The following is a 243,793-nucleotide window of genomic DNA, read 5'->3' on the forward strand; positions in this document are numbered from 1 at the left end:
GACCAAATTGCCTTAGTTGCTGCATGGGCCCAAAGCTGATATAAAATGCTGAGAAATTATGACTATTTTTGTTGTTTGGGTGTTTTGATTTTATTTATTTATATATTTTCCTAAACCTGCAGTTCATTTTGGCATACCAAGCTGGATTTACTTGCAGTTGTACCCGGGCAATTATGATGTTTAAAAAATTACTCCCAGCTTACCCCAGTGCAGGGAGGTGAAAAGCAGGGGAGGGGGGTGTGTGTGTGTCTCCTGAGGGGGCTTTTGGCATCAGACCAACAGGAGCAATCTGCATTTGGAGGGAAAAGATGCATGTGCACATTAGGAGGCAACATCTGGTCCTAGAGCCACATGTTCCTGCCACAGAAGAGAAATGCTGCCTCTGCACTGTCCTCCTGCATTTGGGGTTGGGTCTCTGTGGGCTAACAGGGGTCTCAGGGGAGGTTTAGGTACCCTGACTCAGATTTTAGTTGTTATTCTCCATCAAATAAGTCGAGAAGAAAGAAGGCAGGCAAACAAAATGCAGTTTGGGTGGGGAACTGGTCACCTGAGATTTTCCTGTCCCCATGTTTGAAATGTTCATTGTGCACTTGAAGCTGAAGGGACTCTGACTGCTCCCTGGGCTCTGATTCCAATTCAGATCAGTGAGAAATCAATAGGGGTGAGATGCCTGGAAATTGCTCTCCTGCTGAGGGCTTCAAGTGGCTCATGTGCCACTGACAATGCAGAAGCACTTTGTCACTCAGCACTAATTGTCCCATCAGCCCTCCAGCTCTGATCCAGGGAGCTCCTGGTATGGTTGTTTCCACCCACATTTCACTGCTTTGCTGTCCTGGGTCTCTTTCTAATCCTGACCACGGTTGTCCAAGGCAGACAGGAAGAACTTTGAACTAAATGCAGTAGCAGTAATTTCCTTTACTTTAGTGGCTGCCTTTGGGGGATCTAACATGGGTTGTTTCATCTGCAGTTAAGCTTTGGATCTGATGGCCCTGATTTAGGAATCTAGACTCTGGCTTTGAGTCACCTAAGGCAATAAAAAGCCTGGAAGACTAATTGTTGAGATTAAAAGGAGACAATGTGGCTTGCTGCCTTTTCCAGGGGATGCACGCCATGCAACCTCAAACCAAAACATCATTTATTGTCAGAGTCTCTCTCTAGTGAATTTGGAAAGCTTGGAGGCAGGACAGAAAGAGAGCAAAGTGCAAGAACAGGGGATCTCTTTTCCTTGCCCTTTATTTGATACTATAGAAAGAGCTGTTAATTTTTATACTCTGCATTTCCTCACACCTTTGGGCATATTTTGCTGCTTTGTGTAGCTCCCCTTGGACCAAATCTGAATTACCTGCCAGACCTCCTCAGCTTAGCTTTAACTCTGTGTTGTGTTTGTAGCATTAAGCTGAACTCCAACTTTTGTTTTGCTTCAGCCCTGCCTATTTTTCACTGTAAAGCATTGAGACAGTGTGCCCAGTGAGGTTTGGAGTCCCCATCCTTGGAGGTGTCCCAGGAAGGGCTGGATGTGGCACTCAGTGCTCTGGGCTGGTGACAAGGTGGGGATCAGTCACAGGTTGGATTTGATGGTCTGGGAGGGCTTTTCCAACCTCAGTGACTCTGGGATTCCATGAGTCCACCCATGCACCTTGAGGTGAGCAGTGCTGGCTCCTCCTGGGCTGTGGTGCTGGATGGGAGGGCTGGATGTGCCCTGCAGGCGGAGGGGAGGCAGCACAGCGGGGAAAAACAAATGGGGAGATGGTGCCAACACCTTCCAGTCCCGTGCTATGAGCAGTCCAGCCATCCTCCCACCACCTGTGGTAGAGACCAGTTGGGCAGAAATGTGGCTCCTCCTTGAGCACCATCAGCTCTGAGCCCCCATCTCCTTTGGCCGGAGAAGAGCAGAGCCCACAGTGCTGCCAGCCCGGCCCTGCGGTCACGCTGCTCTTTATTACAGGAGTATCTCCATTTTCTTGGCCAAATATACATGTGGGTAACTCCATACTTCCTTGCTAAATTCCTCTTGGAGTTTTGTTTTGATTTGTGTCTGCTCCTCATGTGATATAAAGTTTTAGTTAGTCTTAAATGGCACTTGCTGAAAATCCATTTTTTTCCTTGCTGTTGTAAAAGCCTAGGTTTGGAAAGTGGGAGGTTTTGGGGAAAGTGCTGTAGAATATTTCCTTGTTCCCAATGTGTTTAATTTTCATCCACTGTCAGGGAAGGGGTTGGGGAGCAGACTAAACGGGCCCAGTGGAATTTAGGAATTGCAAAAGGAGTTAAAAAGCCTCTCCTTTTCCAAGTTAAGGGGTGAATTTGGGTAGCCATGTATCTGGATATGCTGGTGAAATCAAAGAGCTGTAAGTTCAAGTGAATGTTTACAGCTCCCAAATTCAGTTAATTTATGACATGTTTAATATGTTTTCACAAATGTTTGTTGTACTCATGTAGTGACGATGCTGTATTTGGTCAGTAAAATTCCATCCTGCCTGCAGTACGCAAAGACCTGAATGTCACAAGGATGTTCTGTGTCTGAGGAAAAATATTCACTTTCATTTTAAACACTCCAAATTCCTCTGCTTTTCTTTTTTTTTTTTTTTAGTAGAAACTTAAACCTGTCGCTGAAACCACCAACAGGACTTTCCAATTCTCACTAACATTATGGGATATTTCTGGTTTTTCTGGTTTGCATTCTTACTCTTTATCTTTTTTTCCTTTTTTTTTTCCCTTCATCCTCTTTCTTCAGCATAACAAGATTGGAAATTAGTGCTGGCTTGAGGCCGTGGCTGCATCTATGAGGCCATTTAAAGTTATTGCTCTCCAGTCCCCCTGGGCCAGTAGGAAGTTCAGCTGCGATCACAGAGAAAGAAATCACCCCAAAATTCTACAAATAATAATTTAAAAAGCAAGAAAACACAGAAGAATATGGAATTGCTTTTATGCATTTCAAGTTTGGGATGAAAAGATTTGTGAAAACAGGTAGAAATACTGAAAGGCAGCTTTTTGTGCTGAGGTGATGGGATTGCTCTGGAGAGATTTGTGGTCAGAGCCAGAAGGGAAAGTCTGTTTTACTTTGCTCTGAGTTTAGGCTTCTGGTCTTGGACTTTTACCTGGGTAGAATCAGGATCTGTCCCCACTGAAGCTGATGGGGTTCAGCTGCTGTGCAGTTGGAGTGAGGGAATGCTCTGAGCATCCCAGCAGGTGGGGAAGGATTTGCAGCTTCATTCCCACTCTAGCTCTGTATTTTGCAAATCATCTTATGCAGAAACCTGGTCTGAAACAAGATTTTTAATGCAGCAGCATGGCCTGGGCTGGGAGTTGGGAAGGTGGATGTAGGATAGGTTCACATGGGTTAGAATTTTAGTGAAAGCCCCTGCCTTCTTAGAAAATACTCTTTGTACATGGAAGGTTTTTTGCCTGCTAACAGGGGCTGAAGGTGAAGAAATAACAGCATAAATAACATTTTTCATGTACAAGTTGGTGGCTTTTCAAACACTTTGTGCACACCTCTCAAAGCATCTGGCATGATCTAGTTGGTAGAAAAAAGCAGACTCTGGCTTATATGAGTGACAAGCTCTCACCCTCCTTTTCTTGTTTTTTTCCTGAAGCTGAGTGAGCTGGTCCTGTGAAATCTGTCCACACAAACTTTCTTTACACTTCTGTACAGCAGAAGCTGCTGAGCAATATTTGGACTAGTTCCTCCTGGGATAAAAAGGAGAATTTTTTGTCTTTACAGGCAGACATTTTCTAGGTGGGAATGAAAGGAAACCTCAAGCACATTGACTTTCAGTGAAATGGGGAAGAGATTTTCAGATACTATGGCTGAAGAGGGAGAGGTGTTTTTTAATGGATTTAAACCTTCTCCAAGCACCAAATGTACAAATTACGGCCCAGATCCATGAAACAAGTTGTGTGCCATGGAAATGATGAAAGTTTTAAAGAAATGAGCCACTAGAATACTTTGGGTCCTTCTGATTCTTTCCTTGTAGTAGCTCTGGATTTCTATTCCCTTAAAAATTTCAACTTTCCATTCAATTCTGAAATGATTAAACACTGATGGAGCTACTGGAGGATCTGTGTGACATTGCCCATCCAAAAGGCTCCACAGCTGGAAAGCAGATCAGGACAGTATGTGGTGATTTAATATTATTTTGCTGTTTTTTACTTCACAGAACCCCCACAGACTTTACCTTGATGGCAGGCTCATTCTTGATGCTGTGCACATGAAGCTGATGTTCCTCCTTGCTCCACAAACTTACAGTCAATACAGGTAAGGCAAATTTATTGCATGTCCTTGGTTAATAGAAAATTCCAGCTGTTCTGCTCTGAGGCCATTTATCCTACAGCTCAAACCATTGCCACATCCTGCAGCTCAGCTTGGTGCCATATCCATTTCTCAGAGTATTTTAAATGAATGCAGGTCCTTCCCTTCACTGAACACAGATATTAACAGAGTCATTGTTACCATTTAGGAGAATTCCTTGAATTTCCACCCTAGGGTTTCCCATTTCTCCTGTGGTCATTCCCTTGGCAGATCCTGCATAAGAAATTCCCTGCTCCCCTGTTTTTCACGAAGGGTTAAAGCACAAACAGCGGCGTTATGTCCTGGGGTGCCAAACTTTTTCTTCTGCTCCGTCTCCTTTTGATTTAAAAACTTTGTTTATCTCTCTGTAAAGTCACTGGCAGGCCATAAAGAGATATATTGCCTTGGTGCAGACAGCACAGACTCCGCTCCTGGGAAAGCAATGGGCTGTGAAGTTGAGTGTGTGTGTGTGTGTGTGTGGGCCCTCATAATTCAGGAAGGGTTCTCTTTTGGGAAGCTCCCAGTGGACACTGCCTGCAGCCTCCCGTGGCTCCTTGTAGGAGAAGCCTGTGTGTATCCAGGAGGCTTGGTCAGGCTCAGTGCTTTTGATGTCCTCATAAAGCCATCACTCCAGAGCTTGGAATCACAGAGCTATTGAACTCGGTCATAATAGAGTGGGTAAAGTGCTCCCAGTGGTTTTGATTTTATTATATTTTTATTTTTTGATAGACAATATAATGTCATGTCAGATCCCAGCTTGCTCGGGCATTCCCTGTCATTGTACAGTGAGATACAACATCAGAATTATTGCTTGGCTTCTAAGTTGCTGCCAGGGGTTGAGCCTCCAAGTGAACATTCCTTGATAGAAGCTGTATTTTGTTGAGTGTTTGCAAACTCTAAATCCCCCTGCACACCCCATGGCTGCTCCCAGGAGTGCAGGGAGCAGCACTTCTGGCTGGGATGAAAGGTAGGGTGTTCTAGTGGAAGAAATGGAATAGAGAAATTATTTCTGGTTGGCATTTAGACTGAAGAAACTGCTGATTTAGCTGAGCTGAGGGTGATTGGGTTTAATCTGCAATGGAATTGACTTGTAATGTCCTTTTTACTTATCACCAGAGGAGGAATCTACTAAAAAAGAGGGCAGAGCACCAAACTGAGCTGAAGCACTGCCAGCAGAAAGGTTATTGATTCCCTGCAGGAGCAGAGAGGAACCTGCTTTCATAGAATCACAGAATGGTTTGAGTTGGAAGGGGTCTTAAAACTCATCTCATGCCACCCCCTGCCATGGGCAGGGACACCTCCCACTGCCCCAGGTGCTCCCAGCCCTGTCCAGCCTGGCCTTGGACACTGCCAGGGATCCAGGGGCAGCCCCAGCTGCTCTGGGCAACCCCTTTGGACAGCAAGCCATGCTTTATGGGAATCCCTGACTTGGAACCACAGATTTCCAGAGATCTCAGTCCAGACCTTGAGAAATGGAGCTGGGAAGAAGCAGAACCCTCTTTTGGAGAGTTTTCTCACATGGAGGATTGGCATGAGAACAGCAGATCATTGCAATCTGCTCCTCTCAATGCATCGAGTGGCACACAGCCTAGAGCAGGCCCCTGGAAATGAAAGCTTTCCTCAGATTCAGTTTGTTTTGGGAAACTCTACCAACATGAGCATGGCCCCTCAGCCTGCCACCTCCTCACCCCTGGCAGGCTGTACCCACCCTGTTTTTCTTCGTGGCTGGCCCAGAGGGGATCCATAGCCCAGTGTCCTGTGCAGGGCTGGGGGGCTGCTCTGCAAAGGCTGTTAACCACAGCCTCTGTGCGAGCTCCTTTGCCTGGGGAGAAATCATTGATACCTTTTTTACAGCGAGGATAAATCTGAGAATGGCCTGAAAATCTGCAGGAAATTACTTTTCAAGTGACCGATGATATGACCCCTAATTTCCTAATGATCTAGGAAGAGTTCAAGCCCAAGTGCTTGTATATGCAGAATGCCAAATTTATATATACAAAACATCATAATTACTGTCATGGAGATTTACAGTGCTTTACAACTCATTAATAACTATAATAATAATATTTACCATAACTCTTTCTGGCAGATTAATTGCAATTCTCTTTGACCATTCTCAAACTGCTCTTCTCACAACATCTTTCCCATCGGCATGAGAATGAAGTACACAAAATGTAATTTATTGACATTAAGGGTGGCTTTATTTCCATGTGTTTATTTGAGACAAAAGGAGATATTTGCTATTGAAGGGAAAGCATAAGCATTAATGAATCAGAAAATCTTTTAAGACAGTGCTGTATATTGCTCCACTTCACTCTTGCATTAGCAGGTGATGTCTTGGTGACAGACAGGTGGGATTCTTGCTGCTCAATCAAGGTACCATTTTCAAAATTAAGCATGTAAAAGAAAGACTGGGTTAAGTCCCAGTCATTTGATGAGAATCTTTTAGGTCTTTCACATCTGTTTTAGGAGGGGGAAACATCCACAGATGAAAAATGTCAAGTTTAGGCTACACTGACTGTTGTTTAGCTGATGAGCTGAGGTGATAGAAATTTCTCATTCTTCTAAATACCATCAAAATGATGAGATCTGGAGAAAAGAAAAAAAGTAAGGAAATTTTTTTCCATTTTCTTTGCTTTCCTACTCCTCAGTGTACAAAATTTGTGAGAAGTGTCAGATGGGATAGAAAATGTTGGCGTGCAATGGAATTTTTTAGCTTTAACTTTTGTATGCTGTTGTAATTTCTTATATTTCCTTGTATTTTTATAAGATAACAGTCTTTAAAACTGCTGCAATAACATAGCTTATATACATTTTCCTGCCCTTTTTCAACAGCCTGTACTATTCCTGCCAATGCCATGGGTTCCTCTTTAATGGATTGTTCTGTCTAGGTCTGATTTTATCCAGTGCTAGAAATTTGGGGTCGATAGACCTTTGTTCCATGGCAGATTCATAGGAACATTGAATCCTAGAGGGATTTGGGTTAGAAGGGACATTAAAGCTTGTCTCATTCCCCTCTCTGCCATGGCAGGGACACCTCCCACGGTCCCAGGCTGCTCCCAGCCCTGTCCAGCCTGGCCTTGGGCACTGCCAGGGATGCAGGGGCAGCCCCAGCTGCTCTGGGCACCCTGTGCCAGGGCCTGCCCACCCTCACAGGGAATATTCTTTTCCTATTACCTAATCTAAATCTACTATGTTTTATTAATTCATTAATTTGAAATGGCAGTTAAAACTAGTGTTTATACTTTTTGACATTGTTCTGTTGTCTGTTTAAAAAAAAAAAGTCAGGCAACATTAGCATTTTGTATCTTAGTTTCATGCTTGTCTTTGTTTACTCTTGCAAAGCACATTTTGGGTATAAAATGACCATTCCATTTATTGTGCTGGCATGACTGGGGGGTAGAAGAAATGATCTGCTGTTGTTCATAAGAATAGCACCCACTGAGTGATGGTTTAAAAAAAAGTCTGGCTCCAAGACACATCAACCACTCACATCTCTGGTTGAACTCATCGTGAGCTGGGAGCACCATGTGTGAGTCAAACTCACAAAAAAACACGTAACCTCATGTTGAAATCCTGCTTCAAATGTATTCTACAATAATTGAATAATTTGTCAGACCAACACAACCTTTAACTGCATCCAGTGTTGCGGAATCAGACTCCCCACTGAGATACAACAACCTGGATATTAAGAAAACTTCCACAGGATGACAGGCAGAAACCTCAAACACCCCCAGCCTCGGCTCTGTCTCATCAGACTTTCATCTCTGGGAGACAATTACGAAAGCTCATGTGTTATAATATAAAACACTGAACTATTAGTGCCTGCTGACATGGAGAAAAATGGTAATAGTATTTCTCTCCCACCTGCCTGTCCTTCAATTTAATTTTATAGCGGTTGTCTCATAATTTTTCGAAGTTTCCAAAAAAAAGACTTAATGAACCTTTTCTAAAAGAAAGTGCCAAGCAAGCTAAATGGAGAAGTTGCTGCCAACTCTGCCTTTTTAATACTTTTAAAACAAATACAGATTTAGAGGCGCACTCATAGCAAAGCTGTGTGCCAAAGGCCATCGGAACTGAAGACATGTTTTAGAATATATACATATAAAGTGGGTCTGATGAGTCACATAATTTGTTGCCTGGAGACAGAATACATTTACACGATGTTCTTTAATCTATTTCTAATTTATATGATGTTCCTTGGTCTAATGGGTTGGTCCCTGTGCCGAGTGTCCAGCAATAGACTCCTAACAGGGACCAGTCTATGTTTATTCATATATTCTCCGTTACGTTCTCCGTAATTCCAGAGAGATAATTACCCATGACTGTATTCTCCTTTCCCAAGTAAATTAAAGGGTTTCCCATGCAGGGTGTCCTCCTGGGACCACAAGGAGTTTTCTGAGGGTTCGTGATGGTTCAGGTACAAGGAGACTCCCAGCTTAGCTGTAACTTTTGAGGTCCTTCCTATTTTCAAACCGACACCTATGTCATCACTCCCATTACAGAAAAATTCCTCTAATCTGAAAAACCCTGCTGGTGGAAAACCTGCCCTCATCCCATGAAAAGCAAGAGGTACCATGGGGATGTTTTTGTTGTCAGTGAATCATATCTGGTAGGAGTTGTTTCTTTTCCTTGTGCCACAGCTCCAGCCCCCTCCGAGCCTCCTGGCCAATTGCTTTGGCTGAAGAAGCCCTTGGAAGCCCAGAGTACAGTAATTGCTTCATTGTGTTGCTTTAAGAGGAAAGGAAAATAGTTATTACTGTGAGCAAGTGCTTCTGGTTTTTTTCCCCTATTGCAGTTGTGTGTTTTGGTTACGAAACGTACCCTGCCCTGCAACGGGTGTTTTGAGACTTTCTCTTGTTGAGGTGGAAGGTTGAGAATGGGCATCTGATTATAATGAAGCCACTGGTAATGACAGAAAGCATTGGCTTGGAGAAATGCTCTCCATTTATAACATGGGAGAGAAACTATTGCTGATTAATCTTTGTCCTGATTTGTTTATGGAAGGTAACAAAAAGCAGCACAGTTGTGTTCCTGGAAAGCGTGCTGAGACTTGATGCTGATGTGCTTCCATCTCATCTTCACTTACAGAAAACTTAATGCAGTCTCTTCCAAAGACTGCACTTACTTGTTTACCCATCTGGTTATAGGTGCAAATACGGAATTTATGGTTGGTCAGTGGCTGAGATAAAGCTCCCCTAAATTCTTGGTCCTGCCTGTGAAGAAGTTGTTTTCCATAAGACTGTTCTGAAAAAAACTAACAGACAAAAGCCCAGCTCCAGTAAACTGAGATATCCCCTTATTAGACATATCTAGAAATTTATGACTGGAAAAGGTATTAGGTTGTGACCTGATGGTCTCCTGCTGCTGAGGCTCCAATGGTGATTAGGAAGAAGTGATTTCATCTCCATGGGAAGGCTGCTGCCCTCATCCCTGTTTTATTTCTCATTGAGAAGCTGAACATGGCATTAAGGACTAAGAGGAAAAAATGCCTCCCCACACATCCACACAGAGTGTTATCACTGCCAGCTCCTCTCTTCAAAGACCCCTGACTGAAGCTCTGTGTGACTAAGTCCACTTAATTCCCCCACTAAGAGAAAAAAAAAAAAAAATAGAGTTCAGAAGTTCAAGGAGCTCTCCTGAAAACCACACGCTTGTGGTTGTCTGGGCTGCAGGTGGAAGAGCTCGGCTGAATCGCTCGGTGCTTGGGACGTGGTCACACTCATGTGATGCCCTCATTCCAGGCAAGCAATGGCCAAAAAGGTGGAAAGTGACACACACCGCTGGTGGGACATGACCACTCTTGGAAATGTTGCCTTAGATGTCACCTTGGGAGCTGTTTGAGATGAAGTATCTGGAAGGCTCATCCCAAGTTCTGGGAATGTTTAGCATAAGATTGTACTTTCATGGCCTTGACAGGCTCGTATATAACCCTGAATAGCATCTCCCTTTCCTCCCAACTTGTGGAACTGTTAATAGTAGTAGTCTCCTGTAAAGCTTAAACTACATAGAGCATTTAAAGCTTGTAACATTTATAGATTGCTACAGCAGCAGGAGAATCCCGCTAATGAAAGGATTGGGTGGGTGCCCTGAATTAATATGACCATAATCTAATTCATTTTAACTTCTTTCTGCTGCATATGAAACCTTCCTCTCTCGTCCAGCAGCACAATTAGGACCCAATTCACAGGCTTGTGGCAGAAAATGGGAGGGTTCCTGCACAGTGGGGCTGAGAGGGTTTGAACAGCAGGCCCTGGGCAAGGGCAGAGGGGTGATGGTAGAGGTGGCAGAGGTCCTCTGTGGAAGATGGCAGGACATCTAGGAAAGAGGGACTCAAAGATTGAGGAGTCAATAGGAGAATCAGAACCAGGGGGTATAGATAAAATGGGTTTTGAAAGGGGTGCACTGCTATAATTTGAATTAGAGATTTTATTTTCTTTTCCTTTAAATGTCCATAGTATAGAGCCTACCTGCACCCTGATGGAGGCTGCATATGGCATTTTACCCTCCCTTCACTGCCCTAGCTATTCCCTGGAGAAATTGTGTTTGGAGAACACTTCCTGTAGTTTTTAAGTGCAGTGAAACACATTTGACTGCGCTGTCTCCTTTTGTTCTTTGTTTCATCTCCATCTCCCATCCGTTTTGCTTTGGTTCAGCCCAAAAGGAAAGGCTCTTGCATGCTCTGTGGCTCATCCCTGGGAAGCTCAGAGGGTGGGGAGGGAGCTGAGGATCTGCAAGCAGTCAGGTGGAGATGCTGGAGGGGAAAGCAGGATTTGGAGAGCGAGCAACGCATTGTGGATTGTTCTGACAGAGTTTGTTGAACTGTGTTACTGGATCACTGAGGCCAAGAAAATATTACAACACATGTCAGTGTAACAGCCAGTTCATGCTTCTGACCTTTTCATTTGCTTCTCAGAAGAGGAGTGTGACACTGGTTTCTATGTACGTGCTCTGACAGCCTTCCTTGTCTACTGGAGAGTTATGGAAAATAATACAATAACGTAATAAAGGACTATCAAACCCTTTTCCTTAAACCAAAACCCATGCATCCCATGCTTGGGTTTCAAAGCTTCTGAGTGCTCATAAGTTAAGGGATGGGCCTGTTCTAAGATGTGGAAAATTCAGTGAAAAACAAGGCGTTAAAGATGGTAATAGCTGGACAGGATTGAATGGGGAGCACTGTTCTTCACGGACCTGTCCTGAACCCATGCACCAGCACAGTTTGAGGGCTGCTGTTGTGCTTGGAGTAAACCTAAAACCAAAGCTGAAGCCACTTGCACTCATTAAAGAACTCGTGGCTGCTTTCACTGTGCTGGATGAGCAAACCTTGCCCTGGTCAGACACATATTCAAGTGAGTGTCTCCTATGTGTTGATGGCAGATATTTATAACACCTTATTTAGGAGGCTCTCTCCATCACTTTCTTTCTCCATTGAGTCTATGAAGGCAGAGTACATCTAAATTAAGCTTCTTTTCTTACTCCTCTCCTGGAAATTGTTTGGTTTTTTTGGTTTTTTTTTAATGATCATTTAGTGTACAAGACTCTCACAATGGAGACTAAGCTAGGTGTCTAAATGTAAGTGGTGTTTACACCCAGGTGTCTAATTGTGTCCTGTATCCTCATTCAGATAAAATACATCTTGTCCCTCCCTCCTCAATTGCTGTGCCTTGTTAAAGTGTTTCCAAGGTGGCTGCACATCCATCCTGATTCTGTGTGCTTCTGTGAATACCTGGATGTGCATGGGGGTGATAAAATCTGGTGTATCTGAAGGACCAGGAAAATACTGCCTTAAAAAGAGAAATGCTTGTAGGGATTTGTGTCTATAAGAGGTTAAGAAATAGCTGCAGTTGAGAAAAATTGTGGATTCCCCCCAGGTAATACATTGAGAAAAATTGTGGATTCCCCCAGGTAATACAAGGAACAACCAGCACCTGTAGATTTAAGGCTGAATTAAAGTTTAGATGGATGAATGCAGTTGTGCTGCCCAGAGCTCCTGCTTCCATCAAGCCAAGATCTGGATGATGGGCTCTGCAGGGACAGAGGTGTTTCCCTGCAAACAAGGGCACTACAGACATACAGCTCACAGAATCACAGGATCATTTAGGTTGAAGAAAATGTTCATGATCAAGTCCAACCTCTCTCCGCAGCTTCTCCATTTCCAGGCTCCCCCTGCTCCGTCCTTGGTCCCGCTGTGAGGTGCCCATGTCAGACTATCCATCATCTCCTGGAGGGCTCTGTGTGCTGCCCCAGGGGCTGCTGCTGCTCCCAGCCAGCCTGCAGAGCAGAGGGGCTGCCCTGCCTCCCTGCCTGCTCCAGCTGGTTGGAAGGGATGTGGTTTAGGATGCCAGCAGGGCATCTCACAATTAATATCTGCTTTGTCAGCCCCTGGTGTAATCCTCCAGATAATGCAGGGACCTCACTTGGTGCCTGCAGGGGTAGGGAAACCACAGTGCTGAAAAGGGCAGTGTCAGGATTCATGGAAGAGTCCCCAGGAAAATTCAGTGTGCTGTCGTGAAATACACCCGTACTGGGCTGAAACCTGCTCACATTCCTTGTGGAAGAGCTGTATTTCAGAGCCTTCCCATAGACAAAATATCTGCAGGCAAAGCTGATGAGATCCCATCCCCGAGGAGCACCTGCAGGGCCAGGCTTGTGCTCTCCAAACCACTTTGGGATGAATGGCAGAGCAAAGCTGGGAAGCCTGTAAATACAATTATTTGTTTATTTACACTGAAACTCCCTCCTGTTCATTGCAGGCCCCTGAAGGCAGAGCTTCACTGGGATCTGTGTCTGCTGGTTTGGGCACAAAGCATGGCACAGGGGGCACCTGACTTGGTTGAAAGACAGCTCCTCTGACTCATCATGCTGAAAGCAAAATGAGCTGTATATATTTAAAGCAAAGCCCTATTTTAAAAATTAATGATCTGCAAGGGAGAGAGGAGAAACTGCTTCTCTGTAATGCAGAAAAAGGCCCTGATGACCACAGCCTGGGTCCCTTTCCAGATGATGTCATCATCAGTCTAAATAATAAATTTTTAACGATGTGGAAAAAAAAAAGGAGGAAGAAATAAAAAAAAAAAAGAGGGGGACTCTGTTTCAATGAGGAGTAAAAGTAGCTGGTGGCAACAGGGTCTAAGGAAAATATATGGTTGTGTGGGGTTTCTTCTGCCCTGTGTAATTAGATTATCCCAAGTGTAGGAGTGTGCTGCAAAAGGCACAGTGAAATGCCACTAATTGAGTGCTCTGTGTCTTCCCCTGCCACGTGCCCATGGACAACTGGGGTACTTGGGATATATAAGGCAGAGGGGTGTTCTATAAATGGGGTTGCTAATAATAGACAGTCGAGATTAGAAGGGAAAGCAGAGGCTCTCATCAGCCCAGAGAATGGGGGAGACTTTCCCCTCCTAAATAAAAGGCCACAAGAATTCCACTCGAATGACAAAGGTGAGCAGTGTGTGACCAGTGGAGTGTTCACTGGGCTCTTTAATGCAGTTTACATTCCTAGCAGCACATTCATCTGAAATGTGCTGGGTTTTTTCCTTGGACCCCCCTGGAAAGATGCTGCCCATGGCTCTGGGTGTGCTGTGCAGGTGAGAGGGCTCAGGGAGGCACCAGCACGGTGGCTTTGGAGGGGCTGAGGCACCAGTGTGGGCTCAGGGATGATGTTTTTTCACTTCACACTGACTCCTCATCATGGGGAGCCCTCAGGCATTTTCCATGAGACTCCAGCCAGAATTTTCACCAAAAAACCCCCCTGATCCAAACCTTAGCTAACACTGGAATTCTGTGGGATATCAGAATGTGTCTGAGGTCATTTCAAGCTGTATTTTAAGCGACCTGACTCCCAGATCCTCCCGTTCAGGCTTGAGCTCTGGTGCCTGTGTATTCCTGTAGGGATGAACCTCTCCATGAAGAACTTGGGAGCTAAGGAGACAAGACAGCAGCTATTCCAACCTGGCAGGAGAGGGGGCTCACTTGGCCAAAAGCAACACAACATTTCATGCCAAAAACTGTGGACCAAAGCTGCGTTTCTTGAATCCCAGTCTTGTATTTTCCAAATGTATTAACTCAAATTAAGTTCTGTGTGGACCTCAGCGATCTGAAAGTCAGGCCCTGAGAGGAACAGATGGGTTTCATGAGGCTTGGGGGTCTCTAATGGGAGATTTCAATGGTTTTAATACCCAAATCCACACCTTCTCCTCAGACTGTAAGGGACAGATTTATGCCATATTTTGTAGTGGGCTGATCCTAATACCCTTGTCGTGAGACAGATTTACTGGAGTTGTCAGGGCTGATTTGCTGTAGAAGTCAATACCTCAGCACGCCAGTGCCTGAAGGAAAAAAGACCTGGGCGTTTAACACCGTAAATATTTTATCCTTGCTCTGCCATACAAACCTTGCATGGCCTTTCAAAAACAACTTACTTCTATTACACCCCAGTTTCTCACGAGTTAAGTGGGGATAACAACATTTCTGAGAGTGGAGTGAGTAAGGCCAATGAAATAGGGAGACTTCTGCTCAGGAGGATGGAAAAAATTGTATTTTCTCTCCTAGGCCCTGTTATTTTGTTTAAATGAATTTGTTCCTTTTTGCTGTTTTCATTGCTCCTGAAATAGTGACTGAATTTCCTTCCAGTTGTGTTCTGGTATGCAAGGGCACACACCTAGCAGACAACCTCCAGCTTTGTGGGCTGTTTAGTGGCTCTCTGTGTTGATGCTACTGTTCCCATAGTGAGGGGAAAAGTCACCTGGGACAGTGTTTGTTGGGGGTTGAGGGTGACATTTCTGGGGCCAAGAGGAGATGCTGAATTTAAGAAGTATGACATGGGTCTTCCTGCAGTTACCTGGTGGTGATGCAGAGGAAGACAACAAATATTCAGTCTTTGCTGTCAAGGGTTTTTGTCTGCTCTGGACCCCCAGTAAGAAGAGCAGACACTGCTGGGTTTTTGTTTTTTGCTGGCCAGGCAGGACAGGATCAAACAGAATCGGAATCCTCAGGTCACTGATACATCCTGTGTATTCCCACATTCCTTCCACCACTGGGAAACAGGCATTGAGTGGGCTACAATCTAAACAAAACTCACATTTTACTGCTCCAATACAGGTATTTAAAGGCTCTTTTTTGTTATTAGCTTGCCCAGAGCCTGCTATGGATGGACAGCTTGTTAAACTTTGGCTCAGCTTCTGTGTGCTGAGCTTTTTGCCTGGTTTTGTCCCTATCACAGGGTACAAGTGTCTCCCTCTGTCCAGGGTGACAGTGGGCTGATGATAAAGATGAGCAATTTCTATAGAAGAAGGACACCAAGCTGGCCCTGAAAACTGACACGCCAAGCTGCCCGTTTGGTGGAAACAAATAATGCTGCTGGGAGGACTGGAGTCACCTCACCATTCCTTGTGTGCATGGCACTGGCTGCAGTGGAGATTTTTTTGGCAGCACACTGGATGCAGAGCTGGGAGAAAAAATGGAAGGAGCTGCCAGGGGTTGTGTGGAGGGGCTGAATCCTCAGAGGAAGTGTGAGCCATCACACTCGTCTGCAGGAACCAGGCCTGCTCCAAAATGTGACTTACACCATTTCTCAAACGCTGGATAGAGCAAGAAATGACTGGGAGGCCAGTGATGCATTCTGGGTTAATGTAAAGGTACCAGAGGGGCTAATAGAGGGGAAGAAAATTGACACTGGCTTTGCAGTGTTTGTGGTGCAGAAACGTGTACAAATGCTTCCCAGGGAAAGACTGAAACAATCTGGTGCAATATTAAAGCCAAAAAATACCCACCCAACAACAAACAAACAGCCATGGGGACACAGGGGCTGGTAACAGTTGTTTGCAGGGCTGTAAATCAGAGCAGACTGCACAGGTATTTGTGCTTAGTGCTACATTTCACTGCAGCTGAGAGGAAATGACCCTTGTGAGATGGTAGGAATTGTATGGGAAATTTTTGGTTGAATTGTAGCAACATGATTATTGTGTCAAATACACTTTGGTGCTCATCCCTTGAGTCACAGGAGGGACAGATTTGACCCTTTGGGATGAATACTATGGGCAAATTAAAACTGGCTATTAAAGCTATTTATAGTTGAAAAGGCAATGGTAACATTTTATACACTATGAGCATGTTCTGTTTGTTACAGAAACCCATATCTGTAAGAAAGCAATTAGAAGTGCTTCCCTTAAAAAAAGGCAATTGAACACAGTGAATGAACTGCAGGAATTGTACAGTTTCCAGAAAATGGTGGTAGTGAAGCATTTGTGGGATCCATAAAGTCACCATAAATTCCTAACTGAATATGGATTCACTCTCCAACTCTAAAACCACAAGATTTATTTCCTGTTGGCAGGGGAGGTGAAGTTCTCAGAGCTGGATGTGCCTGGAGCATGCCAGCAGGTGGGGGAAGCACCAGTCTGCTCCCAAACCTCCAGTGTTCCCAACACCACCTTGACTGGCCACGTCCTTTCAAGATGAGAAGACAGGGCTGGGGTTTGGTTCTGTTTGAAGATCTGTCTGTGCTCTCAGTACTTACATGGGAATTTGATAATCCTCAACATGTGCTGTTGGGGAAGAGGATGAGGTAGTGGGACACCACTGGTTTCACTCAGGAAGATCAAGTTTTGGCACCAGAGCTGACTTTGAAGTGACAAAAGCTCTGTTTGCACGTGGGGATGCTCAGAGGTGCTTCCCATGTTGTGTGGTACAAACCTGAGCAGTGGACAAGGACACACAAGGACAAGGATGAGGGGAAATGGCCTCCAGCTGATGGAGGGCAGGCTTAGATGGGATGTTAGGAAGAAATAAGAGTGGTGAGGACCTGGCAGAGGTTGCCCAGAGCAACCTGGTCTGATGGAAGGTGTCCCTGCCCATGGCAGGGGTTGGAACCAGATGATCTTTAAGGTTCCTTCCAACCCAAACCATTCTGTGATTCCATGAGCGTGGTAATGCTTTGTTTCCTTTCCATGTAATCCCTTTGTCTCCAAGACTGGAAGTTTCATGCTCTCAGGAGGGGATATTGCTGTGGAAGGTGGAGGCTTTCCTTGGGTGTTTTTCCCCTCTCTGCACATTCCCACTGGGCCTTGGTTCCAGTTCATTTCCAGCTCCTCTTCCAACTGTGCTGTGCTTCCACTACAGAAGGTAAGAAGAACACCAGCTGTGACAGACAGAGCTTTGAGTCTCTGATTGCATGCAATGGTGATGAAAATATGCATATTCCTGTGGACTGGGGGTGGGGAAACTGGAGAATAAGTCACCACTTCAGGTTGGATGGAGTAAGACAGGGAGATACAAACTAAGAGTTTCTGGATTGCAGTGGAGAATTCTGGGGCAGCAAAATGTGTAATTATTTGCTCCCTGTCAGAGATGAATGGCTGTGTCTCTCTCTGAAGTCATTTGCATAGTTGGGTGAATGAGATTGCACTGATTTAATGTGTCTTCATGAGTCTTTTTACAACCACAGGAGCCAGAAATGGCTTTTGTTGTTGTTGCTTTTTTTAATGAAAGCTGACGTTCTGGAGCACAAGTCAGCAGGAAGTGAGGGTAAGTTTATTGGCTGTTTTGGTGGGGCCTGGAGAATAATTTTGCTTTTCTCCTGCCTTTTGTCTATTCAGACTGTAAATTCATTGAAGCAAGGACTGCTTTCTACTGTGTCTTTATAGCACTTGCTGCAATGGATCTGTGCTCTCAGCTAAATCCCCTAAGGCTTAACAAAATATAAATTAGGATAATGGTATAATAAGTTAAATGTTAAATGGTCATGAGGGGTGGTTTATTTACATGAATTATCACGTTAAAAAAAAACAAACAAAGTCCTTCTGAAATCCTGGTGGGAGTTGTAGCTTTGTGGCAAAACCTGTTCATTATTCTACAGTATTGAGAAGACAGCACAGTCTTATAGAGGTTGTGCCCTGTTTTAAGGAAGAAGTTACAGGCTGGTTTCTTATACCTTGAAGCACTTTTCAGTACTTTAAAGGGCTACAGGAGAGCCTGAAAAGAGATGTTTAACAAGGACATAGAGTGATGGGACAAGGAGGAATGGCTTCAAATTGACAGAGGGCAGGTTTAGATTGGATATCAGGAAGAAATTCTTCCCTGTGAGGATAGGGAGGCCCTGACCCTGGTTGTCTAGAGCAGCTGGGGCTGCCCCTGGATTCCTGGCAGTGCCCAAGGCCAGGCTGGACAGGGCTGGGAGCAGCCTGGGACCGTGGGAGGTGTCCCTGCCATGGCAGGGGGTTGGAATGAGATGACCTCCAAGGTCCCTTCAAACCCAAACCATTCTGTGATTCCATGATGATTTCAAGACTTCCTGTACTTCTAACTTCTCTAAGCTGAGTTTGCTCTTAACAGTGGGAAATCACTTGCAATTCTTTTCCACAGACTTGAGCGATTGCTTTGTCTTCAACAGTGCCTTGGGCAGAGCTTTGGCACCCAGGAAGATATCCTGGAAACATAAAATAAATTCTCCCTCCTTCAGGCTTCTATGCAGAGTAATCTCCCATCTGTTTTATTAAGAGAGAATGCAATGCTCAGCTGGACAGATGTGACAGAGGTGTCACAGGAGAGAGAGGTGCAGCAAGTCCCCAAAGATTTAGAGCAGATTTGTCTCATTTATGTTGTGTGAAAAATGATAATCCTAATCCTGTTCCACAATCTGCCAAATATGAGCCTCCACCAGCAGCTCGTTCTCCTGCAGGCAAACCCAGAGTCTGTCAGGTGCAGCCCCTCAGGTGCTTTGCTTGGGGCAGTGCTGACACCCATGGGCCCACCCACAGTTCAAGAAAAACTGGTCTCCAGCTCTTGTTTTCAGTGTAGTTAAGGTCTTAAAGGAGATGATCAGGAAGGGATGACTGAGAGAAGACCTCATCAATGTCTGTCAGTGTCTGCAGGGAGGGCTCAGAGCAGGGACCTGGCTCTGCTCTGTGGGGCCCAGCAGGAGGACAAGAGGAACCAGCAGGAAATTATACTCAGGAAGTTCCACCTGAACAAGAGGCAGAACTTCCCTCTGCAGAACCCTGGACAGGCTGCCCAGACAGGGTGTGAAGTCTCCCTTACTGGAGATATTCCAGAGCCATCTGGACCCAATCCTGTACCATGTGCTCTGGGATGACCCTGCCTGCATGGGGTGTTTGGGCCACATGACCCATTAGGGTCCCTTTCAGAGTGACCCATCCTGGGATTCTGTGATCAGCAGCAAATCTTTCTCCTATTCCCATATATTCTAAGTCCTTGTATGAATCAGTGGCCTGTCTGTCTGTCTGTCCCTGGCAGCACTGGCTGCTTCGAGGGGACCTGCCAGCTGGTGTTGTCAGGGCAGCTGGAGGCCTGCTTGAGGCTTTGCTGAGTGAAGTAGCCCTAAAGTTGGTGAATTTTCCTACCACAAACCAGCCCTATTTGCAGGTTTCTCAGTGATGGGGGTGCACATCCTGCATCCCTCTCCACTCTTCGATGGTTCCTGGAGGCCAGAATACCCCAGCTGCTTTCTAGCACTCTTTGATTCCAACATTTGTGTACCTGCCCCTCTGAAGCACCCATTTCTGTGATAGATCACCCTTGTTTTTCCATTTCCAGAGCAGACAGCACAGTTCAGACATGCCAGAGAGCCTCACTCCAAATATAGACCAGTGTAGGAGAGCCAGACTGAGGCCAGGGGTCTGTCAACAGATAGTCCAGCTTGGGAGGAGGCAGGAACAGGATTTGCTGTCAGCTCCATGCCAGTGACAGCACCACAGCGTTACTTGTTGTAGATTAATGTGAGAGAAGGTCTTTGCCGACAACCCCTGCAAAACAGCTCAGCTTCAAGTGGAATTACAGTGGTCCTTTTAGATCAGTGTACTTTTGCCAGCTGATCCCCAACAGCACTCCCAGCGGTGGGGAAAGCTGAGACTATTACTGTAAATACAAAAGGAAGACATACTTGGCATCCCTTTACATTAGAGCTGGCTCAGAAGAACGTCTGCGTAGCTGCTCCACTGCCAAGATGGATTGTAGTCAGATAGTACACATTGCAAAGGAACCAGAGCACACACTGAGATCTGTTGGGGTTTTTTAACAATAGTTTATTTGTGTTTCAAAGGGATAGTTACAGGAATCCAGATCAATATGCTTGTCCAGAACTGTGCCTTCCTATTTTAGGGCCTGGATGAATAGGAGGTTACTTGAGTTCACATGCATATTGAGGGACCCGTGCCTGCGGTAATGCAGCTTCCCAGGCTTGTTACTTTTCCTTTTTGAAAGTGAACGTGAAAGAGCTGCAAGGCTGAAGTTGGCATTGTTCTGGTTCCCGAAGTTTTATTTTTTTTTTCCCAGCAAAGTCCGTGTGGCATTGCATGTTTGAGGCTCTTTGTGAACGTGAGGTCGTGTCTCAACAGGAGGTGGTAGGAGCTGAGCCGGCTGATTTGGACCGGATCAAACACTTCTGAAAGGGAAGGAAGATGGGGGGCTTCCGTTTAAAGTTCTGATTATTTCTTTTTTTTTTTTAAAGGGAAAATTATAAAAGTTCAACTGCTATGATGAAAATAAGTTTGGCGTTTCCCAACTCTATGTTCTGAAACCATCTGTGTGTTTTCATGGTTTCAGCACTCTACACTGTTTGCTGGGACAAGAAAAATGGTTGACTAATGGAGTTGGTTGCATGGGACCAAAAAAAAAAAGTCTGGTTGTTTCTGAGGTCTTTCAAAAAAACAAACAATGAGTTATAACTTCTGGAAATTAGACCTGGAAGAGTTTTGAAAATCTTGGTTTGTGCCCTGTTTTTTCTTTTCTGATTTTGGTATATTTTTGAGGGACACAGGCAAATAGGAGTTTTAATAGACAGATGTTAGATGCTCAGTGTAAGAATGGGATATTTTCCTATCTAGAGTTTCAAGCCCTGATTTATAGCTGGCAGTACATTTCTGACAGTTTTAGGCAAGCGTGTGCCACTGCTGCACCTGGTTTGTGGGGGCAAAATCATCTCCTTTACTTGAGCATATGCTAATGATGGATTATTCTGCTCGTGCTTTGAATGGTGCCACTGCATATTTTGTAAAGTGTAGACTCAACAAAGGATATCTGCAGACAGAACCAGTTTCTTCTGAATTTCAACCTATGACAACTTTCTCAGCACACGCTGAGCCACGCTGATCCAAGGGACTGTCTTGACGGGTGCCTGCCAGTGCTTCAGAGGTCAAATCCTGGTTTCATCTGGCACATTTCTGATGTCTCTGGCCTTACTGATGACATCCCATTACATGAGGAATTTTGGCCGGTGCATGGTGTTCTCCTTTCAGCTGTTTTGCATAGCTGAGGAAGACACCATCCTGACTAAGTGCAGTTGGCAGCAGCGTGTCTGGTCTTTGTGTGAGAAGGGTTTCTTGGCTCCTGGCTTATTTTTCTGCATTTTTCCCTCCTTCCCCCATGTGTTTGTGCATTGCTGATGGATGATGGGGCAGTCACTGGTGGTGACACTCTTGGAAGAGCAAGAGGCACCGTGGCAGTCCCAGGAGAAAGCAAAGAGAAAGGAGTTGTGGTTAACAGCCCTCACTGTTAATAGCATTAAAAGGTGAATGGTTGGGAAAGTTAGGAAAAGGATGTAGATTACTTTCTTCAGTTTGGCACTGATTTTATTGGTCTGTTTTTACCTGAGCTGATGGGATGGGGGAGTGTGGAAGCCTTCTTAGTCACCCCAGCACTGTGAGGGAAAGCAATGGCATTACAGGCTTTAAAGAAGCAAGGGAAGATTTCCAGATATGCAGGAATTAAGAACCAAGCATGATTGTGGGGGATATTATGAGAGCAGAGCTCTTCCCAGATCCAGGTCGCTTTAAAAAGAAACTTTTAGTATAATTCTGACCCCAGAGAAATAAGGGGCTGGTCCACCAGTGCTGTGATGAGAGGGACAAAGTGAGCACGGTCCAGAGGACTCTTGCACAATCCTTCCTGGCCCTGGCTTAGGACTTGAAGTCCCTTGCTGTCCTGAGCACAGTAGAAAACTCTGTGCACTGACATTGCCTCTCAGATAACTGGCTGGGAAAGGATTTCTTTAGGGCTTATTCTCCACCTCCACCCACACTTGCAGTCCCAGAGTCACCAAAGAAAGTTTTAAAATATTCTGCCAAATGTTCTCTCAGTTAACTTCTTTAGGCTTTTTGGTATTTAACCCCTGTTTTGATTTTTGATTTGCTTTGTCCCTTAAGAAAATTTCCCTTCTGGGGGATGATCCTTAGGCATTGGATGTGTGGGAGACTTGTACAGAGACTGCCTTAGCAGTTGTCACCTTGCAAGTACTCACAGGCAGTGCTTTTCTCTGTGCACATTTGTGATCTGGGAGTTCTATTTAGCACTTCTTGATGGGAATCAAATCAGGTTGGATTTCAACACCTCTCGAAGAGAGGGAAGGCACGGCACTGACTGCATTGCAGGGAAAAATCCCAGGACGTCATGTGCCTCCTCACTGCTTGTTCCTCACTTTGTTTTTACCGTTCCTTGAGTCAAAGGACTCTGCTCCTGTTCAGGAGTAACATCACTGAACCAGAGCAGTGACTTAAAGGCAGAGGACTCGCTTTGGTGTAACAAGAAGTCTTTTGCTTCTGCTTTCTTATGCTTTGCACAGCTTTTGGAATAAACTGTACCTCAGGATTTGTGTGTTGAGTCCACCTGTGGTTTCAGCTGAAGAATGGAAGGGAGGACATTGTGCCACTTCAGGCTCAGCCCAAGTCACTTCATCAGCCCCTCACCCTCAGAAAAAACCTGCTTGGGACCTGCTTCCAGCCCCTCCTGGCTTTTGGATGTAGAGGATCATCAGCAGTGGCTCCCCCACCCTGGGGTGATGGAAGTCCAGTAACTTTGATGTGCAAGCAGCAGTTCTTGTAGGAAGTTTACAACAACATGTTCAATTATCAAGATTTCCTATCTTTGTGTGGCTGGAGAGGGATAAATCCAACACATTGATTCCTTTAGGATGTGGGTTAATGTTGCCTCAGCAGTTTCCTGGGCTGGGGGAAAGCAGGAGAGCTGTTCCTGCACACCCAGGGCAGTTTGCTGTGAGGTGCATTCTGATGAGCTTCACCTCAGCACTGCAAAGCCTTGGCTTCCTTAGCAGCTCTGCTCTTCAGCATCCCAGGAGAACACCCAAATAAATTACCAATTACATTTTGTGCCTTAATTAAACAGAAAGGTGGGCATATGCTTCAGCTTCACTGGGAACCATAGCATTAACTAATCTGAATGATGTCAGAGTCAGCAAACTGGGCCACTGCTCTCTGCTTCTCTTCACACAGCAGCGATTTGCCTCACAGATCCCCCTGTGGGTGGGGAGTTCTGTGTCCTCCTAACCTGCCCAAGAGAAGTTTTGAGATTTGGGGATGGTATGAAGGGCCTTGAGCATCTGGTGAAGTCATAGGGTGCCCCATGCCATTAAGGGCTGGCTTGAAGATGTTCAGAATGCTGTGGCATCCGAGCCCTGTGTGTAATTCCTGATATTAAAGCAAGGAGTGTATCCAAAATTTGCGCCACAGAGGGAAGCATTGGCAACATGACAGGAGCCCAAAGGTTGTGTTTCATTTGCATGTGTATTTGCATAATTGCAAATGCATGAGATGCACGTTAATAATCACTCCTGCATCTTTATCATTCTCAATAAGTACAGAGAAAATTTCTTGCTCTTGGAGTGCATCAGCAATAAAAACCTGCAGTGTCCTCATTCTGTAATCGCAGGGAATTAGGGACACCTTGGGAGGGACATGTTTTATCATTCTGTTGATGTGTTTGCCCTTAAACCTGTAGTCCATAAAGTTTAACTCTGGACTAGTTTTGGATAAGAGAAATTAACAGTGAAGGGAAAAGTACATTGACTTTTTAATAGTTAGAGGGGGCATTTTGAGGAGCCTAAAGAAGTTGGGACCTGGATCCTATTGAATTTTAGAGGAAGTTCCACTGTCTCTGTTCAAAGCCTCAGCAAAACCTCATGGGGCATGACCAAGGAAGTGTGTATATTTTTTGGGCATATAAACACTTTTTGGGACAGACTTGGAGTGTTGAGTTGGATGGAGCTCTTTGCTCCAGATATATGGTCTGATGGTCTGATATTGCCCCTGACACAAAGACTTTATTTCTCAAGTAGGCAGAACCCAAAAAAGATTGGAAGAGGGAATGCAAAGTCAGAGGGGTTTGCATATTGGAAAAAGCTCTTCTTTACCAGCTTGCCTTTTTTTTTCCTTATCAACTACATTTCTCTAATTCTTGAGCCTTGCAGTCATTCCTTCTGACACCTCTGCTCTGCATTTCACTGTGATGGCATCACTCAGCTGCTGACAATCACAGTGGCTGTTGTTTGGAGAAGGACAGATTTCTGGAGGTGAGTAAATGATGCAGGTGTTGCAGAAGAGACCAAACTCTGATGGCCTGGATTTGATGGACCAGTGCTGTGTTCCAGCCTGAAAAGCCTGGGCTTTGCTCATGTACTTCTACAATGTTTTTGTTACAATTGGCCTGAAAATGAGAACTCAGTTCAACAGAAAACATTTTTTGACTTTCTAATGTTTGTTTTCATTTTTTCTCAGATTTAAATCTTTCAACATTTTTCAGGTTGGGGGAGATGGAAGGATCCAATTACAACCATCCAAAACCATCACTGTCCAGTGGCTTGGATTGAGATGACTCAAATTCAGAGTCTTCCTTTTCTTTATCTGGGCCTTGAGTCAAATCTAGGTGGGTACCTTAATCACATTAGAGGGCATTCTGGACTAGATTTATGAATTCCATCTTGATCTTCTTTTAAAACAATAGTGTAGCTGAAACTTATCACTACAGTGTTTGTTTCAAGAAATCAAGATTTTCTCTAAAAATCAAATAAATGTCAACAGGAATCATTGATATTCTTCCTTTATCTTCTCTGCTGTAGATGTTGTAATTATGGAATATCAGCTTAATTGGTAGAGACAGGATAGGTTATGAATTCACTGCTGCTGCATCTCAGTCCAATTTCTCTCTTGGGATACTGGCTCCAGAGTTTTCTCAGTGAAAAAGGAAATCTTCATTAAATTTGTCCAAGGAAGCAACAGGCTGTGCAGAAAGGGGACAAGCCACTCTAAAGCCTTGTTCTATAGGAGAGGAGTCCCATGATTTTTTCAACAAGCAAAGCCATGTTTCAGGCACCTGCTTTTCCTCAGGAAGACGAATTCATTGCTGTTGATCGACTGTTCCACTGCACAGTCTCTCAGGGATCTGGGAAATTGCTGAGCTTTGGCAGAATTGTCTTTGCACTTCCATTTCAGATGTCTTCAAATGTTTCTAAACTTAACACATAGGAGACTGAGAAGGCATTGATTGGTTTCTGTAAGGCAGAGATCTCTCATTTTCCTTCAACGGGATTTCACTTTACCCTTCAAATAATGTTTGTGCCCTCAGAGTCATTGTGGCTTCTGTGCTTACTTTGAAACTGTATTGATCATGTAATTAAAGTGTCTTCTGCCCACCTCAGGAATCCAGCAAGATTGAGACCCAGGCTTCCTTGTCTGGTTTCAGAAACCTCAATCTGTCCTTCATTTTAATCTTAACTCCCATCGTGATTCTTGCAGTTACTTGCAGGTCTTGCACCTCCTCAGAGTCTACAACCACGCAGAATTTAGTCAGATTTAGATGGAGCTCAGTCTGCTCTGTGTTAATTCCAGTCTTGCATTGCAACTGCCTCATTTTAGTGGTAGTAGACTGCTGTCCAAGGGAGATTTGAAGAATCACTGTGCCAAATGCATGGAGATACATTCCCTTGGCTTTCACTCACTTCCAGCAATGCAATGGGAATGATTCTAGTACTTTTTTATTTAAAATTATTCATCTGATGGAAAGATGAATGCAATAATCATCATTCACTCTTCAAAGCCATCATTGGGTCACTTTATATCATCTGTGGATGACGCCAAAGGTGTTTGGACAAAAAGCCCTATGGAAAGATGTCTGGTTGATTGACTAAATTAAGTACAAAGTGGGCCAATAAAAAAAAAAAAAAAGGCAAGACAGTCAATCATACAATCTCTTTTCATCTCTGCAATATCTTTCACAGCTGCTACTTCAAAGCCCTTCACCAAGTTATCAATATTTCTAAGAGCTGTTAGGGATAGATAGCACAATTCCAGATGCAACTAAATTATTTTGGGAAAGAAAGGGTTTAAAAAAGATGTTTTAAGGAATAAAATACACACTAGTAACTAGAGGAGGCAAGTCCAGAGTGAATGTGAGTACACTCTGGCAGAGAGCTGAGGAATATAATGCAAAAAGCCTATTGGCCAAAAGTTTTTTGTCCAAGACTTCCAAAGTCCAGCATTACCTATAATCATGTCCAATCTCTTGCTGATCCAAAAGACAATTTTTCAACTCAATTCTGAGTGAAATTGGAAACCCATGTAGAGATCTCAGATTGGTGAAAAAAGCCTGTTACCATGCATGCCAGAGATCATTCCTGCTGCCACATTCTGGACCAAGTGCAATTTCTTCTAATAAAAACATTTCTGGCAAAGCTGTGCATTAAGAGTTAGTGTAATCGAATCTGGATGTGAGGAAAGCATGCAAACTTGCTTCCAAGTCAGCAAGAGTTAGGCAGGATTTAATACTCCATGTATTTTTATTATGATATAAAAAGCTGTTATATTGGTATTTTTAATACATTTATCAAAAGGAAACTGCAAATCCAAAGTCACTTCCAAATTTCCCACTGATACAGGAATGAGTAGCTGAGACAATACTGAAGTGAACTGAGGCAATGGGATTTTGTAATCCGTGTTCAGCTGCCAGGAGAGCAGTACTTGGGTTTGACTTTTAACCAGTTCTCATTAGACCTGTGCAAACATTTTCGCTGAGCATTTGCTGTAGCGTGAAGCTGATTTTTTCCCCCTGTCTGCTCCGTCCATGCACATTTTTTGTTGTTTTTTTTTTTTTTTTCATGAACGTTTCAGCAACCCAGGAGAGCTCCTGGGATGACAAAGCCAGTCACCAGTCATGCACCAGCAGCTCCCACCACAGCCAGCACCACTTACTTAGGGGCCTAAGAATAGGAGGCAGCAGACATTTCTATTAAACCCTCTTTTTTAAAAAGAGCTTGGCTCTCATTTACTCCTCTAAATAAGGTCCAGATTTTCAGAAGAGCTCCACAGATTGCGTGCTGAACACTTGTGAAAATAGAGTCTACATTTCACGTCTACTCTGGGGCTCAGGGCTCGCAGAAAACCAGCCTCAAATTTCTTGTTCTTGGACAAACAGGAATGTTTGGGGATACCTCAGGGTTGGTTCTGCCTGTTGGTTGTGGGGTTTCCACCGTTGTGACGCCATCCAGGGCGAGTGGTGGGGCTGGTGTGGCATCCTGTGGGATGCTGTGGGAGGAAGTGGTGAGGGGCCTTCCAGTATGGGAGATGGGCATTTCCTTCCCTGCTCTGCTTCCGGGGTCTTTGGCTGGGAGTTTCAGGCTTCTCAAGGGATGTTTTGAGGGTCAAAAGGAAGAGATGCATCTTTTGAGTCCTAAAAGTAAGATGCTCTGCAAGGGCATGTCTTTGAGACCTGCCTCTGCTCTTAGATGTGTCTCTCAAATGAGGTGGGGGAGTGAAGGCACACAGGCATTTCTCAGTCACTTCTCATTTGGTTTATTCTGATTTCTTGGGGTGTTTGTTTGCCTTCTAAAATTCTTGCCTCCAATGAATTTGTGAGGGCAAATGCATGAGTGCTATAAATGGTGTTGGGGAGTGAAGCTAATAGAGAGTGTAAATCCCATGCATCCACTTTAGAGCAGCCATGGAGCATCTCCAGCTTTTTATTCCTCCTCAGTGCCAACTACTTTTGGGTGCTAAACGACCTGTCCAAAAAGGCTGACTCTACTCCAGCAACTTTCATCCTGAAAACCCTAAAACTACACAGCAAATATATTACATAAACCATAGAGGGATCGTTTTACCCATCTTTAGAAAGCAGCTTTTGTGGGTTTGGAAACTGTGAGCTGAGAACAGCAGTGTTATGCAGGAAGCATCATTTTTAATCAGGATGTTTCATCTACAAAGTGAAAGTCCCTTGCCAAAAGCACTCTCATCTCTGACCCCTTATGCAGTGATATAATATAGTTCCTCCAGGGGTATGAGAGATGCTGAGGTCAGTCTTGCCATGTAGTCTGAATTACTGATATTAAAGAGGATTAAATGGTATTTCTACCACCTGGTACAGTTAATAAGACAGCATCCAGATCAACTGTCTTGAGCCCTGTAAAATAATCATAAGGAGTATACAGTTCTTTAATGGCAATAAAAGTATAATAAGGTCTTCTAAATAGAGCAACAAAAGTTGAACAAACACAGTATTAAAACCCTATATATTATTAGATTTTTTTTTTAGAAGTCCATAACAAGGAGATCCTTTGGCACACAAGTACAAAATCAAATTTAACAAGCAAGTTAAATAAGCAATTAGGAGTGGAGATTTTAAACTCCTTTCCCGTCTCAGTTGCTCTAATTCAGCACAAGTGGAAATCTGCCTTGTGTTTTGCAAACTTTCACTGGTGATGACTTATACCTGAAGGGTTACTAGAGATTGGTATTTTTACAAAAAAAGAGAAGACCTGATTCTCATGGTGTGTCAGATTCCCCAGAGTCACCCTTCCTTCCATACCACCCTTGTGTCTGAGAGCTTACCCAGGATGTTGGAGACCCCCATTCAGCTTCCTCTTCTGCCTGGGACAATTCAAACCTAAATCTCCTTTTTTCTAGAAATATCTTTGATCAGAGAGCTGGTTCCTCTGCACTGGGTGAATTTTCCAGTATGGCAGTGGGTTTTACTGGTCCCTGAATCAGAATGCAGGAATCAGTGGATAAGGAGGAGGGGAAAAAACCAAAACCTGATGCCTTGGAAAAGTGTCTTTGCCAATGACAGGAGACCTGAGTTCCAGCCGTAATTCCAAGGTTGTTAAAGCATTTCCCATGGCACAGCTGAGCAAGTAAAGAAGCAAAACCAAGAGGAACTTGGGGAGTTCAAAGGAACTGAGTAAGGTGCCCTTAGGGTTGGCAGAAATGTTTTGTGCATAGGGATCCAAATTCAGAATCTAAATCTGAAGATCCGAGTCTTATTTTGGCCTCATCCTAATGCACACAAAAAATTGCCATGGTCTTAAAAAATGCATATACAGCAAGACATATTTTCTGTTGGATGAACTCTCCCAGGAAACCATAGTATCTTCCTAGCTCAGCCACTGGGATTTTACTGGCAAACTGTGACTCAATGTGTGAGGTCTTCAGATGCTGCATGTTGGAGGAGCTCCATGGCTGATACTGCTGCTATTTGTATTTGCACCACTGCCATCTGAAGAATTTGGTCTCTTATAGCCATAAAGAAAGCGAGCCATCTTCTCAGCTTTTCTAACTATTGAATCTGTTGTGGACGCCCTTAAAATAAGGTGGGAGTTTTAAACCATTCTCTTCAAATGTTGTTACAAGAGGGATTTTAGAGGGATTTTGCAGGCTGGACTGGTGTGCTGCCATCCCTGGCAATTCTTTGTTGATAATGGACTCCGCCACCTCTGAAGTCTCTGTTTCTGCAATTATTGGAAATGTCATGGATGGCAACTGACAGACAAAGTAAAGACAACCAACTGTTTCGGAGGAGTGTGGTGCTTCAGCCACATTTTTGCTTTGCCATTTTCATACAGCATCTGTCTTGCTCAGGAGCAAGTCCTCATTTAACTCTCTGCTCAACAGCAGCATAGCAGCAACGCTGGCCCTGCAGTCAGCACTAGATGTGTCCCTTTTCATTCTCCTTTGTATGACCGAATACTTGCCTTCAGTTATTTTATTTTTCCTAAAGAAACTTTTATCTGTAGCCACATGTGCAAAACTCTGAAATGGACTGTTTCAAATCTACTCAAGGTCACCGAAAAAAGATATTTTTAAAGTGGCTAGGGCTCTTAAAAGTCCTTTTGGATTCCCCAGAAGCAAAAAAGCACCATTTACCCTATAAGCCTTATAGATCAAGGACTTGAGTATCTTTCAACATCCTAAGGCCCGTGCAGACTTTAAACTGGTATTCCCAGCTCATTTGCCAAAAGAAGAAGAGGAAAATGAAATGAACTGAAAGCTTTTGCCTTGAGGTCTGCTGCAATGGGCCTTCTGAAGTCTGGAGTCGGAATTGTTTCAATCTATGTAAATATCGGGAAATTAAATTCCATATGTCCCATGCCAGATGCTCCCAGCTGCTGCTGCTGTGTGGGGAACGGTAAGTAGACAGTTTAGCCTCGTCAAGGAAGGGGGGAATGAAAAATAAAAGGGGGGGGAATTGTTATTTTGGGGTCGGGAGGGTAATGTGCACAAGTGGCTATGCCAGTGAGCTGACAAGCCAAATCACTGCACAGTTGTAAGTGCTGTGTGAGCCTTAAAACTGGGAGATCCCAGTGAGAACTCTGCAGTTCTTGGCGTGAGAGCTTGGGCCTGATGTACATTGTTTATTTCAAAGTGTACAGAAATCGTGTGCATATGGGAAACAGTCAGGTTTGGACCATGAGTGGCTTGAGTGGGTAGATCTGACTTTGTTGTGGCCTGGAAAAAACTGGCCAGAGCAGGGAAAGGTCCATCACTGAACCAACTGGCCATGGCCAGGGACTGCACATGCCACTCATCATCAGCCACTGCCACCCTGTCCCTGTACCAGGCCATACCTTACTGTCACTCTCGTTCTTCACCCTGGTTTTGCCTTTAGGCCAGGCCTGATCCCTGCTCTATGCTGGGCTTGCACATTGATTTCATCAGTTTGTTATTTCTATTCCGAGCCTTGCGCCGTGGAAGGGAAAGAAGTAGAACGGCGCAACCACAACTTTAAATGACCTGTTCTTAAAAAAGCCCCACACAGCCTAATGAAACTAGAGATTTAGGAATCCTCGTGGAAACTCCAGATGCCTAAAAATAGGCAGTGCCCCTCTTGTGTCCACAGGGATCCTTTGCCGCGCTCCTGGCTGGCAGTGCCGCCGTGCCCCATCGCAGCTGGAGGCGTGTGGAAGGGCTGGGCTCTGGCTGGCTGCTCCTGCCCTCCTGCCTCCCTCCCCCTTTTTGTGTTTTTTCTGAGGTGGTGACAAGGTGGAACGGGCTCCAAGAGAGAGAGGCCTTGTGGCTTTGCCCCGCCATCGCTGCAGACGTTCAGTAAACACGAGGGAAGTCAGAGCCCCACGGCCGGGGCGCGGGAGGGAGCAAGCGAGGAGGGCTGAGCGGTTACTCAGCATTTGCTGTCTGAGGTGAGAGTTACTGTGGAAAAACCCGGCCGTTTTATTGTTCTAACCTTTATTTAAACATAGAATCTCTAACCTGTTTTTCCACAGAATTTAAAATAGTGGGGTTTTTCTGCCTTGCGATCTCCCCATCCAAATTTTGAGGTATCGCATACTCATTTATTACTTTATGGAGGTGACAGAAGGGGAGTCTAGGGGAAAAAAATAGCCAAAATAGCCAATGGCAGCATGTGGAATAAACCCATGTGTGTGTAGGTTTCACAAGGAAGGTCAGATGCTGCAAGCCTGCCAAGGCTGCACTGGCTTTTGACTTCTCCCTCCATCCTCCTCCCAGCATAAGGGGCTCAGACCTCGGGGCTGCCAACAAAAACAACTGTTGCCCACACAGTGCCTGTGAGAAGAGCTTGGGGTGGCCACTGTCCCACCTGAAAGAATGATTTGTAACCTTCCATAGCAGAGGAATATTGTTCGAAATGATGTTTTGTAGTGGCGTGCCTGGAAAAAGAAATGTGTGTGTGGCAGGGCAGAGAATGTTGAGTGAGGGGGTTTCCTCAGAGCTGCTGGAGCTGCTGGGCCTGGAGCAGCTGTGCTGCTCTGTGTGGGGGTTGCTGTGTCCAGGGATGCAGAACCTCCCCACCCCTGCCCTACACGAGACAGGCAGCAGAGCTTTGGCTTCTGGCACATCAATGGGAACTGATGTCTTGCTGTAAAATAGCAAGGGAAGGTAAAATCAAGGTAAAATTACCGAACCTTTGGCAGTCTGTTTGATGGATGAAGTTGAGGAAGAGAGTTGTTCATGTTTATTATTCACTGACCTCTTATATTGCGTAGTAAGAAAATAAAATTTCTTCGATCCTCCCAGATCAAACTTTCAAACTGTTTCAAATAGAGACCAAGGCAGCAGGTTAATCAATATGTTCTGGTACAGGTTCTTAGATCAATCATGATTTATGATGGGAATATACAGAAGGATTAAGAGAGTATTGTGTGCTTTCTGAGGGACAACAACCAGGCAATGAATCAAAGGAGATTGCTAAGGATCTAAACTGAACAGAAATAGAGAGATGGGAATGATATTTGAAGATCTCTCCCTCTGTGTTTCCTCTGCTGCTGTCCAATATGGCATCTAAGGTATTCACAGGAAAAAGTGACTTTTTTTTTAGGTGTCCTTGCGTGAACATAAGTTGCTCCAAATGTGAATGTCTTTCTGACCAAGGTCTCTAAACTTGTGGAATGTTAACTGAGCTTTTTTCAACCTCTGTAATCACACGGTATTTAGGTTGCCTTTGAAGTCCTCAGTGAAAGTTCAGGTTGGTTTTTATTTACCATAATTTATTTACCTACTTTTAACTGTGAAAAAGGGCACTTCTACCATGATGTCAGGGGCCCAGCCTTCCTCTCTGCTCCCCTCCCACAATGTGACCATTATATCAACATATGGCAAACATTTCTCCTATTCTGTGTTTACTCCCAGCAGTAAAAATTCAGTAAAAAGCCAAGGGCCTTCCATAGAGAGAGGAAAACTCAGCTACAACCTTCAGGACAGGAAAGGCAAATACACTTTTAACAAGAAAGTTATTGGGACGTTGCTAAATATTTCCAAGAAATAAAATAACAAAGGAGCTTGTATCCAAGAGGAGTCACATATCTTCAGAAAGTATAAGCATCATGGAAAAAAAATCCTGAAGGATTATTATTGAAAGGTTAGCTGAAATTAAAAGCACGTTTATGCAGCCAAAGGAGTTTTTGGGCTTTAATTCATTAGCTCAGGTTTCATCTACCAGGATTCTGCCCCCGGCACGTGTAATAAGATTAGTTCATTAATCGTTGAGTCCTTGGGAATTAACATACTAGAGGTGCTTTGCTCCCCCCTCTGAAAAGTCCCCCTGGATATATAAACACAGCAGAGATTTTGTTGAACGTGGGATCAGAGTTAGTCGTGCCAGGTTTGGCTCGATGAGAATGACTGAATCCTATAAACAAGTGAACAGTGGGAGAAATGTATTAAGAGAAAAAAAACCCTTGTTTTGTCTTTAGAGTTGTACTGCAATGTTTGGCTGAGGGCAGACAGAAATCCAGTGAATTAACTCTTTAAAAAGGGAGGAGGTAGGGGAGAAAGGAAGGATAGATGGTTTGTTTTGCTGAATAATTACCTTGGGAACTCAGCTCCCTACCTGCCATCCCAGGAGAGAAGTGAGGATGAAGGGTGGGAAGGGACCCACCCAAGCAGCAGTGGGAGCAGTGTGTGGCGTGGGGTTGTGTGGATCCCTGGGTCTGGGATCAGGCAGAGCAATACAGAAGCATTTCTGCCTCCCAGATGTGTTGTGGACACTGATGGTAGGGACAGAGTCCTGGGGCAGTGCTGGCCTTATTCCAGGGGCAGGACAGAGCCAGATCCTGCAGCAAATCTCAGGGTAGGTGGAGGCAGCATGGTCAGCAGCGTGAACAAAAGATTTGGGGACTTTGCTTTCCTTCCCTCACTCAGACCCTAAACAAGGTTGAGGCAAGATGTGGCCCAATCCATCTCACTGACCCAGAGGGAAAGAGCCACCTTTGTAATAAGGCCTTTAAAAAACCCCCTGGGCAGGGCGCCCATTCACACTGTGCCATGTTTTCATGCAATTTAAGCAGATTAAAAACACATTTAACAAAGTGCAAGGAAGGAAGTGCCCTGATCTCAAGTGGCAAGGGTCAGAAGTGAGATGAATGATTAGGTGCCTTATTGGGTATTTTGAGATGCCGGTGCTTAGTTCTGAGGTTCTTTAAGGATTTTGAAGCAGGGAACATAAGGCATGAGGCTCTGGGCTCCTGGGAATTTTACCTGCCAGAGGATATTCGGCTTTCCTTTTCTTGTAATTTCTGAATTGATTTTTTTTCTTCTTGCTGCAATCAGATATAAGCTGTTTTGTAACAGGGGCATATTTCTCTCCTGGAACTGTAGGAAAACATTCCTGACATTGGTAAAGGAGACCAGGGAGGGATGATTTATGAGTAGGAGATTAAAAAGAGTTAAATATTGTTAAATTTGGTTTAAAATGACTAAGTAGGTATATGATAACTATCTTCAAACACATAAATACTAGAGAGAAACAGAAATGTCTCATTTGAGCCAACAGAAGCAAATCTGTAGGCAGCGGAAGGAAAATAAGTGAAACTCAGGCCAAATATCAAGAGAAAATTCCTTGTAGTGAGACCTCTCTAAAAAAATCTCAAGGTACAACAATGCTCCAGTTGTAATAATGTCGTAAAAACGTCCCAGTGCTACAAATATTGTAAAGAGAGCTGGGGATTTCCCATTTATTATACCCAGGTGGGATCAAATAACCCAGGCAAAGGAAGGCTTGATTCAGTCATTAGCCCCCACAAGGATCTGGAAGCGGTGCAGGAGAAAACCGGGCAAAACCTCTCAGTGCCAATAAGTGGAGGGAGACGATGACCAAAGGAAAGGTGAATGTGAAATTATCCTATTTGGGCTCCAAGTGCGACGTGAATGGTGAATGCTCTTAATGAAAGCGTGGCTGCTTTAGTAACCCGATCCCTCCATTACTATTTTAGGCTGTAATTGTAGCTAATAGGAGGAAATGGATTTATATTTTGCTGGAATGCATTATTTATCAGTCAGAGTTTGAGGATTCATACAGCCTTGTGGTGAGAACTGCTTGATAAAGTGCCCAAGGAAGCTGCACTCTGTGCACTGGCCTTTTGGGTGTGAACTCAAAATCCAGAGCAAAATAATAATAATTTAAAAAAATAATAGTTTGGGAATTGCATGGCCAAAGGAGGCTTTGTAAAGTAAAGACAGCAAGAAATCCAAGGTGAGAGAATAATGTCCCTGTGGGATATGGATATATAGGGAAGAGAGGAAAAATCTCCCAGCCATTGTTAAGATCAAGAGGGCAAGGTGTTGAGTAGGACTGAGAAAAACAATTGCAGCAACCTTTTCCAGACCTTTTCAGATGATGACCAAGCTCTCCTAATGTCATAAAGGTTCAGGGGATATCTGCTTTTCTGGAGCAAAATCCTGTACATATTTCCTTAAGAGAAAATTTGTCTTGCCATGGGATAAAATGCTGCCATCCCAACCAGGTGACTCCTGAAGGATTTTCATTCTGTCCCATGCCCTTGGCAGAAGGGGAAGTCAAAAAAGGAGCAAAATAGGGGAGAAACCCAATTTTGTTTATTGGGAAATGTTTAGAAGCAAAGGGTGCTGGGCTGTGAAGCCATCACCACAGCACACTGGTGGAATCCCATTGTTTGGGACTTTAGAGCAGCTGGACAAAATCCTAGAAAATGTCCTCAAAGACAAACCTGAGCTGGCAGGGAATTGAGAAGTGAGCTGGATGCTTGTCTAGCTCCAGGAGAGGCCGGAGCTGGGGCAGGCCCAGAGCTCCCCACGCTCCTGGCGGGTTCCCCAGCCCTGCCGAGGGGACACGGCTGTGCTGGGAATTCTTGCCTGGGTAAGGAATCATTGCACAACCCGGCCCTCCCCTTCGGAAGTGAGCCACCCTCATGAACAATCGGCCCTGCGCACACTGGATGTGATTTCTACACCATCACTGTGGGTTTATCATCCCTACCTACGTGTTTGTGGCTGCTGCTTCTTTCAGAAAGCAAAGGAAACAAAGCGAGCTATTCTATATTTTGTTTTTCTTAGTAATTTATGATTAATGGGGTAAATCTTGGAATCCCTGCTCAGGGGTTTTCACATTGCATTACCCAGACCTTCTGTTTACACATGTTTTGTAACAGAAATAAAAAGTATTTCCTTTTAGCCCAAGGCACCTAATCAGGATTAGGCCTGGAGCAGAATATTTGGCATTCTTGCGTTCCAGAAGTACCTTGATGTGGAGTTATCTTTTGTTAACTGTAGGCTGAATATTCAATTACACTACTCCTTTTTTTAAAAGGTATTTTAGGGCCTATCTGATCAACTGATACTGAATACAGTTATTCTCTGCTCTGCATTTTGTGGATTTGGGTCATCCTATGAGTTCTCTAGCTGAAAGTTGATAATTGTAGAATTTGGTTTGTGAAGCTGCCTTGCTAAGGGACTGAGGGATTTGGTGTGTCTATAGTACAAGCTGTGCAGCATTCTGCTCATGTCTGGCACTTAAGTTCTGAGTCTCAGTCCTGCACTGAGCTCAGACTAACAAGTCAAGCTTTTAGTCCCCGGTTTACCCAGTATCTGCAGCACAACAGTGTCCTTATCCCCTCCTACCTGTTGGCACTGACTTCCTCTCTGCAGACCAAGGGGCACTATAATATTCACAAGGAGGTGTGATTTTTGTCCAAAATCAAATCTCTTTTGCAACAGCATCTAATTTGCAGTTGATTGAAATAGCAATCTTGTTCTTATTGTGAAGGGGCTACAAGGAAGCTGGAGAGGGATTCTGCATCGGGAATTGCAGTGACAGGACAAGGATTAATGGGCTCAAACTGGAAGAGGGGAAATTGATGTTAGATATTGGGAAGGAATTGTTCCCTGTGAGGGTGGGCAGGCCCTGGCACAGGGTGCCCAGAGCAGCTGGGGCTGCCCCTGGATCCCTGGCAGTGCCCAAGGCCAGGCTGGACAGGGCTGGGAGCACCTGGGACAGTGGGAGGTGTCCCTGCCATGGCAGGGGTGGCTCTGGATGATCTCTAACCCAAACCATTTTATGATTCTGTTCTCCAGTGAGTGAAGATGAGTGACTGGGAGCAAGACAGATGTCAAATCATGGCAGTGCGCCCTAAATGCTTCTCAGGCAGAGCCTCTTCATCAAAGCCAAGCTGCATTGTAGAGCTTTTCTGCAATTACAATAATAAGCAGCTTTATTTAAGTGTAATTGCCTTAACTGAAAATATCTTAATGTGAGGTTCTTTGTTCCATCTGGTGTTTGGAAAATTCTCCATAGCTTTGAGTCACCTATTTTGAATTTTTAAAAGGTTTATGTCTACTTACAGTACAGACATATTATTACACATCAGAGTCTTAGTCATTTTGCTCTGCTCTTGCATCCTGGTGTGCTTATTCACTTTGGTTTATCTGAATAGAGAGGGAGGGAACCTGGAGGGAGTGGGAAGGGTACACATATTGAAGGGAAAGACCTGCTTATGTTTAGAAACAGTTGGACTTTACTTTTTTAGATTCTTACTTCATGGATTTATTTTAAATAGTGATATGATTGTGAATTGATGAAAAATCCAGAAAAACCCTATTTATCCTTAGAAGTTTTGTGAGCTCTGCACTGGGCTGGAGGATCCCACTGAGTTATAACATCAGATCTCACCTCACCAAACAGCTTCTACAGTGCATTATTTGCTGTTATTTTTATATGAAGGGATTCCTTGTTTCTGTTTTATTAATCTTGGTTTCCCTTTTGCGTTACTGTGCCTGCAACATCCTCAGAAAGCAGCGTTGTTACAGCAGTGCTTGGCAGACCTCAGCAGGAGCCGAGCAAAACTTCCAATCCTTTGACCTTTGGGTTTCCAAAATTAAAGTTTGCAGCAGAAGTGTGTACCTTGGGCTTATCGCCTAAAAACCCAGGCTGGTGCTGCTGGGTCTGGGCTGCAGTGAAACTCCTTCTTTTCTGCTCCCCACCCTTCCTGTTTGAGCTGTGGTCTGGTCAGCCACACCAGAGATCTTGAATCAGGGCTCCTGGACCTCCCTTTGACCCTGTGCAGGACTCTCTGTACAACATGAGTCACTTTACCATCAGCAAAGTTTGGCCTCATTTTGTCTGAATATTGGGCAAATTACATCAGATGACATCACCAGGCTCTTGATGGGATTGCTGCAGTGTCTGGGTCTTGCTGGCCTGGTGAGAGGACATGGAGGTGACACTGCTCAGCACAGCAGGGGCCCTGAGGCAGCCTGTGTACCTGTGTGCTCCTTGTCATGTCATCTGCAGGCAGTGGCAAAGTTACAAACTGCAGAAAAAAGGATTATTAAACAAATCTCATGTGTCAGGAAAACAACTTAAGTGCAGTGTATGGAGGAAAAGCATTGGCCAGCTACAAGGATAGGGCATAGGAAAATGGGGAAGGACATGTTGTAAATTAATATGAAGAAAGGAAGCTGGAATTCCTTTCAGCCTGTCCTGAACACAGCTCTGTGTTTGTTTGTTGTTGCTTTTACCAACAGAGAAGTCAGCCTTTTAAATCTCTCTGCTGTGCAGGTGGCAATGTGAATAGAATAAAACAGAACTTGTCAAATCCAGGAATCTGGCTTGTGGAGAGCAGATCCCAGCAAGAGTGAAAAAAAACCCAAACCCCTCAACCCCAAAACAAAACAAAAACACGATACCTAAACCAGACTTCCACTTCTGGGATCAGATCAAAACAACAAAAAGCCCAGAAAGATTACACTAAGCTCAACTCAAATTAGTTTATTGTGTTGCATGTTTCTCGAGGCAAAAGAGTTTACTTTGGAATTAAAGCACACCCAGAGAACACAGCCCTCGACTGGACATTCAGAGCTAATAGCTTGCAGAGGAGTTCAGGCCAGTTGACTCTAAAAAACAGATGGGTGTTGAGAGGCACCGTCGAGGTCTCTGCATTCCTCCCTGCACATTGACTTGGGGTTGTTAGGCTGAGATGGTCAGAAACTCTGCAGCTGTTGGATTGCTCTGCCTGAGCAGCTCTGACACCCCAAGGGCCCTACAGACCGTGCAATGCAGCCTCTGCAGGGCCCATCCCGCTGCAAACGGGGGCACAGGAGAGGGAAGGCACTCCAGGGGCTGGGGACCTGCTTTGGAGAGGTGTCCAAGGAGTGGGTGGCTCCTTCAAAGTGTGTCTGTGTCCATTGCTCCTTGTGGCTGTGGGGCTGTTGTGTGAGAATTCCCCCTGAAGATTCCTCTCCTGGCATCGGTCGGTAGCGTTTTGTAAGGTCTTGGCAGGCAGGATCCTGGCCACAAGCAATTAGTGGAGAGGTGGCATGAAATTGAAAAATGAATTCTGAAAATATTTGCTTTTGAACTTTCAGTGGGAGTTTCGGTGTCGTGTTTGGGAATAGTTCCTGGTTTATCCCAGCTGGGCTGAAGTTTTTGTGCTTTTTTGGGTCATTCCTCTTTCCAGGTGAGAGAAGGGCATTTCTTTATCCTGGGGGTGTCCTCAGAAATCCAGTCCCCTATGTCCTTTGTGAGCAGGGAATAGGATGCCATGATAAGAAAGGGTCACTGTGAACTCCCAGGGGACGTTGATGTGTTCTCAGCAGATCTGGCACAATGAGTGCTCATAAATCTTGCACAAGTTCACATGAAATGATGCTTCCAGGTAGAAGTGAAGCCAATGGCAAAACATCAGGAAACTGCTGCCCCAGCAACCCTCTTCTACAGTGTGGAACCTTCTCTGTTACTCTGAGGGCTGGCCAAGGAATGGAGATATGGCCAGTCTCAGGTTTCTCTTTTATTTACTTATTTGTCAGGCTGCAGCCCTGGTGATAGGAAAATGCCAGTGGCTGTTTGTGCAGGAGCTGCTGAGCTCCCTTCCAGAGCATCTCCAGGCTGTCTGCCCTGGGAAGAGCATTTCTTCCAAGGCCATCTCCTGAGGACCAAGGATTCCTATGTTCAAATGAGGACAGTCTCTTCTCTTTCCTCCTCCAAGGCTGCTTGGCTGGAGGCAGTGCACTGAGAGCTTCCCAGTTTGTCTTACTGGTAGGGCTGGGACATGATGGATGGGAGCTCAAGGACACTTTGAGGAGCTGGAAGAGTGGCTGAGATGGAGAACCAGCTGCTCTCTCCTACCACTTCTACTCCAAGCTCCTCCTTTGTCCCATATCATCACCCAGGACACAGCTGGGATCCCCTTGGAGAAGGCACAGGAAGGATTACAGGGCTCTCTGGGAGCAATTAGAGGTCTCTGACACCCTTCCCAGTTGCCTGCAGCAGCAAATCTCCTTGCTGCTCCAGCTTCTCCAGGTCTGAGAGTGCCTGGGCAGCTGTCTGTGCTGGCTGGCAGCTGGAAGGAAGGTAAGAACCAGGGGGTGAGCAGAGGGTTGCTGGGAGAAGAGTAGCTGAGAAAAAGAGCAGTTTAGAGTCCAAGAAGAAGGTGTCAGAGGACTGGGATGCTTGAGGAAAGGACAACCTGGTTTTCCTTAGTTTATTTTCACATTTGACCTTTTGGTTAAGGAACCCAGTCAGTCCAATTCGTTCCAGCATAAAGAAAAGGCGCTGAATTTAATTGATGACTGGCAGTGGAAAGTCGCATTTTTGGGCTGGGGTTGTACACTGAAGGAACCTATTCATTAGCTCCCCTAATATTCTGCCTATTAGCTGCTGCTGCTGCTGCTGCTCTCTGATTCTGGTTTCGTGTGAGCAGTGTTTATGTGAGCTCTCTGCTTTGATGGCACTAGATGTATTCCCCAGGAGCAGCCCCCGAGGTGCAGTGAAACAAGGTGGAACAAGCACATGATAAACACAACCACCTGACTCTGCTCTGGCCTCACATGCCCTCGCCTCTCTTTGCAGTCAGATGAGGTGTGAGGTGGGGTTTCCCTTGCACTAAATCTTTGTGTCCTTATGCAGAGTTTGAGGTAAGAAGGGGGAAACTGCTTGGTTGGGTTTGTTTGTGGTTTTTTTGTTTTTTCTTTCTAAAGGTCTCTCTCGAAATAACATGCAAGAGTCAATAGAGCTGTTGGTAGCTGTAGTGGGGATTATTAATCCCACTTTTGCAGAGCAGTGGCAACTGTTGAGAATGGGTGCATGGCTGAATCCTCTCTAAACTGCAGCTGGGATAATCAAAAACTTAAATTCTCAACAGTGGTTTGCAGTGGTTTTGGTGTTTTCTCCATGGTTTTGTTCCTTGCTAGGACTTGGCCACACAAAGTGCGGTACTTACTAACTGTTGTGTCCAGTCCCAATGGAAACAGAAAATATTGAGGAATCACCAGAAATCCATCCAAATCTCCATTAAATGAGAATCAAGATAGTGAGGAACAAACCTACTGATTCTTCCTAATATCAAATGGCTGCTGGAGAGGTGGTCCCTGAAATCAGACAGAAGTTGATAGAAACTGATGGGCTTGAATCTGGAAAGGGACTTTAGTAGGGCTCCGGGGAGCAAGGATGAAATGTTTATTTTCTCCTTTACAAATCTCTTTGCTGTATATTCAAAATATCTCCATGTGCCATAGCATGGCATCGGGTTTTTCTAATTCCTCATTGATTTGAGGGAGAATCTCTATTTGAAAACCTCTGGTAGAGGGTGGCTTGTGAGTAACAGAGAAGGAAAACCCATTTTGTGTTTGTGTAACATTTGCTAGAATTGGCTAAACAGACACACATCAAAATAAATGCTGTAACCTTTCAATAATGTTTAGTCTCCCAGAGAATGAACATACTGTAAGTATGTGTGTTAAGTACACACCATTAATAGTCTCAGTGACATTTGGGCTGGCTCCGCAGGGGAGATGAAGGGCATGCACTGAAAATGGTATCAAAAGGGAAAAATAATCACCTCAAGACACAGAAATAAAATTTACCAGAGTTGCAGGAATAAAAATAGGGGGGGTTTTGGTTTTCCTTAATTGGGTTTGATCTCTATGATGTCGCCATCAGAAGACACAGCTTTGGTCCTTTCATAGCCTGGGTTTCTTCTCTGAAGTTGTTAGAGGAATGAGTCCAGAAATTCCTGGAGGAGCATCACAGGTGATGGATAATTTTGGTTTAAGTTACTGCCATTACTTAAAGGCACTTATTTATTTATTATTTGACATTCTGGCTCTCTCTGTTGGTCTTTTCTGTCTCTGTTTGGAATGATATAACTGCAAGCAGAAATATCTAAGGGCAAATTCCCACCCACCTGGTGGTCTTCATCCCCAGCTCATTCCCCATGGCAGAGCAACCCAATGGTCTGCCAGTGGAAAGAATCTTCTGCCCTAACATTGAACAACAGCAGGAGGTGAGGCTGGCCTGGGTGCCAATTAGGTAATTCCATGAAGGAAAAGCAATTTTGAAGGAAAGATGATAAAGTCAGTGACGGTTCTGTTAACATTGATGGACTTGAATGCAGTCTTTAAGGAGCATAAACAGGATCTTTTTTTTGTTTTTGCTTGTTTTTGTTTGGTTTTTGTTTTTGTTTTGGTTGTTTTTTCTTTAAAAATCAGGCTTTACTGTTCTCTGCAAAACATCCTCTGCTCCGATGGTTTTGGTTTTTATTAACTCAGCGGCACTCAGGTTTATTTTCTCTTAGACTAAAGCAGAAAAAAACATTACTTAACTGAAACTCTGAGTGGTATCAAGCTTTGCTTAGGCTCCAGAAACCCTGGTTATCCTCTTATTATCTTTTCTTGTCTCCCTTTATCTCTCAGTGATAAGAATGGTTATTATTCCTGGACTGTTGAGCTAAGAATATTTCAATTGTTTATTGGTCTTTGAGGGCTGCTGTGATTTTCGTGGTGGATCACATCATTGTACAATAAACAGATAAAGAGAAATGGGAGCCCCAATGTGGTGGGTTACTGGTGAGTTTTAACAGAACAAGAGATCCACGTGATGTTTTTTGGACAGTCTCTAGAGATAAGACCATGAAGGTTTCTCCTCAGAGTGGATACACATTTAGTTTGGAGAAAAACTGTTCTTCTCATGGTGCACTGCCCAGCCCTGGGGTGTAGTTGGGGTGAATGTCATTGTTCATCACTTTATATAACTCTCTCACATCTACATCTTGCATCAGCCACAAGGTTTGATTTGATATTTTTTTCTGTGGCTCTTAACATAAACTGAACTGACAGAGAGGTGCTGCAGGTGAAATCTTAGGGCCTTTCTGGAATACCCCTGGTGACAGCAGGACTGGGGAGTCCAATGCAGATCTATTAATTTTGTATCACCTCTGCATCAGCCACAGCCTTGGGGAATGTTCCAGGGTGGACTGGAACAGGCTGAGATGGGAGCAAACCAGGGCATGGCTCAGACAGACCTCATTTGGCTGTGGCTCTGCCGACAGACAAAAGTGGTTTTCTAGAAGATTTTATCATTGGTGTGACTCAGCATCATTAAACTTGAAAGCAATGGCCAAACAGGTGATCAGAAAGAACTTGAGGACCATCTCTCAAAGTTTGATGGTCTATAATAAGTCAGAGTGACATCCAGATGACTCATGTTCTTGCAAGTTTTCAAGCCAATGTTTTTCAAACACAGAAGTCGTTTGGATAAGCTTCTGAATTGGACCCAACCTTCCAATGGTTTGAGGTTCACCTCTTACTATTTTCTGTCTAACTTAGGCAAATGCTTAAATTTAGAAAAAAAAAAGAACTTGGTGTGTAAACATTGAGCACTTTGTTTAAATATTAAGCATTAAAGTTACATGTTGGTTTTTTCACTTGAGCATGGAAATACGTAACTTAATTTGCAAAAGTGTGGAGGCCAAATCAATTTTGGGACTGGATTGAGCTCAGCTCTTATGCTGTGTGTGTTCTTTACAGCTATAACTCCAATGTTTGCAATTTCACTCTGTGGCTTGAAATAGTCAATATTTGGGATGAAAGAGAAATTATTTGCAATTGTAATGCTCCAGTGGTAGGAAATGAAACTGATAATGTCTGATTGCATTTGAATAAGCACAGAAGAACACAAACTCCCAATTCTGGAAAGGCTTTTGTGTGTAAACAAAGCTCTGCACCCTGGGAGTAGCTGCAAGAAGCAGCAATCATAAGGTACATATTAAGAATTTACATACACCTTTGCAAGACTGGGGATGTAGATATTCCCCCTCTGAGAGCCAAAAGACTATGAAATGAAAGTATAGACTTTGACACTGTGATGTTTGTTTGGGGGAATGTTGGAAAACAAGGAACTATTGCATAAACCCTTTCTCCTTGTTGAGGCTTGTGGTTTTTCCTCCTCCCTCCTCCAACAATTACAGTTTCTCAAGAGCAACCTAAGAATTGTTGAGTAAAGGTCATTTATCTAGCATGGCTTTCCCTAGGATTGCTTTTCACCCTGGCTGTCACAAGGATTTGATGCCAGAAACTGCCCTAATTAGTTACAGGAATGACTTGCTAGCACTGAGCTTGGATGTGGATGTTTGGAGGTAGCTGACTGGAGAGGAAAGGCCTTCTCCTCTGTGAAGAAGCCATAGCCTGGTTCAGTTCATCACCTCTTTGCTTGTCATGTCAGTATGCAAAGAAAGAAAACATTTCTACAAATGAGAACAGGAATGACAGCAAAATGAAAAACCCCCCTCATTTAATTGGAATATCATCCAGATCTACCCAATTTGCTTAGATGTGTTGCTTTCTTATCCTGTTTGCTGCATGCTCTGCATGGATTCAACCTAACTGATTGCATTTTGGAGCAGGATTTGCCAAAGCAGACCTTCCAGTGCTGCCAGCAGAAGAAAATGTGTTGGTGCAATTTGTAAAGAGAACTTTTCTAGCTCAATGCATTTTCCAGAAATGCCTTTTCCACCTTTCACCCTTAACCAAGTGCTTTCTCACAAGCTGTCGTGTCTCCTGCAGGGTGATACTGTTCTCATGAATGCATCCATCTTTCAGTATGTGGGAATGCCCAGGAATGAGAGCTGAATGGGGAGTGAGGGTGTGAGTCAGGGACTTGGAGAGCTTTAGCAACACATGCCATTAGGTTTCCTGTAACCAGTTTGTCATTCAAAGGCATCTTGGGTTGTTGCTGTCTGGATGTTGTTGCCAGCAGATGATTGTCCAGGCACCCAGGTGGTTTCAGCTCTGGATGTGTCAGAAGCAAACAAATCCCCTGTCATTTGTCTGGCTGCGGTTGTTGCACTTTTAGGCAGCCTTAACCAAAGACTCTTTTCCAACTTTTTGGCAGTTTTGACCAAAGACTGTTTTCCATGCCTTTGCCCATTCTCAGCTGCAGGCGTTTCTCAAGGCCTGGGCTTCAAGACTGGTTTGAGGTTGTGCTGTTTGCTTGCAAGTGGTGAAAGGCACAAAAGCTGTCAGTCCCCAATGGTCAGTGAGCCACAGTGACTCCCTGTTAGTCTGAGGGAGCCATGTAGATGGCGGCAGCTTTGTGAGCCTGAAGCCCCAAGGCTCCCTCAGGGGTCAAAAGGAGATGGATAAGACAAAGGTGGGCTCCTGCTGGCTTTTCTGGAGGGTGAATCATTATATAAATATATACATATATAAAAAACTGCCTGTAAAGGAAACCCAAGAAGATTAACCTGGCAAAACCATGGATGTCCTGTGTGAGCACCCTTCACCATCACCCATCCAGCTGTGCCTAGAAGCCACTCTCCAGTGTTCAAGATGACTCTGCAAGGTGCAGGAGCCAGAGCCTGTGGCTGGGAGGGAGCCATGCATGCACTGAAGCTGTCTGGACCATACCTATTATGTGGATAACCAATCAGCTCCTGTCTCCAGGGCTGTCAATCTGGAACCTTTCACCAGCACTAAATTCACTTTAGAAAAATAAAATAGAGAGACAGCGAGATTAGTCAGACTTCTAAAATGCTTCGAGAAACTTTAATGTTATTATCTAAGCAGAAAGTTATCCAGCAATTCCTCAGCTATTTAACATAATAGGCAGTTGCTGACAAACGACGTTATCGAGAATACGCTCCTGAGTGAGGAAGAATGATACGATCTTGCCTAAATTGTATTTTAACAAACATGCCTATCTAACAATTAAGCTGGAGCAATTTTACTCTAATAGAGGCTTTTGCTGCTTAATATAGAAATTTACATGTTCATTTGTAGCCCCCAGAGATCGCACAGCTGCCAGACTCCCAGCTGCCACCGCCCCATTCCTCCCCCTCCGACTTCTCTCGGCTTTGGCTACGAGCACTTGATCTAGTGAAGCACTTTAGAATACAAATCCCACTGTTTTCTTGGCTGTGGAGCTGAGCTCACTGGGCTGTATTTGAAATAGGCTGCCTGCCAGCCAGACACCCTTACTCACCTAAGTTAATTTTATTCCAGCTGATGGCAAAATAGCCATTCCCCCTCCCTCCTTATCAGAATCCTGGTGCGTTACACGTAAAGCTACGAAAGCCCAGAAAGGGCAATCCTCCTCCACAGAGCTGTCCCTTCACCCTAACCCTCCTCCTGTGGTGTTGTGGGGTCAGGACTGTCCTGCCTGGGATCAGCTCTGATGCCTTGGGGGGCAGTTTTGGGCAGGATGGGCATGAGAAGGGGCAGTGGCTCGTCAGTTGAAAATCTGCCATGCGATTCACGAGGCATTTTCCCAGATAAGGAGCTTACAGTGGGAGGTGGCAACAGGCAACTTGGGCGCTGGCAGCATTTTTCCATTCTCCAGTTACTCTGTAGTTCAGCCTGGGACAGGCGCGAGCCTGATGTAATACGCTGTGTGCTATTTCAAGGAGACGGAGCCCATGTCTTTCAGGCCAGGCCTCGGAATGTTTGGGAGATAAGAAATCCCTCTCTGAATGTTCCTTGCAGTCTCAGATGAGAGGAGTGGGCAATGCTTTCTTTTCACTCTGCCAGTGAAATATGGTTGCTCCATCTAAGCTCCCAGAGGCAAGGGCCCATCCATGGGTGCACACACAGATTTTTTTTGGGCATGGATCTAGCAGAAGGTGGCAGGTAGGGATGGATGTGTGACTGCTGAAGGAAAGTTGGTGGGGAAACAAGGAATCCAGTCCCTGGGGCTGCCACCCCAAAAGCCACACTGTGTTGTAGGTACTTGGCTCATTTTTTCTTTGGGATAAAAAGCTTTGTTTTACCTTTGGTCTCACCTGTTGTCCTGTCATGTGGATGAACCTTCTGGTCCTTGTGCTGGGCACAGCTGGATATGGGGTGGAGACTGGCTCTGATCATGAGGTTCCTCTTATGCCGGAACCAGCAAAACTATCCCAAAGTAGCTTGTCCAGCAGTGTGAAAAAAAAGCCCAAACTTCTCCATTAACTGATTTGGCATGAATAACTCTGTGAGCTACAGATAAAGGGGCATTTTCTCCAGTATAAATCAATTTATGTTTTCTAGGGTTTTGGCCTAGAGCTCTTTTCTGACTTGCATACCATTGTATCATTTTTGTAAAACATTGTCAGAAATAATTCATTGTGGATTACCTTGTAGCATGATCAGCTGTCCGTAGCATAACAAGGGGCATCCAAAAAAGTTATTTCCTCCCCCTCACCCTTGCTGAGTGATAAAACTCCTACCAAAGGTGCCTGTGAGGGTTGGAAGGCCAGGGAATCTATTCCATTTGTTTTTCATTTGAAACAAAAACACTTTTATATCACCATAATCAAGGAGGGAGGCAACACCACTCCACTTGGCAAACAAACTTATAATAAGTGCACTTGCTGGAAAAATTTATAGTTTGTCCTGAAAAAGAGACTGAGTGCATTGATAGTGGAGCACAATCTGGCCAGTGCTTCCTGCATGGCAAAGGGAAGAAGCATCCTCCCTCAGTCTGGAGCTGACCTCTCTCTCCTGCAAGGTGACAGATGCCTTTGTTAATAAATAGCTCAAATTAGAATCAGGATGATTCAATGAATTTGGGAAATTTCTCCCCTCCCAGAGAGAAAAAAATGAAATAACTTCTGATGTAGCTTTTGGAAGACAAGAGGCTACCCCTGAAAGAAGAGATTTCTGGGCTGCTCCAAGGACAGGCCAAACACCACATTGACATGTTTTTAATGAATATCTTTTCCACAGTCCCCTGGAAGCTTCCCAGGGATGAACCAAAATGCCCTTGCAGAGAACAGTCAGTGCTGCAAGTCATGAATGGTTTAGGTTGGAAGGGACCCTAAAGATCATCTCATTCCAGCCCCTGCCATGGGCAGAGACACCTTCCACTGTGGAAGTCAGGAGTGGAAAACTAACTTCCAGAAAGTACCTTGGACCAGCAATTCAGCCAAATATGGAGGTCTTAATGCAGACAGCAGTGGCTGCAGGATTGAGGAGGATGCCTCTGGAAAGCATCTTCCAAGCAACACCCAAAGAGGGAAAGCAGAGCCTCAGATAACCAGAGTCTTGGAAATATTTCTCTCTCCCTACGATGTATGCAAAAAGTCCTGGAAAGAGGCTCCTGCAGATCTTGAAAAGATTTCAGCCTGCAGAAGAGTTCTGCTGATATTTGATGCAATGGCCTCTTTTCTTTGCCACCTTGTGAAGTGCCTCTCCCTCAAGATATGGAGGGCATCTGGTTAGAAAACAATTTTTGTGTAGCTCCAAATAAAACATTGAATGTTCAGCGCTATAAACATAAATGGAGGTAAATTTGGTCTCCAAACTTCATATGGAGTGAAAAACTGATTCCCATCACTGTGAAAAGTTAGTACTGAAATATTTGGACTCTTTCAAAAGCTTTTGTTTTCTCTTAATTTTCATCTCTTTTGGCCAGAACTATTAGTATAATATTATATAGCTTCAAGAGGAATTGTGAATGATCCAGAATTCCACTTGCAGAATTCCACTTAAAACTCCCAACAAAACCAAAGCAAAACCCCAAACCTACATTAAAACAAATGCCTTCAGGTGTAGCTGCTTCTGAGCACGGGCCAGGTGCAGGACAATGGCCAAAGTTATGATTTTCTAGTGCTGTCAATATAAAACTATGATTTTTTTTTCAGTTACTCATGCAGGCTGAAATTTTTCCTTCTGGTTCATCTCTTAAAACATTTGAGCCAAAGTCATCTTCTCTTTCCAGGAACAAATTGAGAGGAAATTATTTTGTATTACCCATTAAAAAAAAAAAGCCCAAACAAGCTCACAGCTGTTTGAATGCGAAACTCTCAAACATCCACACAAAAATACTTGACATTTGTTAATAGGTTGTGGGGGCCTCACTCTTGTGACGTGCATTTCTCTCATCTTATATCTGCAGCTAATCCTCCAACTGTGCATTGTTGCCTGGTTTTGGAGCCCCTGCTCCTGAATTATCAGTGCATGGCAGAGGAAGAGCCTCCTGTCCATGTTCATGTGCCAAAAGCAGCTTCATTTTCTCTGCAGTGCACTCCTGGATCAGGGATCTGTGCAGGGAGAGGGGCAGCCCTGAGGCTGATGTGATATCAGAGCACGTGGCTGTAGCGTTGGTGATGTCGCCGTAGCGTGGGGAACAAATTCTGCTGGAGCATAATTCAGAGATTTCCCAATCACTGAAATCTTGACTCTGCAGCCTTATGAATTTTCTCCCATCTGTGGTGGTGTAATTCAGTGCTGTAATTGCAACAGATGGCTGGGCTTTTAAACCATGATGAGGCAAAAAAACTGAAAGAGGAAAAAATGGAGAATCTTGGGGACTGTCACGTTATGCACTGTGGGAAGTGTCAGGCTCTGGTGCAAACATACATTTGGCATTACCTGACTGTAAGAGGAAATCCTCTTAATCATTATTGTAAAAATCTCTGCTGATATTTGTAGACAGCTCACAGTTCACTTGTTTCTCTTAGGTGGTGGCCACTCATTGCTCCATTAACTCTTGCAGCTCTGCCATGGCAGCTTCATGTGGATCATCATCATCATTAACCTGCACTGAGCTGACACAGAGCACAGGAGGAAGGTCTAAGCTTGTCTTTCTTGCAGGCTGCCAGCTAAGGGTAGCTGGCGCAAGTTTGGAGAAAGGAAATTTATCTTTTCCCCCAAATCTTTGCTTTAATTTACTTTGTGTTTTAGAGAAGATTCACATTACCTTTGCAGAAAGCTTCAGCTTCCATAAACCAGTGCAGTTCCTGGATTCTTAGCACCAGGGATGTCAAAACATCAGGGGGTTTTTGGATGATGTCAGAGTTAACCAGGGGCAAGGCATGAATCCTAGGAAAAGTTTCTGCCCTCCATTGAATTTTGAAGAATTGTGGACAGCCTATAGCAGAGGCAACAAGACATCAGACAAAATTATGAACTTCTGGGGGATTGTAAATGATCTATGGAAAATGTCCTTATTCTCATATAAGGACAAGCAAACTGGAGAAAACTAGAGAACAAAGGTGGGGAGCAACACCTCGCTCCCAAGTGTTGGGAAGAAATGTTCCTACCCCAAATGATGTCTGCATGTCATAATTACAATTAATATACACTTTGCATTTTACCTTTGCAGAGCAATTGCTGAGAAATGATAAATTAATTAAATGTTACACTTTTTCTTACTATTAATCAATCTTCTCTCAGGCAACTAGTAATAGGACAAGAGTCTCAAGTTGCACCAGGGAGGTTCAGGTTGGATATTAGGAAATTTTTTTTCACTGAAAGAATGGTGAAACATTGGAAAAGGCTGCCCAGAGAGTGGTGGAGTCACCATCTTTGCAAGTGTTCAAACAATGAGTGGATGTGTCACTTTGGGATATGGTTTAGTGGGCAAGGGAGTGTTTGGTCAAAGGTTGGACTTGATCTTGGAGATCTTCTCCAACTTTAATGATTCTGTGATTCTGGGAGAAACACTGGGCTGATGTTACCCATCTTCTGATATGGGTCTATCACCCCTCCTGCTCTCTGCCACAACTGCAGAGAATAATGTTATAGAGCCAACATCATTATTTTAAAGAGGGTTTTTTTTCAGTTAATTTGATCACTTGAATTTATCATCGAAGCTGCCTGTGACATCCTTTTAATCTAGTAATGGTATAACTGTCTAACAGTCTATTTGGAACATCAGCATGAGGGAAGGAGAGAGAGCTGGACAGCCAGAAAATGTGCTCATCCCTAATGCAATTATTAGTGCTTCTAAATAACTCATTCAAAAAGAGGGAGAGTCAGTTGCTAACTGCATGTTCAAAGTTTTTTCCCACCTTGGGATCCATTTTCATCCCTGGTGGAGGTGTGGAAGAAAGGAAGTCAAAGCAATGACATAACTTCTGCCTTAGCCCTTTCTGGGAAAACATCCTGTTACACCTAATACCCTTCACAGCAATCCCTTCCTTGGCCACAACCCAGAAAACTCCTGCTAAGGCACAGCCTGGTGCACAGCAGCCAGAGAGGTTGGGGACAACCCTTTGTGAGGTGTGGCTCTGACTCACCCTTGGTGTTTGTGTCACTTCCTCCTGCTCCCCCATCCCAAAACACATCCATGGAGTGGTGCCTTTGGCCACCTGATGCTGAAGGCAAGCTGGGGGCCTCTTCCAGCATTGTCCTCTGTGCCTGAAGCTGCTCTTGGGCTCTTTTCTTTTCTTTTCTTTTCTTTTCTTTTCTTTTCTTTTCTTTTCTTTTCTTTTCTTTTCTTTTCTTTTCTTTTCTTTTCTTTTCTTTTCTTTTCTTTTCTTTTCTTTTCTTTTCTTTTCTTTTCTTTTCTTTTCTTTTCTTTTCTTTTCTTTTCTTTTCTTTTCTTTTCTTTTCTTTTCTTTTCTTTTCTTTTCTTTTCTTTTCTTTTCTTTTCTTTTCTTTTCTTTTCTTTTCTTTCTTTCCTTCCTTCCTTCCTTCCTTCCTTCCTTCCTTCCTTCCTTCCTTCCTTCCTTCCTTCCTTCCTTCCTTCCTTCCTTCCTTCCTTCCTTCCTTCCTTCCTTCCTTCCTTCCTTCCTTCCTTCCTTCCTTCCTTCCTTCCTTCCTTCCTTCCTTCCTTCCTTCCTTCCTTCCTTCCTTCCTTCCTTCCTTCCTTCCTTCCTTCCTTCCTTCCTTCCTTCCTTCCTTCCTTCCTTCCTTCCTTCCTTCCTTCCTTCCTTCCTTCCTTCCTTCCTTCCTTCCTTCCTTCCTTCCTTCCTTCCTTCCTTCCTTCCTTCCTTCCTTCCTTCCTTCCTTCCTTCCTTCCTTCCTTCCTTCCTTCCTTCCTTCCTTCCTTCCTTCCTTCCTTCCTTCCTTCCTTCCTTCCTTCCTTCCTTCCTTCCTTCCTTCCTTATATTCTTCTTTCCTTCTTTCTCTCCTTCTTTCTTTCCTTTTCTCAGTTTCATGAGTTCTTTCCCCTCCATGATCTCTGGCCAAAAAACTGAATGGGTGCCACTCCAAGGTGTCCTGGTGGGAGGCAGAGGTTTGATTGGACACCTCTGTGGTGCAGGAGAGGTTGGGAGCGTTTTATCTGTTCCCTGTGTTGGGCAAGGACTGGTAACCATCAGGATGGATTCAGGAGTTGCCCTGGACACTCTCTTCTCCCTTTGGGCACTGCTCTGAAATTTGGGCACAGAGTGCTTCTTATATGTTGATTTTTATTTTTTTTTTAACTGGTTAAGAGGCACAGGAGGAAATCAGTAATGGGAGACAGTCGGGATAATTTTTGAACCATGTTTTATTCCCTCAGTCAACTATAATGGGACTGCAGGAGGCTTTATGAGGAGCTGTAAAAACTCACTGCTGAGTGTGGTGGTTTAATGGTCACAGGGACTTTCAAAAAAGAAGATAGTTTATTTTTATGGAACATCCTTAAAAAAAAAAAAGGAAGAAAGGAAGGAAAGTTTGGAAAAAAATTTACAGGGAAAAGGTAAAATAGGTAGGGAGTGCTTCCAGGGGCTGGATGCTGATTTGCAGGGAAAAAGGGCAAAAGAAGGACAGATACCATTTACAAGTGGGAAGGATGAGGGGGGGTAGAACGGAAAGTGAGAGTAATGGAAGGAGGAAATTGAATGTAGAGGAGTTGGACAATACAAGACTTGAAGGATGCAATTAGAGAATGGAAAAGAAGAGGAGAGGTGAATGTTAGATTTGGGGTTGGATGTGGAAGAACAGTTTTTGGCAGGAGTGGAGAAGGATGGGGTAGTGGGAGGTGGCTGCTGAGAGGGGAGGGAGAGGGGCAGGGCTGGGAGAAAAGGGAGGGTGCCTCGGAGAGGGATTTTCCTGACAAAACTGATGGATTTCTCTGCTTCTTCTGAGGTGATAGCTGTACCCTGGTATGTGATTCATGGGAATTTAAGAACTCCAATATCAAGTTTATTGGTCATAGCACTAGTTTCTGTACCAGGAATGCAGTTTCCAAAGTTGATCTCTGTATGGGGTTTACATGGAAAGAAAGATTGATAAGCAGAAGAACCCTCCGGTAGACCAAGCTTCCAGACTCTTCTCTCAGAGATAAGACTACCAAAAGTTAGCACTCTCAAAGATAGTCCTTTGTGGGTTTAATCCTAAGTGATGAAATGGCTTCTGCAATGTGCCTTGTGATGACAAACCTCAAAGAAAGGCAAGAATGCTTTTGAGCAAACAAATTTTCTTGTATCCAGAATAAATGAGAAAGTGGCTCTTGTAATCCCACTGAGCACTTGGGCCAGGAATATCCAGACACAAAGTCTTGGCATGGAGCAGGATTAGAGGGACACAGAGATGTGCATCTCCATGTTGGCACCTCCTGCTCTTTTATTGGATAACAATTTTTTTCTCCCCTGTGAGGGTGGGCAGGCCCTGGCACAGGGTGCCCAGAGCAGCTGGGGCTGCCCCTGGATCCCTGGCAGTGCCCAAGGCCAGGCTGGACAGGGCTGGGAGCACCTGGGACAGTGGGAGGTGTCCCTGCCATGGCAGAGGGGTTGGAATTAGATGGTCTTTAAGATCCCTTCCAAGCCAAACACTTTTAGGATTCTGTGAATCTCCCATCATTTTAAAGTCAGCAACCAATAACTAATCTGAAATCCAGCACTGGACACAGCTGCAACCTGTGTCCACTCTTGTTAGAAGCTGGTGTTGATAATGCTCCCCCTGTCTTGGAGACCCCACAGACCTTGAGATGATGCAGAGATAGGAAGGTCTGGAGCCAGTGACCAAGTGAGACAGGAAATAATTTCCCTTCCCCTGAAGAATGCAAGTGAATTGATTTTATGCAAATTTTATATACTCAGTTTAAAAGAGCAACACAACCCCCTCAACCAACCAACCCAAATCCCCAAACAAACCCCAGGATGTCCCATGAGTGGGGAAGGAAAGAGCAAGAGAAAATACCAAGGAGACTAAAGGCTGAAGAGCTTTTCTTCCTTGCTCTGAAGAAGAGCAGCGTCGGTTTAATGGTCTCAGGAGGAGGGATAAGGAAGCTCCAGGCAGCAGAAGTAATTATAGTAAACTGTTGTGGTTTAACCCCAGCCAGCAACTCGGCCCCACACAGGCACTCCCTGCCAGCCCCATGTGGGGATGAGGGGGAGAATGGCAAGAGGAAAAGTGATAGCAATGCCTTTTTCAGGCTACCTAAAACCAGAGGCCAGGCAAAATTAAGAGAATAAAAAAGCAGGTATATTTATTGAAGGGCCTTCAGGTACATTTTGGGCAGACGAAGCCCCCCAGGGGCTACACTCAAAAATAGATCACAAGTTTCATACTTTTATAAGTTTGGTCCATTTGCATATTGGGGGTTAATCTGCCAATTACAGCTTCTGGTAATGAACTCATTGAGCCCCAGTTTGCTCCCCTCCCCCAAACTCATTTTTGTTTACATTTCTGAGGGCCTGAGGCAGTGAGGTGTCCTTGACTGCCAGGCCTGGAGACGAACCCATGGGCTGAGATACAAAAAGCAAAAGCCACGCAGACAAGCAAAGCAAACTGAGGAATTCATTCCCATCCCAGCAGGGTTCAGGCATTCCCCAGTGTGTATAAAGAAGACAAACTCCATCCCTCTGAGTGTTCCCCTCTTCCTCTTTCTGCCCCAGCTTTTTGTGCTGAGCATGATGCCCTGTGCTGGGGGATGTCCCCCCCAACTCCCTGGGCACCCCCAGCCTTTCCACTGGTGGGGTGAAAGGCAGAAAAGGCCTCTGTGGAAAAGAGCAAAAGTGTAAAAAGGCCTTGCTGGGTAATTGCTGCTCAGCCATACCAAATAAAAGTTTTCTTTAGTTATTGACACTGTTTCCAGCACGAATCCAAAACACAGCCCCACACCAGCTACTATGAGGAAAACTCTTCCCCCAGCCCAAACCAGCAAAACTGTGCAGAAAATCAGCAGTTCTGAGAGGGGTTTTGTTTTAACAAATTGTCAGTGAATGTTCTTAACTTTTCCTTTGGTTCCTGCCAGGCAGAATTATTATTATTATAGGGTGAAACCCTTGACAGCCCCAAGCTTTCCTTGGGGTGCCACAGGTTTCCTCCAGCTTGGTGCCTCTGGGGAGCCTCATGCAGGGACACCCAGCAGGGACCAAATGGACGAGGGGTGAGCCGTGGTACAGCCATGGAAGTGCCTCTCTGGATTTCCATTCAGTGTCATTTTGCCTGAGATGAACCACTGGGAAATAAAATTGAAGGAAAAAAACAAACCAAAACAAAAAACAAACAACCAACCAAAACCCCACAAAAACAAATAAAACAACAACACAAAAAAAAACCCCAAAACAAAATCAAAAAACAACCGAAAAAAAGCCCCCCAAAAAACAGAAACAAAACCAAAACGACACCAAAAAACCCCAAAAAAACCCAACCAACCAACCAACCAAACGAAAAAAAAAAAAAAAAAAAAAAAAAAAAAGAAGAAACTATCTAGGAGGGCAGCAAGCACTGTATTCCTTTGACCTGCTTCCCACCTGGGTATGTGCCTCCTGCTACCATAGGCATTAGGCTGTAAAAGCTTATTGTCAAATCAATTCTGCTCCTACTGAGCACGGGGAGACAAGGAGTGTGCCTTGAAATGCCTCAAATCTTGCCCCTCCCTGATGATTTGCAAAGTTTCATTTCTGTAATGGGCTCTGGTGACAGAGGCATTCACTGTTTTTCCAACAGGAATTGCTGAATGTATGAATGACTCATTCTGGAGGCGGGAGATATAATGGCAGCCTTCGATATCCTGATCTAAGGGTGGGGAGCTTGTGTGGGAGGGGAGGAATGGGATACTTGAAGTTAAATTATCCACCTTGCTTCCCCTTCATCAGGCAGCCCCTCCTTCTCTCCAAGTCCCTTCCTGGCCCAGGATCAGGATAGTGCTGAAAGAAGGAAAGGGAAGGCTGAGGGACCTCCTGTGGGAGATGAAGTTTATAATATATGCATTTGCCTGGAAATGCCATAAGAAATTAATATTACAGAAACAGTGGGTCTGCATTAATATTTTAATATTAAATGAATATTTAATTTGAAAGCTTTGATTTGAAAGTGAATGAGACAGCCATGACATGAACAGTCGTGCTGTTCCTGTTAAGAAATGTTAATGATTTATTGACAATGTCGGTAGCAATAACTTTACACTGTTTCAGTTACATAATGCCTTTGAAATATTGGTAAAGTGATTACTGAGAACAAAAAGCAGCCTGGCTTCTGCAGCCCTTTTGGGAAGGGCTTCTGTTGGAGAAAAACTTGTATTTCCTGTGGAAAGAGGATCCCACCCTGTCCCTCGGAGCGGGGCTGGCTGGGGCTCTGCACCTCCCTCTCCCCAGCACCAGCATCCCACACCAGACTGGGGCATCCCTCTTGTCTGGGGTGCCCCAAACCAACACAGTGCTCTGCTCAGAGCTTCCTGAAGGGTAGAGCTGATCCTGGAGGAGCTGAGAGCTTCCCAGGGCCAGTTTTCTCAGGCAGCTTCTCACAGTCCCTCCTGCCATAGACCTTGGCGCCTCTTAAAGCCAAAAATGCCTTGCTCCAGGGTTTCTTATGGCTGTTCTGGCTGAAGACAACTCAGGGCTATCTGTTAACTTTCATGTTCTCAGTGATCTTCTACATCAAAAACATCTTAATAGCTCCAGCAGGTTTATTTTGTACATTTTAAAGGGCTGTTGGAGCTGTACCTGTAGTTTCTGGGAGCTCTCTTAGGGTTTTACTCTGGGAACAGGAACACAAACAGGTCTGTTGCCTCATGAGCATCCTGAGTTTAATCTTAAATTGCAGCTGAAATGAGAAGTTCTGGGTTAAATGGGGCTCCAGTGAACCTGAAGTAGGTGCCTACAGCCTGTAGGCAATTCTCCCAAGGAGTCTCTGCCTATATTTTTTAGACCTCTTGAAAACTCTTAGAAAAAGCTCTCCTCTGCTGAATAAATAGGGATGTGGAATATTTTTGTGACATGGTCTGTTACCCATTAGCTCAGAACAAGGAAAATTCATCTAAAAAATAATTAAAGAGACACTTTGGCATGGTGTCTTGAAAGCTGTACCATGCTGTAGGTTCCCAATTCCAGAAATGTGTTTCTTCTTAAGGCCAATCTTTGCAAAAAATTAAGAGAAAAATGAAACCCAAATTCACAATGTGACCCAATCTAAACAGACAGAGTGCTTTTTCTTCCTTTTTCCTCGTTTTTCCCCTCTCCCTCTCTTAATTTCATGCTGTTGTTACAATCAGCTTTAGTAGAAGTAAGCTGGTGGAATGAGGAAACAAAACCCCAATACAGGATGCAGTTTAAAGAAATGGTTCTTGGGCCTGCTGATCTTTCTCAGTTTTCAATTGCATTTCTCTGATGGCAGCCTTGGTGAATTTTGTGTTGGCAGAAGATGCTACACAAGGGATGGAGGCTTGAAATTGTGTCATAAATGTCAGCACAGGTTTTTGTCTGCTGCATCCCTGCCCTGGTCCCTCTGAATTGTAGAATGGTTTGCGTGGGGAGAGACCTTAAAGATTTTCTACTCCCAACCCCTCTGCCATGGCAGGGACACCTTCCACTGTCCCAGATTTCTCCAAACCCTGTCCAGCCTGGCCTTGGACGCTTCCAGGGATCCAGGGGCAGCCACAGCTGCTCTGGGCACCCTGTGCCAGGGCTTCATTACTCTCTAAATAAATAATTGCTTCCTAATATCTGGTCTAACCCTGTTCTCTGTCAGTGTGAAGCCATTCCCCCTTGTTCTGTCACTCCAGGCCCTTGTCACAAGTCTCTCTCTGTCCCTTTTTGGCCCCTCCAGGCTCTGCAAGGCCACACTGAGGTCCCCCCAAAGCTTCTCCTGTGCAGGTGAACAATCCCAGCTGTCCCAGCCTCTCCTCCCAGCAGAGCTGCTCCATCCTCTGATCCCCCTGGTGCCTCCTCTGGATCTCTGCAGCAGCTCCAGCTCCTTCCCATGTTCAGGATACTAGGTGGTGTTTTGAGGAGTGAAGGCCCTTGATGTTTTCCAACAAATGGGGTCACAGAAGGCAATCAAAAAGGATCAGATCAGCTCCATCCCCTTGTCAAGTACAGCCATGGTTAGCAAAGACCAGCTCTCACTGTGACCTGGTGGAAAATTAGCACAGAATATGTAAATGTCGTCTCCCATTCTTCACTTCCACTGACATAACTGGAAAAGTAGGCACCAGCATACCTTGACATTGGTTGATTTGTCCCAACCTGTGCAGCAGGACTCATCACCCCACTCACCTTTAGTGAGAAAGTTCCCCACATTCCCCATGAAGTCATTGCTGTAAATTCCACAGGAAGCTTTTCCTATTAAAAGCTGGCAATGCACTCCTTGCCACAAAGCTTGTGCTGAATTGGAGCACATGACATTTTAAGGGCTGAAATATTGTGAATTCTCCTAACAAAATTGATTTCATTTGTCAATAAAAAGCCTCACTGTTTTTCATAGGAGCTGCTCAGTAAACTATTCCGACAACAACTCAAGGCTGATCAAATTAAAATCAGCCCCAGCTTTTTTTAGAGATGAACTGATCTGAAAAGGTTTTGGTATCCTAGAAAGAGTTGCTAACCTTTCTGGGCAGGTCCTATAGCATTTAATAACAAAGGGTACCTTCTTGTATAAATATTATGAACTATGGAATTTAATGAGATTTGGATTGCACTATAGAAATGCACTTTGGAGAATTAATTTTGAAGTCTGTAGGTTTAAATGTTTTCTAAAAATAGTACTGAATATATACAGGGCTTTGTGCCTCTATGTCTATTTAGTTGGGGAGAATGTTTTCATGTATTATTTGGTGCACTTTTCATTTTCCTCATCCTTTTTTAAAGCATTGGTGGCAAAAGAATGAAAGGAGGCTATTTTTCGCTCCGGGATAAATTTTGATATTTCAATTCCAGTTTTTGCCTCCTGAGGAATTTTCTATTTTCTTGAGATTCTTAACCAGGTCATTCACTCACTGATGGGTTTAATTACCTGCCTGAGCAGAGGAGCTGAGCTGCCTTTTCAGCAGCAGAGCCCGTGCAGCGTGTCCAATTCTGCACACAGATGTGCTCAGGCCATAACCATCAGCTTTAAAAGAAGGATACAGGAGATCTCCTCCAACACAAACAAGGTTGTAGCTCTCTCAGATCCAGTTATTTGCAGCTTTTATAGCTGTCCATGTGATTCTTTCTGGTTTTCTATGCTCGTGGGCAAACAGGGGCTGACACCCACTGGTGGGCTGTGCTGCATCAGAGGGATCTGCTGGAGACCCAGGTGTCACCTCCGAGAGCAAAGGGAATTTCTGAAACTGCTGTTAAATGCATTAACAATGAGCTGGGGATAAAGTCAAAACCCTGCTTAAACACCTCGATTGAGAGTTGCCATGCAAGTGCAGCCAGTGGTGAGTCTTGGCTGAAAATGTATTTGTACATTCAGACAGATAGACATGGACTTCACTTGTTTAAACTCAGCTTTAGTGCAGACCAAAGCAACAGGGGGTGGCGGGGAGAGCACAGGCTGCCACCACCCTCGCATATGGCAATTGTTTCCTATAAAGCTTGCTATACTGTGTTTATGTCATCCCCTGACATATCACAGGAGGCCACAGATGCCAAACTTTTAGCCAAAAAAAACGCCAACCTGCAGCTTTTAGTGAGGGCTGTCCTCCAATTTATTTGTGTTTTGTGGTTGGTTTTCTTTTCCCTTCTGCTTTTCATCTGTCTGGTTTCTGTTTCAACTCTTTCTGTTCTTCCCTCCTCCGTTTTGTTTTGTCTTGTTTTGTTTTTTTACCATGTTTGAGGAATCTCAGTTGCACTGGGAAGCCCGGGAGGTATGAGTGGAATGCTCAGATTTAATACATCCTTGCCTGAACTCTCTTTTGACAAATCAATTAATATCTGTGGGCTCTGGGAGCAGAGCACTGGGGGGCACAGGAAGATGAAGCACCTGGGGTGCAGGGCTGGAATGAGGCTGGGGAAGCTTGGCTGGGATCAGGAAGGGAGGACTGGGGAGGGGCTGCTTCAGGTGCAAGGGGATGACACGCAAAGTTATGAGATTTTTCAAATTCTGGAGCTAAGCACATGATTGCAGAGCCTGGTTATACCTTCCAGGCAGGCAGGCAGGCAGGCAGGCAACCTCCTCTCTCTGCAGTGCCAGGTGCTGCCTTGCTCTGAGCTCCAGGCCTCAGGGATGATCCCCAGCTGGCAGAGGTCAGTTCTGATGCCAGGAGGGCTGTTTGGTCTGAGGAGCCTCCTGGGCCAGCTTGGGGCAGAAGCCCCAGATCAGCCCTTTGCTGATTTATGGGGCATCTCAGGGTGCCAGGAGTTGCTGGGGATCAGGTGCCTGTGGAGGCCTGGCAAGGTTTGAGGGAAGGGCTTGACTTGTGCTCTGGGTGCTGTGAATTCAGGACAAACTGCTCCCTTCAGATCTGCTGCTGAGGGCTGGGAGGGTTCCCCTCTTGGCTCCATCCCTGGTGTGCATGGGACTCTGCAGCTGTGTTTTTCAAATGCCATTCAAATGAAAGCAGAGAGGGGAAATCCCGGTTCACTGGGAATAGCTCTCAAATGCCGAGCAGCTTTTCCTCTGAATTCTGTCTTTTGGCTTCCTTGCTGCAGACTGACACATGGTGTCTTTCTCTTGATCAATTTGTTTATCGTTTGCTTGATTATCACCTCCAATAGCAAGACATGGCAGGTCTCTTTTGTTAATCCTGTTAGTACTGGCTTTGAAGCAGAAATCTGGTTTGGGAAAAACATTTGGGTATGTTAAACTTTCTTGAAGATGTTGCCTGTAAATACCAAATCACGCATGGCCTGATATATTTGAATTGTCTAGATTATTCCTGAGCCTTGCATTTCCATCTGTTTGGGTCCTGCTCCTCATCTCTCCCTGTGTGTACACACATGCCAGCACCAAACCTCCCTTCTGGCTTTCAGAGCAGCTTGTGTGGCTCTTCTGAGAGAACAGCACAAGCAGAACTCTCTTCTCCATGCCCATCTCCTGGCTCCAGCTCTCCCCCAGTGATGCCACCCTGCCTGAGAGAGCCCACCCTGTGTGAGGGGCTGGGGAGCCACCCCATTGCCTCTCCTGGGCTCCTCCTCCAGGAGAGCTGCTGCTGACCCCTCTCTCAGTAATGTTGTTAAAGTGATGTATGGCTCGAGGAAGATGTGGGAGCAGAGCCCTGGAAGAGTGATGACCTCCCATGTATCTTCTGCACAGGTACCCAGAGAGCAGAGCCCCCCTGTGCCTTCCCAAGGCAGCCCCCTCCTCTCTCTGCACCCCTGCAAGCTGTTCATCTTGTGAGGAGGACATTAGCTGCTCTAGGAGAAGAGTTTAGGCTCCAGAGCCCAGCCAGTCCTTGACCTCTGGGCTGAGGCTTGCTGTGGGGAGGTGACTGATGCCCAGTGACTGCAGTGGTGTGGGTTGTGTGTGGGTGTAGGGGTGGAACATCTGCTGATGCGCTCCGTGTTTACAGAGCCAGGGCACCCCTGGGTAAAAAGCAAAGCCACGTTTTTTCAGTTCCAGAGTTGCCTGGCTGTCTGCTGCTGTCAGATGCATCCTTGGTTCAGTGAAACAATCTTTTCTCTGACCAATCTTCACGATTTGGTCTTGGCTGCTGTGGGAGCCTGGCTGCTCCTGTGCATTCCAGAGGTGGATTTGAGGTGGCCCCAGCAGAGTCAGGGTGGGCTTGTGGGTCCTGTCATGGATAAAGCTCTCTCAAGGGAGCCCAAACACAGTGACAGTGCTCATAAAGAGATGGCTCTGTCCCTCTCCTGCCAGCCATGAACCAGCTACCAGCAAATCTCCAGGAGATGGGAATCACCAGGAGTTGTTTCCTTCCTGGGCAGTTGACTGCTTGTCATGTTCCCTATTCCATCCCAGCCAGGGCCTGTTCTCTTCCAGCTTTTGATCCAAGCCCAGAAGCACTGGAGGATGTGTGGCTTTTAGGTGAGATGGTTTGGGAACCACAGAGCACATCTTGCATGACGGAAAACCAGGGGATCTCCTCATGCACTCCACAGGGTTTTCCCTGTTTTTTCATGGCATCTCCAGAATTCCTCATGGGGCAAACAGTGCAGAAGAGATAAACACAGTGTTCTGCACTTCTGGCTCTCACCATCATGATTTCATCTGGGAAACTTAAATCTCTGGGTGAGCAGACTTTTAAAAGAGGCATCATTTTAGTCTTCTTAGCTGAGAGGGGAGAGCAAAAAGGTTTTGTGTTCTTGGGATTTTAAACTTGTGTGAGAGGGGCAGGTGGCTCCAGGCAGTGCTTTTGATGGAGGGGCAATGCCAGGAAGGCGTGGGGAGGGTGCTGAGAGCTGGTCCCTGCCAAGGGCACACAGGGATGCCCTGGGCTGGGGGCTGTGGGGCTGGCTGGGCTGGGTGCTGTGGGCACTTGCTGAGACCCACGAGGTCCTTCCTCCTCTCAGCACCTTTTGCTTTAGGCTGTGATTTTGCTGCCCCCAACAGTCTGCTGGTTTTGAACCTGCCTGGTGCTCTCCCACATCCAGATGTGGCCCTGGAGAAGTGGGTTGTGAAGGGTCTGGTCCAAAACTGACCCTGTGGGACTCACTGGGGCTGATCCCATAAACCTGGAGCATCCCCATGAGCATGTTTTGGGTCACAGGGACATGGCCTTGGAGTGGCACCATGCAGGTGAGTTCATGGTTGTTCTCTCTTCATGCCTGAGCAAGGATTTCAATCAGGGCAGGATTTCAGTGCCTGGATTTCATCTGGACAGCCCATCCTGAGCACCCAGGATCAGAGGACTCAGTCCAAATCAAAATGGGTCCACTAATCTAATCAGAATTTACATGGTTTAATTGAAGATTGTGCCCCTTTGCTTACATCATCTACTGTGGCTTATCACTCTCACCACAATGTAGAATAGAGATTTCTGCCCCACCCCCCAGAATGTATTTCAAGAATGTGGTGAAAAAAATACAAAGAGTATGTAACTTTTTCTGGAAATACAATATTTCATGAGGGAAATTTGAAGGCTAAAGTAACTGAATTCCAGGCAAACAGGCATCAGTATTGTTAGGAAATACAGCTCTCTGCAGGGCAAAAAAGAGTGGTATGCCAGGTTTAAATAGGAATTTATAGCCACTGACTGCAAATTACCTTATAAAATTACTGAAACCTTCATAAAGTCATCAATTATGCCTTTAGTCTTGATTGTCATTTATTGCACTTCTTAATTGTTCAGTAAACTTTTCTGGATTAAAGGGTGTGTTTCAAATTGACATGGGGCTGTTTTATTGATGTAAATTAAGAGAGTATTTTACATAAGGGGGCAGCTGAGGGACCAGCAGCAGAAGAGTCTCTTATCCACTAATAAAGGCAACCCAGAGCTGGTGTTGTGATTTCAAGTGAGTGGAGTTGTGTGGAATGATGAGTGTGCAGGCAATAGTTATAAATCCTTGAAATCAGGATTGTTATCAGTGCGGAGTGCGACAGTGGAGGCAGAACACAGACTTTTAATCACTCTGTTTAAAATAAGAGGAGGAATGACAGATAGAGAAAACAATGAAAAATCTGGTGGATTTACACTGAGTCCACATTAGGTCTTCTGTTCAGTCTTTTCCAAGACAGAACATGCTTCACATGTTTTCACTGTTGGGGTTTTTTTTCAGTTATTAGCATTTCATTCATTAGTGTTTCCTCAGGCTCACGAGGAGCTGTGACCACACTCCACCCAAGGCAACCCCTGCACCACCACTCTATCACCAAACAAATGACTCTATTTCTCCTAAAAGGTGCTGGACTTCAATGGGATTCACAAACCAGGGTGCCCAAATCCCCTTTTCTTTGAAGCTTTTCTCAGCTCTTTGGGTTTCATTCCGTGCTGTTCTGTGGAGGCAGCGTGATTCCGATCATACCATTGCTGATTGCATAAAATATGCCCTGAATCCAACACGTTGTGTTAAAATCTGGTGTCTGGGCCCTGTCTGATTCTGAGCAGAGTAGCTGTTGGATTGTGTTCCAGCCATCCTTAACCCAAGCCAAGTTGGGAGAGACTTGACTGGGATATCGGTGAGGGGTAAAGACTGTGAAACCTCTGCTGTGATTGATGGAGTTGTGCATGGAGAGGACAAATATGCACAAATACTTACCCAGAATAGTAGGGCCTCAATTCAGTTGTATCTGGCAGACTTTTCAGCTCAACTTTCAAGAAATATTGTTTTTAATTGACCTCCATGTGAGTAATTTGAAGAGCCAGCGCCGCTTTTCGCAAGGAGAGTTTCAAGCATGGAAACTCCCACCGTATGTAAAATTAGTAATTTTACTGTATCATGAGTGATTAAAACTGACCCCCCAGGGAGCCAAAAATAATGCTGTGTGACTTCCTTGCCCAATTAACACAGAACAAATGTGAAAATGTGTACATTACAGCAAATTGTGTGCTAATTGGCCTCGGAGAAATACCAACGACAAGGAAGAAATGGCCATGTAATTTCAAACATATTTGAGAGGTTTCGCAGTCTACTTGCAAATAGGAGGGAAAAAAGTCGAAATTTGACAAAACCATTATTTGTTATGATTTATTCACTCAGCTCCAGTCTTGAACCTGGGAGTTATTGGCAGCTTCAGCTAAGATTCCTGCTGAGTATTTCTCCTTATAATGACTGCATACAGCATTTAGCTCAATGCTATTTTTTGGCATGGTGTCATAAATATCTATTCTAATACTTCTCTCTATGTGTGTAACTAGGGTTAGATGCTTTTTTTTTTTCCTTTTTCTCATGAAAATACCTCTAGATGCAAGACAATCTCCCTCTCCCTTTCCTGAGGAGAATATTGCACTCAAGTGCAGCAGTAGGATTATTCTCCTTGGGCAGGAACCTCTCTGCCAGGTCTGTACATCATTTAAGTACTGGCTTAAGCAGAGAATAAATGTCCATCTGTGCAGGGGAGAATTTCATCTGGTCAGGGAAGTTAGATGTGACCCACAGACTTAAGGAATCCAAGATTTACTGACTATTCCTAAAACCAAATCTCTTCCACTTCATTTTCTATCACATCTAGAGTTTATATATTACATTTTCTCTATGCTTTCACTGTGTCTTCAGAATAAAACTGATTGAAGATGTAATTTGTGGGCTAGAGGTAAATCCCATCTTTCCATACTTTTTTCTATCTTTCATAAGTACAGGAAGCAGAGCTCTGGGCTTTTCCTCTGCAGCAAGAATATCCCAGAATTTGTCAGTGGAGCTGCAGGCTGATGCATTGAAGTGTGATTTGGTCACAGTGAAACCCTTTTGTAAGAGATAGAAGGTCAAGTGTGTCCAAAATTAAATGATGCAGTGCTATCAAATTGAAGTGTTTCAGTAATTTTCCTTGATGATTTCAGCCAAATCGTGATGTCCCTAAGAAACACCACGATTTCACAGAATTAGCTTTTTCTCCTGGAAAAAGTGGAACCAGCATTATTTTAAGAGCCTGCTCTTCCAGCCTCGACATGTGCAGAGTTCCCAGGGCCCTCAGAGGAGCTGTCATGTGGAGGAAGCAGTGTCCTGGCAGCAGGATTCCTCCTGCTTTAGCTCTTGCTGAAGTTGAACAGGTTCACTTTAAACTTTTGGATTTTTTTGGTTGATTTGCAGTGTCCTCTACGAGCTAAGTTAGAACAGTGCAGTGCAGCACTTAGCTCGGATCTTAAATTGTTTCTGCCAAACAGGCACGGAGAGAGAAGTGTCTTTTTCATATCCCTGAGAGTTCTTCAGGACATTTATAGGAGTTTGTACCGTTTATTTCCCAGTTAAACATTTCCTCTCAGCTGTTGAGAGGCTTAATGGCTTGGAGGTCTTGTATTATAAACTTTGTAGATGCTCCCAGTATTTTGTCTTTTTCGTAGGATGAGCTGTGGTGGAGGGATGGGCTGGAGAATAGAGAGGGGCTCTAAGGCTGTGCTTGTGGTTGACTTCTGGTGGGATTTTGTGGATGAACCCAGCGCCACTAGAAATGCCAATTGTGGATCATGGAGTGCTCAAATTAGCAAGAAACTTAAAAAGAACTGTTTTGGAAGACTTGTGAACATGCAGCAGTCCTTTATCATTGGAAAAAATTGATTTTCACTACTGTTATAATGTATATTTCAAGTGGAAGTTGTCAGAACTAAGCGATGCTAACAGGGGAGCCTGCAGAAGAAGAGAGATTCCAGTCCCAGGTAAACTCTGGTGCATGATTCCTGTTGAAAATATACGGGGAAAGAAAGATGTAACAATCATCAATTTAGAGAGGGAAGAAGAGGATGATGTGAGTGGTTTGTGGCCAGGTTTGGTGTGATTTAACTTGGTTTGACTGGATTTCTTCAGAGGAGAGCAGTGGTCCCGACACTCCGTGAGCGCCACTGCCAAGTCATTTCCACTGATTAAGGACTTAGAAAAATCCTTTTTGTTGCCATCAGGGGGAGCTTTTGAGATCTTTCAAGAGTGAAAAAAAAATATTAAAAAAAAAAAAAAAAAGAAAAGAGGGAAAAAAAAAAAGAAACGTCCCAGCTCAGAAACAGAGATCTACAAACCAGCAAGCAGCCAGGAGCTTACCTGTGGCTACAACCAAGCCAAGGAAACCAGGGGAGCTGAATTCCTTAGGCTGAAAATTAGCAATATTGAGAGAGGATTTTTTGATTCAATCCACCAATAAAATGAATAATTGATTTTTTTTTTTTAATTATTATTTCCAAAAAATAACCCAGGAGCCTTTGGAGCACTCAAAAGCCAAATCCTACTCTGTTGCTACAGCTTCTGGAAGGCAAATGCTCTTCAAAAAGCTTCTCTCCTTTTAGCTCCTGATGATTCGATGGGGACCTTTGATGCAACATTTGGATTAGCTGCACACAACTGCACTGAGGGGGACCACAAAAGGGAGAGCCTGGCTGATTGCATAACTTTGAGAAAATAATAAGAGGAAAAGAAGGAATTAGAAAAAGAGAGAGAGAGAGAGTGGAAAAGAGAGAAAGAAAGAAAGCAATTAAAAAAAAAAATATCTGAGACTCAAGTTTCAAGACTCTTTATGTGCTGCAGAGGAGCATAAGGTTTACCAGCAAAGTGCAACGGGGAGTCTGAGAGGAGAAATAGCTTTCTCTTTTGCCAAGAAAAAAAAAATAGGAATGTGTGTTTTGGACTGGACTGAGAAAGAAAGCTGGGGAGATTGCAAAAAGGGGGGTGCAGGATTTTTGTCACATTGATCCATTCATCTTGATTGTCTTCTTTAAAAAATAAATAAGGGGGGGGGGAAGTGAAAAAAGAGGAAGAGAGGAAAAGAAAGGGGGAAAAGGAAAACAGCAAAAGTGTTTGAACCTCTGGAGCTATCTGCTCCTTCAAGCTGATTGATTAGTCATGATCCCTGCAGTTTTAATGGGAATCATTCAATTGGGAAGGTGGAGCACCCTAGAGTAGATTAGCATATTCTTGTTTACTCATCTTCTGAGGGGCTTTTTCTCTTTTCTTTCATTTTGTGGAGAAGAAGGGAGGGGGGGAGGTTGGGGGAAAGGAGGGGGTTGTGGCTTATGTTATAAAGAGGCCAAAAAAATAAATAGATTAGAGCATCTTTTGGGGGGAGGGAAATCAGTGGGTCTGAGTCTTGGAGAAAGCTGGGGGGTTGTTTTGGTTTTTTGTTTTGTTTTGAGTGTGTGTGAGTGTGTGTGTGTGTGTTTTTTTTAAGAAGAAAAAAAAAAATAAAGGGAAGAAAATTCAGCAGAGAAAAGAAGAGAGAGAGGAGTTCCAGCTGTGGAGGAATAGAGGAGAAGAAGACAGATAGAGAAGGAAGAACAGAGAAATACATTTCAACCAAGAAGGAGTTTTGATTTATTTGATTTTTATTTGTTTTAAGGAGAAAAAAAATCTATAAGCAGGAAAAAGAAAGAAAGAAAAAGAAAAAAAGAAAAGAAAAAGCAACTGAGAAGGGTTATAAAAAGAGCAAATACCAAGAAGGGTGAACAAGAGAAGAAAGTCAAGGCAAGGAGGAGCCCAAAGCTGGCAGATCGGGAGGATTTGCAGGGGAGAAGGGGGGGGAAGATTGGAAATGCAGCTCTGGAGTTTGCTGCTGCCTCTTGCGCTTCTCTGTACAGCCCTAGCCAGTGGACCCGAATGTGGGATGGACGAGCGCTCCCGCAGGGCACGAAGGGACACCAGGCACAGCCGCCAGCTCCTCCACACTGCCCCGGGCACCTGTGCCACCAGGTTAGCCCGAGGAAGGCGCTCCACTGCTGGGCTGGAGCCTGGGCATGTCCCCCGCAGGAGGCAACAGCGGGAGGTAAAGGACGAAGAGGAGTCCCTTACCCCGAGCAGGGCGCTCTATTTCAGTGGCCAAGGTGATCAGCTGCGGCTGAAGGCAGACGTTGAGCTGCCCCGAGATGCCTTCACTTTGCAAGTGTGGCTGAAAGCCGAAGGCGGACAGAGATCTCCGGCTGTCATTGCAGGTAGGTCTGGCCGTGCCTGTGGCTGCAGCATCCCCGCTCCGTGCCGGGAGCCGGCTGGAGGCGTGCGTGTGTCCGGGAGCGGGGCTGTGCACACCCAGCCCCGCGGGAGTGCCCCGCGGCACACGGGGGATGGATGCATGGATGCATGGATGGATGGATGGATGCATGGATGGATGGCAGCGCCTCTGCCAGCACGCCGGGCTCGCCTTCGCCCCGCCAGATATTCCGGGAGATCCCGGAGCTCTGCGGACCGGCTGGAAGTATAGGCTCGCAGGAAAAGTTATGTAAACTTTTGCATAGGGGAAATGGCAGTGCCCTGGGGTGGTTTCTGTCTTGCTGGGTGCGCGGAGTGAGGTGCAGGTAGAAGAGGCAGCTCTTACGGTGGGGTTTTGTCTGGTTTTCAGGTTGGAAAACTGTAAGTAGAGCGTTTGAAAGTGGCTTGTTTGTATGTATGGAAAGAAATGTATGTGACTGGTGTGTGGCTGCAAAGAAACGCATATCTAAGGTCCCCCTACGATTTCCTTGGTTTTATTGGCTTTTTAGTGTACTCCACTGTTCGCTCTTTAGATGCAGTGTTAGCATGTGGTTTCCAAAAAGCTATAAAGGAACTTTTTGGCTATTGTGAAACCTCAAATGAATCAAATGAGTTTATAAAGTTCCCAACCCCTCGACACTCAGCTACGGCTGGGACTCGCACTGCAGCTAGAGGATGTGTGGAGTATTTTTGTCTCCCCTTAGAAATGGCAAGTGTAACATCAATGATTCTAAGGTCAAACAGCCCTATAAAATCATTTAGTACTCAAAGCAGCTACCAGTCTAAGCTGTCTGAGCTGGACAATAACAAGGAGCATTGCACTTTTCTTATTTAAATTTTATGAGCCCATCCTGAATTTGGGTCCCTCTCCTCGCGTTCGCTCCCTCTCCCCCTCCCTCCCTCTACCTCCCGCCCTTTCCTCGCTTTAGTGATAAAGTGCAGCGAAGTTGTCGTGAAATCGGATACTTTTCGGAGGGTTACAAACCCTTATAAATGTCGCCACATCCATCTTTCCTCTGAAGGAAGTCATAGAAAATGGAAATGCCCTTAAAAAAAATAAAAAAAATAAAAAAAAGGAAACCAGTCAGAAAGAGAAACGGGTACTGGGGGGGCGGGGGGAAGACATGTTTTACAGTTCTTTTGGCAAGGAGATTCCCTGAAAGTACAAGGTTTCCATGTCCTAGGATGCCTTAAAGAGACAGGGAGGATTTCCCCTTTCCCTTTAAGCGGAGTCGCTTCCTCGCAGGAGGCAGCGCTGCCTGTGCCGGCGGCGCCGCTGCCCCGCCAGCCCCGCTCGCTGTCCCCGCTGTCCCCGCTGTCCCCTGCCGCCCTCCCTGCTGCCACATCCCCGCTCCGCTGCCCCATCCCCGACCGCCGCCGCTGCTGCCTCGCAAGAAAGTTGCTTTGTCCTAAAGAAAGCAAAACAAAAACAAAAACAAAAACAAAACAAAAAAAAAAAAACAACCCGAGATGAAGTCAGCCGTGCTTTTCCTTAACTTTCCTTAATCGCAGCTGCTGCGCTCGCTTGTGAGGAGGGAGACGCCGCTTGTGCGGAGCTGCCGGGGTGGGCAGGAGGTGCCGGGCATGGGCTGGTCCCGTGTGCCTTCAGAGCAGTGATTTCATAGGTGAACCACGTTATTCCTTGATTTATTCCCCCTGGCTTTCTCACACTCTGCTCTTCTGGTTCCCAACCCTAACTTAAACCCCAGGGCTCAAAGTGCTTCCCTTTCAAGTTGGGAAAGGCAGAATTGGGGTTTACACAGATCTCATCGGTCCCAAAACAGGGTCAGGGTATTTTTTAACGTGCTTAATCCAACACCTAGGACCCCATGTCAATCTTTGGTGCAAGTATCTCTAATTCTCACGACAGGGAACCTAGACAAACACACACAAAGATCATTTGTAGTAAAATACTTTAATTGGATGGGGGAGGTTAGGTTGTTGCCTGTATAAAACACTTGACCCATTTTATGCATGGAAATAACATTCCACTGTGAAAAATGAAGAGAAATGCCCCAGTTTTGCACTGTAGAGCTTCAGCTCAGCTCGGGAGGACTTTGTGATTTTTATTTTATTTTTAAGCTCCCCCTGCCCCCCTCACACGCACTCTTGAAGAGGAGCCAGGTTTGGCTCTGTGTGTAAACACCTGGAAGAGGTCCAAGAGGAACTCACTTGGAGTATCCTCTGCACACCACAGCCTCCCAGACCTGCAGCAAGCTTAGGGAGAGATTACGCTTCCCTCAATGAGGAAATCAAGGGTTCTGGCTGCCAAAACTCTTGGCTTTCACATTCTCACTGTTTTGGGATGTGACAGACTGAGGAGCTCAGTTCTGCTGTTGCATTTGCATCTGTAGGACCCCACTGAAATCTGGGTGTTTGGAGGGGAAGGGACCGGGGCACATTTGCTGGCAGTACCAGAAGTGAATTTCTCCCCAACTTTCATCCCAGTGGCAAAGTGGGAAGCTGTGTGGCTGTACAGATCTGAGGGAAGGGGTGGGATTGACTGGAATACACCTCTTTTTCAGAGTTGCTCCTGTGTCTTCCACTACTTTCTGCCCCCCACTTTCTGCTCTGCTCCTCTTGCACCACTCTCTGCTGGCATATAAGAAATTACTGCAAATGGTACAGGAGCAGCCCCATGTGTGCCTATAGGGGCAACCTGTTGTGCCTGTTAAAAATCTCATGTAGGACCCAAGTTGTTATCAGCTCCTGTGCCTGAGCCCTGACATAACGGAGTTCTTCTGCTAATCCAGGCTACAGGAGTTTCTGTCTGGAGCCAACTCTCCTTACGTCACCCTCTGCTGCAGTATTCAATTTGTTTTCATAAATGGCTAATTTTACAGCGCTGTTAAGTGGGTTCGTCATTGTGCCGGGCCATGCCCTGTGTCTGATGAGAGGCAGTCCTGGTGCCAGGCTCTGCCAATTTTCACGCTGCTTGGCAGCGATGTTATTGCCGCCCTGTTTGACTCCGCTGCTATCTGCTCTGGCATTTGTCAGAGGGAAAGCTGTTGGGAAACTGCAAGTCTGACCCATTGATCTGCGTTACGCAAAAGCTCAGGAGCCCTGTCGGGGCTGGGCTGCGCTCCTCGGAGCGGCTCCCGGAGCAGCTCCCGGCTCCTGCGCACTCACCCTCCATCCCTCCCTCCCTCCATGCCTCTCTCCATCCCTCCCGGGCCGCAGAGTTCTCGCACGAACCCCGCTGGGATGTGCGCACCCAGCCCGCAGCTCAGCACATCCCTCTGTAAACACGCACATGTGCGCACGGAGTCGCTCAGCCGCTCCGGGCACCTTTCCCCGCTGGGGCAGGAAAGGGTTAAGGAGGGGCTGTGCTGGGTTAGGTAATGCACACACACACCATGCGGAATGAGAGGCTTCAAAGCTCTGCTGACCTTGCTGCTGTTGGAATCAAAGGTGTTTGGGTTGCACTGTGAAAACTCAAGCCCAGCCTGAGAAAGGGGATGCTCCCCAGTCCCTGTCAGGGTGTTCTCTGGGCTCTGGGGGGGTTCGTGTTTTCACAGGAGAGAGATGTTGACTCTTTGCTGGCTGGGAGCTGAGAGGAGCGGGATGAATGATCGGAGTAAGAAGGCGTGCCTGCTCTGAAGAGTGAAAGTTTTTTTTTTGTTTGTTTGTTTTGTTTTTGTTTTGTTGTTTTTTCCCCCCCACTTCTTGGTTTCATTCCCTTCCGTCTCTCTATTCCTCAGCCTGCCAACAGGGAGCATGATCCCAGCTTAATAAGGCTTCATATGTAAGGGAGTGCCTATGTTTTCCCAACTTCAGTCCTTGATGAACATAAAACTGCAGCAGAATCCAAAGGGAAAGAAAAGCCAAAATCAGCATGGTGGAGCTCACTTAAAGCCACAGCTTTTGCATGTAAGGGACTGAGAAACATCTGTGTCAGGGTCCAATAATTAAGCAATTATAAAGATATGTAATTGACACTGCATAGGTCTAGTCCCTTTGCAGAGTTAAGGAATACATGCTTGCTTTGGGGAGTTGTTTCTTTCTGAAGTTTTGGACTCTGATATTGCTTTAATATGCTTCGGGTAGAATTGGTGAGCTGGATCCTATCTCCAGAGCTGATCCTTGTGCTGGGTGTGCTGGGAACTTGAGGATGTTTTCAAAAGAGATTTTATTCAGAGTTTCACTGGTGTTAAAACAATAGGCAGGTAGATCATGTGGCATTTTCAACAGCCTGTTTTTCAACTGTATGAACTTTCTAGTTGTGTTCTGTAACGAAGAACTGCAATGAAGGAGAAGTCAAATATAAAACTTGTAGTTCTGTTGTGTAATGAGTGCTGGCATGTGCAAGGTCCCAGGGTGCTGGCCATGGTGGGCAGAGTGGAGTGACAGGAGCTGGAACACCTGCACAGATGTTCCTGCAAGGTGACAAATCTCTAAAACACCATCCTGAAGGGTGGGGGAAGCTGTGTGGGTTTGGCTTCCCAGTGGATGGGTTCAAATGATTATCCACTTCATGACTATGTACCTGGACATGGCTTGACTCATAGGTCACTGAACAAAATACCCTCACAGCTTGTCATTTACTAAATATTTGCATTTGAGCAGCATATTTCCTTCAGCCTGTGGAAGCTGGGACAAAAATAAGAAACTGGTTTTTCTTTCTATAACATTTCCAATTTAATCTGGTCTCATTCTTTTGACCAGCTACACTCTAGAGTCAGAACAGCACAGTTAGAAGAAAGCTGGTTTTTTTTTCCCTTAAAGCACTTACACGTAGGCTGCTCTAATTAATTAAATGGTAATAAAACAGTGAGGGCAATTTGACTCTGTGTGTGAAGGGTGGCAAATTTAGATTCCTAAATGACATATGGCTGCCTCCTGTAGGCACAGGAGTGTGTCCCAGCCTGAGTTTGCCTCTCCAAGCTTCGTTTCAGCCTGATTTATTTCAAGCCAGGCTGTTTCAGTTGGAACAACTCGCGTGAGACAGAAAGCAAGAGGAGAGGATGGTGTTTGGAGAGAGAGCAGGAGCAGGGCTGTCCTCAGGGACTGCTGGGGATGTCTGGAGGAGCACAGAGCAGAGCTGTGCAGGGCGGGCTCACTGCTGAGGGCCAGGGGAAGCCCTTGGAGAGCCTTGGCACGCGAAGCCATGGCCACAGCCAGCCCTGGGCGGGGTTGGAGCACCCCGGGAATCGGGCTGGAGCCGCTCTCCAGGCCCCCAGTCCCACCCCACCATGCCAGGAGGGGGTTGTAGGTGACCAAGGGCTGCTGAGGCTGTGGCTGCACTGAGCACAGGTGGCCCCTGTCAGCCCCAGCCGCATGTGGCACCGGGAGGGATGAGCTGAAATCCCAAATCCCAGAGGGGCTCACTGATGCTGGCTCTGTGACCGTGTCCAGAGGGGTCTGAGGATGAGGGAAGAGATGAGGATCTGACTCCATGTTTCAGAAGGCTGATTTATTATTTTATGATATATATTATAATAAAACTATACTAAAAGAATAGAAGAAAGGATTTCATCAGAAGGCTAGCTAAGAATAGAATAAGAAAGAATGATAACAAAGGCTCTGTCTCGGACAAAGTCTGAGCCAGCTGACTTTGATTGGCCATTAAATAGAAACAACCACATGAGCCCAATCACAGATGCACCTGTTGCATTCCACAGCAGCAGATAATCATTGGTTACATTTTGTTCCTGAGGCCTCTCAGCTTCTCAGGAGGAAAAATCCTAAGGAAAGGATTTTCCATAAAAGATGTCTGTGCCACTGGCTCCCTGGGAATCGTAACCCAGACCCTCCACACAGGTAGGGGCCAATTTCCAGTGCTGAACTGGGCAGGTCTCTTCTTGCACAACTGACCCAGGTGTTTGCTGAGGCAGCCCCACGGTCTTTGAGTGCACTCAGCTTTGCCAAGGGTGGGAGAGACCCTTGGCTGAGCACAGTGACCAGCAAAGATCCAAGTGCCAGTGGACACCTCGCTGGTCACTGGGGCCTGACTCAGCTTACGGGCAGCCAGCTGGGGGGAGCAGGGAGGTTTGGTGCAGAAATGCCTTCCTTGGAGCCTGGGTCTGGCTCTGCCAGGACAGGGGTCTGTCATAAGAGAGGTGAAGCCACAATCCATCCAGGAGCACTTTTAACTCAAAAGTGTTTCACACCCTGGCAGCCCAGGAAGCCAGTTGTGCCCTGGGGTGTGTCAGGAGGAGTGTGGGCAGCAGGGCAGGGGGGATTGTGCCCTGTGCCCTGTGCTCAGGTGAGACCCCACCTGCAGAGCTGCCCCAGCCCTGGCCCAGCACAGGCAGGAGCTGGAGCTGCTGCAGAGATCCAGAGGAGGCACCAGGGGGATCAGAGGATGGAGCAGCTCTGCTGGGAGGAGAGGCTGGGACAGCTGGGATTGTTCACCTGGAGGAGAAAACCTTCAGAGGAAACTTCACTGTGGCCTTGCAGGGCCTGCATGAGCCAATAAGATGGAGAGAGACAATTTCCAAGGGCCTGGAGTGCCAGGACAAGAGAGAATGGCTTCCCACTCAGAGTGGGTTTAGATTGGAGATTAGGAAAGAATTCTCCCCTGTGAGGGTGGGCAGGCCCTGGCACAGGTGCCCAGAGCAGCTGGGGCTGCCCCTGGATCCCTGGCAGTGCCCAAGGCCAGGCTGGGCAGGGCTGGGAGCACCTGGGACAGTGGGAGGTGTCCCTGCCATGGCACTGGGGTGGGATGAGATGGCTTTTAAAGGTCCCTTCCAACCCAAAACATTTTATGGAAAAATATTGCAGAACGAACAGGGTTTAGGTGCTCTCAAGGCCACAGGATTAACCAAGTGCTTTCACGTTGAGTTTTCATGCTGGTCTGAGCCAGGAAAAAAAAAAAGAACCAAAGTATAGTGTTTTTTTTCAAAAAGACATATTGAAAAAACAAAAATAAACCCTTCCATGACTGGGGTCAACTGAAATGCTCCCATATAATAGTTTTGCTTCTAATTTTATCTGTTGCTTTTTCAGCTCCTCTTTTCTTTTCCCCAATAGAAATTAGAGGAGCTGAGGCAGAGGAGGGACCACCTGGGTTGCCAAATTCAGTCCCCTGCAGTGTCAGGGATATAACAGCAGATAATTAGTCCAAACATTCACAGAAAATCCACTTTGTAGGTTCTGATACAGCACAGGCCACAGATGATTTCCCAGTGCTCTACTATAAACCAAAGCTCTTTAGCTAAGACTGGGAGTCACCATTTTAATGTAAGACAGGAAAAGAGAAAGACAGATCGACAACATCTTAAGTACCTAAAATCCAAAACATTGGTTGAGAAAACTGTTAAGTATGAGAAAGAAAAACATTGACTGGTAAAAGGTATCAGCTTTGTTATTTTCAGAGACTTAAAATGAATCAGGTGTTTTGACAGTTACGAAACTTCTATTGAAATTTTAAGTTGGAATATTTGCCAAAACCGATCCTTTCCCACAGATAGTCTGTTTTTATTAATTTCCCCTTTTCCTGAGAAAAATATTTTATCAAACATTTCCCACCCTTCTCTGGTCTTAGCCTGTGTGGCAGTCCCTACATCCCTAAAGTTGTAGTAGGAATGAATGCTTGATTGTGTTTTTACTCCTTCACATCTTATATTCCAGATGATTGAGAAAAAGCATCAGAAAATACTTGTTTGATCAAAATCCTCTATGTTTTTTTTCTCTCAAGTGCATCAGCAAGTCTAATATAATCTTTTTCTTCATTTACCCTCCTCTCAGTGCTACCAATTTTTCCAGCTAGTACTGTTTACATGGGGAGTATAAATTAATCTTCCTATTTCATAAATGCAAAATATATTGAACTCTTCTATTGCCTGGGTTCTGGACATTTGCTTCATGCATTGTTCTGGGCACAGTTGCTGTGCTGTGCATTTTGGTTCTTTGTTTTCCCAAAAAAGAGGCTTCTGAAGATGAAGATGTACCTTTTCCCTGACCTCACTCTTCAATTGCTCTGTGCCCATTTCCCAACCTGGGGGTTGCTGATATCTGGATGTGATTCTTGATTTTATTTCACCTTTCTGTGGAGAAGGAATACTTGATTGTTGTGCTATTTTCTCTGTCTCTCCACATTTCTCTTCATTTTCTCTGCTGTGAGCATGCATGCACACACACACACCATTTCCAAAGACCCTTTGATTTTCTTCCCAGATCAATAGAGCATTTAAACTCCAATGATCAAGGAGGAGCAGCTTGTTTATTTCCCCACATATCCTGACACAAGTGGCACATCTTGTAAACTGCTTTGATTTGATGTTAGTGCCTATTATAAGGTTTACTCTCCCCAAAGCCATCCATGAAGTTAAAGTACTCTTACTCTGAGCAGGAGCAGAGCAGAACTCAAAAAGGCAAGGTAAAAAGAGGACAGGAATGAAATATCTTACCACAGAAATTTGCTTTCTACTCTCCTCATTGACAGTGATCAGAACAATTTGAGGACTGTTGAGCATCCCTAAGTTTGGCAGCACCAAGTGAGGGTACATTGTGTATCTCAGTTAAAAGTGAACAAATATGAACACAGGTCAATTATCCCTTGGCAGAATGGGGCTGGATTGCACAGGAAGCATGGACTTGATCCTAAACCTGATCTAGATCATGAAAAATACCACTGAGCTTGGCTGTGATTTCAGAGAGTTTTCCACAGCCCTTCTCTACAGCCTGGACCTGTCTGTGGTCCTTGCTTCAGTATCCTTTATTTTGCAGACTTTTTCTGCTTTAGACATGAGAGAAGAAAAACTGCGAAGCCCTAACATCAGAGGAAGCAGACCTGTTTATTTGGTTTTGCTATACTCCAAATCTCAAACTGGCCTCTCTTCCAAGCTTTCTTCTTTTTCTTCCCCTCTCTTTTTTTCCTTTTTATTTTTTTAACATTAAAATCTCCCCTATTCCAAACCCACTCTCCCATCTTCTGTTCTGCAGGGTGATGTAATTGTGTGACTTCCCCGTCCAATCCCTCCACCCTCTCTTATCACCATCCAAGCCTCAGTTTTTCCCCTACTATCTGGTGTCCTCGATTCCCCTGCTTTCCCTCCTTCCCTCTCTGCACTGTCTCTGCTTTCCTGCTCCTCTCCCATCGCCTGTGCCGCGGCAGGGTGGTGTCCCCTCCGAGGGTGGCCACAGGTTGGTGGCTTTGGCCAGCTGCTGTTGGAAGCGCTGTGGGAACACAGGGTAAGCAGGCAGTGTGCTCGTGTGCTCAGCCAGGCTCACGGGCTCGCCTATTTTCTGGGAATTATTGATATTGTTCTGTTTAATATCCATCCTCACCGTGCGCAAACAAGGAGCGAGCGCTCGCTCGCGCAGAGAGGGAGCGAGGGGGAAGTGAAACTGAGAAGCATCTGGAGTTGGCCTGGTGAAGCAGCAGCTGAGAGATATGATACCAGCTCATGAAAGCAAAAGAATTGCTGTGTTAGAGAAACAAGCCACTCTGTTCTGTGCTGGGCACCTCCTGGGGCCTGGGGGGCTCTCGAGTCTTCCTTTTGGGTGATATTTAAGGCTTTTTTATCTCTTCTCCTTCCTCCTCTCTGTCGTGTTTTTCCTCCTTTTCCTTATCTAATTTATTGTCTCTCTGTTTGCTTTAAATCACTTTCCCATATGGATTTCTCTCTTCTGACCCATCTTCCCCTCCCTCATCTGATTCCCAGGAGTCTTCTGTCGTCATGGAATTGGGAGAAGAGCAGCCCTGTTCCCGACACCGAGCATCAGCTGCAGGCTCCTTCCCTCCTTCGTTCTCTTCCTTGTCTGTTCTCTGCTGTTAGTGTTGGAAACATATTCACAAAGATCATCCACTGGATTGAGGAAACAGATTTTATCACCATTATTTTGTTTGTTTTATTTAAGACAGGGAATGAAATGGAGAGGAAAGGCCTTTGCTGTTACCAGTGTTACTTAGTTTTGAATGGAGTTTTTTTCTCCTGTACTAATGTATCCTAGTGCTGTTGTTTTTCTTTATCTTTTCAGCAAGGTTATGGTTTTATAGTCTTGAACTCGCCACAAAATGTTCTGATGCTGATGATGATAAATCTCAGGTGTGAGCAAACACATCCCTTAAAATCGGGGAAATTAAGGAACAGAGGGATGCTCTGATTTGTCCTGGATGTGGCAGTGTGCTGGTGACAAATTCAGCAATCAAACCCACCTTTTGTTACTTTTTATTATTGCTTTTTAGGGATGATGGTGGTTATTCCTCAGCTGAGATTGTTCTCCATGTGGAGTCACATGCCCTAACTCCTGTAGGATATTTCCTTGTAGCTGTTGATGGCTCTTCAGTGGATGATGGCAATACTGAGCCCATGGTGGTGATGGAGTCTGTCACCTGCCAGGTCACATTCTGCTGGTGACAACACAGGGGCTGGGGAAGAAGGCACTTGGAATTTGTGACACGAGCTCTTTGGAGATAGCAGAAAATCAGATGGTCTGGAATTCATATCTCTGAGCCAGACACACTGGTGATGGTTGAATCCACACAAATTATTGTATTTCTCACATGGAACAGTGTGTGCAGCCCCCAATGGGAGAGAAAAACAAATATCAGCAAAGCCCCTTAGTTCAGAGTACTCCAATTTAAATTGGAATACTTTGATATTTTTTATCTGTCTGCACATTGATTATTGTATTGACTCGCTGAAATGGCTTGTAAAACGTTGAAGTTGTAACTGCTTATCTTCTTAGGAAATGCTGAAAATCCACCTCTGTATATCTCAGGTTAATAAATTAAGGACAAAAGCAACTCCATAAAGCTTACCCACAGTTAAATCCAGACCAGGTGAGAGGTGGCAGAAGGGGCCCCAAGGGATTTTTGGGGAGGGATCCCCACCCAGTGCACACCCTCGTGGCACAGCCAGTGTTTCTGTCAGGAGCATCACCAGGGAGGCTGCACATCCAATCCATGGGAGTTTGTTCTGAATGCAGCAGCATCTGTGCTTGTAAAGTCTGAGGTGCTAAAGTTGAAATCTGGAGCTTGCATTACTACTGTCTTACATGTCATCTGTCTTGTGGATAAACAGAGCAGCCTCTCGGAGGTCAAAACAGCACCTTTCACCAGTGATAATTTAATGAGAATTATTTTCAGCGTAAACTAGACAAGAATTGGAAGCCTCCTGTGCTGTAGCTCGTGAATGGAGATGTTCAGGGAGAAAAGGAGTACTGGGAGAAAAAGCAAATGTTAACTAAATGGATTACACACACAGTTTTGAAACATACTTGGCAGAGGGAAGGGCGAGCAATACAAGCCAGATTCTGCTGTTGAACACACCAATGTAAACCTAGAGTAACTCCTTTGGAAAGGAAACCAGGGAGGGGGGCTGCTCCAGACCTGCGAATGTGTAGAATTTGGGGCACAGACAGAGGCATGCAATGGGGAAACTGACCCAGCTGAGAGGAGAATGTTGTGGAGAACAACCTCCAACCCCCGTCACCGCTGTCGGTGGTTTTATTTGGGTGTGTAATGGTTATGGTGATGCAGTGGGAAACATTCGTACAATGTGGGGTTGTTTTTGCTTTTTGAAGTATTTTCTGCATATACCTATATCGTAATCCCTGCAGGCTGTGGAACTGGGCCATGTACCAGTGTTACAGTGAGCCCTTTGTGTTTCCGGCAACAAACACTCCTGAACTCTGCTCTCCAGGCTTGTGGCCTCAACTCCTTCACCCCCGCCCGTACTGTCCCATCTCCAGCAATAATATTCCCTCCTCTGTTTATAAACAAACACCCTCAGAGGAAGTTCACGGGAAGAAAAGTTAGTTAGTGAAAATCAACCACGCACCCAGGCCCGGCTGTGGGTTAGAGCCAGCAGGGTTGCTGGATGTTTCCTACCCTGCATCTGCTTGTAGAAGTTTCTTTGATGAGATGTTTGCCTGTCTAACTCTGTGTCTTCCTCATCTTTTCCCATCGTTGTGGAAAATATAAAAGAAGTGGGGAAAAATTGTGGTCTAAATTTACTTTGAAATCAGCACGGACAGCATTTGGGAACCTCAAGCAGGAAGGTTGACTTCAGTAACCCTGTAGACTTTCTTCTTGGTAAATTCACTGATTCTGTCTGTTTTGTTGTTGTTGTTGTTGTTGTTTTAACATCAAAATCTAGATTCTGGCTCCTGGCAAAACTGTTGCTCTTGAGTTGCGCAAAGGCTGTAAAAGGACTAAAATAGCCCAAAGGATAATTGTCCACTATAGTCTGAGCACAGGGCTGATGGTACATCTGGTGTTGCACACCATTCTCACAGAACCACCCCTTCAGGAGGTAGGAGTGAGCAGGACCCAGGGGAGTGGGTAACACGGGACTGTGGTCATCCTGGGCAAGAGCAAAGCATGCTAATGGTGCCAGCAGCTGGAAAACACAGGATGTTTTTTGACTCATTCCAGAGGTCTCAAAAATCTCTGACAGCACAGGGGCAACTGAATAAATAGTCCATTTTCTTGTGGCTGCTCCTGGTTTGTCTTTAGCACTGCACCTTGGTCTCAGGTACAAGGTGAGTGGATTAGATGTTTGTTTCCTTCCAAGAGATAATTGAATCCTCTAATAAATCTTTCCGGCCATTCAAAGTGCACAGGAAGATCATCAGATCTAGAAAGACTCTGTCAGTAAGGGAAGCAGCCTGGTCAGGGCCGTGGTTCTACACTTGGGCAGAGGTAGGGTGTCAATGCAGGGCTCGTGTCACCATTCCAGACTCCCTCTCTTCCATAAGGAGGGTGTTTGGAAACTGGGGCTAAGGGAGCTTTTACAGATATAATAGATGTGGAAGTTGTGGTCCCACTTTTAGTTCTAAGAGCCTTGAAGTTTTAGAAGTGTACTACAGAAGGTATCCAGTGCTGGCAGAATCTCCAAACCCTGAAAATGGGATGGTTTTAAATAGTCTTATCTATTTTTTTTTTTTTTTTAAGAATAATTTCTCTTACTGAACAAATATTTTCTGTCAAGTCTTATCTGTAAGGCTACCCCAGTGTGGTCTCTTCACCTCCCATCCCAGTGTGGGGAAGAAAATCAGAAGTGAGCATTTTGCATTGCAGCATGGACAGAGTTTCTCCATTGTTGCACAATCCCTTTGCCTGCAAGCAGGTTAAATAAAGGAGCAGGGTGGAGCAGTGGTGGAAATGGACCTGGTTTATACTGGTGAGCTTCCTCCAAGAATTCCAGCATAACTATCAACAGTTTCTCCTTGCAGGAAAGTTGAGCAGTTCATTCTTACCCTTTGAGGAGTCCTGAATTATTGAAGAGCAGAGGATCTTCTGCTGGGAAAGGCTGGAATTCCCCACAGTCCTCTTGCTAGGGATGGTTTAATCAAACAGACTGTTTACATTCTGTGTCTCAGCAGAGGCAATGCTCAAACAGCAGTGGTCTTCAACTGGACGCTGTAGCACGGGGGGTTTATTTTATTTTGTTTTAAACATCGGCATACCACCAGTTTTACTGGGAAATGGCCATCTGCAAACACCTGCAGGCTCCATGGAGCAGGCCAGAGAGGCAAGCAACAGCAGCTGCGTCTCACAGAGGCAAAATGAGACAGCAAGGGGGCCGTGTTTCTTCTCCAGAGGTTTCTGCAGGGCTGGGATTTGGCAGCAAAGGTGGGGTGGGAGCACTTGCACTCCTGGAGGAAGAGACCTTGCAGCAGGAGGAGGCTGAATGTTGGTCCAAACTCTTCTCTGAGCCTCAAACACTGATGGTAGAGGCAGAGAAGCAAAAGTCTTTTTGCCAAAACCTTGTGTTTTGCCTCACGCTGTGAAGGCCAAACTGTTCTGTGAACAGTTTCTGTGCTCTCAGACTTAAGAGTGCTCGGCCTGAATGAAATGGAAGTTATGTATTCCATGAGAGATAGAAGAAGGAAATGAGATTAGGACAGCTCTTCCTACCACCGCCCAACTCTCCACTCCCTCAGGAGGAGCATCTTTTGCACCTATATCAAGAAACCAACAACCTATTGCACTTCTGTATGTCCAAAATTGGCCACAAAACTTGAGTAGGGATTTTAACTTTTATTCAGATACTTTCTTTTTTTATTCCTCTTTGGTATAATCTGGGAGTGATGTATTTCCTCTCCCCACATGCAGGATTTTCTGTGCCTCACCGAGGAGGACGCACGCAAGTAGGCAATGTGGCCAACATTCTTCCAAACCCCAGCAATCCAACCAGCTGTTCAGCAGCGCTGTTATTTATTGAGAGCTGTCAATGTGTTCAACACATGGTGTCCTTTGCCCTGTCGAGCCAACAGCCTGGCTTTTATGGGTTTCTCTGACACTTGTCACACACTGGTGACAGGACAAGCTGGAACAGGCACACGGGTTTATGTGAACATTATTCTAGCAGGGCATTACAACAAGATGTTCTATAAGGGAAGGAGGGACAGAGACCAGTTGGCAGAAGAGAAAACAGAGGCTGTTGCAAAGGGTAGAGGTTCCTTTTTGGCTGGTGCTTTCGGAAAGAGAACAGAGATTTCCTTCAGCGATAAATTAGATGCTTGGGGAGAAAGAAAGGGTGTTTGTTTCAGCAGTGATGCAACTCCTCTGTGAGAGAAGCAGACTCCCTCTCCTGCTAATTCCAGCTGCTGGTTCTGTGGCAGAGTGGAAGTGCATAGGAATTGCTTTGGGGTTTTAGTTTCTGCTCTGCAATTGCTGCGAGGTGCCCTCAGCTCTGTCCTTTCCATCTCCAAAGGTGGGATGATGGCTCTCAGCAGCCTGCAGAAAGATGCTGTTGTAAGGAAGAGGAAATGTCATTAATGCTTCATGAATGAAGCAGTGAATGACAAATGCCACTCCTTTGCACCAACAGGTTGGAATGCTCAGCCAAGAAGCCCTGTTGGCCAGGGTCGTGCTGGGTTCCTGTGCTGCTGTAAAGGGAAGACTGAGGCTGTGGAATGCCAAAGAGACAGAAAGACAGGGGCACATCTTGCCAATCTCCTACTTATCTATTTGTCCCATCTTTTCTTCCCTTGACTTGTGTAAGCTCGTATTCATGAGTATCACAGGTATTTATTTTCCCCTGCTGAAAAACAGAGCCATTGCCTGAACAGTGTGACTCTGGCCACATTCCCTCCTATTCAGCACAATGCAATCTTGGCTCTTTACTAGTTAATATTTTCTGTCAACAACCTGCAAGGAAACAAAATCAGTGCTGATAAAATTTGCAGATGTTGCAGAGTGCAGGGAGTGGTAAACAATGACCAAAACAGGACTCTCAGTTGGGTGTTTTCAAAAGCTGAGAACATGAAAACTATGCATTAGAGTAAAGCCAAATGTGAAGTCATTCATATAGAGAGAGGGGCAGCAGGTCACACACAAAGGATGGATGGGAGGAAAGGATCTTTCACCTGGAAGCTGAATGTGGAGCAGCAACTGCCTGTTGGAATAGATAAAGCATGCAAATGTGAGCTGCCAATGCGGGGCTGCAGCCAAAGGTTTGGAGTCATTGTTGGCTGGGTAAACAAGGAGATATTGAACAGGACTGGGGAGGTTGTGTTACCCCTGTAATGACACTGGAGTGGCTGTTGCCAAAGCACTTTGTCCCATTCTGGTGTCTACAGTTTAAGAAGAATGTTGCATGGAAGAAGATTTAGAGAAAAAACGATTAGCAATGACAATAATTATATGATTTGTAACAAGTCTTGAAGTGTTGGACTCAAGAAGATTAGGAGGTGACTTGATCACCATGATCTTTAAATGAGTGTTTTGGGAATATTCAACTGATAATTGTGGGTTGGAAATGAATACTAGAGGACATAAGTAAATCCAGTGGATCCAGTGGAGACTAAGCAACTTCAGAACAGAGTATTTTAGCAGTGTTTTAGCCTTGAGAGCAGTCAGTAATTGAAAAACCTTTCTGAGCAGTGGTGGAATATCTGTCACCATAGCTTTCAATATAGAACTAATTGTTTTTCCAAACTGCAAAGGTCTTTAAAGAGGAATTAATTCAGTGATCACCCATATTGTGTCTAAGAACTTCTAATGTCAGAGTATTCTGAGGTTTTTTTTTTTGCTATTACTGGAAAAACTATTGAAGCTAACAATAAAGCACAAGCAGCACTAAGATACTAATTTCAAATCTTTTGATTTATGTCTTTTTAATTTCTGTGGGCTCTTCTTGACACTGGTAGGCTATTTCTGATCACCACAATGATTCCAGCTGATTGTAGTGTTTCCTCACCATCACTGCAGTTGAATTGTAAAACTCTGTTCCATATGGTATTTTTAATCCTGTTTAGATCTTGTCACCTTTTTCCAGGATGATGTGCTGAGCAATGACTTGACTTCTCCCCTATAAACAGTCCAGTGCACTGTCTGAAAACCACCTGAAAAACAAGACTGAAATATTTTCTCATTGAAGGTTGTAAGAACTTTATTGTTGACCTCAGTGATGCAAAGAGTTTACCTCCAGAACAGACTTGGGGGAGCAAAAATTAAAGTTTCCCTCTGGAAGGGGGACCATTGACAATTCCAGGAATGTGAAGCCAACGCAGCAGACCCTTAAAAACAGAGTGGATGAGAAAGCAGAGAATAACTTGGGGGTGACTTTAACTTGTCATGCCCTTGCTGGGTGGTCTGCCTCATTCTCAGGGCAGAACACCAGTCCAGGGGATGCAGGATACTGGAATGACCTATTCCTGTGGCTTTAGCTGAGTTGCAAACATTGACCAAAACCCTGTTGAAACTAATTAGTGTTCTGAGACAGGATTTCATTTCATTTGAGCCATCCCCAGCTGGAGACTGTTCCTCAAAACTCAAATTTAAGCTAAGTGCTCCAAATGCCCCAGTCTGCTCCCTCCAAGCCATGTGCACATGTATATATAGGCCCCTGCACAGAGAAAATCGTGCCTGTACATGGTATTTTGTTAGTCTTCATTGCTCTGCTTCCAAATTTAACCAGAAGTAGAAGGGCTGAAATAACATAAGAAAGGTTGGACATATGATATTTCCTGCTGCTCAGCTAAATACAAGAATTGCCAAAAATCTTCCAAGGTAGCTTGTTTCTTTTACATTTTTCTCCCAGTTCTGCAGACTTGAGAAGGTCAATTACTTTCGAGAAGGATTTAGCTTTGGCAACACTTATGGAAAGCGAAGCAGAATTGTGACCTTTTGGAGGTTTGCCCATCGCTGTCCCATCTTGTCCTTTAAGAACTAAAGTTTGAATTTTCACAGCTACAGTCTTCAGTTTAATAGGTGTGAATTTGTTTCTGTGCACTTCTAAGACATCATGAGTATCTGTGTGAGAATTTGCTTTTAGATGTCTATTTATTTGTGCTCACAGATCAAGTGATCATTGGTATTTGTAGAGCAGAAATACAGGCTCAGGTATTTCCAGGAGGAAAATCATACCAAAACAAATGAAATTGGATTCAAACCGAGCAGAATAATAAAGCTCTAAAATTCTATACTTAGGTTAGTATGTGGTGACTCCAGCCTATCTGGAATGCATACTATAATAGTTATATCATGTTAGAGAGGCAGGGTTTTTTTTCAGTAGGATGTTTCCTAGAAAGCAGAAATATCTCTGTGGTTTGTGTATGGGTTTGGAACTTGTGTGCAAGTATGGAGCAGGGAATTTGAGGCATGAAATAGTCAGGATTAGTGAAGGCCCAGATCCCTTTCATAAGCGACAGCAGAAAACAGGCAGGATCAGCTCCCTTCTCCCCACTGCTGTTGCAGCCTCCTCCTCTGTGGATTGTTTTGGAGTCAGTTCTTTGAAGGTTGATAAATGCCTCAGTTGTTTCTATTAGTACAGGAAAGATGCAGTCATATGGGAAAGACAGATGCAATAAGATATTTGAGTCTGGATAAGATCTAAGATATTTTTTACAATAAGATATTTGATTTTCACAAGGCAAAGTCCTTGCAGGGTATAAATCAGCGTAAATGCACTGGAACTACTCAGTTTTGCACTCACAAAGTGTCTGCCCAAGAATGTTCTCAAAATCCAATTAAATAACTAGAACTGTTTCATGTGGAAATGCCCCTCAATTACAAAGACAAGTCTAAGCTATCATGATGTGATTTTTACAGTCTCCTTGCAGGGTGCCCTAGTTTTGCATTCATGGAATTTTTTGTTTTTGTTTTGTTTCTGTAATAATGTGGATGTTGGCCATCTGTCTGATCCTGGAAAGGTTGTAAGGTTGTCCCTGCTCCCCAGGTTCTCTTCCCACTCCCTCATTGATCATAATGTTTGATTTAGGTGCCACTAGATTTCCTCCTTTGTTCTCCAGTCCCTAACCTCCCCCCTGCAAACACACACGCATTGTGCAATGGTGTAAAAGCTCTCCTGGCTGCAGCTGGGAGCAGTAACTGCTCAGCTGGTTCCAGCGCTGCCCTAAAGCTGCCGTAAAGGTCAGAGACAAGGGAATTCTAAAAGGCAAAACAAGCCATGTTGTTGTCCCCCCCCTTTAATCCTGGCTGTGTGTTTTGATCAGCACCACAAGGCACCTCGTGTGCAGGGCTCCAGTTCTCCCAGCCCTGTGTTTGTGGCCGTCCAGGGCAGCGTGTCGGGCGCGTTTCCAGCCCCGCTCCGGGCTCGGGCGCTGCCACAGCTGATTGACTTGCACTGCTTGTCAGACACAAAGCACATTTTGAAAGGAAATGCCATATTGAACTCCCCGTGAGCTGATGGGTATTGTGCACGGTCATCTGATGGCACAGATGTGCCCCTAATAATCCTTCCAGGAGGATATTTCCTCCTGGGATGCTCTGGCCATCTGATCTGCTCTGAGGTATGCTGACCTATCTTGACCCAGTTTATGATCAATTCTCTCTGCTGTTTTCTAAAAGGAGCCCAGGAATATCTCTTTATCATTTAGATTGCCTGGAAGTTATGGTATTACGTGTCTGTTCTTTCCACAGAAGATACTCTGTGGTTGCTCTCAAGCATTAGCTCTTACAAAGGGGAGGAAAGCCACTCAGTGTGAGCAAGAGTAAATTTCTCTGTAGAACTTTGATAGGTAATCACTGTTTGGCAAACAGCACAGGGAGGAAGAGGAGATGTGCAAGCAGAGGTGACTCATGTTCTACCAAACAGTCCTGGGTACCTGAATCTGAGTCCAGCGACCCTTCTGCTGCATTGCCTTTATCTTCATGTCCTTCTTCTCAGGTTTGTGTGTGCTGTGCATGTGTCTGTGAAAGATGAATGGTTTCCATGCATTCCTCCTGATGTGTATCCACGTGTTTTGCAACACCTGCTTTTCAAGCGGGAACGGTGTTAATGCTGGATTTCTCTGGAGGTGAATCAGCTGCCTCAGGTACAATGGGAGGGTTAATTTGTAATCTGGTTCTGCTGGGCAATGAGCAGAGATAAGCTTGGGAGTTCAGAGGTGTGTGATGATCCCTTTCAGCCAAACTAACAAACTTACTGAGTGCTTTCCATTCTGATACTTGAAGGTTATCTGGGTTTTCATAAACACTAAACTCAACTTTTTAATGAAGCAACCTTAGAGTGTCTAAATTGGCAGCCAAAATCCCAAATTCTTGTCTGAATCAAGCTGGATGCAAAGCCTCCCATATTTGTGACATACAGCAGTGATTTCCTGATGGAACACGAGAGTTTGACTTTAAGCAGGATCCAAGAGAAGCCTGTCTCTGCTATCTTCACTGTCCCTATGCCTGTGTGTGTCAAAATCATCTCTAATAACATGGACACATACTGATTTTCCAAGCTTCTTCCAAAAATACCCAGTTGTTTCTCAGAACAAGGCAGGAGAAATAAATAGTTTTGCAGGTATTACAATATCCTTACCCTTGTCTGGAATGTTCCTGTCATCCCAGACTTCCTAGTGGGGACTGAAGCTTGACCCTTGTGAAGGATGTGCATTTTTCTGTCCATCTAAAAGGCTGCCTAAAGCTGGTTATTAGATCATAAACAGTTTATTCACCAAGCACCAGTCTCCACTGGTCCTGCAGCTTTATTGTGGAATGCTTAAGGAGATCTAGATAAGGAGCAAACCTTCCCACTAACCCTTGTTTACGCTGAGGCTGTAGATGAAGGAGCCCTTGGAAAAGCCATTCCCAGCCCTGGGCTGGCCCTGCTATAACACTGCAAGGACTCAGCTCCCTCTCTGCCCTGTGCTGTGTGTTCGCTTACACCTCAAAACCCTCACAATCTGTAATTTCTCACTAAGCCCAGCCTACCAGATGTATTTGCAGTAAGCTCTTCTATACTGTTAGCGGGTGTATTCCCACAATAGGCTCACTGGAGTGTCACTAATATGATTGTCCATGCCAGTGGCTGCTCTCTTGCAGCCCACATGATTTTGTTATCAACAGGGAAGGATTTATGTAATGTTCATAACTAACCAGCCACTATAAATTCATGTCTTGCTGCTGTAGTTGCTCTCACCTCCCTGTTTTCAGACTTCAAGGTATCTCATTGAGCAAATGAGTGACTGGGAATTTGAGAAACAGTGCACAATGTATGCTTAATTTGATGCTAAATTACACTGATATAAAGATTTTGATTTTAAAGAGCCTGGGGCTAAATTCTCAATGTTAATTAGGCATGGCTGCATTAGACTCTGTATTTCTACACGGTGAAGTTCTTGTCTTTCACAGCAGAACAAAAAGAACTCCGTCCTTCTCTGTCAGGTCTGAATCCTCTGGCATAGCTTGTAAAGGATAAAGCCTGGTGTGAATTCAGCTAGATTGATAGCAGCAGCAAACATCCCCTTTTTGCTCTTTAAGTAGTATGTTGCCACCTGAGCGAGCCTTAGGTGGTTTTCTTGAACAACTCCTTGTCTCAGGGGGTGACCTCAGGAGGCCTCTTAGCTGTGTTGGAAATGGTACAGACAGAGATGTTGCCTTAAGTACTCTGGACTTTGAATTATTTAACTGTTGCGGAAGGAAGTGGGGCTGGGGGAAGCACAGCAAAGGAAAGGAGAGATTATTTCTCCCCTTTGTAAAACTATATTGGGTTCAACGTCACACCATGAAATATCCAGTGCAGAACTCAAGAACTGCTCCAGTGGATCTTCACTGACTTATCCAATTGCATGGAACATGGGGATACTTAACCCAAATCTGTCGGTTTTAATTATTTTCCTCTGGACAGATAAAAGCTTTCTATAGGTTCCTGTAGAATATTTGCTCTTTCAAGCGTTCTTCTGCGCTTTGATACTGAACGATTAAAGCATGCTAAAGAAAAAAACAGCCCCAACCTTTAGCTCCCTGTTCTTGGGCCCCCTGACTGCAGCTTTGATTGTTGACCTAAATTCCCCTTTCATAACTGAGTCCTGTCACCTCTGGTTGGAGTCTCCCAGCAAAACAGGCACGGCCAACTTTCAGAAGTGCAGGGCACTGTTTTCTGTTCTGCCTTGCGTGGCTCTGACGGCTCCGCAGCACCTGATGGGTTCGAAGTCAAACTCAGCTCCCTCTTCCCCTTCCCCCACCTCACCCTCCTGGAAATGAAACCATAACAAGGTTTTTGTTTTTTTTTTTAACTTTTACTTTTGCCTTTCCCCTTCTCCCTCTCCCCCCACTTCCCATTGCTCAGCAAAGAGAGGAAACTTTTCCTGCATGAAGAATGAAATTCTTCTTTCGTTCTATGGCTGGGTTGGTTGCTGCAAAGATTGCTGTTATCCAGACATGAGAAATGGCACTGAAGTGAGAGAAGGAGGCCCTGGAGGATGTTATTTATAGCATTGTAGTGGGTTACAGAAGCTTGGATGGGCTACTCCAGCCTTTCTTCTGTCAAACTCTGCCCACAGAGGGCTGCTCTGGCTCCAGCAGCCTCCAGCTGTGAGTTCCTGTTCCTCTGCTCCCATCCCAGTTACAGCAATGCCTCCTGTCCTCACCCAGGGCTGTCTCCCACAAGTTCAGCAGCTGATGTTCCGTGCTGTGTTCATGCTGCCAAACCCTGCCCAGTGCACAGAGCCCATGTAAGGATGTGGCTCATTTTAAATCCCCAGAAAAGTCCTGAAAGCAAAGTGGGTCATAAATGCTGGCATTGGTTAGGGGGTCCTGGAAGAGGTCAGATGGGCAGTGATGGTGGAGCTATTGTGGGTCAGTAGCCAAAGAACTGAGATTTTGCTTGTAAAAGGAAAGAGGGAGACTGTCTTTCTCATTTTCCATGTTTGGCTTTTGGCTTTGAGCTGCTGGAGTTGAATTATCCGGCTTTCCCCACTCTTTTGATGCCTAGGAATTTACTTTTCCTATAAGGGACAAACATCATAGGACTGGAAGAAGCCTTGTGGGCCATTGAAGTCTGTCTCTGGCCAAGCATAAAGGAATGTGGCATCTTCCTCTGTTTGTGCACTTCTCCAAAGTCCTCCAAGAAGTGACTCACTCCTTTGTGGGGAAGGGAGGCTTCCAGAGCTCTTGCTGGAAAGCTGAACTAGCACCTCTTCTTTTTTTTTTTTTTTTTTTTCTTTTTAATTAAATACAAAATTCCATTTCAATCCCTTGGGCTTCAGGAGCAAGAGCTTTAGAAGGAAAAAATCATTCAGACTAAGGAGTAAGAAGGGCTGTCAGTGTTCTCCTCAGCAGGAGCTCCATCCCTTTCTAGCAACTCAAGGCAAGCAGAAGTGAAGAAAACTGTTTGCTGCTGTATGAAACTTGTACATATTTTTTTAATCTAATTTCTGTGGGGAAAACAAACATCAGTTTTATTTCACACCATTTCTTGGCTCAGAAACTTCGGGCATATTCGCCAAATTGTGGTTTTTCAGTCATTGGCTGTGTCTCATTTACCATGAGGCCTCTTTGGTTGGTAAAGAGATATTAAGTAGCTAAAAATGTCCTTTACTGCATTATTGTAAAGAATTCTCAGTGTAAATGAGAATTTAAACTCTGTAGATTTTTCATGTAAATGTTGGTTGTGGTCACAGCTGACTTGAAATTTGGAGTGTCAACCATTATGTGGGGTGATTTTGCTCAAAACCAGCCTTGTTTGGGGTAAAAGAGGCCTCTTCTTGTTTAAAATGTTCTTAATTATGTCTGAGAAATAACTCACGGCTATGGAACCTTTTACTAAATTGAAATAAATTGTGAAAACGTCAAATTATTCAGTTTTCAGAAGTTCTGGCAATTATTTCACATGTCCCTCTTCCAATGGCTTTGCCCTTATTAGTTGTCATAGAAGAAGTAATAAATTCTTTTATTATGACATCCAGTGTCCCAGCTGAAATTAGTTTCATTGTGCTGGGGACAAAACGGAAAAGTGACACTCCCTTAGCCGGAGGATCCTCAGTCCAAAGCCAAAAGTAAAGACTAGGATTGGGAAAATAGGTGAAGCATTCAAGCAAAAGAGGGTCATAAGGAACTGGTACAACTTGCAAGGGAGTTGGGTTTCTTATCCCAGCACAAGGGACTGTGGGTTTCTTGACCCTTTTTCTAATTTTTTTTTTATTTCTCTTAAGAATAAAACAAACTCTTGCTGCTGAAAGGCTTGTGCTCAATCCATCTTTTCATCAAGAGTTGGAGTCTGCAACAGTAAAAGTTTGAGAAAATAATACTGTATGTGGCATAAGGATTCAGTAATGACCTTTGCCCTAAAGTAGGAAATACAAGGAACTGGAATAGTAGAGTGTTTTAGTTCATCAGCTTTCATACTGGTGTGTTCAGTGGTGTCCCTATTGTCACTGGATTTTTTCTTTTCCTGTCCTTCTTTGGCTCCCTGTAAATCTTGAATTGATGGCAGCTGTTTGAGCCCAACTCAAGACATGTTGCATCACATCAGGGTTTAAAGGCTCAAAGGCAAGGGAGGATTGCTACTATTCTGTAGTATTCCTCCAGCAGCTCCTCATGCTTAGCTGAGGTCAATCACCAGCATCAGGCAGCACTTCAGAGAGAGGAAGATATTCTTTAAATGCTGCCTGGGAAACTGGATTTCCATCCCACAATAATTTCAGTTCTTTGGGGAATATTTCTAGGCCTGGTCAGTGTAAAGAGCAAAAACTCTTGACCCTTAAAAACTGTATGGTGGACTTTCCTGGAACTGGAGACCTGTTCCAGGATTTCCAGCTATCCATCCAACTGTGGGGATCTTGGATGCCTGAAGAAACAGGTGGAGCAGCTTATGTGTGTGCAGCTGCTCTGTGATCCACAGACCTGGAGGATTTGGTCACTGGAGGTGGCAAATGAGGCTGGAGATGGTGGGGATTGTGGCAGGGATGAGTTGTTCTTCTGTTCCTCAGTCAAAACAGCCCAGGGAGTCCCTGGGGTTCCCCTGGCCGTGTTGAAGACATGCAGATTCTCAGAGGGATTTGTTGGGACAAGACCATTTCTGCATCACTTTTCCTTCTCTCACCATGCTGGCATTTCCTGGCAGGCAAAAACTCTCTCACAAAATGCCTGATCAGCTCTAATGGTCTTATTACAATAAGCTGAGATTTTTATGACTTATTTGGGAGAGGGACTTGTCTTGCCAGCTGTCTTCTTATTCATTGCAGTATTATCCACCCACTATCACTGGACAACACCTTCATTTGAGATGCATAAAAATACAGACTTTTATGGGCTCTCATCCATCAGAAAATGAATGCTATGTAAAAGCATTTATTTCCTAAAGAAAAACTTAAAAACGCTTCAAAAACAGATTCCAGAAGGTTATTGGTCACTTTGGCTCTCGTATCACAAGTTCCTCGGGTAAATACCTATCCCAGCAAATGTAATTTTTTTTTAGCACATTTGTTTTTTCCTTGCCTGGTTCTCCTCCTCTCCTTTCTCATGATCAGAAGTAGCAGTATAAACCAGAAGCTGGTCTTGAAAAGGTTTTGAACTGAGTGCACCCTACAGATGAATAAACACATTACCTTCCGAACTCTGGGATCTCTCTTCCAAAGGAAACAGGAAAAGGGGGAGCTCAGAATCCCTAGCAAAATACCAGCGTGCAGAAAAAAGGCCCGTTTAAATGTTTTTAACTTTCCCATCAGAAGAGTTTTTTTTACAGGGGGAGGAGGTGGAGAGGGGCATGGTGTGAGGAGAAGGGGGGAAGGTGGGTGCTGGGAGAGGGGAGGAAAAATACAGTGAATGCTCCTGTAACCTTTGCTCTGTTGATACTAGACAAGACTGCACTGTTAATGAGTGATTGTTAACAGATGGCTCTTGAGCAACTTAGTCAGAAGCAGAAGATGTTATTTGGTTGTAGTGAGGGGAGGGTGAGGGTGCAGGGGTGAGGTAAGGGGATATTTAGTCTTTTCACGAGGACTGAACTGTCAGAGATTTATGATTTTCCTTTAGGCTTTTGGAAGTGGAGGCTCTGGGGAAGGATTGTTTTCTATGTGCTGATAGTAGAAAGGCCATTTGGTGCTGAAAGCTCCAATGATTTTGTTTTTGGTGAGGGGTGTCCCTGCAGCCCTTGGCCTTTGAGGACTGAAGGATGGAAATGTCTGTCTTTAACTGGCTGAGCCTTGTGTCCCAAACTGGGGAGGAGTGGGCTCTGTCCACTGCTTGGAGCTGTCTGAGGGCTGGGTGAGAGGCCTCTAAGTATGGACCTACCCCTTGGGAGAGAAATCTTTCCAAGGTGTATTGAGTTGTTAGGAGGTGTGCCTGTGAGGGGGCAGGAACCTTTCTGAATGTCCATCTTTCTGGGGATGTCCATCTGTGTGGATTTCTTGTCCTTCCCCAGTGTGGTGTATACCAGTGTATGCCTACTGGCTTTTGTTGGGTATGACTTTGAAGGCAGCCTGAACACATCCCATTCACACTCTGTAGGATTTGCATGGTTGAACTTAACAAGGTGACTGCAGCTGCTCAGTGCTTCCCGAAGTGTGCAGAATTTAGATTTTCTATTTATTTTCCTTCTGAACCTTATTAGACATTTGGTTCAGGGGTATGAAGGATGAGTGACATCAGCAGGGATTGGTTCTCAAGACTGTTTTTGTTTTCAACCACTGATGAATGGCTTGAGGGAAGGGAAGAACCAAATGCACAGTCCAACATTTTGTTGATAGGAATTTGCAGAAAAGTTTTGGACTGTGGTCAGGAAAAGGGAATCCCATTTGTACACGCCACTGACAAATCTTTACCTTTAATAGGAAGACTTGATATGACCTCCCACAAAGGTGCACTAGATGATTTAAAGTCTTCCTTGTGCACTAACTATCTAACAGATGTAGGTGAGTGTGTGTATATACATTTAGAGAGATATATTTACACAATTTAAAGACTAACGCCTTCATTCTGTCATCCTTATTTATTCCTATTTCTCTTTTGGGGGCACATAGGACTGTATGACAAATGTTCTTACACCTCCCGTGACCGAGGCTGGGTCCTGGGGATTAACACCGTCAGTGACCAGGGGAACAGAGACCCCCGCTATTTCTTCTCTCTGAAGACGGACCGTGCTCGCAAAGTCACCACCATTGCAGCACACCGCAGCTACCTCCCCAACCAGTGGGTGCACCTGGCTGCCACCTACGACGGGCGCCTGATGAGACTCTACGTCAACGGTGCCCAGGTGGCCACGAGCGGAGAGCAAGTGGGCAGCATCTTCAGTCTGCTGACCTTGAAGTGCAAGGTGCTCATGCTGGGAGGAAACGCCCTGAACCAGAACTATCGGGGTTATGTGGAGCACTTCAGCCTCTGGAGGACAGCCCGGTCTCAAAAGGAGATCTTGTTGGACATGGAGCAGGCAGTTCACAGGCAAGACACGCCCCTACCTCAGCTCGTTCTTCAAGACAGTTTACTGAATGTGAAAAGCACCTGGTCTCCCATGAAGGACGGCAGCAGCCCTCAGACCAAGTTCAGCTACCACCACGGCTATTTGCTGGACACCAGCCTGGAGCCTCCTCTCTGCGGGCAGACGGTGTGTGACAACACGGACGTCATCGCCAGCTACAACAAACTGCCCAGGTTCCGCCGCAACAAAACCGTGCGCTACCGCGTGGTGAATCTGTACGATGACCAACACCAGAACCCCACCGTCAGCCAGCAGCAGATCGAGTTCCAGCACCAGCACCTGAACGAGGCTTTCAGCCGCTACAACATCACCTGGGAGCTGGAGGTGCTGGAGGTGAAGAATTCTTCCCTTCGCCACCGGCTCATCCTGGCCAACTGCGACATCAGCAAGATTGGGGACGAGAACTGTGACCCCGAGTGCAACCACACCCTGACGGGCTACGACGGCGGCGACTGCCGGCACGTCCGACACGCGCTCTTCAACAAGAAGAAGCAGAACGGGGTGTGTGACATGGATTGTAATTATGAGAGGTACAACTTCGATGGCGGGGAGTGCTGCAACCCAGAGATAACAGAAGTCACCAAGACCTGCTTTGACCCATATTCTCCTTACAGGTAGGCAATTTCTTTTTATGATCGTATTGATGAATATCTGTCTAGGTATTGATCATCCTGCTGGCTGTTGAAGCCTTTCATTGTTGCTATTATGGACTTTGGAGTTTAATGAATTTATTTTTTTTTCTCAGTATTTGGCTCACATTGCCGTTCTCCAAATGCAATCTCAGTAATGGTCTCAGCAGTGTCTTACCCCTGAATTGGTACTCTCCAGCCAGGCTAAGGAAAATCTGTGCTAAAGACTGAAGCAGCCAATTTTGAGAGACCCATTAGTTGTTGGCTATGAGCAGCACAGTTTATTTTAACTCCAGACTCTGAGGAGTGGGGATTAGATGTCACAGAAAGCTCATGAGTATTTGGAGAGGGAAAAGGCCCTCAGTCATGAAACAGAACATGAATACTCTTAGGTAGACTGTAATTCTGTAGCACTTCTTTGAAAGTAGGTAGGTAACTCCATACTCTTACTGCTGTGTACAGCTCTCTGTGGGCACTGCTGTGGAGGGGCAGCTGAGTCTGGGGGCTGTGAAGACGGAGGTGGGTACCAGGTTCCTGTTGCACACTCTGTGTGAGTAATGAAACTCTTCTCTGTCCCTTTCTAAATATATATGAGAACAGGGGTAATGCCACTTCATTGCAGGGCAGCTTTCTGTGGGTGGATGTGAGCTCATAAAATCCTCAGCTCAGGCTTTCTTGGGCTGCAGTTTGAGGAGTGGCATGGTCAAATAACTTGCATCAGGTGGATACCACGTACCTACAATTACTCCAAATTCAGACAAGTTAGTATGTTTAAGTAATAAGATGTTTATTCTGAACAAGTTAGAAGTATGAGCACAGAAAAGATGAAAATTAAGGCTGAAATTCTGTTATCTGCATTCCATGTTACAGCTTTTTTGGGCAATTAATGGAGCCATAGAGGGGAATCTTCTAAATAGTCAGAATACTCAATACTAAAGTTCAGTTAAAGAAGCAAAGTACGAGCTCTTCAGGAGTCCCTTCCATTGCAGCAATTCAGGCTATATTTATAGCTTCCTTAACAGAGAGAAATTTTTAAACAACATTATCAGCTCTAGTGGAGCTTTAAATACACATAATTAAGTTGGAAAGAAAAGGCAATTTTTTTTTTTTTTTTACTCCAGCAAGGTTGTTGTTTAAAAAATCCTTCTAGCTCAGTTTGACTTCAGTCACTTACCAGTGAACAAAGCTCAAATGAGGAAATTCTTTAAATATTAATGCTTGAAAACATTGAAAGGAAAAATACCAATTTTTAATACTGTTCAAATGGAGAGGAACTCAACTAAGCAAATATCATCAAAGGCATAATGAAAATTGGATTGCTTTAACACTGTAGTTCAGAGAATTCAAGGTGTTAGCTGTAGCAACTAATACAATTCTTTGGAAAAAATACATTATTTTTAATCTGATAGTACCCTTTTATCACTTGTTCTGTGACCAGCATAATACAATTTGGAGACAACCACCTGGCTGAGCTTGTCTGGAAGACTTAGATCTCATGGTCTTGATCTCACAGATCTTCCATAGGTTCATTTTGACTTGAGAAAAACCTCCTCTTCACCTGAAAGAGTAGGGGAAGCCTGAAGATCCTCTTCTACAGCCTAGAGCCTCAGAAAATCTAGAGATGCTCCAAAGATTTTTTTTTTGGTAACAGATTTAATTTATCTATCTTTGCACAGACGTATTGCAGCATTGACCATTGGCAATGAAACCACAGAGGGCAGTAGGAGAAATTCCATGTCTCTGGAGCCTTTATTTGGTGGCTGATGTGCTTTGGCTGAGCCCAAACTCAGTGTTTGCACTCAGTAAGGCAAAATAGAGCAGTTAGGCCTGTGGACTTATCACTGAAGTTTGTAAGCCTGACTCACACTGCTTTGGGAATTTAGGTTAACAAATACAGGTTTAGGGCAGTGATTTTGGCAGCAAAGCCTTTACTGAGTACAAGGGTGAAGATTCAAGCCTTATGTTTGGCTTTGGTATTGTTGTCAGCATCGTCCCCTGAGAGAGATTTCCATGTCAATTAGTGACAAAGTAAAAATTTGGTTGGCATCATCTGGGCCCATTTTGCATCCCCAACCCCTCTTGTCATTGCTTTCATTGGCCAAGAGTCCTCAGTCCCCTCTGGTGCAGACCTTGCACCACAGCAGTGAAGCCATTGCAGCCATGGAGACCTCACATCTCATTTCAGGTATTTCCTCCACCAAAGTTCAGTCCAACAATAGCAGAAGAAAGGGCAAAGATCCTTCAATCTGATGAGGAAAGGAAGGGAAGAAGATGAAATGGTACCAATAAAAATTTTCCTGAACTTTATTTATAAAGACTTTTCAGAGTCTTCCTTGGTACTGGGCTTTGTTTCTTCACACCCTCAGAGTCAGCAGTTGCAGCCAGCTGTTCACCAAGCAGAGCTTATTCATGAAATACTTCTGTCCTCTGGAACCAACCAAAAAGTGCTAATGCTTGATTAATGCTGTAATAAACAGGAACCCTCCTCAGTGCCTCTTTATCCCCAAAAGATGATTTATCTGTTCCCAGCCACTTTCCTTCTTCTGATTATGAGTCCCAGTCCACGAAGCTCCATCCTGGGATAGAGTTGCTCTGAGCCTTGATACAAAAACTACTGTGGGTGCTTTGTGACTAAGTGATACCACTGGAACAATTCCACACACCTCTGATCTGTGTTACAATTTTCTTGTGATCCTTTTGGGCACCTGGGACAAAGGGCTCAGGTACTTTGATGGTGTCATTCAGTCACTGTGGTGGTAAAACTGTGGTGACTTCAGAGCTGATCCCAGCAGCACAGCTGGTTGGTTTCTTTTCTGTTTCCTGCCTGTCTTTGTGGCACCTCTCCAAAAATATTGAACTCCAAAAAGCTGATGTTCCATGCCATAGTGATGTGGCAGAGATTTAAGTTTGTCAGAGGGACAGCAGTAAGAATGGGAATTCTGCTCTCAGAGCTGCTCAGCAGAAGAGCTGTAAACATTGTGGTACCAACTAGATCATCTCTCCTCTTTTTTAATAGCCTGCAGGGAAAAAACAAAGGACTGGTTATCATTAGCCACACAGCAGGCTTTATCCAAGAATATCTGCCTCACTTCTTTTCATTAATTTCATGAGAGTGGGACAAAATGTATTTTGTCCCAGCAGAAGGTTTACAAATATTGTTCTGCTTTTCTGCAATTCCGGGAAATTAGAACATGCTAAGATCATACAGTTTGGCCCAATACAAAAGGGAAGGAGCAAGAATAAACACCCTTGCCAGAAAGACTCATTCTTTGTGTTATTTGGTATATTGCTGGTTACAAAACAGGGAAGACTTTGAGCTCATGACACCTACCATGGCTGCTTTTCAAAGAACTTGTAAGAAGCAGCAAGGGATCATAGGAAACCATGCTCGGTAAATGCCATTTGATGTGGTGAGTTCTTGCACCATCCTATGGTTAACTGAGACGTTCCTTTTATGTAATATTGGGCTTGCACATCAGGCTTCACCACAGGATTCCATGGACAGATAAGGAAGCATTCCCCTCGGTGCCTTCTTAGGAAAACGTTGATGAAATTCCTGAAGCAGTAAAAGTACTGGAGTCTCTTCAAGCTCCCTCAATCCATATGGCCCACCAAATACTTGCTGGAAATCACCCCAGAATAACTGTCCTGGGGACAGACTTTCTCAACATCTACATGTGTGCCCCAAAGGCTCAGAGCCCTTCATTTCTGCCTTAAAGAGGGGCAGGACGAGCTGTACAAGCTCTGGTCCATTTGCAGCAAACTCAGGTTGGCTCCAAACCAAGGAATCACAGAACCACAGAATGATTTGGGCTAGAAGGAACCTTAAAGATCATCCAGTTCCAGCCCTCCCTGAGAGCTGGAGCCTCTGTGTCCTTTTCTAGCACTTGTATTGGACAGTTCAGCGCTGTTCATATTGTGTCACACCACATCCCAGGCATACATAAATTAGATTTAAAATACATGCCTGACCCATTTGTAGGAATTTCCACAGTGGTTTTGAGCAGCAGTGGGTGTGACAGAGCTGTGTGTGGGCGCACTGGGCTACGGCGTGTGGGCCAAAGCAGTAGCATCAGGAGGAGGAGGTGGTGGCTAATCCATAGCCCAGGGCAGCCTCAGACAGGTGACTGAGCTGCACTTCAGGGCTCTTCCATGGAGTACCAGCTCAACCTCTTTTCCTTCTCTTCTGCTGGAAATCTCTTCATGAGACGTACTTGAAAAATATGGTCAGCTTGCTCTGGAGGAGGGAGGCACACTGAATGCCCTTTTCCAGGAGCTGAAGTTGTAAGAAACACTCCTTGATTCCCAATAAAGCACTAATTTCCACTTAATCCTAAACACTAAAAAGAACAGAAGAAATTCTTCAAAGCTCTTCAGTTCCGGGAGCTTGAGAACTTAATCCCCTGCCTCGAAGAGACCATTGTGCAGCTCTTGACATCAAGGATGCCTGCATTCACATAGGTATCAGACAGACATATAGCAAATACCTGATTTTTTGTCTAGGGATTCAGTGTTAAATGCCCAGTTCTTTAATTAGCAGCTCCAGGGCTGTTTAGGAGGCGAAGAGTAATGCTGTCAAGGACGGAGCTGCTGTATCTTGGTAGTTGTCACCCAAAAGCCAAGTCCCAACAGGAAATCCTCTGTTCTCTCTGTTTATTCTGTCCTCTGTTCCAGATGTCAGGGATGTTAATCAGCTGGGAGGAGTTGCATCTGTTCCCATGCTAGCAACTGACATTTATAAGTCTAGTATTGAATTCTGATACAGACAGGACTGCAGTGCTAAAGAAACTATTTCTATACGATTCCACACCCTAGAAACAGTAGGAGTTTGCTCAATTTAGCTTGACCCACAGTCAACTTTTCCAACAGCTTTTTTCAAGAAACATTTTTTCGCCAAGACTCATAGAACTCATGGTTTCTTTCATGGATGTTATACATTAAGGAAAAAGATCACTGTCTGGTCAAACTGCAGGATGCTTGGGATGAAGGGGGCCTATAAAATCTCTGGAATAAACTACCAGAGATCATTAAGAATCCTTGTGGGAGACAACAGATTAAAGTATTATTATACCCCCAGTGCTGATGCAGACCCGTTTGTCTCTGAAACCTCACGTGGAAGATTTGCAAGTGCAGAGTCTGCAGATTGGACAGGGGTTGAATTTGCCCCTTGCTGCTGGGCAACACCACATCCTCTAGGATCAGCTGCCCCGTGGATGCTTTCCAGCAACACCTTACCAGCCTCTGGTTGAGCAAATGAGGTGGAGCCTATCCACAATGTGCAATGTGGCCATGGGTATGAGCTGGTTTATTCTCTTTGCTGATCAGTTCAAATTGTACCATCTCTCACACAGACCCACAGTTTGATCATGTCCAACAGGCCTCTTTCAATGCTGTGGGGCCTTGTATTAATCCTCCTGGTTTTCTCCCATAGCCATTTGTGTACAACCTCTCTTCAGCTCTGGTTATGCGGTGACCTTTGCATTTTTAATTAACATCAGCTGAACCTCCTGTGTAAATTCAGGAGGATGCACCTTTCACACTGAGAAAGATGCATAGTTTAGTTCTGTGGCAAGCTTAACCAGGTGCAATTCTTACATTTGCAATTCCCATTCTATCCTTCAGACTTCTTTTCTGACAGGAATTTAAGCCCAATTCTTGCAAGCAATAGCTGCCCCTTGGGGAAATGCAGAGCAGCCACCTCCACTGTGCTCCATTTACAGCACCCACAAACAGGGCACATTTGATTTTGCCTCTCATGGATTGCTAGACCTGGGCAAAGAGTATTTCAGCTGGGCTTTTTTTTGCAGAGGCTGGGGAAACTGAGTGGATGTCTTGGTTTATCTTCTCTTAAGTGAATTAATTGTCCCTCAAACACCTCAGGATCAGGACAGTGTGGAGCTGCCCCATCACTTCTGTACCTGCCCACCATGGAGGCATGCTTGTGCAGAGTGACTGGTGAGGCAAATTTCACACCATATTTGATGTCTTCTCCATTAGATGTAGGTCAAGACACCCACTGGCATCATCATTTACTCCTAAAACTTTGTTTGTGGGTGATTTGAGAAGGATGGAGGGGCTTCAGAGAGATGCTGACCATAATTTCTGTAGAGCTCTGAGGGGATGCATTGACACAGAGCCTCAAACAGACCTGTCAGGCTCTGTGTGATGTCAGTGTGATGCTGATAGCCGCTCTTATGTTTTCCCCCTTAGAGGCAGATTCATTAAATAGGATGGACACATCCCCACCCCATAACACAGCAGAGTGTTTAGACCAGGAATACAAACCACTGCTGCCAGAAGCAATTGTGAGATTGCTCCATTGCAGCTGGAGCAGAGCTCCAGCACCCACATACTGTGGAGGAAGATTAGGAGCATGTGCTCTGCTGGGGTCAATGAAATCCTGTCCTTCTGTTTGGTTCGGAGTAGATTTGCAATTTTGAAGTTTCTCAGGGTAACTCAACTGAGACTACCTAGTTTGCATGTAATTTCAGCACTCCAAATTACCATAAATTTGCAAGAAGTTGTTTTTGGGTTCATTAATAATGGATGGGTGGCTACACCATCAGAGTGCTTGCTCTCAGCTTCCAAAAGGATCAGGGTGAGCTGCACCGAGGAAACTTCTTGGAGTACTTAAATGCTTGGGATATGAAACTCTAATAAACCTCCAAAAAGCCAGGAAATTTGGAGTGAAGGCTGAAACTCCATACCTAGTGCACCCTACTGGGTCTTTGTATTTCAGAACATGTTACGTTTGTTCACTGAAATATCTCCAATATGGAACTCTTTAGGGTGGAGTTTCACCTTTAACTCTAAATTTCCTGGCATGTGTGAGTTTGAAGTACATGCTTAACTTCTCCCCAGTGCTGTTTTTCATTTTTAATTTCCTTTCTCTTTTAAAGGAGGGACCCTGCTAGAAGGACCCCTACTAAAAAGGGACCCCACTGAAACTGAAATTAGAGGGTTTGGTCTAATTTGATCTTTCTGAAATTCTTCAGAAGAACCCACTTCAGCATTTTTTTCTACCATTGTTTTAAAGACTCTTGTGGCCAATCCACCCCAGTGAAAAAGATCAATAAAATCCACACCTTGCAGACCAATTAGTTTAGAAGGTACCCAGATGTTTGAGTAGTATATAAAAAACCTTGGAAATATAGAACATCTCCTGTAAATTGCAGTTAAAGATCTGGCCATGGCCATTGACAGGGGTGAGCTGCTTGTTGTGAAATGCACTCTTTCCATTAATTCAGTCATTGCAGAAGCAGCCCATGTTTGCTGTTGACACTTGTTGGTTACATCAGTGATGGTAAAAGAGTGGAAACAGCAGTGGTTTGGAATGAGAGCAGTGGGCAATTACCTGCAATGCTTTTAAAAATAATTTTGGCCCTAGATGTTGAAAAGATGTGTCATCACTGATTTGTGTGAGGGCAGCTTCAGCAGGCTTGAGTTACAAGGCTTTGGAGAATAAAATTCTTTCTGCTGCCTCAAAATGCATTTTTGGAGCTACATTGCCAGTAGATAATACAGAATAAATTTGCTTCTCATTCTATAACCTTGTTGTGTCAATAAATTGTGGGCTTCACTGAGAAGCTGTGGCAGTCAGCTTTCCCAGTTCAAGATTATCTTGGTTTTTCAAATCACTCCCATCAGTTTTGCAAGGAGAATTTATCTTAGTGAGATGTCTACAGGGAAATTGGCAAAATACTGAATTTTATGTGGCATTAGGCTTGTGATTTCCTTCGGCCTCAGGCCAGGTGTGCTGGGAGCTTGGAGGGCCCCAGACTGCCTTCCCTTCCCTTCCCTTCCCTTCCCTTCCCTTCCCTTCCCTTCCCTTCCCTTCCCTTCCCTTCCCTTCCCTTCCCTTCCCTTCCCTTCCCTTCCCTTCCCTTCCCTTCCCTTCCCTTCCCTTCCCTTCCCTTCCCTTCCCTTCCCTTCCCTTCCCTTCCCTTCCCTTCCCTTCCCTTCCCTTCCCTTCCCTTCCCTTCCCTTCCCTTCCCTTCCCTTCCCTTCCCTTCCCTTCCCTTCCCTTCCCATCCCATCACTGTGGCATTGTACATTTTGCATGGATAACCCTGAAATTCAGAAGTTCTTGAGGATTTTCAACAAATTTAGTTCATGCAAATGAAAATTCAAGTTGAAATCTGGGGACAAGTCCTGCCACAGGCTCCTTTGTCACCCACCAGCAGCTCCATGCTGGGACTGGTACCCTGCAGCGCCAGAGAGGAGGAGCAATTCCCTGTATCTTTTGCTAAGCTGAGTATTTCTCATTCCAGCACATAAAAGCACTTTGTCACTTCAGCAGGAGATGATATTCCTCTCCTTTCACCCTCTCCAGTATGGCCCCATCAACATCCCTGTGTTGTATTTCCAGCCTCAACTTAGTCATACAGATCACAGCTGGTTGGTTTGAATTTCCCCTGAGTTACCCAGGATGCTGCTGAAAGCACAGGAAGAGCAGAAATGCTTTAATCAGTTAAATCAATCAAAAAAAAAAAAAAAGGTAGAGTAGACCTTAAAATTTACCCTGCAACCTTTGCTACTCGCTGCGATGACGTCTTTGTCCTATTTCTTTAAGTGCAGGATTTTATTGGGACTTGGCAGAAGGGCGAAGTGAGGAAGACACGGGAGGGGGTTTGCTGAGTTAAAAAAGGAAAAAGAAAATGTCAGTGAGAAAATGGAAATACCCTGATGCTCTCCAGCCTAGTGCTGGAACCAGTCTCTCTCTCCCTCTTGCAGGGAAGGGGCTCCTTTTCCATTAGCCTTCCATGGCCGTATTTAATGGGTTTGCTCTGACACGCAGCCAAGAAAGGGCTTTGCTGTGTGATGCTGGGTCCTGTGTGTGTTCAGGCATCCACAGCTGCTCCCTACCAAGGGCTGCCTTTTGACTACTGAGGTATTTTTTTATAGCCACAGAGGGCAACTATTAATAGATGAGATTTACCAAAACACAGAGCTACGCAGTGTGGTGTGGAGGGGAAGAGGGAAACCTGTGGGATTTATGTCAGGAAAATTCCATGTTGAAATTATGCTGGAAGACGCAGTAAAAATGAATATGCCAAGAAGGGGATTTAATCTGTAACTTTGGGCCATGCCAGCATTTCTCCTCCATTAAGGATCTGCCCCATCACATGAAACATGTTGCTGAATTATTTCTTCAGCATTAAGCAGCACAAAGTGTACTGAGGATGAAGATAAGACACATAGACATGAAATATCAGCTTTTCTGAGATGTGATTAAATGCCAAAAGGAAGTGGAGGCATTCCTGACCCTGGAGACATTTCATTTTGATCAGGCATGGGATTAGGGGTAAAATGTGAAGAATTCCACATGTGTGGATGGAGGGAGCTGATCAGGACTTTGCCTCTGTTTATTGATTCATTTCTAATTTCTATGATACAATGTAATGAGACTGGTGGCCCTGTCAGACTCACAAATTATATTTGTGTATCGAAGACGACAGGTTTGGGAGCATTGAGCAGAGAGGAGTGAGACAATTAAAGCTGCTTTTGAAGTCAGAACTCAGACATTGATTAAATATCATAAAATCCAGATGATTTCAATTAATAGACCCATCACTGTAATCATCTGCACATTTTTTGTGCACCTTCCAAAGGCACAATGGGGAGTTACATCCCAGGCCAAGAAAAGATCCACTGACTATTGGGACAGTCTGGGTATCAAAATCCCCTTTACACTTTGAAAAGCTTTGCTTTAAATTGCTTTGTGTTCCCTTAATTACTTAATTTGATTTTTTAATTGAAAAAGAGACAGGGAGAGATTAACTGGTGACTAATTTCAAGTAAATAAAGAGTGCTACATTCATTTAGGGAATGTGGGTAGACACCAGAAAAGCCAGAGTTTAGTTTGATTCACGTGAGTGTGAGAGAGAATGGAAATATTTCCAAACTATCTGAACTGCTTATGTTTGCACAACTGGCTGAGAACAATTACAAAACAACATTTTTCTGTGATCTCCTGTTTCCCATGAGCTTGATGATGCTCTATTCCTGTCCTCAATCCCTGAAAATGGATCTGGAGGCAAACGCAGGCATGCCTGAGGAATAGTCATAATTGCATAAACTTATATTGTTCAAAACACCTGAATAAGTTTGGGCTTGGCATTTCTGGTTAAGGGGTTTTATTTTGCCTTCATGCTGATTCCTCCCAAATTGTGAGGTGTCACTCCTACTGCACTGAGAGCTGAGGATGAGCATTGGCTCTTTGTAGTTGTTTCTCAGTTCCTTAGGGAACTGTTCCTGCCATCTGTTCACTGCAGGTATAGACATGATTGAGAGAATTAAATCTTAAAAGTCTTTATAATTGCTGGGAAAAGGTAGATCCTTCCACTAGGATTTAGAGCACCAAGTTTAGAGCCCAAAAAACAGGAATCCAAATTCATTCACAGTTCACATCAGGCTCCCCCATCGTGCTGCGTTCCTTAACAACAATTCCACATTTCCTATTTTTAAGTACATAATGTTGTTCCAAATGGATGTTCTGCTTTCTGCCTGGACTAAGCTGTATATCCCAAGCTCTTTGAAGCCCACAGAAAGATTGAACTCCCAAAGACCTTGGTCTTTGGCTTCGATCTCCCCATCCAGAGAACACGAGAGGCTGGGAGCCTCCCTGAGACGAAGGGTGATAGCTCAGAGCAAAGCTCCTACAGAACAGAACTGCACTGGAGTAAGCAGGAGAAATGTTCTGGGTAAGGATTGATGGCAACAGTTCACAGCGTTATAAAAATCACTTCCCTTTTGCCTCCAGCATTTTTACCATGACTGTGTCAGTGCCAAAACCCAGAACACACTCACTAATTCCTCCAGAATTGATCGGTCATGATAAACTTCCAAACACAGAGTAAAATACTTCCTTCAGACACATCAGAGTGTTTCTCCCAGTTTGCCTGGAGAAATCTGTGCCGTTTGATTTCCCTCCCTGCATACAATTTGATTCAGAAAAGGGCTGCAAGTTCCTGGCTCCCTCCTCATACACTCAGAATTCTTCTGACAGTTTTACTTTTGGGGATAGATTTATTCTTGTCTTTGTGCTATAAAATGTCTATTTATAAAGGGTGATTAGACACTGGAATGGGCTGCCCAGGGAGGTGGTGGAGTCACCGTGCCTGGTGGTGTTTAAGGAAAGACTGAAGGTGGAATTTAGGGCCATGGTGTTGTTGACAAAGTGGTGTTTGGTCACAGGTTGGACTTAAAGACCTCAGAGGTCTTTTTCAACTTAATTGGCTCTGTGATTATGTCTTAATTCAGGCTCAAACCTTCAACTATGATCATCTTGATCAGACACAAAGTTCTTTTTATATCCTCCTGGGAACAATACCTGAAGAATTCTAGTTTTTGATTTATAAAACCAACACGAGGAGATAGTCCAATAGTGCTTGCAGGATGCCTTCTCTTCCCCCACAACTGAATAAGGCAGGATGTCAGGTTTTGCAAAGTGCCTGGGCTGGCACAGAGCTGTGGAAATGAGGGAATTCATAACAGTCCCCTCTGCCTATGACAGGGAGGTGCAAGACATCTCATGCTAACAAAGGCTTTGTAAGTCTGGGTTTGTGTAATTTGGGGTCTGTGTGCAAGGACAAAAATGACAATCTGCAGTTTTTGCTGGACCCTTTGAAGAGTTGGTTTTGTAGCCATCGAGATCTTAAGTGGTGTAGAAGTGATTAGTGACACATCACCAATAAATTACAGAAGCAAACCAGAGCAAAAGCTGATGTGTGGCTGAATGAGCAAATACAGTGCAAATTTATTGGGAAATTAAACTGCATGGCCTGTCCATAGCAGTCATGATCAGGACAAAAGTTGCTCAAGAAATTTGCCATAAAGGAAAATTAGAGTTTTCCCCCCCTTGTGATATCATTTGGCAGTGAAGAACAGATCTCTGCATTTTCACAGCCCTCTGCAAGAGGTCTGGGTTTGATTCACGTGGATCCACAGGCTTGTGGTGCCAAAACAGGCAATTTCTGCACTCGTGTCTGAAGGCCAAATATATGGGTATGATTTCCTATAGTTTACAGTTACATGCTGGATCAGAGCTGTGTGTTTCATAAGCTGCCAGTCCAATTTAGCAGGGTCTGGGGAAATGTGTCCCCCAGGGAACGCTTACAATCAGCCCTGTGTTTTGGGCTGATAGTGCCTGTTTTCTGGTACACACGTTAGCAGATCCATATGTGAGGAAATCCAAACGTCCTTCCATCCAACTCCTGACCTGAGCATTGGCTCAGGCTGCTGCCCACTGCTGATTTTCTGCTGGCTTCTTCCTCCAGTTCAGGAACTGTCCACTCTGGGAAGAACAAATGCACACCAGGGATCTGTGCAGGAGCTGTGGGTCCTGCACAGGTTTAAAAAACAGAAATTCTGAAAGTTCTTGAGTGTTTGGAAAATGCTCATTTACATCTTTCCTCCTGCTCAGCAGAGAGAAATGAGGGGCAAGAATTCAATGTCAGGGAGTTCATTATGCTTGTGGTGTCTGTTACAGACGCTGTTGGCATGTTTTGCTTCCCAGCAGTCTCCTTGACAAAGGTATGATCTACTACATCTCTCTCCTGCTCTTTTATTCATTTCTTTCTGTTTTCCTAGAGAGCAAGAGTAGAAATTAAAAAAAAAAAAAAAGTTGGCTTTAGGAAGTACACTGTCCGCAATATTTTCTTTTTGCAACTCTGAACTATTTTCACTGCAGGTGTGTTGTTGTTTCTGCCAGATCACCTGGCAATTAACTGTGGATTCTGGGAACTTCAAAGCTAAATGTTCTCATGTAAAATTTCTGTTTCAGCGACTGACATTTTCTATTTCCTTGTAATCTCGTCATGGCTGGGAAAGAACAAGAGTAACCAGCTTTTGTAAATCTCATAATATTTTGTAGTCCTTTGCATCTCACTATTCCATTTTTTCTCTTCCTTAAAAAATGTGTTCAAGGCTTCACAGCTGAAGATAAAGATTTATTGTTATGCTCTATCAATATCCCCTGAAAAAAACTCCCTAGAAACCAAATAGAGAGAAATATAATTCCTTTGTTGTGACAGAGATAAAAAATCTCCTGAACCTTGAAAATGTGAGGCTTCTCTTGCAGGACACTTGGTTTCCTTGAACTGAAGTTTCCATCACCAGACCATGTTCTTTGTGATCTCACTTGGGTGTCTCCTACACTTTTCTGCATAAGATGAAATGAGAGGAAATTTCAGCCAGCCTCATTTGAATCAGATTTTCATTTTGTTCTCACGAAAGAGGAAAATTTGGCTTATCCTAACCATTGATGGTCTTCCCACTGCAGCAGGACCCGCTTCATGCACAGTCCTGCCAGGAGGTTAAGAAAGGAGGTTTGGAAGTCCATGAGTTGTAAAAATGAAAACAGAAAAGAGGCGGCATCTCCAAAGCAAAAGGAATGTTTTGCAAGCTGCATATTTGGAGTGGTTATTTTGGCCCATCAACTCCAGAAGGATCTGCAATAAACATGATAGGTCCTTTGTGATTTTATGTGATTTTATTTTATTTTTTATGTTGATGTCGGCCTGATTCCAAGTCGCTCTTCATTCCAATCTCAATGTATATCTCCCTTTGTGGCACGGGGTTTATGTGCAGGGAGGATTAGTGTCAAAAACTGGTATGAAAGGAGCGAAGAATTTGATCTTGTTCTTTTTTCACCCTGCATTTTTTGCTGTGTGGTAATTAGGGAAGATGCTGGAGGAGCAGCCCCTTAAAGTGCCAGCAGCACTGGCAGGGACAGTGCCACTGTCCCCTTCTGCAGGAGCAGTAATTGCACTGTGAGCACCCCATGGGCACAGTGCTCCCAAACCCAGACCTTTATGCTGCTTTCTAAAAATCCCAAATATTCAAATATGTGGAAAAAAAAATCCTAAAAATCCCAAATATCCCATATATGTCACCCACGGAGCCTACCCAGAATCCTGACCCGTCCCACCCACAAAAGGCTGCTACTGCAAGGGCAGAGGGCACAGGGAGCCCAGGACAGGGCTGTGTCTGTGGGGTAATTCCATGTCCATGGGGTAATTCCATGCTTTCCTGGACTCTACAGAGGGGACACAAAGCATTCCCAGTGTTCCAGAAGTGCCAAACCAACATCACTCCAACTGTGGCTCCCACATCAGCAAGGCAGATGTTTGGGCAGCCTGCAAATGTGATCTCAAGCCTGATCCAGGATGGAGATGAGGAAGGCAGCCTGGAGTTGAGTGTTAGTATTATAAATTTCTAGAAAATGTTAATATAGAAGTTGCTCTGAGTTAGTCTCATAGTTAAAGAAAATTCTGTGTTAAAGTCACAAGGTTCCTCTAGATCTCTAATTTACAGAGGCTCTACCTAACTCTCACCCTGTTCAATGGAGTTATGACAGGCTGCATTCCTGATTTCTGATGTTTTAATAAAAAGAATCAGGTTGATCAAAACCAAAATGTCCCTTACTTGAGCTGTTTTGCAGTGTTGTTGTGCCCGTATCTGTTGCCTGTTCTTGAAAGCTTTGGGTTGAGAGGTGGTAGATGCCAAATATTAGAACAGTGGCTGCTCCCTCATTGAAAGCAGAGCCTTTATTCCACAAGAATGAAGTTAATGTGCTGCTTTGTCCTCAGGAATGGTGAAATTGAGGGATTTGGGAAGGACCAGCTCATTGTAGGGAGCGCTGATGTTCCATCTGGGGGGCCCCAGACCTTCAGGACTTTTTTGGAGATTGTAAAGTACAAGCCAAAGACTGTAAAATATGAGTGAAGGCTCGTAAAGTATGATTAGTGGCCACCAGCAGAAAACTTCAAGTATCTGCAACACAGGACACCACTTATTTAAAAGAAAGATGGTCCATATTATCAGAGAATGCAGGCTCAAGGGATAGAGGAGCTAATCCTTGCTGTCAGTTTTTCCCATTCAGAAGACAAGGAAAAATATTCTGTTTGCCTATTTCATGACTTCTTCACTCGTGGTAAAATTTCTTGAGGGGAGGCCCAGCAGAAGGGGTTTTGTCCTGCTTCAGCATCACTTCAGTGGGTGGATGGGGCTTGGAGCAGTGCAGGGCTGGTGTCAGGGCTTTGACCAGAATGGAATTTCTCTCTTCATGTTTAGGAAGCTTTCTGAGGCCCAGCGGGGAAGCAGTGTGCAAGTGCCAAGCAGCACAAGTGAGAGTTAAACCAGCCTGAAATCTATACACCTTCCTCTATGGGTTTAAATTCTCCTGTGTACGTGAATGAGGTTGGCTGCAGCCAAAAGAGGTTTTCATGAAGTGGCAAAGGAAATCTGTTTTAACAGAACAGGTTCCTGAAAATATCCTTATGCTACTTCTCTCTTTATGGTTTGACTTTTCTCCTTGTTACAATGGTTCAGGCTGGAGAGTCTGGAAAAACATCAGGGTAACCAGGGCAGAGGGAATATCAGATGGAGATGAGGGATAGATAAGAGGCAAATTACAGTACATTTCTCATGGGTCATTTGGCTCTAGTCTTGAAAAGAAGAGAAAAAAATCCCAAAGTTGTAAAAGAAAGAAAAAGAGACAATCAAAACAAATAAACCTGCCAGTTTTGCTGATTTCAAAGGCCTGTGAAATGTGCATATATGCTTCATAATGCTCTGCTGTTTTAAATGAAATGTTCCGTCCTTTAATCCTACTCACTGTCTCAGAAGTTAATTGTACAGTAAGATCACAGTTCTCTCTGCCAAGGTTTTCCCTTTGTTTTCTATTTTTTTTTTCTCCCTGCAAGTTGGCCAGCCAGAGTATCTTTTCCCAGTTCTGTGCAGTTGGTTATTCTCTGTAGTATATTATGGAGTTCTGTGTAGCTTAATAATTTGTTATGGTCATGCAATGGAAAGGGGTTTTTTCAATTCTTTCTGCTTGAGGGAACTCAAAAGTTTCTCCACTCTTGGATGTAGACCCTGCAAAAGCTGAAGGCTCAGTGATCAGATATTTATGGTCTGTAGCACTGCAACTCTTTCTAAACTTACGTAAAGGTTATCTAAAGGTGGGCTGTAAGAACTGGGCAGTAAAGCCTGGAAGGATGAAGGATAAAGAGAGAGAAGGAACATATAATGTTATATACATGAAGAGCCATCCCAAGTTTTTGCCCAGAGCTCAGACAGAACATGTTAGACATTTGAAAATTTTTGCATCATCTTTTTCCCTGAGCCTCTGCTCTTTCTTATCCTGGCCAGAACCAGCAGCAGAAGTGCCGGGGGGGGGAAAAAAAATAAAAAAAAAAAATCTGTTTTCACTGTATTTCTGAATGTGAGCCCAGGTTTGTGAAGGATTTGGCAAGGATTTACAAACCTTTGAGAGAATCCGTGTGGAGATCTAAGGAAACCCGCCTCCCTCCTTTAAAAAGCAAGTTGCCTTGGCCAGAAATTGGGCAAAAATTGGTCGTTTCAACTGATGTTTCCTTTGAGATTTTGGATTTGAACCTGAAGCTGCACTTTGAGAATCAAATTTTGCTCTAACTCTAGATTTACACTGGAGCAAATACATCACAGTCAGTGCTGATATTTGTGTGCAGCCCAGTGAGAGCAGAGGCTGGCTCAGAGTGCAGGCTTACATGAACAAACCAAGGGAGGACCCAGCACAAAGTCTGGAGTAGTCCAGGCACCAAATTTGTTCCAGCCTGTTGCTGTGGTTCAGCCTGTTAAGTAGATCCTGCATTAACAACCTCCAGGAGTTAAGTGATTGTATGAAATAAAGCTGTACCATTTCTTGAAAGTCTTTTCTGAGGTCAGAGAGGGCTGAGCAGGATGCACTTTTAGTGTTCTAGGATGATAATCCTGATTTTAGAACTTAACAGGAGATAATTTCCTTTATGTATTGGGTGGTTTTTTTCCTCTCAATCGTATGGATTTGTTGTCACAGTAGAAATTTGTGGATTTCTAGGACTGTCCTGCTGGAAAGCCTGGGTTTCAAAGCAAATGCAATGAAATCGATAACCTTACAGTTGTAAAAAATTCTCTACTTTCAAGCAAGGAGGTGCTCTCAGACTCTGTTGCAGGATAAAGAAAAACCAGACCCAAAGGATTTTCATATTTTGTACAGTAAACTTCTTATTTTCCTGCTGTAATTTTTTTTACATATTTGTTTAATTGGGTGAGTAAAGTCTGAGTCACTATCCTAGTGGTAGAATTAATTCACTTTGGAAAAGGGAAACCTGGGATCAATGAACACACAGAGTTTTATAGCCACTTTGGCTTTTATTTTGCATTATTTTTTTGCTTAGGGGTCGGTCTTAACTGTAAAACCTCTCAGTGATGTAAAAACACCTGGTCCAGGTTTAGCAGGCTCACCTGAATGCAGGAGCAGTGTCAGAGAGTGACACAGAGCTCAGCAGGGGCTACAAACCTACCCAAGGAGCTGGATGTACATTTGAACAATTATCCTAAGTGGCTTTTCTTGGATCCTTATCGTTATTATGCTTATTTGCCAAAACATTTCTCCTCTCTTGTAACGGAAGATCAGATCTGGGGCCTGCAGAGGACATTTTGCTACAGCAGATAAACCAGAATTCTTTCAGAGCTGCCAAGCCTGCATGTGCTGACAGTGCTTTGCAATTTATGCTTGTGGACATGACCTAGCAACTGCCTGGGTTGGATGTGGCTGGAATTACAGTTGCACACTTGGATTTCAGTGTGAACACAGGCAGTGATCTGGATCTAAACTGGGACCTGAAGCCTCTCACTTGTAGGATTCTGGTTCTGCTCTGTTTCAGGCTCTGTCCCAATCACTGAAAGATTTATACCTTTATCAATAAATTTTCATGACTTTTACTACACTTACACCAGTGTCTTAAATTAACACTAAACTCAGTGTAGATGAGGCACGCTTCCTGCTGCATGTGATTTATGGCAATCCGTCTGAAATGAGGAGCAAAATTGAATTTGCCAGCACAGACAAATCTTTAAGATCAGGTCAGACACAAATTTTATTGCACATCCACTGCTAAAGAGAGTTTGTAGATTGTCTTTTTTTATACAGGTTTTTTATAGACTGTAACACTTCAGGCTTTTAAAAAAAAATAAAAAAGAAGTTAGAAATATTTGGAGGTCTGAAATCTCTCCTGTGTCTTTGTGTCAGGTTGGAGGTGACAGACAGGACAAACGTAGCAGTTACATGGCACTGATAAACTCTCAGCTTGAGGGCTGTGTCCCCTTTTGATGACCTGCCTTTGGGAAAGATGTGGAGAGTACAGATAAGAGCATCAGAAACAAGCAGAGGTCTTAAAAGCAGTGAGAAAGGCTGAGGAAATAAGATGGTTTTAGCCTAAAAATGAAATGATGTACAGGAGATATAGGCTTTCAAATAAGTAATAGGTTTGGTGAAGCAGAAGGGAATCCAACCTCCATGTCAGTGGTTGAATGGCACAAATACTCCTCTAAATAGACAAAAAATATTTAGCCTGACCTTTAGAAAAAACACCAACTTTCTGTCCATAAAGGAATTGAAACAAGGGCTGCAGGTTACTGGGACAGTGACATAGTCCCCTGTCATGTGTGGTTTTAAGTGAGCTAAATAAAAATTTGCTTGGTGACACAGGAAGATGCCTTAGCTTAGGGGTGAAGGGCTGGCAGCCGTGGTCTCTGGACATCCTCTCCAGACTCACTTGTCTGTGACCCTACAACAGAGGGCAAAGGGCAGCTCTCACACTGGCATCAGCACTGCCTCTCCAAAAGGGCAGTTAGCTGTCTAACCACCCAGGACTGAGAAATCACAAGAGGAAAAGATAAATTACAGCTGTGCACATCTGCCAAATGGCCCCATTTCAAGGTCAGCTTTCAGTGCTCTTGCAGTCGTGGCTCTTGCCACTATCTTCAGGAAGAATATCCTTAATCTCAAAACTGTTCTTGCTCTTCACTGCAGATTCTGAGAATCTCTAGGTGTGCACTGCACCCTGAAACCTTGGGCACTCTGTGTGTGTTGGACAGCCAGGACAGACACGAGCTGGGTGCCTGTGCACACACTGACTGCTGTGGTCACTGCTGCTCCACTGAACCTGGGGCCAGGATGAGACCTGGAGGGACACAGGGAACACCACTGAGACCTGTCAGCCACACCATGTTGGGAATCACACCAGGATCTGTCACAGGCTGATGGAGAGTGTTCCAGGGCCAGTCCAAAAAAAAGCTTTCCCTTTGTCTGAACCATGCACCATGGTTTGGGCTGGGCTGACACTTCTGAGGAGTCTTGGGAAGAAGAGTGATTCCCTGGGGGCCTGTGATTCCAGCAGATTTACCCTGTCCTGCCGTGTGCTGAGCCCAGTAGGTAAAGGATGGGACACTGTGAGCCAATATTGAAAATTGAGATATTTTGAAGTTGACTTCCCAATTCAGGAGGTGCTGTTGGTTTTTGGCTGTTGTTGGTTGGGGTTTTTTTAAGGATGAAATGTAGTGCCTTCTGTTCCTAACAAACTCACCAGGCAGTTGCAAACCATACTCTACAATGAGCAGTTAGCAAAGTTTCTACTCTGTGTTTGGATGGGATCTTACAAATAATCTCTTAAGTATCCTGTTTGTTTTCCTGCTGTAAAGTGAGACTTGTCTTTGAAGGAAACAAAACAAAACAAAACAAAGGCAAATAGAGAATAACTGGGAGCAAACAGTAGGAAATTTCCTAACAATAAGGTCTGGAAGACGCTGTGTTCCTTGCAAAAACAACCAGGAGTGCAAGAGGCTGCAGCCCAGCCACATCAGAGAAACCTGAGGAAACCACTCTGACCTAGAAGAAAAGGAGGAAGAGTTGCCAACCCCCAAGAAAACTGCTCAATTCTAGTCACCAAACCCAGATTTAATATTGTTAAACCTGGTATCAGCTGAGTTTAAGAGCCATTGCCAAAGTGTTTGTGGCTCAGCACAGGGGTTTGTGGCTGGGTTTGGATGTGGAGCCCAGGTCCAGCAAAGGGAGCGCCTCACAGTGGCTCCCACAGGCAGGTGGGGCTGGTGGCCAAGGGCTTCACCTCATCATCGCCTGGGGACGAGTCACAGCCCAAATGGACAGGAAATGGGTTTGACAGATGAGACAGGCACGGGGATAATGCCTGGGTGACTGATGGGCTGGGCTGGGTGATGGGTAGGGCTGCCTAGAGACACTGCTGGGTGAGCTAAAGCCTCCATTAGACTGAAACTGGAGCACTGCATGGGATCCATATCCCTGACTGAGGGCTGGGGTTCACTGGATAACACTGAGCTGCTGCACAGAACAGTTTCAGAGGGCTCTTTGCACTGCAGCAGAGGGAAAAAGAAAAAAACAACTGTGCATTGAACAAATAAGTCGATGAAAAGATCTGGGTGGGAATGTGAGCATTGCCTGATATGATTTGGTGTCCCAAATGGCCTTAAACAGCCCATAGAATTCCTATGTCTAAAACAGATTCCAGCAAAGGAGACCTTTTATGATGCACTAATAGGCTCATTAGGCTTTCTGCAGCAAGGCATGCTCACAGCATCGTATGTTTTTTCCATTACAGGAATTACACGTGTTTTGTTGTGCTTTGGGTTTTGTTTTGTTTTCCACATAGACTTGCCCTGACAGTTCCCCCATTCAGGTTTATATTGGAGGTACCATCTCGAGCCAATGAATTTTATTAAATATGTTGCTGGCACTCACAGAGAGATGCATAAAGGAAATATTCTAATGACAGTTGGGAAGGCTTTGATCCCTTTCCAGGACTGCACTCATGTCTTTGAAATGCGAGTTTGGCAGTGCTGGAAAGGCTAGGGCTCTTTGGCTCTCTCTGGCATGAGCCCATGTGACAGACATAATGTCCTCTGTCAGGGGACCCACATAACCTTGAGAAGTGTAAGCAGCGCTCACAGATTGCTCTGGGTCAGATAGTCTGGGCTGATAAGGAAGCAGGGGGGAGTCAGCCTAGTCCAAAGCAATAACTGAAAGCTGTTTTGACCTGGTAACTGTTGGATCTGCTGCCTGCGGCTACGGAGTTGGACATGAACTGCAAAAGTAGTTAATTTATGCCTCCTTGAGTGTAGGAATGTGGCGATGATGGATAGGGATGGGAGGTTATTAGAAACATGGGGAGGAAGGAGAGGAAGGAATTCCAGCTTGTGTTTTTATCTCTTACACACGCACACACTGGTTCCCCACATTCTCCTGTCTGCCTCACGTGTGTGCAGGGTCCAAGCCCTCACTGCCACGCTCACACCTCTGCTCCTGCACGCTCACACAGGCACACACTCACACACTTCCAGGGCACACTGAGCTCAGGGCTCGGGCGTGTTTACGTGCTGGGGGTTGTTGGCTGCTTCCATGAAGGAGTTTGCATTTATTGCCTTCCAAGCATGATCTACTTACACCTACACCCGGGCAGATCCTTTGCTAAAAATCCTCTTGGCATTCTGATCTTCCACCACTGAATGCATTCTGTTCACTCACAGCCTTCCCCTGGCCAGCAGAGAAAAGTGGTCAGAGAAATATCAGAAACTCAAGTCCAAAGGACTTAGTAGGATGGATTTACATGAGGCATGAGTCCAGTCTCTGTGAAGCATTGCCATCACTGCCAATTAGTTAAATGCTGTCTTCTCTAGATGTTTTTTGCAGTAATAATCCATGCAGCCCTGGATGTTGGAGCACATGGGCTGTATGGAAGAGAAAGAGCAACTGTGGCCGTGCACTGAGGAGATAAATGGGGATTGGATTGTGTAAACGATAAGCAAAGAGACAGCTGAGAATAAAGAAATATTAGTTTAGATTCTTTGAAACCATGAGGAAGGAGGAAGGATAAAAATGGTAATCTCAGGAGGGGAGTTGGATTATGGTTACTCCTACAGGGATTTGCATGTGCATAAAGCATCTGCATCCAGAGCCAACAGCACTGTCAGTCCAGGCAGCAGGACCTTCCTTCCCACTGGATACAAACACATAAACATTGTTCTAATCAGACTAGGGGCTTCTGTTTCTGCCCCTCTTCTTGCACGAAACATCACATCACTCCCACATTGTCTTTTACACTTTTGCTCACCGTCAGTGATGCTGCCATGGGTGCAGGCACACACTGTCCCCTCCCCGTGGTCACGTCCCCTGACACACATTTCCCCAGTCCTCTCACAATAAGAATATTTGGAAGTGCACATCAGTTCTCACATGTAATTTCAAGCTATTGCTCATGGATGTGCCTATGTAGGAGTCCATGCTTGGAAAAGATGTTTTCTAAGGCACAAAGAAGATCCTGGGAGTAGATTGAGCAGAGCCTCAGAGCACTGGGCAGATCCAGGCAGGACAAGCTTGAGGAGCTAAGGGGAAGGCCTGTGTACTTTCCATGGATGTGTTGAGAACTCTGGAGAGATGAGAAATGTGTAAAGGGTCAGAGTGCTGACCTGTCCTTCAGGACGTCATCCCCATTTAATTGGAAGATAAACACTGTATGGAACGGAAACATCCCCTTCCACTGGTGTCCCCAAAGAGCACATCTTCCTCCATGAGTCAGCCAGGGCCTGGGGACACCCAGACACGATCTATTTTGGAGGCAATGACTTCAGCAAGTGGCAGGGGAAGCTATTGTGGAAATATGAATGTGTTTTCCATTTGGGAGTCCTCCGGGGAAGGACAAAAAGATCTTGGTGTTGAGCCAGGTCCCCCCTTTTTTCTTCACCCTTCTGGGAGCAAAAGTCTTGCAAAGTATGCAGGGAACCCTTCTCAGAGCTTGTGGGGGTGTGTGGTTTGGGAGAGCTATGTGAGCCTTGCACACATCCATGCACACTCACAAAGGGGGACTCCGGGAAGCGAGAATCAGCCCGCTCATGACCATGGTGGGGTTGGTTCCTTACAACCTTTGAACCATGCTTGCCTCAGTGTGATCCCTCTCTCTAGGGTCTCCACTTGTCAAGGGTGTATACTACAGCATCATCCCCTTCTAGCTTTTCTCCTATCACAACACTTCATATCAAAAGCCAGTGCGAGCTGGAAACAGAGAACCAATGGGTTTAATCTTATATTTTGTTTTCTCCACCTTTACTATGAGTTGGAGCAGTGCAAGCAGTGTGGCACCATGGTCTGTGCACTGGCAAGTAGCTCCTGTATTCCAGTATTAGAAAATCTACTCCTTTAAAGGAGCAAAAAGTACCTCCAACAGCCATCAAGCTTAAGGGATTGGCTTAGCTTGCCTGCAAACAGATTGCTCTGTGATTTCCAGGCATCTCAAAAGCCAAGGAGAAATGCTGCTCACCCTGGGAGGACCTGAGGAGCCTTAGGAATTTATGTCATGGTATGGTACCACTCCTGAGGAGAGCTCATGCAAGGAAACCTCTTGGCACAACTTTTCCTTTTGGGAACAGCAATTCCCAACCAGCTATGGGATGTCAGGGTTAGGCCTCATGGATTTCAGCACCAGTGACTGCCACTGGTGCTAAAGGAGTGGCTCTGGGAGCTGGTGTTAGTTGTGGTGCCAACCTGTTATTGTGAAGGAAAATTAGCGGTAACAACAACAAACAGCTTAGAGGAAATGTGCAAGCTAACTGCTGGTATAAAAATATTTACTGACCATAATACTTGATTAATTACATTCATAATAAATAGATTCCTATACTTATCTTGAGAATGTGGACAGCTTTATGTATTTGCCTTGGATTTTGTGGCCTTAGTTAATCAATGGTCTGAAGTTTTAGATGAGATTCACTATGTGAATGCAAAGTAATCAGAGTTAGGGAGTGGGTTATTAAAACATTTCAGGTGATTGATATGCAGGGTGTTATAAGACCTTTGCCTGGATTGCAGCACTTCTTCAGTGTTCTGTTGCTTTTGTGTCACCTTTAGGAAAAAAAATGCTTTTCTTTTTCTACAGGGCATACTTGGATGTCAATGAACTGAAGAACATTCTCAAACTGGATGGATCCACACACCTCAACATCTTTTTTGCCAATTCCTCTGAGGAAGAGCTGGCTGGAGTGGCAACTTGGCCCTGGGACAAAGAAGCCTTGATGCATCTAGGTGAGTGATAAAGATGTTTCTTCTTTGCAAAGCATTCTTTTGAGGCACTAAGAAGGAAAGACAAATATGCGTTAAGCTCTGTTCTGATTTCTTATCATTCCTCTAATATATAGTCAGGGGAAAAAAAGTATTTCACGATTCCCAGATACTGGCTCACAACCAGGAAAATATTAGGTTATAAACCCAAAGCATATTATGGTATTTGTAGATGATGTCAAGCTGAAAGTATTTCACCTTTTCAGTGAAGCTACTCTACAGGGCATTCACTCCATGGGAGCAGTTTGCAGAAGATTGGGGGATAGGTGTGGGGATGAGAGAGAGGTGAATCTTTAACCTCAGCCTGTTACATTCTGATCCTTAGTTCATTAGCAAGTATTCAATTAGCTCACAGACTGTAGCTAAAATCTGCTGCTATTTTTCTCTTGCAATGTGCAAAAGAGCAAACAGCTGAGGGATTGTATTTCTAATGTTCACTTGAGTGGAACTGGAAGGAGTTCACTACCCTGCAGCTTGCCTGGTGTGTTTCATAACCAGGTTGCTGCTGGAACCTGGGGATCCAGACAAAGCTCTGCAGCCTCCCAAATGACTCACTGCCACCTGCAGTGCCACTGGACCTGTGCTCCCTGCAAAACGTCAGAGGAGCCTCAAAAGGTTCAGAAGGCACTGACTGAGTCAGTATGAGCTTCTCCTAACTTCACTAACCTCCCTCAAGTTGCAAACCTGGTCTGGTCATCTCCTCTGAGCAGGTTTTCCAGATATTTCACCAGCTAGGCTGGAAGTGAAGTCCAGTTTCAGCCAAGTTAAATCTTTGTGACAGACTGTTTCAGCCAGTTTTTATATTACCCAACTCCATGTTGAGCTAAATAAAAAAGATATGGTGACTATAAACCTACGTGAGGAGAACAAGCAGAGTTTATTATCCTAAAACATACAGTGGAAGCTGAGCTGTATGGAATAGCCATCAGTCAGGGGGGCTTTTCCAAGGTCAAAAACACCCCAAAGATGAGATGTTACCATATCTTCACGGTCACCTGTCTCTTCAGCAGAGAGAGGCTCCGTGGTCAGGCCAAGCAGTTGGCACTGGCTGCCTCCTTCATTTTATGAGATGTTTTATTACAGCATCCAGCTCTGCAGCTGCTCTGGAAGGAGTGTGAGCAAGCTTCCCTTCCCAAGGAGCAGCACTTACACACTGACACTCCTGCTGAGCTCAGCTGGAGCTGAAACCGCTGCCACTCTGGCTTGCCTGCAGCCTCATCTCTGCAGGCTCCTACTGGGAGCACCCACACCAGAAGGTTCTGTAAATGCCCACCAGTGACCATTCCCCAAGACAGCATCTGGCAAAAACAAAGATAGATTTTAACCCCAGCCTTGACCAGCACCCACAGTGATGGATTTTATCACTTTGGGATGACAATCAGTGTGGATTGCTGGTGGTGGGTTTGATCCCTGTGTGAGCCATTTGCTGAAGAGTTGGACTTGATGATTCCTGTGTGTCTCTTCCCAGCCCAGAAGGTTCAGAGAGTCTGTGAAACATTAGCCTCAGTGTCACTGCACAAGTGGGATATGGCTGCAATAGAGCTGCTCCTTCCCTAAATGAGGATTTTCACAGCTTCCCTTGGTGTTGCCATGGGAGGGAGCAGAGAACAAGGGGAGAGCTCCAGAGTGCCAAGAAGAACCTTCTGCAAGAGGGCTGGGGCTCGCCCAAAGCCCTGATGAGTTCTTCTGTCACTTCGTTAAGCTAATTGTCAGCATCATGCCTGAGAAAAACAATTTAAATTCAGCTCCTACAGAGCATTGACAGAGTTCATTGACCAAAAAAAGATCTCACAAGAAAAAAATAGACATTGGACAGCAGATTAAATTTGACTTGCTAGGGGGAAAAAAAAAGTAAAAAATAAATAAATAATGCTCATAATTTCCTGTCAAAACAGCCCTCCCAGACCTGTGCTTGGTTTGTAAGAATTCATCTTTAATCTTTTTTACTCTCTTCTATAAATCCAATATGTACTTAATAAAAAATATGAAATATGTCCTGTGGTGCAGATCTAAAGGCTGGGATAGAGATTGTCTGGGTGAGGGAGTTTATCTTTTCTGTAAAACTGCAATTGATTTAGATTCTTGACAGCTATAAAAAATATAAATTTTCAACAAAGGCAAAAATAAAATCTCCCTCTCCAGCTGCCTCAGGGTTCTCCAATGCCAGAACAATTTAACCAGCCTTTACTGGAGGCACATCCTGCTGAGGAATTTCACCAATATTCCTGTCACTGGAAAAAAAAATAAAATCTGGATTTCTTTTTGGGATAGAGAACCCCAAAAAATATGTCAGGGTACTCTCTGTGTATAAATGTCTCCACCTGGGTAGAAACCAAGCACCAGAGGAATCAGAGCTTGTATTGTATAGAGAGGGAGAGAGAGGAATCATGGGTTTATTGTTGAGCTGCATGCTGGTAGGTCTGTATATAATTAATTGGGAATGTGGAGAACTGGTGTGAGGAACAGTTCAGTGCTGTGAAAAGGAGGTGCAGATGCTATGTGTGACACAGGAGACAAGATGCTGCAGTGTGGCAGATTTTATTTACTCTTGTAAATACTCTTTATTTACTCTTTGTGTACGTATTTAAATTTTCTGTTCTCTTTTGTAAAATAGTTTTTATGTATTTGTACCTGCCCATGGGACTCCTCTCCACCCTGTGCACATTTTCACATGTGCCCCTGCTCAGAGGGAAAATCTTTTTTCTCCTGATATTTTGTGCATGTGTCCCTTTGGGACATCCAAAGTGCTCCTTCAGCACTGACACAGCTTCAACTGAAGTGCTGCATGTTGTGTTTTGGACATTGTTCTTAGAGGAAAACCTGAGGTAATGGGGAAAAATCAAAGCAGAACCACAGTCAGGGAGGTCTAGAAAAAGGGTTGAGCTCCAAGGAAAGACTGAAGGGATTACAGTGATTCAGGCTGAAGGGAAAGAGCCTGAAGTGGGCATGATGACAATCTCATAAAAGCTGATGAAAGGGGAGGAGAATCTTCTGTTCTTCATATCTGTGTGAGGAAGGACTTGAAGTCATGAACTTAAATTGCCAAAAAATCAATTCAGATTAGATGTGAGTTAAATCCTTGCAGCTGTAGGGATGCTGAGTGCTGACATTGATTGCTGGGGCAGTCATGTCATCAGGGGTTGTGAAGAGGCAACAGGCCAGAGTGTGTGAGGGATGGTATAGACCTAATTGCTTTGAGAGTGGAATTTAGAGGACTTCTTAAGAACTTCATGGTCTCATTTTCCTCTAATTTCATGGTTTTTACAACCAAGTCTCCAGGCAGATGAGGATGAAGGGTCTATGGTGCATCAGAACCTGGTGATCTCATCTTCCTTGTGCTACAGCCACTGATAAAGTTCTGCTGCCAAAACCTTTTCTCTCCTCATTGTCACAAAATTATTAGAGTACCAAGTCCAAGATTTATATTCCCACTATAACTTTTACAAAGCAGTCTCCTCTTCTCATGATAGGCAGGACACAAAAAGGGTTTTAAATAAAGGGCTTGGAAAAGTTGAGATCGATAAGCTAAATAATGAAAATACCAAGCATATTTTAAATACAAAGGTACATCTAACTGAGATAAAAATATGGTTCATATTACTATCAATGTACTGCAAATCCTCCCTAATTTGCCATTTGCTTCTTTGCACATCCCTTAATTCATACAACAGAAAACACCATTAGTTTTCTTTGCGAAAACATTCAATAAACACATAGTTTTTTCAGGGTTATCACATTTCAGGATTTCATATTTTTTTGACACTTTAGACTTAATGCATATTCATTAGTGGACTGTGCAGTTCAGATCAAGCCAGGCTTGTCTGAGTCCATGAGCAGTGTGTTTCTGACAGTTTCTTCAAAGCTGCCTCCAGGACACCCTGAAAAAACTGCTCCAGCCTTGGGTGTGCACACTTTGCTTTGCCCAGCTCTTAATTTGCAAGTATTGGTGGAGTCTTCTGCAATTCTCAGGGTGTTTCAGAAGTTAATAGGCTTTTCTCACATCTTTACCCTGGGGAATATTATACACAGAGTGTTCCAGGTGTGTTTTGTTTGACTCTTAGTGTCAAATATGTTGCTTACACCTTTCTGGGCAGAGTCACACTCTTTAAATACATGAAATTATCTAAAAGAACATGGTACAAAGTAATTTCATGCAGGATTTTCCTTTAAATTAACAAAAAACCTACACTGAGTTTATTCAGTTGATAGACTGGTTGTTGCAGTTTTCGGTTTTTGGTTTGGGATGTTGAGCTTTGTGCCACAGTTCCTTCTCCTTAGAGCCCCATATTGAGGGTGAGATGAAACTTGGCTGGGCAGGAAATGTGTCTGGTTCTGCTACAGAGGATCGAACAAACTGCCAGAGGACCTACACTTAGCAAGGTGTTCTCCTCCCTTTCTCCTGCTGCCCTGAGGAACACAAGGCCAACCTAGAAGCTGTTCTCTTTGCCCTTGCAGGTGGCATCGTGCTGAATCCCTCCTTCTACGGAATCCCTGGCCACACACACACCATGATCCACGAAATTGGGCACAGCCTGGGGCTCTACCACGTCTTCAGGGGCATCTCTGAGATCCTGTCCTGCAGCGACCCGTGCATGGAGACAGAGCCCTCCTTCGAGACCGGGGACCTCTGCAGTGACACCAACCCTGCTCCCAAGCACAAGCTGTGTGGGGACCCTGGGCCTGGCAATGACACCTGTGGTTTCCACGGTTTCCTGAACACGCCCTTCAGTAACTTCATGAGCTATGCAGGTACTGGGATTTGCTTGGGCTGCTGGGGGTGTCTGTGGCTGAGCAGGAACAAAGAATTGTGGTATTACCCCTTATCATAGAGACAGGTGATCCCCCAGCCAGGGAATAATGTGCTCTGACTCCATGATTCAGAATGCTGAGCAATTGCTTTATTAAGCTATACTATATTATACTAATACTATACTATAGAGATACTCAAGAAAACCCCGTGACTGTCTCGAGACAGCCACAACACAGCTTTGACCCAACTGGCCAATCAATCCAAACAACCATCACCTGTGGTAAACAATCTCCATAAGACATTCCATGTGTGCCAAACAACAGCAGCAGCAAATAGGGGTAAGAATTGTTTTCTCACTGCCTTCCCCAGGAAAAATCCTGGGAGAGAGAATTATGTCTCTCTCTGTTCAGAGAATGTGGATACCACAACCCCTGAATTCTCAGTCCATTTCTTTATGCTGATAAAGGTCTAGGTCCTGGCTTGATGAGGGATCAGACCTGATAGAGCAGAAATCCTTTCTAGTTCTCCTTTTCTTTTATCCCAATTTTCCCCAAATTCACAGAGTTTCATGCGAAGACCAGGCAGAAGGTTTGGGGGATGGAAGAAATGAGATAAGCATTAAGAAAACAGCTTCTAAAGGCTCTACAAACCTGACACCCTATTTCTCTGAGATCTGGATGCCTGATCTATGAGGTCTTTGAAAAACTCAAATCCAGAGATTGTTTATACTCTCCCAAGGAGATATAGAATGTCATATGAATATTGATACCATCAAGGCTGTCAGATAATTCTGTGACAAGTGGACAACTAATGAGGCACTGCCCGTGCCCCCAGGTGTCTGTTGAAATGCCATGTTTGGGTTTGATTTGGAATCACATCCCAGAATGTGAATAGTGGGATTCTGCCTGAAGGACTACCAGTGTGTTGTGCTGGTTTGTACTGGGAGTGCAACAACAGAGGCTCCATATCAGTGTGGTATAAAACCACCCCTCAAAGGAAAAGCTGATGTTACAACTCTGCAGGCACAGCTCTGCTGCCCAGATGAGCATTCTCCCAAGAGAGCATGTCCTAAAGAGGGCATTTGCTCCTGTGACTCTGTCCCATTGGATGAGGCTGGAGTGGGGTCCTTGATGCAACTCTGGAAGCTCAAGGGGAGCTGAAAGCTCCTCTGTTATTTCTCAAAAGGAGCAGGGGATACCTTGATTTGTATTTCCCCTTATTTTGAGCCGCAGGGTCTCTCTGTGGTGACAATCTGTGACAGTGAGCTGACAGAATCAACAATATTTTAAAGGCAACCAATATACTAACAGACACTGAAGGGCACCTTTATACTCCAGGCAAAAACACAGATTTCCCACTCAAAAGGTCACAGGAGTGCTTATTCTGTAATAAAACTGTAGAGAAGCAAAGTGTTTAATGTCATCTGGGGCATGGATTGAAATGATTTATAACCAAAATGCTTTTATGCCCTTTGTGGCACTAGCTAAAAGCAATGCCGAGTTTTCTCTCTATTTTTCTATTTGTTTAGAGGGTGCTTTCAGGGACAAACACACCAAGTCAGCTCCTGTGTGCTCTGTGCTGTGGTGCCTGTGGTCAGGCAGGGAGCCTGAGCACCAAGCCCAGCCCCATGGTAACATCCCTCAGATAAGACAGGGCCACTCCAGATGACAAAATCCCCCCACCAAGTCTGCTCGTGTGGATGTGGTGAGGGGGGGAACGTGCCTGTTTCAAAACTCTGAGCTCTTATCTTCCTAAGAGAACTTACTTGCCAGCTGACTCGGGAGCTGAGGCAGAGGCAGACCACAGAGATACCCATCTGCTCCTGGGAGCTACATGTGTGCTGGTGTTCTGAGCTGAAACCTCTTCTTTTTCCTTGAAAAATTAAGTGAAGCGACATGATAGATATCTCTAGAGCTCAAGCATGAATCTGTTTGCTTTTCTGTTGTTGCCAGTAGAGTAAAATATAGCAGGATATCAAATTGCTGTCAAAATACCTTTGAAACATGTAGGTTGAGGTCATGCAGTTCTAGGAATTGCCTTTCTTTCATTTCTGTTTTGCTGCTCGTGTGCAGCTTGATCCTATTGTATTTGTCTGTCTGTTCCTGTCCCATCCATCTGTCCAGCTACCCCCAGCCCTGAGCAAAGCACAGACTTTGACTGATAATTTTTTATTTTTCCTGGAATAACAAGTTACCAATGGCCAAAAGATTAGGTAGTGTGAGAAATAGGACTTGTAAATTATTTTTACAAGTCCAAATAGCTGTGGTGTTCCCAAATAAAAGATAAGTTAGTCTTTTAGATGACTTTTCATGAAATCATTACAAATTCTTCCTCTGAATTCTGTTGGAGTAACCAACAAAGTATAGAATTTCTCTAATTACTAATTTCTCTAACCACCCCAGCAAAGTATAGAATTTCTCTAATTATTGCTTGAACCTTTCTTGATATTGAGTGGAACACCTTTCTCCCTTGCCTCTCCTCCCTTCCCCTCCCCCTGGACACAGGCTGTGCTGGTGTTTAAATAGATTGAGAATGCAGGTCATCTTTCTCCTGTGCCATTGTCCCACTGCTTTGTCCTATATATATTTTATTGTTCTTTTATGATGGCTATTAAGGGCCTTTGTCTCCTTCTGTGCTTCCGTGAAGAATATTTATGGCTTTTACAGCATGCTCAGGGGTAGACCATCGATAATTATTAAGGAAATCCAGAGATGTCACATTAAAGCAGCTTTTTGCATACCCACAGGGATTTGTAGATATTATCAAGAGGGTGGTGTGTGTCTATCTACTGTGCATGCTTGATCAGAGGAGTGTCACTGCTCAGTGGGATTGGGAGAGACATAGGAAAACACCTCTGCTGGTGTGTCCCTACTGTGGGAGGGCTGGAGTCGGGGCAGGATCCCAACCAGAGCCGCCTCCTTTTGCCTGCATCTCTGGGAAGATGTGGCCAGGTTTTAAATTAGCCAGCAAATAGTCATTTGTCTTTAGAAGAAATTCACATTTTCTTGTTCCTCTGGAGTACCACAGGGCACAGACTTGCAAACATCAGAGCACCTCTTAACGCTGTCACAATATTGAACTTACACGAGCAGCCTCCGGTGACCTGCATCTTCCCAGAGAAGTGCAGCACTTGACCTGTGCAGAACTGTCATTGTTGTTTGGATCCCAGCTGGGACTGAGCTCTGCTGGGCTGGGAACTCTGCAGGCACATGTGAAGAAACGCTCTGTGTTTTCAAGAGCTTTTCATCTGATGGGAAGAACACCAGAAAAATGGTTGAAGTGCTTAGCATCGAGTTCCTCAGCATGGCTTTGCTGGGTGACTTTGCACAACATAGTTATTCCCTCTGGGATCTGCACAATAGAGAAACAGCAATTTTCTGCTTCTCTGGGGCATTGTAGTTGTAAAGCTGTATGGTGTTCAGAGGGCACTGGATGTGTTCTTGTTGCCAAATCATGTTTGAGGAAAACAAGATGAAATGAGAAATGAGTATTTATGGGAAGTCATCCAGCATATTATTCCTCCATTTTGAATGAAAAAAGAAATAAGAAATATCAAGAAATGTTTGTGAAAAGTTTGGAAAGGGGTTAGAATCATAGTGGTAATGGGGGAGAATTCTATAGACCTAAAGTTATTTTCTGCACAAAAAATGTACATTTTTATCAATGTTTGAAATGATGAATGTTTTTATCAATGTTTGAAATTTTGAAGTGATCTTTCAAAACATTTTTATTTGCTCATTAGAAAATTTAAGAACTTTAAAAGTTATGTATTTTTAAATTCTGTTGTGTTTTAATCTAAGAGATCTGACACTCTGTTGCCCAGTGGTTTGCATCACTCCCAGTCAGTGCTTCTTCCTTACACTACCATCCTTTACCCTTCCAGAGATATTATTTTAAATGTGAAATTCTTTACCCTTCCAGAGATATTATTTTAAATGTGAAATTATTTTAAACCCGAGCTCCACTGGTGGCCCAGAAGGTGCTGCACTGAAGCTTTCTGTTTCTTCCCCTCTGTGTCTCTGCCTCATTTAGGGATGATCTCTGTGTGCTTCAGGTGTATCCCAGGTCAGGGGGAGGGAACGTTTATTGATTTATTTCCTTCCTTTTTAACCATTGTTTCCTTTCACCTGCCTCCACAAGTGATGGCTGCGCTAATTCCTTCACAGACCATTAACTCCAAAGTGCTGTGGGATCCCAGCCCGGCCCTTCCAAGGAGCTGCCATTCACCGGGTCGTAATTCTTCCCCTTGCTCCCACCTCCTGTCCCACATGGCTGACGAGGCTTCTGTTTGAATTGCAGACGATGACTGCACCGACTCCTTCACGCCCAACCAGGTGGCCAGGATGCACTGCTACCTGGACCTGGTCTACCAGAGCTGGCAGCCCACCAAGAAACCGGCCCCCGTGGCGATTGCCCCCCAGATTGTGGCTCGCACCTCCACCTCTGTCACCCTCGAGTGGTTTCCACCCATCGATGGCCACTTCTTTGAAAGGTGATCATGCTCTGCTCTGTACTTTCATGCTGGAAAGATGGGAAGGGGAGAGCTGGAGGCCCCGCTCCAGGGTGCAGCTTGGTCGTGTGCTGTGCTCAGCCTGGCTTAAGGCTCTTTCCTAAATTGGTTCATACTGAGGAGGTTATTGATCTGTTGTCTGCTCTTCCTTTCTCAGCCTGTAGCACTCAGTTGAAGGCCATTGATTTGCCATGTAAAGGGCAAATCTTTCTCCATATGTTATGGGAGGAATTTTCAATCAAAGATTCCGGCCCTGTGATTCCTGCTGTTGTTGCTGCTCACGAATACCTGTGGGCTTCAGCTGTGCCTGCATGTTCCCCCCTCCTCCCTTTGCAAGGACAAAGTGGATCTTGTGTTTACAACACAGAGCTCGTGGGCAGGGAGGTGGCTGGACTGGGGGCAGGGACAAATGCTGCCTCCTGCCCTGAGCTGTAGATGTGAGATGGGAATTGAGCAAGGCAGAGTCAAAGTCCCAGACCCCTGGATATGATGTGAATATTGTTCTGTAGGTCAGTGTAGGGGTGTGTATTCCTGTCTGGCAGGCATGCAGCTATGTGATATCAATAATGGAAAATGGAGGGCTCTGGGCAGGAGCTGCATCTCATTGCAGCCCACATTCAGAGCAATTCTGCCCCAGTATGACCTGAGTAACTGGGTAGTTCATCTAAATGCTCTTATGCAGCTCTTGGATGAGCTGCAGGAGCTATGGGAGTCCTGGCAGAGAACTTCCCAAATCAGTGACCTTCTCGCATTACCATTAACTCACATCCCCGTTTGCACTTCTTCTCCACCTCTTGCTTTGTTGTTTTATAGAGAGCAAACTTGGAGTGTCCTTCAGGACCGCAGCAGTTCAGAGCACAGGAGGCCAAATTTACAAGTGTATTAGCACCCAAAAAGCTGCCTCAGCACTGCTGCTTTGTGCTGGGAGAGCACCTTGAAACCACTGCCTCCATCAGGGATGAAACGCCTTCCAGCACTGCTAGGACACCGTGGCCATTTCAGTGGCCAGCTTGTGCTTTATCCCACTAGGCAGAGAGCTGTTATTTTCTGCTCAGATGAGATTTTCCACCCTTATTGCAGATTAATATGGGGAGGGAAATCAAATCCTGTTAGGAATTGATAAAGAGAGGTCTTGTGCTCTGAACAGTGTTTGCTTTAATTATGGTTTTGTAACCAAATCCTTTTATTCCCTACCTGCAAAAAGGACTCATATAGTTCTGAAAATTAATTCAGAATTTTTCAGCCCATAATCATTTTTAGGTAAATTAAGTTTCTCCAATTTAATTTAGATTTCAGAAGATGCTTATTGTGCGTTAAATAAATGCCATGTGCCTCTAAAAAACACATTGATGCAGAGTTAATTGTTATGTAACCAAATATGACTTTATTACATATTTCTTATAACTCAATCAATATGTTCTTAATAACCTCTAGTTACTTGCTTCTTAAATAACACACAGTGGATAGCCTGTTAAATCTAAAATTTCATAACAGAGTTATCATATGTTAAATAAAGAGTGATTTTCCAGGAAAAAAAAGTCCTTTGGGTTTTCAAATCTGTGTGCTCAGTATTACTGAAGAGATTTAAAGAGACAGCCTCAAATACTTTGAGTCCAATTCCTTGTTAAAATGAGATTCCCACTGCTAACAGATACAGCAATGTTGCTGTGACCATTTAAAAATGTCACTGAAACATATAAATGATCCTGTCTAAAACATGCCCAAATTTTTGATCTGCTAATCAAAACAAGGATGAGAGTGTTATTCTAGTGACTAATCCTGGAAAAGCCCACGTGCTGAACTTCCAGAACCGCCGTGTCCAGCACTGCTCGGTCAGAGACTCATGCCTGTATCAATTTGTGAAATTGGGTCACTGTGCAAGACAAGTAGGAGGTAAAATTGGCCAAGTATAATCTTATCTGTGTGTGGGAATACTGTAAATCTTTGCAGATATTTTTACACAAAGTGCACACCATTGGCCCAAATTTTACTTGCCTCACTTGAATGAATAAACTCATTCACTTCAATGGGACTATTCATGTAAAAAACAGAAGACTGATACTCAGCTGCTGAGTGCCTTGGGCCTGGTTTCTAATGCACAGAGGCCCCTTCCTTGCTGTTTTGACAGTGTAAAAGGGCCTTCAAAGGATGAATGGCTCTGGCTACATTAGCAAGTGTTGTGGCCCAATAGAAGGAGATCTCCAGCGCAAAACAGTTGTTAATGAAGACCTGACGTCAGGGGGCTCCCACAGGAGCACATCAGGTGTGGTCCTGCAGCACACCTCCACTCTGGGTGAGAAAAAACTGGGCCCAGCTTCCCTGCTCCAGGACTGTTCTGAGTGCTGGAAGCAGGGAACAGGAGGAATTTCACTCCCAGAGCTCACTCCTGATCCCAATTACAATGCTGCTGTGGGCGTGCTCGGCGTAACTCAAGTTCCTTTTATGTCTCTTTTATTCTCCAGAGCTGTGCACAGGCAGTGACCTCTGCTTAATGAAAGTCAGGGAGGGAAAATTTAGCCTTCTGTTTAAAAACGTACCACTGGGCTGGCTGTATCTGTGGGAGGTCCTGACAGGTTGAAGGGAGATGGGGCATGGAAGTAAAGACTGTGTGTCTGTTCCCTGCTTAGACGCAACCCCTTCATAGGTGCATTAGATGATTTCCTCATAGAGTCTTCAAATTACATGATTACTTCCATGGATTTAGGGGCAGAGAGCAATGTTAACTCCTAGTTCCTGTAAATTTGGGGATGGCTCTCCTGTGTTCTCACAATTTAGCAAAACTAGACACAAGAGTTGTGCACAGAAGTAAAATCTTCTTTCTGATGGACCCTCTTCAGAGTGTTCTATTGATATTTGGTCTCTCACTCTAGAGAGTCACTTACCTGCATGTAAATTTGTCAAGATGCTTTGATCCTAAGCTCCAGCAGCTGGTTGGGCTCCCAGACATCCCTAGTAACCAAATATATCAAGAACCAGCATTTCTTCTTCTAGCTCCTGTCCACAGGATTGGAATCCTTTCCATTCTCCATCCTCCCTTTCAAAAAAAGGATGAAAAAATGCACACACAATAACATGTAATAATAAAATAACAATAAAGCAAAAGAAACAAGGAAAAACAAGGCAGAAAAAGAGAAGTCCCTTCATTTCCTGACTGCATCCATTGGATGTGTTCATCTGCTGTCTCTGAACATCCATTCATGCACCTCCTGTCTGAGATGCGTGGGCAGATGTGAAGGGTAATTGTCATGGGGCTCTGCAGCAAATTTGGGCAGAAATCTTTGAATGCATCTTTCTCCAAGTTTTCATTGAGGTGACAGCATTAATTTCCATGAATCTGATTCTATCTCATTCTTAGCAAGCAAGTATTTTGGTCAGTGTGGTGTCCCAGAGATGGCTGGGCTTGATAATGACTCTGTTAAACCTTGCTGGAAAGTTTCAGTGCCTTAGAGGGGAGAGGACCAATCCTGAATTTCAAGTACAGCAGCTCAAATTTAGTCTGTAAAAAGGCACTCTTTACCCAAAGGAACAACAGATTTTTAGTGGTTTTGAGTTGCCTACTGAACTGGTGCTGGCCCTGAAGGAAATGGTCTGTTTTTCACTAGTAATCTTTAGATTTTGAACCCACTTCACTGAAATATCATGCTGTAGGAATGAATTCCTCCTGTGCTCTGAACTTCATGAGCTGGAATTTCCCCAGAACTTGGCTTATTAGAAAACAGAGAAGTCTAGATTTTCCATTAGCCTGCACTTTGGGCAGTCATGTGCCACCGTGTATAAGGTGGCAGATATAGCTATCATTCCTAATTATAGGGTTTTTTGAACCAATTTATGCTCGTTTTTTTCTTGTTGTCTGTGGCTTCATAAGGTATAAGGACCTGGCTTAGGTTTTCATAAGCCTGTAAATGCAGTTCCATAATTAGGTTTGACATTCATGGCTCTTTATAGGATTTGTGTGCAAGAGTCTGCAGACCAAAAACTTTAACCCAAGAGTCATCCATCCCCTGTGTAAGTCCTTTCAGCCAGTGGAGTTACATCAGGGTTGAGTTTGGCTCCCAAACTGGAAAAGTAAAAAGAGAAAGTTTGCTCATAGCCTTTCCCACATGATGCTCCTTGTGATTTCTCTCTTACCTCCAAGTCCTCACTGGTAAAAGGAAATGTTTGTCCATAAGCCTACAGTTTTTTTCCACCATGGCAGCCTGTGATGAAATTGTATAGCTGCTAATTTGAGTAAAAAGCAGTCCTAATTGTGGAAACTTGGCTTCCAGAGCCCTCTCCTCATCCAGGACCAAGTGCTAATGCAGGAGTCTCTTTGTAGAGAAACTGAAGGATTATTATTGCAGGGACTTCTATCCTGACTGGTCGTAGAAGTGTCTGAAGAACAACTGCACAACAATAATTCTACATTTTGATTTCTCAGGACCATTTATTCAGGTTTCTTGATTTTTTTTTTAATTTGGTTTTGCATGTATTATTCAGGCAAGCTGAGTCAGACACCTAAACCTCTGCTAAATAGGCAGCTGAGAAATGAAATAGGGAGGCAGTATCCTGCCAGTGGTGCAAGTGGGTGAAGTGAGACACGAAGAGAAGTTACTCACAACATGCCCACATTTTTTCATTACCAGTGCTGCAGACCATGAAAGGAAGAGAGGGCCACCTTTGTCTCCCTCTTCTTTATTCTGCCCCATTGCCACGTTGCATTTTTCAGGTGTTTTCAGCAGGTGCATCCCTTCCTGCACTGCACAATTCAGCCAGTTACTGTCCCTCTCAGAGTGGCTCAGCCACTGAGGATCCCAAATAACCTCTGCCTGAGGCCCACAGTCCTCTCTTCACAGCAGTGCTGAAATAAATCATGCAGTGGCGGTTGTGATGGTTAAAATTTGCATAGCTGATTATAGTAGTTGATATAAATTATTTAATAATTGACTCAAGCCGTTCTTACTAGAGTAGCATAGCGAGTACACTGTGTTACACACAAAGTGTTTGCCTAAAACTTCTGTCCTTTCCGGTGCATTTGATCATTAGGATAATTAATTTTTAACTTTCCATTTCAGCAGAAAGTGTTCCTTAACACAGAACAATTAATTCTGAATAGTGAGCAGCTTACTGGGGTAAATAACCATGTACTTTGGGTCATACAGAGTTCCAGATTTGTGACCCCAAGGAACATAGGGCTGAACTGTGTGAATTGCATCCTCAGCTGATAAAAATCAGCTTAACCTTATGGAGGATGTTAGAGTTACTCCAGTCTACATCAACGTAAACCCTGATCTTGTGAATGTATTAGCAAAACTATTTAAACTGATGGAGAGTAGTTTTGGATAAGATGTTAGGAAGAAATTACTCCCTGTGAGGGTGGGCAGGCCCTGGCACAGGGTGCCCAGAGCAGCTGGGGCTGCCCCTGGATCCCTGGCAGTGCCCAAGGCCAGGCTGGACAGGACTGGGAGCAGCCTGGGACAGTGGAAAGTGTCCCTGTTGTGGCAGAGGGTGGAATGAGATGAGGTTTAAGTCCTTTCCAACACAAACTAGTTCATTATTTGTGAATTGGTGTTTAACTGGATATCCCTGCTCAGCCAGTCTTGCTGGTAGGACAATCCTAAAGATATTGCAAGTTCAAGCAATAAATAAATCCATGGTGAGAGCAGAAATAGATCTGAAAACTCCTGAGGAAATTTTCTCTGCTTCAACCCCTAAGCAACATGTGTTTTCTTTTGTAGTGGTTTGGTCCAGTGAAGGGCAGGGGAAAAAAATATAGGTGAATGTGATTTCCCAGGTTGCTGTCATTTTGTGTTGGATAGAGGGCTCAAAAATGCTTTCTACACAGGCTCTTGACTTAAATCTACAGAAGGTCAGCATCAGAAAACACTTTTGTCAATGCCTTGAGAAAAGGGGGTTAAGTGGACCTGAATTCTAAGTCTTATTGCTTTTAATATAGTTGAATAAGCAGCTCATTCATCTGTTACTAAGTTGGTGTGTTTTCCTGTTTTCCTGGCCTCCTAGAGAAGTGGGATCAGCATGTGATCTGTGTGCAGAGGGAAGAGTCCTGGTGCAATACGCCTTCAGCGCCTCTTCTCCCATGCCCTGCGATCCCTCGGGGCACTGGAGCCCACGGGAGGCAGAAGGTGAGTCACAGGGGTGGGAGCTAACACATGGTGGGACAGAAGGTGGGACAGAGCAAAGGGGGAGCCACACAGACAGGGGGAAAATCTGGGAGTGATTGGTTATACCTGCATGGAACGTGGGCAGGGCTAGCGGGCAGAGGAGCACTGTGCCCTGAAGGAATGCCACTGGCTCAAACACCTGTGTTTTGGCCCCTGAGTCCTGCCCCTGCCCATGAATTAAGTGAATTCCAGGAGCTGAACATGAATTTCACAAAGCAGCAGAGTGCCAAGAAATGCTGACCTTTCACATCTGCCAGATGAATTCCTCAGGGGAGCTGTTTTCTCCCTCTACTCCAACTCCAAAAGTGAAGAGTCATTTTTTATTTGGGCCTGATTTGTTCTGCCTTCACTTGTGGTGAATAGCAGCGGGCTGCAGCAGGAGACAGGCTGGAAGGAGGTTGCCCTTTGGGCCAGTGCCCTGCAGCAGGAATGCAGGTGACCACGTCAAGCCCTCTTGTTCAGGGTGTTTTGCAAGTCATTCTCTTGGAGCCTGTTGGAGGGGGAATGGTCTGCAGGGCTGCTTGTGCAGTGCCATTAGATCTCCATCATTAACTCCTCCACACGTCCCTTCCGTTACGTCCCTGGGTGTGTGTGGTGGAGCATATTTAAGATTGTACCAGGCAAAGGTCAGTCATCCCAAATCACAGTTTGGAAAGAGCAGAGCATTATTTCAGCCTGTCCCTCATGAGCTTTTCCTTCCGGAGTAGCCACACTTCACTGTGAGCACACAGGTGAGCTCACCGAGCCCCAAGAACAATCCTGGATTTTGCAAACTCGTTATACAAATACCTCCTTATGTTAAGGGTTTATTTGTCCTACAAATAAAGCACATGGGAGTTATTCTGCAAGGAATATTATTTAATCTGGCACCCAGGAGCTCTCCCTTGTCCTAAGGTCAGGACACGTGCAATGAGCTGTGCCCCTGCTGCTTGATGGGACAGTGGTCAGTGTCCTCTGCCCCACACACCTGTATCCCAGGGTGGAGCCCAGAAGAGGTTGTGTTTCACTCCAACTCACTCCCTAAATTCTGAACAGGTTGCCTGGAGCAGCTGTGGCTTCCCCATTCTTGAAAGTGTCCAAGTCCAGGTTGGATGGAGCAACCTGGGATAGTGGAAGGTGTCCCTGCCCATGGCAGGGGTGGAGGTTTAAGGCCCCTTCCAAAGCAAACCATCTCATGATTTTAGGGCATCCAAGGCTGCTGGGCACAGCTCAGAGCACACCTGGCCTGTGGGGGGAAGCTCCATCCGGGGAAGCAGCACTCTGGGTTTGAGGGTGATTGGATCACCCAGTAAACAGCATTAGCAAAGTTTGGATCACTCGCAGTAGTAGCTCAGGGTGGAAGGTGGAATTTCCACTTAGCCAAGGATTACAAGACTTTGAAACCTGTTTTCATTTGGAACAAAACTTGAAACTTTTGAAATTCTCCATGAAGGAAAATTAAAAACAAAAAGTGTTTGAGGCCAGCCAAAATGTTTTGTTTAGCTCGTATGAACTTTGGTTAAATTATGACATTTGAAAATATACACTTTAAGTATAGAATCTAGGGCAAAAGCAACTTTGAATATCAAAATGGAAAGTGTTTCAAGGTGCAAAAGTGAAAAGGTTTCTCACAAAAATGTCAAAACACAATGTTCCCATAGTGTTAAAAATTTCTTGCCATTTTCTCTTCCAGGACAAAATTTTGGCCAAATAAACCCAATTTTGCAAAGTGTTTTTATTTTGAAAGGACTATGTATTCCATTGAAATATGCAGTTCCATCAAAATTTCTCCACCAAGCTTTGATTTGAAAACTTCTAGATCTCACACGTCTTGCCAGAGGCATCATTCCTAGAGAAACTAAGCTACTCTAAGATTTATTACTCAGCAGCATTTTGCATTTAATTTCCTCTTCTTGCTGTGTGTGCCTGCATGTTCTTAACTATGAAGGGTGAAGTCGGATCCTTATCTGTCTCATTTAGTTGCTCCTGTGCCACTTCTATGGAACAGAAGTTTGGTAATCATGTCCTCAGGATTAATGAGTTGTTGCCACTTTAGGGTAGAAAATATACCCAGTGTATGGTGTTTGTTGCTCCATGATTTTCTGTCTCCACTACCCCACTCCTCTGCCTATTTGCACTTGGTCTGAGTTAAAAATAGCAGTTAGATCATTGTCTGGCTTCTTTAATTGCCTATCTGTGAGTACTCAAGCCATCAAGCTTTAAATTCACTTTCTGCAGGGGTTCTTGGGTGTAAATCTCCACGGCTTTGAATGTCTGTAGAAAACAAAGACAAAGGAGGCATAAGCATGGCCGAAATGAACTCAGGTTTAAAATCTGAGATGACACTCATGGAAAATGTTCTGTAGGACTCATCCAGCTTCTGAGCAGAAAACCACACTCCCCACGTGTCTCTGGAGCAGCTCTGGGTGGGTTTGATCTCATTTTCCTGAGGTCTCCTACCCCAGGCAGCTGCACCAGCGGTGGTCTGGGCTATGTGGGAGCTGTGCCCATTGCAAAACCCTGCTGTGGGCAGTGTCCTTCCTAATTCCCTGCTTGTTCCTGAGCATGGTGGGATCCAACACTGAGCCTGAGGCATCTCATGGTTCTTTCTCAGCCCGTTGTGGCCCCTGCACGAGGGGCTGCTTGTTCCTTGGCAGGGGTTGTTGAAGGCTCATGAGATCAGGCAGCTCTGATTTACTCTTTATCTTCACCGTAGAGCCAGAAAGCTCTAACCTACCTGGATTCTCACCAGCAGTACCAGCTAGGTCAACAAACCTTACAGCACCTCCATAACTCTGTCAAAAGGGGGTTTTATGTAAGAAAGGTGATTTTGGCTCAAGCCCAGTGGGTACCTTTGCTTGCTGTGCAATATATGCATATATCAGACAGTTCCTCCTGCCTGGCTCACTCCTGACTGAGAGAAGTGTGAGATTATTATAAAAATGTTGCTGCCTTGCACTGCCCCTAGACCTCAGCCTTTTCCTGGTCTAATATTTCCCTCAAGAGCAATTCCTTCTGTATCTTACTGCCCAGCTGGACGCTGGAATCCGATTGGGTGGTTCCTTTATCTTGACCACCTAAGAAATGTGGCAGGTGAGTTGTAGTTGTAGGAGGGGTGATATTCTGAGACTCCTGATGCCAGATGGCCTCTGAGACTCTGTCCCTGTGCTGGGGAATTCATCTCAGGGACTGCACTTAACTGCACAAGGAAGGATTGACACACCAGGCTGTAGGACAGCATTTTAGGGAAAGGCACCCTCCTAACCTGCCATCCCTGCTCTCCAACCAGGACATGGGGTTTGGCTCAACCTCACAAACCTCACATTCCTGTTTTCTGTTAGGCAAGACGAGATGTTGCATGAGATGCTGTTCTGTGTCTGATCTGTTTCGTAAGGCAAAGGATTTTCAGAATCTGAATGCAGGGGGAAGAATAACTTCTACACCCTTTCTTTCTACAGACAAATATTTGTAATTTTCAGAGTATTTACCTATTTCTAGAAGTCCAGTTATATGAAATAAGGTTTTTGTCCTCTTCCATAATTAAATGAATCTTTCTTACCCAGGTCTAGGTGTTAGATACTATTTAAAAGAGTCCCTTTATCTCAGCTTCATTGAGGTTTTTAGTTTATGAATGACTGCAATCTACCTGTCTGGGGGTAGTGCTCTGTGTGCTAAGCTCCCTGGAGGCTGAGTCCAATTCATGCACCTCCAGGGATCACACACTGATCTACCAAAACGTGCAGGTTTGTTTGGAATTTAAGTCTTACTGAGCCTTGAACTGACAGAGGTGAATTTGCAGGATCCCAGGTGGGGACGCACTGGGCTGTGAGCCATTAGTTCCATTTTCCTTTCTGCAAGAGGGCAGTGGTAAAATTCACACATCTTTCCAAGGCCCTATGAGATGCTGGAGTTAAAAAAGACCTCAGGGCTGCAGTCAGGAGTTTGCTGTGGGTCTGAGAAAGTCGTCAGAGGGCTCAGCCAAGCACACCCAGCTGGCAATGAGGGTGAGATAACGTGAGCTGAATGGGGTATTGCTGCTCACAGTGATTATCCACAGGGCTCGCACACTTGCCAGGGGGGAAACTCGAGCGTGTTAAATGGACCTCTGGCTCTCTTCGAAATGTATCACTGCTGTGCTCCCTCCAGATGCTGGTCTTAGTGGCATTCCTGCTGCTCTGTGCCATGTGAGGAGGAGAGAGGGGCTCTGGGATATGGGAGGTGAGGGGGAAGCATGAAAAGTTGGGCATCTGCAGGACAATAATGTTGAATCACAGGAAGGCTGCCAGGAAATCTATTCTGCATCTGGGTTCATTTGGTATGAACAGGAGAATTCCCTGAGCTGTTTATCCTTGACAAAAGAGACACATTTCTAACACTTCATTGAATCACAGACAATCAGAATAACCTTCACACGTTGCCCTTTTCTCTTTAAATTAGTAGTGATGTCCTGTTTGTCCATGTATGCCCAGTAGTTTATCTTGCTTTTTCCTCAGTTGCAAACAACTGTGCTGTCCTTTTTTTCCCCTCTGCCTTCTGCATTTCTCTCCTCTCATTACCTTTCTTTATCTTCTTTTCTGTACTTTGCCTTCTCCCTGTCATGCTTGCCTCCCTTTTTGTGTGATTATTTGGGAAGGAAAAGGGAATTTATAGCTCTCACTGGATTCTGTTACCAACTGTTCCACCCGTCTGACCCCTCTGGATCTTGCAGTCCATGACTCCACGCCAAGTTGTAATGTTACCATAGTATTTGGGAACCCAGCAAGCATTGTGGCTTTCATTATTTTTTAGTACTACCTCCCATGTAGTTGAACACAGCCAATGGTGAGAAGAGTAAAAGCACAAGTGCCTGTTGTTCCATCACAATGAGAGCAAAGAGACAGCTCAGACCTGTGCTCCATGTGCCTCCAAAAAAGGGGCCTTGCACAACATGCTAGATCAACCTGTAAATGCCACAGGAGTTGCCCCTGAACAGGACAACTGCTTCTTGGAACAAACAAAGGCTCTTTTCTTGTCTTTGTTAAAGGGAAAAATATTGTATTTTTGAATGAGAGGCAAGGGAATAAGTAGGAGGTGAACTGGAGGCAAAGTGACTCTGTTAATCAGGTAAATTACCAAGTGGAAGCGGTAGAAAATGCCATTGTTTGGCACAGGGAAAAACACTAGAAATAGGAAATGCAGGCCCAGCTGCACAGGCACAGAGTGTGTTTTGTGGTGTCCATTCCAGCTGGGCACTTATACTGGGTTTGTGTCTCCCACCTGGCCAGGAGACACTGGTGTTCTGTTCCTCCTCCCCGTGCTGGCCCTGCTTGTTCTGGTGAAGTAAATAATTGGTTTTCTGGACAGATTGGTTCTCCTGCCACCAATCTGCCTTTAAACTGATGCCAATGAAAACTCATGTTCTCTAACTTCTACTTCTTCTGTGCCCTCTCTTTGATCCCTTCTTCCTTTCCAGGGCACCCTGACGTTGAGCAGCCCTGTAAATCCAGCGTCAGGACGTGGAGTCCCAATTCGGCCGTCAACCAACACACGGTGCCCCCAGCCTGCCCTGAGCCCCAGGGCTGCTACCTGCAGCTGGAATTTCGCTACCCCCTGACTCCAGAGTCCCTCACAGTCTGGGTGACCTTCGTCTCCCCAGACTGGGACTCCAGTGGAGCAGTGAATGACATCAAGCTGCTCACCGTCAGCGGGAAGAACATTTCTCTGGGGCCGCAGAACGTCTTCTGTGACATCCCACTGACCATAAAGCTGGATGTGGGGCAAGTGGGAGAGGAGGTGTATGGGATCCAGATCTACACCTTGGATGAGCACCTGGAAATCGACGCTGCCATGCTGAGCTCTGTCCCCCACAGCACCCTGTGCTCAGGCTGCAAACCCATCCAGTACAAAGTGGTCCGGGACCCCCCTTTCCAGTCTGGATCTCCAGTGGTCATCTCAAACCTCAGCAGGAGATTTGTTGACACGTAAGTAGCTGCTTTCCAGAGAGCTGGATAGATCAAAGCAATGCCATGTTCTTCTCATCTTTAGGAAGGATGTTGAGATGCTTGAGCACATCCAGCGGAGGGCAACAAGGCTGGTGAGGGGCTTGGAACACAAACCCTGTGAGGAATGTTTGAGGGAGCTGGGGCTGTTTAGCCTGGAGAAGAGGAGGCTTAGAGATGACCTTGTTGCTCTCTACACCTTCCTGAAGGAGGTTGCAGACAGGTGGGGTTGGTCTCTTCCACAGGGCAGCACTGACAGAACCAGAGGACACAGTCTCAGCCATGTCAGGGAAGGGATAGGTTGGATATTAGGAAAAAGTTTTTCACCAAAAGAATAATAAAGTACTGGAATGCTCTTCCCAGGGAGGTGGTAGAATCACCATCTCTGGATGTGTTTAAAAAAAGGCTGGACATGGCACTTGGTGCTATGGTCTAGGTGAGGTGTTAGGGCATAGCTTGGACTCGATGACCTTAGAGGTCTCTTCCAACCTCATTATTCTGTGATTCTGTGATCCTTCTAGTGTCCAGAACTACAAGTGATTGTTAAGGTGTTGAACTAGACAGACATGCCTAGAATTACCAAAATAGGATGTCCTCAGAGCTTGTCTCTGAAATCAGGAACATTAAACCCAAATGAAATAGCCTGAGATTTCATGGAGAGTTTTTGATAAATTTTCAGGCTGGATGTACAGGGATGTGTCATTCAGGCTTTCTTTAACTAGAAAGGATAATGCAGTCTACCTAAGATATGACAAATTTAAGCTAACCTAGATGAGGATTTCTGGAATAACATGTTCATAATTTCCTTGGCAATCTTTTGAAAGTAATGTTTTGGTGGAGAAGGAGAGAGCAAGACTTTCAGTGCTGGAGCACCAATTAACTGCTCAAGAAAGTATGCAAAGAAATACATGTGCATGTTCATGTGTATACAAATGTGTTTCACCCACTTCCATTTTCTGCTTTCATGGGTCACTAAACCAAGTTGTGTTGGTGTGAGATTGTTCTGAAATGGGAAACATGGAAAATACTCCAGTTTGTTGTAGAAACTGAGTGTCATCCCAGATACAGTCATCTAGTAAAAGGATGCATTACTGTTGAGGAAAGTTCAAAATATTTACTAATTTCAAGGAGATCCGTGATCTACCCATAAGCATTTGCCAGAAAGAAAAACATCTTTTGCATAACATGATTCCCTGGAAATGATTCACTCATCTGTGGGAGCAACATGAAGCTCTTTTGAAAAATGAACACCAGATAAAAGGAAACCTGCTAAGAAAACTGCACTCTAATTTAGAAAAGATGATCTAATTAGTACAGCTAATATCAAGGAAGCATACATCATTATGGTCTTCTAAAGCATATTTAAATAGAATAAAAATGATTAATTAACAATTCAGTAATCACAAGCTACCATTCCTTTTCATAGCCCAATTATGCATCTCAGAAGATGCAAATTGTCCCTACAGGTTTAAAAAATTAAGGTAACTAACAATAGTGAATCTAAAAACAAAACCCAGGTCATCACTAAGATTACTCATGTGCTGAAAGTTAAGCATGTGCTTAAGTGCTTTCTTGGGTTGTAGCCTTGTTCAAACAATTGTTGGCACTTAGCATGAGATGGATATTGGCATATTGGAAATGTGGAAAGTGGTGAATTTTCCCAAGATTTTGCTGTGAAAGCATCTTTGCCTGAAACCTAGCCCACTCTCATTGGAAAATGGGACTGGTTTGGTTTGAAATATTTGCATACCTTAGCACAAGTTCCCACAGAAACAGGTCCAGTTTTGACTTCATAACACAATGTGAAAGAAAAAAGAGAAACCCAAAACATAACTTGTATTCTGAATTCTATTTCTTTGTCTTTTATTATGATTTTGTGGGTCATTTCTAGCTTACAGCTCAAGTGGAGGAGTGCTCTAAGAATTAAATCAGTAGCCAGGAATTAATGACAGTTTTCCTGAGGGTCATTGATTAAATCACATTGGGCAACAGCACTGTCCCTGTCTGTATGTCTCAGGTAGTTACACAGCCAGCTAAAAATCAGACAGAACATTTAATTTAGTCTTTCTGGTCTCCAGCTGTGATCAGTGGACAGAAATGGATGCTCCTGGAAGCTGGCACAGCCAACCTCAGAACCAAATCCCATCCAAACCCTGCAGGCTGCTGGGCTCACTTCCTCTGTGTCTTACTGGGGACCAGAGGCAAAACCCTTCCAGTGAGCTCTGGCAGGACACTTGGGAAGGGAAGTTTTAGTCACAGGGTGAGGAGATATGCAGATTCTTAAGCACTCATAGATGGCTTTGAGACTGTTTTGGCTGAATGAGGGTGGGCAGGCCCTGGCACAGGGTGCCCAGAGCAGCTGGGGCTGCCCCTGGATCCCTGGCAGTGCCCAAGGCCAGGCTGGACAGGGCTGGGAGCAGCCTGGACAGTGGGAGGTGTCCCTGCCCATGGCTTTGGAGCAAGATGGTCTTTAAACCAGTCTGTGATTGTGTGATTCAAGACTTCTGCATGTGTTTGAACTTCTGAGAAGTGAGATGAATTTTTGATCATATCATCTGGGCATAGCACTGATCTGTAACCCCTGTTGATGGGGATATCCAGGGGCTGCTTCTGGACCATACCTTGAGACATAACAAACTCCTTGAAACTCTGCATGGGGTTGTGGTTTTCTGGTAGAGGCAAAAGCAATATGAATTTCCCATTGGAACCCTGTGCAAAGACTGTCCAGAGTCTCTGCACTCCCTAAGCAGGAAGGAAAGGACAAGGGAATTCAGGGACAGAGGCACTGGGCCATGCTCCTATTTATGAATGTGTGTAGAGGCAAATGCTGTCTCTCTCCCCTGTTCACATCTGCCTGTTTACCTCATTCTGCACCACTAGAATTCAGCATATTTGTGCAGCCAGACTTTGCAGCCCCTTTATCTCCCTGTGAGCCCCAAGCCAGTTGCCCCTCCTTGGTGCCCTTGCATGTTTTCCATATTAAATAAAACAACACCCCCACATGTTCTGTGGAAGGCTATTTTGAAGGCAGTCACATATCTTTACTCTTGCCTCCTCTGACCTTGATCTTTACTTTCTCTTTTTCTCCCAAAGAAAATATTTGCTTGCACTGTTATCTGTAAGCAAGATCCTTTCCCCAGGTGTGGTGATGCTGAAAGAAAAATTAATTTCTTTTACCTTCTTCCTGTCAAAGAGAGGAAACTTCCTTTTAAGCTGAGAGGAGAGACAGCCTTTAATGGATAGCCCTTGCCTAGTCAGCAGTGGGTGCTCCACAGAGGAGAGTAAATAACTACAAGAGTGGAAACATTTTATTAAGAAATGCAAAATAATGCCAGACCTTCTGTTCTCAAGCGGAATTTTAATCTCAATTCTTGGCTCAAATTGAGGCCTTAAACATTAATTTCTGAGGGACAGGACCTTATCCAGGACCTTATCCTTGGACCTTACAGAAACCAGACAAGATACACTCAATTCCATTGTGTGTGATCAGCCAGGATTGCTGGTATCTGGGATACAAAATTAGACTCAGAGCTAGGAGAAGAGAAGAAACCTAAATAAATCAGTGGGGAGAAAAAAGAGGTCAGGCCAGGTGCAGCAGAGAAGTGCTGAGTCTTCACACCACAGCAACTGATAAGGAAGAAGCCTCATCTGCAAGTCTCACAGTCTCAGCTCACAATTTAATGCAATGTGTGGGTTGTGCACATGCTCAGAGGCTGTTCTCTGAAATACTGTGTGACATGGTCACAATGGCAATTGGGGTAGTGGCTTTTCACCATTGCTGGAGGTTTTTTACACTCACATTGTTGTGTTGGAGAGTTTTTGAAGAGCTCAGTGATTTTTTTTTTTGAGCTTTTTCGATTTTTAATTTTTTTTAAGAGCTCAGTGAGCAGGCAGTGCCAGAGCTCTCTGGATGGTGTCAGTCCCAGCCCATGTTCCCCATGGCACTCCCAGTATCCCAGTTTGTGAGCAGTGAGGAGCAGAGTGCTCTTACAAGACCTACGTGCTCTCCTCTGGCAGACCAAGCCAAGACACTCTGAGGTTGGTTTTGGAAAGTTGTCAGATTAACTGAAAAACTTTCAAAGAGTTGGAAATTTTTCCAAGTTTTCTTCCACAAACTTTGTAAGAAGCCTCAAAGTGTGGTGGACAGCACTGGATCAGGTTGTCTTTGTGTTGTTAACCAGTAGGGTTTTTTCAAGACAAAGGCATTGACTGAAATAACCTGAGAAAGAATCTCAGCACGAAGCCCTGGTACAAGGTTTGGGTTTGCAGAATTGAGCTTCTCTGAGAGGCAAGTTTGCAGCCCTGTGATATGTTATTCTGAGCCATTCCTTCCAGAGCTTTGGTACCGAGCTGACACATAGAGATCCTGCATTCAGACTTCAAAAAAGAAACACTGAGAGAGAAGCTTGCATTTTCTTCTACAGGGAATAGGTTTTTCTTCTCAATTTCCTTCTCATTTTTGGCTATTTTGCACTGACATTCTATGGCTAAACCTTTTCTGTTGCTTGATAATAGTTGGAGGGGACAGATCATCATCTGTGTAAACAGCAGTTCTTGTTCAAATAAGTACAATATTTTAAAATATGCTGTTAGAATCAGACTTCCATTCAGTGCTGAACTTGTAAAATCCATGTCATTTCTTGGGTTTTAACTCTGTTTTAACACCTCAAGGTGGTGGACTAAGATCTCACTCTGGCTTCTTGGAGTGTTTGCAGAATGACAGAGGAATTGCCACCCTCAGGATGGCAGGTGGCTGGAGGGCTCCTGTGGCACTCTTTGTGGGCCCTTCGTGTTCCATTGCTCATGGGTCCTCAGCAGTTCACGTGCTTTAGCCCTCTACTTCATCCAACACAACAATTTGTTCCCAAATTTGCCTTATTAATGCATATACCATTTGTTACTGGTCCTCACTTGGAAGGGGCATATGGTCAGTGACTTGTCAGAAATCCCAGATGAGGAAAAATGGAGACAAACGGAAAGTGATTTTTTAGTCTGAAGGCTCCTACAAATATGACCAAGCAGAGAGGCTGGAGAATCAGCAGTAGCTGTTCAAAATGAGCAAGACAAAGGATTTTCTTTTCCATGGACAAAGCTATTTTGAGCTTTCCTAAGAAGCAAACACCTTTCTGTCCCACCAGGTTTCTCTTAGCCCTGCAATTTCCTTACAGTCACTTATTGGTGTGCCTTTTATCCCCTGAATTCATGAAGAAGAGTGCATTTACCTGACCCTGGCCCTGCTGAATGGACTGGGAAATTAAGACTATCACACTGATGATATCTAAACCCAAGTCCCTGCAGAATGCAACACTAAAACTTCACAGCAACATCTGTCCTTATTATGGCGTTCCTTCCTTCACCTCAAAGATCTATTTCTCTTCTTTTTCTGAAGGTCTACCAGCCAGAGGAACGTATGATCTAAAGCAGCTAAAATGAATTGCCAAATCTATCTGTCATGAAGATAATTAACACCACATTTCCACCCAAACAAGATACAGATCACTGGGTGCTTTTTTTCCCTACACCAAAAGCTGAAGCCCATATTATCACCCATCTTTTGCTCATCCCTCCTTCACAGTTACTATGCCAAACTTCTCTCAATATGCCAGGAAATACTGGGGAGTATCTAAGATGGAACTGAAATATTAAGAAAACACTTTGCATGCCCAGATTTATCTGCAAGGTTGTCCATGTGATGCTGGTGTGCTACACATCTGGATTCTCAGCTGGCTTTAGAACTGTAGATGCCATTCCAGCTGTCCTTGTGCAGGAACACCTGCCCAGGTACCCTGGAAAGGCCTTGCCTTGATGTGTGCACGATCTCCTAAGCTTCTTCATCCCCCTGATGCTTCATAACTGCCTTGCAATTAAATCACAGAATGATAGAAACATGGAATGGTTTGTATTGAAAGGGTCCTTGAAGATCATCTCATTCCAGCCCCTGCCATGGCCAGGGACACCTTTCACTAGACCAGGTTGCTCAGAGCTCCATCCAGCCTGGCTTTCCAATTAACTTCTCGCTTCACCTCTCACTTGTAATAAAAAGTTTCCAGTTTATTCTGACTTTCCTGGTCCTAACATGTGTAATATTGTCTTATACCAACATATGGACCATTTCAAGACATCCAAACCTGTAAATTATTCATTTCTGCATTATAACTCCATCTTTCTCTGCATTGACTGAGCCTATTTATCAATTCTCTATGTCTCTGGATATTTGAACTTTTGGGTTTCTGAGTTGGTTTTTTTTTCAGGAAATGTTTGTTAGTCAGCCTCAAAGTGATAACTGAATGAAAAAATTCCATTTTCATTCAAATTTATCTTTCTATCCAATCTATTGCTGCTACTAGATGTAAATGCAAAACAGTGTGTCCGTTGTTGAGTCACTGACTATTTAATTCCCACTCTCACATCACACACTACCAGGGAAATGCTGTTATTGAAAGCATTTTTTCACTAGTCTCCAACTAGGAGGTTTCTTTCCCATAATTGCACAATTCTCCATATTATTTTTTCTTTAGTAATAGGTTAGAGATCCCTGGCTATATTCACATGACATTTTACAGCTCCTCTCTGGTAGAAACACTTTTACCAAGCTTCAGCAGGAACAGATTTACCCTTATTCACACTTTCTTGCTCATTTCTAAGAGTTTCCCTATCATTAGATTTCCACACTAGCTTTCCATGGACAAAGCTATTTTGAGCTTTCCCAAGAAGCAAACACCTTTCTGTCCCACCAGATTTCTCTTACCCCTGTAATTTCCAGTTTCAGGTTCAAGAACTTGCCTAGTTCTTCATCCAGAGCCCTTTTGTTAAGGAGTAAATATTTCATTTTTCCCTTGCAGATCCTACTTTCCCAGCAGGAATAGTGACCATGCTGTCACTGCACAAAAAACTTGTCAGTGAAGAGTTTTGAGTGTGTTGGAGCTGCCTATGATAGTTTTGGCAAAGTTGTGATGTTTGATATGCAGCTGGTGTAGGACAGTGTAGCAGTTTTGGTGCTCAGCAAGGGGCTGGCATTGTCCCTGTGCTGCTCTGAGGCCATGCCTGGCCTTGGCTGTGTCATCAGCAGCCAGTACAGATTGCTGCTCCTGCTAAAAGAACCTGGAAATCCCCCATGATGCAAGAACAGAACAATGCAGGACAATTGCCTGTCCCACACCTTCCCTCCCAGCACCAGGAAACAGCTCATAGGTTCACCTGCCCCTAACAGAGGTGACGTGCTGTGGGAAGGAAACTCCTCCATGCAGTAGCAACTGCACTGCCAACACCCCTTGGGGAAATTCTTTCCTTTCCCAGCAGTGGGGCCTCACCTGTGGCTTGCACGGGTCTGGACAGGGAGGCACAGGGGTGAGTGATGCTGCTGCCTGTGCCAGGCAGGAACACACAGCCCTGCTGTGCACTGAGGGCTCAGGGAGCCAGGAAGAGGAAAAAGATGAAAACTGCTTCTATTCCATCTCCTGTTCCTGCCTCTCTCCTTCAGGTGCTGTGCTGTTAAATCCTGAGGTGGTGGTTGTTATTATTTATAGCTACCAGCTGGCTGCTGGGTGTTTCACAGAGGAATTCACAGGGTGCCTCCATCCAAAGAGCTCCCAATGAAGTGTTGGGGGCCAATGGTGCTGCTGCTCTCAGGGGTGATGCATCTCCACTTGGCTGATGTGATTTGACAGGTGGAAGTCACATTCTGATGGCTTTCCTTCTTCCCTGCTTTCTTCATTAAAGGTGCCAGGTTATCTTTGCAAGAGAAGAAAACCTGCTTCCTGACCTCACACACAGAGCAGATAGAGCAATTTTTTCCCTTACCACCCTCTGCCAAATTGCCTTAACCATGCCCTGGAGAGGAGAAAGAACAATTTAACACTCTTTGCCCATTCAGGAGGCAGCTTTTCTGCTGAGTCTGTGCAGGGAGGCCGTTTGGTGCCAGCTGTAGTGATAGATTTGTGGTTCCTCGCTGTTGCGGTTTCTTATGTAACGCTGGAACTAAAGCTGGCACTTGACAGAATTCGGAGCTCCTGTTCTGGCTTGGCTGCACATGATGCAAGAATAAAGGTAGTAAGGGTAGGTTGATATCTTTATGGTTTTGTGATCCCAAGACAAGGAACCCCAGAGGAATTTTTCAGGCTGGGTCTATTTTTGCAGGATGGGATTGCTCTAAATGCCCCACAGCTGCCAGTCCTAAATAAATTATTTCAGGAAAGAGGGACTGCCCCATCTGGGGAGTGACACTTGGCTTTGGGATCAGCTCTGCTCCAGCCAGGGACTCCTCAAGGACTGCTGCTACATTGAATTCCAAAGTACCAAAGATTCAAGTACCATTGAATTCCAAATCTCCAAAGTACCTCTTGGGCAATACACAGAGGCTGTAGAGAGATCAACCTGTAGACTACAACTTAGCCATGTGCAAGTGTCCCTAAAAAAGTGAACATTAACAGCTGTCCTATTATTATCCAAATAGATACTATTAGAAATTGATATATTTAATGACTCCCAGTCAGGGTGGAATTTGAACTCATGACCTAGAAGTAGTAGCAGAGTTTTCAGCTGCAGGAGGAAAAAAAAAAATAGAAGGTCAAACAGGACTTTTCCTGCTGGGTAAAATAATTTATTGCAGGTGAAACAGTCTCAGATATGTGGTAAATTAGGCTGTGCATTATCTCATGGATAATAACTTCTCTCTGATGTTTGGCTTCTTGTGTGCATCTTTATTTTGGGCTCTAAATAAGATAAGAAGCACCAGAAATCTCCCAGGAATAACAAATGCATTTTCTTTGCTTGATTGAGGAAATAAATATTGGACAGACATGTGTTATGCAACAACTTAAAAATAACTCTCTTGTAAAACTTGGAGTGAGCCTCAAATACCGCAGAGGTAGCAGAAATGTGTTACCTACCTTTTTATCAGTCAGCCAATATAGCTTTTCTCAGCTACTTTTGCTGAACTATTGGCCTGATCATTTCCTGGGCATTTTATTTTAATATATTTTCCTAGGAAACGCATTCCAAGTCTCTGTTAAATTTGAAACTACACTCAAGCAGGCAAGGGTTTGGAAAGAGTGCTGCAGTCAGACTGAAATACCTGTGCTGTCCTTTATATCTTGTGGGACCTGGTGACACACAAGACAAAAGTGTGTCCAGGCTATGTTGGACAAGACCCTGGGCAATCTGGTCTAGTGGAAGGGTTGAAACAAGATGAGTTTTAAGGTCCCTTCCAACCCAAACCATTCTGGAATTCAGTGATTTAAGATCTACCACTGCATGGTGTACAACCTGCTGATCCTGCTGCAGGCCCAAGGCACCCATCTTGTGATTGTTTCACCCAAACTTCTCTCAGTCTTTTTGGTTAGGATCTCCTTAAATGAATGGTGGCATTGGGCATCTCTGTGCTGATACCCTAATTCCAGCATTTTCCTGGTGCTTTTGTGATAAGAAGAGCAAGGTGGAAAGAAATCTCCTTCTTCTTTTCAAATTGTACCTCAGAGACGGTGCCTGCAATTTGATAACCCAAATTACCAGTCCCTGAAAGCCCAGTGCAGTTAACCAGGTCATTAATTCACAGTGGTACAGCATTGTTTTTAAACTGTAAGACCAGTTGCAGATGTAATGACAATAGAGGAAATTAGCTCGTGATGGGATTTTAGGAAGAGGCTAGTGGAAGTATGTTCAGTAATGTTCAGTTATTAAACCATTAGAGATCCCACTGGAGACCAGCCAGTAGGATTTCTCATAATCTGCAGTGGTTTACGGCAAAACACAGAACCCCTGAGGAGGGAAATGACAAAATGTTCCTCTGGAAGAGTTGCCACATCTCCTCACCCATGTCTGTGCTCTGCTCTGCTCTTGGTGTGAAAGCACATCCCTGTCTGTAATCCCTCCCTCCTCCACAGCCCTCCTGCCTGGCACCCCCAAAATAGGTCCTGGTGAGGTGGGATGGTGGATGTGAAACCAGAGAACATTGCAAACATCTGTGTTCACTTGAGGCCCAATCTAAGCTCTACTGAAAATGCACAAAATAACTTCCACTGGCTCCAGGAGCCTCCGGATCAGACACTGTGAGTGTTTGCTCCCATGGCTCTGTTCACCATTTTGGTGGGATTACAGGGAAACAGGAGGGTATTGAGTTCTGAAAATCAGGTCTTGGCTCAGGCCTGTTGTAAAGAAATCCAAGAAGTCAGGTCTGGATTCAGAGAAGGTGAAGAAGATTATTCTGCCAAGCTGACCACCCTGAACTGGGAAGAGATTTCTGCCCAAACTCAATGGACTGCACAGGGCTGAGGGCAGCAGCAGAAGTGCTCCCAGTCCAGGTGGTGATCCAAAAGTTGAGGGGTGATCCAAAAGTTGGCTCCTTTTTGGAGATCCAAAGGTTGGCTCCTTTTTGGTGATCCAAAGGTTGGCCCCCAGGGTGTGGTGGGTAGGGTGTGCATCAGGAACTTCTGCAGTGTGAGCAACCAGGCTGGCACTGTTACAGAGACACCATGTCACAAGTGGGATGTGGGTAAGGGTGTCAGGAGCCAGGCAGTGCTCAGAGAGGCATGATGCAACAGGCAGAGCTGTGTCAGTGACAGTGATGGCCTTGACAGCAGTATCCTGTCTCAGCCTGCCTGCTGGCTCTGTTACTGTTTTCTCCCTGCTGCACTGGGACACCAGAGCACTGTCCTCAGGTGGAGGATACTGGCATCATTCCCTTGAAATCAATGGAGAGCTGCTGGCTTCTGCCTGGAAATAGGGTTTTCTGCAAGGTAGGACTGAGAGTTGGTGTCTGAAAGATGGCAACTGAACTGAGAGTCCAAGGTTTTGTCTTACTGTAATGTATTGGGAAGGGAACTTGGTTGGGGGGAGGAGGAATGTTTGGAAGGTTTTCATCCTCAGTTCTGTGTGTTTCTTTTATATATTGTAGGTTAATAAAGTTTTTTTTTTCCTTCTATTCCTAAGCTGGAGCCTGCTTTGCTCTATTCCTGGTCACATCTCCCAGTAGACAGCTTCTGCCTGGAAATAGGTTTTTCTGCATTTCATGTCCCCAGTCTTTCCTTCCTCAGCTAAACCACACCAGCCTCCCCTCCTGCAGTGGCCACATCTGAGCCTCATGCTGAGAAGTGCTCCCATCTTGCTCAGGAGTGCAGCAGTGAAGAAGAAAACACAACAGATTTTTTTTTTTTCCTTCCTTCATTCCCTGCTTCTAATAGCAACCAGGTGCTCTGACACTTAACCTGTGTGCTGCCGTGAAATTGCCTGTCTGGTGCAAACACCCATGTGAGGCCCAGGGCCTCGAGGATTTACTTTATCCCAGGATTTGTAACCTAATCTCAGTGAGATTGTCCATTTATATCAGCCACCTTAAAAAATCATATTTTTGTTGTTAAACATGAGAGGAGAAAACCGTCTCTTGACATTGTTTCTTTTGTTTTTTTTGGTTTTTTTCAAGAACTGTCTTTAAGGCCTTGGCTGCAAACTTTGTTTTTTTTACTAAATATGCTACTGTGTTTTAAACTGATAGCAGGGCAAATGCTTGGAGGATTATATCAAAGTCTGCAGGAGTTAATCAGTTGCATTCATATCTATAGGTTTGCTACTTACAAAACTTAACAGTCCTTGCATGAAAGACAGAGGAGAGCAGTATGTTTTAAAAAAAGAGTTCAAAAAATCAAGTGTGTTTAAAGTTCTAAACAGGACTTGGGTTTCAGAGCAGAGGTGCTACAGGCAGACATGTAATCCTGCCCCAGGGCATCTTGTGCAGGCATGGAGCTGCTCTGAGCAGCAAATGCACCTCAGAGGGACAGATGAGCAGCTGAATTGCTGCAGTGTTTTAAACCTGCCATGTTTTGCTGAGTTACTTGAGATTTACACCAATGGAAACGAGAGCAGAGCTGCAGACTAATTGCCTAGTTTGGATTTGTGGTGGTTGTGAGAGTTGGTGCTGGCTTTGGTTCCTAGAAATATTCTAAGGATCAAAGGATATTTTCCTTTTCTAATACATTGGATCCTTTAACCTCTGACTTCAGTCCCAAAGCCATGGGTTATTGCATAAGTGGGTAAGGTGACTGGTTTAGGTGTTAGTTAAACTTTCTGACACAGCCAGAAGCAAAAGTTGAGTCTGGGCTTCAGAAAGCAGAGTTCTGCTGGTACAGAATGTACCCACCAAGTGTCCAGCTGAGATTATCTGTTCAGGCTGTTGGCTGCTCCATGGTTCTTCCTTGGAAACACCCAGTTCAGGTTTGAGTTTGGGAGCAGAAATCCAACATACAGTCCCCAGTCTCCCATCCAGCCCCTGAGTGTTCCTTTAGTACTCCAACTACCCTGTTTTGTAAACAAATCCTGTGCTTGTAAACAAATCATAAAAAAGCTGGAGGGCACAGAGCAAACACGTGGCCCCTGTTGGCACTTCTCTCCTCATAGAGAGAGAGAGAAAAGCCTCTCCAAGGCTCTTTCCTTGGCATTTGTGTCTTCTGAGTCAGCTCAGTATCTGAGAGAGAGGCAAGAGAGTTGTTTTGAGGCCTTTGCACCTGCCATGTTGCTGTGCTTATCCAAACAGGGAGAGCTTGGACCACAGCTGAAATAACAGCCCGGCGCAATTCGGGATTTTTGACGTCCTTCTTGTGTTTACAGCATCCCACCCCTCCTCTCTCCAACTGCAGAGCCAGGCAGGAATTCTCTTCATTATGTTCTGCCGTGCTTCTCATGCCATTTTTATTAAAAAAAGGCCAAGCAAGGGGAGCATATGTGTGAGAGGAGAGAAGAAGAAGAAAACAGTTGTATTTGTGCAGTCAATAGCAATGAGAGGGAAAGAATGGAAGTTGGGGAGCAGATCTGTTTGGCTTGTCCTAAAGTGACCTTGTCCCCCTGGCTCACTCTTTATCATTTTTGGAGCACCTGAGGATAGTGAAGCCTGTGAACACCATGATGTTAGTGGATATTTGGGGTAATTCAGGACCTCTGGAACTGGCACTTACGGAGGCTGTGAGCAGCATGTGGGGACAGACTGGACAGCTCCAGGCTGGGTCTGACAGGGCAAGGGATGGTGTACACCTTCAGCTCTTCTGTTTGTGGTCGTAACCCAGTCCACCCTGGCAGCTGATCTAAAGCATTGCAACGAGGGAAGATGTGGGGTTGATGTTTGCTGCCAGCAGATTTCCTGTTTTGCTCAGAAAGGCTTCCTTACTAGAGGAGAAGAGAGAAGGTGACAGTGTTAGAGGGAAACAGGGCTGTCACCAGCAGACCAGGGCTCATTCTGGGCTGCAGAGAGATGGCAAGGAAATGTCATCTTTTGTCTCAAGTGTTTGGTGGCTGTTTAAGGCCAAAAACAGATGGGTCCTTCATGAGGACACTTCAGGTATAGAATTTGCCTGTTTCACACAACACTGGCTGTGACAGCCGTAATTTAATTGGGGATGCTTAAACCTGTGTCGTCTTGTCCTTAAATAAGAGGAACACTGTCTGCTTTCATTGCTGTCTGACAATTTGTCTTTTCAGAGGGCAGAAGCTGGGATCAGCAGAAGCCTTAAGGATATTTTCAATTCTGTTGGAAACGAGTCTTTGCTGGATAAGAAACACTCCTGGTGTTATTTGTAGTAGGAAAAACATATATGCCATGGTAGTAGGAAAAGAGACATAGGATGTTTGCTTTCCTCAGTGCTTTCACTGCATCTCAGGTGTGTCCTCAGATGCTGAAACCCTACAGCATACATAGAGCAGATTGGTTGGGGCAGTGTCAGCCCTTGCAGGTCTGCTGGAAATCAAGGGGATGAGTGTTTCTTCAGTAAATTCAGTGTTCCTTTAAACCCACCTTCGTCTGAGTAAAAAACAACTTCCCACAGGTATAACTTTTCCCATTAAGTTTTCCAGGAACACTCAAACTGAGAGCAGAGGTCCCTTGCCTGGCAGGGAGAGAGAGAGAGAGAAAGATTAACTCCACTGCCCAGCCTCCCCAGTAAAAACAGGAAAAGAATTAGAGGGTTCTGTATTCCTGACCCTGGATCACTTGCCACAACAGACAGGAAAGTTGCCCTGGTGGTATTTCACACGGCACATCCTAATTCCCCCTCTAAGCAGAGGGCTTGAGTCATTGCTTTTTAATAAGGCTGCCTCCCCACAGGCGGAAGCTGCAGCGATCAATGAGGCTTACGCTTACTCAGTTCTAGAGAAGGTCATTAAAAGACCATAGATATACATTTGAAGTGTGTTTGTTCACATCCTTGATGTTAAAGATGTTTTCTTCTCTCTCACTTCCTTAAGTTGCATCTCACACAGCCGCTGTGTGCTGGGTCCTGCCCGTCAGGGGAGTGGAAAGTGTCCCTTGTTGCTGTCACTGTGCCACCAGCTCCCAGGGCAGGTGGGAGAGGAAATAAATGGTCAAAAAATCACACTTTTATCACCACTTGGAGCACAGCTTGTCTTGCTGGCATCTCTAGATACAGTCTGACCTATCAACCTTGGTGTCCTGTAGCTATAGAGAGGGAATAAACCCTTCCACTCCCTGTTTTTGCATTCCTCCCTCCCTCACTATGGGACTGGATTACTGCCTGGGGTATTGCACATATCATCCCTTTAGCAGCTATATTTCTCCAAAATGTGGGCACTGTGAAGGAATGCTGAAACTCCCCGATGCTGCCAATATGACACATTTAGCAGTTCAGGAGGATATAAGTATCTCACGTTCCAGTTGTTGAATCGTGAAATGCCGCATGCATCTCAGTCAGCTTTTTGTCACACCTTGTGTCAGGCCAGGATTAGCTGAAAGCATGATGGCTTCAGTTTTGAGTTTCTGAGGTGTTTTTTTGATGTTCCAGTCCAGCCACATCTCCAGCTCTGCCTGTGTGGTGCTGAAGAGCCCCTCTGGAGCAGACATCCCATTTCTGAGCTCCTCTGGGCACAGCTGGTTTGTTGGTGCTGCCCTGGGTGTCACACCCTGGGGCTCCCCTGCTGTTACCCAGGGCAGGGAAAACTGTGAAGCTTCAGGTTGCTCAGAAGGGGATTTGGGATGTGGATGAGGAGGATTGGCTCTTCTGGGGACCTGCCATTGCTCTACAGGGACCACATGTCTCCAGGCATTTGTCTTCCCTTTCTTTGTATTTTAACCTAAGACAAGGATATTGGGGTATCATGAGCATAAATAACTTAATAGCCCTTATTTTCTACCCAAACTGCAGAGGAGTAAGGGGAACCAGACTGTGCAAACAATGTGTAAGAGATTCTGTTCACCTTCTTTGTGGAGAATAAATGGGTTAGGTTTGGTTAAGTTTTTTTTTTTTTAAATTTGAAGGGTCATTTGCCTGTCACAACACAAAGTTCCAAGAGCATTCCATCTTTGAGCAGGTTGCAGTTGGATATCTCCCCTCCCTGATGTGCAGCAGGTGACAGGGTTAGAGCACAGCCCAGTGCCCCAAAGCCAGCAGCCAGTGTACTCCATACAAACTTTTCCATGGTTAATCCATACAATTAAATCGGCCAGAGTTCTCCCCACCTAATAACTTTCATTTCCAATTTTCTGTCTCATTCACCCATGTACACATTCATCTCCAGCAACCTCATAATTCATAACCACCACATTCTCTCTTGTGCTTGATTTGATTCCAGGTTTTCCTCCACTGTATTCTGCAAACTTCTGAACAGGTGTGAGCTTTTCCTGTTGTCCCTTTGCTTACATGTGCACACAAATTCTTCCCTCCAGTAAAACCCATGTGCAAAGCACACTCACTGCTCTTGGCCTGCCTCATCACCTGGAGGTATTGGTGGAAATCACACCAAAAATCAGACTCTGCAAACTCCTATTTTACACTCAGGACCACAATCTCAGTGCATCAGAAAGCAGCATGGCCTTATTTATTTTGCAGCTGCCCCAACTATTCATTTGTTACCATTTTCAAAAATTGAATTTTTTTTTTGTGGTTAGCTGATCCCCAGTGACAAAATCCACATTTCTGCCAGTGTCCTTGTTAATCTTACATATTTTACAAATAGTTTTGAGACAGAACTTGAGAAATAACTGCTCTTTAATAATCAAAGCTTGGCTCTGCTTTGATTTCATCAGTATATATGAAAACCTCCCATCTTAGTAAGTGGATTTATCTGGGAGTGAAATCTAGAGGAAAACCCTCATTATTTTACTACAGTGTGTGTTTGGCCACTTTACTCACTTCCTATAATTTTTTTCTCCCCCAGAAATACAGTTGCTTTAAACAAGCCCCAAGGGACAGAAGTTTGAAACTTTTCACTTTGATTGAATAAACAGTCTTACCAATATCTGGGTAGACATCTCCCCAGCCTGTAGGTAATGAAGATACTGTTTGTGCTACACGAACTCTCAAATTTAGCTAATAGGAGCCACGGGCTGTTGCTGACAGGAATCAGGTGCAGAAGGAATGAGAAAGCCAGTTCTGTTTTCCTTCCACCAAGTTGCACTCCCATTCCACTGCCATGTGCAGTAACAAAGAGTCAGATCCCAGTGCTCTTGGCGTGCAATTCATTCAATGCCAGTTTTTTTTTTTTTTTGCAGGCACAGTACCCATGAGAAACAGCTTTGTTGTAAAATATAATGTGGGATATTGGAGTTTAAGTCATGCTTGTTAATTTAATGAATGTTGTAAGGAGATACTTATTTCATGAACCTGAAGATTTCAGTAACTCATTGATATCCACTTCAATGGCTTTGCTGCTCTGCGTAGTAGATTTATCTCCTCGTAGTACACACTTCATTAGTAGATGCTTTTTGACCAAGTTCCTGTGACAAAAAGCCATGTATATTGCTGTCAGTAATTGGGGCAATGTGAGCACAGTGAGCAGAGGACTGGCAGGCCTGGGGAAGAGCTGGGTTGCCTTTCCTGCTCTGCAATTAACCTGATTGATGACTTTGAGCAAATCATTTCGCCTTGGCCACTCCATGGCTTTACAAATCGGCACAATGAGGACAACAAATGAGTTTCTTTGAGGAAGGTTTTGAGTCTTCATAGTGTAAAAGACATTGTGAAAGAGCTAAACATTTTTATTAGGATTATTTTATTCCCATATTACATATGAAAAATATTATTCCTCATTTACAGATGCACAGGTTTTAGGTAATTATGGCTTTGCATAAATATGTAACAGTTTGCTAATTCTTTTTGTGAATGTTTCAGTGCTAATACCCTGATCCTGTGCTGTGGTGTGGATCCTATTTTTTGCTCTGGAAGAAACCAACTTTTTAACTCTTCTGTTTTAATGCTCATATCTGATGTGGATAACTTATTTGTCCATCACTGAAACATCCTCAGCTTACACTAATCCAGGCTCCAGGTGCTGTTGGATTGAGCTCAAGGCTGCTCAGGAAATAATGAGTATTTATAATAATAATGAATAACAGGGTATTTTAAATTCCTTAAATGAACAGACTTGCTGGTAGTGCTGTCCTTGACGTGGAACAGAAGTGTCCAAGGCTGAACACAGTGAGGCACAGGGCTGGTTCCTCAGGTGTTGAAATACTGTTGACTGTTGGGGGTGCTCTCAGTGTTTGCCACTGCTCATGGTGAGGGTTGGCACTGCCACGTGTCACTGCAATGCCATCTCTGCAGCAGGTGGAGATGTAAGCAGCACCTCACCAAAATAATGGTTTCCATCAGGAAATGGTTTAGCCATCAGGTGGTCAAGAGCTGCACCTATTTCAGAGTTGTGCATAAATCAAGCATAGACAAAGGTAGTGCTGATTGTGCTCACAAAAAGAAGACACCCAACCAAAAATTAATCCCATCAAAACAAGGTAGGAACGCCAGGAGGAGCTGATTGAGCTATACCTTGCTTTTTTGGCAGCCAAACCCCCTCCAGTCCCTCTTTCTCTGCCCTTTGCTGCTGCTGCTGCCTTTGTTGTGTGAAAATGACTGCCTTTCCTTTTGTCTGGCAGGGAGCTGAGCGACGGGAGCACGTACAGATACCAGGTGGTCGTTGTGTCCGGGATGGAGGAGAGCGAGCCGTCCCCTGCCCTCGTTTATATCTCTGGGAGTGGATACTGTGGAGATGGGATTATCCAAATGTAAGTCTGGAGCGAGCAAACAGATAAATCTGGGCACATCTCCTCAGCCAGAGTCTGAGGCTAGGAAGGAATTGATGACCTCTGGTGTCTCCTTAGGTTAGGCTGGCTCTCATCTGTAGATAATGACTCACATGCTTGATGATTACCGGGATGATGACATTTAATTGTACCGTGGGCCCTTCTCTCCTGGCACCAGGAGATACAGACAGAGATACAGATAATGGAGTCCAGACAGCAGGATCGATAGGCAAGGACGCTCTGTGCTGTTTATGCTGTTTCCCTGTGTATCTGTATCTTTATACATGGATGTGACATTTCCTGCACAGACCTGGAGCTGGAAAAACTCACACAGCCTTCCACGCTGCCCCATGTGTGTGGCAGCTGGGTAAAACCCTGCCACGTGCTGGGGCCAAGGTCCTGGTGCAACGCCTTGTTTGACTGACCACCAGAGCTGGGATGCATTTGGAAGTGATAGATTTGGCCTTGGAGGGAGAGTGCTGGGAATTGCATGTTCTCAATCAGCTCCCCTCTCTCAGCAGTCCCCAGGCCACTGAAAATGTAAAACAATCCTTCTCAACTATGTTAGAGTTTTTTCCTTTACTATGTTGGCCCTTAAGGCTGATGCTTCAAAGCTTCCTGGCATTAGGTAATTTAATTATTTAAACTATGGAAGTAACAACAAGCAAGTGCTTAATCCAGCCAGTATTATTTGCTTGAAATAATGCTGATCAGCAATCACACAGCACAACTCTGTCAGATGATATACCTGGCAGCAAATATTTGCAGGAAGAGGCCCAACAGGCAAGGAAAGCAAAGAAAACAATCAAACAACATATGAATCCAGGGCAATCCTGGAAAGAGAAGTGGAGAAAGACAGATTAATTTTGCTTTACATAACTTTTCTGCTACTGTTATGTTTGCACATTCCTCAAACTTCACTTGTGGCTTTGCAGCAAGTGTCAAACAATAGCTGAGCTGCCTCAGGAGCGAGCAGGAACCAGACTGTGTCACAGCTTGGTTGGTTGTGGCCCCACTTGCAGCTGTGGCAGCCCCTTTCTCATCTGGTTCCCACTCTTGTCCCCACACGCTGTCGCAGCCGTGCGGGTTGGCACTAGGCAGGGCTCCGTTCCCAACACCCCTTGCTCCCTGTTCACTGCTCTCCTCCGAGTTCTGCCACCTGGAATAGCCACACTCCAGGCTTTATGCCTTGTCATTCCCATGCTGGGGTCACGGTCTGGTCCTTCCAGATTTAATACAAAGAGTTTCAGAGATTCCTGATCTCTTTTTCCCCACCTGCTGAGCTACAGCCACACCAGCTATGAAGGAAGTTGCTCATATCCTCATCAGAGTACAGCAAGTGGTATCCACATGTGCAGCAGGGAACTGGCCAGGCAAGCCTGCGAACCAGGAATGATGAAAAGGAGGAAGCCAGGAGGCTCCCTTAAGGGAGAGGTGTTTTAGGGGTGGGCACACAAAGCTGCTGTATCTATCAGATATTGGGGCTTTGGGGTTCTTTAGAGGGGTTGCACAGACCATCGAGTTGATGCTACTTTGCCAGCTGACTGCTTTTTGCCTGCAGAGAACTGGGGGAAGAATGTGATGACATGAACAAGATAAACGGCGATGGCTGTTCCCTGTTCTGCCTGCAGGAGTTGTCCTTTAATTGCATCGGTAAGTCTGGCTCAGAGCCCTCAGACCCACGGTGGGCAGCAACCCAGTGCAGAGTGCAAGGGAAAAACCAGCAGCGCTCTCAGCATTTCCAGCTGAAGAGTTGTCATGGGAGAGAGAAAAAAGGTGGAATTTGTAGGTTTGAAAGGTGAACATATCTTCCCAGCTTCTGGTCATTTTGATGGGAAATTGGTTCTGCTGGCTTTGAAACAGCCCAGGACTTAGGGCTAAGTCAGCCATTGTGGGACTGATCCAAAGCCCATTGAAGTCAGTGGGTGGTTTTCCACTGGCTTCAATAGGCTTTAGATCTGACTACGTGAGAAGACATGAACTGATTTTTTCTGGTAAACAGGAGGAGGAGTGAAAGGGGAAGGGACTGAGACCAGAAGCAAGTCCAGCTGAGGTCACACCTCCTTTGAGTTGCAAATCAATATCTGAGGATCAAAGGTCTGGCTAATCCCCTTTTTCAGAGGTGAAAACTACTTAATCAGATTTCATTTGCAAGCCTGGTTTGCTCTGATTAGCAAAACCTGTAAGCACAATGGCCGGAAGATGCTCGAGCTATCGGGGCTGCAGTTTCGAGCTTTACATATTTATTAAACTCTCTAGGAATGCTGGGGACAGAGAAGGGAAATGGAGACCAATTTACACTGCACCTTCTGTGGAGCAGCCCCACGTTGTGGGGTTGCTTTTTCCACCCAGGGGTTTGTGAGTTCTGGGAAAGAACAAAACATGCAAAGCTTCAGGAACCAAAGTTAATGTTTATAAAGGGTCCGCTTTTTCTCCAGACATTTTATGAGATTCCTTATGTGGACTGCCCAAGCAAACACCCTGCCCCATGTAGTAATCCCATGCCTTCAGCTCAGGGCGTCAGTCCTCAGCAGATACTGTAACGTTTGCAAGTCTGAAATTTGCTCTTTTTGGCAATTTGACCATTATCTCTTGTGCCTGGAGCAGCGTAGAATGGACCTCACAGGCACCATGTTTCCCTTGGGTGGTAAACTGGGGACTGCTTGGCTCATCACAACAGCTACATTTTAACTTCAGCTTCCCACACTGGGAGTGAGACTTGAGGCCTGATTTGGTGATGTGCTTATTTACATATGTAAATAGTTCTATTGAAATCAGGGATATTTATGGCCGAGACTAATTGCGACAATTGGTGGTCTTGAAGTTACATTTGTGTTTCAAGTAACTTGCTGCCTTAGAGCCCCAAGCACTGCAAGATTTTAGTCATAATATTTTGAAAGTGGGATAAACACTTACGCAAATGTTTTGGGTTCCGCAGACATCAGGCGTGGTGTGAGGCCGGTTCCAGCAAGGCTTTGGGATGGTGCTGGATGGTTGTGTCTGTATCACCCTGCTCCACAGCAGGGCTGAATTCCTTGGTCCAGGTCTGCGCTTTGACCACATCCCAGCATTTCATTAGGACATGACCCAGGTCCTCCCCTGTGCCCATCAGTTTTCCAGGAAACCAGGTGATGTGGGCTGGAGCTGCAAATGCTCCAAATAAGTCCATGGACAGGAGTGAGAGTGGGGTGTCCCAAGCCTTGGACCACACAGTGGTGTTCTAGGGGTATGCAACACTCTGCTTTATGCCTTTTTATATAAAATCATGGGATCGGTTTTGTTGGGAAAACCTTTAAGATCACAGAGTCCGGTTGTGTCATCCACCCAACCATCATCCAACCATTCACCCCCCATCCAGCTCCAGGAGCAGCAACAGAGCTTCCTGAGAGTGTGGGACAGAACTGTCTGACAGCAGTCTGACTAGAAAATGAAGCAACTAAAACATACAGATTTTTCTACTCCATGACAGAGGAAGTGGGTTTTCAGATTTGCTTGTGTTGGAAAGGAGAGGGGAATTCCAGGGGCAAAAATAGTTGTTTGTTTGTCACGGGCTTTGGAAGGTTGTGGTTTGCACAGATCCTGGATTACAAAACAAATGATATCAAATTCCTTGTGAAATATTGAATATAGGGACTCAGATGAATCAAATTAGCTGAATCAAAGGGAAGGTGCAGGAACAGAGACCTTAAAAATGTTTGGTTGTGTGACTTTACAGTTGTGCTGGGGTGACTGCTGTGGTGGTGATGGGCTCAGTGTTTCTGCAGGGTCTGTGAGGGCAGCCCCAGTGCTGTTCTCAGGCAAACACTGCCTTCATGTCTCTAAGACAGGTTCAGAGGAGCTAATACCTGTGAAATACATCCTTTTGGCTCTTGTGGTAGCTGGACCACCATGAATTATGACCCCAAGAGCTAAGGAGACACGACCAGTTTGTCTCTCAGACAAATGAACACTGCTGATTTATATTCTGCTTGGTATATCAAGCATTAAAATCTCACCAGAAAATATAAAGATGTTGGGGAAGTGAGTGGCTATGCATATCACATAATAAATAATAGTAAAAAAAGAGCAGAAATTCAGCATTCTCCACAATCTAACAATATCACACCTACTCCTCTTCCTTAAGCTGAACAAAAGTCTTCTTTGACATTGGTGGGGTGTTTTCCTGGAAAATACAGAATTCTTGGGTGCCCATTTCAGGAGCACAGAAAAATAAGTGTAATTTATTTCCATGTTTACAAGGCTGACACATGTTATAATCCTGTAGAACAACAAGCAGTTATTTCAGAGAGTGTTATTTTTTCAGTGATGTTCTTGTTGTATTATGTAGCTCTTCAGAGCCCCGGGAATCACTCCCCTTCACCAAAGAATTCAGTGAGCCTCAAACACATGTTCAGAGGCTTTGTTGAATCGGGGGCCTCAGGGTTTGATCTTGCAAATGCTTTCTTCCAGGCATGTTTCTGAACTACCACAAGGCATTCTTTAGACTTCAGCAAATCTAACCACAACAGTGAATGCAATGCTTGTCACAAATTGTCTGCAGGATTGGGTCCCACGTGGCTGGAAAGAACTGCTAAACATTTTGTTTGCTAAAGACAGGGCTGAAGGGGCGTCGTGGGCGGGTTCCAGAGGAGGAGGTTTGATAGCAAAGCCCAAGTGGGCTCCTGCCTCCTAAAGCAGAGACCACGCAAGTCACCTCGCTTGGTGGAGAAAAATACAACAGAGCCTGCAAGCACCACCAGGCTTTAGATTCAGAGCCATGAATCACAGAATAATTTAGGTTCAGAGGAGTCTCTGGAGGTCTCTGGTCCAAGGAGGGCCAACTTCAAAGTTAGAGCCAGCTTCAAAGTTGGAGCATGTTGCTCAGGGTCATGTTCAGCTGCGTTCTGGATATTTCCAGGGATGGAGGCAGCCTGTTTGCAGGTGTCCCTTTGCCTCTCTCACTCCCTTTGCCTTTTAGGATCATGGGGTTTATGGGCTTTTTTAATTGGTCCAACTTTCCTTTGACTAAATGGCACAAGGCTCTCAAGACACTTTGCACTAGTGCCTGTAATAAAATTACACTTCTTTTTTATTGTTTTTGTCTTGCTTTTGTTTTTCCTCCTTCTTTCCTCTCTAATCAGATAACAGTGGATCAATCTGCTCTGCCAGGGAGGAGGGGCGCGGGGGAAGGAAGGAGGGAGGCAGGGAAGAAAACTGTGTGGTCTCACTGTCAGGCTGTCCTGGCCTTCTCCAAGCACAAAGCCGAGCAACAGAAAACAGAAAAGATTAATAGCATTTTCTTCCTGCAACATGCTGAAGAGCGACAGTGAGATTAATTAATTAATTAATGGAAGCATCTGGCAGTGCTCCGTTTTTTAAGTTCTGCAGCACTCTTGCCCTTCCCCATTGTCAAATTTATCATCTCTACCTTTTCTCCCCCCACCCACAGCCGCTTCCTGTAGCAGATTTTGCATATTTTTATCTTTTCCACACAGAATTTGGTCCCACGGGGAAAGTTTCACTTTGCCTTTTGATGGGAAGGAGACAGGTGATTCCAAGCCGTGTCGGTGTGACTGATGCACCCCTCTCCTACCCCTGGGCTGCTTTCCTTTCACCTTGCCCTGATCACTCCAGGGATAACAGATTTTTGCGGTTACCGCGGATCTCAGCCAAGTTCAACCCGACGTGTCCTGTGTAAAACAGACCCCATTTGTAAGAGTTATGACTCACAGTGGTGGGAACCCAGGGCTTAGCACTTGATCCATTCCCAGTGGAGTGCTGAGAAATGGGTGTTTGAGGCGCAGCTGAGCACCTTGTCCTTGGCGTGCACTCTCCCACACGCCAGCGCCGCACACCCAGATAGATGTGGGACATTGAAAAAGAGCCCGGCTTTCATTTGCATTCCTTTTGTGGAGTGGGATGTGCATTATGCATTGATTTAGCTCACCAGTGCTGAAGAAAGAGAAGGATATAATAAAAAAGATGCAGAGATCAATAAAAAAGGGAGGGAGGGGAAGAGAAAGTAATATGAAAAGAGATGAGTAAAGACTGATAGACACATTGAAACACAGCTGAGAAGTAGCTCCAGAACTTCTATCTCCCCTTAAGTTTGCCAGGTAATTTATAGGGGTTTCAGTCACATCTTATTGGTGCTATTATTGCTATACTTTATCTCCTTTGCTTATAAGGGACTCTTCGCTAAAGCCTTTTTACAGCAAAACAGGGCAGTGCTTCTACTGACTTCCAGATGGGAGTGGTCACCCTGAAGAATGGGAATGTTTCAGGTTAGACACACATCTCAGTGGTGTGTGGGATCAGGGCCTCAGGGATATAAAATACAAAGAAAAGACACAGAGCAGAGGCAAAGAGAAAATAAATATATCTAGCTCTTGAATTTACCACCAATTTCTGGCATGCTTGAAACATTAGTCACCAGTGGTTGTTCAGGGAGAAGTATGATTTTAATTTGACAATGATCCTTAAACACCTTTTCTTTTGCTCCTGCTTGCTCCCAAATGTTTTTCTGCTACCTTACAAATCTGGATCTGTCTTCCTCCTCCTCAGAGGCCTCTCCCTCCAGCTGTGAGCCTTACCTTTGTGGGAGCTCTATCCTTTACCTCTCCCATTATCCATAAATTAAGCATAGCACTTTCCCCTAATCTTATTGTTTGGTGGGCTGCATTGCATTCAGAGAAATGATTAATATTCATGAGCTTGCTATCTCTGTTTGGTGCATAATCCTCTGGGGAAATTGCAGTGTTAAATGAGTGACACAAACCTAATTTTATATGTCTTTTCTTTCCTTTCTTTCTTTTTCCTTTTTTCCCTTTCTGACAGAGAGTAATGTGCTTAAAATAAATTGATGGATGACCATCCATATTCATTGTGGGCATGCTTTGAGAGCTCTCCCATCCTCTCCCCCTCCCTTCCTCATACTACTGCACAGGAACACAGCTTTGGCTGCCCAAAGCCTGGCCCCATGCAGCAGCTAATGGTGATTTTGCCTTCTTTCACCAGCATTAAATAGGCCTTGGCTGACCCTGCCGAGGGCTTTCAGTAGAACAACAGCATGGGAGAAACAGAGCCACCTTGCAAGAGAAACTCAGCATCTCCCAGGGCATCAGTAAGGTGAAAGCATTGACCAAGGAGCTTGGGAAAGAGTGTTGCTGTTGTTAAAGCAGCTGAAGTTCTATAACAGAATTTCATGGCAAATAGTCATGAATTTACTGGCCAGGGTTATTCAGATGATATTTGTGTGACTCCTTCAGCTTAAGGCAAATACTTTGAAGCTGACTGTTTCCTGCAGCTTGCAGAAGTGTGGCTGCATGTTCTGAAATGTCTAAGCACTCATTTGGCAAGTTAGTAATCACAGCATCCTCGTAAAGTCTCCTAAAGTGATTTTCAGACTGTCATCATTAATAGTGCAATCCTAGGAAGGCCAGCTGAGCCACAGAGCAGAGAGAGCAGACATCTCAGGCAGCAAAATACAAAGGACAGATGCTTTTTTGTGGGGGAGAATGTGGGCTGGAGTGGTATTTGCCTGCATTTTTCCCTAGGCCAGTGACTCCAACCCAGTTCAATCCAGCTTTAGTTTTTAGGACACAGCTACAATGAGAGTCCAGCAGGAGAACTACTCCTCTGCTTGTTGCATCCCTCACATTACCCTCTGTGGATCTGAGAGGCTTCCACAGCTGGTCATGCTCCCATCCTGAGAGCATCTTTTGTGACTCAACAACAACTGTGCTCAGAGCACAGTTGTTGTCTCTGTCTGAGCACAAGACCTTCCTTTGCAGGAACATCAAACCACATGTACAAACAAGCACTTTGTTTTCCCTGGGGAATGGCACCTCTGGGTTTTTACTCTTGTGTTCCTCCTCCCAAAGAAGTATGCCAGGTGTCTCAAGGGGCCATGCTGGCCACCTTTCTCCTGGTCATCATGGAGGTCATCATCATACTCCCTTGTGTGGCAGACACCTCAAGACTTTCAGTTGAACAGTTTCCAATTTAAGCTGATAAATCTGCATAATATCAAAATCTTCTTGGCACTGTTTTATCCAGTCATCCAGGGAGGGAAACAAGGTGAGGTAGGAAGAGAACATATGTGTTATTGCTCTTACAACAATTCCTGGTTGCCAGGGGTTGGAGGTGGCTGTGTTGGGTCCTGTTGGCCATTCCTGGTTGCCAGGTAGAGATGGCTGTGTTGGGTCCTGTTGGCCATGCCTGGTTGCCAGGGTTGGAGATGGCTGTGTTGGGTCCTGTTGGCTGTTGCCAGGGTTGGAGATGGCTGTGTTGGGTCCTGTTGGCTGTTGCCAGGGTTGGGGATGGCTGTGTTGGGTCCTGTTGGCTGTTGCCAGGGTTGGAGATGGCTGTGTTGGGTCCTGTTGGCCATGCCTGGTTGCCAGGGTTGGAGATGGCTGTGTTGGGTCCTGTTGGCTGTTGCCAGGGTTGGAGATGGCTGTGTTGGGTCCTGTTGGCTGTTGCCAGGGTTGGGGATGGCTGTGTTGGGTCCTGTTGGCTGTTGCCAGGGTTGGGGATGGCTGTGTTGGGTCCTGTTGGCCGTTGCCAGGGTTGGGGATGGCTGTGTTGGGTCCTGTTGGCTGTTGCCAGGGTTGGGGATGGCTGTGTTGGGTCCTGTTGGCCGTTGCCAGGGTTGGGGATGGCCACTTTGGCAGTGATAGCTCAGACAAGGTCTTGCTACCACTGCCAGCCAGGGGAAATATCCTTTCTCTTAAGTGACAAAGACTCATGTTCTTGGAGGTGCAATATCAAATTTCAGTGCTGGGCTGTGCAAGGGAATTGTAATTGTATCTGTCTGCAGCAGGCAGATCAATTGCATAATTCTGGTGCTCTGACTGCTATATCATAGCGAGGAGCCAAGTCCCACCACACAAAGAAAGCCAGTCACGCCCAGGAATGCATTTCCACAAGCAGCTGAATTACCAGGGAGCCTCACTCTGCAAAGGCATTATCCCTGCCTGCTCTGCTCTGGAGATGCTCAGACATGATTGTCATATCCACAGAAAGAAAGCCTCCTGCGAGGCCCCTGGATGTTCCGCAGTAGATTGCAACACCCACATTGCCTTCATTTCCAAGGTGTCTGTTTTATTTCATTGGAGGAAGACGTCACCAGTTATTGATATGTGACTTTATTCTGAAAGTTCTGCCCAAGCTCCATGTAATGGTTTTCCTCCTTTCAATCAAAACATCCAGGAAGGAAAGTAACTCTTGAATATTTTACAGTAGCAGGAAATATCTCTGTCTCTGCCTTCTTCAATATTAAAGAAGAGATTAGCAGATATCCTGGAAGCAGGCCATATTATTCACTCTCTTCCCACTGAAGCCAAAGGTGAAACTCCCACAGAAATAAATGGAGCAGGTTCTGCGGTCACTCAGCTGCCGAGTTCATGTGATCTGCAGTGGAATTATTTCCCTTTTTGTGATAGAAACCTCTGGATACATTTCTCCTCCTCTGTGTGAACATAAACACCAGTGCTGGAGATGCCGATTAAGTGACGTGGTGGTAAAACCCTGCTTCTGCAGAAGCTGCTGACTTTGGTAAGCCTGGGGTTTGGCCTTTGCTATGTCTGAAAGCCTGCACACCTCTGGACAGACCTTTCAGGAGTTAAAATGCAAATCTTGTTCTGTTCCAAAAATTTGTTACTCTGAGACAATGCTTCTGCATTTTTGCCCCCACCTTTTTTTTTTTTCTTTTTTTTTTTTCTGGACAAATAGTTATGTGGCATGAGGCATGTTATAGTTGGAAACATCCCTAAGTAAACAGCTGAGCTTAAAAATACTCCTTTTTTTTGTCTGGCCTTTTAAAAAAATGGTAGTTACTGCACAAAAAGAAGACTATGCCGATGCCAATCACTGAGTCCTGGCTGAAAACAGGAAACTGCCCCCAGTGTCTGTCCCCAGCACTTTGAGGACCCTGCTCGGACATTCAAAGCCTCATTTGAGGATGTGCCCTGTGCTATGAACCTATATCTCTTTATCTCTCTTTTTTTCTTTATTTCATGAAGTGGAAGGCTGCCTATCACAGATAAATGTATATCCTGCATGTCTGCTTGCTGGCCCTCTATAAGGCTTCACTCATTTTGCTGATGATTTTCCAGCTTTTCCTCAATCTGCTAAAGGAGATGGGGAGCTACCTGCTTTTCCAGGCCTGCTCTTGTAGGTGCTTCCCAGTGCTCACTAAACCACCTGTGTTATCTCAAGCATCCTTTCATTTCTGAACCCCAGAGGAAGGATCTGTATTTCAGTACAAAATGCTGCCTCTTGCACTGTGCTCAGGCAGCTTAGGAAGCAAGGAGAGATGGAGTTTGCATAATTTTCTGGTGCAGCACACAAGAGCCCCAAGACTATTTTGGATCTTAAAGCTTGACTTCAGGAGTTAGCAAAACAGGTCTTGCCAATTTGTTTCCTCAAGTCACACTTCTCCAGGTTGATGCTGCCACAGAGCCTCCTTCAAGGTTTCCCAGATGTCACAGAAATCTTTGCTGAACTGGAGACTGCCTTTTCCCAAAACAAGGGCAAGACAGGAACTTTGGTTTGGCCCTAATGTTTTTCTGCCTTCAGTAAGAGCTTTCTAAGGGAAGAGGAGCTTGGGCTGCCTGAATGAAAATGTGTTCCCTGAGTTCAGCTCAGCATCCTCCAGCATCTGTTATTAATCCCCCAGAGATGCTCTCTCCTGCTGCCAGGTGCTATGCCTGCAGACATTTTACTGTTCTAGATTTCAGCTGGATTTCCAGGCAACTGCTTTTTAATTTTTTTAAGTAATTTCTTCCTTGAGGATAAATAAGATATCCTTTCTTCCATATTTCCTTCAAATCAGCTTCATCTTTGGAGAGCAAAGCCCACAACATTGATGAGCACAGTCCATGGTACAGGTCGTGCATGACCAATCCTTGACCATCACCAGGTCTTGGGAGCCTCTGGACCTCTATGGAGACAAAAATTAGCTCATGTTGCCAAGGCCACAGAAGCATTTAGTATCACAGTACTTAAGAAGAGAACAGAAAAAGCATTTTGCATCATTATAGGAATAAATCCATTAGCTACTCATTCCTAGAAATACACCACTCCTGACACTGTCCTCTCTGGCTCTGAGCCTGTAGGACTCTATGAATGTAACTGAGCTCTGTTCCCACCACTGAAAAAAGGGAAAAAGCCTGTTAGTTTTTATTTTGTGAGGGCAGCTGTAGGAATAAACAATCTGGTTGTGCTTTGCTTATGAAAATGTAAAACCCAACATGTAACCTGCCAGTCATCCAAGACCACCAGAGGAATCTGGAGTCAGAGCTGGTGCTCAACACCTGAAGGAAGAGCCTCTGCTAGTTTTTGGCAGCCCACACAGTGATGCACCACATTTGGCTGCTGCAGTTTGGTACCCTCATGCCTGGGGAGGATTTAATGACAATCCCCTGTTTGCCATCACTTCGAATTGGGAAGCCCACTGGCAGGAAAGGTCTTCCCCTCCTCTCACCAGCACTCCCCTCAATGCAGAGCACTGCACACTGAGTCAATAGTGAGACCAACAGATCTTCCTTAAAAGTAACCAGGGTTGCAAAGCCAGTTTCCCTCATCATTTTTCAGAGCACACAAAGGTGAGTGGGTGCCTCATCTTTCAGCTTCTGTGCATGACATCTATGCTGTCCCATGGATGTGGTGGCTCTCCAGGGCCAGCACTGCTCCAGAGCTCATGACAGTGCAGCTCAGCAGGACTTGGTTAATCATTTAGGCAGCCCCCATTTAATTCAGACATCTCAGGCTCTCTGTTCGGTTCCTCCCTCGGGTTTTGCAGACTCTGAGCAGACAGATTTATTGGGGTCTTAGGCATAATCAGGAACAAATTAGCCTCTGTTAGGATCACACACTGTCCTGGATCACAGCTATTCAAAGGCTGCTTTCCCCTCCATGTGAGTATGAATTAAGTCATTGGGCTGAAGTAGGCCTTGAGTATTCTTTTATCCCAAACACATGATCTTATCAGAAGCCCATTACGTTTATCACCGCATTTGGAGCCAGTGCAGGAGTTTGTTGCTCTATAAATGCTGTGCTTACTTCAGTGCCTGTCGTGAAAAGAAGTCAGTGCTTTGGGAAGGCCGGGAAACACTGTCTAAAGGCATGTGCCTAAAATTAGGCTGTGAGTTTGTGGGTGTTTGCATGGGGGGGTGGCTGAGTCGGGGATGTGCAAAGGGAGCGCCCGTGCGTTTGTGTGTCAGTGTTTCTGTCAGCGTGGGTGTGCAGCAGGCTGGTGATGTTTCACTGTACGTGTGCATATCTGACTCTGCATATGCTTATAGCCTGAAGGTCAGGTCTTTTTAACAGGGTAGGTATTTTCCTTTCATCCCCCCACCACTTTTTTCACAAATAAGCCTCTTTTCATAAAATGACAAAGAAATGCTTTTTTCCCAAAAATACATATTTGCGTCTGTTTGGCATTTGGTTTTGAGGATTTTTGATTGCTGATCTCAGTCTTTTTAGGGCTGAACGTTTCTCAGAGATTTCTTTTGGGCCTCTCGCTCTAACTGGGACATAGTGGGTAAGCCAATTAATTGTACCCTACTGTCCTAACACCTGACTTATGCCTTGATGTGGGAGAGGAGCAGAACAGGAGATGCAGAAGGATAAGGTGAGGGAGCCAAGAGTTTTTTCTCCATGGCCATGACAGTGACATTCTCATTCCACCCGTTCCTTGAGCTGGCCAGACACAGGGCATGGCTCTCCCAGGGATGAAAGAGCCCCATGGGGGTAGCACTGCTGGGTTGCCTTAGGGCCCATCAGCACATCCACCCAGACACCCCAGGAGCCATTGTCATCTCTTGTCTGGGAAAACTCCCCCAGGCTCTCCTCTGAGCTCTTTGGGGGGTGGGATATATGTTTGGTGTCTCCCAGACAAATTAAGATGTTAAGATGTGACATGCAAGGGCAAGAAGTTTGGCCACCCTGGGAAAATTCATTCAGGACTGCATTCATACAGCTGAAACACTTCCAGACTTGTGCTCCTTTTCACCAGCTCTGAGCTCTGGCCTGTCAAATACACAGTTCCCTATGTTTATCCATGTACACAAGTTGTCCACAGAGGCTGTGATGAAATCAAACCATAATGACATTTTTCCCTGATAGACTTCTTTATTCTTTCAAAGCCACCCTCTCTTAAAGACCTGGAATCTTGCACAGGAGGAAAAGGAGTGAAAGTCATTAAATAATTGACTAGCAATAAACTGATGTTTTCTGGCTCATGATGGTATTTCACTGTGTAAACCAGGAGAAAAAATAAACAGGGGATTTAGTAGATTGGAAGTAGCTCAAAATTGAGCAGCCCTTGGATTTTCTGACACCTAGCTCATGATAGTCCAGTGCTACCGACAGGATTCTCCTTAGGGATGCTTTCCATCAGTCCAGCAAGCAGCTCTGGCTAATTTCCTACCTTTTTTTCAACAGGCTTATTTGCCAGACAAAAATACAACAGGCTGTCAGAACTGGATACCTCTGGGGACTGGCAATGATAATACAATACAAAATAGGATACCAACAGGTCAAAGGTTTCCATTTCACAGAGTACTCTAATGACTGAAAGTCATTATTGCTATGCAGTCTGTTTGAAAAGAGTAGATGGATCTCAGTTCAGTTTTTAATGGGCCAGTGTTACAGAAACAACCTCAAAAATTTGGCATCTTTGTTGGCAGTCTCATTAGAGAAGCCACAGAATAAATGGGCAAGGATAATAAAGTCTCCTGCTGCTTTTGATCCTTTCAGGTCAAATCTGAGTCATGTTGGTTGAAGCTGTGTGTTTATGTGGCAAACTCACCCTCACACTGCGTGTACTGTATCTGCCTTGGATAAACAGATCTGTTTGGCCCTTTGGTCACTACAACTGTGAACTTGGCAGTTTTCACCATCTCTACAGCCACAGTTGCTGTTGTTGTTGTTGATTTGCAGATATCTTTTAAAAACAAAAAAAGGGAAACATTTTAGACCGAACCCTCCACTGGCATTTTTCCACCCCAGCTAGTGGAATTATGCCAACACCCACATTTGCCTCTCTATGTGTTTTCTGTCTCTGCTTTCTTCTATCTCTTTTAAAAGGAGATAGATGAAAATAAGCAGAACCCCCCTAACATTAGGAAATATCTTCAGGGAATTGCCCAATAAAAAAGTTGGCTATTGTTGCTTGGCTTTATTTAAATCACCTTGGTATGACCTAGAAGTGACCAATGCTTCCACTCAAGGTGACCTGACCTAGCAGATACAAGACCACTGATGGTATCAGGACCTAGGAACTACCCTGCAGACACGTGTAGTTTGTTTTCTCTGTTTCCCCTGGCAGATGAACCCAGCAGGTGCTATTTCCACGACGGCGATGGAGTCTGTGAGGAATTTGAGCAAATGACCAGCATCAAAGACTGCGGCGTGTACACTCCCAAAGGCTTCCTGGATCAGTGGGCTTCCAACGTCTCTGTCTCACACCACAGTGACCAGCAGTGCCCAGGGTGGGTGGTCATTGGCCAGCCAGCAGCAACCCAGGTAAGGACAGCACGTTCCTCTTCCTCTCCTGGAAGTCCAGCAAGGAGCTCTCAGGTGGAGCTCAGTGGTCAGCGTTCAGGGGTGCTGTTACCCCTGCCTGCTCACTTGTTCCTTCACCAAGGATGGCCCCTGGCAGCAGCTTCTCTCTTTCTGAGCCTGATTTGTAGTGATGAGTTGAAATTCAGTGCCAGTCACCCAACTGGAACTGGCTGAAGTTGTGGCTGGGTTGATTGAATGAGCTGTGCAGGAGTCACCTCTGCCAACCATCATCACCTCAGAGATAGACGGGCTCTTCACAGCAAGCACAGGGAACGAGCTTGTGGCAATGAGTTCTGAAGGCTAATGCCGAATAATACAAAAGAGTGTTCTTTCTTTTTTAATAGTTTTGTGTTTTCTGCCTCCCGGTTCCATAAAAGCACCCTATTGTTCTATTCTGAGAAAGGTCCTGTCCATTCCCAAAGCCATTCATTAGCTTTAACCCCCTTCTCCTATGTCTCCTTTGTAACATAAATAGCTCCGGTTACCATAACTTTACCTTTTGTCTTTTTGAGTGAATTAGATCCAAATGAGTTCAAAAAAAACTTTAGATAGATGTCTGGAAAACAGAGCTGTACATGATACAGATGCAGCAGTTCAGATGCAACCTGATTTGGGAAAGCCCACATTGCTTGCTGATGATTTTTAGAGGGAAAGGCTCTTCATACATAAGAGCTGCTTTGTATATTCCTCCTTCAGCTCCCACTTTTATCCCTTACTAGAGACAGAGAACTTATCACACTAATCAACTTTGGCTGACTTCTGGTTGGATGCAGAAAAGTTTTTCTAAGAATCTAATTATCCAAGAGGTGTCTTGAGTGGGCAGTGCAGAGAGGAGTGCCGTGTCACAGATATGACAAACAGATCTCTCTGTGAATAGTAAATGTTAAGCATTTCCAGTTGGCTTGCAAGAGAAAACATCTTTATGCAAGAGACTTGGCCTTGCTCACATTGCACAAGTCTGTAACAAATTAATGACCAGGTCAGTTCTAAATGCACAAAGCGTGGTTAGCTGGCAGAGAATCAAGACAGAATCCTGAGCCCAGTATTGACTTTTTGTCATTGTCTCATTTATTATTTCCACACTGTAAAAGGAACTTTCCTCTGGACCCTTGCTTGTGCCTTCACAACTTCTTTCTCATTCAAGCTCCCTGTGCAGACCAAAGGCCAGTGTCTCCAGCTCAGGTGCTGCTTTTTGGGCCTGTCCCCAGGCATTCTGTCCCCCTGCAGCTGCTCCAGAGCTGCCCTGGTTTTCTCTGAAGCACTGGTAGGAGCTCAGCCACACCACAGAGTAGGTAACATATGGTCCTGTGGTGGAAAAACCACCACCACACACTCACACAACACAAAGCCCTGCTGTGTAGCCACAACTCAGGCGTGTTTGTTGTACCCAGATGAGATGAAGTTGTCACAGCCTTGTTTAAGCCAAAAAAAAAAAAAAGGCAAAAAAAGCTGTTGTATTTATAGGCAGAGCAGTGGCATATCACACACTGGCAGAGTGAATGGGAACATGCCTCCTGTTATTGCCTGGCCCCTGGGGAGATAACAGTGTGCTATTTACTTCCAGCAAAAAGAATTTTTGCTTTAGCTCAGCTGGTCCTATTACACCAGTTTGAGTGCATGGGGTTCATTGACCTTTTTAATCATATGGATGATGGGAAAGTTTTTGTTTCCCCCCAGGAACAAGACAGTTGTCTTGGGAAAGCACCTGACTTGTCACTCCGGAGAGGTTAGGTGGGGCAGCAGGTCACCAGTCTGTTAGCTTGTGGAGATGAAAATTAACCTAAGATCTCCTCTAATCGCTGCATGTAATCATCACTGGTGTGTAAACATGTTTGGCTTCATTATCTGCACAATCACTGAGCCTTAGGGGTTTTCTGTATTGATGAAAAGAGCACCTTTCCTCACCCAGATACCTTTCAGAGTAGGTTGTGTGCTCGCTGGTCTTGTGCAAACTTTTCGTGTTGTTGCTGGGTAGCTTCCTGATTAATCAGAGTGGTATTTCTGTTGGCTTCCCATCAGGAATGCCATGAAAGATATGTTTGAGTGCAGTGCCCAGCAATATACAGAATACATAAGCTGCCTGTTTGTCAGCCATCCCCGCCTCTCATCCCTGCCCCAGCGTTCTCAAGGCGCTTTAAAACATTTTAAGCACGTCCTGACTTAAAATGTTTCTCATCCTTAGATATCTCAACGCCAGGTTCTCTGCATGACTGTCATAGTTCTGTCAAGGCTTTTTCTGAGGAGTTTGCATCCCAAGTTGGTTGGTTGTGGTGGTATCTCTCAGCAATATCTGCCCATGTGCCTTGTTTACCTGCTGGGGGATTGCTGATAAGCACAAGCTGGAGAGCACTTTCTTGTTATTGCAGGGCTGTTTCTGTGACCCCTTTGCTCAGTTCACTGCAGACATTGCCCATGTCTGCAGCTGGCTTTGCCTTAGATACTTAGTTATTAGTTTGAGATGGCTCTTACATCACTTGTTAGTGTGAGGCTGCCGACTGGCAGCATAGTAAGGGAGATAAAAAAGAAAGTTCTCAGTATAAGATTTGTTTTGAACAATAAAACGCTTACAAAGAATGACACAGTCTTGGCAAAGAGATACAGATTTGAAAAATGGAAAGGTCAAACAGCCCCCCCTTTAAACAATCGCCCTTTCTGCAGAAGCAGGACTGAGAGACAGCCACTTCTACTTTCCTGGCAGCCGCCCTTCAGTGCTGATTAAGAAATATTCTCAGTACTGACAGCATCATATTCAGAGCCAAAGAGGGCCAGTCAGCAACATTGCACCAGCACAGAAATGCAAGCATCAGTGCAGGGTAGTTTTGCAGTTTGATTTCTGATCTCGTGTCTTACACAGACCTAGAAGCAGATGCTGCTCAGTACCTGTTGTCAGCTGCAGGAGGAATTCAGCAATAATGGCTTTCCTCACTCTTGAGCTGGCTTTTTTCCCCCTCTTTCTTCTGCTGTGAGTTTGCAAACAGCCTCTCTCCATGCACATCAGTTTTCTTTTGCCAAGTTTATGCACAGGGTGAGTGCATTAGCTCCTGTTAGTCTCTCTTGCTGGAGTCAATCAGAGCAGGGAGGATTTGGATATTTTGCTAAGGCCTCAGGAGGAAGCCTCTGACAGGCCTATTCCAGGAGGGATGCTGCAGCTGGGGTGAGCAGAGCACAGGCAGATGAGTGCAGGCTGACCACAGGACACTGGAGGTGCCATTTCTCCTTTCCTCTTGCTGGTGGCACTCCTGCTTTTGGAGAACTGATTGACCTGAAGCTTCCCTTTGTGCCTTTACAACAGAGAATTACAGGAAGGGTCTTTAGGTGGCTGATCCCTGACCCTGTTACTCCTGTCACAGCCATGTGTGCTCAAGACTTGGCTGTTGTTGTTGGTGATTTAGAGGGACAATCCCCCAGGAACTGCATTTTGTTGCATTTCCTCCCAGCTGTGCAGAAATTGTTTAGACCAAGTATCCATGCATGTATACATATATATATATATAACTTTTTTTTGCCCTATGCCATTGTTTGAGCTTGGTTTTCCAGTGTATGATGGAAAAAGCCACACAGCTCAGGCACAGTTAACAGAACGGGGACTCTTTCCCAAGGCTGCTGGGCACAGACAGATCCTGGGATTCGTTTTCATTCCCGGACTAAAGAACACACCCTGTTCTCCTCTGGGTACCCCACAGGGGCTTCTGTGGAGTAAGAAGTTGTGGAAGAGGATTCCTATTACATCTTTCCCACAAACAGAGGCCCCCTCCTGCCCCATTACCATTCCCACAATTGCACTCATCCAGACTTGCTGCAGCAAACCTTCCACCAGCAGCAAAGATGTCTAGAATTGCACTGTGTCTGGAATAGCCCACAAAAGGAGAAGACAGGAGCACAAAAATATCCTGACTACTAAAAGAAATAACATGGTAGAGCAAGGGCTCCAAGAGTGGTAAGAAAATACCATAAGAAAATTAAAAAGAAATATGATGAAGTTCTCTGCCATGCAGTTTTATTCTGTCTAATAAATATAATGCTGAAGATAATTCCCCAAAGATCCAGCAGAGCCAGCAAATAGAGTAATCTTGAACAGGAGTGGAAAGAGAGGAAACCTGCAACTTTTAATGGAGAAGCCATTCCTTTCCTTTGGGGTGATCTTGCTGAGAAGAGGGAGGGTGTCTGTCTGTCGGCTCTGCAAGTGGCCCTTTTTGAACTTCCCAATTCACAGCCAAGTCCTGTTGCTCTTCAACGGTAAGAGTTTTGTTGTGGTTGGAGGGATAAAAAATCCCCATTTTTAATAAGATGATTTGCTTTGCAAATGTCTTTGTTATTTATAGCCGAGCCAGACTTTGAACCACTAAGCTCTGGAGGATGAGGGCAGAATCCCACTAAGCAAAACCATTAATGGAGGAACCATGAGTGATCAGAGACCAGTTCTGGAAAAAGCTGAACTGGACACTGTGCACAGGCTGTCACAGGAGGAATGTAGGTTTGCTGTGCATGGCTGAGCTCATTTCCAGTACTGGCTGATCCACTAAAGGGCTTCAGCTTAGGTTACACAGTCTCCCAGTCTAAAGTTAGTTCCAGGGGTCCGAAATTTTGTCTTCATTTCCCCTGGAAACTACAGACCAGCCAATTTGGTCTTTTGCCTGAGGCCGGAGAGCTGCGTCATGAGCCTGGCCCTGACTGTCAGGCAAAATCAGGCTGGAATGCTCCTTCCTTGGATGAAGTAATGATACTTTTCATATTTTTCCTTTTTTTCCATGTGCAGTGATTAATTAAGCCTTATCACAGCCACATTGCTTGGTTTCTGTTCTGTTTAATAGAGGTGGAAATGGGAGCATGGAAAGGTGAAGCTACTGTTTGAGGATTAGACCTCAAAATCCTTCAGAGACATTGCAGGCACTGGGCATTACTGAGCCTAAATCTCCCAAGGACTAGGAAGTTCAGGATGTCTTGAAAGGGCAATGTTCCTAACTTGGATGGAAAGAAAACTGTTCAGGTCTTGCTGAGAGTTTCTGCCTGGGAGCAGAGCCCTGGAGGGGTTTGAAGTCATTAAATCTGCATTTTAGCGCTGTCAGCCCCCTCACATCATCCTGTTTGGGAATTAATCAGTCTTGATCCTAGCACAGTTTGGCTGTTCTTTCCCAGCACAAAAGGACTGGAAAACTGTCCCACCATCTCCTTGCTTTAATGGCTGGAAACGTTGCTTCCCACCTGACTTGCTGGGAAAGCTGGATTCTGCAACTTCTCTGCCAAAGGAACTCCACTGCTCCTTATTTGCACGTTTGCTTTGCTGCTCTGCCTCGCTGGAGGAGGTGGTCCATGCCAAGGGTCCAAGGTGAGGGATGCTACAAGGATGCGTCATATGCCATCAGTGCCATGACTCAGGAATGATCTCAGCATTCTGGGGAGCTAAATGAAATGAGAAATAGGATTTCTAGGTTGGCTGGCTTGGAAAAGGCTCATTTGCAGAGAGTTGGCTGAGGAAGAGCGTTACCCTGAAAGTCAGTTCAGAGCTGGCTGGAGGATGCTGCCCCTCACCTGGCTGCCTGCTCCCAGCCGGGACAGACAGGGATCCCCTCCACCCCCATGGCTTCCAGTGCTCCTCTGCTCCTGGCTGGAGTAAAGCTCAGACCCCATGGCTGATGTTGTAGCCTCTGGCTGATTTGTGTAAGGGGAGGACGGAGAGAACACAATGAGATGTCAGAGGAGATTCCAAGCAATTTTGACAAACACTCAAGGGATATTTTTTTTTTCTTTCCACTCCCTTCCCCCCCTTGGTTTTTAGAATAATTTTTCAAGAGCACATATGCAAGTCATCTAAAGGAAACAGAACAGTGAGTACCAGGGGCTGGTACACTGTGTTCCCTTTGTGTACTGTAGAGAAAATAGATAAAAGAAACAAAGAATGATGCAGAGAGCAAAGCAGCCAACCGTACTCTCAGAGAGGTTCAATCCGACTTTTTCAGAGATGAAGGTCAAACCAAAAATCCTCAGGTGCCGGAAATTGGTCCCGTCTTCCTAGAACCAAGAGAGATTTACCACTAATGAAACGAGAGCAGAATTCCATGCCATTTGTTGTTTCTAGAAGCAAGAAGAAAGGCAAGAAAGGAATATTGTCCTGGGCAGCAATAGGGATTATGTGCTCCTTTAGGAAGTAAATTACCATTTTATGATCATATCTGCTGTACACCCAGCCACCCACCCAGATTAGAGGCATCAATAGAGAACAGCTTGGACCCCCCTGGCACTGGCGAGCCGGGCAGCCGGACCCCCCGACAGAGGCACTGCTCATTAACATGCACTGCTCTGAAAGGAGACCCCCCCTGCTCTGCCCTTGCCCCTCAACCTGCCACTCTCCCCGTCTGCTGCTGCTGCTCACAAGCCTTGGGATGCAGAGCATGTCCAGCCGTGAGCGTGGGATAGCTCCCCTGCATCCCATCCGGGTTGTTTGTCTTGGGTCCCTCTCCATTCAGAGCAGAATGATTTTGCATAAATGCATCGACACGTCTGCTTTGTTCATGCATGAAGGGTTCTCGGCATTTCTCATCCCACCCCCCATCTTCTCCCTGCTCCCTGGCATGTGGCTTCACCAGCTTTTCCTTGATTTCCCTGTGCAACAGCAAATAAACCTGTCTGAAGCAGTGCCAGGAGACCCGGCACAGTTAAAAACGCCCAGATAGATCTAAACCAAGCAATGGGAGAAGGGGAGATGGAAAAGGGTGCAAGACCAAAGCCATAATGGCTTTTACACTGTAATTTGGTTTCATGTTCTGCACAAGGAAACATGTCAAATATGTAAACAGAGCTCTCCAGGGTTGTAATGTAGCTACAAAACCACGGATGTACAGGCAGGCAGGGTGCTGCTCTCCAGCAGAACGGAATGCCATCCCCAAAACCACACGGTCATTTCTTTAAGCTGAAAGTAAACTTTCTCATGCCAGGAGCAAAGAATTTCTTTTTTTCTTGAAAATGAAGGATTGTCTGCACCACTTGTTTGGAGTACCGTGGGCATTTTAGCCCACATTGTCATAAGACACCTCGTACTTTGAATGCCAATGAATTTCAGGGTGTTCATCTTAAGATGGCTCTAAAAGGCATGGTTTTAGAGGATGGTGTTTGTCCTGAAAGTGTCTTAATTCATTCACTCTGTCCCTACCTAACCCTGAAAATAAAAATCAGCAATAATAATAATAATAATAATAATAATACTAAAACATGTGAGGGAAAAAAATCAAACCAGCAAACAACAAAGTGGGGACCATTTGGATGCCCTGTTGAGCTGCTCCAAGTTCTCTCCTGAGCTGTGCTGCCTTAGTTGCAGCTGTAGCTCTAGAGGAACCCCACATCTGTGCTCACTTTTGGAAGTGCTGCCTGCAAAGCTGGAGGACTACTCTTTCCTCTGAGGTCATTTCAGTGGGGAATCTGATAAGAAGACATGATTCACCCTGGTAATTCAAATTCACATCTGGTAAGTGGCCCAGCTCCCCCTGTGCTATCAGCAGGAGTCTCCTGGGGACCGGGTTTCCACTGTCGTCTCAGGGTCTGGCTCCAAGCTCTCACATGTGCCAGGAAATGGTTATTTGCAGGATCAGTGCTATTATCTGTCCCCACATGTACCTCCTCTCTGTGAGAAGCCCTCAGCTCGGGAGAACATCAAGTTTGGCTCAGCCATTTTGGTAACTGGGCCAAAATCCCTACACTTAGCACTGCTGGCTGTGAATGTCATTTTTCCATTTTTTTGGTGATTAGCCCTTGCATCATCACTCTCAGAGGAGACAAGCCACTCTTCAGAGAGGGGAAGGTGAAGCACAGGGTAGAGATGATGACCTTCCTCACACCTTTCTCCATCCAAATCCCTTCGAAACATTTGGCCTTCCAGCAGAGCTGCTCTGTCACTGTGCATACCCAGTGAGCTGGAGCAGCTGGAGAGGGAAAGCCTCACTCTGTGGAAATTTACCTGTTTCCCAGAGGTTGTTCCTGGTGAGAAAGGCTGAGCCTTGGTGGCTGGGTGTTCCTCCACCCCCTCTGCTGCCAGTCCATCTTCTCAGAGCCTGCTCCTGGAAGGCAGTGAGGCTGAAGAAGCTGAGCTTCCTCTTTCACACAACACTTTAATTCCTCCAGTAACAACTTCTGGGAGCAGGTGGAAGTTCCTCTGAATTCCTCTACAAACCTGGGACATCAAGGACTAAATGCTCCAAGTATTTTGGCTTAATTTGTTGGAGTTGGGGGTTTATCAGAGCAACCAGCATTGCTCCAAGGTGAGAGGAGAGTGACAGGCTTCCCCAGACAAGCCTTTTTTTTGGGTGGAGATATGCATGGATTGGAGGCAGCTGCTGCTCTGTGGATCTGCCTGGATGGTCCAGCTCATTCAGAGGAATTTATTTGCAGCATGGTGGTTTCATTACTCTGCAGTTTCAGTGGGAAAAGCCCAGTGAAGCAAGGGGGAACCTTCTGATTTGCATACTGCAAGCCATGTCTTCAGGTACTGAAAAACAAGCCAGAGGATTTAAATCTCGATTAATACCCACTGATGTAGGGCTGATAGCTGGGTGGGAACTGAAAGGTTTTGCCAGCTGAGGTGTGACTGCTCTCTGGAGCACAGGGCAGCTCCTCTGAGCCCCCCTCCACATTCCCCTGGTGCCTCTCTGCAGCTTCCCTTTTCCTATTAAATTCAGGGCCTCTTCCCAATGCATCATCTCCCTGGATGTATCCAATTAAGGCCTGTTGACAGCCCAGAGCAGACTTACACCCTTAGGATTAGAGGCATGTGTATGTCTTCATATAGGGAAGGACGACAACAGGGTGTCTGTCTGGCTCCCTGGGAGCACAGTGGGGAAAGCTGAGCAGCCTGGAGAGGGAACAGGAGCCAGGGAGAGGGAGATTTGCTAGATTTGCACCCCCAATTATCCCTGCCTGTGGAAACGCAGTGTGCTGAGTGTAGTGTGTGGTTTACACAGCCTGTTTACATGGGCCATAACCCTAAACAAAGCTGAAAAGCACAGCTTTAACTCTGGAAATAAAAGTACTGGAAAACCCTGGTTTTCTGCACATGAGAAAGTTTTGTTCTTTAAACACACAGATGTTTTTAAATGAAAAATCACTCTTTTGACCTTTTCTGAGTGTGATCATGTGGTCGGGGCTGACATTAACCACTGCACGGCTGTTTGCCTCAGGCACAGGCGAAGCTTAGGGAGGGGTCTGCAGGGCTCAGGGTGGCACCTGCCTTGGCTCACATCTCTGGGAAGTGGCTCCTGTGCCCCCTGAGCACTCAGGGTGGTGCAGGGAACTGGGGTCAGGTTATTTAGGGTTTGCTCCTACTACACTGGAAACAAAAGCAGTGGGTGTTTTTTTTTCCTGCTTGAGAGCTGAAAAATTTGTGGCTTAAATTCTTTCTTATGTATCTGTTTTTATTAGTGTCATTGTCCATGTGCTTCTGAGCATCTCTGTCCACCTAGGCAGTGTATTATCTGATGGAGAACTCAAGCTCTTAAGGGATTTGTTATTGTTGCTTTTGTGTTTTCTCTACCTAGAGAAAACTTTCTCTAGGTAGAGAATTCTTTCTCTGCTTTTGTGTTTTCTTCATCCAAACAAATGGATGGCACCAGCTCTGGGAAGGAAGGAGGGGATGTTACCCAGTGGATTGTATCACTACTTTGCCTTGCAGTAGCTGCAAAAGTACAATGAATCCAGTGAGCCAGAACTATGAATATAATAACAAAAAGATATTTAAGATCCTCCTAAAGTGTGGCACACATTCTGCCTTTGACAGTTTGATTTTCTGGTGCCAGCTGCTCCCGAATGAAACGCTCCAGCCGAAGGAAAAACAAAACCAAAAAAATTCACTTCTGCTCTGCTCCTCAGTGATGAAAGCTGATGGGATGGGATTGTTTTGCTTTGCTACAGCACCCCACGGCCAGCCTTGGCCTGCAGCTCCACGAAGCTGTGCTGCAGTGGACCTGGCCCGCTGGAGTCAGAGACGGGCAGCTCGGGAACCCGAGCGCTCAGCCAACAATAATGTTCTGGCTCCTGTATTTGCTTAACCTTGCTCTCCAGTGGATGGATATACAGTCTGCTAAAGCACTTATCAGTCTATAATGCCTTCACACTTCTGTGAGCAGTAATGTGGAAGTTGTAGACAGGAGCTTGTGCTGCAGCTTGAAAATGTCTTTTAGTTTTAATGAGGCTGATACTTGCAGAACTGGAGGCATAAGTTCTTGTTTGGGTGTGTTGCTGCTGGATCCTGAGGTGGGATCCCAGCAGTGCTGGCGTGGAAGATGCTGTTTTTTGAGAGCAGCACCTTTATGTCCCACTGCCAAGCTGAAGAAATAGCAGAAGATTGACAGGAATAAGCAGGAGCACATGTCAAATCGCTGGATTGCTCTTTCATGTGCTGCACAGGAGACTGTGTTGTGCACTCAGAACTACCTCTTGATTCTGCATCCCTTCAGTTTGCATCTCTGAATGGCAAGAGAAGCAGGGCCATGTGCAAATTGCACCCAGGAGCTCCAGATGCTGGGGTTTGCTTGTGAGCTGCCATGAAAGATGAGTTGATTTTTAAATCCCATTAGTGCAATTATTTCTTCTTTTTCTTGATCTGTTTTTCTGTAGTGTCTGGCCTTGGCTTAACCAACATCCTCATGGTGATCCTTTGAACCATGCAAAAATCATCTGGTTAGGGTTTTGTTGGAAAATCAAAACTCCATATTGTTTTTTTTTCCATGAGTCCAGCAAGCATCCTAGATATTTGATTACACCTGGCTGGCTGTCAAAGCCCATGTGAGTTTGGGATAGGGCCAGTCAGAACTGATTTACAGTTTTTTCAGGTATGCCATGTGAAGTTTATGGTTTGATGTGATTTTGATTTGAACTCAATGGTTTTAAATGAAGTTTGCTTTGAATCTGGAGATAACAGAAATTCAAAGGGAAGCTCAAAGAATGCAGGTCTGCATGATTTAAAAATGGAAATATATTGTTCATACCAGCTCTTTGGAAGTGAAATAACTGCATTTTTGAGAAAGCTAAAGTTAATAACACACCTTGAATACACATGTAATCTGGGCCATCATCTAATGGAAATACCTGTAGCTCCTTTTCCCTTGCCTCAAACTAAACCAACTTATATGACAAAATGAAATAGCCCTTGCATCTCCCACTCATTTCTGAATCACAGCCCTGTGTTACATCCAAAACTCTGAGGAAATTTCCCTTTGGAGATGAACACTATTGTTGTAAAGTAGAGGAATTTATCATCATGTCACATTGCAGGCAAACTATTGGTGCCCTGTCCGTGGTGTTTTCACAGAAAGGTCACTTTCCAATTACTGAAAAATCCAGCCAAATCTTCAGCTGAAAATCGTGGCTCTGTGCTGAGGAAGCTGTAATATCATGCTAATGGGATACTGAGTCTGCAAGGTCCAGACACATCAGCTGCTCCAGGTTCAAAGTGGACGTGGCTGTGCTGAGACTGGACACAGGGACGGGCAGCAGGGCTTTATTTCATCCTGCAGGAGATGTAAGCTGCTTCCCAATCCCACAGCCAAACCCTGTTCTTCATTACACAGGGAAAATTGACAGATGAGGTTTCCTCTGACTTCTGAGCCAACTGAATCTGGGAGTAATACAGCATCAGTGTATTACCCCAGGAGTTTCATCAGCTTCCAGCTGATAAAGCTTTGCTGTGGATCAACTGCCCACAGGCCTTTGTCCTGGGGCAGGACACGCTGCAGTTTTTCATCTTTTGCCACCAGACCTTTAGGGACCCCAATGAAAACTAGTAAAAGTAGACAAAGAACATGAAACAGAAAAACTGTGTTATCTGACACAGAGGACAAGGAGAGTTTTGGGGGAGAAGATGCAGTGATGAGCATCAGACATGAGGGGAAGTTGCTGCTGTGGAAGTAGCAGTAGACAGTAAGGTCAGGTGGCTGCTGAAAGAGAGAGACTCAGGTTTCTTCCCTCATTTTATGTTTAGACTTTCTGCTGCTGGATCTCAGATTTGGTTTTAGTTTTTTATTTTATTTTCTGCAACAGAAACCCATTGGTAGTGCACATAAAATTGAATATGTGTACCGGTTTGGGAAAAGTATCTTTGAATGTTTTCCTTAAGTTTTATAGGCCAACCTGGAATGACCTAAGGATGACATTCATGACTGGGCAGGCAACTTTGGACTCAGATTTCTGATGAAATAAGTCCACTGACAAAGACATCTGATAATGGCACTTCTGACCAGAATCTAGAAGAAAACCCAGAGCAAAATTCCTTGTGCTGCTGTGTGTACAATTTCCATTTGAGCTCTGTGGGCTCCTGAGGTTTGGAATGGTCAGAGAAATTGGCTGGGGTTTGAGGTGTTTGTTGGAGGCCTTTTAATGGTTTGGTGCTCACTTGTGGGCAACTTCATTTTTCCCTAATTCCAACCCAATTCCCAGCCTAAATGAGAAAAGCAGTGCAACAGCTTTGAGAACAGATTGGAGGTCTGTGCTGCAGTCGGCAAACTGGGTGGTGTCCATGTGGCAGTCAAGCTGCCTTACAATATTGGGCAATAAACAAGCAGGAACCTTTCTGATATTTAGCAACTGCTCCATAGTTTCTCATCCTTGGGTGAGATTAACCTTAGCTCAGCAAGAACAATAACATATTTAAGAATAAAAGGGCTGGGTGACTGCCAGCACCCTGGTCTGGCAAGGGAGGGAGAAAGTTTTCAGCTGTAAGGGATGTGTTAAACTGCTGCTTATGTCATGGTTGGGATCCTCTGGCATGTGTTGAGTTAAATACAAATAACATTCTGCAGAGCAAAGAGATAAATATTGTAGATTACTGTAGAATACTGTAGATCTCAGTATTACAGCTGAAATCTGTTCTTTAGCTGGACCTTCAAACAAGAGAATATGTTCTGTTTGTGCCTCCATGGGTTTTGTATCAGTCTGTGAGTTTTTCTGTGCATCTCTGCAGCCTCACAGAGGATGTTTTGTGCTCAGTAAATAGCTGGTACTGTGGGTTTTACCCAGAGATCTTGTTCCTGCCTGTTCCATGGTTGCAGTTTTGCCAACAGGACAGGGTACAGCCCGTTTCACCCCAGAAACACTCTGAGTTGTCTGTCAGGGTGCAGAAGTGTCAGCAGCCCAGCCCCCTGTAGAAAGGAGTGGGGAGAGGAAGCTTTTGGAGCCCAATGTCCCCTTCCACCCTCCTCTCCAGAAGGAGGATGTTTTCCACTGCCTGACCAAGTGCCCACGATGCCCCTCACAGCCAGACAGAGCTCGAGGACACGGTCTGGAGGAGGCCCTGCCATGGTTCACCAGATGGGATTTTGGGAGCAGACAGATCTGTGCTCTGGAGGTTTGCTCTGTTTCCAGCCGCCCCTGGGCATGCAGACAGGCGCGTCCGCTCCAACCACGGTGCCAGGGCTGAGTAGGGCAGCATCTGAGCTTAAATAGCAGCTTTTCTGTCTGCATTGAGAATTTTTTTGATGTTACAGTGCTGAGAACCAGCAGTGTGTGCAAAGCCTGTGGTGTCTGACTGTGCTTGCTTGGTGGGAAAGTCAGAGTGGGATGGGAGTTGTGTTTAGCCCACTCCTGTGGGGAGCTGTATCCTCACACCTGTGTGTACTCTCAGTGACATCTGAGCATCTTTGTGTGGCTCATAGCTCATAGCTTTCATCCTCAGCACACCTGTGTGGTGTGGGGGAACATCATCCTCATCTTCCAGACAGGGAGCCCAGGCCTGGAGAAGCCAAGTGATGCCCAGAAGGTTGTAGTGGGGCCATGCACTGCCACAGTTGGGCTGGGATTTAGTCCAGTGCCCAGTCCAGGGGATTTTTGATCTTTAACATGTAGTTCAGCTGCAACAGGAACCCATCAACACAAATTCACATTGCCTGCAATCACGGGATGGCTGGGAACCATTCACGAGGGCGCCTTCCAAAATTTGCTCTTCAGCAAATTTTCCCATATTACTTTGAAGGAAATGGAGTTGATTGCAATAGTAAATGTGTTTTTGATGTGGCAAAAAGCTAAGTGCTCCCAATATATCACTTTTCCCTTTCTGCTGACACATTCCTCGGTCCCCCTGAGTAAGGGAAGGAAAACAGGAGAGGCGGTTTGAAGAACATGTTGTGCCTTTGATTGACAAGAGGTTGTATAAATCAGTCAAAGGGAATCCTCCAGGCATTCCCTCTTGTGGGAAGATCCCACAGTGCTCCCTGGCCTTGATCGTTCTGTCTGCCGATGTTTGTGTACAAAATGTGTGGGTGGGAGACGAGCTGGATCTGAACCTCTGAGAGGAACAGACATCAGCTCTTCTAATTGAAAGCAGCTTCCTCGGGAGGGGGATGACATGGGCTTCCAGTAACTAGACACAAATAGTCGCCGCATACTTTGGAGCACACACTAAGCTCCTGTGGATATCCTGCTTGCTGTGTGGGGCTGAGAATCTGGATAAGCCCCAGTGAGTAAAGTTTGGAGCACTGTGCGATGCTGTCATTCTTCAAAGCAAATACTTCAGCGTTTGGTAACACCCTGAAATGAGAAGGCTATCGATGTGTTCTTCCCTCTGCAGCTGTCAGGTGCTTTAGCTGCTGCTTTGCATCACTGTAGCAAACTGGAGGACGTTAGGGTATAGTCTGTTTCTCATAAGTGTGAATTCCTGTGAATAGCAATGATGAGAGATGCTGTTCTGTCGTCCAGGCCATTGGAACTTGTAGTTCTAGAAGTGTTGGTTCTGAAGTAATCACATTTAGAAACGATCTCTAAGGTCATTTGAGTCCAACCATTAACCTAATTAATTAATAGGGGCCTTCTGGCTGCTGCCACAGTCTAGGGATGCCTTAAAAGCAGAGGTGTGAAAGACTCTTCCAGCAGATGATTCTCAGGCTTGGCAGGTGTGATGTGACATTCAGTGCCTGGGCAGAACTGAAACAGGGATGGATTTACCACGTGTGTTGGAGCCTGGTGAGATGGTGGAGTCTGTAGATGACAGGAACTGTTTATCCAACCCAATTGCTTCCAGAGTAACCTAAAGAACTTTTTTTTTGCCATTAGCTAAGTTTACTGGCCAGCAGCGAGTGGAGAAGAGGCCCTTGTAGCCATTCATCTCTCTCAGCCTTTTCCCACACTTCTCAATTAGACTGTTCCAAAGGAGGCTTTTACCCCAGGAGCACTTTGAAACACTTGTCTGGGTAGCGATGGATCAGCCTCAGCAGGGGAAGCTTATCTAACCTGCTCAAACCAGGCCAGTCTGACAGCCCACGTGGCCTGAACACAGGCTCTTTATGCAATGCTCAGATTTTTGCTAATATTCTCCAGCAGAAGCAGAAAGTGCTATGGTTCACACACGCACACAAATCAAACAAGGCATTTAAAAGTTATCAGAGATTTCCAGCCCACCTCAGCAGGGGTTTATTTTGGGTTAGAATCAAACTTTTGGTGAGGTCTGGGTGATTTCTTAATACAAGTTTTCACTTATCCATTAAGTGGCACTTTAAAAGCACCTAAAGTCAGTGCTGTGTTTCTCTCAGCCACCTTTTTGGACCAACAGAGCAGGAGGAGAAGTAAGAATAAGAACAAAATCATATAAAAGTAATGAGACCTTTGTTCATGTCAAAGAGCTCTCTGACCATATATACTGCAGATGTGGGTAAGATAAATTCCCTGGCTGGAGAGGTATTAAAATAAAAACCATGCTCCCAACACGAGACAGGCTGCTGAAAACGCAAGGAGGGAGAGTTGCGAAACACTACATGTCGAATTGCTGGCCTGGATTTCAAATGCCAAAGATAGTTTATGTAAAGCTTTGCTCTGCTGTTAAATGTAACACTATCCACTGGCTAGCCTCAATGAAGCTTGGTCCCAGTTGTTTCAAAAAATAAATAAACTAAAAATCTTCTTCCAGCCCATTAAAGCTGATTTATGTTTTGCCTGTAAGATTCCTCTGTGCTGGATCTTGAAGGACTCAGATTTTAAAGGGGATTACCTCACTTTTAGCCAATCTGGTTTCTCATTCCCAGGCATCCCAGGCTCTCTTTACAGTGCCCAGACTTTGCCTGCCGGGACCAAGAGGGCATTTCTATGCAGAATTATTGAGTGGGCATAGGACTTTGGATGGCTGCTAACTTTCTTTTTTCCCTTCAGGGTTCTCTTTTTGATTTAGTAATTAAATTGCTGACAGAAACAGCTTTACTGACAGCACATCAGCACAAGGAATTCCATCTATTCCTATGGTAATGAGAGTTAGTGAGTTCACCAAAGGGTTGTGAATCCAACAGGTACCTTTCAGGTGCTCCAGGAGCCTCAGCTGTAAGTATCCTTCTAATGCAATAGTAAACTTTTCCATAGTGGACATTCCCTTTTTTTCTGCTTGCTGTGGAGGTGAAGACTATGGTCATTCATGCTTCATTTTTGAAGCAGCTTCACTGAGCAGTGTGCTTTCAGGGTAATTCTGACCATTTCTTGCCGCTTCATTTTCACATCTGACATACTGGTGGCACTGCAAGGCTCACTGGTGTACAGAGTCTGGCATTTTTTTTTTTAGCTTTTCATCCGTAACAGGACTTGGGAATCATGTACTTCATTGAAAAGAGCAGTTTACCTCCAGTCTCACTGCTGCCTGCCATGGAAAGGCTGCAGGTGTAGGAAAAAGGTGATTCCACTTGCAGAACTGATTGGAGAAAGAGGAAATCAATTTGCTTAAATGGGGTTCTAGAGGCCGGACTTTCCAGGCTACACCTGGTTTCAAGTTTACAGGGCCATGTGTGGCTCCTCTGGGGTTACAGTAATATCAGGTTTAAATAGGGCAGTGCTGAGCCACAGTGGAGGCACCTCCACACTGCCTGTGCTGGGAGTTGGGGTGCTCAGAAGTGATCCTCACCTGGACTCCAGTGGGAAGAGCCCTGGTCCATTTGGGTGGGAGCAAAGTTGTTCTAAATGCTGTCAAAGACCTGGCACCAAATTCAGAGGAGATTGTTGGCTGCCATCCTGCTGCTGTGGGTCTTTAGCTCCTGTTCATGGTTCAGTTTTTCTTACTGGGGTGGAAGACCTGGAAACTTAATTTTGAATATCTCATGCTATTTAGAAGCACAGTTATTGTGCATTACTTTATCCTAGGAGTGCACCTGGGCTTTGTTTCCCCACTTAAAGCAGTCAGAACCCTTCCTTGCTGTCCTCTAGGTCAGTTTTGGTGTTTCTTTTTTTCCTGCTGCAGATGTGTCGTACCAAGGTGATCGACTTGAACGATGGTGTGTCCCAGTATGCCTGGTATCCCTGCACAGCCAACTTCCAGTACTCCCACATGACACAGACCATTTTCTGGCTCAAGGTAGGAAGTGCACACACCACTCAGAAGTTTCCTCTTTGCCTGCCTCTACAAAGATTCCCCAGCAGGCAAAATATCGTGGGCCAGCTTTCCCAGGGCCAAGCTGCTCCTTTCTGAAGCATGTTTAGAGCAAAAGAGCAAAACAATGTTTTTGAGCACTGCCTAGAGAGTCAGTAGTGAAGTCCCCTCGTGTGTGACAAGGCTATTGAATTTCTGAGAGGGTTCAGCTTCAGGGCTCTTTGACTTGAGTTTATGTAGTTTGTGTAGGAGAGATTGGAAGAGAAGATTTCTGTGTGACCTGAGATGGGAATTCTTCTTTAAAAGTCCTGGACTGGCTCCTGGGGATTTTTAAAAGCCCACCACAGTTCTCCACCTCAGGCTTTGTGGGGTTTGTGTTTTCCCAGGCTTATTTTTCCCAGCCTATGGTGGCTGCAGCAGTCCTTGTTCACTTGGTCACAGATGGCACCTACTACCTGGACCAGAAGCAGGAGACCATTGGTGTGCAGCTGTTTGACACCAAGGAGCAAAGCCACGACCTTGGTAAGACTCTGTTGTGTTAAACTCCCTCTTTACTGCTTGTTTAATCTGGTGATGCCCCCATTCACCAGTACTCCTGCTCAGTTTTTTTTCAGAATTAGACAAAAAAGGTGCCTGCTCAACGCTCTAAGCCCTGAGTCTCACTGGAGTTTGTTGAAAATGATGTGTTATTTTATACAGACATTACTCTGTAGCTGTTCACTATCCATTCAGAGGTGATTAGCTCATCTTCAGTCACTAAAATCAGCACTATCTCAATGCTTCACACCAGCACTGCCCTGGAGAGACACTGATGGTGCTACAGGTGAGCCCCTGGGAGCAGGGAGTGAGGGCCCTGCACCAAAGGTTTCTCAGGGAGTGCTGGGTGATCTCCAGTCCTGCCTGCAGGGAGGTCTCTAGAGCCATTGAATGGCCCACATTCCCCAGGTGAAGTGTTTCAGGCGGTGAAGGTCCAGCCCCAGGGCCCTGCCAGGCTCCTGGCGTGGCCTCCAGCAGCTGTGCCTGACAGAGGCAGGACCTGCCAGCTCTGAAGTGCTGCCATAGACAGGTTTTGCCTCTGCCCTTGGCACAGGGCCCTAAACTGGGGAAGCTGTGTCTGGGGAATTGATCCAGGCTGCATTTAAGCTCCAGAACCCAGGAGCTCTCCCTAGCTCCTAACCCTGTGTCAGGGTAGGACTTGCATAATCCCTTTCCAGATGTTCTCTGCCTTTATTTTTTTTTTTCACTGAGGAGAAAGCTGGCCAGGTCACCTTGAGAGCAATTTTTAAGGAAACAAAGCTCCCATCCCTCAGATTTCTGTTTTACCATAGCATTTAAGTTTTAACAAGCTGAAACTCAAATGCGCTTCCCACTAGTGATGAGAAGAAGGGGCACAGAGTGACAGGTGTTGGATGAGCATCCAGGATAATACAGAATTTGGTGGAGTGTGGAGGAGAACAAAGGAAATACGTGTGGTGTCTGTTGTCCAAGAACAAACTGAAATTTGCAGCAAGTTGCGCAGGTTGAGTCAGGATGGCTCCCAGTTTGCCAGAGCCCTTGGATTAATCTTACCCTCCTTTTGCAAAACAGTGGCACATAGCTCTGTCCCTCTGAGAAATAAATGATAGAGACACGAGCATGCCAGCAGTACTTAATGTGACATTTTATAGGGACAGACAGGCAGGCTGGGAGAGAAAGAGAACAAGAAAGAGGAGCAAAGAGGAAACTGAGGGTTAGGTTTTGAAATCTTCAATGAAGTTGCAACATGAGTTTGGCATGGCTCAGCCTGATGTCTGGATGTCCTCCCAGCTGAAATGCTGCTTTCATCATGGAAAAGCCCCTTTGACCTTTCAGAAGAGGCTGCCTGGAGCAGAGGAGAGGTGTAGGTGGGCTACCCAGCAGCTCTCACTCAGGCAGAGCTCCCCATTGCTGTTCTGTCTGACTTCTGACAGGGACATGAAGTCCTTTTCCTGGATATTGTGTTTCATGTGTTTGAATTATCACCATGGCAAGCTGGAAACTGCAGCTGAGATGCAAAAGTTGGCATGCACTGGGGGCAGGACTGACTGAGACACTCAATGAGCCTTAAGCAGAAGCTCGTGGCAAACTGAAAGTACAGCCAAAGGGAAGTAGCAATAATTTAAATCTCCATCAGTCCCCAGTGTGCTGAAGACAATGCCACGAGCAAGGAATTGCCTATCCAGACATGCAGTTTCCTGCCTTGATCAGAGCAAGTGGACTCCCAGAAATTAACGTGAAGCTTCTTCTAAGTGCTGGTAGGAGATGGAGAGGTTGGGATGCCGAACAGCTCAGTGCTGTTGGTTCAGAGCCATCAGAGACACCAGGGTTCAGAAGAGATGGGGGCAGAAACACAGAAACAGGGGGGACCCTGAGACAGCTCTGACTGCCCCCATAGGGCACCTGTACCATCGTCTTGGGTATTTCAGGGGAATTAAGAAACCTTCACCTGTCCAGCCACTGTTTTCCTGGTCAGGTCAGAAGTGACCAGCAGTGCAGCACAGCTCTGAGGGTCTGCTCTGTTGTGGACACCACCTGAGTGCAAGGAATGAAATAGAAGTGAATAAACAGCCTCATACCATAAGGTCTTGGCTTTCCATCAGAGAAGGCAGAAACTTCCAAGGAATTTGGGAACCTGGGATTTTGAGTATTAACTGCACCTGTTTGTAAGTGAGAAACGTGCACCGTTCCACAAGGAGCTGATATCAAAAGACTTCTGGGAGGCAAGTAGACAGGGAGGTTATTTCAGGGTCAGGTGAAGACCAAAACAAAAAGAGGTTTGCTTTTTTATATTATTTTTTTTATTACAGGAAGATTTTTTTTTTTAAGTAGAGGGTGGGAGATAGATGTTTAAAAAGCATGTCTTAATTCACAGGAAATCACTTTCTAAGGAGAAAAATGAAAGCCTTTTTATTCCTTCCCTTTTGAGTCAAGAAATCTGAACTGGGGAAAAAAAATAATAACAGAAATCCCTGAGCCAGTTAAACATGCAAATAGAATTTATTTTATTTTCAAATTTGTAAGTGTATCAGGGTAGCCAAAGGGCCTGGGCCAAAGCCATTGCTGGGGGAGCTCCAGTGAAGCAAATGGATCTGGAGCCAAGCTGATCCTCAGAGTGATGCCATGGAGCTATGGAGGCAGAGCCTTGCAGGCAGCCAGCAGGCCATGAATCTCAATTAATGAATTTCGAGGGCAGCCAACAGCTGTCTGTCCTCTGCCTTCCCCCTGAGACGGGTTTGGCCCATTTGAATTCAGGTTGCTTCTACCTGAAGGCGGGAATTTCTTCCCAGCTGTCACTGAGTGCCTTATCCACTGGACAAAAGGGACTCAGGAGTCTCCTTGCCACCTCTCTGGTGTCTCAGTGCACCACTACCTTGAGGTGTTTTTATTTCCCCAGAACACAATTCTTTTCTTCTCGAGTGACATCACCTGTAAAATCCTCAGTGGCTCCATCACCCTCATTTCTATCTCCAGGACCAAATCTGCCTTTTCTTGCAAAGAACAAGATACCCTGAGGCTCAAAACTATCGAAGAAAAAAATCAAATCTGGGCAAATTTAGTGGAAAACTCATGCAAAAAAAAAAGAAAGTTTTACCCTGAGTGCGAATGACATGCACAGCTCCAAACAAGCTGCTGGTGCACAAAGCCCCCCAGCCTGCCGGCAGCGTTTGATCCTGCATATAAAGGCTCCAAGTGTCCTCCAGGACCCATTTTACAATGGTGTGACTCTGCTTCCCCTGTGCTGGTTGCTCCTGATTTACCAGAGCACAATAGGAACGTAGCTGTGGTCTAAAGGAGCACAGAGAATGGCAGCCTTTCTTCAGCTGTCTGGAGGGATCTGCTTCTCTGCTAAGCTCTCTGCAGCCATTTGGGAAGCCCCTCCAGGCAGCTTACCATAACTTTTCAGCTCTATAGGGCCATTCCTCTGGGTGAAATGCCTCTGAAGTGCCCACGGCTTCGGGAAGCAATTGTGTTAAGCCTGACCCTTCCTCTGATCTTGTCTCTCCTCTGGCAGGTGTCCACGTCCTGAGCTGCAGGAACAATCCCCTGATTATCCCCGTCATCCATGACCTCAGTCACCCTTTTTATCACACCCAGGCTGTCCTCATTAGCTTCAGCTCCCAGTTTGTGGCCATCTCCGGGGTGGCCCTGCGTTCCTTCCACAACTTCGACCCCATCACCATCAGCAGCTGCCAGCAAGGACAGACCTACAGCCCTGCGGAGCAGAGGTGAGCCTGTCAGCCCTGCTTCCCCCTGCCTCACACCCACCACCCCCAGCGTGGGCCAGGGCTGGGGAGGAGGCAGGAGGGGCACAGCAGCTGAACCCTGCTGACCCCTTTGTGTCACGGGTAAAAAACCGGCAGTGTTCTCATTGATCAGGATGGATGGGACATTTAACCCGCATGGGATGCTGTTAGTGAATTATTTCCTCTTCCTTTCTCCTCCCTCCTTTATGCCAAGCCTGGAATTGGGGCCAGTCCACTCTGCACACGTTCCCCAGCCTGGTGTTGTGTTCAGCAGTTCAATCTGAACCCCCTTGTGCTGCCCCAGTGCCAGGGACCTCCCAGGGAAGGCACCACGAGGACGCAGAGTGACGCCTGTGCCCTGGAGGGGCCGGATCCTGCCGGGTGCTCAGCCCTGGCCATCAGCATCTGCTGTGCTTTTATGGCTGGGTGAAGCCCTCAGCACCTCTCTGGATCCGGCCCCCATTCTGAAAAGCTCTGTGGGACCCCCCAGGATGAAAGGTTTATGGCTACCGTTTTATTCTTGTTGTTATTACAGACACATCAATAGATCACCACCAACCCCTCTCAGTCTCTGCTTTACAGCATCCCACAGAGATTGTGACCTTTCATGGCCTCTGGTGCAGCAGCTTCATGGATCCTTTCAGCGAGGCACTGAAAAGAAGAGGAGAGAATTTAGCAAAACCCCTGAAAGAATTTTTTTTTTCTCTTCCTTTGTGAATTCAAAGTTGTGAGCAGTTGTCATACCATAGCAGCAGCAATAGTAAAACAAGTTGCATATCCCAGCAAACGTCTGCTCAGCCTCCTAAGCAAGCTGTCAGGTTTTTTGATAATGTTCTGGCTTGTTTTTAAGACCTGCTTTTATTCCAGGAAAGGCAGGAGAGTGAGAAGGGGGAGAGGGAAGGGAAAATAAAATTAAAAAAAAGGAGTATATCTATAGCTAAATCAATCCAGTCAGTGTGTTCTGACCTAGATTCAAAGCGTCTGATCGTTGTGTGCAATAGGTTGTATAAATTCAGAGGCCCAAAGACAGCAGGATCAAGTTTCAGATGAGAAGTCTGGTGGTGAAAGTGTGGCCAAATCCCAGCGCTGAAGCAGGACAGAAAAAGGGCAAGAAAGCCCCACTGGAAGGAGATGGTGAGAAGCAACAGGGAGCTCAGGGGGACTGAGACACAGGGCCACATTCCACTGCCCTCTCAAGTTTTCAGTAGGAATTGAACCATTTGTTCACTTATTGAACTAGGAGTGCTCTGTGTTTAGAAAGTTATTTCCTTAATAAAAAATGCATCCCCCTTAGGCAAAGCTTCAGTGAGCCTCTGCAGCCCAGCAGCCCAACCTTTAGAAATCCCTTGAGGAAGAATCACCTGCCTTTTGCCTCTTATGTTTCTTCTTGATTTTTTGGCCTCATTTTGTTTTGGGGATGCACTGAACCCTCCCGGCCCCCTGCTCTCCCATCTGAGCCTCACTCTTTCAAAGTAATGTTTTAGGTCTTGCAGGTTCCAGCACTGGATTGATCATAGAGCTTCCCATGTCTGACAGGGAACCAGAAACTCTCCAAAGCAAAGCCCTGGTCCAAAGGCAATTGAAATCAGTGGAATTATTTCCAATTATTTCCCTTGTGCTGGGACCATTTGGGCTGGCCAGATCTGTTTTCTTCTGTACAAAAAACTCCAAGCAGTTCAGGTACCCAAGGTGTAGAAAAAGTTGTGCTTTAAGCTGTGCAGCCAGGAAATAAGTGACACCTTAACTGTCACTGCTGTCTTTTTCTTTGGTTATTTTACCCAATCCAGGAAGAACAGAGAAAGTTAGATTTTAAAAATTATTTCTTAACCAGCTCAGAGGCTGGACATGGGTTTTCTGCCCCCCCTGCTCACAGTCTGCCCATCAGATTCCCTTGAGGTGCCAGTTCCTCACTGCCCATCTTTCCCTTCTCCCTTTCCCCACTGGTTGCATTTGCCTAATATGATTTTTAAGGTATTTATTGAATTTTTAAAGGAACTTGCCTTTCTATGTGTGATCATCAATTTTCCCCCTTTCATTTTCCTTAGGTCAACATAGATATTTTTGCCTGCTTTTTGGCTTCTCTCTATAAGAGGAATTATTTCTCTCTTTCAAGGAGAATTATTTTGCTTGGAGAGGATTTATAGCCAGATACAGATATTTCTAGGCAAAGGTGCAGATTTTAAAATTGCGAGGGAAAAGAAATATATTGTCCCTTAAAAATTAACACAGTTTTTATTTTGAGGGTAAATGGATCCCTCCCATGGGTTAGCAGCAACTTTACGACTGAAAGTAAAACATTCACTTAGTCCTCTTTCTTAAAATATGTATTATAGTTAATATTTTAAAGAAAAATGGGCTTAAATCTAAAAGTCCAATTGAACTTTATAGGTACTTGTCCTCAGTCATCATTAGTTGTTTTGAAAATCCATTCCATCCTCCTGAAGATATTTATAGTTTGAAAATTCCTACTCTGTCCTTTCCAGTTTAATTCTTCCAGTTGTTGTTTTTTCTGCTGCCAGTGACTACAGACTCTTTTTTTGTTTTCAGCAGAAGTTTACCTCACTGCTGGAGACGTGCTGTAAAAATGACACTCTTTATTTCCACATTGCATCCTTAGAGCAGATATAATGGCCTGGTTAGTTCTTCTCTTGTGCTTTATAGCTGGAATTATTATACTTTTACTATTTCCTGTGTAGCCTCATGCAGTGGACGGTGAAATTGGGTGTGCAGAAGCAGAGGTGTAATTTCCCACCCTGCAGTCACTTGAGCAGCAAGAAGGCCTGATGTGCTGTGGCTGCCTTTGGCAGTGGTTCCTCAAAAATCAGGTTTTTGTCTTTGTCGCTGGGTAGGAAACATCAGCTGTGGGTCACCCATCCCTGACAAAGCAGTTTGTGGGAAGTGCTGCTTTTCCTTGGTGGCACTTCCCTGCCGTGGTCACCAGACCTGTCCCTTCCACCACTCCTCCTACAAACTGCAGGCAGGAAAGCCCAATTCACCCAATCCAGAACTGGGGGAATGCTGTCAGAACTGTGCATTGCTGGAGTTTCCATATTTCTAATCCACCATTACCTCTGTGTTCATACTGCATACAGGTCCCCCCTGGCTGCCCACAGCTCTCCAGTCTTCTTGCCTCACATTGCCACCACCTTGTGCTTTCTAATGCGTGTAGCAAAAAGATTTTCCTTTGCTTTCTCTAGTTAAACCTTGTCACAGCCTCACTGCTATGGCTTCAAAATTACTTCTGCAGGGGAGATTTTGGGTTTTCCTCCCTCTGAAAGTGTGCATATCTGGGTGTTTGACACTGTAGACCAAGATCCAACCCTGGCCACCACACCATCACCTGCTCTGGCCCCCGTGGAGAGGTTCCCTTGGAGCTGCACCCTTTGCTGCCCCAAACAAGCCCCAGGGATTTGTAGCCCACTCCAGCTCTTCTCTTTGTCTTGTTCTCGCCTGCTGTCAGCTTCCCCAACAAGAAATGATGAAGATAAATCTTCAGCAGCAGAACAAATGCAACCGCTCCTTACAACTCTGGTTATTTTTATTTTTTTTTTCCCTTTTCATAAGGGGGAAAAAAGGGTTTCCTCGTCTCTTTTTGTTGTGAATTAATGCAGCTTTCTCTTTCCCGGTTCGGCTGCCTTTCCCCTGCCCTGCATTCTGTCATTAAGCACAATCTCTGTCAGCTTGCTTTGGGTGAAATTAATGAATTTCTCACAGAACTGTTAATCATAGAAGCTTTGGTCCGTGACATGTGTTATAATTCAATGGGTTTTTAACCTTCGCCCCGTTTTGGTAATTGGCAAACGGCATCATTTGGCTTTTATTAAAGTGGAAGGCAATGCATTTTCTTTGTTTGCCTGGACAGACTCTGGCAGGGAGACCTGTGGGGCTGCTGACGCCCAGGGACACGGTCCCACTTCCAAGCTGGCAGGGTGATGGGGCTTTGAGAGCTTTATCAGTTCAATATGGACCCCCCTGGCAGGAGCAGCTCACACCACGGGGTGCAGGCAGGCTGGAGGCAGAGCCCAGCCCAAGGAGAATTTGCCCTGCCAGTGATGGAGACAGTCAGGGGGGACGTGCTGGCTCGTGCCTCTCCTTTCTCTTGGGCTTACCTTAGGCTGGAGCAAGGGTTTTCTGTAAACCTCTTGGTTTAGCTTCATTTTGACCCTTTCAGTCTGAAAAAGGGGCTTGCTGGGATTGCTGTCAGAGTCAAACCCAGCAGTACCGAGGAGATATCACTGAAGGGACCATGGGTGACACCACTCCTGTTGTTGCTCTCATGGATCAGGTTTGAAGGCAAACACCTTCTTAAGAAGCAGCTTGATCCTTCTTCCAGTCAGCACAGGTTCACCAGTCCCCATCCAGCCCCATGGATTTGGGCAGATATTAAAGATTTTGTGTTAATACAAGAAGACAATGTGATTTAGATGAAGACTGAAGAAGACAAAGTCATTGTCACCTTTTCAATTTTCTTTTTTTTTTTTTTTTAATTTCTGTAACAAGAAATATGGCTAGCAGCTTCTGCATATATGTAGAGAGAAAGAACCTGCTCTTGCCTTTAGAGTAACCTCTAGAGAGGAGAACACAAACCCATTGTAAGGATAAATATGTTAGAAAAGCCCTCAGAAGGCTACATGTGTTCAAGCTGTGTATATGGTGGCATAGGACAAAACCAAATTGCACTTCAGATCTGCAGCCCAGGCTGGTCCAAAATGTGGAAAGGGGAGTTATTTGCTTTGTCCAAGAGATAATGTTGTAGCCCTTCTCCTAAAATGTGCCCACCAGGAGCTTTTAGGCTCACCTGAGCTTAGATCCGTGTCAGAACCATCACGAGGGAAACAAATAATTAAGGCACCATGATAAGATGAGTTCTTGGAAAAGTGCTTGACCTCGGGGTTAGGAAAAGAAAGTTTGGCTGCTGCAAGCTTTTCAAAAGAGGAAGTCCTGGATTGTTTTTATGTGAGGAAGGAAGCCCCACTTAATTGTTATAATTTTCTATAAACATGTTAAAATACAAATGTTTCGAGGATTGTGTCACTAAAGCTCCAATTTAGCAAAGCCCTAAGCTATTTGCTTACATCCCCCTGTAGTCAAATCTATCAGTGGGACTTAACTGTGCTTTTGAAGTTAAGCACATATTTAAGTGCCTTGCTGAACTGGGGCCAATATTGGCACAGAGAAATACAGATTTAGAGCCTAATGACTGAGCTCGTTTAGATTTGGGATGGGCAGAATGGATTTGAATCAAGTAAGAACTGGCTCAGAACTTCAGCCTACATGTGGAAGCTAACTCAGTCCAGGGCTTTTTGCATCATTGAAACAGCCTTCCTTGATCTGTTTTGAACATGCAATGGAATGTGTGCAAGAAATCCTCTGCTCCTTGCACTCACCTCAGTGTGAAGATGTTGTTTTAGGAAATTGCACACTGCCAGGGCAAGAAGAGGACCACATGAATCCTGAAGGGGACCTGGTAAAATAAACACTTGTCAGGGAATGTCCCAAGCACCAACACTTGTGCAAGTAAATCCTCAGCATGGTCCTCGGGTGCTCTGTGTAGCTTTGCTCCAGACTACTTTGTGCTTTGGTAAGGATTTTTGGGAGTTAGGATAGACTAGGGATGATTTGAAATTGGCAGTTTTGATGAAGTCACATGATTTTGACTGGAAGAAAATGGGATAAACTGTCTTATACCAGGAGTCAACATGAGTTAAAGCTGAAGCAATTTTATTCTCAGATGCCATTATATTGTTTCTTTCCTGAGAAATGCACATTTTCTGGAACATGTGATGATTGACCACTGCTAAATGGCAGTACCCATGCAAGAGCTTCTGTAATCCACAAATGGATGTGATGGGTTCTTTGTCTAAACTTCCTACTTGGAGATATTAATTTCTCCTTCCTAATTCTGCATTTGCAGAGCTCAACTCAGGATCATGACTTCAAAATTCATTGGGATTTATGGCTGACAGTAGCTGATACCAAATTGGAACCAGTAGCTAGAGAACCAGAAATATTTAAATTAGAAACATTTGGTGGCAGTGGTTGTTTTCTTACAAAAAGTGAATGGTTGTATTGTTTGTCACTGAAGTCATTCATATAGAGTTACAGACAGAGAGAGCTGCCCAGATGATCTGCTAACCAAGGCATAATCTGGAGCCTGGAGGGGGTGGCTAAAAATGTTCCCTGGCCATTTCAGAAGACCACAAGGGGACTTGTAAACAGAAAGAAGAACATCACAATAAGTGTTTCTTAATGCTTTTGTCTGTGGTGTTTCAGTTCTGTAGGACTTCTAAGCCCAGGCTTGCTCATCTGGTGTCCTGATCTGAACTCCAGAAACCAGATTATTTTTCTCCTTTACATTGATGGAAATGAAAAGCGATGCCACTGGCTGCGGTGACGTTGCTTCAGATTTCCCTCTGTGCAAATTACAAGGGTTTTCTTGGGCTCATCCTTCCCTCTGAAGCCATTCAAGTCTGAGTTCAGTGCTCCACTAATTCACATAAGTATTAGATTAAATAAGTCTGCTTTTTTTTTTTTTATTATTTTTCCAACTTTGAAGAAGGCTTTCAGATTCTAAGGCAGTTTTGCAATGGGCAGTCGAGGTTTGCAGTATGTGCTTCTGAGAGTGGCTTGGCAGTAGTGCTCTTTTTTTTTCCCCCAGTGAGTCAACTTCCTCAGCACTGCAGCCCTGGCACAGGAGACACTCGTGCTGCTGCCTCACCATCTGAGAAATGGAGGGGAGCAAAGCGAGAGTTGGCTCTCAAGGGCCAGTTTAACTGGGATGTGTAACATGGAGGGTTCCACAAAGCATCATTTACACTCACTCAACATCCAGCATCAGATGCTATCACTGATGTCAGCTGAGGACTTACTCAAACAGCAGGACATGAGGTTGGTAGGGTTAGGAAGAGGTTGGTAAGGTCCTGCTCTGCTTGGGGACCTGCAGGGTGTGAGGCTCATGGTGTGTAAGGAGTGTGTAAAGCGTGTGGTTCACACCTCTGCATCATTCATGTTGAGCATTTGGAAAGCAATAGCACCTGGCTGTTCTCCTCACCTTGTTTCTCAGGTGATGGCACCTGGGCACAAGGATGTGCTGCTCACTTGTTCTGCTGCTGCTCCATCCACAGCCCTGTCAATCCTTACAGACTGAAATCCATGGCAGTTTAAATCTGTACCTCAGGCTGTGAGATGCAGTGACTGGAAAACGTGTGAAGTCCTTGGTTACTGGGTGGGGATCCTCCTGACAGCAGGATCACCCTGGATAGGTCAGCTCTGGCACAGGATCATCCATCCTGCAGAGGTGATGAGCATCACAGCTGTGCTGATAGCCAGGGGTTTGTTGCATGCAAGGGTATGGAGTTGGCCAACACAGAGGTGGAATTCTCCTTCCTCAACTCTGTCAGCAGGAGTGCTCTGTGCACCACGAGGAAATAAAATATTTCTGAATGTGGAAATTGTTTATGGCTCATCACACTCCAGGGAAGGGCCAACACTGAACAAGCAACCTTAAATTACAAGCAGTGGGCATTTCCCATATAGCACTAGTGGAGGACAGAGAAATGAGTTGTACAGGTACATAAATACTGTCATTTAATCTGATCTAGAGCTCAGTAGAGACATGTGCAGATGTGCTTCTCTATCAGTAACATGGAGATAACAATACCAGCCCAGGTGTCTCGCAGGGGTGTCACAAAAATTAATTAGATAATGTCTGCACGGTGCTTTGAACACAGCAAAACACCACGTACATGATAAGTCAGGGCTTACTAAGCTGAGCACGGCTTTAGTGGCTGTTAACCCTTTTTTCTAGTAGACAGAAATGACTGCTTGTCATCTATTTCAAAATATATATATTGATACATTGCTTTCCCTTTTTTCTATAATTTTCTCTTTCAGGTTCTTCCCTAAACAACCAGATGGTGAAATAAGTTAACGTTTTCCCTCCCCAGAACTAATTTAACTATATTAAAATTAAATTAATTACTAATTTCATCAGAGAAATATCACCTTGTAGGGGTCCTTATCCCAGAAATTTCATCTCTATTCCAGAAACGCTTTGCACATAGAATAATGGAATGGTTTGTGTTGAAGGGAACTTTAAAGGTCATCTGCAGTAAACAGAGATGTCTTTAGATCTGATTGCTCAGAGCCCTGTCCAACCTGGCCATGAATTTTTCCAGAGATGGTGCATCTCTGGGCAACCTGTGTCAGTGTTTTACCAGCCTCATTGTAAAAATATTTCTTCCATCTCTCTAGGCTAAATCTTCCCTCATGCTTTATGATCCTCAACATTTTCATTGCTGTTTTGTTGAGGGACTACCCCATACTCACATTTGAAGATGTGCTATAATGACTCAGGTGATCAGAGATGGGGAAAGATTTTGTGTCAATCAGACATCTCTGTGTATATAAAAATTAAACAAAAATCTCTTTTTTGCAAGTAGTGCTAAATGTTACAATAATTTTCCAGAGGGAGAACGGACAGTTTCCATGGGGGAAAGATTTTATGGATGGCAGGAAAGCAACTGGAGAGATCTGAAATGACAGCATGCTGCTGAGCTTGATAAGAGCTTATCAACACAGCTACACAGTTGATGTTTGGTGTTCCTCGTGAAGTGGAATAAAATGAATATGATGATTTCAATCGAGCTTCTCAAAGATAAGAGTGTCTATCACAGAAACCCCCCCTCACATGCCCACTTATCACTGCCAATATCAGCACTCATGGATTGAGCAGATTTAAAATTGGATGGGGCATGAGGACTGCTCTTGGAGGGAGTGTTTTCACAGGAGGGATGGATGGATGGATGGACGGACGGACGGACGGATGGATGGATGGATGGATGGATGGATGGATGGATGGAGAAATGGACATTCATACAGGAGTAGGGAGGTCATAGTGCAGTTGAATATTGCAGAACAGAAGGTACTTCTGCAGAATTGGCAGACTCTTCCCTTTTGCTACAAAACCTTTAATTTGCTGTCTTTGTCACCACTGTGCCCACTGCCTCTGTCCTTCAGGACATGCACCAAAAGGCTGTGGAACCCTTTCCTGAGCTGGGCTCAGAACCCTCTGACCTGAGAGTCAGTCACTGCTCTTGTGGAATGGGTTGAAATAATCAAATAACAGCACCACCACTCCTTGTCTCCCTCCCAGCTGTGTCCACCACTCCTGTGAAGCCACAGACTGCCAGCGGCTGGAGATCGAGAACGCGCTGCTGAACTGCACCGGCGGCAGCGGCTGGGACAGCGGCGCCCAGTGCAACGTCAGCTGCAGGGCTGGCTACATCCTGCACACCCACAGGGACGATGATCTCGTCAAGAGCCAGGTTTGTCCTGCCACGGTGGCTTTTTTGTGATGCACAAGGCCAGGATGAGCAAACAGCTGCGGAGAAATTGAGGGATAACTCAGGGTAGGTGCTAAAATCTCAGCCCAGCCTTGGGATAAGGTCTTGTCCAAATGCTTGTCGTGAGAACAGGAGCCCTTTGACTCTGTTGGAAGAGTTACTGGCAATGAGCAAAGCTCAGATGTTCCCTGAATTTAGAAATTTTCAAATCAAAAGGTTTGTGTTCAGTCCTTGTTTGATCTCACTGGCTCTACTCAGCCAAACCATTTGGTTTGGTTGAGTAGAGGGAGTAGAGGGGTTGGTGTTTTGGGAATAGGGTGCTTGTGTTTTTTCACAACCAATTTCTGGGTAAAATACCTAATTTTGAGTCCCTGGATTGAGGCTAACAACATATTAACTCCTTTGCAGCATTTCAGTCCCAGCCACACCCTGACATGTACAGCCTGGAGGGCACAGAAGAAGCACCCAAACGTTTTTGCTTCCAGACAAATCACCAAAACCCTCCCCCAGTGGAGCAGGAAATGCTCCCCATCCTCTCTAATCCATGCATTAATAATCCAGTCCTACAAAAGCAGCACATCTTCATGCAGTAAGGGGGGTATTGAGGAAAACTAGCAATTTGTTTAAACATTAAAAAGAAAAAATGCAAGTGCTTTGTGCTGGGGGAGGTGGATGAGGTGCACGTGCAGCATGGCCCTGGGAGCAGGATGCTGGGGACAGGGGGATGTAGGGCTGGCACCCCACTTTGTGCTCCCATCTCTACCACAGCCACATCCTCTGAGTGAGACAGGGGGGTGGTTTCCCCCATCAGCACCTTCTCTCCCTGCTGGTGGGGGCAGCACTCACATCTGGGGCAGCCTCACATCTGGGCCAAGGGCTGGGGCAGCCACACTCAGCAGCCTGTCTGTACTTGTGAAATACTGTGTTCTTCATAAGCTCACAGAGGGGGGAGACAGAGTGGAGGGGAATGAGTCAACCCTTTCAACTCAATTACAAAACAAATACAGGACCCCACGAGCTGGGGCCTCTTCCATCCTAATTGGCATCAGCACCAGAACCCCAGCTCCAGCTGAGCATTTTTACAGAACAGAAAACCAGTTCTCAAAACGAGCCTGAGTGGCTGAACCAGGAAATTGTTGGAAGGGATCTGTACATGAAGGATCACAAACCAAACAAAACAGCCTGAGCATGCTTCACCAGCCCTGTGTTATTTAAATGCAAGCATTACCTTTTGGGGAGGCTCAGCCAGCTGGGCATGGTTTTGCTGGGAGAAGTTTGGTTTCAGAGCCTTGATCAGACTCATATGACAGGAGCAGAGGATTTTAGCACCCCTCACTAATGTGATTCACTGCCTATTACAACATGCTTCCTCTCACCCTGCTCTGCTATTGCACTTCGTTGTCTTTTCCACTAATAAAACCCCCTGAGGCCAGTGGCTTTGTTTTCTTCAGTGCTGTGCATTCACTGTTCAAATCAGGGAAGGGGTGGAGCATCTTAAAGATACCCATGACCAGCTAAGCACATTAAACACGTGCTTTTAAAGTTTTCTTAGTGTGCTTCAGAGATCCTCTGGAAAGGAACAGACAGTTTCTTTCTCTATCATCCTGTTTTATTTCTTTGTGTCAGGTGCTTCTAACCAGAACTTGTGGAACGTGTAGGCAAGAAATGAATTATCTGAGAAAGTCCAGGATCCATGGTCTGGATTTCTCATATCAAAAGGCATTTTACTTCTTCCATATTTGCTTCCCAGCTTCAATTCCTCTTCCAGTCACAAGCATTTGGGGGTGAGAAAGGGCACAGGGTTGTCCATGGCCAGAGGGACTTTCTGTCATGGCTTGCATGAAGCTGTTCCTTGCTTCAGTTTTGTCACTTAATTGGTTATTTCACTTGTTTGACTAATTGGAGGGTTTAGAGATGCACTTTTTCTCATTTAACTGTCAGTGTGTGGGGCTGCCTGAGGAAGAGGAGGAAGGAAGCAGCTTTGCACACGTTGATGTTTCACACTCATGGGTAGGAAGGAGGCTGGGCTGAGGTGCAATGTCTCAAAGAGCAAACTGACCATCAGTGGCCCATGACCGCTGCAATCTGGTGAAGGTGATCCACAGACCAGTGGAAACACCTTCATTTGGCATCTGAACCATGTTTGTCTTCCCTATTTCATTGAAAGACAGAAAAAAAGGGCAAAGAGAGCGACAAAAAGTGACATTTTCAAAAGCACCTCGGTGATGTAGGGGCACAAGTCACATTTCAAATCAATCTTTTACATCTAAAGGGTCTTTGAAAAATCTTCTTAACAGTTTCTGCACTTTCTAGACTCTGTGTCTTCTAAGCCACCATTTTAATCAGTTTTAGTGCAAAACATTCATTCATTCCTTCTCTGAGAAACTCCCATTCCAAATTCTGTTAAAACCCTGTAAAATCACCAAACCCTAAAACTCATCCTCACTCTATGCAGCAGAAACTCTTTGCTGCTTGAAAAGAAAAAGAAAGCTGAGCTGTTTACAGACTCTTGGGCTCTCTCTCATCCTCATTTAGGGACTTCAACAACAACAACAAAGGGGTTTGCATAGTGATGGAGCAAAATCCTTCATGTATCTTTCTCACAAAGAAGATCTTGGGGATGTTTTCATTCTCCCTCCCTGATTTCTTCCCACCTCCCCCCTTGACAACTCCATCGCTCTTTCTTGTCTTCTTCCTCCTTCCCCCCTTTGTCTTTCACTGCTTCCCTCCCCCTTGTCCTTCACTGAAAGCCCTGCTCATTCAGTGACTTGTTGTCATCTCTCCTTGAAGCTACCACCACTGCTGCTCTGGTCAAGAGGTGTTATTTAAAACCCAGCAGCTCCCTAATGTTGTGCAAAGGCATCATCAATCATGCCAGGAAAAGAAAGCACGGCTCATGTGGGTTCAATTAGAGGCACAGTAGTGGGCAGAAGTGGAAGAATACTTAGAGGGGAGGGCACAGCTGTTCATTTTTAAGGAGAGGAAACTTCACACGTGAAGCATCGCTTGAAGAAGGGGCTGGCTAGGATCTTGGGCAGCAGGAAGGAGACATGAATTCTCCCAGGCTGTTAAAAGTCCCGAGAAACAAATCTTTCTGGCACCAGATTTGTTTAAGTTTGCATCCTCTTCACTGTATCTTTGGAGGCCCCTTTTCTCTCCCCCCTCTTTCCTCCTTGCCCACCCTCCCTCCTTGCTCTTTTGGAAGGCAGGACATGAAGGGAAGCAGTTGCTGTGATGCCAGTCAAAGCAGCACAAAGTGCCCAAAGTGACAGCTAATAAACCAGCTGAGAAAGCCAAGTGCTTCATGTGGGCTGCTGTGAGCTGGGTGACCTTGTCAGATCAGACAGGCGAAACAGGCACGTGCCTGCTCTGCTCCGGGTGGGAGAGCTGCACAGGCACAGGCAGATGCTGCCACTAGGACCCAGCACCAGATCCAAGGCTGAGTCTATCAGAAATACCTTCTGGGTGTGGCATGGAGCTGGGGAGGGACAGACAGGATCCTGCTCAGCAGCCAGGGGTGCTGTCCCTGGGTGCTGCAGGGATCCCATCCTCAGGTGTGATGCTGAAAGAGGGGAAAATCAAAAGCTGGTGGGTTCCATCAGCAATAATTTCTGTGGTGGGTTTGTCCTCTGTGCTTCCAATCAGAGCCACTGGTCTTTGTGTCCATTGCAGGGAATGCTCTCTGCTGTGTCCTGCTGCAGAATTACATGTGCTTCAAGTGATGACATGATAGACATGCTCTAAAATGTGCCATTATTATGTCTGACCTTGAAAACCTCAGCTTCCATCATACCAAACATGGAACAAATTACTGGGAAAAGCTGAGTGGCCAGGGTCTTACCTCCAAGGGCACAGCTTCTCTGCCGGTGAATGGCCTTTCCAGTGTGCCAGGAAGAGGAAAATCCATAGGGGTCTGAGAGGACTCTTACAGATTAGGCTAGGGGCTTTGTGGGGAAAGTACCATGGGCAAAAACCCAGAGATGAAAATGTGGAGACTCTAATTATTAACATTTTGATATCAGGGTCTAGAACAGGGACACAGACAAAGGACAGTGAGAGTGTGGCTCTGGAGAGGGATCCCTCCCAAAGAGAGGGGATCCCAGGCCTGTGGCACTTCCAGCAGGCTCTGGTGTCCTGCTGCTCTCTGCTAATAAAGGCCATGGGCTGCAGCTGAAATACTCTCACAAGTGGTAGCTTGGGCAAAGCAATCCTTTTGTAAGGTGTGACCGTCATGCACAGATATTGCTTCTGTTTAAATGTTTGTGTTATATTCTGGTTTCTGTTTCTTTGGTGCTCTGCAGATGTACATCTGATGTGCAACCCTGTCGTTAGAGAAACTTCCTCATGCACCACACTTTGTTTCAGCAGTTCTAGTGGGAACACTCATTTATTCCTAAACTAGATAACAGCAACACCAATAACTTAATTCCTGCAGCTGAATCTCTTATCATTGATACAGCTTCCCTCTGATCATCATGGATCCAGTATCCAACATGAAACTATGCAAGACCCATGTCTTTTCCATAACATTTGGATAGCCCCTGACATCATTAGCTCGAGTTTATTGACATCAATAGCTTGGGTTTATGTTTTAAGTTCCAGCAGCCACGTTGCTGCTGTGTTATTTGATAATGGCATCTGTTAATGGGAAATGGATGGATGGCTTTGGTGGATGCTGGAGCAGCTCATCCTGGAATGCTGGTGGTTTGCAAGACATGGGAATATGCTGTATTATCCCTTCTCCTGTGGCCATCACACTACAACACCCTGGAATCTTCAGGACATCAACTGCCTACAGTTTATATACAGTTTTTAATGGTACAGATATTCTGATAAACAACAAAGGCAGAATTAACAGCCACTGGGGAGTGAAATTATTGGGAATGTGAACACACAGTATCACTTCACCTGATGGCTCTGAGTATCCCAGAATGTGCTACTCTGAGTTTGTAGAAAAGACATTTTTTTCCATCAGCAGTGCTCCCTGTTTAAATAAACTCCACGGTCTAGAAAAGGGGTTTTGTGCCCACTTGGGAAGTGTCCAGTTTCCCAGCTCAGGGACTGCTTTTTCCATTCTGAATGCAACCATATATCAAAGGGAGACAGGTCTGAACTTCTGTTGAAACCATTAGGGTGTTTTTGCAAAAAGGGAATCCAGGTCCCTTTGATGTGTGCTAGAAAAATTCCCTTTCCTTTTATAAACCCAGATCAATGGCCGGCGGTGCAAATCTCCTGTGAGCATACCAGCCCTGAATAAAATATTCCCTGGAGGCAGAGGAGTGCTGCTGTATGGCTTGGTCAGATTCCTCGCCAGCATCTTCCCCTTCTCATGTTTGGGTTTCTCACATTTCTTAACCTCTGTCCCTCTCTTTATTCTGGTGTGAAGGGAAGAGTTAGATTCTTCTAGCTTTTAATATTTTTCCATTTTTAATTAGAAAGTGGATATGTTGTTTACTCAGTTCTCTCTGCCAACATCTGTTTGTCCTTCAGTCACTCAGTAAATTCATCTTAGCTTTAGATGTGTGGCTTCTTTACTCCCCCCCCTATTTTTCTTCTTTGCCTCCTAGCACTCCAGGATTCCAGCGTGCTGTGCAGTTTGGATTATTCCTCAGATCCACAGAAGTTTAATTTCTGTGTAGCTGTGATTGTAGAGTGACTTTGAGGAAGTCAGAGCACAGGCCCTGACTCTGTGTACAACCTCTCAAGTGCCAGTTATGGCCAGGACACTCTGGACACTCATGGTAAATTCCTCCTGGAAGAGTTCTCTCCCTCAGGCATTCATGTCCATGGTGTCAGGACAGCAGGGCCCTGGTTCTGTGTGGAGCCTTGGGGCACTCTGCCAGAGAAGCCACAGCAGCAGCTGTCAGTGTCTGCACACAATGCTGATGTGACCCCAGGCACTTCCCCCGAGATCCCCATCCAAGGGTGACTGACACCTCTCGGGAGAGCCTGGATGAGAGTCCCAAATGGCTTCACGTCAGCTTGGCTTTTACATCAAACCCAAAAACAAGTTTGACTACTCAGAAGCACAGGGGGATCCTCTTGGAGTGGCTTTGTCACCGCAGAGGTGACAGGGATGGGGGACAGCTGTCAGCTCCTAACAGCTCCGGCTTGTGCTCCTTTCTGATGGCAGGGCAGAGCAGCAGGTTCCCCCCTTGACTCAGGAGGCCAGACAAGAGTTTGGATTATTTGTAGAGCTGCACTCTTTCTATGGAAGTGCTTTGGTGTCTCACCCCAGAGGTGGCAGAAAATCCTTTCTCTGACACTGTTCCTTATGAGCCTTGGTGGGTTTGGTAGCTGCTGTCTAAATGATGATGGTAGGGACCAGACATGGCTGTACTTAACCTGTGAGCCAAAATTATGGCTGTTAGGCTTGAAATGGTTTTGGTGTCTCCCTTGCTGCCTGTGGTGGCTGCAGCTGTGTGTCTTTTTCCAGACTGAGCCCAGCGTCACCATGACGTGCATGGATGGGAAGTGGAACAAGCAGGTGACATGTGAGCCCGTGGACTGTGGTGTCCCAGACCAGTACCATGTCTACCCAGCCACCTTCAACTGCAGCGAGGGGACCACCTTTGGCAAGAAATGCTCCTTCACTTGCCGGCCTCCTGCGCTTCTGAAAGGTATTGGGGGGTGTCTGTGCAGTGACCTGAGAGACACAGCTAACACAGACTGCTCCCAAGAATACATGTAATTCTTGCTGTTGGTTTAGAGTTATTCATGATATTTTAAGTAGGAAGAATTATGGGACTCTATGGAAGGTTTATTTATATTAGAAGTTAAGTTCCTTTGCATCTTTCTATTACCTTGCTTTGACCTTTCCTTGATCGTGGCTGGCCAGGCAGTAATGACAGGGAATATTGCTTCCATACAACCAAAACATGGAAAAGTCATGGGGATAAATCAGATTGAACTCTCTCATCTTCTTTCCCATGCTTTGTCAATTTCCAATGTCTGTCTCCCTTCTATGCCTCCTCCATGTATTTGGAAAGCCAAGAGAAGACTGAAAAGCCCCATGTCCAAACGATACAGACCCCATCACTGTTTTTCCTAATTCAACATCACCCTTCTCCTTTTCCACACTCATTTTGCTCTACTCTGACCTTCTTTTCCTCTTCTTGTTTGGCACTCATTACATTTTCCTTTTTTCTTTTATTTTTTTCCCCTAGAAATTACACAGCTTGCCACTCTCTGTCCTCTCCTCCTCGATCTTCTTCCCTGCTACTTTTCTGCTAACATCCCCATCCTCTTCTCATCACCATCAACTCTTCTGCTCACTGGCACATTTCCCTTTTTGACCTGGTCCTCAGGAAACAAGAAATTGTTAATTTGAAGGAACTTGTCCATCTTGTAAATAAACTTAACTGCTGTTGTCAACTCAGGTACAAACACTGTATAAAATATTTTTGTACTCATGATATCTCCTACTCTGTTGGATTCATTGCAAACCCCAAAAAGGAAGGCATGGGAAGTATTCTTCATTTCAGGGAAAGGCTATGTTGATTTCTTCATATATAAGCAAATTACTTAATTATTTTTAATTCTGGTGGGAGATAACCAAAACCAGCCAACACATAGTCAAAGTTATGACTACTCAAAGGATAGTTAAGAGAAAATTCACAGTCAAAACTATGACTACTCAAAGGATGGTTAAGAGAAAATTAGACTACTTTTTAGCAAAAACCTCCCTTTTTCTGTTTATACATTTATACACTCACAAGGCTATCTTCAACAAAAGGTGTTATTTCATTTTAAGTGCTTTAAATATTTTTGAGCGGGCGGTGAAAATAATTCTAGTCATCATGACCAACAAGAGCTGATGACTCAGGCAGGGGTTAGCTGGAGGGATGACAACCAACCCCAGATCAGGGGCTGCAGCTCTGGTGTGTAGCATCACTTCACTTTTGTCCAGGAACACTGAGCTGTGAGGTAAAGGCTCCGTTTGGTGTAGAGCCATCACTGATGACTAATAAATGTTGTCACTAAGCTTCTGGAGAACAGCATTGGAATGACTCATGCCTAATTCAATCACTGACGTCATGACAGCCACTGTTGGTAATGTCACAGCTTATCGCTTTGCAGTGGCAAGTATGATATCACCATGGCTGGGCTGGGAGCTGCTGCATGAGTCAGAGCAGAGGAACATGCTGGTGCTCCAGAAAAGAGCTCCCTTCTGCACAAAATACCTCTGCAATCATCTGCAGTTGGGGAGGGGAGAGAGAAATCCGGGGCTGATTTAATGTGGCTTCTCTTATCTTTGAGGCCAGGGCAGGAGGGCTCCTCCACATACCTTCCTGAGCCCTCCAGAGCCTTTTGTTTTCTTCTTCTTTGAATTCCAGCCTCATGCCCCGGCTCTCTTCCTCCCCTTGCAGAGAGATGGCATTGCTCCGGGGTAAGCAGTTTGTCAGTATTATTTCGGATAACTCCGAAGTTGGCTCACTGTTGAAAATATGCCTTGTGGGTTGAGAAGAGTTCCTGCAGCAATGCTCAGGGATTTCAATGGAATATTAGGGATTTTTGAAGGGTTAGTGGCTCATAGCTGTGCTTTGTTTCTTAGGAAAAGCTTATTCCTTTTCAACATATGGTATAAAATAACAAAGAATGTAAAATACACTGAGACTGGGCTACTTTTAGCTTAACCTTCTGAAGTCAAGTAGGTCATAGCAGAGGCAAATGGATCTATTGTACCTTTTACCTTTGAGGTGTTGGCCAAGAAAGCTTCCTGAGGAAAATGAGTCTCTAATGAGTATTATGAATCATATTTATCACAGTAGTCCCCAAGGACTGAGAGTCCCCAGCTGAGAATGGCTCCTCATTGTGTTGGAGTAGTGACTCTAATACTAACAGATGCTGCTCCAAAAGGTTCCAAAATGAAATAAAAGGGACAGATTCAGGGAAAAGATATAACACAGAAGCAGAATGAAGAATGTGATGGCACCAAACCCTCTGTTAAAGCCATGGCTTTGGAGAGGAGGGGGTTGGTGTATGAAGCAAGCTTCCTTTCAGAGAGGAACAAAATAAGGAAGAGAAATACAAAAGATGACAAAGCCCGTGTGGCTTCCCCTATGCTATAGCATTTCCTGAAATAAGCACTGCCTGCCTGTCACCTGAAAGCAGAGTCCTAAATGATTTAATGACATCATCTAGAGCGAGAGAACACACAGGACATATGAATGTTCAATGCAGCTGAATTCGTCAAATCGGCTGAGGGGGCTTTTGATATCTTATGGTTGTAACAACATTTCAAAAGAAAATAGTCCTGCTGAACATCGTTAACTTTGCTCACTGTTCTTCTCAGGAAACAACAGCAACTTGACCTGCATGGAGGATGGGCTGTGGTCCTTTCCTGAGGCCCTGTGTGAGCTGATGTGTCGAGCACCCTCCATCGTCCCCAACGCAGATCTCCAGACCTCGCGCTGCCGAGAAGACAAGCACAAAGTGGGCTCGTTCTGCAAGTACAAATGCAAACCAGGTTACCATGTCCCTGGATCCTCCAGAAAATCAAGAAAGTACGTGAAAGACTAAAGCCATGCCATCAGCCTGGTTCAGAAAGCCATGAGTTACAATGATTTTGGGAAGGGGTTGTTTGTCGCAGACTCCGTGTGCCATAGGGAATAGCATGGAGCAATTCCTTCATGCAGATAGCTGTGCAGGGCCAGTTTAGGCACCCAGCTCACTTAGGCTTCTTTAAAAATCCTGACCAGTGCTCAAAAAACAGACTTTACCTTAGAAATGCTCCTTTGATATGCAGCCTGGGGAGTCCCCTTTGAAACCCTGCAGAAAAGGGTTAGTGCTGTCATATACTTCTGACTCTGCACAAACCCACTTCAAACCAACCACAGCCCACAAGCCTGGGAAACTGAGCTCTTGGGAGATGTGTCCAAGGCCAAAAGAGGAGTTTAGGTTGGTTTTCCAAATAATTGTTATTTTTGCTCAGAGACCTCATGACGCAGATTCACAACTTGTTCCCCGAGTGTTAAAAGCTCGAGCACACCCATCTCCTGCAACCTGCTAGCAGAGCTCGGGGGCTTTAGAGGCTCCCAGCTGACTCAGCCACTCACTAAATGTTGCTTTTTTCTGCACAAAAAGGCGAGCCTTTAAGATCCAGTGCACACAAGATGGCACGTGGCTGCCAGGCGCCTGCGTGCCTGTCACCTGCGACCCTCCACCTTCCAAGTTCCACGGGCTCTACCAGTGCTCCAACGGCTTCCAGTTCAACAGCGAGTGCCGAATCAAGTGCGAGGATGATGACAGCCAGTCGGTGAGTCTGCCTTACCCAAACCACCCCAGCCCACACAAGTCTGGCTTTTTCATATCTTCCCTGTCTTGGGGAGGCTGAGGAACATTGAGCTCTTCCAAAACCAGGGAAATGCAGAAGGGAAAATCATATTTAAAGTTGAGGGAGAGCCTGAAAATATTATTTTTGTGACAGGAGTAGCAGTATTAACTATTACCTGTAGAGGTTTAGAAGTGGCTGACTTACTGTTTCTAGACAGTAAATGGCAGAAAAATCTGCCACAGTGTCTTTATCTGGCTAAAAAATCAGGAGCAACAAATCAAAGTAAGTAGAATGTGAGTTATCTACACTTTTCCCATGTATTCATTCTGTTTTACCTCACTTTTCTCTCCAGTTCTTACCATTTTATGTCTGTGTATCGTGTGATAATTTAGCACCATAGGGATTACCACTATTCAGGTGAATTCTCTCTAAACTTCCATGTTTTTCTGGCTGTGAAGGTGTCATTTGGCATCAGAGGTCAGATCCCCATCTGGCACAAATCAGTGTGTTGCCTTTGGCTTCCTGGGAGCTGTGTTCACTGATATGAGAAGGTCTGGCCTCTACTATCTTATTTGAAATGCCTAGTTTTCCTCACCAGAGGTAATTATAGTTTGTGAGATAAGTAAGTTCTCCCAGAAGTGCTGCTGCTGCTGCTCCTTCTGCTTGGGAAGAGAAAGTGGGGATGTGGAAGCTGCAGCAACTGCAGGCACTGCTTGGAGCAGAGTGTGCTTTGACAAGGGCTGTTTCATATCATCAGAATTCAGATCATCAGACCATCAGATCAGCATCTGAGAATGCTTAAAAAGGTACCAACCCTGCTCTAGGAGCAGCTATGTGAGAGACACCTCTGGTACCTGCTCCACATGTTAAAAGCCCCTGTTCCTTGTCCTCTGGCCTGCCTTCTGCATGGTGACAACAGACAGAGCCCCAACGTTTCACATCAGGGCACCTGGGAAAGTTTTCTTTGTTTAAGACTTGGAGTGAGGTTTTGAGCAGTGTGAAATGAGAACTTGCAGGCATGGGTGCAGAGGAGGTGGGAGCTCTGGGACCCAGCAGCTGTGTCTTTGTGCATCCACCACTTGCTCAGAGGGGCAGCATGGTCTGTGCTGTGTTCCAGCACTGCCAGTGTGGGGAAACTGGGACATCCAGGGCAATGACAGCTGGTGGAACGGGCTTGTGTTTGCTTTTAAACGAGGTGAACATGAAGAGGAGCAAGCAGTGGAGTCAGGGTTATAGCAGTAATGAAGTAAGCTCTGGAAAGGGAGAGATACAACTCTGTCTATTCACTGGGAGGGAGAGGAGTGACTGCTCAGCTGCAAAAGCACCTTGGGCAAAGGAGCAGATAAAATCTTGAGAAAGGTATTTACAGTGAAAAGTATTTTCAGATATCTCAGAAAATAGGCTACAGAAGAAGAGCAAGAGCTCCTGGCACAAACCAGAACCACTTGAGAGGTGTTAATTATTTAAGGATTAAACCCCACTAAGTCTCTCTCAGCTATATAAGGTGATAATACACGTTGCATCCAAGCAAGAAACCCAGCAGGGGTTTTCACAAGAGATTTTGCAGGTCAGGGAATGATGGACAGGATGTTACTATAGCAATGGATATCCTGGGATCTCTGAGTATGTTGCTGAAACTATACAAGAGTACCCTCAAGCACAGCCAGCTCCAGAACATAAATCAGGTTTCATGGCTCATCTTTGAGAATCACACTTGAACCCTGGCACGGAAATTGCAAGGAAGTGCACCACACTTGCTAAAACAGCAAATTGTGCTCAATTATAATTTAGCAATTTATCCCTGACTTTGTCACCATGCTGGAAGACCATTACTTGGCTGCACATACAGCATCTCTTAATCACCAGGAATGTAATGGTCATTTAAGCAGGTACCTCCCCTGGCACCAGAGCAAGGGTTTTCCATTTCTGCATATTGTACACAAATCATATAAACAGTCAGATCTAAATTAATCAATCTCTGCCAAACTGGCCCTTAGGTGAGAATCACCAAGCAGGATCTCACCCTGAGTCCATCTGCTCCATTATTCCTTTCATATGATTTCCTTATTACTTCTGGCAATGGCCAGATGTCTAGAGAAGGGGAAGCAGGTCCCACACCGTAGTCTGCTGCTAATACCACTTTGCATCTCACTAAACACTGTGTTCATTAACAAAGCTGAGCAAAAAAAAGGGAAACATAAGTATATTAAGGACAAGACTACCACTGAAGGCTGAGCCCTCTTCCATGCCAGTACTGGGGGCTTGTGCAGGTCCCTGTGCAGCAATGGCTGTGAGTTGTGGGGCAGAGCTCCTCCAAAAAGTTCAGCAGTCCTGCAGGGATCCCAGCATGGACAGCACATTAAAGAATCCCCAAAGATATCCAGCGCAGTGTCCAAGAACAGGGTGAGTAGATTGCAGGCAACGTGTCTGGCACAAAAAATGAGTGAGGAGAAGCAGAGATCCTGCATGATTCTCCCACCCAGTAAGGCCCCCACAGGAGTTTTGGAGCCCAACCACTCCAGACATCCTCGTGTTGAATGTCCCACATTGCCCCATGGCAGCTGGGCCTGAAGATCCCACAGAACAGCTTGTTTGCACAGAAATCCCCAACGCCGTGTGGATAGATCTGACAAAAGATTGCCTGTGCACTCCTTTGTTGTCTTTAAAGGGCATGATATTTCCCCTCGGACTTTGGTATTCATTCTTCAGTATCTTATGAAGAATCTCTTCTGTAAGAGAAATGCCATGTTCTATTCCTTGCCCATTCCCACACCAGAGGATCTTTTCGTCCTTCCCACCTGCCTCTGTGCGTGTCTGTCTCAGCCCCTTCGCCTGCTGTCACTCAAGGCAGCCAAGCTCTAAAGAGCACGTTCTGCCCTGCTAAGCTCATGTCCCACTCTCCCTTCCTCCTTCAGATGGCCATTGGGGATTCTTTCTTTTTCAAGAGAGATGATGTAACTCGTTTGAAAATGAGAAGAGGAAAAAAGATGTCTGCATTCGACACCAACCTCTCTGTAACAAGGAGGAAGGCAAACGGGGTGAAGGCACTTTTATTGCAGCAGGAGTGGGACTGCTCTAAGGTGTAGACCTTGCAAGGGGCTTGTAAAGACCTTGTACAGAATTGTACAGAAGAATTGTACAGAAGAGAAGAGATGTGTGTGTTTCTGTGTGTTTGTATTTGTGTGTCAACACCGTAGGTTTCCTTTTCTTTATTTTTTGGAAGAAAACTCCTTGCCCCTCCTAGGACTGGCAGTCCCAACCAGGGGCTTTTCCAGCTCCAACAGAACTTTGCTCCAAACACCACATCTCTGCTCGCTCCTCACCTCTCAGCCTCTCCTTGCTATGTTTTGTGTCAATCCTCATTATCTCCTTCCCTCGTTCCCAGGGCCGTGGGAGCAACGTGATCCACTGCCGTAAGGATGGCACCTGGAGCGGGTCCTTCCACCTGTGCAGGGAGATGCAGGGGCAGTGTGCTCTGCCCACCCAGCTCAACAGCCACCTGAAGCTGCAGTGCGCCGGCGGCTACGGCATAGGTGGGTGACACCCACACCTGCCCCCAGGTGGGAGCAGGCAGCAAGAGATCAGGGAGAGGATGGGGATGGCAGGGAGGGAGGAAGGAGTCCTTCAAGTAACCTGTTTGCCCGAGTGAGAGCCTGCTATGGGAGGCTTTTCAGGGAAATGCTTTTAGGAAATGTGAAGCTCTGAGAGGCCAGGCATCATGTAACATGCTCTGACTGCAGGCTCCTTGCAGGCCTTCCAGTTTCATGGTGTCCCTTTTTGGCCAGCTGGTTTTCAGGAGCAGCAGCATGCCAGACTGTGCCAGGGAGGGGTTGTACCTGCTTTTGGTCTTACAGTTTTGTAATGCCCCACTCCTCCAGCCACATGCACAAACCCGCACTCCAGAAGCTGAAAGACAGAGAGTTGACAGGAGAATGCAGCACTAGATAATTCAGGTCTCCCCAGAAACATAATGAGACCAGCTGAGCATTCCCTTTGGTATGACAGTTGTGTAGGAGCTGGTTTTAGGGTCTGTTTTCCTCCTTCTTTCTGGGATACCTGTTCCCCGTGCAAAGGGTGATGACTGCTGTGCTCAGCATGGCTTTGTGTCACCCAGGCACAGGGAGGGACAGACACTCTGAGCTGTACACACTATGTTGTACTTTCAGCCCCCATTTTGGGGGTCTCCCTGCTGTAAGGACCTGCAACAGGAGCTGCACTGCCTGCAGCCCACACAGGTTTGCGAGGCCCCTTCCTGCAGCCCCCCTCCCAGCCATCCCCCTCCTGCCTCCGCCTGTCCCTTTGAACTTGGAGAAATTTCCTCCTTGCGCGGCTCCCTCATTATATCGCAGCCATGCGCAGGACTACGAGCCTCCTTGTGTTCCCTCCCCGGGGAGGAGAACACGACCTGGATGAGATCACCGCTCTGTAATGATGCCAATTACAGATCATATATCAAAACAATTCCGACCCGCTCTCCACCAGCGTGGTGGAGCCCCGGAGAGCGAGCGGCTGCGGCGACTCTTAATGTGGAGAGGCGTTTTACCCTTGAGACGAGGTTACCTCCAGGGCCAGACAGGCTTTTGCAAGGAGAGAAACCCCAGTTCCTGGTTTGGAGGGCAGCATCTCAGTGCTGGGTGCCTGCCAGCTCTGGCTCCTGTCACAGTGACTGTCAGCAGGTGCCAATCCCAGGGACTGGTGGGTCTGACCCTAGGATGGGACCACACAGCATCATGGAGGTGAGAGATGCATGGGGCAGACCCCCCACAGGAGTGTGGCTCTCTCTGGAGAGGGATTTAGAGCTCAGAGAGGGCACAGTGGCCGCTGGCTCTCATTCTCAGCAGATGGAGACATACCACACACTTTGTAGGCTCACCCAGCACCAACTTTTGGGATCAGATGTTGGCGTTTTCCTCTCTTTGCATTTTTGAAAGCCTGATCAATGTCCTTTTGAAAAAGCATTCACCACGCTCATGGAGAGGAGCCAGTCATTCACTCTGGGGGTAGTGTCAATAGGCCTCATCCAGTAGGTCCTTGGAGCCACTTCCAGGTGTCCTGGGAAAGCAAAACAAACCTAAAGTGCTCCCCATCTTTCCAGTCTAGATCTGGCTGCTCCCACTGACTCCTCCAAGTGGAGAATGTGAGAAGGCAGAAGCAGGTGGGAAAAATAATATCAACCAGTCGTGGTCACTATGAATCCCACACACCTTCAGTAATTCCTCAGACACCTAATCTGCCCTTCCAGGCTGAGGCGTGTGTTGAGCCAAAGGTTCAGCTCTCCAAACCAGTGCAGAGATTAATTCCTCCCCCAGCGCTGATTGGAGTGCAGAAATCCTAATGACATGTTTGCAGCAGCTGTGCCATTCAAGAGTGATTTTCCAGGGGGGAAATGGTAATGGTCCAACACACAAGGGCTTATGGTTGTGTCACCACAGGGCTCTGGGATATTGCTGCAGAGTATCACAGCATGTTTTAATAAAGAAAGGACAGGATTCCCACTGGGCATGACAGTTAATCAGAGAAAAAGCAGGTTTATGTGTGAACAAAGCCATCATTACCTTTCTGCATACTTCTTATTGACTGTGGGACTTGGGTGATAGCTGGTCTCCAATACCATTAGGTCTGGTCACCCTTTGGAAGATTATTATTGGATGTTTGTAAATCTGACCCATCAAACAATAGGTTTCTGCCATGTCACAGGTGAGATGAGTTCGACAGCCTCTCCCTAATCAGCCCCACTGCTTGAAAGAGCAGTTGAAATGGAAAAACCTTCACATTGTCTTGATGATCTGAAAGCGCAAAACCTGACCCCCTTCTTGGAGTTAATTGCCAGACATACACTTAGATTTGCAGCTTGTTCAAAAAGGCCCTGGAAGACCTGCCACCCCCACACTCCCCTGCTCAGTACAGGGTTGTACTCAGCACTTCACGTGTGGCTAGGAGATATGTGATAGTTATGGTTGACTGCTAATTGCAATTTAGGAAAAACGAGCTGTAATCCTGTCCTTCAGCTGGAAGGATGCTGGAAGGGTCAGAAGCTGCCTGTTTTATCCTTTAGCTTTATCCCCTTTGTGTTTTGAGCAGGCACAGAGTGTACCACCTCCTGTCTGGATCACAGTCACGAGCCCATCCTCCTGCGCGTGAATGAGACCGTGCAAGACATCCAGCACTGGATGAACCCTCAGAGAGTGAAGGTCAGTGCCTGGCGACTGCACGAACCACATCCTTTGTTGCATGTTTATGAGCAGTGAGTGATCAGTGTTACCTGTGGAAAATGGGGAATTTGGACCTTTAGGAAAGAATTCCTGATTTTTCTCGTGTCTGTTCCAGTAACATAGTGGCTTTCTCTGCAAGTAGCTTTCTCTCCAAGTTGCTTTCTCCCTGTGTTTGCCAAGTGAAAGTCAGTTCAAGGTAGAGGCCTCACATCAGTGGGGTTGGATCTGGAAATCCAACAGGAAGATGTGATGGACAGCCAGAGAAAGGGCACTGGCCAGGCTTTATTTCCTTCCTCCTGTTCCGTATTTTGCATTCTTTGGGTGGCAGGGCTGGATTTTTCTGTGCCGCTTCTGGATGACAAAAGAAGCTGATACAGAGGGTTTTTCATTTCCCGACCCCGCGGAGCTGGCTGAGTGCTCCCCCCGCCCCTCCGCCCGCATGCGAGAGCTGCCTGCTCAGCACAGCCCCTTCCAGAGGTCACCACTTCTCCCTCCTGCCTGCTGCAAACGCAGAGCCAGCATTAGCTGCTCACAGTCCTGAGTGTCCTCCAGCACACAGCAGTGGCAGCGTGCCCCGATGGGGACGTGCACACCACGTGCAGTGCCTTGCACGCACACACACACTCAGCCCCGCTGGCAGCAAACAGCTGCTGGGTGTCATGCCCACCCTTCGGTGTCAGTGGGAGGCACAGTCACCTAACTCTTCCTGGAAACCCTCATGTTCCTACAAACAAACCAGGTGTTTGTGGCTTTATGGCATTTCTGCAGGTGTGGAAGTCTAACTGGACACGCTCGAGCATGTGGTGGAAGACGGTGGCACATCAGGTGTCACCAGGGTGCAAGTTACTGATGGTGCTTGAGCAAACACCTCTGGCTTTTACATACTTGGTCCTGGCTTTGCAGGAGTCTGTTTTACACACCTGAACTCCATTAAGAAGGAGAACAAGCAGCCAACACAGCCCCAGCATGTCTTGAGCAGCTTTGACAGTCTATTTGCTTCTCTACATGCCTAAATGTACACCTAGGGTTTGGGATTTTTGAAATCTGGCCTTGGCTGTGGGTAGCAAGTGGCTCCAGAACTCTCCACCACTTTGAACTTCACTGTTTCATGCAGAGCAAGAGAATAAATCTGGGAAAGGAGTGGGAAACCTAAGTCCAGATAATATGACAAGCTCATAATGTCCTTCCCAGCTTCCCATTCGCTCCAGACGCTGATGTTCTGTGACTGCCTTAAGCCAAGGCTTTGCCAAGTTTCTGGCATGAAACATAAAGAAAACCCCTATCTCTGTATGAGGGGCAATTTCTCACTGGCCCTTTCCTGAGTGCCAGACTTTAAAGTGGTTTGTAATTCATGGGGAAATAAAGTGACAGCTTCCCTCCTGTTCTCTCTGCACTCCTTCACTTATTGATGCGGGTACGTGGAGGGAGCTGTAACGAGTTTTATACCTGCAGGTCTCTGGAGGGCTCATTAGGCAGCAGGGAAAACATAGAGTAGTAAAGGGGGAGACAAGGGGAGTGAGGGATGGAGGAGAAATCATGGTTTCCAAGAGCACAGCAGTAAATAAGCCCTTTTTTTTTCCCCCTGATAGTGAAGATCTTGCAAGAGCTTTAGGTCCTGAGCAGATACAAGTTCCACAAATGCTTTGTGACTAGAGAGTGAGATTTGGGCTGGAGAACTCGTGTTGGGAGGGAAAACATGCTGAAAGGGATTAAAAAATCCTTAATGAAAAAATTGGTAGCTGTAAAACATCCATCTTCTCCAACTCTGCAGATAATGGGATGTCACCCATGGGGAGCGACACCTCTTGGGGCACCACCAAGAGAAATGCTGCCTCTGGTGGGAGTGGGGACATCCTGGAGAGATGGGGCTGGGATGCCTTGGGGGAAGGTCCCCATGGCAATGTGTTATATATCATTAATAAGCCGTGTCTCTGTTTATGGCCAGTGACAGCTCTGCTGTTGTGCCATATGAGCACAGGGAGCAGCTGGTTGCATTTACACGACGAGTCTTTGTGCACCTCAGAGCACTTGAATGACGCAAAGGAAACACTTTTTTGTTGCTTTAATTTCAGGCACAAGTAAAGTACAAATGAGGGCAGGATGGGAAGAAGATAAAGGCAGGACTGATTTGTGGTGCTTACCTTTGAGGGGATGGGGACAGAGAAAACACAGGGAGAGCTGACAAGGAAAAATAAATAATTTGTCTGTAGCAGCTCAAGCAACATCTGTTATGGAAGCAAAATGGAAAGAAGGAACTATCCCTTCTCTGAGCGTTGTTTAGAGCAGAGCTGTGCAAATCACTTGATTTTTCGGTTCACTCAAAGTTCTCCTGAATTGAAAAAAAAAAAAAAAGAATCCCTAATCAAAGGGACCCTTTTGTTATTGTGATTTTTGGTGAACCAAAAAATTGGAAGAAAAAACATGTTGGTTTGAACATAACGTAGCATTTCATTTCCAAGGAGATTTTGTAAACTTTTTGTTTAGTGAAAACGAAAGAAAAAAACAAAAACACAGCAAAGACTTAGAAATTAAATGTCCTTTCAAACAATAAACAACAACAGATATTTCATTTCACAAAATGTCTAAATATTTTTGTATTTTTCAGAATTCATTTAGGTTGATTTGCTTTATTGGGTCTGAAACAGTTTGCTGAAATCAGTACAAGCTGGCAGTGTCTTCCAAATCAGTATTTTCAGCAAGAAAAAAAAAAAAAATCACCTGAAATGTTCTGTGCCTCTGTTCTGATGTGGGATGTGTTCAGAGCAGCCAATGCTGTCCCCACAATTTTCCCTTCACTGTATGTGGCACAAGGAGCTGCTGAAGACACCGATGGATAGAGCTGCCAAGACTGACTGTGCAGGCAGTGGGGAGAAAAAAGGGAAATATCTCCAAGAGACAGCTTGACAGCTCTTTCCCATTGACTGCAGAGAAACAGAGCAGACACCTCGTTTCTTAGGTTGTCTGAACTTGGGTTCCTGCCTTAGTGCTGAGTAGGGGCAGGCTAAATAGTGGGCAGGCTAAATAGTGTGCAGGCATGTGCATGCCTGGGAGAGCCTTCAAAGGGTCTGCATGTCCCAGCTCTGCTGGGCTGAGCGTGACCATGGCCCCTCTTCCCATGCAGACTGCAAGCCCTGCGATTAAAAATGTCCAGAACTCATTAGTGGGAATGCTCCTTAAATATTCCCATAATCACTAAAGCTTTGCACTTTTCCTTCTTCCTTCCCCTCCCAGTATTTTTTGTTTGGTTTTGTTTGTTTGTGGGGGCTTTATGGGTTTGGGTTTTTTTGGGTTTTTTTGTTTGTTTGGTTGGTAGGTTATTGCTTAGTTGGTTGGTTGGTTGGTTTGTTTTTTGGGTTTTTTTTTGATTTTTTGGGTTTTTTTTTGGTTTTTTGAGAATTTCAGGCTCATTATGTGTCAGGGAAACTGAGTCACGGAACAGTGGTGTGAGCAACTGTGGTGCAGCAGCTCCACTGCTGGGAAGGCAGGAGATCCCATTCCATCTGTAGCTATAGGAGGAGTCCCCTTTCCTGGCAGCAGTGGCTGGTCCCCTCACTCATAAAGCCCACAGTTAATTGTCCTGTTCCTTTAGTGCCTGAGGAGTGAGTTAGCTGAGAGCAGGAGATGCCAGTCCCTGGGCTCCAGCCTGGGGGGACACTTGACCCATCTAAGGTGGAGGAAAGCTCTCCACCAGCCTCTCTGGGGGAAACCTGATCCCCTTGCAGCCCACAAAGGGTTGACATCATTGTGTTAGTCCCACCATGGGAGGGAAGCCGGCACCAGAGGCACTGGGTCTTCCTTCACAAGGAGAAAATGACAGCTTGATTTGCTTCCTTGGCTCTTTGTCACCTACTGTGGGAGCACAGCCCGGCTCCCTCTCCCTTCACAGCAGATGAGTCCCAGGCCCCCACTCTGACGTGGCAGGGTGTTGTTCCTGGGCTGGGGACAGGACCCCAGTCACCCCACCTGGCTGCACAGCGGTGCTGCACGAGGGGAGCCGATGTCCATGACCATGGGGGCCTGGAGCACAGGGCAGCACGAGGAAGGGACAGGGCTCCCAGGGGACAGTGGCCAGATGGGTTTTATTCCCCAGGCACCACCTGGCATGTGGTGGATATGGTGCTTCCATCCACCATGCCATCCTTTGCTGGCATTCTGAGTCTACTTGTCTGTGCACACCAACTCCATCAGATCGTCCTCATGTACCACCTTCACCCATCCTTGCTTGCTTTCCATACATTTGTTCATTTTAGGTGCCCCATGCAGCACCCTGTGGCACCTGTATGCCTGTTTGAATTGCAGGAGGCAGAAACAATGCCCAGCAGTCCAAATCATTCCCAATTTCTTGGTTTTCTAGCCCAGTCTCTCTCCCTCTACTCACATCCTCTCTCCCAGTGCACTGTGCACAGCACAGCAGCAGCCAGAGGGTACAGACAGGCTGGGTGGTAGGAACTGAGGGCTTGGAAAACCAGAAAAAGGAGTCAGGACTATGGCCTGGGGTTTTTCCCTCTGCTTCCAGTTCCAGGAATGTTAGCAGGATTGAATTCAGCTCTAGTGGTCTCTGCTAGCAAAGGATGGTCCAAGGGGAGGGCAATGTGACTGGTATGAAGCTGTTGGTCGGTGCCACTCCAGAGGAATGGGAATGTCCAAAGGACCCAGTGATTCACCTGGCTCCTGGCTTTCCTGTGCTGTGGAGAACATGGGGCTCATTCCCATCCCCTGAGGATGCTCAGCCCAAGGCTGTGTTTGGGATTGAAGATGACCTTGAGTGAACACTCAGAGAGAACTGTCTCAGAAACTCCACCTCCCATCCATTCCTTTAAGGGAGGTGCTGATATTTTAATACTCGAAGGGTCAGGAAAACAGTCAGTGCATCCTCTGTGAGGGACTGCTCTCATGTTGAAAGCTCCTCTCTGAAGAGCCTGGTTCAGCGCTATTTGTTTTCTTTTGTTCATTCTTTGTGCTCACACACTCACAGAGTGTGAGGTTTTGTAAATATTGATGCTCCTTACCAGGGGAATGTGAGGTGCTCTTTGGAAGTGCACTTCTTCCACTTATTGTCTGCTGGCCTTGGATACAGGAGACAGACCCCTGAATTTTTTCCACTTTGTTCTAATTCTTGGGTTCAAATGCTCTTGAACCTCTTCCTTTACTCTCCCTCTCTGTTGATTGGCCTTGTTTATTTTCAAACCTAGAAAAGTTTCCTCTCTTTCCCCTCTGAAGTGCAACAAACAGAAGGGGGTGGGGGGAGAGAAAAGCCCTCACCATTTGTGGCAGGCAGCAGCCTGGAAATCTCCAGCTGTCTGTCAAGAGAGGGCCAGGGGAACGTGTGACACCGCAGGGCCCCCGCACCTTGCAGCCTCCCTCCCTCCTTCCCTCCCGGGGATAAACAACATCCTCCCCTGCCCTGCCACTTCTCTGCTCACACAGACAGGCCCTGTTGAGAGGCAGGTGGGGCAAGCTGGGCTTGACTAATAGTGGAAAATCCAAGAGCATCGGAAAGATAAACAGCCCGAGTCAGATAGTATAAAAGTCCTTTTTTCTAGCACACGCCAGGTAAGCCTCCAATGACAGGAACTGTAAAAACAAGCTGAGGTTCCCCCTGCAGATGGAATAAATTAGCCCTCAGATGAACAGGGGAAGGGATGGCTTGTGCGTTGGGTCTTCCCAAACGTTAATCCCTTCCTTCCCCAGGCCTCCATCCAACCCCAACCCCACACTGTAGGTGAGTCCCTGTGTGTTCACCTTGCTCAACTGGACACTGTAGGGCTTCATCCATGGGCAACAACCCCAAAGGAACATTGTGCCTGATGTCCTGCTGGATGGACTCCTGTTGGGAGCCCTATCTCCAGGATGCCCGTGGTGTGGAACCACCATCTCCACTGACCAGCCAAAGTTTTCATCCACTCTTTAAATCTAGGTGTCCCTCTCTGTGTCATTATCTAGGAGGGTGGTCATCATTTTTGCCCAAAACTGAATGTGCAACCTTTCTTCTATAGACAACGTTGGAATAGAAATGATTATACAGTTCATAAAATGTAGCCAATGATGCTGTCTGGTCTGGGGGTTATTCTGAAGGTGTGTGGTGGGAGGTGCTTTTATTTAAGATGGTGCTAAAATGTGTCTGAAAATCCACCTTTAGCTGCTTCCATCTTCAAGAATCAAAGGTATGATGGGCAGTGAAAGAAAGCAATTCTTGGCAGCACCAAAGAAATCCCTAAATTAATTCCTAGAATGCCTCCCCCCTACCCAAGAGCAAAAGTGGACCTGTGCCTTTGCCTTTCCCTGCCACGTTCCCCCACCATGAGTGAAATATTGGGCATGACATTTTAGGAGAACCTCAAATATTATTTTAATCTCAAATGCTCTGTTATTGCAAGTGTCAAGTCCAACACTTCTTGTAAATACCTGGAGGACAGCCAGGTCCTGAGAACACAAGAGGTGTTAGGAACTGAACTTCATTGGTTAAGTACTGGAGAGCCACAGGAGCCAGCACACTGACTTTCTGTACACTGATTTCTTTGTCTTAACCTGTTGCTTTTTTTTTTGTATTTCTTCCCTCCAGAGTGTTGTCTGCACAGCAGGACTCAAGTGGTACCCTCACCCTTCCCTGATTCATTGTGTTAAAGGCTGTGAGGTGAGTTTGGCTTTAGCTCAGGTGGTCCATGGTGACTCTCCTAAATCTTACAGAAACAATCACTGCAGGCTGTAAATTCTGGTTGTCAAGTGGGGCAAGTAGGATTTTGCCCTGACCACCCTATCACACAGGCTGATTTCCTGCATTGGTTCTGACACTCGGTAGGGAAATTGGTGGTTTTCCCAGAGATGATGGTTGGTGAATCTCACAGGAGTTAGATGATCAAACAGCTCAAAAACATTGGTTGACCAAAAGAATTTCCCAGAATCTGGGAGTTTCTGGGAAGTTGCAAAAGCCTTCTCTTGTTTTTCCTTGATCTTGACTTATTTGAGGGACAATTCTTTCCAAGGCCAGCTAAGCTTTGGGCATTGGTGTGGGCAGAGAAAGTTTAGGAAAGCCAGAGATGATACCACTGGGTGGACAGCACAGCTGGACATGGAGCAAATCACACCTCCCTCCACTGGCCACCTCTGTCTAAACCAGAAAAGAAATAATCAGAAAAATGCAGTTACAATTCAGCTGTGATAGACTTTGAGAGTCTTGCAAGTTACTTGAGAAAAAAGTCATTATTTTGAAGGATGTTGCTTCTGCCAGCAGCAATTTTTGAAATGTCTGAGAAGACTGAAGATGCTTCTGATGGTTAAACAGGGCTGGAGCACCTCAGTCTGTGACATGGCACTCATGGGGTTTCCATCATGCCTGCCCTTGAGTATCTCACCCATAGCAAGAAGACAATCCCTGTGGCACCTCTGGAAGGTTGGGAAGCTCCATGCCCATTTTGGAAATGAGCTGGCTCAGGGCAGAGGCAGAGCTGTGTCTTCCCTCCACGTGCCCTGACTTTCTGTCATGCTGACCAGGCTCTCAGCACCTTCGTAACCCAAGCACTCTGAAGTTATTTGCCCAAACTGTCAGAACATGGGACTGAATTCCTGAATATGACAGAAAGCTCCAGACCACACCGCTGTGGGATGTGATTTTTCTTGAAGTGAAAGACAGGTTTCCTTCGCATACGAATGTCGGGCCCAGGAGGGTAATAACTCTCCAACAATGTAATAGTTTCTGTCTAGCTGTTCCCTAAATGAAAAGCATTCTGCTGTCAGTGCTCTGAATGTCATAAGCTGTCTCACGCATCGCATTCATGCAGGCTGGCTGGGTGCCCCCATTCTCCAAAGAGAGCTGAAATAACATCCAGCCACCATTAAAAAATGCCATTCAGGTGCTGATGCACCACTGGGTGTCCATCCTCCTGCTGTTTAAGGATAGTTGTTACTGAGACAAACTTTGCAATGATGTAATAATTTACCAGAAGCCATTATTACTGACATGCTTCTCCTCAGCATTTTCTTCCTCTCCATCACTGCTAATTGCCAGAGCCCTCTGCATCAACAGGAACTTTCTTCTTTTCAACATTCATTCAGCAGTGTCACTGCATCCTAATCCATCATCTGGGAAGGCTTTGCCTAGACAATTGATAATGGCCTCTAGCATCATTTTCAGAACAGGATTCACGGATGGGCCAGAGCTTGGCATTAAGATTTCAGAAGAAATGCCATCTTCACAAAGCCTTTTTTTTTTTTTCCCATGACTATGGAAACAGAGACTAATAAGCCAATAATGCTGGGCCATTAAGCTGATAGAACCCCTAATGTATGAGCATCCTTAGCATTAGGGAGGCTTCCCCGAACAGGAGGCTGTAAGTGGGGCATTATTTGGCTCTTGGTGACCGCAGTGGGAAGCCCTGCAGCTGCTGCAATGTGATTTTTTGTCGCTCCCTAGTGGCAGGAACAGAGGCTTATGAGTCAGCCTCGTACTTGTCTGCACCTAACTTTGGGTGTTTCAGTAGCAAACGAGTCCCTCTGGACTTCATGTATCGTCCTCCAAAAATGTCTGAGCACTACAACTTGCATGAAGAGCAACAGAGACGTCACCCTCCAGGGTCTCCCAAGCAAGGATTTTGGTCCCAAATCAGAATAGATGCTTTTTGTCCCATTCTTCTCCTCCTCCAAAGGACTGGCTTGTCTACTCTGTGCCAGAGCAAATTCTTCCACGAGTTTCTTTATGGATTTTCCAGCATTCATAGGTGTAGGGTACAGGCATAGGGATGGAAATTTAAAGTCAAGATTTCCCATCAAGCAGGCACAGCCAGGCAACGCAAGAGAAACATGGAGAAGCCTGCAGAATTTCCTGTGAGGTTGAGCAAAGTTCACAGTTTTAAATATGACCAGCTTGGCCTCAAAATATCTGTTCATGTATTTATAAATCATTCCCTTTTAACTCTTGGAATATTAATTAAATTGGAAGGGGGCCTTTCAAGTCAAAGCCTTAGCCTGTATAAATAAATCAATATCTGTGGAAATCAGTGGAGTTAAGACAGTTTAGAGAGACAGGAGCCTCACGCTGTAACTCTGATTTCCTTGTCAAAATTTGCAGTATCTGCACGTAATTAAACAAGTGACACTAAGGGAGTCTGTTCCCTCCTGGTAGTCCTGCTGTGGTCTGATATTCCCATCATTGCCTGAGTTTCCTCTACCTGATAGAAATATTTAAATTTGCAGCACATCAGCAGTAAAAGTGTGCATTTGCCCCGCTCCATTGAGTTCATTCAAATTCTGATGAGTGTGGCCATGGTGAGCTCTGGGGAGAGCACGGTGAGCTCTCATGGCTGCTTCTTCAGGTATCCATCATCTGGGACACTCTGGGCCTGCAACTGATGAAAAATCCTCCCAGGAAACCTCCCCAAGACATCCTGCCTGCTCTGCAATGATGTCTTCTTGCAGGAGAGTCCCTGGTGTGTTTTTCTCAGTGCAAATAAGTGAATTTTTCAATGAGCGGATAAAATGGGAATGGCCTCATGAGCCCGTGTGTGGAGAGTTACAGAGATATGACTGTGCTCTCTGCTGATCATCCATTTTTCTGAGCTTTCATTGCTGCCTGGGATTCTCACATGTGGTATGGACCTTTTTTAATGTTAGACACAGCTTAGACTTCCAAGGAAGACTTCTGTACTTGCAGACCAAAAGGGCTCCAATGTTCAATGAAAGAATTCAGGCCTTTCCTTCAGAATCGTGGTTATTATTCAGGCCCTGTGCAGCACATGGACTGGTGATCACATTGCCCAGCCTAATGAGCACATTTTCTTTTTCAAGGTGATTTATGAATTTCCCTTAACAGCTCTCCACAATGTCCCTCTGAATAATTGCCATTATCCCAGCTCTGAGCTGTGGAGTGGAGGAAGATCACATGCCATGGCCAGGGTCCCACACAGCCACTGCTGTTCAGAGAGAACATGGTCCCTGTGCTGAGCTCAGACCCTTCCATTCCTCCTGGTGATTTGTTTTGTGCCCTCGTTGCTGACACGTGTTGCGGAGTCAGGAGAACTCTGGTGAAAAGTTCAGCTATTAAAAGCAAGCCCATTTTGCTGCAATACATAACCTTCTTCTTATCCCACACAGTTTAGGGAGGTTAGCTTAAAATTATCAAAGGTGCCACAATTTTAGATGCCTGGATGCTGTCTGTAGGCCTAGTCAAATTAATATTCCTGAAGCATCCTCTTATGTGGGATGTGAAGAGGCAACAAGGGCTTATTTCCCTTCCATCTACTGTCCTTTTTTTCCTGTCTGTTTAGAAGGGAAAGGGGAATAATTATCTCTTGCTTTTCAGGGCAGCTGGTGTGTTACAAACTATATGACTCCTTCAAATTTTTGTGGTTTTCTTCTGAAATACTGTTACAGGTTTCAGGATTATAGAATCATAGACTGGTTTGGGTTGGAAGGGGCCTTGAGGTCATCCACTTTCAAATCCCTGCCATGGGCAGGGACACCTTCCACTGTCCCAGGGTGCTCCAAGCCAGCTTGGACACTTCCAGGGAGCCAGGGGCAGCCACAGCTTCTCTGTGCCAGGGTCTCACTGCCCTCACAGGGAAGGATTTCTTCTGGACATCTAACCTAAATTTCCATTCTTTCAATGTGAAGCCATTTCCCCTGGTCCTGCCCCACAGTTCCTGATGAACAGTGTCTGTACATAGTCCCTGTAGCCCCTTGCAGGCACTGGAAGGTGCTGTGAGGTCTCCACACAACCGTCTCTTCTCCAGCCACGACTTTCTCACTCTGTGTCCATAAGGAACGAGCTAATTTTATCCATATTCACACTCTCAGCCTTTTCCTGCTTTTTTCTTTTTCAGCCTTTCATGGGGGACAACTACTGTGACTCCATCAACAACAGAGCCTTCTGCAACTATGATGGTGGGGACTGCTGCGCCTCAACAGTCAAGACCAAAAAGGTAGGGATGCCCCTTCCTCTTCCCATGGGAATTCCTTGCTGAGTGCTGCTTTGTGTCTGGAAGAATTATTTTTGCTCAAAAAAGGAAGGTCCAAGGTCTCAGAAGGATCTTCAGCCCAAGCTTCAGCTCACCATAGGCACTGAGTTCTTGCTGGTACATTTATCATCCATCCTCAAGGCTCCAAAGGGAAACTAAAATGAAGAAGTCATTAGGAAAACGGGAGAGAGTAAAAAGAAAGCATCATTGTGGATCTATTCTTTGATCCATATGTACCCACATGAGCTTGGCTTGCTGCTGACTGTCCCATCCAAGAGTGGGACAGAGAAGAATGTGGAGCAGGGCAGCAGGGCTGGGTGGAGATGTCAAATATTTTTTGCACAGAGACCACATAGACCAGAGCCTTGCATAAGAGAAATCTAGTGACACAGATCTATAAAATCATTACTTAAGGTAGGAATGATGCTTAGGAAAGTAAAATCCACTGTTTTTTATCACTCAGGAATGAGGGGGTGAAGTGGTTATTTCCTTGAAGCAGGATCCAAACAGACGAAAGAACATCCTTATTGGCACAGTGTGTGTTTGAGTAATAGGATGAGCTGCCACAGAGCATTATTAAGAACAAAAATATATTCGAAGTCAAAAAAAGAACAGGCCCATTGGTGGAGCTTTCCTCCTTCAGTGGCTATTAGACACTGTGATCTGGATGCAGCTTCTGGCTGAGGAATATTTGAACCCTTGGCTGTTTGAGCCTGGGGAAGAGTCCCTCCACACACACCCCGCCTTTTTCTGCTTCTTTAACACAAATTTCTGAGCACTGTCAGAGTCAGTGACTGGGGTGATAGAGCTTGTGGCTTGGAGCAGTAGAACATTTTATAGGTTTCTAACCAGCAGGGATTTGGAACTAGGTTCCTCTCAAAAAAATAACGCAAATTTTAGACTCTGCCAGGTGAATATTTTACCTTATCTTCCAGATTTGTGTATAGAACAGAATGAAAAATGCAACTGCATTGAGTATCTGATACATATTAATAAATAACAAAACCTGAGGGTGCTTGGGCTCAGCATATGACACCATCCATGTCACCCAGCTGAGGAAGGAGGTCCTCTCTCCAGCTTTGGCTGGAGACTTCTTTTCCTTGGTTCAGCATTGTGGGCTGTCTCTGGTCCATCTGGGGGGACCAAAGAGGAAGGGGAAGGGAGATGGGCATGCCCTGGCAAGTGGAAGGAGTTAATTTCTCCTCTGAGGAAAATGCAGGGGAAGAGGTTGTTTCCCTAGCTGTGCTCTTTTTGGACAAATATTCCCCTCTATTGTGGTGTTCCTTTTGAAAAAATTCCTGGGAGCCACATGCAGGGAAGCCCAGGCAGGGCAGCTCCTCAGTTCCCCACGGGTGGAGTAGGGCATGGAGACCCCAAAAGGGGCTCCCTGGTGAAACAACCTCTGAAGAGATGAGCAGGATGACAGACAGTGGCTCATCAGTCGTCTCCAAGAAGAGATTCCTATCTCTGGCTGATTTTCCACCTCCTTGGGAGGAGCAGCCCCGCAGCAGCACAGCTTGCTCGCTGACCTCCCACCAGCCGGGAGGGCAGAGCTGGAAGTGCCCGGTAGCTCAGCATGGTGCAGGTCTTCTCCTCCCAAAACAGCCTGCCTGGGAAACTTTATCTCACTGCCTGCAGGCTGGAGAGCAGGCGACGAAAAACCCCAAACAGTGTCAGAAGAACAAAAGCGAGGTGCCTGGGAGGGGACCGACCCAAACCAGCCTCATCAAGACAGGAGCTGAGGGCACAACTGAAAGAAGGGGGATGTGAGAGCTGAGATGAGGGGGGGTGGGGAGGGACAGGATTAAAGTTTGGGAGCAGAATTTATTGCTGGGCAGGGAGTTGAGACGAAGTGGGATCTGCACAGAGTTGTGAACACTTAACCAGCCAGGCGACTCACGCTCAAAATATCTGCTGCTTCCCTGCCACCCAGAAACCAAGTGGCCTCCCAAGGAGGGGAAGCACTTTGTAGCCCAGTGGGTTGCTGTTCTCTGTGCTAAAAGTGCTTGATGCAGAGGGCAAATGGTCAGAGACAGGCAGCTGGTCACACGTCTGATGGATTTTCTCCATGGAGGGGGAGGTTTTGTAGCTTTTTGGAGATAAGTCCGCTTTCACAGACTTCCCTGGGAGCTGGATCGTTGTGACTGGGGAATTAGACTTGCCCTAGCTGGCAGTTTATAATCCCCCATCCTCAATCACACAGGTGGAGGGCTGAGCCATGGAGCCCATGGCATGCATTCAGCATCCAAAGTCTCCCAGAACTCCAACAACATCCCAGGAGCCGAATGAGACGCCTGGGAGAAGTGAGGAAAACCACCTTCTCCTTCCACACTAAAAGCAAGATGCTAAGTCCCAGTTTATTACATTTATAGGGTAAAAGGGGGAATAATAACCCAGCCAGGGGGGCTGTGGGGTCAGAGTCAAGGAGGCAGCAGGAGAACCTCGCTCCTGCAAAGCGGCTGCCGACACCTGCAGCAGCAGCCGTGGGGCCGTGGGGCTTGGCTCTCCCAGTTATTTTCCCATCTAAGGCCTTTGACTGAGACCAGATTTCAGGCCAGGCTGTTCAAATACAGCCCTCCCTTTGAAGAGGTTTATGAGTGGAGCATTACAGGAGATATTCCAAAGGGAAAAACAATGAAAGGTGAGAGAAAAAGGAGCTGAATAAAAATACTCCGCATACCAAATCCTTCCAGCACAGTTTGCCACCTACTTAAAAAGGCACAGTTTTAAAATACACATTGGGTGTAAAAGCCAAAAACCTGGAGGAGACATAGGGAGGGGTGAGTCCAGCTCTGTTAATTCCAATACCAGATGAGGATGTATTTTCATACGGTTGTAGAGAGAGTGAGACACATGAAAGAGACTGCTTTGCTCCTTTTCTTTCAGGGTTACATACTATGTGGCAGATGTGTCAGTCTTTTAAAGCCCCTGCAAGTTTGCCCATAAATGTCCAACATTTATGCAACACCTGTTTTTCTCCCAAAATGTCACAGGACATTTTAAAAGCTTTAGATTTATCATCTTTTCCCCACAGCAGCCATTGCTGAGGTGACACATGGTTCACATTTAAGAGAACATAGCAACTCCACACATTATTTTGGGAAAGGGCTGAAGATTAACATTGCACCATGTGAAGATTCAGGAGTTAACAGTCGAGTAAGAGCTGGCTTCAGATCTTTAGTGTCCGCAAACTGTCAAGACTTAAGTTTCACTGCAGTCCCACTGCCCTCCCAAACACACTTTGGGCTGCACACAGTGCTGTGAACAGGCTGCCTGAAAGCAAAATACTTCAAGCCAAGTTCACTTTAAAACCAAGCCCTCTTACTTAATGTGAGACTTTGCACGCTCCTGTTTTGTTGCCCTGAAAATGCACAAGGGACTTCCATGCTTATCCCATGTTTTCCCTTTGCATTTGAGCATTAGCAGGGAATGACCTTGTGGATTCCGTCAGCGAGTGGGGAATGGAGCAGTGTGACTTATCTGACCGAGCACCAACTAATCAGCACTGCTGCTTAGATAGGAAATAATGAGTATTTGCCCTGCACTGCTCACAATCAGGCTGGAGAGCTTAAAAGAAATCATTAACGGCCTCTTTTGAATGCTGCAAGTGGCAACGAATAAATTCAGTCATAATCTGGGCATAAATTCGAGGCAAGTGCAGTCAGAAAGCAGGAGAAAAAAAGAGACATTCATCAGCTTAATTATTTGTTGTGCGCTAATTGATGAGCGTCGCCCTGCAGTGGGCGAGAAGCCAGGGCTGGCACGGGGACAAGTGCCACCCAAGGAAGCAGGGACACGGGCAGGCAGTCTGGGAGCAGGGGGCTGATGGCAGATCTGTTGCTGGGGCAGGGGACAGGGCCCTGCTGCTCACAGCTTGCCCTGTTTGTGACCCAGGAGCAGCTCTGAGAGACAGAAAGGCCATTGCTGGCCAACCTCCAAGGGAGAGAAAGCTTCTGTTGTGTATCTGGAGGGGATAAAGTCTTCCGTGAAGGACAAAGCAAAATCCCATCTCCTTTTAATCTTCCTCCCCTCCTGACCCAGCACAGGTTGCCAGCTCCCTTCTGCCTGGCTGCTCTAGGAAGCTGCTTCTTGCTTTGTATCCTGCTGCAGATAAAAGAAGACACTATTTTCTAAAACATTACCTACGTGACACTGCCAGAGTGAGGGAAATAAATAACCTGGGCATAACTGGCTGTCTCTGGGCTCTTGGCCACCGGTGAGGAGCCTGTGGGGTGTGTAGCATTGCTGGGAGAGGCTCTGGCTGTTTCCTCTGATTCATTTCAGGAAATCTTCTCTCCAGTAACTGTCTCCTCCACTTCTTTTCTTCCCTTTCCCTTTTATAAGTTTTCCCTAGACAAGACTGTCTAGAAAGGCCTCGCAGAAATCAGAAATTCTTTCTTTAGGCTCTGCTTACCTACTTTGTTCCAGACTGGGATCGCAGATTTGCCTGGTTGAAGGTCCTGCAGTCTGATCCCTGTAGATTTAAATACACTGAATTTGCTGTTTTAAAATTCCCTCTACTTCAACCATTTGTAAGGATGAACTTTCATCCGTCTTTCCTCTCTGCCTTTCCTTTTTGTCGCACAAGGGATAAACCTACAGCTCCCATGAGAAAAACCTGCCTCGCTCAATTATCACTCAGGTTTTCCTTCAACTGCTTTGCCCCATAGCACTTGGTAAAAAAAGAGAAAAATTGTCCTGTCCCTTCAGCCTCTTGACATTTCTGTCCAACACCTTGGAGAGGAAAACCAGCAAGTGCCCTGGCGGAAAACAAATGAGGACTTGTGGTAGATAGAGGGCTGTGTGGGATTCATCCAAAGCTTTGCTTATCTAAAAGATAGGCCAGTTATCAAAACCTCTTCAGAGACTTTATGGCTGAGAATTCAAGGCCTAAAGAAAGGAGCTTTGAACTGAGGGGCTGCTGCAGGCTCCAGCAGGGATTTCCAAAGGCTGTCCCTGTCGCCCTGGGAAGGGAGGGGAATGAGTCTGCACTCCTACCCCTAAGCCAACAGAAATAACCACTTCTTGGTATTTTGGAGAAATAAGCACCTTCTCCCAGCTCTCTGACTGCAACACAGACGTGTCTTAGGCAATCTCAGATCCTTCTCCATTGCCACAACATGTTTCTGAGGCAGTTTGGTGCCATTAGAAGCTTAAGTGACCACCCCAGCTGAGGAAATCCTGTTTATCCAGAAGAACTGATGCTCCTGCCATGATACTGCTCCTAACTACTGGCCTGTCCCCAGCTGGGTGTGTTTGTAGCTCTATAATTAGCCAGAGAGATAGAATGAATGGTGGGTGAGTAGGGAGGAAGGCAGGATACAATTCTGAGTGTTGCTTCATGCTTCTGGAAGCGGCTGAGCGCTCCAAGCACGCGGGTTCTCCCCAAAGCGCGGGTGAACTCACTTCCCCACCAGCCCTCAGTCACAGGCTCAGTGGCTGTAGCTGTTTGCCATGTGAGAGGAGCGTTTCCAGTCAGGGTTGGTTGGGATGGGAGCTTATTTTGGGGCTCAGAGCTTGGTTTCATAATCCTTCAGGGAGGCTTTCCAGGCGTCAATAAATTAAAAGCAGTGATGGTAGCAGCACATGTTGCCTATCCTGAGAGAACTGTTCTTGGCTTCAAGGGACGTGGGGCTTCCCACAACATACGGCGTTCCCAGGGGATGTGCTGGTGGAGGGTGTTTGCTTTGCTATCCGACCTCACTTCATTAGCAAGTGTTACAAAAAACAGCGAACAAACCTTCCCTGCTCCACCGCCAGCTATTTGGCCTCTGGGTGGTCTGGCTCCTATTAAATCTTTGGTGATTATTTAGACTAATTACATTCATGTTTGCACAATCAGTAGCACGAGAGTAGGAAGCACAGCTGATTGCTGAGCGACTGAGCTCCGTGTGGTTTGGCAAGCGGGGCTCCCTCGCTCTGCTCCGCGGGCAGGCGGGGATGGATGCGGGATCCATGCGGGCTGGGCTTCCCCGGGAATCCCTGCTGGCTTTGGGCCATCCTGCTCCCACGGCTTCTGGTGAGGCAGCTCCCAGTTTGCACACGATGGAGAGAGCAGAGCATCTGTTGGGTTCAGCTGAGCTTCGACTGGATGCACCACGGCTGCTGGTTTCACCGGGGGAAAGCTCAGTTTATGGTGGGGTAGTTAACGAAAATTCAGAAGTGTTAACGAAAGTAAGAAGTAGTTAACGAAAATTTTAGAAGTGCATGTGCTGCATGGAGAGGAGGTTTCCTGCCAGCTTTGTCTTCCCAGGCCCTCTGGAGCAGTGCCCTAGGTGTGAACCCACATACCAGCGCTCAGAGCTAAAAGGGGGCTCGCTCTTGCTCCATTATCTCAAACTGGTGACCTCAATGCTGAAAAACACTGGGAAGACCCTTCCAAGATGCATTTTTATCCCACAAGGGCCTTGTCAGGGAACAGAATAGTTGCTGGTGTTTGAGCTGGGAGGCTCTGGGGAGGCACAGGGCTGTGACACTCAGCACAGGCTGCCACACTTATCTCCCAGGCCACACTGCCCGCCAAGGCTCTGCCTGCAGCAGAGCCTCCTCAGCCCCAGTGAGCCTGTCTGGGAGATTTCGCAAACACTTCAGGGCTGAAATCTCACAACAGCCTGTTTCCCAACACTTTGCAGCCCTCCTCCCCTGCTTCCCCCTCCCTGGGCCCAATCCTGCCTGCCCTGGTGCTGCTGTGAGCCAACCCCAGGCTCGAGCAGAAGGCACAGCCAGGTCAGCCTGATACCAGACTCTGCGAGGGACAAGCTTGCAGCCTTTGCAGAGCTGTTTTCCATCCCTCCCTCTACCTGTCTGGGATTTCTGCTGTCAACATTCCCACCAGTTCCCTACAGACTGGCCTTTCTCAGCAGGGATCAGCCTTGGGATGTCACCAGCCTCTTCAGATAGGTGCATGTAGCGAGGAGTTATGACCTCTCACTCATTCCATGACCTGCATCCCAGTTCTGCATGGCTCTGTCGCATTGTTGCCCTTGTTCCCACAGTTGGGAGCGCAGCATCCAGCAGCTGTTTCTAGAGGCAGCTTGAGTTTATCCAAAGTCTCTTCACTCAGTGTGGGAGAGGATGCTCAGGGCTCCCATGCCTTGCTGGAGAAGGAAGTCTGAGGTCATGCACTGTGCAGCAATGGTGGTGAGTTGGTCGAGGTGTTTTGGATGCCCCATGAGTTACACCTGGGTGTCTGTGCCAGCCTCCTGCCCAACCTGTGAGCCCACACCTGCTGCCCTTGCTCCTCCAGGTTCAGAGCAGGATGTGTCATGTCCTGCACACTCCAGGTGACAGGAGTGATGGATTGTGTCTCTTTTCTCTTGATGATGGATAGTCTGTGGTCCAGTGTGCTTGTGGTGTGACTCACATTCCCTGGAGCATTGTTGATCCAGTGCCATGACTGTTCTGGATCATCTCCAAGAGCTGTGTGTGTAGGTGTGTGGAGCTGTGTTCTTCACTTATGTCTTTTTCAATCTACTTTAGCTGGTCTGAGAATACAGTATTTTACATTAATTTATCAAATGTCCAAGACAGGCCCTAAGTTTAATTTTAGCTTTTTCTTCCTACCCTCCTAGACATTTTCTGGGTTTTCTACATGGGGAGATGGTCATAGGTGAAATGCAGGGCTTGGTGTTTTGAAGGAAGAGGAGCTGACTCCTTACTCCTGGCTCTACAATGTGTCTATCTGGAAATTTCAATGCAGGTCGTGTATTCTGGTAATGAGTTGGGCTTTCACAGACCTATTTAAAAAGAAAAGAGGTAGTTAATCTTGGAGTATGTATATCTGGGCTCCACACCTAAATGGGCTATCATTCAGTGAAAGGATCAGCATTTATTATTTCTAGCACATCCAGCAGCTCTATTTCATGGCTGTGTACTCCAGAGGCTGTCACTGTGTGAGCCCAAGGCAACAGACAGTTCTTCTTTTAAGGGTTTTCAGAGTTTCCCTGAGCTGGGTACTTCAGACAGTCCCAGCAGATTCTGTGTGTGGATTAAATTCCCTAAATACCGATGGAAATCAGGTCCTTGGGGAACTCAAATGTGTATTTGTTGTAAATGTTGTTTAAAGTGGAAAACCCTATGTTACTGCTAAGTTCTTGGAGAACTTTGTCATGTCTAATGTGACTGTGACTGTGCTTATTACCCATAGAAATCTCTGCCTTTTCACATAATAGAAAACTGATCTCTGGAGCTCACTGCCATAAGACAAAACAATTCATCTATCTGGACAATAGCACTGTAAAAATCAAATTGCATAAAAAGCCTTCATAAGGGACATAAAGTGAATAAGACTGATCTGATCAGGAAGAAACCTTTCTCCATCAGGCTACCCACTGCTGGGAACTGCTGCTGAGCCACAAAGCTGTCTGCTCTGGGGGCCACAGCTCTGCCTCAGAGAAAGCTTCTGCTCTTCTAGCCATGACCACTATTGGGAGACAATAAACAGCCAGACATTTCTTCTCTGGTTGCTCCATCTCCCCAGGAATTGGCTGTAATGCAGCAACAATCCACACTCGTACGTGCACCTCTTCAGGTCGCTCCAGGGCTGAGCACATCCTGTGAGAAAGCAAAGAGGAAAACAAGGGATTCACGAGGAGAAATTGGAGGAGAGAAATGAAGGAGGTAGAGCACTTCAGGCAACATCAAACTCATGCCAGTTTGGGTGTCTGAAGCTGCTGTTTCAGCAGAAAGTAGGTGAGGGGAATGTGAGCTGGTGGTTTGGAGACAGAGCCATGCAGGGCTTTCTCTCCTGGCTCTGATGTTCCTGCAGGTGAAATGGGAGCATGTTTGGGATCTCTGTGTCTGCAGCACATCCTGCTTAAGCCTGGACAGCAGCAGAGACAAAGTGCAGTGGGCTGTCACCACTAATTTCAGACACTTTACTGGAATGCCTGAATTGGGTGTGTGGCTGACCTGTGTTCAGTGCAGAGTGTGGATCCATCTTCCCTGTCTCTCCTCTGAATGAAGGGGCTACTTAATCTCCTTTGTCAGGTTGTTACAGGCAAACACAGGGAATCCAGGCCAGGGAGAGGAAAAAGCTTGATCAAGACAAATGAAAGAATCAGGTTCCTAGGTCTTGCCTCCAACTAGTAGCTTCATTGTACATCAGGGAGGATTTTTTAAGTCAAAATCATTGCCAAATCCAGATTGAACTGAATGATTCAGGATAAAAAAAATGAAAATAGAGGAAAACTCCAGGCGTACTTAAATGTTTTGTTTGAGCATTTTCTAAGTGAAACAAGTTTTTGTTTCAAGACATAACTTTTGCTGTGAAATAGTCTTTTTTATTTGTTTGTCTTGAAGGGAAAGGTCAAACCTGAAATGTAGCAGATAATCTAAACCAAAATGTTTCCTTCTACACTGAACAGAAAAAACTAAGTTTTTATTTTGCATGTATCTTTTCTTTTTCCTTTCCAGTATTTTAACTCAGTCATAAAACAATCCCTCCTCAGCCTCCTCCCCAAACCCCATTGTTTACAGACTTCTCTGTTTTCCTATCTAAGAATATTCATAACACTGTGATATGAGACAGTCCTGCTCGGGCTGGCTTCTGTTGGATCAAGTGACCCTTAAGCTCCTATTGTTTTCTGCAGTTTATAAACTTATTCAGTTGCCAGTTATTTGGATTCATTAGCTTCTAACTTTTTGGACTCTTTCTTCTCTTTGCATTCTCCACATTTGTGCAATTGTAGATTCAGATTATTCACTGGTTATTTAGTTCATAAGTCACCAAGGCCATGGCTTGATGAAGAGTCATCACCCTATTCCACTCCACCTGGAGGGTCGGGTCTGCTGTGAATGGAATCAAAAGCAAGGGGAGGAGGCTCTCTAAGCCCTGATTTGGTGATGAACGTTGGCTATTTAGTGTCTCTGTCAGCATGTCCCTGCCTTAGGCTACCCAGTTGTGAAATTAAGCTCCACACCCCTCCTTCCCAAGTTGTGTGTGTCAGGAGAAAGGCATCCTGGAGAGGCACAGGCAGGGACTCGTGAGGAAGGTCTAGCTGGAGATGACAGCACAACGCTGGGTCCACATTCCTAGATGGGCTGTGGGTGACGCATAGGGAACAGGCAGACTCAGGCATTGTAGCCTGGAGAAAAGTGTTTGTGAAAGGGAGAGTGAACGTGTGGCAGCAGAGCCAGGGGGAGCAGACAGAGCCTGTGCAGCCCTCGCTGGGAACATTGGAACAGGTTGTGGCACTGCCTTGGAAGCAGTGTAAAGGAGGGGAATGAGGTCATCTGTTCAGTCTGTGCAGATGGGAGAAATTCTTGGGAATTCACTTCAGGGCAAGTGAGACACTTGTCCCACTGCCTTTTCTGCAGGTAAATACTGTGATGCAAGAGGCCCAAATCAGCTTTCCGTGGGTAAGCATTGCAGGCTATTGTTTCAGCTCCTTCCCACGCTTCTCCAGAGGGGTCACAGAGAGATGACAGATGGTGAAGGCAGCAGTCTCCCACTGCATTCCTCTGCTGTGCCTCAGTGCCTGTTAGCTGCATCTCCTGACCTCAGACACGAGAGGTGTTCCGAGAAGTCTCTGCTGGACTCCAGCTGCACTGATCTGTGAGACAGTGCTTGGTTCTGCTCCTGAGGAACTGAACCCAAGAACATTCATAGTTAAGTGCACAAATGGACTTAAATAAAGCAGCAGCACCCAAACCATAGGCCCTTAGGAACCTCTGTGCAGCACCAGCTCAGCACTAACAGAAATCACTGTAAAAAATAACATAGTGAAGATTGCAGCTGATCTCTGAAGATTTCACCCCAGAGATATTTTTTGTTCTCCAGGTTGCTGTAGGTGTGTTCCTTCCTTCATGCCTTTGTGTTTTTGGCTTCTTTCCCAGGTGACACCGTTTCCTATGTCCTGTGACCTACAAGGAGAGTGTGCTTGCCGGGACCCCAACGCCCAAGAGCACAACCAGAAAGACCTGCGTGGCTTCAGTCTTGGGTAAAGCCAAGTGACATGGAAAGGAGGACCACACTGCTCAAGGCAGGCTAGGAGAGACACCACATCCCTTTTGGTATCGTTTTTAACATTTAGCTGCTCAACTGGATGGCATTTCTGCACCAGGGACCCTTAGAATTCAACCAGTCTGCCTTTAATTTTTGTCCAAGGAGAACTCAAAGTAGGGGTTTATGTATTAATTATATCTTAAATAGTGATCATGAAAAAAAACAACCAAGAATCAAGTCAAGATGACTTTCATGTATCAAAACAGCATGTTATGCCCACCTAATTTGAACAGTTCATATCTAGATTCAAGGCGAGAAACAAACTATTTATGTACACATATTTATAGAAATAAGTAGAGAAAGAGAGAGAGAAAGAGTGAGAGATTATGATCAACCCAAAAAACACTTTCCCCTCCCCAGCACTCACAACTCAGACCGTTGGTGGAAGAGGCTGAGCTCTTGGAGGACTCCAAGCTGAGCCTTTTCTGATGCTGAATGCCAAGGTATGGCATGCTCGGGGCACTGTGGCTGGGGTGGGATCTCCACAGGGCTGGGCCTCTTGGCAAGGGACTTGCCAGGCACCCAGCCAGCTCGAGATGTGGGATGCATCTGCTCCTCACAGGAACGCTGCTTCCAGCCAGGCAGCTCAGCAGACTGCAGTGGCCTTTCTGTACAGCTCCTCCTTCTCCCCCTGCCCTCAAAGAGCCAACAAAAAGCCCCCCTTGTAGCCTGCAGGGCTTCTGGGGTGTT

The 243,793-nt window shown here is 45.4% G+C and overlaps 1 protein-coding gene across 1 annotated transcript; it reads left to right on the forward strand.

Moving 5' to 3' along the window:
• Positions 1 to 68,259: 68,259 nt before the first annotated feature.
• Positions 68,260 to 243,042, forward strand: PAPPA (pappalysin 1). The gene is made up of 22 exons (XM_036393969.2): positions 68,260 to 68,656; positions 94,782 to 95,850; positions 119,634 to 119,779; positions 124,271 to 124,564; positions 128,865 to 129,057; positions 135,073 to 135,194; positions 140,665 to 141,172; positions 159,051 to 159,179; positions 160,759 to 160,850; positions 173,509 to 173,705; positions 190,927 to 191,040; positions 191,442 to 191,577; positions 195,086 to 195,299; positions 204,472 to 204,643; positions 211,098 to 211,281; positions 213,957 to 214,167; positions 214,748 to 214,919; positions 218,323 to 218,470; positions 221,019 to 221,128; positions 227,712 to 227,783; positions 231,964 to 232,062; positions 242,935 to 243,042. Exons 1-22 carry the CDS (start codon positions 68,260 to 68,262, stop codon positions 243,040 to 243,042), a joined length of 4,887 nt encoding a protein of 1,628 aa, XP_036249862.1.
• Positions 243,043 to 243,793: the final 751 nt, after the last annotated feature.

Source organism: Molothrus ater, chromosome 20 (assembly GCF_012460135.2).
Source record: "Molothrus ater isolate BHLD 08-10-18 breed brown headed cowbird chromosome 20, BPBGC_Mater_1.1, whole genome shotgun sequence".
NCBI classification, from domain to species: domain Eukaryota; kingdom Metazoa; phylum Chordata; class Aves; order Passeriformes; family Icteridae; genus Molothrus; species Molothrus ater.

Excerpts from the sequence above, each read along its gene's own strand:
- PAPPA (XM_036393969.2), top strand. The coding sequence starts at position 68,260 with ATGCAGCTCTGGAGTTTGCTGCTGCCTCTTGCGCTTCTCTGTACAGCC. Across the intron at positions 124,565-128,864 it reads TAACTTCATGAGCTATGCAG|ACGATGACTGCACCGACTCC; the intron begins GTACTGGGATTT and ends TTTGAATTGCAG. Across the intron at positions 191,041-191,441 it reads AGACCATTTTCTGGCTCAAG|GCTTATTTTTCCCAGCCTAT; the intron begins GTAGGAAGTGCA and ends GTGTTTTCCCAG.